Raw genomic sequence first — 288358 nt, forward strand, 5'->3', positions numbered from 1 at the left:
TTAAAAAAAAAAAATAGATGGCTGAACAAATTGTGTGGTATATGTTGGTGATGGAATACTATTGTGCTAAAAGGAATAATAAAGGAGGAATTCCATGGAGACTGGAACAGCCTTCAGGAAGTGAAGCAGAGTGAAAGGAGCAGAACCAGGAAAACATTGTACACAGAGACTGATACACTGTGGTACAATCGAATGTAATGGACTTCTCCATTAGTGGCAGTGCAATGTCCCTGAACAATCTGCAGGGATCTAAAAAACACTATCCATAAGCAGAGGACAAACTGTGGAAGTAAAAACACCGAAGAAAAGCAACTGCTTGACTACAGGGGTGGAGGGGATATGACTGAGGAGAGACTCTAAATGAACACTCTAATGCAAATACCAACAACATGGAAATGGGTTTGAATCAAGAACACATGTGATACCCAGTGGAATTGTGTGTGGGCTATGGGAGAGGTGGTGGGAGCGGGGGGGGGGGGGGGGGGAGGGAAGAAAAGAAAATGATCTTTGTTTCCAATGAATAATGTTTGGAAATGACCAAATATAAATAAAAAAAAAGTCCTTACCTTTCATCTTAAAATCAATATTGGGCATTGTTCCAAGGCAGAAGAGTGGTAAGAGCTAGGCAATGGGGATTAATATGTGCCCAGGGTTACACAGCTATTTTCAAAAGCCGGTCAGCAATCTCTCAAAGCCAAGGGCTGTTTTCTGACTAGGTGGGGCGACTCAGGCGAATAATGAGGACCGCTGAGTGCTCAGAACCTGATGCCTAGGCATCAGAAAGCTGTTCCACCAGGCAGAGGGTTCATGTTTATTATATAGCGCAGTGGTTACATGCTTTTCTGGCACATAGTCATTTTTCAATATACATGATTTCTTGCAGGTAATTGGATGTATCACACATTAACTTCTAGTAGAATTTTAATTAACATTCTATGATCATCTTGCATACCATGTTGCTATAATAAAGGAAAAATGATAGAGATGAATGACACAGGCAGGGTAACCAGGAGTTGGTTCCCCCTGACCTGTGGGATGACCAGCTAAGAGAATCGGCTTTCATAATCAATCAGAATTACTTAGAAGATAGGTAACAAAAAACATTTGTTGCTGGGAGCAGGGTTAAAGGAAAAATTCAATACAACCCAGAATCAGATATTTTTCTAATTTCGAAGTTTCATTTTTCTTTATGTTTTACTTAGGCACTTAGAGATGTTACTCTGGCTAACATAACAAACTAGTGAAGTGTGTCCTGTTGGCCTGGGCTTGAGAGATGATTGATGTTCTTGGCATGCCTGGCTTGTGATGGGTGTGGAGAATCTAAGTGTGATTTTGTTAAGGGAGCGAAAAGCGGGGGGTAGTGGGTGCATGGAATTCTTTAGGTTTTAATTCTGTGAATATAATCTTTGGGGTAATAATCTGGGGGATTAAAGTGGGACTGTATTTGTTCTCATATTACTTTTCCTGAAACTGGGGAGAGAACAAGACTCATAGCCAATATAGTAAGGGAAGTTAGTGGGAGAAGTAACATAGAGGGGGTTCAGTGAGTGTCTCATCTTTCCTGGGGACTGCCTTGCAGTCCTCAGTTTCCAACTATGACCATGTCAGACAACTTGGGCTTGATGGCTCCCAGCAAGCTGGGAAGTGCCTTATTCTAGATTTGAACTCAGGACCTCACTCCCATCTCTAGGCCTGGCTCTGAATCCCTTGAACCACTTAGCTGCCTCCTCAAAACCCTTTAAAAAATATGCATAGTCAAACAAAACAAATTCCATTATTGGTTTGTAAAAAGAAAAAGTTTCATTTGCTCCTTGAGTTCATCATCTTATCAGTCTTCTGGAATTACAGTTGGTTCCTGTATTAATCACCATTCTTAAGTCTTTCAAGTCTTTGTTACCCTACAAGTTTTTTTCTGGTTTTGTTCACTTTACCCTGTGTCAGTACATACAATTCTTCTCAGATTTTTCTAAAACTCTTGTTTTCATAATTCCTTAGGGCACAATAGGATTCAATTATACTCATACACAAAAATTTGTTCAGCCATTCCCCATTTGATATTTGTTTTCCTGTTTTTTAAAATACTATTAAAAGAGCTGCTATAAATATTTTTGTACATAAAAGTCCGTTTCCTCTTTCTTTGATCTCTTCTGGGTATACACAGTTTCGAAATGCTTTTTAGAATAGTAAGACCAATTCGCAGTTCCACTAATATTGAATTAATGTGTCTGCCTTCTCACAATCCTTCCAATATGTATTATTTTCCTTTTATGTTAACTTGGCTAATCTGATGGGTATGAGGTAGTAGGACTTCAGAGTTGCTTTAGTTTGCCAATACAACATTTAAGATTGAAAAAATACATTTGAAAACAATACATTTGGGATTCCCTACAAAATCTCTTTGGACATCAGTTTTCCTCATCTGTAAAATTAGGGGTATCAGATACCTACCAACTTTGTGAGTCTGGGAAAGTCACTTAACCCTGTTTGCCTCAGTTTCCTCATTTGTAAAATGAGCTGGAGAAGGCATGTTGAACCATTCTAGGATCTTTGCCAAGAAAACCCCAAATGGGATCATGAAGAGTCAGACATGACTAAAAAAACAATTGAACCGCAACAGGTGACCTCTAAGATCCCTTTCAGGACTAACTTCATTATTCTGATGGAGGTAGGCAGTGGGCAGCAATGGGGCAGTAATAGAAGCTGGACCCTCATGCTCTGAAATCTTGTATTTTCTACTAGTTAGCACTAATTAAGCATAAAGTGCAAAATCTGTAGTTTCAGCATTAATCAAGCAGAAATTTTCAGACTCTCTATCCTTAATCAATGGACCATCTGGTATTGTTAACCACCTGCATGTTCTGTACTAGGCATCAGCTTTGTGCCACTCTGCATTATTAGTTGCTCATGTTGTTCTACATCTACTTTAGTTCTGAACTGTTAGGCATCAGTAATTATCTATAGTGGTTGTCCACTGTACTGTATCCCTCCCCATCCACAGTTCCCATTTGAGAAGGGTAGATCTCTCCCACACTGACAAATGATGATAGATGGAGCAATGGGGGAAACGTGGGACATGTACACTAAGAGCCCTGGCAGTCCAGGAGTAGCCTTAAAATCTGCACCTGCTCCTTATTTCCTCTCTGGTGTCCCCAAGTTCATCTATGACATGCCAGACCCCAAACCATACCAATAATGCCTTCTAACGCCCTGGGGTGGGCTATTCTGAGACAAGGTGGAGATTTCCCTAGAATGAGAGGCAACAAGCTCCCAGACCCTCAATAGATATACAAACCCCGATCCACACAGGTGGGATTGCTCTACCAGCTCTACCAGATGGGGCTACTCCATCAGCTCAGGGCTGGGGGGCTGCTAATGCACCACTGGGGGCTACTACTTCACACCTGGAGAGCTACTATTCCATCAGCTCCAGAGTTGCTACTTCACCAGCTCAGGGGCTATTCCATCAGCCCAGAGCTATGGGGCCACTCCTGTTTCAAGGCTATTGGGCTACTCTACCCCAGGATAACCACCAGCCCTAATACTATCCGATTAGCCTTTAGGCCAGTGTTGGCAAAGAGGTGGCATGCAAGCAGAGCCAGCACTTTGAGAGCTGCTTCCTTCTCCCTCTTCCCATCACCTGAAGACATTTTTTTTTGGCATGCCCTGCCCCTCTGTCCAGACTCCCAAAGCAAGCATTTCCTTCCTCTGCTCTCTCCGGTAGTACTGGGGCTCACAGACAGCTTGAATTTGCTCTCCAGGCCCTCGAACTCAGAAAAGGATCGCCAATGCTGCTAGGCTATTCCATCAGCTATTAGGCTATTATACTATCTTTTTTTTTTCTTTTTAACCCTTACCTTCCGTCTTGGAGTCAATACTGTGTATTGGCTCCAAGGCAGAAGAGTGGTAAGGGCTAGGCAATGGGGGTCAAGTGACTTGCCCAGGGTCACACAGCTAGGAAGTGGCTGAGGCCGGATTTGAAGCTAGGACTTCCCATCTCTAGGCCTGGTTCTCAATCCACTGAGCTACCCAGCTGCCCCCATCTATTATACTATCTTAAGAATCTTTTCTTCAAATGTCTTTTTTACATCTGAATTGAATGGAGTCTGAGCTTCCCATTCTTGGAGTGAGAGCCTGCTACAAACTTGGGTATGTTTCTCCCACAACAATTCTATGATATTTAGGATAATTCAAATCAGTCTAGGAATATGAGCTATTTATAGATGAAAATCATTCAAGAGGTATGATATCTCCGGAGGTAGTAAGATGTTGGAATTGGATTTAGGGGCAAATTCTGCCTCAGACATTTATTAGCAGTGGGATATGGGCAACAACTGAATTGCCCAGAGCCTCAGTTTCATCATCCGTAAAATGGGGATCATAATTCTTGCTCTGCCTTAGGTGATTATTGGGGGTGTGTGTCATTTAACTTGTTACCTAACACTTGCTCTTTTGTCTTGGAGTTGATATCTCTATCGACTTGATCAACTCCAAGACAGAAGTTAAGGGTTAAAAAAAATAGAAGATTTAAAGTAGATTTGATGCTTATCTTAAAATATGTGACAGGTAGATCCTGGGAACAGAGATTAACATGGGTCTATTTGGCCCCAGAAGGCAAAACCAAAGCCTTTGAGCTAAAGTGACTGGGGCAGATTCTGGCTGGAGGTATGTATGATGAAAGGGAGGAAAATCTAATGAATAGGGCTGAGGCCTCAGGCAGTATCAGGTTTCTCCTGACCCAAGATTTTTAATCAGAAGGTGGATCATTATTTGTATGGAATATAGTACAGGCAGTAATTGGATCAGATGGCTCTGAACCTCTTCAAATTCTGTCATCATAATTAATATCATTTTGTGTTCCAAAATGACAAAATATGAGAAGCACTCAGCTGGGCTTGGAAAATTCAAACTCCTAGGTACTTTCTAGCTCTTAATTCTATGATTACCTATTAATTTCCTTTGTCATTGAGATTCTTACCTAGCTGGGATCCAATGAGATTTTTTTTTTTTAATATTAGAAGGGAGCAAACTGGACTTGTGATTTTATGTATGGACCATTGACAAATTAATTTATATGTTATTTTTCTCTCCAACAGAATGCCAACTCAGTGAAGACAGGGACTACTTGGGGGAGTTTATCTTCAGGGAAGTAGCTGGTAAAGGGCCCTTAATAAATGCCAGTTGAATCAGAATAGTTTTATGAGAAGCCCTAGGAACTGGGAGGTTATGATTCACCTGGGATCATGTGGACACACCATGCCAGAAGTAAGATTTTAAATCAGATTTTTCTGATTTTGATGCTAAATCTTTAGAGTAATAACTGTGAGGCTCCCATTCAATCCAAGGAGATATTTATAAGGTGTTTTTCAATTTTATTTTAGCCTCCCCCCCGAAATAAATGAATGAATGAAAAAAGCATTTTATGCAAGCACTCTGGATACAAATATAAAGTTCAGAAAGTCCCTGACTTTAAAGAGCTTACATTCTACTACTACTTCTACTGCTACTAGTATTAACACATAACTAAACTTATATAATAAAATAATACTAAAAACAGAATAATAATCATCAAGTCAAGTTGATAAGAATTTATTCAGCAATTGTGTGACAGTTAGCAGAGAGTATTCAGAGAAAGGCAAAAGACAGTCCCTGCTCTCAAGGAGCTCACAGTCTAATAGAAAGAGACAACATGCAAACAACCACGTGCAAACAATTTAGAAGTATGATAAATCTGAGATAATTAACAGAGGGGAAAGCTTTAGAATTAAAGGGAGTCAGGAAAGGCTTTTTAATGGATTTTAGCAGGGACTCTAAGGAAGTCAGGATGGAGAGATGAGGAGGGAAGGAATTGTAGGCATGATATATTGAAGCATTATATAAAAGCCACTCATACAACACACACATACATGTATAGATGTATTATGTGATATATGCAAGACACTGAAATATATATGCATCTATAAATTTAATAAACTAGTTGACATAATATATGATATATGCAATGCAATGCAAACATATACATATAATGCACATATGTGTTAAATTAGTTAATATATACATATATTCAAGGCACTGAAACACATACATATATAATACATATTAAATTCTTTAACCCACATATATACATGATATATACAAGGCACTGCAGAGATAAACATGTAATGCACATATACACATATACCAATTTAGTTCACACAAATATATATACACACATTATATAATAGATGCAAGGCACCGAAAATATATACATACATAATGCACATATATATATATATATACATTAAATTAATACAATGTTCATGAAAAACACTAACCAGTTAACATTCTAAATAATAGGTGTATATTTATTTCATCATTCAGTCATTTTTCAATCATGTCTGACTTTTTTTACTTTGAGATTTTTTTGGTAGAGATACTAGTATGGTTTGCCATGTCCTTCTCCAGCTCATTTTACAGATGATGAAACTGAAGCAAATGGGGGCACATGACTTCCCCAGGGTCACACAGCTAGCACAAGTCTGCAGCCAGATTTGAATTTGGAAAGAGGTGTCTTTCTGATTCCAGGCCCAATTGCTCTACCTACTTTCTCATGTTGCTGCCCCATATATACTATATGATAAATGTAAGGCACAGCAAATATTTACAAATAATGGATATATCCATATATATTAAATAAGTTACCATAGTGTATATATATATACACATATATGTATATACTATATGATGTAAAGCATTGGAAATATATAACACATACAATGCATATAACCACAGTTAGTTAACAGAACAGATATATGATATATACAAGTCAATGCAAAATATATAATGCAAAATAGATATTAAATGAATTAAGAATATTTACTTTATGATAAATGCAAGGCCCAACAAATATAAACACATAATGGATAGGTCCATATAGTATATTAACTTAATTATCATAGTACACATATACCATATGATATATGTAAAGCAATGGAAATATAAACACATATAATGCAAATAACCACTTGGGGCTAGCCAACACAACACATATATACCATATATGCTTATCACTGCGAGGTTATATATATATATATATATATATATATATATAATGCAAACATTCATATAGCAAATAAATATGCAGTCAAATCTATTATATGATATATACAAGGCAGTATGTTAGTTAACAACATACCTTATTAGTTAATCTCTGTAAAGCATTTTGCTGGTGCTCATTATCTTTACACATAACACGTGTATCATTGCTGTGTTTTGCAAACAGTAAGCGCTGAGTTAGTGGGTGAGCTGACGCTCTCCAGCATTACCTCTGGGGGTCCTTCCAACAAGGAAATAGTCACGATAGTGACGATTCATGTTCGATCCTGATATCAAGTGGGAAATGTAAAAAGATCATCCCATGGAGACTTAGTGCTGTCATCCCCTTCTTCGTCATCTTCATCACTGGCCTTACTTCGAGGTCCTCAACTAAAACACACTTGGGTGCCCCGAGGGTAGTTACTCACTCAGTCTGTGCCTCAGTTTCCTCGTTAGTAAAATGAGGGGGGAATGGGCGCAACTTTGTGATTCTACGATTGGCACTACTCGACCAAGTATCGCGATACCCGCCGGATTCACAGGACTCGAAGCTCTACGAAGGGGGCGGTCTCGGGGAGGGGAAGGAACCCATTAGATCGGGGACCCTGCAACTGTACTGACAGTCACAAATCCTGTCCGGAAAGCCGAGGTAGGGTTGGGCTTACTTACGCACCGCCCGCTGAGGCGGGACCGAAAGCGGCCGCGGAGACGGGGCCTCACTCGAGGACTCGGTTTCCCGGCGAACCTCGGGGCCAGGGGCAGAGTGAGCCTGTGTGTCCCCGCTCTGGAGTCTAATGGGGCGGGACAGGAAGTCACGTGAACGCCCTCCTGTCCGTCAGTCACGGGGGCGAGGCCGCTCTGGTTGCAGCTGGGGCTATGGCGGTGGAGACTCTGTCGCCCGACTGGGAGTTTGACCGCCTGGACGACGGCTCGCAGAGTAAGGTGGAGGAGGGAGCGGGGAGGGGTGGGTAGTGGGCTCTCGGGGGATGGAAACTCTGGAGCTCTGGTTGAGAAACTCCTAATCTTCGTGCTGGAACCGGCGCTGGCCCGGACCCCACCTTGTCCTGCTCCCTGACCCCCACCACCCCAACCTCTCCTCAAACCGACCCCCCCCAGTACCCCCTCAGCTGTGCCCACTCCCTCAGCCCCACTCAGATGGGATTTTCCCCATCCTCTGCCTCCTAGAAGATTACCCACTGCTGTCCCCCCTAGACTGTCCTCTTATATTGCCCCCCAAGGTAGCCATCTCAGATTGTTCTCCCTAGATTGATACCCCTTCTACACTGTCACGCCTAGCCTTCCCCTTCCCCCCAAGATCATTTCCAAGGTTGTCTTCTTCAGACTGTCCCTCCTAGACTAACCCCCTAGACTACTCCCCCAAGTTAGTCTCCCTAGGTTGTTCCCTTTAGACTGACCCCCCTTTCCATCCTCCCAAGACTGTTCTCCTTAGACTGATCTCCACTAGGCATTTCCCCTTAGACTGATCCCTCCAAATTGATCTCTCCCTCCTATTTTCCCCTCCCTTCTTGCCCCCCCCCCACCCCTTTTTCCCATCTGTTCTCCCTTCCCTATGTCTTCCTCTCTCAAGTTGCCCTCCCACCTCTGGCTGCCCTTCTCTCCTCGCTCAGACTGTTCTTTTCACTTAAGTTCTACTTTTTTTAAGTTAAGAGCGCTCCCGACTCTCTCCCCACTCACATTGGTCCCTCTCAGACTGTCAGTTCCTTCTCCCTCACTGTCTATTCTTTCCCTCCCCACTTCTCTCCCAGCTTAGACTGTTTTCCTCACACTTCTCTTTTCCTCAGATTGTCCTCAGAGCCCCACAGTTTATGCTGCTTCTTTTCTCTCAAGTCCCATGATCCCCCACTCCAATGATTCCCTTCATTTTAATTCCCATTAAGTGCCTACTGTGTGCCAGGCACTATAAAGTGCTGGGGATAAAAAAAAAAAAGAGGCCAAAGACAGTTTCTGCCCTCTCGGAACTCACAATCTTATGAGGGAAATAAGCCTACATACACACGTACTTATGTAATAAAGCAAGCTATCTACAGGACAAATAGGAAGAAATAGAGAAAAGGCCCCAGAATTAAAGAGGAATTTGGGAAGGCTTTCTGTAGGAAGTGGGATTTTAGTTGAGATTTAAATGAAGTTTCACTCTGAAATTAGTCTTAGTGATGGCATGTTTAGTATCTGCATAAGGCCTGACTCTTGCCTGGTATCCCTTGGGGAGTTCATCTGTCTCTAGCCTCTAGGGCTAGTTTCTTAGGGCAAGGAGTTCTTTAAATAAACTGATGTCTGGGTTTCTGTTTCCTGTTTTTCTCTTTCAAACCAAGTTATTGGGATTTGGGTTTATTGTTTTGTTTTCTTCATTCTCTTACTATCAACCTTGTTGGAAGAAAAAATCTTTGCTTAGAGCATTTAAAAAACAAATTGTGTATTTTAGGGCTTTTGTAATTTTGGAGTTTGGGCTTGTTTTGCATCAAGCAGCATTCAAAGATGCATTCTTTAGTGCAGCTGCTTCTTTGGGCTAGGAAAATTTCTATTCATTAAAGTAATTTTTTGTGTGCTTGCCAAAATTGAGCTATGATAGGATTTGGAGTCTGGGGACCTGGGTTCAAATTCTAGCTCTGCTAATTATTTTCTAGCTATTTAATTTTGAGTAAGTCAACCCCGTGGGCCTTTTTTTTTTTAATTTGTTAGATGAGAGTATTGAACTAAATGATTTGAAGCCCTTTCCAGCTCTAAATTCTTTGATCCTAATTTTAATGGACAGCTTATACTTAGTAGAATTTGACATTTGGAAATCTATCCCTTATTATTGTTTAATGATGATTTAGTAATTGGCAGGGTTTGTATATGTACAGACATAAGATGTATTTCAAAATAAGCCTTTTGTAAAATTACATAGTTGAAGATTGTAGGCCTCTTGTTAGTGTTTTTCAAGCACAGATTTTCTTATGTTATAGCTGTCATTAAAGTTTTATTTGCTTCTTGAATTCTAACCGAATTTTTGGACACTTAAAAAAAAACTAACTACAGCATAGTTAAATTTCATTAGGTTTTATATGAAGAGTGGGCAACATTTAGTACTGACCTTGATGTGAATTTCCATTGTTTACAATTTTTCACAAACACCTTTGAAAGAGCCTGGTGCTCAGTACTTAAGGTATGTATTGGATGATATGTTTCTTTTCTCCATTTCAGGAGATTTATGTATTATTGTGAGCAGTATATTATTGACCAAACTTGTCAAGTTTTCAGATACTTGGTTATTCATGATTTTCCCTTATTCTTATTCTATGAAAAAATTTAAAATGTAAGCCACATTAATAGCATCTTAACTACATTTTAGTAGATTTTTCCAACAATTTTACCCAGATTGGTCTGATGAGGAAGGCAACTTTAAAATGTATTAACAGGTTTCCTTTCTCCTCACCAATGTGTGACTGAGCCAGCAATGAACAGTTTGTTCAGCTATGAACAAATTTTTCCACAGACTTAAGTCTTGGTTGAAATGAGTAACCAACAACTTTCTACTTTATTTCTATACTTTAACCTAATTTGACTGTTCTTATGTAGACCATTTATATTTAAGTGACAATGAGATGTCTTGCTGGGTGGTCTTAGAGAAAATATAAGTAACTAGAGGTAGGGGAAAGGTACATTTTTCTATTCTGGGTCATGTTGCCATTAATTGGAGATTATCACTATTCTTAAATGTCCCACAACCCTGAAATAGCTTTACCATGATTAAGAATTGGGTAATTGTGAAATGTGAGAATGGAACACTGATTAGCTAAAGGATCTGATAGCTCAGATAAGTCATTGGGGAAATGAGAAAGTAAATCCAGGTCTTCTAACTTATTCTTTATAATAATTCAGGCCTATAGCACAATAGTCAAGATGCTTTCTGGTCTGAGTTTTTTGATGCACCTGTCATTAGGGGATTGGTGCATTAGCTCTTTGGTTTTATAGAACACAAAAATATAGAATTACATATTAAAGCAAAGATAAAAGGGATAGAATTTTTATTGTTATTAAATCATATTTGTAGACAAAACGGATTCATCTTGATGGTTAAGGTCAGATGATTAATTGTATTATTTTTATAGTTCTTTCTACAGTCATATATTTGAGAGTCAGCCAGTCAATTATTAAATACAACAGTTTGCCAGGCTCTGAGCTAAATGCTGAAAAAAAAATTGAGGAGATTGAGGCAAACATAGTTCAAATGAGTTGCCCAGGGTCACACAACTGGTATCTGAGACTGGATGAGAACTGGATTTCCTGACTCCAGGTCCACTTCTTTAATCCCCTCTGGACCTTAAAAGTCATGCTTTCAAAGAACCTTTAAGATTTTCTTTCTGCTGTATCAATAATGGATATATAGCAAATGTCTTAAGTATAGTGGATTGCTTTACATATAGTATCTCATTTGAATCTCACAACAATTCTGTGAAGAGAGAGGTACTATAAGTAAATGAAGTTTCCTAGAAATTATGTTTGAAGAAAATTGGCTTTTATGAAACTTGATGAATTATTCTTTGGATTATAGTTCTTAAAATTTGAGTCATGTACTTTTACAATAGCAAAAGTAGACTTTTTTTTTTTTGTAAAATCTTGGTATATCATAGTTGCCTTGGACTCTTTAAGAGATTAAGTGACTTGTTCTAAATCCCATAGCAATTGTATGTCAGAGATGGGCCTGGAATCCAGATCTTCATGGTTTTCCAACTTCTCCATTATTCTCATTGGCTCCACTAGAATTGTAAGTTGCAGGAGCCGATGTTGATTTCTACTGGTACAGATGGTTTTCTCATGAGAAATTCCTTATGCCAATGCAGACACGGGCCCAATCTAAAAATTTCATCCATATGGGTGCGAAGCATATTGTGGGGAAAAATGATTTTTAGAATTAGGCTGGGTTAAATTTTACATTTTGAAGAGAGACTATGTGAGCAAATATTTTTAAAAAAGAAGTTCAGGGCTTATCAGATATAGAAAATAAAATCTTAAGTGTGACACCATGCATTAAGAAATATTTTGTCTTCCTTAAAGCAGTAATCCAGATAGACTGTAAAAATACTTATATGCAGATATCAATTGAACCTTCAACTGCCTTTGTTTTTTCCTAGGTACTTGGGCTTCCTAGAAACCTAGGTTAAATGGGCAAAGTCTTTATTCTTAAGAGTTGTAGGATAATTGTTGAGTTAGCCAGAACTTTTAAATGATTCATCACAAAGGTTCTTCATGTGGCATCCCAAATGCCAGAAAAATCACTTGCAAAGGAAAAATCCCTTTACATTTTAAACCTATACTTTCAGGAAGATCCAATATCCTACCTGGCATTTAAGTGTAGACAATTAATATCACCTTGAAATCAGAAGAAAGGCTTTTTTTTTTGTCTTGAATATATTACTGTATGTCATATCAGCTTCTGTCTTTAAATTTATTTTTAGAAATTCATGCTGAAGTACAGCTGAAGAATTATGGGAAATTTCTTGAGGAGTACACATCCCAGCTAAGAAGAATAGAAGATGCACTGGATAGCTCTGTTGGTGATGTCTGGGACTTCAGGCTTGACCCTATAGCCCTAAAGGTTGGATTTGTTTTATTTCATGATGAATTTCCATTATTTTTTTTTTAGACCCTTACTTTCTGCCTTAGAACCAATACTAGGTATTGGTTCTAAGGCAGAAGAGTGGTAAGGGGTAGGCAATGGGGGTCAAGTGACTTATTCAGGGTCCCACAGCTAGGAAGTGTCTGCGGCTAGTTTTGAACCCAGGATCTCCCATCTCTAGGCCTGGTTCTCAATCCATTGGGCCACCCAGCTGCCCCCATGAATATTCAGAAAGATTTATTTGTAGAATTTAAAAACTCATGGGCTGGAAGGCCTCCTAAGAGGATGAGTCATGTGTCTTTCACCCTAACAATTAGTCATGTTTCCATAATGCTCAGGTGTATAATAACTTTCTCCTTTGTTGTCCCAAAAACTAGTAGTGAAAGGATGATTGTGCCCACCATGATTTGGTCAGGCCTGTCAGCCTTGGATAGGTGGTTTGATTCCTGCCCTCACTCATTTTGTAGGTTCAGAGCAAGAAGATGAGCCCTGCGTCCCTAGCTTCAGTTCCAGCACTGTTATTCATACTATCTCTTTCTGAGGTAGAATTATACTAAAACAGTTTATTTTTCCTTCAGTAAGTGATAAATTGCACACCTTTCTTTGGGGACCTCCCAACCTCTTCAGTTCAGCTGTTCTAATATTTAATTAAGAATTCCTGCTCTTCCATAAGGCAGTACCTTCTTGTTCTTTAAGTGGAAAGAGCAATTCATTATTCCATTAAGTTCTCATTTAGTTAAAGGCCAAGATTAAGTCCACTATCATTTGCCCCTTTTAGAAAAAATAACCAAGCATTAAAATGCTTATCATTATCTTTGCATCCAAGATTATAATATTTAAATTATAATTCTAAAACTGGAAAATTCTCAAGTTCTTTTTAGCTTCTTCTCTATTTTTTACTTTCTTTTGCCCTTCCTCCCCATCTTTGTCTCCTTTGGAAGTTTTTTACCTTACTTATAGTAATCTTTCATTAATACACTTTTTCTTTTTCTTGTTTTTTTTTAAACCTTATCTTCTGTTTTGGGATTGATGTAAGTATCACTTCCAAGACAAAAGAGCAGTAAGGGTTAGGCAATTTAGGTTAAGTGACTTGCTCAGGGTCACACAGCTAGGAAATGTTTGAGGCCAGAATTGAATTCAGGTTCTCCCAATTTTAGGTCCAACATTATCCACTGAACCACCTTGCTGCCTCCTTCTAAATAAACTTCTTTCAAAACCCTTCTTAATATATATTTCTTTCCTTAAGAATTTATCTATTCTAATAGTATAAGAATTGATGTTGGCTAATATTTATAATTCATGCTCCCCAGTAATCTTATGGGTTTTAGAGGCAGAAGGGATCATATAAACATTGTTTAGATAGACAAATTCCCTCGCTGAGGTCATGTAGCTACCAAATCTGAGATTTGAACTCAATCTAATGCTTTTCACACTACCTCATTCTTTTTATCATTGTTGTTGAGAGGGCATAGTTCTTTACCCTACAGAGTTTTAGTGGCATATCTTCCAAACATTCTTTTTGGGCCTCAGTTTTCCTGATCTATAAAATTAGGGGCAACCAGATGATTTCTGTGGCAGCTATGAAGTTCAATGTATAGAAAGTCAGGCTTGGATTCAATGTGGCCTCAGAAGGTAATAGTTTTAAGGGGAAAAAAAGCTTAAGGAAAAAAAACCCAACATTTTGTGAGGCACTTTGGATATAGCAGGCTTGTAGCTTCAGCTGCTTTCCCTGTAGAATAACTGATAATTCAGAGCACATCATTTTATAAGCATGTTTCCAATCATTTTTCCCTAATGCATTAGTTTGCACTATGCCCCATTTTAATTTATAAGAATGCTATCTAAGGACCCAGGGGATAACCAAAATTGGCCTGATAGGATTATATCTTAAATGATAACTGTATCCTATCAAAACCTGTTTTCCTATGTTTTATTCTTTTCCTTCTTAATAAGTTGTCTTAATTAGTTGTATAGAACTGGGAATGTTTGATCTGGAAAAGAGAAGACATGGCATGGGAGTATGGATGGAGGGGACATATCATACCTGTGTAATCAAAGATGGGAAAGATTGTCATGTGAATGAGGGACAGCACTCATTCTTTTTGGCTTCAGGGACAGAACTAAGGGATGGGCTGAAGTTGCAACAAGAGCCCTTCTCAGAACTCTTAAGATTCTCTGAATTTGGGCCTAGACAACAGGAGAACAGTCCTTGTAATAGTACTGAGTACTTTGTAGCTACTTGGGTAAATGTTTAACACAGGTCTAAAAATGCTTTCAGTTTTCAAACTAAAAGGTGTTTTTTCTCTTGTTCTTAAATAGTTGTTGCCTTATGAACAGTCTTCCCTTTTGGAGCTCATAAAGACGGAAAACAAGGTAAAGAACCTTAATACCTAAATATTTACCTAAAAATGGCTGTGTACATTATTGGCTAAATTTTTTTTCTCCACTTTGCCTATTTAAACCAGGTCTTAAACAAAGTCATCACTGTATATGCTGCTCTTTGTTGTGAAATCAAGAAATTAAAATATGAGGTAATTATTAAAAGTATATTATAAATGTTTCCTAAATTTAATAGTTTTCAAACCAATAATCTATCAACTATGGCCTGATTTTTAAAAAATGTTTGAATTAAACATGTTGAATCCACAGTCCTCTAAACTGTAGTTGAAGGATCATTAAATGACTGGCAGAAGCTTTGGTGGCTCCTGTTCCTTTCTAACATTGCCCTGAATTCTGCTACTACTTTCTGTCTCTTAGGCACTTGTATTCTTATAGGAGATGTGGGTCACTTATAATGGATATTCAGGAAGAAATATTGATAAGAAGAATCAAGAAATGATCACTGAAGGTTAAAAATTTCTCAATTTATGAGAGAGACAGAGACAAAGATAGAGACAGGGAGAGAAAGAGGGGTAAAGAGAGGGTGTAGAAATCCTGAAGAATAGCCTGAGTGCTCTAAGGAGGACCAAGGAAGGCCAGCCTCACAGTGGATAAAATGGCACCTGGACTGAACCAAAGGAGAGAAAAGGATTTCTGAGAGTCGAGAAATGGAGAGCAAGGAGTCTGCTTTAGCCATGAAAGACAGTGCAAAGATGTGCCCAGAGGGAGACCAGGGAAGGAGGAGCATGGGACACAGCTTTGGAGATTGGCAGGAACTCAGTGTGTGAAATAAGTGAGTGGAATGAAATAAGTGAAATGAGAAAGTTAGGATTGGGGAGGACTGGGCATCATGTACATTGCAGAGTGTGTTGTGGAGCAGGAGCTCAGACATGTCTGTTCTGTGGATAACTTAGGTTTCTGTAGTATTTTTAGGTTTACAAGGCAGTTTTCTCTCAGCTGCCTCATTTTGCAGAAGAGAGAACTGCAGTTTAGAAAGTGACATGACTTGTTGAGTCTACCATAGCTAATGAATTGGTCATTGACCATGAGAGCTATAAAGGACTTTGGTGGTCTTCTTGCCCAGAGCCCTCATTCTACCCAAGGATATGAGACCTGGAGAAGTGAAAAAACTTGCCTGTGACCTCTTAATGGCAGAGGAGGCATCCTTGAGCCTTCTGATAGCAAGATGAGCACTTCCTTTTCTTCTTAGCCTCATGCAGAGTAGCCATAAGATCAGAAGGCAGGAGGCCAACACTGGGAGTGCCTGCTGGTGGTGCTGGCATTGAGTGTGGGCAAAGGCTGCATAAAAGGGTGCCATGTTGTCCCAAAATCAGGAGGACTGAGTACATAAAGGACCCACAAAGCCTTAAAAGTGGCCCTGAGCTTTGAAGTCTGGGTGACTGGGGTGGTTGACAGGCCTTCGACCAAGATCCAGGGCTTCCCCTAAATCATATACCAACTTGTACTTTATGGTGTTGGGAGAGACCCCTCTGGAGGAGATTCCAGAACCACCCAAGGATGTCTCAGGTACCTCTGTGGCCTTAGACTTCATATGCTCAGCTACAGATGGACAAAGCCCACATGACAGCTAAAAACACTTTTTTTCCCCTTTGAAACAGGCTGAAACAAAATTTTACAATGGACTTTTGTTTTATGGAGAAGGAGGTAAGTCTTTTAGTTCTAAAAATTGGTGTGATAATGATTGTTTGCTTTTCCTATGATTGATGGATACAAAGACAAAAGACTGAAGAGTCTTTTTGCAAAGAGGTTACAATTATAAAGGGAGAGACAAGAAGTAAATATGTAAATTTAAACAGATTGCATATAGGTCAATACAGAGTCAAATACTATGGACTTTGAGAGGCAGGGCCCTCTAGGGTGGGCACATTGGGATCTGGTGTTGCTTGAGGAGAGTTTTGAGGATATCAGTTTGACTATGTTAGGTTATTTTTTTGGTTGATTAAGTCTGACTGAAATTCTTCACTGAGATCTGATTGCCTTTGTTACCTTTTAAAGCCACAGATTCCAGCATGGCGGAAGGTGATTGCCAAATTCAGATGGGAAGATTCATTTCATTCTTACAGGTACTTGATTTGCTGTTTTCCTAGAATTTTTTCTAGCTTCCTATATGGTATAGATACCAAACAATCACCTTGTCTTTATTAAAGGCCTATTCAGAGTGAGGTATCAAGGACACAAAGACATAGTATCCTTAGGGAGCTGATGTTTTCTTGGGCAAATGGGGAGGCAGCAGCCCTTAGATGATCAGGAAAAGTTTTTTGGGGGAAGGTTCTGCTTCAGCAGGGTTTTGCTGGAAATGAGATTTTAAAGAGCTGGGACTGTATTCTGGATGGTGGGCACAACTAGTGCAAAGGTGTGGAGGTAAGAGGCCATGTGTGAAGACCAGTAAGAAGGTCAATCGGGTTTAACCACAAAGGGCAGGAGGGGTACTATATAAAGAGAAAGTTGCCATTGATTCACAGAGACTTGCTGTCATGGCACTTTCGTGAGCCAGATAGACATGACTGAGGATATGGCACATTTAAATGGACTGGGAAATTCTTGGCTAGTCAGACCAGTCAATGGTTCAGTGTCAGCTTGGACAAGATCTCTAATGGAGGGCTTTGGGGATCCATCCGTGGCTTCTTGCTATTTAATATTTCTATTAATGCCTGAAATAAAGGCATACCTGGTGTACTTATTCGATCTGTGGAAGACACAAAGCTCAGAACAGAGCTCTCACACTGGGTTACGGTATCCCAAAAACACTTGACAGGCTAGAATGTTGGGCTAGGATGTTATTATTTATTAAAATGAAATTTAATAGGGATAAATGTAAAGGAATCAATCAAACTTCAGAAGCATTAAGAGAATTTTGCTGAAAATGATTTGGGAGATATTAGTGGACCACAAACTCAATTGTGTATCTACAGTGGGATGCAGCAGCCCCAAAAGATAGTGCCTCAGGAGGATGGTTCCTTTGAACTCTTGCCAGAGTCTTCAGGTCCCAGCAGGAGGATTAATTCAGTGCAAGGTTACACTTGAGGAATTTTTTGGATTTCAGATGTTGTATTTACTTTTGAAATTCCCTCTATTTGGATTTGACCTGTTGTGGTAGCCTGTTTGAGATCTTTTTTGAGATTAAGATTTTGTTGTGACCACAAAGAGCTTTATCCAAATAATTGATAAAGACCTTGGACAAACTGGACCAGGGACAAAGCTTCAGGGCCTAGTTGACTTGAGTAACCACAAATCTTAAGTTCCCTGATCATAATTGAGATAATTTCATAAGGCTTTATAGAATATAAAGTTAAAATGAAATTATTTTAAAGTTAAAATAATTTGAGTGAAGGTGAACAAACATCAAAGAAGAAATAAGAAATCTCCTAATTACTTCCTACCTAAACAAAAAACTTCTTATATCTTCAAAAATGTTGTAACTTCTCAAGTAAAACCTGATTAGAGCTGCAAGAAACCTAAAGATAATTCTACTAGACATTGGGATGATGAAGATACACTTCTCAATCTAGTAAGTGTAAATCTCACCTGTCTTTTGAGTAGAAAATAAATTTATTAAGTTAGGGTTATCCAAATGATACTTCCTAAAGATGATGAACTCAGAGGTAGAAAACAGAAGTCTTTGTAAATTTTGGTGAAATAACAAGGACATGTGTTAAAAACTTTTAGTTAATTCATTCTTTGTGTTCTGCAAATAGAAATGATTGTGCTGTGCTTGCTGTATGACTACCCTCAGTGGTATAATGGACTTAAAGTCTTTTAAAGTGTCTTCCGAAGCTTTTTTCCTTTTGGATTAAAGTTTTGGACAGCTTGGCCCCTTGTGAGTGTCCCTATGTTGGTTCCAAGGTGTGTCTGGTTGCTTGAGGGACTTCATTGCTTGGGTATGCTGGCTTTTGATGAACATTGTACATTTTAGTTTTAAACTACTTTGAAAAAAACAATAAGTCTCCCATTTGTCATTTCAGGAACTGTCTTGTTTTGTGACAAGGTGCTATGAAGTAGTCATGAACGTGGTCCATCAATTGGCTGCACTTTATATCAGTAACAAGTAAGGAGTTCCAGAAACATTCCTCCCTCCTTCCTTCCCTCTTCCCAACCACTCTCCCTCCCTCTCTTGGGTTTCTTAAATTTTCATGTAGATATAGACCTAGTTTTTGATAATAGCTCAGAGTTGTACTTTATATTTTCCAAAGTAATTTCCACATATATTATCACATTTTACCTTTATAGTAGCTTTGTGAGAGAAGTAGAACAGAAGTCTCTACTTTTTAAGATTAGAAAACTAACTCTTAGGCTGTGGGCTTTGCCTAATTTCACTTAGTAAATTGGTGGCAATTTCAGCATGAGAGCCTAGCCTAGCCTCCTAGCTCCTGGTCCATTGTGTTTTTCACCTTATCATAGTACCGCTTAAGTTTTCCCTCTTTATGACCAGAAGGCACTAGTGATGTTTGTTTCTATTTTTTAGCCTGCAGTGAGAATTATTTTCATGTTTTTCATGAATGTTTTGCTACTGACCCATTGTAATCAGGATTTAGCTTCTTAGAATGTTAGAGCCTAAATGATACCTACCTGAAAAGATCTAGTGTAATGATCTTCATTTTACAGATGAAGAAACTGAGGCCCCAAGCAGCTCAGGGAGGCCCCAGATTCTCACAGGTAGTTTTCTTGTCTGTTGTTATTGGGTTGTTTAGTTGTGTCCAACTCTTTGTGACCCCATGGATCACAGTACCCCAGATCCTTTACTTTTGTCCTTTACTATTTCCTAAAGTCCAGGCTCATATTTCTTCCTTCCGTGTCTGTCCATGTCATTCTCAGCTGTCCTCTCTTTTTTTTGCCTTCAATCTTCCCCCACATCAGGATCTTTTCTAACGAGTCCTGTCTTCTCATTAGCTGGCCAAAGTATTTAAGCTTCAGTTTCAATATTGACCTTCCAGTGAGTAGTTTGAATTAATTTCTTTAAGTATTAGGTAATTTGATCTCTTTGCAGTCCAAGCAAACTTTCAAAAGCCTTCTTCAGCACTCCAATTAGAAGGCATCAATTTGGCAGTACTTAGTTTTCTTTATAGTCCAACCCTTACAACCATACACTGCTACTGGAAAAAATTATAGCTTTGATTGTATGTGCCTTTGTCAGCAAGATGATGTCTCTGTTTTTTAGTATATTGCCATAGCTTTCCTTCCAAAGAGCAAGTGTCTTAAAATTTCATGGCTGCAATCATCATCTGCATTGATCTTTGAGCTAAAGAAGATAAAGTCTGACATTGCTTCCATTTCTTCTCTATTTGCCAGGAAGTGATGGAACTACCACAATCTTACTTTTTTGTTTTTTAACTTTTAAGTTAAGCTTCAAGCCAGATTTTGTTTTATTTTTTATTTTTAATATTTTAAATAATATTTATTTTTAAATTTAATTTTTATTATCATGCAAAACACACTTCCATATTGGTCATTGTTGTAAAGGCACACTCACATAAAACCAAATCCCCCAAATAAAACTAAATACACTGATGTGAAAGTATGCTTTGATCTGTATCTATCCGACTCCAACAATTCTTTCTCTGGAGATGCATAGCATTCCCCATCATAAGTCTTTCAGGATTTTCCCAGATCATTGCATTGCTGAGAGTAGCCAAGTTTTCATAGTTGATCATCTTACAGTATTGTTACTGTGAACAATGTTCTCTCCATTCTGCTTATTTTGTGTTGCATCAGTTCATTCAGGTCTTCCTAGCTTTTCTGAAACCATTTTACTTATCATTTTTTTTAAACCCTTACCTTCTGTCTTAGAATCAATACACTGTGTTGGTTCTAAGGCAAAAGAGTAGTAAGGGCTAGGCAATGGGGGTTAAGTGACTTGCCCAGGGTCACACAGTGACTAGAAGTGTCTGAGGCTAGATTTGAACCCATGACCTCCTGTATCTGGGCCTGACTCTCAATCCACTGAGCTACCTAACTGTCTCCTTACTTATCATTTCTTATAGCATGCCAGATTTTACACACTCATCAAGAGGCTTTTTAATTCTTCCTCATTTTCTGCCATCAGAGAGCTATCATTTGCATACTTGATATTATTGATATTTCTCCCAGAAGTTTTAATTCTGACTTTTGATTGTCTAGGCTCTCGTTTTGCATGTTGTACTCTGCAATAAATTAAAGACAGCCTTGTCATACTCCTTTTCCAGTACTAAGCCAATCAGTTGTTTCATATTCAGTTTCTAACTGTTGCTTCTTTGACCTTCCAGATTCCTCAGGAGACAAGTAAGATGATCTCTTTCTCCATCTCTTTGAGATCTTGGCACATTTAGTTGTTATTCACACAGTCAGAGGTTTTAGTGTAGTCAGTGAAGCAGAAGTAGGTATTTTTCTAGAACTCTTCTTGGATTCTCCATAATCCAGGGAATGTTGGCAATTTGGTCTCAGTTTCTCTGCCTCTGAAAACTATTCTGCTCTTTTGGCACTTCTCAGTTCACATATTGCTGAAGCTTTGCTTGCAGAATCTTAAGTATAACCTTGCTGGTGTGTGAAGCGAGCACAGTTGTTTGATAATTTGAACATTCTTTGGCATTACCCTTCTTCAGGATTAGGACATAAACTGATCTTTTCAGATCCAGTGGCCACGTTGAGTTTTTCAAATTTGCTAGCATATTGAGGGTAGCACTTCAACAATATCATCTTTTAGGAGTTTAAATAACTCAGCTGGGATTCCCTTACCTCCATTATCCTTATAATTAGCAATGCTTCCTAAGACCCACTCAACTTTATTCTCTAGGCTGGCTGGCTTTAGATCAGTAACATGCCATTGTGGTTTCAGTGATGCTAAGATCTTTCTTTATAGTTCTCCTGTATATTCTTGTCACTTTTTCTTAATCTCTTCTGCTTCTGTCAAGTCCCTGCCATTTTTGTCTTTTATAATGCCCTTTTTTGTATGAAATATTCCCTTGATATCTCTTAATTTTCTTGAAGAGACATCTTTGGTTCCTATTTAATTTTTTCTATTTCTTTGCATTGCTTATTTTAAAAAACCTCATTATTTCTTTTCTGTTCTCTGGAATTCTGCATTCAGTTGAGTATGTCTTTCTATTTTCCCTTTTGCTTTCCTTTTTTCATTAGCTTTATAAAGGCTTGTGAGATAGTCATTTTGCTTTCTTGCTCTTTTTCTTTGGGATTTTTTTGTTGCAGTATTGCAAACTTCTATCCATACTTCTTCAGGTACTCTTGTCTGCTAGATCTAATCCTTTAAATGATTTAAATCTATTCATCACTTCCTCTTCATATTCCTAGAGCTATTTTTTAAATCATAGCTATATAGTCTGGTGGCTTCCCTACTCTCTTCAATTTAAGTCTAAATTTTGCAATAAGAAACTCATGATATGAGCCATAGTCAGCTCCTAATCTTGTTTTAACTAACTGTATAGAACTTCTCCACTTCTGGTTGTGAAGTATTTAATAAATCTGATTTTTTATTGACTATCTGGTGATATCCATGTATCCAACCTTTTTGGTTGTTGAAAATGTATGACTGACAAATGAGTTATTTTGAGCAAATTATTCATCTCTGCCCTTTTGTACTCAAAGGCCAAACTTGCCTGTTATTCCAGTTATCTTTTGATTTCCTCCTTTAGCATTCTAGTACCCTATGATGCATGTGACATTGTTTTTTAGTTATTTCTAGAAGATGTTGTAGGTGTGAGCAACTTTGGTCTCTCTGGCATCAGTGTAGTGCTTAGAGAATAGACTTGTATTACTGTGATGTCAAACAGTTTGCCTTGGATTCGAATAGCTTTTCTGGCATTTTTGAGGTTGTATCCAAACCCACGCTACTTTTCTCACCCTTTTATTGATAGGCAGCTACTCTTTTCTTGTAAGGGATTTCTTCCCAGAGTTGTTTGTGTAATGATCACCTGAATTAAAATTCAACCATTCCTGTTGATTTAAGTTTATTGGCATTCCAGATGTCAGTGTTTAGTCTTTCCATCATCTCTTGTTTGACCTCATCCAGTTTACCTTGGTTCATAGCTCTTACATCCCTGGCTCCTACGCAATATTGATCTTTATGGCACTGGACTTTTCTTTCCTTACCACTCATGCCTGCAATTGAGCTTCCTTTCAGCTTTGACCCAATTACTTCATTCTTTCTGGAGCTGCTTGTAGTTGTCCTCTGTTCTTCCCCAATAATGTGTTGGATACCTTCTAACCTATGCTTTCTCATGGATCATTTGAATCCTCCCCATGGGGTTTTCTTAGCAAAGATATTGAAGTAGTTGCCATTTTCTTCTCCAATGGATTGATTACCTTTTGTCCAAACTCCACCATGACTGGTCTCTGTTGGGTAACTCTGCTCATAATCTCATTGGGCTACTCAAGCCCCTTTGCCACAACAAGGCCGTGGTCCAGGAAGATTTTCATGTCTAATGTGAAGTTCTTGTAATAAGTCTAACCAAATGGGAGATAGTGATCAGTTGATAGCAGACAAATTTGCTTTACCTTAGGTAAAATGGAGTCTTCTTCATGAAGTCTTAACAATTGAGGTAGGAGCATTTCCATGGTTATTTTGTATTTCTTTGTTTCTACCTTGGATCTCCTCATGTTTGTATTCTGTGTTTGTGGAGTTGCCTGGGAGGAGAATATGGGTGAGGACAACAGTTCTGTGACAAGACCCTCACAGACTCATTGATTTAGAGATAGAAGGAACCTTAGAGACCATTTATTCCAACCCTCTCGTTTTACAGATGAGGTAGCTGAGGCTTATAGAGTTGAAGTGCCTTGCCTACATCCCGTACTAAATGTCAGAGGTGGGACTTGAATTCTACCCTTCCTGAGTCCAGGACTCTGTCACATACTAAAACACGCGGAGCCTCTTAGGGGGTGCAGGGCATTGTGCCAGGTCCTAGGGGTCTGGCAAAGGGGAATACCACATTTAGGTTGGATAAGGCTTTCTCCTTCAAGTTTACAAAAGCCAACAAAACTTGTATTTACATAGAATTTTAAGGTTTACAAAATACTTCTTTCCCAGTAAACTTATAAGGTGGGTAATACTGATAGCATGGTTCCCATTTTATAGATGTAGATGCTGCAGCAACCAGAGATTAAATGATTTGCTCAGGATGACACTGCTAGTATAGATTGGGACTGGGATTTGAACTCAGGCCCTGTGTTTGCCAACAGTAGTCTTCTTTTCTCTGAGTGGCACACCTTCTAAGCAGTTTTCATTACTAGGCTGAATATCCATGAACCAACTTCTCACATAGACAGAACTGAATAGTGATAATGATGGCTGCTTTGATTGTATTAACTCTTAGATATTATTGTAAAGGTTTTTAAAAAAACCCTTACCTTTGGTCTTAGTATCAGTCTTAAGACAGAAGAGTGGCATCTGCTAGGCATTTGGGGTTCAGTGACTTGCCCAGGGGTACATAGCTAGGAAATATCTGAGGCCAGATTTGGACCTAGGTCTTCCTGACTCCAGGCCTGGCACTCTATCCACTGTGCTACCTTGCTGTCCCACTATTGAGGCTTAATGGAGAGAAATACATATTAAACTTATTAAAAGCCATCTACTGCTACACCATTTTGAAATAGGAATGAGTTATAAAAAGCCAACTAGTGTTTGACAAGGTTCTGTTCTGTTTCTTGTAGGATTGCACCCAAAATCATAGAAACAACTGGAGTTCATTTTCAGGTAAGAGTACATGAACTTGAGCAAAACCTACCTCACATTTGCATTATTTCTGAATTTTATTTTTTGTTTATATGTTTAACTTTTGCTATTAAAAGAAAGGGAAAAAAATTCTATAAAATGAACTAAACATAAGACAAGTCTAAATATATAGAGTGTATTCCATATCCCTTGAACCAAGTCTGCAGAAGCTAAATTGACTATTTATTAAAATGCCACTGTAGAGTTTATTAGGATGATTTTTATCTATGAACTGAAATAGTAATATACCCATTAAGTGTCATATGGATTCTGAACCAATTGCCCTTTAGTGGAAAGGCGGTCCATGACTTATTTCAGATCTCAGTTGTGACCAGCAAAACATATTTGCAAGCCAGATAGCCAAGCCTAGTTTGGTAGAATTTTTTCCTACCACTTACCCCATACTTCCAGCAACCGAACCATTATTTTTAAATTCTAAAATCTTATGGCTACTGTTATAAGGGAATTATTTGAATGGTAAATGATAACTAAAGATCAGGGCTGTTTATCTTCTTCTTTCCTCCCTTCTCTCCCTTCCTCCCTTCAGCCTCCCTTCTTCCCTCCCCCTTCCTGTTGATCTTCTGTTAGTCTCTTAAATCAATTCAGGGTGAGTTTATGATGTCTCAAATAAAATACTTTCTCTTCTCTAAATTAAGTAAAGGGTTTATTGGGAAAGAAGGAAATATAAGAAATGGAGGGAAAGAGGTTTTGGGGTTTCCCTAATACTAGAATGAGTCTTAGGTTGAAGGATGGTAGGATATAGTTCACTTTGGGAAAATGGGCAGATAGGTCTGGAAGTTCAGTCACTATATCACAACAGAGCAAATCAGAGAGAGCTGGACTTTGTTCTTTTTTCTTCTGACTTCAAAGCCAAAGACAGCAGACTTCTTTCTGTCTTCCAAGCCAAAGATATAACAGACTTCAATTGGTCTCCTCCCCTTCCTACAACTGCTTCTCCCGGCCACATTCCAAACAGAATGTTCTCGTTTGAATGACAGGTCATCAGTCCCAGCTATTCCTGCCTTGTTGCAAGCTTTTCCAATTTCTCTCTTCCACACTACCGAAAGTGATAATCACCTAAGATTTTTTTTTTTTTTAACAGACTATGTATGAGCACCTGGGAGAGCTGCTGACAGTTTTACTCACCCTGGATGAAATTATTGAGAATCATTCCACCTTGAAAGACCATTGGACAATGTATAAAAGGTGAGTTCATGTTTTTATTAATGCTTTTCGGTGCTAGTAGGTCATTTAATTGACATGCGAGCAAAAAAACTCATAGTACCAGCTTTAAAAATCATGTAATTATAAATATACTTGTTTTTATTTTTTTTTTGAAAAACCCTTTTCTTCTGTTTTGGAATTGATACTAAATATTGGTTCCAAGTTAGAAGAGCAGTAAGGGCTAGGCAATTGGGGTTAAGGGACCTGCCCAGGGTCACCTAGCTATAAAGTGTCTAAGGCCAGAATGAACCCAGGAGCTCCTGTCTCTAGGCACTCTAGCCACTGAATCACCTAGCTGCCTCTAGAATATACTTGTGAAGATCCTGATAAAAGTCATGTTCAGCTACTTTGAATTTATCCTCTTCATATTTATTCTGGATATGCATGTTTATGTTCTTCTGGTCTCCCATTAGGATATGTCTCCTTGAGAGCAGAGATTGTTTCATTCTTTGTATTTGGTATTCCTAGTGCCTAGCAAAGGGAAGAGAAAGGAAAGGAATAAGTATATAGGGTCTCCTATGTGTGAGGCACTGTGGTAAGTGCTTCTACAAATATTACCTCAGATCTCAATTGTGACCACAATTACCTGCCACAGTACCTGGTACATAATGGGTAGTTAATGCTTGTTGATTGATCACTTAGAGATATCTGTAAAGAATCCTATGGTGAATCCATTTGTTCAAAAGAATAATCACCTCTATTTCATCCATTTTTGGCCCTTTATATTATCTTGTAATAGGTTTTATTTTGAAACAAAGCATACCTTTATACATTTAGGTAATTTCCAGTACAATATAATTTTAATAAGAGCTAATTTAGTTGAATTGAATTTTTGACTTAGATGATATGGTTACAAGTCTTTTTATTGGGTTCTATCAGAGTGGTAGTTTACTGTTAGCTTGGTTTCAGTTTATTGCTTGACTGTCAGCTATTTGGGTGTTGTTTTTTTTAATAACTCTTACTTTCTGTCTTTGTAACAAGTCTAATACAGAAGGGCAAGGGCTAGGTAAATGAAGTTAAGTGACTTGCCGAGAGTCACACAGCTAGGAAGTATCTAAGGCTAGACTTGAACCCAAGGTCCTCCTGACTCAAAGTCTGTTGCTTTATCCATTGTGCCACCTAGCTGCCCCTTATTTGGGTATTTTTTTTTTTATGAACTTCAGGTGATGGAGGAAAAAAACCTGAGAGAAGTGGATTAATCTCATGCTGCCACAAATATATAGCACCGAATAAAGATTTGACTTTTAAAGTTTTGTTTTTTGTCTTTTGGGGGGGTTTCATTTTACATATAAATAAATTTATTAAATTTAAGATGTAATAATAATAACCAAGATTCTTTTAATAAAGGTTACTAAAATCTGTCCACCACAATCCTTCCAAGTTTGGGATCCAGGAAGAAAAACTGAAGCCATTTGAAAAGTTTCTGCAAAAGCTAGAAGGGCAATTACTTGATGGCATGATATTCCAGGTAAATTAAATAATGCTCTTGGGTTACTATAGAATACATATTCCTTAATAAGGGAAATTTGTATTTGAGGACAATTCATCAAGAATCATCTTATATTCCAACACTTTGTCTTACACAGACCTCTCATTTGACATATAAGGGAATTGAGGCTCACATGACTTGTCTCAGGTCTCTGCAAAGCTGAGATGGAGGTTTAGGCCTTTTGACTCTTGAGTGTCCAATGCCTATTGCATCACACTATGCTGTTTCTGGAGTGTTGCTTATTGTAAATCACCCATCCCCAAACGGAAAGGGGATAATTGCATAGAATTGTCTTAATATAGTTATTTTGTAAATGCTTTGACTTTTTGTTAAATGGTGGTCACACTCCAGTTTCATTAATTCAGAACTATTAATACATAATTTACAGGAAATCAAATGGGGACTTGACAACATTCATGAATCAAAAGTATTTATTGATTCCCTTTTCTATCCCTTATGATATTTGTCTTATTGAATGAATTTTCTTTTAAAAAAAAATTTCATTGATGGATTTTGTTTTTGATCATGTACATTCATCATTATTTTCCTTCTCCCTAGGCCAGAGACCCATTCTTTTTAACAGGAGTAGGAAATACTCCTACTCTTTGGCGAGACCAACCAACACATTGACTGAGTCTGCCATTGCATTTAGTGCACACTACCCACTGGACCTCTTGTGTCTTTTCTTTAGGGCCACATTTGTTCATCATAAGTGAACACTGTTTGACTTTGATTGTTTTGTTTTTCCTGTTTACATGGTTGTGGTCACATAGGGTCTTTACTTGGATCCTCACTTTGCATCATCTCATGTTTTCCCATGCATTTTTATAGTTATCACAGTCTTTGTTTCTTTGAGCACAGGAATATCCTTGTGCTATATATTTGTAAAAGGACTTACTAAATAAAGAACCTTTATGATGTCAAATATTTTGGGGAGGAGCTGATATTGGAAGTTAGTTGAAAGAATATGCTCTTTTTAAGTGCTTTCAGGGACTTCATTTCATGGTAAGTTGAACATTATGGGGCAGCTAGGTATCCCAGTATTTAGAGCACTGGGCTTAGGATCAGGAAGGCTCAAGTTCAAATCTGGTCTTAGAAGCTGGCTTTGTGACCCTGGTTAAGTTACTTAACCTTGTTTGCCTCAGTTTCCTCATCTATAAAATGAGCTGGAGAAGGAAATGGAAACCAGTCTAGTATCTCTGTCAAGAAAACCCCAGATGGGATCACAAAGAATCAGACATAACTGAGATGATTAAACCTGAATCTGAAGGACAGAAAGATTGTCTTTTAGTGAGAGAAGTAGGATGTCCAATAGTAAAGTATGCCATATTTTATTTTTTTTAAGAATAAAATGTTTAGTTTAATTTTTCCATAAGGAACATGTAGTATTCTTATAATAATACATTTAATAAATTATTCTGAACTTATGCATCAGATATCACATGAGGCAATAATTTGTAAAAATTATAAAAATTAGCACAGTACTTGGCATATAATAGATGCCATGGAAATACTTATTATCTTCCTTTTCTTTTTGGAAGTAAAATGAATCTCTGCATACATGTAAAGCAGAAAAAAAGAGGATTGTACATGAAACTGCAGATCTCACAGTGAACTTACCATTTAGGTATCTTATAAGTCAGTCTGTAGCTTTCAGAGCTCCTTTGTTTGGCCTTTGTTCTGGTCTGTCTTCTGTTCTTTTTCCTTTGGGTGCCTCAGTGACAACCTTTGTATTTCACTAGTCTGTCCTTATTCCCTTTTTTTTTCTTACCCACATGCTGCGGAAAAGAAAAAGAAAAACAAGGCCTTTGTAACACCCATGCAGAGTTTGTATGCTTATACCTTGTAACAGTTTTGTCATAGTTTTTCATGTAACACATATTGCTAAATTCAAGATACTTAGAAAGTTTATGAGCATTAATTAATCATTAATAATTTGACATGATTACTCAGTTTGTTGGACATTCTTAATCTCTGTAACTGATCTGGGAAAACAATTTAAAGAAAATAAAAATTTACTTTTTATAAGTCTAGAATAATATGGAAAATATTTTCCATTGCAATTGTCATTATGGCCAAAAAAAAAAACAACCAAAAACTCATAATCCAGTGGTCAGCTTTCTGGTGCTTATCCTCTAAGAGCTCAGCTAGGCTGATCCTCAGCTAGTTCATCCTTGAAGCCTTTCCCACAGATCAGAATCTGCCTGAACTGGTGCTGTGCTGGCACTGATCTTAAAATCTGTTATATTGCATTTAAATTTGTGATACCCTGAAATGATGAGTTTAGAATTTGATTATTTACTAAATTCTGTTGACTTTGTAATGGGATCTCATAATCAATAGGTCTTACTTTGTTGTACATGTTTCCTTTCTAGGCCTGTATAGAGCAGCAGTTTGATTCCCTTAATGGAGGAGTATCTGTGTCAAAGAATAGCACTTTTGCTGAAGAATTTGCACATAGTATACGCACAATTTTTGCAAACGTTGAAGCCAAACTTGGTAATGCAAAATACCCATTGAGTTTATTATCAGATTGGCCTTTTCTACAAAGGCAGAATAGAGGGCTGGGCTTGATGGCAAGAAGCTTGGAGTTCAAATATTGCTTCTAACACTTCCTAGTCATATGACCCTTGGCAAATCATTTTAGTTCTACTCAATTCTCTCTGTTTCAAGCAACTCCTTAGAGCTTCTTTAGTGGCTGGTAGTGGTGTGGCATCCCTGTAGTCTCTGTGACTGGAGAAGCTCAGGAGTTCTGAGCTGTGGGAGAATGAAAGCTTACTAAATGCACCAAAACCTGCACCAGTATGGTGAACCCTGGGAGCAAGAGTGGGGTGGGGAGGTCCAGTCAAGGTCGAAAATGGAGCAGATCAGGGTTTCTGTACCAATTAGCAGTGGTGTCAGTCTGCTACACTTCCAGCTTGGTTGAGATTGGGAGACTAAGTCTGGAAAAAAAAGGCAGAACTATACTATGTCTTAAGTCAGGTTGAGATCTGCATTGGTGGAAGGAGTTTCCACACTCAGAGTTACCTTTCCTGATGAAATCAGATCTTTTGTGTGCTACCTGGAGAGTTGATTTAAAGATGACTTTCCATTAGGACCACTAGGGGACTCAGTGGATAGAGAGCCAGGCCTGGAGATGGGAGGTCCTGGGTTCAAATCTAATTTCAGACCTGGGCAAGTCACTTACTCTTCATTGCTTAGCCCTTAACACTCTTCTGCTGTGGAACTGATACACAGTATTAATTCTAAACATGGAAGGTAAGGGTTAAAAAAAATAAATAAAAATAAAGATGACTTCCCTTCCCTCCTTGCCCTTATGTTGGTCACTGTTTTTTTCAAGGTGAACCATCAGAAATTGACCAGAGAGACAAATATGTGGGAGTTTGTGGACTTTCTGTGCTGCACTTCCAGATTTTTCGGACTGTAGATAAAAAATTTTATAAATCTCTACTAGACATTTGTAAGAAGGTAAGAATTTTGTGCTTTTTATTATTTCCAGGTGAAATGGACACAAATAGGTCAGAAAACATCTGCTTCCCTTTCTTCTCTGAGATTTGGTGCATAAGATTCTGGAGCTTACTTCAGACTGCAGGATCAGGATTTCTCTGGCCTTGAGAACTTACATCTCTCACTAGTTCTTTCTTATAGTAGTGCAAAAGGGAATTCAAGCGGGTTGGTACCCAGGAAACTGCTTCTAGTTTGTGTGTTTTATAGAGCCAGGACTTTATCATCTTTCTTGGTATTTAGATGGGAATTATTTGCCAGAGAGTATTCTTACTTGGATGACAGTTATGATACTTGACCCCTGGAATGTAGCTGCCAGGGATGTGGTTTGGAGAAATATTCATTTTAACTAATGTCATGGTTCTTGCTTGGGGGTGGATTTTTATGGGAAACAACCTCATTGCCCCTTGTGCTGGTTTTGATCCCATGTGCTTTCCTGCCTACTATGCTTATTGATTGTCCCTCTCACTTTCAACATTTCAGGTTCCAGCCATCACTTTAACTGCTAATATAATTTGGTTTGCTGATAACTTTTTGATCCAGAAAATGCCAGCTGCTGCCAAACTCTTGGACAAAAAAAGCCTTCATGCTATTAAGACACACAGGGACACTTTTCTACAACAAAAGGCCCAGTCACTCACCAAGTAGGTGCCTCAAGCTGTCTAAAGAGCTGGGCTTCAATAGGGAAGATGTTGTCTATTTCTAGATGTAATATTGACTTTCTCAATAATGTGGAAAAAGGAAGAAGGCATCAGATTTTAATTTACTCATCATCAGAAAGAGGTATTAACAGTAGAATCTTTCAGGAAAAAGAGGAGAATTTTATTTTTTTCTCTTGCATAAGCATATTGTATTATATAACATACATATTAACAAATCATGTGTATTATTATTAGCTACATATTATGTTGTTATACATTAAAAAATAAAAATATATGGTTAACTCCAAAATAAAACCCAATAAAACTTTATGATGCATGATCATATGTTTAAATTAGATTATAAAGATCAGTAAATTATGTGGATGTTTTGATGTGGAATTAAATAGTATTTTATTTTTTTATTTTTATAAACCCCTTACCTTCCATCTTGGAATCAATACTATGTATTGGTTCCAAGGCAGAAGAGTGGTAAGGGTTAGGCAATGAGGCTTAAGTGACTTGCCCAGGGTCACACAGCTGGGAAGCATCTGAGGCCAGATTTTAACTTAAGACCTCCTGTCTCTAGGCCTGTCTCTCAATCTACTGAGCTATCCAGCTGCCCCCTAAAGAGTATTTTGACTGAGAAATTTGTTTTAATAAAAATAATAGCATTTACAAAGTGCCTACTATGTGCCAGGCACTGTACTGAGCACTTTACAGATATTATCTCCTTTGATCTTCACAGTAACTCTGGAAGGTAGGTGCTGTTGTTATTATTTTATTTTATTATATTTTTAAACCCTTACCTTCCATCTTGGAATCAATACTGTGTATTGGTTCCAAGACAGAGGAGTGGTAAGGGCTAGGCACTGGGGGTTCAGTGATTTGCTCAGGGTCACACAGCTGGGAAGTGTCTGAGGTCAGATTGAACCCAGGACCTCCCATCTCCAGGCCTGGCTCTCAATCCACTGAGCTACCCAGATGCCCCTGGTTGTTGTTTTTAGAGAAAAACAGGTTAAGTAACTTTCCCAGGATCATATAGCTAGTAAGTGTTTGAAGCTAGATTTTTTTTAGCTTGATCTTCCTGACTATAGGCCTCATGCTATCTACTATGCCACCTAGTGATCTCTCCTCTTCCTCTTTTTAATTGGACTAATTGGCCTTTTAGATCTATTGGTTTATTTTTTGATAGGTTTAATGTTGGCTCCTTTGATTTAATACCCTATAAAAATGGAACTATTTCAGGTAGGCTTCCTTTTATCCATTTTATCCTTCCTTAAAAAGCAGACAAAGTTTATTGCTAACTTCATATAGGATAACTAATTATGTTATGCTTGTTCTTTTACTACTGAGTTATCCTTTGTTATTAGAAAATCTTAATATCAGAATACTAATGCTTAATCTATAAAGTTAATTGTCTCCTGTAAAAGTTTGAGGGAAGATCACATCTAAACACACAATGTTTTTCTTTGTTAGAGATGTACAGTCTTACTACGTCTTTGTTAGCTCGTGGATGATGAAAATGGAAGCCATTTCATCTAAAGAACAACGAATGGATAAGTTTGCTGAGGACCTCACCAACAGATGCAGTGTTTTTATACAGGTAGCATATATTTTGTCCTCTATGAAGTACTTTGTGTTATTTGTCTAAAACTTTTGAAAATTGGATGTATATGAGCTTAGATAGTCTTTGGAAAAGAATAGTAACATTTTATTTGATAAAACTGGCCAAACAATGTAATCTGGTTATCAATGGAACCTGGCAGAAGAAAGGAAAGAATTATAAATAGGTGTGGAATCTCCTTTCTCTCCCCTTAGCTCTTGCCTTGTCAGCAGCATCTTCAGGCTCATGGCTCTCTCTCTTACTGGCATTCTCTCCCAGAGTCTCTGTTTCTTATCCCAGAATTGTTCCCTTCCTTCTGGCACCCTTAACAAAATGACCAGTTTTCCCTTGAGATCTACATACATCCTATTTCAGGGCTTTGTGTACCCAGAACCTACCATGATCTTGATGTGAGGACTTTTTTTCTCCACAGTTGTCTAAGTGACAACAAAACAAAACAAAACATCTGGAAGCATATTCAGCTCAGCAAATACATATTAAACATGGCCTGTCTGCATCTTACTCTGCTAACTTTATTTCTTTGAGTTACTAACTATAAAGATATTTGGCCAATTTCAAGCATCTTGGGTATTTGCTTCAGAGAGAGGTAGTCTGGAAAGATGGGAGCTGTGACATACCTTCTGTACCTCAGTGGGCCAGGAAAGGGAAAAACCAAACCAAACCTGGAAGTATTAATATTGGTGAACAAGCAGATCGGTACTTGAGGACCCTAGAAGGAAAGAGACAGAACCATCTCCTTGGAGTCATGCCTTTGAGAGTTTATGCTGGTAGGAGACCTCATTGGGCCTTCTGAAAACATATAACAGTGCTTTACTTCCATCCCCTTGGCCCACATTAATTTTCTAGTCTTCTCTTCCACTCTCATCCTTAGGAGTCACTGACACCAGGAAGGAACTCTGGAGGTCCCTGCTCCTGCTGTCTGGTGTCTGAGGAGAGGAGAGGGTGGAAGACCAGGCCCTGGTAGTGCTGAGTGTGGGACTTTGAGGATCTGTTTAGGTTTTGTTTCTATGGGAAATGCTTTCTGAGTAGGTAGGCTCAAAGTATCATAGATTGAGAGCTGGAAAGAACCTTGGAAGACAGATTAGGGGAAGAGATAAGGTAACTTTGCCTGAGGTTACATAGGTCATAACTAGAGAAGCCAGTATTTGAACTCAAGTTCTCCGGTCCCAATTAATGCTTCCCACCATCCCACAATGTTTGAAACAACCTACTTAGAATTAAACTTTTGGAAAACAGCTCGTGTGTGAGTAAAGCTAAACCATTCTCCATGTTGTTGGTTTTCAAATAGCCTTCTCTTGGTTGCAGGGTTTCTTATATGCATACAGCATTAGCACCATTATTAAGACTACAATGAATCTGTACATGTCAATGCAGAAGCCTATGACCAAAACTTCAGTCAAAGCATTATGCAGACTTATTGAACTGCTCAAGGTAAGTTTCAGGATGACATAACTGCATTCTGTCAGAAGTGACAGATAGCTAGGGGGAATCTCCAAAGGTTTTAATGCCTCCTTGAGCTTCTTTGTTGCTTGTTGGAAAAAGGCCTGGACACAAATACTCCTTGGCAAGATGATGTGGGAGCCACGGTATAAACCAACCCCAAGCCTTCATGTTGATACTAATGACCTGAAACTTGATTTTAAATGATTGCTCATGTATGTATGTAATGTGCCTCCTTAAAGTACTTGTAGTAGGAGGAGAAATTCAGAGAAGGAAAACTGTGAACTGGTTTGAGTCACCTTTTTGTTTAGGAACGTTTGTTTATTCTTGGAAATTTAAGATATTTTTGTTTTTTTAAAAATCCTTTTGCTATCATTAAAAAAAAACAAACAACCCGCACCTTCTGCCTTAGACTTAATATTGTGTATTGGTTCCAAGGCAGAAGAGTGGTAAGAACTGGGCAATAGAGGCTAAGTGACTTTCCCAGGGTGTCTGGGCTAGGAAGTGTCTGAGACCAGATTTGAACTCATGATCTCCTGTCTCTAGGCCTGGCTTTCTATCCACTGACCCACTTAGCTGCCCCCTTGTGCCATCATGTTTTTGAGTTTGCCTTTGCAAGGTAATCATGGGTATTGGTTTGATTTGCTTTAATTCAGGCCTACCACCATGATATAGTGATGCCATGGTCATGATTGTGGGTCTGAGCAAGAGGCCTCAGGGTAGTTGTTATGTCATTGGAAGAGAATCTCCTTCATCTTTTTCTAGCAGGTATATATGGAAAGGCAACTGGGATGTCAGGCCTCCTTTGCCTGTGGTGTTTGGAGCTTTGCTTCAGCAAACAGGAAGAACATGTGGTTTGAAGATGTATCTTGAATAATTCTTGCATTTTGTCTTCCTTTGAGGCCTTTCTCATTGAGCTTTAGTCACAGTAGACTGGTTTCTAAGGAGAGAAAATGAAAAGATTCTCACATGCGTTTCTCACGTTATGTCATTACAGTTTTGGAAACACCTTTTTTTAAAAATAGAAGTTGCCCTTTCTTAATGTTGCTTGGCCTTCTGAAAACATATAACAAGCCAATTCTTCTTTAATAATTTACAAATAAAAGCAGAATTATGTTGGTTCTTTTTCAGATGTTTCCTTTAGAGGAAATGCAAGTATCACTTAGGAAAATGAATTTATGTTCACAATATTATATATCTTGTGAAATTTTTTATTAAACCACATAATTATTCCTTTTTTTTTCTAGACCTTGAGTGTGGGTGAATTAGTCCCCTTCCTTTAAACTTACTCAGAAATGGATTTCGTATAAACATTTGCTGGCAAAGCAATACTAAATGGCAATACTGTATGCATATGACTAAATAGGAAACCAAAAAAGAGATTTATTTCAGTATATAAGCATTTCAAAATAAATATCGTTTGATGTATCAATGTTGAAAATATTGAAATAATTCAGTGAGCCAGTGGAGAAAAATTACTGTTTAAAAAAAATTCAAAGATATTTTATTTTCTCAATTACATATAATGATAATTTTCAGTATACATTTTCCAAAATTATACGATCCAAACTATCTCCTTTCCTCCCTTGCCTCTCCCTTCCTGGAGATGGTAAGCAATTTTATCTGGGCATACATGTATTATCATGCAAAACATGCTTCCATATTGGTCATTGTTGTAAGAGCATAATCATACAAAATAAAAACTCCAAAATAAAACTCTAAATACACTGATGTGAAAGTGCTTTGATCTGCATCCATCCTATTCCAACCGTCTCTGGAAGTGGATAAAATTCCTTATCATAAATCTTTCAGAATTGTCTCCATTGTTGAGAGTAGCCACATTTTCACAGTTGATTATCATATAATATTGCAATTATTGTGCATGATGTTCTCTCAGTTATGCTTATTTTGCTCTGCCTCAATTCATGCAGATCTTTCTATCTTTTTCTGAGATCATCCTGCTTATCGCTTCTTATATTAACAATAGTATTCCATCACTAACATATACCACAGTTTGTTCAACCATTCTTCAGTTGATGGATATGCCCTCAATTTCTAGTTCTTTGCCACTGCAAAAATTGTTGCTATAAATATTTTTGTACAAGTAGGTCCTTTCCTCTTTCTTGTTGAAAAAGTACTTTTAAAGTCTAACAGTGCAATCATTAGAGAAGCATTTTAATCAAAAGCAGGCACACAGAATAAATAAATAAATAAATATATGAATTTTTTTTTCTATTTCTTAAAAGGCAATAGAACATACCTTTTACAGGAGAAGTATGGTGGTGGCTGATTCTGTTTCACATATAACCCAGCACCTTCAGCATCAAGCTCTTAATTCTATTTCTGTGGCCAAGGTATGTTTATATGTCATATTCATCAAATCATGTTGGCTTAATAATTGACCTTCCCAACACAAACTTAAAGGTAATACTACTTTAATTTAGTGCTAATTCACAATTTTAGGCTCAACTGTTTTCTGAAAGTGATGTATGATATAATGATATAATAGTGCGTTTATAGATAATTAGTAGATAATAGTAATATATGAATATATAATATATTACTTTATATAAGTACATTATAAATATATGATTAGTATATAATATTTATACTAAAATCATATAATTATTTCTATTAACAATTAATCATGCATTAATAGTTTAAAGTATGATTGCATTAAAAGACAATTTTGACTTTTGGAGGAATGTTTGGGTAGAAGCATGTTTGATGGGTTGTCTGTTCCTGGCAGAGCCTGGCTGAAGTATTGTGCCCAGCACCACCCAACAATGCTGAAGGAATGTCAGGCTATCCTTGTTTTGCTTTGTTACAAGGGAGGGCTTAGGCTGGTGGAAGACTTGAAACAAGGAAAGAGCACAAGACAACAGTGGGATGAAATGGAAGAGCATTTATTGAGAACCTACCGTGTGTCTAGCATCATGCTGAGCCTGAGGGATTCAGAGAGAGAGAGAGCAAGATCATTCTGTTTTTACAATGCTTATGTTCTCATGTAGGGAAACCACATGCAAAGGAGAGTTCAGTTGTGAGATGGCATGATGATGAGACTGGGGGGTATTTGGTGAGCTTTGTGAGGAGGAGGAGGAGGTTCAGGGTGAGTCGCTGGGGGATTAAGGGGCACTTTTCCAGTCCAGTATACCCATTAGTAAATGTAATTTTCAAATCAGTAAATTATTTTTCAAGTCAGGGAATATTTGTTAGAAAGAAGAAGGAAAAGTCAAACTCAATAGACTGATTCGGAACCTTACTTGCTTTGGTATTTGAAAATGGTCATGTAGCATGTGATCTTTTGTCCTTTGGTTGTTGCATCAAAAGTCAAACTTCTCTTTCCCATTTTTCCATTTTCCCTCATCAAGAAAAGAGTCATTTCAGACAAGAAGTATAGTGAGCAGCGCCTTGATGTCCTCTCTGCCCTTGTGTTGGCTGAAAACACTCTCAATGGGCCGAGCACCCGTCAGAGGCGCCTCATCCTTTCCTTGGCCCTGAGTGTGGGCACCCAGATGGTAGGTTCTCTCCTCAGCCTGTTTTCTGATGACAGTCTAGCTCTGTATTCAGAACCAATCTGGAAGGCGATGGTGATGATGACAGTGAGCCATTGTTTGGCTCCTTCTTTCTCTTTTCCCCAATAGAAAACATTTAAGGATGAAGAACTTCTCCCTCTCCAAGTAGTGATGAAAAAACTGGATCTAATTAGTGAACTTAGAGAAAGGTGAGCAGCAGATATACTGGGAGTGGAAAATGAATCAGATGTATCTAGTGAATAAAAGAAGTCCTTTTCCTAACCTTCCTAGCTCAGAACTTGGCAGAAGTTGAGAACTTGTGCCTTGTTAACACTTCTCTCTTTCCTTGTGGCAGTGTGTGAGGACCGTGGATTTTTTAATCTTTTCCCCTATATTTAAAGATGAGACTTTATGCAACTCATAAAAAAAAATATTACCTTGGATGTGGCTAGCAGAGTGAATCCAAGTGTTCTTGGAAATGTTTCCATATAAATTGCCTTATTCTATGGGCTTTATGTGTGTGTGTGTGTGTGTTTTTTAAGAACTTACCTGATCCCTGATGAATTAGGTTCATGACAGATTTACATTTGGTATTCATCTCCTCTCTGGGTTCAGGTAACAATCATGAATACTTTGTGTTTGTAACTGAGGGAGCTGAAGTTGGGAAGTAGCTCATTCCTTTGGTAATTGATGCCCTTTAACTCCCATCATAAGAGGCAACTAACCTTTGTGTTCTTTTATTGAAGGAGGCTTAGTCGTTTGTTGCTGTATTAGATGAAAAAAGCATTTTGACAGGTGTTAGAAATAGGTGATAGTGATCTCTTGACCCATTTTTCAAAAGGTTTAGCATTCTAACTTGAGAGTGAGCAACACAGCTAAGTAAAGCATCCTTAACAAGTTATTAGTGAGAGGTTTAACTAAATCTTAAAAAGACATTTCTTGTTAGTCTCTGTCTTTTGAAAGGCACTTGAGCCCATTGCCAAATATCTCATAAAACTAAAGCTTATTTGCTAAAGAGCTTTTCATAAGGTGTTTCAGGAATGTGGTATTGAGTTTTTTCCTGGCCCAATGATCTGGTATCTTAGAACCTCATTCCTTTCATTGTTGTCTTGAATAATTTCAATTTCTTTGACCACTCATTATTGCTTTGCCTTATAGAGTTCGAACACAGTGTGATTGCTGTTTCCTATACTGGCATCGAGCTGTCTTTCCAATTTATTTAGATGATGTGTATGAAAATGCTGTTGATGCAGCTAGATTACATGTAAGTAAAGAACCAACGAAATGGTCAAGAGAATAGTGACTGATTTAGGGTAACATGCCACTCACTAAAAAAGTAACAAATTATTACTATTACTGAGCCATCTTAAAAGTAGATTCCTAATTAGTGTTTTGTACTATGAAGTAATGAAGCAATCATGGACTAAGTCTTAATAGTTTTACTAATTAAAATAGTTTGAATAATTCCCTCATTCCTTTTCGTTTACCCTTATTTGTTCTCATTTCAGTTAATTTAATTTCACTATTGTATTGGGAACAATAGTCATTTAGAAATCATTTACGCATGAAAACAGTTTTTAGACCTACTCTATTTCATTTTGGAAGTCAACTCGTTTAAAATTAAAATAGGGAAAAAGAATCTATGGTAAGTTTTCTCAATATAGAAAATAGTTGTGTAGCTGAAGGAATCTTTAGGAAGGAAAATTGGGAGAATAGGCCATCCTTTGAATTGAGTCTACATATTTTCTTTCCTGTGATGTGAGAGACTTATGACATTTCATTTTTTCTTTATATAGTAACTCCTCTTTCTTCTTAGTATATGTTCAGTGCTTTACGGGACTGTGTGCCTGCCATGGTATGTGCAAGACATTTGGAGTCTTATGAAATCCTTCTGAATTGCTATGACAAGGAGATTATGGACATTTTAAATGAGGTAATTGCATATCGTCCGAAAGACAGAAAATATCTATGTGGAATTCAATGTTTGTATACATTTTTGGGTCAAAGCAAGCTTTCAATAGGATAAAATCACCAAATTGCAGTTTTAAAGAGAAGTGAAAATGGTTTCATTAGTCTTTTTGTAGCTCTGCAATTCTCTGTTAGCCTGGAAATCTCTTGGAAAATTTCATCAAGCGAACATTTCTTTAGTGATTGTGAATCTATTTGGATTTTAAGTTTTGGTCTGAAATTTTTGGGGCAAAATAGGTTGAGGAATAAAATCCCTCATTATACCAATATATTTTGAAGGTAGTTTATTTAATACCTTATTAGACTAATTACCATTCTGACTGGGGAAAGTTGATTTGTGCAGCTGCAAGAATTTGGTTATTAGCAATGTTTCTATATTAAGACTCAAATTTATAAGATTAAACTTCTTTCCTTGTAGATTTTTAACAGTTTATAGGGACTAATGGCAAAGGGAGTCGAGGTTCTCTGCTTAAGTATACTTAGAAAGCATTTAATGTTGTGTATGCATCTTTTTTATTATGTACATTTAAGTTAACTTGTAAGGACAGTAATACAAATAGTAACAGTAAAAAACAGTGCTTACTTTGGCATTTTCTGTGTAAAAACCTTAGTTAAGGGATCCAAACAAAGTAATTCTCTTTTTCCCAGTAAAATATGAGGCTTTGTCTCATGGCATTCTGACTTATTCTCTCTGTTCACCTGTACATATTTATTATCTCCACTTCTGAGCAAAGTGGAGCCCTTGGGGGCACCTTTTTGTTAATGTCACTGTGTGATGAAAGGCATTTATCTGAGCAGCACCTGCTGGAGAAGTTATGCCGAGAGATAGAGAAGGACCTGCGTCTGTCTGTGCATACCCACCTCAAGTTGGATGACCGGAATCCATTCAGAGTCGGCATGAAAGATCTGGCCCTTTTCTTCTCTCTGAACCCCATTCGTTTCTTCAATCGCTTTATCGACATCAGAGGTGTGTTCTCAGATCCCCTCCATGGGTTACTCAGGCCACTCGGGGGCTTTTTTGGGCTTAGCTGTAAAGAACCGGATGCAGAACCTTGTTTCCACATTAGTTCTTTCTTGGGGTCTACTCTCTAACTCTTAGTATCTTATTGGAAAGGACCAGAGCTCACTTTCAGAGGCATGATGGGATTTTCCCTTCTTCCTGGCTTTCCCCCTCCTTAGAGCATTCAGGATTCTTTAAATACCAAATGGGCTCTGGCTTTGTTTTGTTTTTGATCTAGCTTTTGTAACACATTATTTGGACAAGACTTTCTACAACCTGACGACGGTCGCTCTTCATGACTGGGCCACTTATAGCGAAATGAGAAATTTAGCAACTCAGCGTTATGGCTTGGTTATGACAGAGGCCCATCTTCCCAGCCAGACTTTGGAGCAGGTAGAGTCTGTGTGTAGCACATGACAAATGCTACTTCTTGTGTATGTGAATTTGCTTAGTAAATTCAGGCGTGCCTCACTCTAAACACTCTAAGAAAATAATGAGTTAGAGGGTAATGATCAGCTTTAGAAGATTCACCAGAAAGTTCCTTCATGTCAGCCTCCCCCACAAAATTTTAAAAATTATTTGAATATGCATACTTTTGAGGAATACTTTTGTTGCCTAAAGGAAGGAACATTTAGAGCCTGGTGAATATGGCACCATTTCCCAGGGTCAGAATTTTGGAGCTTTGGTCTTCTTGTTCTCTTGTATGAATGGTTCTATTTTTTCAGATACATTAAATTGATAATTTGTGTAAGCAAGTAGTGCCTGGTTCTGCCTGGATTTACAAAAAAGCCAGGCCAATCTACAAAGGAAACCTCCTTCAGAGGTACATTTTAGTTCTTGCAAAGGTGAGGTGATCCAGGACTGTCCTTCCAGAGAGCTTTCTACTCAACTTTTACTGACTCAGAGAAAACTATTTTTGTATCTTTTGCCCTGTTATCTTTTGGCATTGTCAGGAGGGGTAGGCTTTTTGCTAAGGAGAGAAGTACTATTGTGAGCACTTATCAGGAAATCTACTCTTACAGAGAAAGCCTCTGGGACAGAAGGGGTAGATGGATCAATTGCTAATGAATGAGGGGTTCTTACACCCAATCAACACTTGTACCTCTTGAGGAATCTTTGGTGATCTGACCAGTTGTCTGTTGTGTTTGAAGGTGCAGAAAAACCTTTTAATAGTAGTAGGGGCACCTCTTCTTCTGTTCATTTCTTAAATCTCCTTAAGGCTGAGAGAAGGATGTGGAGAGGGATTCATGAATCAGCTTCTTTGAGGAACTCAGATGTTTTTCCCTCAGTTGACATAACTACCCAGAGGTTAAGTCATAGTCCTTAAGTCCCAATAAGAAGATGATTGCTTGTTGTCTTCATCTAAAGGACATTTTGTAATCTTTGGGCATGTCTTGCAGAGAGATTAAATTGCTGTTCTTTAAGATTTTAAATAGTTGATTAAAGCCATATAACCAGAAAATCATCTTAGCTAGATTTCTTTTTTAAAAAACCATTACCTTTTGTCTTGAAATCAATACTGTGTACTGGTTCCAAGGCAGAAGAGTGGTAAGGGCTAGGCAATGGGGGTCAAGTGACTTGCCCAGGGTCACACAACTGGGAAGTGTCTGAGGTCAGATTTGAACCCAGGACCTCCATCTCTAGGCCTGACTCTCAATCCACTGAGCTACCCAGCTGCCCCCTGTAGATTTTTTTAAAAAAGCCCTTACCTTCTATCTTAGAACTGATACTAAGTGATGTTCCAGAGTAGAAAATCAGTAAGGGTTAGGCAACTGAGATTAAGTGACTTCCTCAGGGTTGTACAGCTAGGAAGTGTATGAGTTCACATTTGAACCCAAGACCTCCCATCTCCAAGCCTGACTATCCATTCTGCCACTTAGCTGCCCTGTAGCTGGCTTTTGATAGAGGCAGTGGTTCACTGTCTAGTCAAGATTGTGTGATAGATTAACTTGTGAATAATATTTTTTGTCTCAAGTCACTGATAATATAGTTTCTAAATGAATTGAATTTCAGGGTCTGGATGTTTTGGAAATCATGAGAAACATTCATGTATTTGTGTCCCGATATCTTTACAACCTCAATAATCAGGTGAGTTGGGGCAGGGATTAGAAAATAGTGATGTTTCCTAGAGAGGGGAGAATTGTTATGATGTAAATTCTTCTTTCTTGTTGGGAAAGGCTGCTTTATGCCAGGGTGCCCTTTACACAGTACCAGGCATTTAATGGTTGCTTAATAAAGAAATTCTCGTTGATTCCTAAGTTCTCCTTTGAAGCCTTTTCAATGAAAAACCTTAAGTTGTCCAGACCTTTCTGCTTACCTTGTGTGTGGTAACTGTTTGATGCAGTGTGGTATTGTGTAAAGGGAACCCTTTCCTCCCAGTGTCATGAACTTTCTGCTCATCCGAGCCACCAATGCCAAATCGCAGAAAGACCCCAGACAAAGACCTCTGGAGAAGAGCCTGATCTCCTCTACGGTCTCATTTTTATAGTCCTCTTTCTCCATGTTACTCCTTTCCCTGTGTGTTGGTCTGTCACATCTCAGAAGCCAATCAAATCTCTGTTTGGAGCATTCCAGCTCATGCTAATGGATGAACAGAAAGTTCACAACCCTGGGAAGAAGGGGTTCCCTTTACACAGTTTGATTTGTTGATTAAGTATAAATCTCTCTCTATTTTCAGATATTCATTGAACGGACTAGCAACAACAAGCATTTGAATACTATTAATATCCGACACATTGCAAATTCAATCCGTACCCATGGCACAGGAATCATGAACACAACAGTAAGCACCTTTACTTTTTCCCCTCTGGATTTATAATTTTATTGGTGTAACGAATTCCTCATTTGCATTGAAAATATTTTCATTATTGTACAATGTAATGAGATACTTGGGAGATGGTATGGTATCTAAGGAAACTAATGATTTTCAAGCATCCTCAAGCACTTTATATTTAAACCATTACATTCTGTCTTAGTATGAATTTTAAGACAGATGACAGCAAGAGCTCGTCAATCAGGGTTAAATGACTTGCTCAGGGTCAGACAGCTAGGAAGTGTCTAAGGTCAGATTTGAACTCAGGTCCTCCTAACTCCATGCCTGGTGCTCTTATCAGTCTGCTATCTAGTGGCCTCTCTCAAGTCCTTAAATGCATAGATTTTTAGCATATACAAATAGTAAACTTATTGAAACTTATCTTTACAAAGTCATTAAAATAAACTTTTTGTAATTTTATTGGCAATTTATCAGTTTGGGTGCTCATAAAAATTAGTATGATTGCAAAACATTCTTTAATTCACACCTTTCACAGATTTAATTCCTGCATTTAATTTGACATTTTTACTAGCTATGAAGAATAGTTAATGTGGTTATTGGTAGTTAATTAGCTATTATGTAATTTAGATGTTTGAGTTTTCCATTTGCCCTTATTAAAATTTTCAGGTAAGTATACATAATATAACGAAAAGTCTTAGAGCAAAGACTCTTTGTTAGATGTGACTAAAGGAGAGGGAAGAGTTTCAACAACTGAAATCTCCAAACTTTGTGCTAGCCATAACCTACAAGAGTTAAAATAAGTCAGTAAATATTGATAGGTTACTTACTACCTAGTACTATTTGATAATATTAAATAGAATGGTTCTTGACCTCAGCTTTTAGTACCTTTTTCTTCCTTAGAGATACCATTGACTATCTTATCTTCAAAAAAGTATGTATTTCTCCACAATAAATTTTTGATATCTTTTGTTTTAACATCATCTGTAATTTCCAGCGCATTTTTCTTCCTCTCTACTTCCAGAGAGCCAGCCTCAGAGAATAAAAGAAAGGGAAGAAAATCTCAGAAAAGTAACTAATATGTTGAAAATGTCTAATGTTAATTTTTGTGTGCTATACCTATAGTCTCTCATTTCTGCCAAGAAAATGTGGGAAAATGTCTTTACATCCTCTTCTTTGAGGCCAAGCTTTTTTTTTATTATAATTAAAAAAAATTAAATTAACAGGCATTTTTTTTTCTTCTTCCTACCTCCCTAATTCTTAATGGAAAAAAACCAAACCAAAACAGAACCATAATATGTTAATTAAAATTTCACAGAATTCAAGGTTAGGGTTTTGTTTATTTGTTTGTTTGGTCTTTTGACTACAATTTGTTCATTCCCCAATCAATGAGCATCAATTTCCATTTCTTTACTGTTATAAAAAGGATTGCTATAACTATTTTGGTGTGGTGGGGCCTTTATTTTTTACCTACAGATTTTATTTGAGTTGGTTTTTAGCCTTGATTTTTTCTCTTGTGACCTCAATTGCTTCAAACTCAGCGTATCTAAAAACAATTGAATCATCTTTTATTTGTTTGTTTTTTTTATGGTATTTGGTATTCTAAATAAACTTCACTGACATCAGCATACTTGAGAATTTTCATATACGGAAAGGAACAGAAATAGAAGATTGTACATGAAGCCAGTCTATTACAGTTTTAAAAAGAATTATGAGTTCAGTACTCTTTTCAAAGCTCTTCTGCATATTTGTCTACTTCTGAACCTCCTGTTCTGTGCATTTAAAAAATGCTCATTGGGGGCAGCTGCGTAGCTCAGTGGATTGAGAGACAGGCCTAGAGATGGGAGGTCCTAGGTTCAAATCTGACCTCAGACACTTCCCAGCTGTGTGACCCTGGGAAAGTCACTTGACCCCCATTGCCTAGCCCTTACCACTCTTCTGCCTTGGAGCCAATACACAGTGTTGATTCCAAGAAGAAAGGTAAGGGTTTAAAAAATAATGCTCATGATCTTCTTTTCTTAAGCATCATTATCATTAGCTTCTCTCCCCCCAACCCCCCACTCCATGACCTTTTTATAATTATGACTATTGGCACTTGTACTCGAGGTACTTTTATATTACATCTTGTTTTCTAATTTTGAATTTTAATTTTTTAACAGGTTAATTTCACCTATCAATTTTTGAGAAAAAAGTTCTATATATTTAGCCAGTTTATGTATGATGAACACATCAAATCCAGATTGATCAAAGATATCCGATTTTTCAGGGAAGTTAAGGACCAAAATGACCACAAGGTAGGTTATACATATGTGTTATTTTTAAGATCATTTGATTGGGTTTCAGAGGCAACCTGGAAGCACAATGGATAGAAAGCCTGGCCTTGTACTTGGAAGAGATGTGGGTACATGGCCTTGCTTCTGTCACATCTTGGCTTTGTGACATTAAACAAGTCATGAAACTACTCAGGATGACTCTCTGAGAATCAGTTAACAGATGAGGTGCTGATCGATCTGCATTGGCTGAGGGAGTTTCCATACTTATCATGACATCACAGGCTTGGACCAAACATAGATTTCCTTTAAAGTACAGGTACAGTAGGCAGTTTATAAAGATCTGTTGGAAATGTAATATCCTAATGATGCTCTTCATTGTATTGGGTGATTATTGTGACTATCAGAGCAATAAACCAAAATAGAATGGTGAAATATGCACTTAAAAGATGGCATTAAATTAAATAAAAAGTTTTGGCGGAGGCTACTTTAAAGAGAATGCCATCCCTAAATGAAGGTCAGTGAAGTTTGTGGGATCATGTTCTTTCATTCATGGAAAATGAAGTCTTAATTGGTATTCCAAAATGAATTTATCACCTTTAACCTTTAGAAAAAACCCATTGCCTACTTGGTGACAATATATAATCCAGTGGATGCCTGTGACTTGGGAATGAATGCTTTTGGTGAGGCCCTGCCCTCCAAGACTATTCTGCCTGCCATTTTAGGATTAGGAAGCCAGCATGCCCCCAGAAGAGGGCTTGGTTCTGTTTCTTAACCATTAGGCAGGCTTTTCAGCTATTTGGACATAGTCATGGTGATGAGGAACATACAATTAAGGAGAGTACTACTACTATTATAGTAGGGCCCCTTTATTCATGGCTTTGCTTTCCATGGTCATCTAGAAGCTCTGGAGGTCTTCCTTGAATACTATGGAAGTCCACTTGTGGCAGTGGTCTACCTCCAGTGAAAGTCTTTCCTGCCTCTACTTTCATTTTTTAGGGTGTTTGTGTTAATGTGCACATGTGTGTGTGTGTGTTGTGTGTATTGGTGGTGGTGGGGTGGTTGAGGAGCCCCAAGCCAAGGGGTGGGAGCAGGGAGAGATAGCACATTTATATGGGATCAGCAAGTGTTCATTTATATCCACAGTTCTAGCCATCTGGGCTAGAGCCTTGGAATGTGTCCCCTGTGGACACGAGACCCTTCTGTACTCTTACCAGAGGAAAGAAAGATAGTTGTTAATATCAGACTCCTTCATTTCCCCCTTTAAAAAAAGTCTTCTTTTGATTATAAAAGTACAGTGAAATGAAGCATTTAGGGGCCCTCTGTGGCTTCAGCTTGTCTTTCCAGGCCATTGGTACATGGCTCACCATTATACATTGTAGTCCTCTAACCAAATTGGCCTCCTTCTTCTCCTGTACTGTAGTGTTCTATTTCCTGCCTCTGTGGTTTTTATACTCTGTCCTGCACACCTGGAATACCCTCATCTCAGACTTGTGGAGCCACTGTCTCAAGTACCATCTTCAAACAAGACATTTTTGAGCTCTTATTTGTTGGTCCCCTCATTGTTGTACAGTACAGGCTTGTACAATGCCTGGAATATAGATATTTAGTAAATTAGACTGTAAGCTTCTTGAGGGCTGGGACTATCTTTTGTCTCTTTTTGTATCCCCAGCACTTAGTCCATTGCCTGACAAGTAGTAGCGACTTAATAAATGTTTATTGATTGATTGCTGGATTGGATAAAACCTATAAACAAATTGGAATGCAGACTGGAATTTATGTGAAAAATCTGTAGGTATTTGCAATAAGGATAAATACTTTTATGTTATTATGAAGGTGCTCCTAAAACACACACACTCTCTCTCTCTCTGTCTCTCTAGTATCCTTTTGAAAGAGCAGAAAAATTCAATAGAGGAATCAGAAAACTTGGAATAACACCAGATGGACAGAGTTACCTGGATCAATTTCGACAGCTGATCAGCCAAATAGGTAAGTAGAATTATTGTGAAATCAGAATCAATCATTCTTGCAAGATTTGCGCTTTATTTCTGCCAATTTTATCTAAAGGAACCTATCTTAATATAGGATATCTTATAGTGATCATACTAGAACTCCACTTCATTTTTTTTTGAGATCCTCTGAACATATTAGAAAATGGGGTTGAACAGTCACTTGATAGACTTATATGAAGTTTAAATGGAATATTTTGTGTGTGTGTTTATGTGTGTACACGCTCTAAATGATAGGCTTATATGTATTATGTTGTTCAGTCATGTCTTACTCAGTGATCCCATTTGGGGTTTTCTGGGCAAAGATACTAGAATGATTTGCCATTTCCTTCTCCAACTCAATTTATAGATGAGAAAATTGAGGCCAAGAGGACCCAGGGTCACATAGCTAGGAGGTGCCTGAGGCCAGATTTGAACTCAGGTAAATGAGTCTTCCTGACTCCAGGCCCAGCACTCTACAGACTATGGTGTCACCTAGCCGCCCATGCATATGTAATATATATTTATATGTAATGTATTTCTTTAAATACACATGTATGCATACAACTGCACATTTGAGAGAGCTCTTTAGTGCATCTCTTCTCAGTGTGTGGTCTAGAGGCTCTAGAGGCATCCTTTACCTTTTCAGGGGGTCCCTAAGGTCACAATTGTTTTCATAGTAAAACTTAAGACATGATGTGCCTATTCCTTTTCCAGCCATATATTTGTGTGAGGCTGGATTTTCTTCATTTGTCCTTAGTCCAAAACAACATATGGCAGTAGATTGAATGTATGTACAAGCAGAAATAAGAATCCTACTGTCTTATTATATATAGAAGAGAGTTAAACAATATGTAAAACTGCACTACTCTCCTAACAAAATTTTTTTTTGTTGTGGAAGATGTACTTATTTTTCTTGAAAAATTTTATGTTAACTTGTAATAGATTATCATTTTAAATAATTAAATATTTAGAAAATTACCCATTTTCATTTCTAATGCAGTAAATTGACATTTGATTTTTGACATATAATTAATATTTTCTAATGTAGTTTCAGTAGATAAAACCCATATCTTTGGAGTCATCAGTAATTTTGGGGTGTGTAAAGGGGTTTTGAGACCAATAATTTGAAAACTACCAGTCTAGTGGCTGGTAGGCCAATGGAGTCAGGACAGCCTGGGCTCAGGTTTCACCTCATGACATGAGGCGACTGGGTACATGACTGGGCAAGGCAATTGGCCTCTCAGTGCCTCAGGCAACTCTTAGAGACTATATGTTGTAAAGGAGTTACTGGGCTGCTGTCTTAGAAGGAAATGCTGCACTGGGAGCTTATCTAGACTAGTGAAATCGTAGGTACTGACCAGAAATAGATGGGTGGTCCAAAAGTCTTAGTGCAAAGACTTTGGGGACACCTTGTTTAAGCATACATAAATACATGTATACATATATCTGTATAAAATGTTAAGAAATTAAAAGGAGTCAGTCAATGCCATAAGAAATTTAGAATTGTCATTAACTTTCTTGTATCACATCTCTCACTCTTGCTTATATGGTGTCATATGCTGTTCTAGGGTGGATTTTTTGTATGCTGGGGTCTTGAGTGTTAATGCCTTCTCCCATCCTCCCCTTGCTGGGCTTAGAGCAGATGTCCCCACATCTTTGTTGAACTGAGTTTTGCAAAGTTATGTGTGCTTTGGAGATTGTGTATCCTGGAACATAGTCACTATAGGCCAGCTTCACTTCTGTAATTAAACTAATGGATCTGAGTAGCCAGCTTTTAAGGTACCTTTGTGAACCTTTCGTTTGTAATACCATTTCAACAAAATGAGATGTTGTTACAGAGTAACAGTTGTGTTTGGAGGAGACCTTTTTGTATGACAGGAGGCTGTAGTCTTGACATTTTATCCTTTCTATGGATGACATCTCAACATCTGTGATTGTGAATTTAAGAGGTGATAAAGCTCTGGAACAGACTTTAAAAGACAGCTGCTGAACGTTGGCTCATGATAGTTTGAGTTTGAGAAGGGATGTTAGAGGGCTTCCTTTCCTTCCTCCCTGAGAGACTGAGAGAACCACAGAGGCCACACATCTCAGGACCCAGCCTTTTGACTCCCATGTTCTTTCTGCTATGTCCCATAGGCGCTGTGTAAGCTTGTGATCTCTTTTGGCTCCAGGGGAGGGAATAGTCATGAGACTAAAGATCTTGGATGTACCCCCTACCCTCATTCATCCCCACACACTAGCTTCCGCCCTCATCCACAGGCATTCAGACATGTACATGTATGATTTCTGGAGTTCCTGCATTTCTGTCCTTTGGTTGCTTAAATGGAAGCCTGGCACATTTGACTTAATTGGAAATCTTGGAAGGTGGAAGTATTTATGTTTTATATTGAATGGAAACTGAATGACTGTAGGCCTTGTCCGGGAGCATTGTGAAGTTCCGCTCACATCTTTATCTTTAGATTTGGTGACATCCTTATGTCACTGCATATGATTGGTTTTCTCTGTCATTTTATTCTATCTTTAAAATTTTATTTAATTAATTATTTTTCTCTGTCATTTTAAAGGTAATGCCATGGGCTATGTGCGAATGATCAGGTCGGGTGGTCTCCATTGTAGCAGCAATGCCATCAGGTATGGGATAGACCTCTTCGGTCTTTTCTCTTGATGCACACATGTATATTTACCCTTTTTTTATTTGCACCATTTGAATTTTGCTTTCCTGGAACTGTACTACAGGAGAGAAGCTGCTGCTTCTTATACATTCTTTGCTTTTTCTGTTACCCTTAGGGTCATCATCTCTGAAAAATTTTTCTTTTTCCTTTTGGTTGTTTTTAATTTAATTTTATAAGGTAGTATAGAACACAGGCTGCTCCTGATAGACTGTTTGGGGGTCAGGATTACAGTTTGTTTATCAAGCTCCCAGATCCAATTTTACACTTGATATAGCTGTGCCTGCATCTTTAGGTCAAGTGCCTAGTTACTTTACAATGTAAAGGAATCACTTGTACTTTTATATAGTTTTTATTTGAACCACATTGTATATATATTGAATGTTATCAATTTTAGTGACAGTCCTACATGATTTACTATAGGTTTGTTCCTGATCTCGAAGATATTGTAAATTTTGAAGAGCTGGTTAAAGAAGAAGGGCTTTCAGAAGAAACACTCAAAGCAGCAAGGTAATGGGGCTTGGGGGTTACAAAAGGTACTTAGGGTAAAAACTGCTCAAACAGCAAAAAGGGAACTGGAAAGTTTGCTCTGAAGATGAAATTTAAGACAGTTTTCTGAAACAAATCATACTTGTTTCAAAAAATGTTGATTTTGAGCTAGTAATCACTTACAACAAAAAAACATAATTAAATTACAGGCCACTTTTCTTAGTACTAGCCATAAGATGGACTAGGAAAATTATACTCTTTAATACTTGTTTAAGAAGGAACTCTCTCATGAGATTATTACTTTATTTCTTTCTGCTTCCTGCTAGAACTTTGGGCTAGAATTGATTTTTCTGATAACGACTAAGATTAAAGAGAAGAAAATGGGATTGCTAAATATTTAACTGAGGAAAATTGATCTTTTTACTGTTCCAGTTTTTGGAGTCAAATAATTTTGTCACAGCAGAGATCTCTAAATTGGATATGTTTTGGGCAGAAATTTTGGCTATGGGAATGAGTGCCCTTCTTATATCTAGTGGTAGTTGACATCATCTTATATAACACATCATACAGTATGTCCAAAATGTATATATTGTCTATATGGTATTTTATCTGGGGAAAAGGGAGTGGTCCTTGGCTGGTCTAAGTCAAAGTCACTGACATAATGGCTCTCTCTTTACTTGGCTTCTTCAGCAGTAACTTGAAATAGCTGCCCCTTCCCATAAAACCACGTCAGGGTACAAGGATAATCAACATGCCCTGTAAATAGTCTTTGTTTAGGGGAGAGTGATGTGAGTTTGACTCATGGTATACCTGAATTCTGTATCATCTCAGTCTGCTCTGTGCCCAGCTTGTACTAAGCTCGTCTGCTGATTTACAGAGAGTACAGCTTTTTCAAGGCCACTGTCATACCTTAGTAAGAGAAGTCATGGGAAAGAAGGAGGGTGAAACAACCTAGTTGGTATCATTAGGTAAAGACATAAAGTGGAAGAAGGAACTCGCTTCCCACTTCTCTGCCAGCTCAGAGTGGAAAAGAAGCCTGGGCACTATAGCATGGGCCTCTGCTCTTTGCAGGGTGAGCCTTTGACCTCATTGAGGAAGAAAGGAAGGAGATTGTCTTGGGATTTGGTAGATAACAGCTATCTGAATCTTGAGGGTAATGAATGAACCTCACAGGAGAAGAGGTCATGAGTGGTAATGGAAATGTCTGTGGAGAATAAGACTTCTCCACCAGGCCCAGGGAGTTGAGGAAATGAGTAAAAGTGCTGCCAGTGCTGGAGGAGCAGCCAGAGAATCTGAGGGGGTCACCAGGAGGGAGCCAGGGCTCAGGGAGAAGATACATGAAAGTCTTCCCCAGGTGTTGGTTGGTAGCTTGACAGTCTCTGGAGCTGCTTTCCCTCTTGCCACTTATACTGGAGAGCCTGACCTGAGAACAGAATGGGGCTCAGATTTTCTCTATGAGACTGACAGGATCCCGTGTGCCCTTCTCAGATTTAAAGCCCGTGAGCAGTGATGATGGCAGAAGTTCATTAATATCTCTGGCTCCTTAGGGGCAGGAGCCAGTTACATGTTTCCCTTTCAGCCTTACCCCACCGTCCTCTTTCTTTAGGCAGCTGGACTCAGTCCTCAGTGATCACACACGGAATTCTGCAGAAGGCACAGAGTATTTCAAAATGCTTGTGGATGTTTTTGCTCCTGAATTTCGGAGTCCCAAGAATATGCACCTCCGAAATTTCCACATCATCGTCCCTCCCTTGGTCAGTAATTTGAGCCTGTGAATCCTGATCTATTTGATTCTTGATGTGCTGGAAGGTTCTTTGCAACCTGAAGGGGAGGGGAAGGGAACAGGAATGAAATAAGCATTCGAGACCTACTGTGTGCCAGATACTGTACAGCTAAGCACTTTATAAATAGTATCTCATTTCATGATGAGGTAATATTATATGAGTATGTTACATATAATATTGATGATTTTGAACAATTCCTGGCTCAGTAAAACTGAGCCTGCTCTCAATGAATTGGCTCTGCAATGTTTCTAGTTAGTTGATGGCAAATCAATACATCCGTAGAGAAGAGAGTGCCTCTCAGCATTGCTTCTGAATTAAACCTAGTGAGTTCATCATATTCTTTCCAATTATTTTCTTATTTGTAGAATTGTTGCCTTAAATATTTTAATCTTTAGTTAATGTTGACAGATTATGTTAATAACTACTTAGTAATGTCATAACATGAGAAGGTTTCCACCACATCTAGGAAAGGTATTGGTTTGGTAGGATTTCTTGACATGAAATTTCCTAACTAAATGTTTAATGCTTGATCCTGTTATAATGTGTACCCTACAGATATTCTGTTTTAACCTGAGACCATTGCCAGGGACAAAATGGAAGCAAATCAGATGTATTTCAATACCAGTACAACTGCTTCTAGATTTGGGATTTGTTTTCCCTAAGATCGGGACTGTGTAAAAGTTTGCAATTATGTACCTACTTAGTATTGTCTTAAGATGAAAAAGAGGACATCTTAGTTTTTAAAGTACAACAATTAGGAGGATTCAGACAATGAAGGGAATATAGTGTGTGATCAGTCCAGTCAACCCACATTATGCAGCACCACTTAAGTGTCTTAAGGCATAGACCTTTCCTTCAAAGAGATTTTAGTTGGGCTGTGTGATTTAGATGCTTGAAAAATTAAATAACTGGTTTGAATTAACTCTTCAAAAGAATAAAAGGAAATGATTCATTAGCAGATAGATTCTATAGGTAGTAATTACCCTGAGTGTTCAAGTGAGGAAGATCTAGCTTCAGGGGAAAGTCTGTCAGTAGATGAGATGGACATCTGGAGGAGGGAGGTGCGAAAAGAAGGGTGAGGCCAAAGGAAGGAATGAACCTTTTTGGTTAAATCTTGGTCTTGTTACAGATTGAGGAGTCTCATTGCAACCCCTCTAGGTAGTGGGGGAATGTTTTTGAAACAGAAGTGTGACTTGGTGGAAGCGCTGTCTTAGATCATTCATAAAATGCATAGAGACCATCTCCACCCTCAGGAGGTACGAGGGACTATTGAAGATGATGGTCATAAACCAGGCATACAGTCATATACAAACTAGTGTGACAGTTGTGGGAAGGAAGAGGAAGAGATTCACTGGACAAAGATTCTGAAGGAGAAAAGGATATTATAGAGATGATGGAGAAACAAGAGATAAGGTTTTGAATCTCAATGACTTGATCCATTTGTTAACTGAAATAGTGAAGATGAAGCAGGAGGAGCAGTTTTGTGGGGAAGCCGTGGCATTTTAGATATGTTGAATTTGAATTGAGAACAGGCTATCCAAATGAGAACAATACTAGGCTTTTAAAAACAGGGAGCTTAGAAGAAGGGTCTGGACTGACAGGAAAGATGTGAGTCATCCAGAGAAGGCTGATGTTTGAGGGAAGCTATGAGAGTAGAATGAGTGATGTTATCATTGAGAAGAGGCCCAAGGCTTATGATGGAGATACCAGGGTCCAGATAAGCATCTCCCACAGGGAACCACTGGATGTATTTATATGAAGAGAACCCTTCAAAGCAAAGGAAGCCAATTATGTCTGGACCTGCGGTTTGTCTGGGCAGGACCTGCTCTTCCCAATCACGAACCTTTTTCCATTTCAGACTCTCAATTTTGTAGAACATTCAATTAGCTGCAAGGAGAAATTGAATAAAAAGAATAAAATGGGAGCAGCTTTTACTGATGATGGCTTTGCCATGGGTAAGTTTGACTAGATTGCATTTTCCATTAGCTTTTTGTGCACAGTATCACAGATTCTTGGAAAAGTTTTCTAGAAAATGGAGCTTTTGGCTTTTTTTGGCTTTTTTTGGCTTTGCTGTTGGTATTGACTGCACATTTCCTTCTTTACTATATTATCTTCTTGGCAGGACTTGTGTGGGCATAATTCGCCCTTCTTGTTAATGTGCTCATGGTATTTCTGATGCCCTGTGCCCATTTATTCTGCATTTGCAAGGTCGTTTTTTCGGTGCTATCGTGTGATTGGCTGTCATGATGGCCTTGCCCCTGAGGAGGCAGATGGCCTGACCTCTCACTCCTGCCACTATCATAATGGCAACTGCCTGCTTGGCATTTTTGTGTTTCACCTCTGTGGGGAATTCATAGTTATTTTTTGGTTCCAGCATGACCTATTTTTTAGCTCTTGAAATCTAGTTTATAGCATTTTTCCTCTTTAGGAGAAATGAAGATAGAATAGTAGTGTGTCCTTCCACTAAGCAGTAAAATGGAATTGAAAGGAGATTCATTCTAGGTGACTTAGAGTAAAGGAGGAGCATGCATACCTGGTTTACTGTTGTCTCACTTTTTTGTGGCTGTAGGTGTGGCATATATTCTCAAGCTTCTGGATCAGTATCAGGAGTTTGATTCACTTCACTGGTTCCAGTCTGCCCGAGAGAAGTACCTCAAGGAGATGAGGGCTGTGGCCAAGCAGCAGACTGTGCAGTCAGCCAGTCAGGATGAGAAGCTGCTGCAGACAATGAATCTGACCCAGAAGCGCCTCGATGTCTATTTACAGGTAAGGTCTTTGCCAGCCTTGCTCTGGTGTCCCAGGCTCATGAGACAGAGGCATAGAATCTCACCAAAGGGAATGTATTTCTTAATTGGGTTTCTGTATCTGTTCGTTCAATAGACTCTTAAAAATAAACTAGAGAAAATTAAAAGTTGTTTTAAATATTCTTCATTATTTTTATTTAGGAATTTGAATTACTCTATTTCTCACTGAGTAGTGCAAGAATTTTCTTTAGAGCAGACAAGACTGCAGCTGAAGAAAACCAAGAAAAGAAAGAGAAAGAAGGTTAGTCAATTAGCTTTGGAAAGTTTGACAAATATTTCTTTAAGATTGTACAATGTTTCACTTAATTGTGGGGTAGATTCCTGACAACACCAGCCCTCGAAGACACAGCCTTGATTCCAGAAGTAAATAAATAAAAAGTTTCTTCGTCAGTTCAAGGTGCTGCTTTGCATTTTCCTCTGAGAACTTTAGGCTTCCTTCAGAACCTTGCTGACTTATGCACAATTGCAACCTGCTTATGCATCAGCCTTCCCAACACCCAGCTAGTTAGTTATTGGCAACTCAATCCAAGAGGGGCAAGGAGGATACCTAAAGAGGCAGACTCACTGACAGTGTTGAGATGCAGCTGAAACCTACTATTTAGAGAGGGGAAAGAATTCTAAGAAGCAGGCACCAGACTAGGGAAGCATAGCCTTTGGGGGCCACTTCTCTGAGACTCCATGTCCTCATCTATAAAGTGAGGTCATATTTAAATGACCTGCCTCAATTTGGAATTATTCCCAAAGAGTTTTAAAAGAATGTGTGTCCTTTGATCCAATAATACTACTACTAGCTTTGTATCCCAGAGAAATTTTAACTCCAGGAATGGGGGAGGGAAGAGGCAAGGGAGACAACATGAATCATGTAACCATGGAAAAAATTTTTAAATAAAATTTAAAATTAAAAAAAAAGAAAAAAATGACCAGCCTCACAAGCTTGTGAGGAAATTGTTTGGAAATCTGAAAGTGCCATGTAAATATGAATTTTTATTCTTACCATATTGTAAGGTAGCACAATAAATGATAATGAGACATCAAGAAAATCATATGTGATAATACACTGTATAGGAAGTCAAGGAAGTATTAACATTTCATTTTAATATTTTTATTCCTTTTCAATGAACAAAACATTTATATTCTCTTCATTTTCTCCCAGTTTATTTTTTAAAAAGCACTCATATTACCTATGCAGTATAGCATAGCTTTGATTAATTTTTTTTAAAACTGCCTGTTCATTTTCTTAAACCTTTTTTATCAACTTGGGAATGACTCTTATTCTTATAAATTTGACTGATTTCCTAATATCTCTTGGAAATGAGACCTATATCTGAGAAATTTGTTAAGCAGTATTAATAATAGAAAGCTCTCTACCAAATGTGGCTAAGAGAAACTTTTGCCACTTAATGAAGAAGCTCTAGTTACGTGGAAAATGTATATGGAATGCCTCATCCCTTACTATTGCCAGTTAAATGTTATTGTTCTTCCTAGTTCAGAACATCATTTTGAAGATATTTTGAATAACTGAGTAATCAGTAAGTGTGCATTTGAGGGATGTTTTCAAGATGCTTTTTTTGAGGAGAGAAAAGATATGTTTTATATCTAGTAAGTTAGTAGTAAGAATAATTGATCCCAGTTAGCTACAATCCAGAGAGTGAATTAGCAATGTAGACAGATTTGGGATAAGGATCCCAGTATGATTGCAGGAAATTCAGTCCTGTTTTATCAAGCTCTGATTGAAATAGAAGAGCCCTACTTCAGCCCTTGCCCTCTTTGACTTGAAAGGTGGAGCCAGGCTTGGCCTCATTTCCTGGACCCTTCTCCTCCTTGGTTTTTGGACATCCTTCTTTGAGTCCCACCCTTTCTGTGGTGCTAACTGGGGTCCTGCATTGGTGTGTGGATTGTGCTGCACCTTTGGGTCTCTTCTTTTTGGAAGTCTTACACCAAGTAGAGGTTGCTCAAGAGTGCAGCCATGTTGGCCATCATAAGTCAGTAAATAAAATCTTTGCCTGCCTGTTCACATATCATTTGTGCTGCCTTTGCTTGGGAATGTAGGATGTTTGCTTAGTGGTGCATTTCAGATTCAATAGAATCACAGAATTTCAAAGCCCATAAAGGTCTTGGAGATCATTTGTCCAGCTCTTTTGGTTTTTAGATGAGGAAACTGAGGCATAGAGAGGGTCATACAGGGAGCTAATTGGTAGTGAAGTCAAGCTTAGAACTTATTTCTTCAAAGTTTAGTCCAGTGTTTGTGCACGATACTATACTAAGAAGCTGCTCATTTATGGAAATCACTTGTGTCAGTGGAAAGCTAGAGTCTTCCTATTGGTTCATGTTGCATCTTGACATAGCCCTGTGGAGCTCATTATTCCAGAAAGCAGGAGCACCATGGATATGACCATAGAGCATATCTAATTGACTTTTTTCCCCCTCAGGCTAATGTGGTATTTGAGGGAGCTATTCAAATGTAGTCAAATGCTTATTTAATAGAAATGAAAACTAGCAAGAACTGATTTCTCCAGAATTTTTGTCTTATTTTGAATTCATTTTGCAAATGAACTTGATGCATATTTTTGTTCTTTATGTTTCTAGAAGAAAATAAAACAAGCAATGGAGACCATGTGACCAGCAGTGGCTCTGCCCTCACTGATCCTGTTGTGAAGTGATTCTGAGGGTGGGCTTGGGGAGTGTGAGGTGACCAGCATTGTTTACCTGAGGGTGTAGCTTGGACCTTGGAAACCTCGAGATGAATGGATTGTTGATTGGGCCGGCTCATCTCCAGACATGTATGTTGCAGACCTTCTTTGGGGGACAGGTTTTAAAGCTATGCCCATTTTAAAGACTTTCCTTTTAGAAGGTGTTGAAAGAATTTTCAAAAATTGGTTCTGGCCTTCAAAAGTCTACAAAATAATCTGCTTCTTTTTTGGATGGTTCTCACTTAAAGTTAATAGGAATGCAAACTCGCATTCCTGTCCTGCCATCTGCAGATCTCCTGGGGCCCACGTGTTTGTTGGGAGTTTGCATTTTTATTGGCTGTTGATTTATGATTTGTATTAGATCAGTTAAAGTTTCAACTATTATGACAACACATTTAAAATAGATACTGTGCATATCTAGGAAATAGTGCTTAAATATAGAAATTAATGGTCATCCTAAAGGCATATATGACACTCTAAAGTGATTTAGAACAAAGCCGTTATTATGGCCTGGACTGTTTGAGAAGCTTGAGGCCTTGGGTTCCCATTGAACGTAGTTTGAGATTGTCCATTATTAACACGTATGTGGACCTACCAGAGCTCTGGAAGTCGGCTGTGAGTTTTTTTACCCTCCGTTTACGTACTCTGAAAACACTTAAACCACAATTACATTAAACGATAACCTTGCAAGTTTGTTTCTTGGTATGCTCATAATTAAGGAAAATTAAAGTTAGGGCCAATTTTTTTCTTCAGAAACAGGTTGAAGTTATGTAGGCCAGCTATCAGAATATTAGATGAAGGCTTATTCCAACATTCACACTCAGGTTTCTTTTTTAGATCAAGCCTGAATTCAAGGGGGATTGGACACACTTTTTGTTTTATACAGGTTATAATTGAGGTGGATTCTTATGAAATAATATTTGCACTGTGCAGGCATAAAAAAATAACCACTGTGAGAATAAGATAATGGAATAACTGAAATCCCTTACTGCGAGAGGGTTTCAGTATCATTTGCTGTTGGCTAGCTACTAGTTTTATTTTTGTCAGGTTGTGCCAACTAACAACTAAAAGGCCAATCTTAACACATTAAAATGCTACTCTTAGAGTAAAAAGGGAATTAACGTTATTAATATAGTTCAGATTTAAAGCTGGGAATGACTGGTTTTCTTTTGCATTTGCCTGTCAATGACTCCAAGGTTGGTCTTTGACTTCCACCCCTTGGAGGCCATGCATGGTGTCCTTCCATCCTCCGTGTACTGCTCATTGATGAGAGTCAGTTTTACCTCTTCTAAAATAAACATGTTTCATGTCAAAGTCAAAGGAAACATAATATGTGGAATTGTTTTTGCTTATTCTGTAAACATGACCTGTGACATCAAGGATTGGTAATGTGCTAAAAGTGTTCAGTCCTTGACTTACGCTTCACCCTACCTGCAGAAATGGCCCTAAAGCATGCTGCGCAATTCACCATTTTAATTTTGGAATGTTCTTAAATGATCTTGCATTTCATTGTACCAAATGAGTCACTGCCTCTCAATAATCGCCTCACTATTGCTGTTCTTCCTAACTTAGACCCATAATGATGTCTGATATCAGCTAGTTATCATTAGAGGGAGAATTGGCTCTTGCCTTTCAGAGGAGGCTTCATGACATTGTCAGTCAGAGGCTTTCCCAATTCTAGATCAAGCTTGTGCTTTTACCTCGATTTCTACTTGGACAACTCCCATTGGGAAGAGTTTGTTTTGACTGTTTAGAGTGCTGTGTCCACCAGTACAGGGCTAGCAAATCCATGTGTGAAGGTGACAGAGCACCTGGCAATGCTCTTTGTTTAGCTGCAGAGATGTAGGGAAGTTTGGTCTTTGGGACAGTAATAGCTTTCCTTATTAATGTGCATAGCTTTGTATTTTTCTAATATATTATAATGTAGGAATGAATGTGAGCACTTATTGTAAGCTCTTTAATAACAAAGATAATCAAATTCTCAGGAATTAAGGACCAACCATAACATTGTCTCTTCTGTTTGTTTTTTTTTTAAAAAGTGAGGATTTTGTTAACCTCATTTCTGTTGTCAGCCTCCCTCCCCTCAACCCTCTTATTCATGGAGTAGTATACACTTTGTACATTAAATTAAACCATGTCAGTAAATTTAATTTAATTATTTTTATTCCCATGAATTTTTATGTTCAAGATTAAATGTTCTATAAGAAAGTTTCTGATTTTTTTTTAAACCCATACCTCCCTTCTTAGAATCAATATTGTGGATTGGTTTGAAGGCAGAAGAGCAGTAAGGGTTGGGCAATGGGGGTTAAGTGACTTACCCAGGGTCACACCAGTCTGATTTATTTTTTACAAAGTTCTGATAACTTCCTTGTTACCATTTTTAAAGTCCATCTTTTCCACTACTTGCTATCTTCAAGTGAAGAAGAACCATTGGAGTTTTGGATTGCTTAGCTCTGGGAGGGGATAATGAGTGATTTGACAGTGTTTGAGGTATTGATGGGGATTGTGATGCTACCTAATAGCAGGAGCTGAATCTAAGTAGCATTTGGTACAACTCGGAGACTATTCAGCATGATGGAGAAATTGTTGCCTCATAAGAGGCCAGTATAGAGAGCAACGTGATAAAGGAGCTTAGTTACCTTTTCCTTTTTCCAAAGTAGTACATCAGTAAAACTGGTGGAAGGACAATGTGATAAAAGCTTTGGCTCATGGGCTTACATACTGACCACGTTACTTTATCATCAGTATTTCCTCTCTTCTGATAGCTCTCGCTGCATTTGTAGATGGTGGAAAGGTTGGACATGCCTACTTCTGTCAATTTCATATTGCTCCCCACCTTCCCCCATCTGCTCACCCTGAAAAGCCCCCCAAAAGTTTTCTCCAGTGGAAATAGAGCTATGAAAACGAATTTCAAGACAAGATTCCTTGTCATGTGGGAGATTCAGTTCTACAATTTTATACAAAGAAATTATGACTCTGGGGAATGTGCCATTAGAAAGCTGGATGTCTCCAGAGATCTCAGGTAGAGGGTACGGACTCCAGGAAGATGACTGGAAAAGTCAGCAGAGGTTAAGAGGGACAACAACCATGTCCAGTTAGGATTCAGATTATATAAAACAAATCCTTGTTTTACAGACTATAAAAATAAAATCACATTGAGCCAACAATTGGTGATTTGGTGTTTTTTTTCTCTTCCTTTTTTTCCTCTCCCATTTTATACATTCAGCTGTTGACCATGCAGTAGGAGCTTTGCTCAGAAATCTAATAGTCAATATATACTTGTTAAATGGAATTTAATGACCGCGAATCAATGACTTGAAGAGCAGATTAACTTTAAAAAATGCTTTGGGATTTTTCACTGTTTGGGACTATTTTTTGTGATCACTTCCTTTGATTTGTGCAGCTTGATGTAATGGGCTTTGTACTCACTGGGGAGGTGCTTCCTTCAGAAAAACCCTTTCCAAGAGACTACATTCTGAGTCCATTTAGATGTAGCTACAAAACTGCTTATTGCTAAACTAATAGTAAATATAAAGTTAAAAAAAATGTAACCCTTACCTTCTGTCTTAGAATCCTTACTGAGTATCGGTTCCAAGGCAAAAGAGCTATAAGGGCTGGGCAGTGGGCGCTAAGTGACTTGCCCAGGGCCACACAGCCAGGAAGTGTCTGAGGACCTTCCGTTTCCAGGCCTGCTGCCAGCACTATTAATTTCACTATCAATAACACTCGGAGTCAGAACCTTGAACATCCCTTTCATGTTGGCTCCAGGAGAGATGGTCCACCCCACTTAACATTGTGTCTCTCCTGCACAGGAGGAGCTGTACGCAGCGGATTAGTAAGACTCTAGCCCCTTCTGACTTTTCCAGTCTATTAGCACTTTCCACATATTTCAAGATCCATCCGACCCTGGCCTCCCTCCTCTTCCTTGCATGGGACACTCATTGCTCCCAGGATTTTCACTGGCTGGCCCCCATGCCGGGATTGGCCTCCCCTCCACCCTAGCTTTCAAGTCTCAGCCAAAGTCCCACCTGCAGAAAGCCTTTGCGGAACCTTCCCTCTGAGACTACCACCAATCTCTCTTGTACATAATGTTTACACAGTGCTTTGTAAGTGTTATTTGATCTTCATCCTTGGTGGTAAGTGCTCTTCCTGTCCTCATCTTACAGATGACCAAACTGAAGCAAGCAGCTGAAATGACTGACTTGCCCAGGCTCCACCAGCTCCTCCCTATGTGAGGCCAGATTTGGATTCAAGTGTGACAGGCTCTGGGCCCAGCGCTCTATACACTGGGCCACCTGGTCTAGCTATATGGATTTATTGACATGTTTACTTCCCCATTAGACTGAGCTCCTTGAGGGTAGGCCAAGTCTAACAGGAACACAAGACCTTCACTTTTTTTTAAAGGAAATGAGCAATAGAATCCATCTCACTGATTTGTTGCCTTGCTGAAGACAATCTTTTAGAAAATGACAAGAAGGGGGCAGCTGGGTGGCTCAATGGACTGAGTCAGGCCCAGAGATGGGAGGTCCTGGGTTCAAATTCGACCTCAGACACTTCCTAGCATTGTGACACTGGACAAGTCGCTTCACCCCCATTGCCTAGCCCTTACCGTTCTGCCTTAGGACCAATGCACAGTCCTGATTCTAAGATGGAAGAGAAGGGTTTTTAAATAAAAACAAGAAGAAGTTGAATGATACAGATTTTTTATTTTCTAGCATTTATTGCTAGACTAATTTAATAACAAAGACAGCTGTGAATTGTCAGACTCTGTCACTGTAAACCACACCAATTTGAGATCATTCCTGGCCGCTTCTTTCATGGAAGAGGGAGGATTACAGGGCCCAGAGGCAGACTGGAAATCCAGCTGGGGAAGACACTTGACTCCATCATCAGATCTGGTCAGGGTATCAGTAGGAAGAATATTAAGTTGGTGGGCTTAGGGAGGATGGATGATGAGGCTTTGAATTCCAGCCTTTCCTGGCTGTGGCTCAATCCGCTTTAGAAACATTTGGTCCCTTCCCTGGGACGGGTCTGGCTCAGCAGAGCTGCATGGGAATTTCCCAGTTTCCACCACAGAAGGTCTGCTGCTTGTCCCCAGGGCTTCTGGATGCTGGTTGTATTACGTTTCAGTACAAAATCACACGCCTTATTGGGCTGAAGTTTTTATTGCATGGCCAATGTGTGGGACGGCTGTCCAAAGCCGGACTTGAACCTACATCTGGGACGACCAAAGTGTGTTCTGCCCACCTGCAGGAGAGAACTCTCAAGTCCAGATGCCTGAGAACAGCGGCCCTGTTAAATGTGTTTCTTTACAGCATGGTCACATAAGAATGAGAGGCACTTAAATCTCATTAGATGAAATACAAAAATAGATCATATTAATAGGAAATATTTAGTGTTTATCAAATTGTAAATCTAGGCTACTGCCACACTTCAAAAGGACACGAGGAACGGAGGAGGGTTGACTTCATTGAAAAATAAAGCGAACAGTGCATTTTCCCCCCTCAACCTTCATTCAGAACTACATGATGCAAAGAGGGAAAAGGACTTTGCTATGAAGTACCTAAAATATTTAAACTCAGCAGAAACGAGCCATCATCAACCATTTCTTACTGCCTTCACAGCACCAAAGCTTGGATGAAACATTCTGCTAACGATTGTCAGAATTCAGAAACTGCCCCGCAGTGAGAAACATGAGAGAACCCGGGGTGGGCTGGGGGCTCCCCAGTATTTTCTCCATCACCAGCAAAAGTGGGCTTTATGCTTCGGATTCAGCTCCTTTATTTTCATTTGGGTTTCCATCTTCACCGTCGGGCTGATCGTTCAACAACACGAACTTTCCGTCATTGGTGAGTGGCATGGAGAGCATCAGCTGAGCCAGGGCTTCTGGGTCCTGCAATGAGAACGCATAACACGGCAGGATGCAGAGGCGCATGGAGGATGTCTGCATTACCACCTCTCTAGGCCTCAGCAGAATGAGCAGACTGGACCAGGTGACCCCCATCTTGAGGTTCATTCTAGAGTTTCTACCTAACTAGGGGCTTCTCCTGGGCTCTCTCCTGGGTCCACTTCTCTAAGCCCTCTCAATGATTTCATTCAATTCCCATAAATCAACTATAAATCTATGCAGACAACTCCCAAGCCCATAGCCATCCTTACTCTTTCGCACACCCAAGGCAGAAGAGAGGTAAGGGCTAGGCCATGGGGTTAAGTGACTTGCCCAGGGTCACACAACTGGAAAGTGTCCGAGGCTCTCTTTTCCCTGAGCCACCTGGCTGCCCCCCTCCTCATATTTCATATAGAACTTCTCTGGATACCAGTTATCTCTGCCTTTACCCCATGTGTCCTTCCCCCCAAGATGTTGAGGAATTTGTTTCCATAGCCTCTCCCAGTGCTCTCACACACAGTAGGCACCTCTTATTGAACAACAGGTCCATAAATGAATGATTTAGCCGCTGAGGGGGCTTAGAGATCAGAGGCAATCCATCCACTGCAGCCCTAACCAAGCACAGAGATGGCATCTCATTAAGTGATACACGGCCAACGCAGTGGTATTCTGCAGTCTGTGCTGATGCCGGGGACTATGGGAAAATCCCTTTTGTCCCTGAGTTGCTCCCCCACCGAAATCCCCGCTCTGTTCACTTTGTTCACCGGAGCGCATTTGGATTTTGTTGCAAGAATACTTTGGAGGAATGCCGGTTTGGTTTTTCCCCCTTTCAGAGAATGATTAACTAGAACACAGAGGCCTCTTACCTTCTGAGCCTCAATAATGTCTTTCCCCAAGCTAATGGCATAACAAATCTGTAGAAACAAGAACATGAGAGGTTTGGAAAAGTCGAACGGAAAGCACACAAAGCAGCACTTTTCTCTTTTACAGGGTCGGGGACGGGAGGGGGAGCAGGAGCCGGGCTTGTGGTCATGGGGGCAACCCATGGCTTCCTGCCTCGAGCCCGAGAAGACAATTCATCCCCTGCCAGGATAAATCATTGTTTTCCGGTATGGTATAGGGCAGCCCCTTCTCTAGCCTTGAGTACTGAAAACTTCGGTGACACTCGGGCAGAATCTAGAACCTGGGTCTTCTTTATTCTGACCCAGCTTTTCCTCCATTGTCACCACACTCATAAATTTCATGCTTGTGCAGTCCTTTAAATATAATATTAGATATATATAATCTACAAAATAAATATATAATATAATAATAATACATACATTAAATATGATATATAAAAACATATAATATATAAAATAATATAAATATATTTATAATATGTTATATTTAAATATATATATGTATTTTTTTCTCATTTAATTCTCATTTCCTGTCTCAGAATTCATAGTAGGCATCAGTTCTAAGACAGAAGAGCAGTAAGGGCTAGATAATGGGGGTTAAGTGACCTGCCCACAGGTCACCCAGCTAGGAAGCGTCTGAGGCAGATTTGAACCCAGGACCTCCCATCTCCAGGCCTGGCTTTCAATCCACTGATCTTCTACCTGCTCCCTGTTAACTTTTTGTGAAAGAAGTGGAGGGGCAGATAGTGGATACAGGGCCAGGCCTGGAGTCAAGAGGACCTGGGTTCAAATGTAGCCTCAGACACTTCCTCGCTATGTCATCCTGGGCAAATCACTTAACCCTATTTGCCTAGTCCTTACCTTTATTTCTTTAGTTATCAAGAAGAGAGGCCACAAGAGTTAAAAGAAAAAAGTCATCGTTCCAGATGAGAAAGAAGGAGTGGAGCTAGGGGTTCTCTCTAAGCCAGTCTAGGAGAGCCCCTCAAGAAAGTAACGGGTCTTTTCCTCCCGGGGCAGAGGGTATAGAAGTTAGTGTATAACCCATAACACTCCACGTGCCTTCTCAAGAGAGGGGCAAAGCATTTGGAACTCAAAGCTTTAAAAAATGAATGTTAAAAAGTGTTTTTACACGTAATTGGGAAAATAAAATGTGCACATTTTAAAAATGATCCCAGGAAGAACGGAAGTTAGGACAGAATCCAAACGGAAAGCTATCAAGACCTTCTCTCCCTCTGTGTTGCTCTCAAAAACATAGGCGCTCAGGGATTCTTCTCCGGCCGACTCGGGGACTCGAACGACGAAGCCCACCAACCTCTTGTTTTCTTGATGGGCCGCAAACTGCGTGACGCTGGTGAGCTCAAACTGGAAACCCAGAGAAGAGACGAGATTCAGATGGAAGCCCACCATCTTTGCCATTTGTCTATTTATGGAATTTGGGGGGGAGCTTCGGTTTTATCTGAGTGTTTTCTTACAAGGATGATCAATATGGAAATACGTTTTGCACAATAATATATAATTCAGATCTGAGAGGTGGGAGGGAAGGGAGGAAGGGACACAGACAATACGGATATTATAATTTCAGAAAATATGTGTGGAAAAGTGTTATTGTATATAATTGGGGGGAAATGTCCTTTAATAAAGGGGGGAAAAGGAGAGATTGGATTTATGGACGTTCATAAGTTGGTCAAAAATGCTGAAGCCATGAGAAGGACGGACAGGTTGACCAGAAAGACTGAACGCAGAAATGGACACGGAATACTTACGCTGGCCCTTGTTACTTGTGTTTGAGGGTCGATCAGCCTGGAATTGGAAAAAGGACATGGCGAAAATGGAAATGAGGAAATTATGTTCTCAGAAAAGCTTCCTGCTCTAGCACAGAGGGCGCATAACCCTTTTTCTCCCCAACCCTCACCTTCCATTTTAGAATCAATACTGTGTATTGGTTCCAAGACAAAAGAGTGGGAAGGGCTAGGCCATGGGGGTTAAGTGACTTGCCCAGGGTCACCCAGCTAGGAAGTGTCTGAGGCCAGATTTGAACCCAGGACCTCCCAACTCTGGGCCTGGCTTTCCATCCACTGAGCCACCCAGCTGCCCCCCTTTAACCTTTTTATGTGTCATGGAGCCTTTTGGCAGGCTGGATACATTCTTAGAACTATATGCTTAAATGCATAAAATAGAATAAGTAATATAACAAAGCAAATCAATGATAATGAAACTCGATTATCGAGACACTTCTAAGAAGCCCTGTTAGCAACTGGAAGTGGTAACCACAGGGGCTGCCCAACACCTGGGGAATAGGATGCACAAATGGTGGCATGTGAATGGAATGGAATTCTCTTGTGCTGGGAAAAATGATAAAAAAAAAGGACAGTTTCAGTAAAATTTGGGAGAATTCATGGAAAGTGAGGGGAACCAGGAGAAGAAGTGACATCATAAGCAACACTGCAAAAACAACCAACCTTGAAAGACGTGAGAAGGGGCAGCTGGATGGCTCAATAGGGAGCACCAGGTATAAAGACGGGAGGTCCTGGGTTCAAATCTGGCCTCACACACTCTAGCCCCCATTGGCTAACCCTCACTACTCTTCTGCCTTGGAACCATCATGCAGTATTGATTCCAAGATGGAAGGTTATGGGTTTATTATAAAAATTAAATTAAATTAAAACAAAAAAAGACTTAAGAACTCTGATCATTGTCATGACTGATTATGACTCAAGCAAACCGATGATCAGAAAGGCCGCCCGCCTCTGACCGAGGTGATGGGAGCAGGATGAAGAAGGGAGCTAGCTTGGGGGCACTTTGTTCTGCTTGACTATTTGTTACAAAGATTTTGTTTTTCTTTTTATCAATGGGGGAGGAGAAAAAGTGAGGGGATTTTTTTAAAAAAATAGATTTTTATTCATTAAAAAAATCAGATTTCTAGAAGACCACGCTTAAGCCTGTGACCCGTCACCCATTTCCCGAGCAGCTCATGTGTCCAGCAGCAGCGTGTTAAAGCCTGGAAACGTCCCTTCTTCTACGTGATTGTGACCCGCTATCACCCCACATCTCCCAAGCGTCACCCCTCCGCCCTTCTGGACCTTCTCAATCCATCACTCCCACCCCATGATTGCTTCCATGCTTAACCACTTCAGAGCACTCTCTCCCCCTTCTCGAATCCTTTCCTTCCTCAGGAGCTTCCCCATCCCTCGCCTCATCAGAGGAGATGGAGAGGGAGGAAGCCGGGTTAGCGTGTTGATTACATGTGTTATTGACGCACACTGTCCAGCTTCCGTGCAGCAAGGTGGTGCCGGCATTCTTGCCCCACTAGTTCCTGCCCTGCCCAAAGAAGCCTCTAAAGCTCTTCCCTCTTTTCCATTCCGCCCACAGTTAAGGCCAGCCTCACCCATTACTGGGCCAACTGGAGTCCCCTGTCGCAAGTGCCTTCTTCTTGCCTTCTCTTCACTGAGAAACCCTCCACCTCTCCATCTCCTCTGATGAGGAAGTGACCCATCCTCACACCCCCTTCCATCTTCCGCAGCAGATCCCACTCCCTCTGGATCTTCCATCTCCATTTTTCCTCTATTGCCTTCCCACACACCCAAATCTCTGCCATCCTCCAACAATCTTTTTTTTAATTGAAAAATTTTGATTTAATGAATTAATTTAGAATATTTTCACCTGGTTACAAGATTCATGTTCTTCCTGCCGTAGCCGATGCGCAGTTCCACTGGGTTTTACGTGTGTCATTGATCCATTTTTGGATCATTTTGGATAGGATGACCTATTTCCCTCTTATTGATATTAATACCAGGGTGATCACTCAAACAATCTGGACTAGATTCTAACATTCCCTCAAAGTGTCATCCTATCTCTCTCCTCCCCTTTTCAGCAGAATTCCTTGAAAAAACTATCGGGGGGGGGGGGAAGCATCTAGGTGGTTCAGGGAGTTGAGAGTCAGTCCTGGGTTCAAATCAGACTTCAGAAACTTCCTAGTTGTGTGACTCTCAACAAGTCACTTAACCCCAATTGCCTAACCCTTTCCGCGTGTCTCCTTGGAACCAATGCATAGCATTGATTCTAAGATGGAAGGTAAGGGATAAAAAAAGAGGGGGGCTATCAATTTATTCCTTTTTTTTAAACCCTCACCTTCCATCTTGGAATCAGTACTGTGTACTGGTTCCAAGGCAGAAGAGTGATAAAGGCTAAGCAATGGGGGTAAGTGACTTGCCCAGGGTCACACAGCTGGGAAGTGTCTGAGGTCCGATTTGAACCCAGGACCTCCCGTCTCTGAGCCTGGCTCTCCATCCACTGAGCTACCCAGCTGCCCCCTCTATCCACTGTTGCACCTATCTCTGTGTCCTCATTAAATAGCTGAGGAAAATGAGGCTCAGAGAAAGGACTGGCCCAACATCCCTTATTTGGGATGGTCCCTTGGGCTCTGCTTGCCTTAGGCCGGTCCATTCATGAGAGTCCGGCTCCCTCTGTCAGCCTTATTATAAAGCTCACAGATCCCAACTCACATAAGCCAATCCGCCTGGGCTGGAGTGACAAGGGTGGCTTCCTTTTACCAGAGCCATTCTGAGGTAACTGAAGGTGACTGTACAATGGGGGGGTGTCGTGCTATTAATGAACCCCACGGCTAGATGAGAAGGGGGCCAGACCCCGGCTCTGTCCCTGGACATCTGGACCTAGAGCAATGGTATACTCTACCTCAGAGTTTTGCTGGTGACCATCAGATGGGATTCTGTGGTGCGGAAGATGTTGTGGATGGCACGGGCGGCCAACACTTGCCTCATGGCTTCATAAATCACCTCACTGGTGCCGTCCATTCTGACAGCCATGGAGCCTAAGAACCGTACTACAAACATCTGCTGGAGCAGGGAATCTGCAAGAAGAAAGCGTTTTCTGCTCAGGGCCACGTGAGCTCTGGGCCTGTGGCCCAAGCTGCCTTTCCAATATGGCGCCCACTTGGGTTTTCCTGTTAGAGGAAGCAAACATGCTCTGAGGGGCTCACAGTTCCTGCCTCCTTCCCTTCTCTCCTATAGGCCTTTGCTATCCTCTCTCTCCCACCTCTTATTCTCGGTCCCAAACTGTCTACAGCTTACGGTTCTCCCGAGGCACACAAGCGTCTCCTGCTGGCTGGACACAATTACAAGTTTACTTATGAACCTAATACAAAATTCATTCGTTAAATAGCAAAACCAGAAAATAAGGCCGTTGGACCAGACGATTTTTTCCTCTTAAACCCTTACTTTCTGTCTTGGTAACAACTCTAAGACAGAAGGGCAAGAGTTAGGCAAATGGAGTTAAGTGACTTGCCCAAGGTCACACAGCTAGGAAGGGTCTGCGGCCCAATTTGAACCCAAGTTTTCTCAAATCCAGGCCTGGAGCACTATCCACTGTGCTCCTTCGCCTCTCTGTCCTTCCCAGCTCTGACATTGTGTTCTAAGATCCCTTCCAGATCTGACATGCCACATTTCCAGGCCCCTTCCTGTTCCAAACATTTCTAAGGGTAGTTATTTAATTTTTAAAATATTTGTTGACCCGGCCTTTAGCACAGGGCCTGGGATTTAGTAGAGCTAAAACATGCTTGTTGATTGACCACATTAGCGTAGTGCCTGGTTTTTAGTAGGCTTTTAATAAATGACTAAATGAAGGGAGCAGCTGAGTGGCTCAGTGGATTGAGAGCCAGGCCTAGAAATGGAAGGTCCTGGGTTCAAATCTAGATTCGGACACTTCCCAGCTGTGTGACCCTGGACAAGTCTCTTAACCCCCATTGCCTAGCCCTTAACACTCTTCTGCCTTGGAACCAATACACAGGATTGATTCTAAGATGGAAGGTGAGGGTTGAAAAAAAAAGAAAAAAGAAAAAAATGACAAAATTAAGGAATCTTAATTTATAAATCTAAATAAATTTATCTAAATAAATAAATCTAAACTAATAATAACAATAATGGTGATGATGACAGTTACTAGTTAACATTTATATGGCACTCTATAATTATGATCTCAATCAATACTCATGATTACAGTGAGGTAAGTGCTTTTATTATTCCCATTTTGCTGGTGAGGAAACTGAGGTTAAGAGACTTGTTAGGAGTCACATGTGTAGGATATAAGGCCAGATTTGAATTCATGTCTTCAGGAGTCTAGTCCTGTGCCCTGTCCAAGGTACCACCCAAAGGAGAACTATCCTCTATGCTCTATGACTTACAGACTTGTTCCTCTGAAAGGCACCATGGTGTATAAGAAAGGGTGCCAAGCTTGGAATCAGGAGACCTGGGTTCGAGTCCTACATCTGACACAAGATGGTGACTTTAACTAAAGACACAGATTTTCCCTGAGCCTCAATTTCCATATCCATAAACTGGGTATTTCTTTTTGTATTTCTTTTGTTTTTCTATTATTGGGTGATTAGGAAGAAAGTGCTCGATAAGTGCCCTAGAAATGTGAATTACTCTTTTTTTAAATTATTCATGTTTGTAGGGATTTTATTTTTTTTTTTTTTTTTTTTTTCCCTTAAGAAACTCGGTGGGGGTCTCAAAGGTCTCAAGACCTTTAATGTCAAGACCCATCTTTTTATTTTTTTATTTTTTTTTTTTTAAATATATTTTATTTGGTCATTTCCAAGCATTATTCGTTAAAGACATAGATCATTTTCTTTTCCTCCCCCCCCCAACCCCCCATAGCCGACGCGTAAGTCCACTGGGCATTAGATGTTTTCTTGATTTGAACCCATTGCTTTGTTGATAGTATTTGCATTAGAGTGTTCATTTAGAGTCTATCCTCTGTCATGTCCCCTCAATCTTTGTATTCAGGCAGTTGCTTTTTCTCGGTGTTTCCACTCCCATAGTTTATCCTTTGCTTATGAATGGTGTTTTTTTCTCCTGGATCCCTGCAAGTTGTTCAGGGACATTACACCGCCATTAATGGAGACGTCCATTACGTTCGATGATACCACAGTGTGTTTGTCTCTGTGTACAATGTTCTCCTGGTTCTGCTCCTCTCGCTCTGCATCACTTCCTGGAGGTTGTTCCAGTCTCCATGGAACTTCTCCACTTTATTATTCCTTTTAGCGCAATAGTACTCCATCACCAACATATACCACAGTTTGTTCAGCCATTCCCCAATTGATGGGCATCCCCTCATTTTCCAGTTTTGGGCCACCACAAAGAGCGCAGCTATGAATATTTTTGTACAAGTCTTTGTGTCCATTATCTCTTTGGGGTACAGACCCAGCAGTGCTATGGCTGGGTCAAAGGGTAGATATTCTTTTGTCGCCCTTTGGGCATAGTTCCAAATTGCCCTCCAGAATGGTTGGATCAGTTCACAGCTCCACCAGCAATGAATTAATGTCCCTACTTTGCCACATCCCCTCCAGCATTCATTACTTTCCTTTGCTGTTATGTTAGCCAATCTGCTAGGTGTGAGGTGATACCTCAGAGTTGTTTTGATTTGCATCTCTCTGATTATAAGAGATGTAGAACACTTCTTCATGTGCTTGTTAATAGTTTTGATTTCTTTATCTGAGAACTGCCTATCCATTTCCCTTGCCCATTTATCAATTGGAGAATGGCTTGATTTTGTGTACAATTGATTTAGCTCTTTATAAATATGAGTAATTAAACCTTTGTCAGAGGTTTCTATGAAGATTTTTTCCCAATTTGTTGTTTCCCTTCTGATTTTAGTTATATTGGTTTTGTTTGTACAAAAGCTTTTTAGTTTGATGTAGTCAAAATTATTTATTTTACATTTTGTGATTCTTTCTATATCTTGCTTGGTTTTAAAGCCTTTCCCCTCCCAAAGGTCTGACATGTATACTATTCTGTGTTTACCCAATTTACTTATGGTTTCCTTCTTTATGTTTAAGTCACTCACCCATTTTGAATTTATCTTGGTGTAGGGTGTGAGGTGTTGATCTATTCCTAGTCTCTCCCACACTGTCTTCCAATTTTCCCAGCAGTTTTTATGAAATAGTGGATTTTTGTCCCAAAAGCTGGGATCTTTGGGTTTATCGTATACTGTCTTGCTGAGGTCGCTTTCCCCCAGTCTATTCCACTGATCTTCCTTTCTATTTCTTAGCCAGTACCAAATTGTTTTGATGACTGCTGCTTTGTAATATAGTTTTAGGTCAGGGACTGCAAGGCCCCCATCATATGTGTTTTTTTTCATTATTTCCCTGGATATCCTTGATCTTTTGTTCTTCCAAATGAACTTTGTTATGGTTTTTTCTAAATCAGTGAAGAAGTATTTTGGTAGTTCAATGGGTATGGCACTAAATAGATAAATAAGTTTGGGTAGGATGGTCATTTTTATTATATTGGCTCGTCCTATCCATGAGCAGTTAATGTTTTTCCATTTGTTCAAGTCTAGTTTTAGTTGTGTGGCGAGTGTTTTGTAGTTGTGTTCATATAGTTCCTGTGTTTGTCTTGGGAGGTAGATTCCTAGGTATTTTATTTTGTCTAAGGTGATTTTGAATGGGATTTCTCTTTCTAGTTCTTGCTGCTGAGCTGTGTTGGAGATATATAGAAAAGCTGATGATTTATGTGGGTTTATTTTGTATCCTGCAACTTTGCTAAAGTTGTTGATTATTTCAATTAGCTTTTTGGTTGAATCTCTAGGATTCTTTAAGTAGACCATCATGTCATCCGCAAAGAGTGATAACTTGGTCTCCTCCTTGCCTATTTTGATGCCTTCAATTCCTTTATCTTCTCTAATTGCTACTGCTAGTGTTTCTAGTACAATGTCAAATAGTAGAGGTGATAATGGGCATCCTTGTTTCACTCCTGATCTTATTGGGAATGCATCTAGTTTATCCCCATTGCAGATGATATTAGCTGTTGGTTTTAGATATATACTGTTTATTATTTTTAGGAATGACCCTTCTATTCCTATGCTTTCTAGTGTTTTTAATAGGAATGGGTGTTGTATTTTATCAAAGGCTTTTTCTGCATCTATTGAAATAATCATGTGATTCTTGCTAGTTTGCTTGTTGATGTGGTCAATTATGTGGATGGTTTTCCTAATGTTGAACCAGCCCTGCATCCCTGGTATGAATCCTACTTGATCATGGTGAATGATCCTTCTGATCACTTGCTGGAGTCTTTTTGCTAGTATCCTATTTAAGATTTTTGCATCTATATTCATTAGGGAGATTGGCCTATAGTTTTCTTTCTCTGTTTTTGACCTGCCTGGTTTTGGAATCAGTACCATGTTTGTGTCGTAAAAGGAGTTTGGTAGAACTCCCTCTTTGCTTATTATGTCAAATAGTTTGTATAGTATTGGGATTAACTGTTCTCTGAATGTTTGATAGAATTCACAGGTGAATCCATCAGGCCCTGGGGACTTTTTCTTAGGAAGTTCTTTGATGGCTTGTTGGATTTCAATTTCTGATATGGGATTATTTAGGAATTCTATTTCCTCTTCTGTTAGTCTAGGCAGTTTGTATTTTTGTATATATTCATCCATTTCTCCTAAATTGGTGTATTTATTGCCATATAATTGGGCAAAGTAATTTCTAATGATTGCCTTAATTTCCTCCTCATTGGAGGTGCTGTCCCCCTTTTCATCTTTAATGCTGTGAATTTGCTTTTCTTCCTTCCTTTTTTTAACTAGATTGACCAGTACCTTGTCTATTTTGTTTGTTTTTTCAAAGTACCAGCTTCTTGTCTCATTTATTAAATCAATAGTTCTATCACTTTCGATTTTATTAATTTCTCCCTTAATTTTTAGGATTTCTAATTTGGTTTTCTGCTGGGGGTTTTTAATTTGATCGCTTTCCAGTTTTTTCATTTGCATTTCCAATTGATTGATCTCTGCTCTCCCTTGTTTGTTAATATAAGCATTCAGGGATATGAATTTACCTCTGATTACCGCTTTGGCTGCATCCCAAAAGGTTTGGAAGGATGTTTCGCCATTGTCATTTTCCTCGATGAAATTATTAATTGTTTCTATGATTTCTTCTTTAACTAAACGGTTTTGGAGTATCATATTGTTTAATTTCCAATTGGTTTTAGATTTGGTTTTCCATGTACCATTACTAATCATTATTTTTATTGCCTTGTGATCTGAGAAGGCTGCATTCATTATTTCTGCTTTTCTGCATTTGTGTGCTATGTTTCTGTGACCTAATGTATGGTCAATTTTTGTGAATGTGCCATGTGGTGCTGAGAAGAAGGTGTATTCCTTTTTATCCCTATTTATTTTTCTCCATATGTCTATTAATTCTAATTTTTCTAAGATTTCATTCACTTCTTTTACCTCTTTCTTATTTATTTTTTGATTTGATTTATCTAAATTTGATAATGGTTGGTTTAAGTCTCCCACTAGTATGGTTTTATTGTCTATTTCTTCCTTCAATTCTCCTAGTTTCTCCATTAGAAATTTGGGTGCTATATTGTTTGGTGCATACATATTGATTAATGATATTTCCTCATTGTCTATAGTCCCTTTTAACAAAATATAATTACCTTCCCTATCCCTTTTGATCAGGTCTATTTTTGCATTGGCTTTATCAGATATCATGATTACCACTCCTGCCTTCTTTCTATCAGTTGAAGCCCAGAAGGTCTTACTCCATCCTTTAATTCTGACCTTGTGGGTGTCAACCCGCCTCATGTGTGTTTCTTGAAGACAACATATGGTAGGGTTTTGGATTCTAATCCATTCTGCTATTCGTCTACGTTTTATGGGTGAGTTCATCCCATTCACGTTCAAAGTTATGATTGTCATTTGTGGACTCCCTGGCATTTTGATTGCCTTCCCTAATTCTAACCTTTTCTTCTTCGGCTCTACCTTTTAGTCCAGTGATTTACTTTGAAACAGTCCCCCTTGTCCCCTCCCTTGATGTTTCCCTTTTTAGTCCCTCCCTTTTTGTTCCCTCCCCCTCCCCCCTCTCTTACCCTCCCTTTTTGTTCTCCCTCTCCCCCTCCCCCCCTTGGTTTTCCCTTCTCCTTACCCTTGTTGGGTAAGATAGAATTCAAGATCCCAATGGATCTGGAGGTTTTTCCCTCTCAGAGCTGCTTTCCCTGAGATTGAGGTTTAAGTAACCCCCCCCCCCCTCTCTTCCTCTCCTTCTTATAGGAGTTTTCTTCCCCTCCCCTTCCCATGTGAATCTTTGTGTGAGAATGATTATTCTATTTGGTCTTTCTTTACCCCCTATTTATACATTACATTTTCCCCACATGTTAGTATACATAGGTTGATATAAATGTAGTCCTTATAGAAGAGAGTTTGAGTAAAAGAAGAAGATAACATTTTCCCCTTTCCTTAATATTTACCTTTTCAGGTATTCCTTGCTCTTTGATTTTCGGTATCAAACTTTCCACAGAGCTCTGGTCTTTTCTTTGCAAAAAGTTGGAAGTCTTCTATTTTGTTGAATGCCCATACTTTCCCTTGGAAGTATATAGTCAGTTTTGCTGGGTAGCTGATTCTTGGTTGGAGACCCAGCTCTCTTGCCTTTCTGAAGATCATGTTCCATGCCTTACGATCATTCAGAGTAGAACTTGCAAGGTCTTGGGTGACCCTGATTGGCATTCCTTTATATCTAAATTGTCTTTTTCTGGCTTCCTGTAGGATTTTTTCTTTTGTTTGATAGCTTTGGAATTTGGCAATTACATTCCTGGGAGTTGTCTTTTGGGGGTTTAGTGTAGAAGGTGTTCTGTGAGCTCTGTCAGTGGCTGTATTGCCCCCTTGTTCTAGAATCTCTGGGCAATTTTCTTTGATTATATCTTGTATCACCATGTCCAGTTTGGTGTTTATTTCTGGCTTATCTGGGAGTCCAATTATTCTTAAATTATCCCTTCTCCCCCTATTTTCCAGATCTATCACCTTGTCGGTGAGATATTTTATGTTCTCTTCTAATTTCTTGGTATTTTGGCTTTGCTTTATTGATTCTTGCTCTTTTACACGATCGTTGTCTTCCAGCTGCCTGATTCTGGCCTTTAAAGCCTGGTTTTCTTTTACAGTTTGGTCAAACTGGTTTTGTAGATGCGTGAATTTCTTTTGCATTATTTCCAACTTTTCCTCCCAGAAGGCTTCCATCTTTTTGGTCATTTCTGATTCAAATTCTTCATAGGTTTGTGGAGAGTTTCCATTTCCTTTGGAAGGTTTTGGAGCATTTTCTTTTATATTATCTTCTGTCTGCTCTGTATTTTGTATTTTGGCTCCATAGAATGTGTCCAAAGTCGCCCCTTTCTTCTTATTTTTCTTGGTATTTTGGGGCTTCTGTGGTTCTGTGGAGTTTGTCATCTCTGAATGTGGAGGATTAGTTTTTCTTGTCTCTTTCTGGTGTTCAGAGGCAGTCCTGGGCAGATAGTTCTATGGGCTTTCCCTGGGTTAAACTGAATATGCCTCACTGGAACTGGAATGGAAGGGTCGGACCACAAGGCCACACTCTCCCCCCGGCTCGCTTTCCGGAAGTTGCCTTCAGAATCGCTGGCCTTGAGGCTGTTTCGTCGGCCTGCGGGGGGGATGGGCTGCCGCTTCCCCAAGCTCCGAGAGCACAGACTTTCACTGAGACTTGGATAGCAGGATCCAGCCCGTGAGGCTGTCTTGCCCGCCCTGAGGGTTGCTGTTGTTTTGACCAGCTCTCTGCAGCGGAAGCCCCAGGCAGTAACTTTCACCGGGACTGTAGAAGGCCCTGAGGGTTGTTGTTTCCGAGGACCCTGCTCTCTGAGCCGGCCGGGCTGCGGCTTCCGGGAGCCTTGGACTCTGCGCTCCTACCCCTGAGGTCCGAGTGATCTCGGGTTCTGGCTTTTAAGGGGAGCCGTACCTTTTGAACCGGGTCCAGGTCCAGGAGGAGGGTTCCCAGGGTCTGTGCTGTTGATCGTTTTGAATTTCGGTGCCTTAGGAGCTTATCGTTTGAGATTGGTCGGGAAGGGTTTTCCGGAGATCTGAGCTTTAGCTTTCTCTAAGCCGCCATCTTAACCGGAAGTCGTTTGTAGGGATTTTAAACAGAGCATTTGTGACTAAATTAAGGGCCAAAACAAATAGTTTTAGTGGTCAACTAAAGACCCAACCAGGCTCCTAATGAACATGTCTGCTGATAAGGGGATCCAGTTTATAGGTGCTAGCCCAGCCTAGCGTGCTAAGGGTTCTGTTTTCAATGTAAACAAGCACAAATCTATTTAATCAACTTTTGAGGACAGGGTTCAAACCCCTGTACAAACCCACCAAAACGTGTATTTAGAAAAATGATGCAACGTAAATAAAAACTGCCGTAGTAGGGGGAGGGGAAGCTTTTGGACTGCTTGGCATAAATAAAGCTTTCCCTCTCTACAACAAGTTAACAGCCTCACCAGAACCCCAAACTGCCAGTAGTTTTCACTTCTGAATCGCCTCCCCCAAAGCGTCCCAGATTCATGGGATCTTCACATGAGCAGGGACCTCAGAGGCCATTTAGCATGATTTTGGTCTCTTTTGACAGAGAAGGAAATTAAGGCTCAGACTTGCTTGAGGTCATCCAGGTAAATGGTAGCAGAAATGAGGTTAGACCGTCCCACCTTTCTAGCCTCATCAGATATCACAAGATTCACAGACAGGAGCAACCATTTCCAGTTACCCAATAATTTTAAATAGTTCCCACTCACTCCCCGTGTAATCATTCAAGATGAACACTTGATGTGTTCAAGTTCTTCAAAATAAAACCCAGTCAGGATTTGAACCCATGTCTTCAAGCTCCCCAAACTTGACTCTTTTTGTGAAGCCACACTGTCTCTCAGAGACATCTGGGAATCACCTTTCCCTGATTAAAAAACAAACAAAACTGAGGATTTGGGAGCTTCAGTCAACACATTTAAGACATGGTTGGATCCCCTTTAAACAACATCTTCCCAATGAATGGGGGACAGATTAGAAGTTCTGAGAAGGGGAGACCACGTATTCTTTTCCTGAGGTCACTGATCCTCTCCCAAGTGGCTCAGCATGATGCCACATACACAGCTGGCCCCTTGGCTGTCTGCGAGAGAAGCTTTAAGGTCCTGTCTGATTTCCAACATCCAGGATTGATACACCAACTCCTGGAGGGGCTATGAGGACACAGAGGAGCAACCAAAGGCCAGTTAATTTGCACTGGATGAAAAAGAGACATGGAAGTGGATACTGACCTGAGTCCTCATTGGGTTGCTTTTCATCTGCAGATTCACCAAATGGGTTTGTACGCCTGGGCAGGGAAGAAAAAAGGGAGAAATGAAAAAGCAGAGTTTACAATTAGTACAAGTAATGACTAGCATTTATTTCACCCTTAGAGTCCCAAAGCACTTTACAAATGCCTAAGAAGTAACAACCGTTATTATCCTCATTTTAGAGATGAGGGAGACAGAGGTTAAGTGACTTGTCCAGGGTTATATAGCTAGTAAGTGTTTAAGGCTGGTTTGATTTCTCAACCTTCCTTCCTTCCTTCCTTCCTTCCTTCCTTCCTTCCTTCCTTCCTTCCTTCCTTCCTTCCTTCCTTCCTTCCTTCCTTCCTTCCTTCCTTCCTTCCTTCCTTCCTTCCTTCCTTCCTTCCTTCCTTCCTTCCTTCCTTCCTTCCTTCCTTCCTTCCTTCCTTCCTTCCTTCCTTCCTTCCTTCCTCCCTTCCTTCTTTCCTTCCTTCCTTCCTTCCTTCCTTCCTTCCTTCCTTCCTTCCTTCCTTCCTTCCTTCCTTCCTTCCTTCCTTCCTTCCTTCCTTCCTTCCTTCCTTCCTTCCTTCCTTCCTTCCTTCCTTCCTTCCTTCCTTCCTTCCTTTCTTCCTTCCTTCCTTCCTTCCTTCCTTCCTTCCTTCCTTCCTTCCTTCCTTCCTTCCTTCCTTCCTTCCTTCCTTCCTTCCTTCCTTCCTTCCCTTCCTCTTGTCCCTCCTTCCTTCCCTCTTTCCCTTCCTCCCTCCTTCCTCTCTTCTTTCCTTCCTTTTCTACCTCCTTTCCTCCTTCCTTCCCTCCTCTCTCCCTTCCTTCCCTCCCCTCCTTCTTTCCTTCCTTCATCCCTTCCTTCCTTCTTTCCTTCTGTCCCTCCTTCCTTCCTTCCTCCCTTCCTTCCCTCCCTCCCTCCTTTCTTCCCTCTTTCCTTCCTTCTGTCCCTCCTTCCTTCCCTCTTTCCCTTCCTCCCTCCTTCCTTCCTTCTTTCCTTCCCTCCTGCCCCTCCCTCCCTCCTTCCCTCCTTCTTTCCTTCCTTCCCTTCCCTTTCCTCTCCCTTCCCTCCTTCCTTCCTTCCTTCCTTCCTTCCTTCCTTCCTTCCTTCCTTCCTTCCTTCCTTCCTTCCTTCCTTCCTTCCTTCCTTCCTTCCTTCCTTCCTTCCTTCCTTCCTTCCTTCCTTCCTTCCTTCCTTCCTTCCTTTTCTACCTCCTTTTATCCTTCCTTCCCTCCTCTCTCCCTTCCTTCCCTCCCCTCCTCCCTTCCTCCCTTCCTTCCTCCCTTCCTTCCTTCCTTCCTTCCTTCCTTCCTTCCTTCCTTCCTTCCTTCCTTCCTTCCTTCCTTCCCTCCTTCCTTAGTTATTAAGCACTACTGTACATTGTGCTAAATGCTTTATGAATTTCTTATTTTAGTCTCACAACATCCCTGGGAGGTGGTACTATTCTATCTATCTCCTTAGTGCCTACTGAGAATTAAAATCAAATTTTGCAGATGGGGAAATTGAGGTGAGAAATTGAGGGAGATTATGTGACTTTCTTCATATCACACAATTAGTAAGTATTTAAGGCTAAATTGGAACTCAAGCCTTCCTGACTTTAAGTCTAGGGCTCTTTCTACTGCATCACCTAGTTGCCTTAGTTGCTAGCTGGAAAGATGTTTGAAATGTATATTATCTTGACATCACCCTCCAGATTCCCTACTCCACTCTCCTCTCCCTACTCTTTCCATCTGTCACCATTTTCACAAAGCCAGAATATCTCACTCCATACCTGCCACCTCGATTCTGATCCAAGAATTCAGTAGCAGGAAGGACAATATCAAACTGAATGGGTGTTCCAGGTACAATTAACTGGTCGGCATCAGGAGCTTTAGCTGGAGTGTTGGGGACCATCTTGTCATTTTCTAAAACTGAATGCTTCCGGTTCTGGCTGGAGTAAAAACAAAACAAAACAAAACAAAGATCAAATCAAACTTACATTCAATTGAGGAACTTGTGTTTTACTATATGGGTAAAATGGGTAAAAATGCATTTTGTTCATAATATGAAATAGAGAACATCTGAATAACATGATTGTACAATGACCAGATCAAGTTTCCTAAAATACCACTTTTGTTAATATTATTTCTGTGCTCAATAATTTTCTTTTTTGTATTTTAAATTTAATTAAAATTTTTTTCAAGGTTCCATGATTCATGTTCTTTCCCTCCCCTCTTCTCCCTATCCCCCAGAGCTGACAAGTAGTTCCACTGGGTTTTACATGTGTTATCACTCAAATCCTGTTTCCATATTATTCATTTTTATAATAATCTTTTAAAATCAAAGCTCCAAATCATACTCCCATATAAACAAGTGATAAATCATATGTTTTTCTTCTGCATTTCTACTCCCACAGTTCTTTTTCTGGATGTGCATAGTGTTCTTTCTCATAAATCCCTCGGGATTGTCCTGGATCATTACACATGCTCAATAATATTCGATAGCTCCCTAGTTCCTACTGAGAATTCCAGTACTGCCTCTGTAGTCATCATTCAAACCTGCATAAATAGGTACAAAGTCTCGGGTAGATTGAAAGCCAGACCTAGAGATGGGAGAACCTGGGTTCAAATCTGGCCTCCGACACTTCCCAGGTGTGTGACACTGGGCAAGTAACTTAATCCCAATTGCCCAACCCTTACCACTCTTCTGCCTTGTGTAAGGTAGAATGAGAGACAATCCAATCTGAACAGAGAGCAGTCTCTGACAGAGATCATCTGCAGGGAGAGCAAGGGAGGTGCAAGAAGAAAAAACTGAAAGTTCCAGGAGAGAATCAGAAGCTGAGAAGTGCAACTGACCACTTCACTTCACACTTCTTCCAGCTGGAAGCCAGTGGGAAGAAGCAGATCTCCCAGGCTAGGAGAAAGCTGTCTCTTTGGAGATCAACTATTTGTTCCTGAACCCCTGGATACCTCTCACTCAACTCCAGCTAACTATAATCAAAAGCCATCAGTGGATATTGTGGACTGGGACTTCGAAGAAAACTGTTCCTTTTTCAAGGATCTCCCTCTCTCCCCCTCTCTCCCTTTTTGTTCCTGGACTCCTGTATTCAAAGCTAGTTAGCTTAGGAGTAGAGATCAACTGGCAGTGGACAAGAAGAGGGACCAAGGCTGAGAAAGCCTTGAACCCCTAAACTTTTGAGGGCCAATTTTCCAGAAGGGACAAGTATAGGGCCTCCTGTACCCCCATTTCCCCTACTTGACACCTCTTACCACTCCTTCCCTGTTGGAACCCAATAAATTTATCTGTTACTCTAGAATTATCTGGGCCAGTTCCTAGCAATAACAAAGGGGACTGAAGATTTGGGGGGGTCATACCTCTCCCCAGAAGGGAGGTTAAATTCTGGATCCCAGTGATCCAAACTGCCAAACCCAAGGAATAAACATCTCTCCTTGGTAGTGGTGTAGCCCCAGGATCCTGAAGGGAACTGGCAGTTGGTGTCCCTGAGGAACCCAGAGGCAGACTTCATCTTGGCTCTCAAGCAGAGATTGGACCTTAAGGGGGCAGTGTGTCATCTCACTAGGGCTTCCTCCTCTAGTTCTTGTCCTCCATCTCCCAGAACCGTTCTCTGAGGAGACATACTCCCTGTCAAGGAGACAGACTTGGCTACCTTCTCCCAAAAAGGAAGAGAGGGGAAGAACCCTCTGTTCACCCTCTCAACCCTCTCTCCCCATTTCCCTCTCTCCCTCTCTCCTTCCTGTTCCCTTTTAGATCCTACATTACACTTGGAACCAATGTACTGTACTGATTCTAAGATGAAAGGGAAGGGTTTATAAAAACAGGACAAGGTGCCCCTTTCCCATGCTGGCAGAGGGTGGGAGGAGGAGTTTAAATCAACTAGTCTCCAACTTCCCATTGTATTTACTGGCATGAATCAACCCCAGTCCCCAGGGTTCCATTCCTTGCTCCCTTTCCCCAAGGCCTGGTGCTGCTAGACCCAGAAAAACTCTTACAGAACCCACCAGACTTTACTGGCTCAGTTGCCCCATTCCCTGTGGGGTCCCAGGATGCCTCTGTGGACCCAAGTTTCTGCCACCCTTCCTGACTGCCTTGTCTCCCCTCAATGAAGCTGGCTTGTATGCCTCTGTGTGAGCTCCAGGTGCCCTTGCCTGAGACTTTGGTATCCTGGATCTTCCTGAGTCTGTAGGAAGCCAGTATTGTGAGCCCTAATGACCAAACGTTGCCCTTTAAGCCAAAGGATGGCTCCCCCTGGGAGAGGAGGTGTGGGGAGATCCCTGCCTGACCCAGGGCAGTCATGGTTCCTTGGATACCAAATTACCTTGAGCGTGCGGTGTCCGGTTTTTTCCCAAAGCTTGTGATTGGCGTCACTGCCTGGAGTGCTGTCTGATTCAGCTTGATGGCCACAGCCTGGAAGGGATCAATCAATCAATCTATTGACCAATCAAAAAGCACATATTAAATGCCTATGTGCCAGGCCCTAGGAGAAACAAAGAAACAAAGCAAAACAGAACCAAAAAAGTCCTGGCCCTTGAGGAACTTACAGTCTAGCTGAGGAAAAGAACACGATAGCTGGGTGGCATAGGAGATAGAATGCTGGGCTTGGAGTCAGGAAGATCTGAGTTCAAATCCTGACTTAGATGCTTCCTAGTTGTGTGACCCTAGGCAAGGTCTCTGAGCCTCAGTTTCCTCATCTGTAAAATGAGGTTGATAATAACGTCCACCTCAGAGGGCTGCTGTGCGAATGAGGTGGGATCAAATATGGAAAGTGCTCTGTGAATCTTAGAGGGCTCCCTGGGTGAGGGATAGACCAGCTCTAGCTGGGACCATCTAGCAGGTTCTTACATATACACTTGCTTGTCTGGGGGGAGAAGTCACTAGAAGCTGAGCAGATCAGGACAGGGACAAGCTTCATAGAGAAGATGGTCCTGGAGATGAGACAGGATGAAAACAGGGGATTCTGGCAGATGGAGGTGAGGAGGGACTATATTCCTGGCATGGGAGACAAGCAGAAGGGCAAATACATGGAGCCCAGAAGCACAGTGTCATGAATGAGGACCAATAAAAAGGCCGACTTTGATAGGCTGAAGTGTGAATGAAGGAGAATGATGTGTAATAAGGCTGTCGAAGTAGGTTGGCCAGGCTGAGAAGGGTTTTATTGATTTAAACTCTTGTCTTCCATCTTAGAATCAACACTGTATAGAGAGGTTCGGGCTAGGCAATGGGGGGTTAAGTGACTTGCCCAGGGTCACCAAGCTAGGAAGTGTTTGAGGCCAGATTTGAACCCAGGACCTCCTAGCCCTAGGCATAGCTCTTTATCCATTGAGCTATCCAGCTTCTTCCTTATGAGGAGCTTTAAATTTCCAAGAGAGGAATTTATATTTGCTCTGAGAGGTAACATGAGCCAGTGGGGTTTATTGATCATGGTCAGGCTTGGGTTTCAGAAAAAGTGTTTTGCTCTGTGGAAGATGAGAGTTGAGGCAGGGAGGCTGCTGCAATATTCCAAGAGGTAAAACAGAACCAAAGGGGGCCACAAACTCAGCCCTGGGGGGACCTGGGCTCTGACCCTTCACTGACTCAGAAAATGGACCAACAATCCGTCAACCAGTGAAATTTCTTAAGCAGCGGCTCTGTGCTTGGCACTTTGCTAAGCTAACACAGCAGCTGGGCTTACCTCCGGGTTGTCAGTCAGATAGATCTGCCTGGAGATGTTGTTGATGGCACAGATCCACTGCAAAAGCACAAGGACACCCAGTGAGTTTCTAACTCCACCCTCCCACAAGCGACTCAAAGAAGCAAAAATCCTTACCTCCTCATTCTCCTTTTTGCTTTCAGCTTGAAGGGTGATCCCCCTGAAATAAAACACATTCAAAGGAGCACTGCTCTAGATGGCTTTAACTCAGGGGGAGCCCTGGGGCTCCGGCTCCTTTTCTGTCTGCCCCCAGTTTCTTTAGCTATATTTTCTTTGTTAGTCTAAAGAAGTTAAACCACAATGTTAAAAAGCAGGATTTCCCCAAGCTAACGAATATGTCACAAGTTCAGATATTCTCCTTCAGAAGCATTTGTCCCTGAGATTTCAATAAAATCTAAATTTTCTCTCACAAAAAAAACAAACAAACATGTAGTAGGTATGAGAGATATTATGGGATGGCAGGAAGATCATTGTATTTAAAGACAAGAGACCTGGGTTCATATCCTACTTCATTTGTTCATACATCTGACAAATGCTTACTGAGCATCCCTTACCACTAGGGAATTTAAACACAGAAAATAATTCCTGTTCTCAGAAAGTTTCTGGTGCTTACTAGCCATAGTCACATGAAGAAGGAAACATCAGAGGCAGGATTTGAACCCCAGTCCTCTGACTCTTTCCACTTTACCCCCCACCTCTGATTTTATAGATGAGAAATATAGAGACACTGCCTCATGGGTAATAAGTGTCTCAGATGGGCCCTCTGAGTTCCAACCTGGTGCTTTCCCCACAATGGCACATGCTTGGGCCACATTGAAGTATTATAATTGAGGATCATAGCTTTAGAACTTTGAGACCTTAGAGCCATGTTTATGAACCCATGGCACACGTGCCAGAGCATGCCAGAGCTCCTCCCGCTCTCCACACATATCTGAGGACATTTCTCCCATCACCCACCCCTCTGCCCAGCAGCCCATGGGAGTGCTTCCTCCCTCCCCTGTCTGGGGTAAGGCTGGGAGCTCACATGTGGCATGAGGGTTGTAGTTCAGTCACTTGGTCTCTAAAAGGTTCACCATCACTGACTTAGAGGTAATCTAGCTCAATCTCCCAGTCATCCAAATTAGGAACTGAGGTCCAGAGAGGTTGTGCCTTGTCCAGGGTGACCCAACTAGTATGGGAATGGGGGATCTTGTCTCAGGTTTTCCTACCTCTCTATACTATCCCTTGCTGTTTCTCTCATCTATAATGTACAATGTTGAAAGTCCTCTCACCCCCAGTATTTAACTGGACTGTCATAATGTCTGTGTGAAGTAGGTAGAAAGGTATTATTTCCTCTATTTCCTCAATTTGCCCATATATCCCCCCATTACTCATTTTGTTGAGTTATTTTTCAGTTGTGTCTGACTCTTTGTGCTTCCCATTTGAGGTTCTCCTGACATAAATACTGGAGTAGTTCGTCATTTCTTCCTCAAGTCCATTTTAAAGATGAGGAAACTGAGACCAACAGGGTAAAGTGACTTTCCTAGGGTCACACAGCTACTGAGTGTCTGAAGCCGGATTTGAACTTAGAAAGATGAGTCTATCCGTTGCCCACCTAGCTGCCCATTACTCATCTGACAAATGAGGAAAACGATGAGTTTTCATTTTCTGCTAAGAGGCTGGGTGACTTTGGGCAAGTCAAAGGATCAGTCAGGCAATTGATAAGCTATTTTGAAATAGGCACTGGGTGCTAAAGACACAAAAAGCAAATCACAACCTGTTCTCTAGAAGCTTAACATTTATCTGGAGGATGGGAGAATGGAATAAGGCACCTCCCAAGATAACAAGACTTGGACCCTGGGACTAGAGCTTGTCCAGTACAACTTGCTCATTGGCTAGGAAACCACTAGGGAGCGCCAAAGTGCACAAAGAGCTGGACCTGGACTCAAGCCCATCTGAGCTCAAATCTTGCCTTGTTGGGGCAGCTAGGTGGTCCAGTGGATAAAATGCCAGAAGTTGAGAGGTCCTGGGTTCAAATGTAACCTTGGGCAAGTCACTTAACCCTAGTCACCCAGCCCTGTCTTAGAATTGACACTAGAATAGAGGGTAAGGATTAAAAAAAAAACAAAAACAAAAAAACAACAACTTGCCTTACACTGGTCAAGTCACTTTGCCTGCCTGTTTCCTCATCTGAAAAATGGGGATAATAATGACACCTACCACCTTGCCCCCAGTTGTGAAGATCAAATGAGATATTTGTAAAGTGGTTTGCAAACCTTAAAGTATAATGTAAATGCTAGCTACTATTATTATTATTATGCAAAGTGGGAAACTGAGGCTCAAAAACAGGCAGTGACTGGTCTAAGGTCTCGCAAGGACCCCAGGTCCTCGTGCCCCAAATCCAGAGCTCTTTCTGCTATCCCTGGTGGGACTTCCTCAGACTCTTGGCTCCCATTTTTTGCCATTTGCCAACAATCTCAGGTGAGACAAACGCTGAGTAAATGACGGGTTTGAGGGCTGAAGGGAGTGAAAAATCATTGTTTATTCTCTGAAGTGTCCCTTGCTCAAGCAGATTCCTACACAAGCGGTCACCATTCACTCCCCTTTGCCTCTCGCTCCTTAAAGGAAGCACCTGCCGCCTCTCTCTCCTTCCCTGAGAGCCCATTTGTCAGCTCGAGCTGCTGTGCTATGGCAGGAGTAAGGCCAAACTTTGGCTCACTTTCTCGCCCCAAGATGAGGCACTGAAGGCTCAGAACCTCCCCAGAGGCCATTGAGTCTGAGCCTCTCATTTTACAGATGAGGAAACTGAGGTCCAGGGAGCGGAAGGGGGTTGGCCAAGGTTACACAGGTGGGAAGGATCAGAGATGGAAATGCTGACTCTTTCCATCCATCAATGATACCTTCTCCTGAGCCACACTGTTTCAACTCTGCCTGATACAGTGACAAGATCCCTGGCTCTGGAGAAAGAGGATTTAGGTTCAATTTTTGCCTCTGATCCTTGCTACCTCAGTGACCTTGGGCAAGTCATTTAACCTCTATGTGCCTCAGTTTCCTTACCTGTAAGAGGAGGATCCAATGAGATAATATTTATAGAGCACTTGGCATTGTGTCCGGCAGAGTAGACATTATAGAAATGTCAGCCATTATTATTATTGTGAGAACCGAATGCACCGACAATTAGAAAGTGCTTAGCATAGGGGGGCTGACACCTGGTAAGTGCTAGCTATATAAATGCTGTTTTTTTTTCAATTTAAAAAATCTATTCCAAGGAAGTAAGAACTAGGCAATAGGCGTTAAGTGACTTGCCCAGGGTCACTCATGTGGAAGTGAGACTGAGGTTAGATCTGAACCCAGGATCTTCCATCTCTAAGCCTAGACAAATCGTTCTTATTGTTGTTCAGTTATGCTAGTTGTTTCTGACTCTGTGAGCCCATTTGGGGTTTTCTTGGCAAAGATATTGGAGTGGTCTGCCATTTCCTTCTCCGGCTCATCTGACTGATGAGAAAATCACAGCTTGCTCAGCCGGTCACTGCGAGGCAGGCTTCCTTTCAGGTGGAGTTTAGTGACAATAAAAATGAAATGATTTCCCATTCCAATTCAGGGACCCCTGGAAGTCGATCCATTGGCCCAGGGTAAAGAACCCCCAATCTAATTAGGAGGTGAGCACAGAGAACTGAGGAGGGAGCGCAACGAGGGAATACGGTTTACGATTGTGAAACCGAAGGGAAACGACCAGGGAATAAGTTATCGCTCCATTGGCAAAGCATTCTAATTAAAATGTATTCCCTCTTCTGGGCTCTGGAGACAATAAGGGAATAATGAGGCCCCCCCCCCCCAGAGGAGCCCTGGAAAGAGGTGAGGAAGCTTCAGAAACCAGATGATAATGGCAGGGACGCATGAGGTTTCTAAAAGGCTTCACCCAACCGCTTGATCGGAGCGGTCCTACAGAAGGTATAATCACCTCTTCAAAGATGAGGATGCTAAGAGGAGAATCGAAGGTGATAATGCTAAAGAAGAAAAAAGTGGGGGAGGAGGGAAAGAGCTAGATGGCTCAGTGGATAGAGAGCCAGGCCAGAGACAGGTTTCTGGGTTCAGATCTGGCCTCAGACACTTCCTAGCTGGGTGACCCTGGGCCAGTCACTTAACTCCGGTTGCCCAGCTTTTACCACTCTTCTGACTTGGAACCAATACTTAATATCAATTCTAAGATAGGAAGTAAGGTTTAAAAAATACAAAAGAAGAAAGAGTTCACATTCATATGAGCTTTTCAATCTGCTCGGTGCTTTACGTAGATCATCTCCAAGGAGCCTCACAACAAGCCTTATCCTATCCATTTTACAGATGAGGAGACTGAGGTTAAATGATTCTTAACCATAATCAAATTCATAAATAGCTCAAGTTTCTTTACTGCTTTAAGGTCTCCAAAGCACTTTACCTCCACTAACTCATTTGAGACTCATGACAGCCCTGGGAGGAAGAAGCTACACATATTATTGTTTCCATTTGCTGTTATTCAGATGTTGTCAGTCATGTCCAATTCTTTGTGACCCCTTTTGGGGGGTTTGCTTGGCAGAGATCCTGGAGTGGTTGGCCATTTCCTTCTCCAGCTCATTTGACAGATGAGGAAACTGAGGCAAGCAGGGTAAAGTGATTGAGCTATGGGTCCACAGCTAGTAAATGATTGAGGCAGGGTTTGAACTCAGGTCCTCCTGATTCCAGGCCTAGCTCTATCTCCCATATTGAATTAGAAAGTGACAAATTAACTTTATCTATGTCACACTATAGTTTTAATTTAAATATATCCCAATTACATTTTTATCTGGTTCAGGCCTTGAGCTTTTAATGAGCTCGACACTTCTAGTGTCAATGATAAGAAAAAATGTAAACTCATGGCTGACAGAACAGTTTTTTTCACCTAATAAAGTCACCTTTGCTACCTTGTACATGCAAGCACAGGAGGCAGCCTGATAGGAAGAGGAAATAGCTGGTTTTAGAATCAGGAAGACCTGAGTTCAAGTCTTACCTTTGACATGTCCTAGCTGTGGGACTCTGGGTAAGTCACTTTCTACCTTAATGATCTAGGCAGCCCTCTAAGAATATAATTTGCAGAGAGGGGGATGATCTGTATTGGTGAAGAACATTTTTCTCCCTGCTTAATTACATCCCCGTCTACTTTAAATCTCTCTATCTAATAGAAATATATATATGTATACAAACCTGTATATATATATAAACATCCATAGATAGATATGTGTGCACTGAATATATAGAGGATAGACATGTAGTACAGAGTGTAGAAAGATATAAATATCTGTACATTTATAGAGAAAACATTTCCTTTGTAGTCAGGAGCAAAGTCTTCCTAAAATAGCTTCTCTAAGGGATGTCCCCATCTGGGACATCTTTGTTTGCTTCAAGCAAATCTAAAAAGGATTCTCCCAAAGGTCAACAATCCCCAGTGGGGTCAAGGATCCCGGAACGAGCCCCTACCCATGGAAGGGCATGGACAGAAGCCTTGTATATGGTCAACAATTTACCAGCCCCCAAGGAAGCCAGCAAGGATGGACCGACTCCCCACCCTGCCCTCCCTGGGGAAACCCAGGAGCCATACGATTTTCCTGTCGGGGTTGTAATCTGGAAACAGTAGCGCCGGTCCTCACAGTCCACCGCCATCACGGAGCAGTTGTCCAGGTCTTGGATCAAACCCCCAGCAACGGCACCCCGAGGCTGACACATGAGGTTCCCACCTTGGGTGAAGAAGTACAGTCTCTCCCACGTGGTGGTCACCAGCCCTGTTTTGCTGCAGAAAATACCGGGTTGAAAGGACCCTTTAGGAACAGAAATGTAGACACTGACAACCACAGACATTCAGACAACAGTTCAGAACTGGTAAAATGCTTTAGCCCAAGTTTCCTCACTTGAAGCTCCTCACAGCTCTGTGAGAGAAGAACTACAAATATTATTAACCCCATTTGAGAGATTTATCAACTGAGGCTCAAATGTAAGTGACTTACCCAGGGTCACATAGATAACACATATCCGAGGTTGGATTTGAACTCAGGCATCTCCTGATTCTAAATACCAATCAATTATTAAAAAGCAATCCACAAGGGACAGTTAAGTAGCACAGTGGATGGAGTGCTGAGCTTCGAATTGGGAGGACTTGGGTTCAAATCTAGCCTCAGACACTTACTAGCTATATGACCCTGAGAAAGAACTGAACCCCAATTGCCTAGCTGTTACCCTTTTGTCTTAGAATTATTACTGAGGCAGAAAGTAAAGGTTTTAAAAAAGAAGGGGGTAGCTAAGTGGCTCAGTGGATAGAATACCAGGCTTCGAGTTGGGAGGACCTGGGATCAAATCTGACCTGAGACACATCCTAGCTGAGAAAGTCACTTGACCCCAAATGCCCACCCCTTGCCTTTCTGTCTTAGACTTATTACCAGAACAGAAAGTAAGGGTTTAAGAAAAATAATAGCAGCCAACACATTTTTATTTAGACGTACATGTGCCAGGCAGTGTGCTGGTTGCTGAGGACCCAAAGAGAGCCAAAGGGTTCTTTGCCCCAAAGAACTTTCAGTCTTTAATTGACAGTGTCGACACCAATAAAACCCCACGTTTGGTCCAGAAAAATTCAGGTTGTATTTATTATCAAGTCTCCAGTGAACAGTGGCCCAAGTAAGGCTCTTTGGAGACAAAGTGTCGAGGGGGACACGCTCAGCCAGGGCTCTTAGTCGGGGCCCACGGGATCCCCAAGAGGGTCATACTCAGATCTGGGGGGGTCAATGAATTGGGATGGAGGAAAGTCCATCTTCATTTGATCAGAATTGACGTCCTTTGTCATTCCTTGCATTTTATTTCATACATTTCAAAAGCATGAGTCCGAGGGCACAGGAAACATTCAAAAGCCCTGATCTAGAGAAGTTTCACAGCAAATGGTTGGGGGGCACTAAGAAATAGGCACCCTCCCTGTCCCTCACATCTATTAGCAAGCACTGCGGGGACGATGGCCACGCAGGAACCAGGGAAAACCACCCCAGGCTCCTGGATCTGAGACCAGAAGGGACACGAGGGGTTGGAGGGCAACCCTTCTGTTTACAGATGAGAAAATGGAAGACCCCAGAGGAGAAGCGATGATGTTCTTAAGGTCACATCAGCAGGGGCTGACTGAGGCAGAATTTGAATCCAGGTCATCTGACTGCCCCATTTCATACTGCTTTCCCATTCTGATCTCTCAATATTCCTTTAATAATCAATCTGCTGCTACCCCTGCCTTGCTCTAAAATGTAGCACCTTCCCTCCTCACCTAGGAGCTGGAGATATTGGGCAAGGGCTGAAAACTCACCTCTGGCCCAGTCCATTAGCCTCTCTGGGCTTCAGTTTCCCTTTCTGTAAAATCAAGGAACTGACTAGATGACCTCTCAGATCCCTTCCAGCTCCAGGTCTGTGATCCTTAAGTCATTTAATTACTTTATGCCTCAGTTTCCCCCTCTGTAAAATCAAGGGATTGACTAGAGGACCTTTTAGGTCCCTTCTAACTCTATTCCTGTGATCCTACCAATGTGACATTGGCTAAATCTCTTCTCTCTGAGCCTCAGTTTCCTCCACTGTAAAAACAGGAGATTGGGCTGATTCTTGCTTACTATTGCTTAAAGGGAGTATAAAAAGGACTCTTTTCAAAGGTGACTGAGATCTCTTCTATGAGGCTATGAGACAGACTCACTGAAGTGAGTGGAGTCAAACTCTTGTGGATGGATGGAGGCAGTGGTTATGGCACAGGGGAGATCAAGCCCCACCACGTACACAGGGAAGCCTCCCCATAGTGCACCAGTGGGTTAGGAGGCATGTGGGAAAGCTGGCTTTCTTAAAAAGATAAGGAGGAGTGGGATGGGGTATAGCTAGATGATTCAGTAGATAGAAAGCCAGGTCTGGGTTCAAATTTGGCCTCAGACTTTAGCTGTGTGATCTTGGACAAGTTAGCTCTTACCACTCTATTGTTTTATAACCAATATTTAGTATTTTTTTAAAAAAAATCTTATCTTCTCTAGAGGCAGGAGGTCCTGGGTTCAAATTTGACCTCAGATACTTCCTAGCTGGATGACCTTGAGCGAGTCACTTAACCCCCATGGCCTGGCCCTTACCACTTCTCTGCTTTGGAACCAATATCCAGTATTGACTCCAAGATGGAAGGTAAGGTCCTCCCAACTCAAAGCCTGGCATTCTAGCCACTTAGCTACCCCCTTCTTTTTTTTTAAAACCTTTACTTTCTGCCTCAGTAATAATTCTAAGACAGAAGGGTAACGGCTAGGCAATTAGGGTTCAGTTCTCCCTCAGGGTCACCTAGCTAGGAAGTGTCTGAGGTCAGATTTGAACCCAGGACCTCCATCCCCAGGCCACTGAGTCACCTAGCTGTTCCCACCCTGACTCCTGCCCCATACTTAGTATTGGTTCTGAGACGGAAGGTAAGGGTGTCAAAATAGTGGTGAGGGGAGAAAGCCATGCCATCTCCTTACTTTCTGAGGTTGAGGTAACCGGCCTTCTGGATGAGGTTCCTGTTGATGGTGGGTGCAGCAACGTCAAAATCTGGGGTGTAAACGGATTCGTCAACAGAGAGGAGCTCCTGCTGGGCCAGCCGCATCTTTTCTACCTCGGCTTCTGATTCCTCCTGGATGCTTAAGACAGAAGGTTGGAATGTCACTGTCGGAACATGAGCTTTGGAAGGGAAGGGCCTCCCCACCTTCTACTTTGATCTCCAGCATCCTGGGCAATCAATCAACAGACATTTTTAAAAATTAAATTCTGGCTATTGATATTCTCTGCCCTTCCTGTCCCTGTCCTCGCCCAGTCAAGAAGGAAAAGAAAAAATGTGCTTCGTCAAATCCCCACGCTGGGACACGGCCATGTCCCAGAATGCACATCTCAGTTTGCAGTCTGAGCCTACCAGGGGATGCCCAGCATGCATCACTAGTGCCCTTCTGAAGGTGGATTAATGAGCATTTATTCATTCATTCATTCATTCATTCATTCATTCATTCATTCATTCATTTGTTTGTTTGTTTAATATTTTTATTTTAGTCTAATAACACATTTCCATATAAGTTTTTCCAAGGTTTCATGATCCATATTGTCTCCTTTCCTCTTCCAGAGCTGGGAAATAATTCTATCTGTCTTATATATGTTAATACATGTATTATATCAGGAAAATATCAGGGAAAACCCAGCTCCATATTATTCATTTTTGTAAGAGTAATCTTATAAAACCCAAACTCCAAATCCTACCCAGATAAACAGGTGATCAATCGTATGTTTCCTTCTGCTTTTCTACTCCCACGGTTCTTTCTCTGGGTGTGGAGAGCATTCTTTCTCCTAAGTCTCTCAGAATTGGCCTGGCTCATTGCTGTTAAAAGCAAAGTCTATCTCATTTGATCATTTCTACAATATTGCAGTTACTGTGTATGATGTTTTCCTGTTTCTGCTTTTAAGGAACTTTTGTCAAGCACCTACTGTGTGCTGGGCACAAGGGATACAAAGATAGAAATCAAATTCTTGGATTTGTGGTCAGTCTCTGGGTTAGAATCCTGGGACCTCAGACAAGTTATTTTACTTTTCTTGGCCTCAGTTCCCTCATCTGTAAAATATAGGTGCCCTGAATAGAAGACTAGGGAACCTCCAATGTCCCTTCCAGCTCTGAATTGATGATCCTAGGTCTTTATTATAGAGGAAGGGTTAAAATTAAAATTAGAATTAAAAAATCAAAATAACAGGAATATAAGGCAACTGGAATGAAGAGAGATGGGGAGATGGATCCCAAGTGGGGAAGGAAGTGACTTTCTTTTATCTTTCTCTCAAATTCCCAGGGGCCAAGTAATGAGATTTAAAAGCAGGAGATGTGAATCAGGTTATAGGAACAGCTCTCTGAGGTACCACATAGCTGGGTCTGCTTCGTGAGGTGGTGCTGGCCCCTGGGAAAACCAGTGTAGGGCATTTCAGAAAGGATCCAAAGCTTTCACAAACCCCAAGCGGTTTGTGCTTTCACTTTTTACAATCATGCCCTCACCCACAGTGTCTGTGCTAAAAGTTTGGCACTTGTTTTCTTAGGATTTATTCCTTACTTTTCAGCCTCATCCACTCAACACACTTAAATGATGATAGGATGATTGACAAAGTTGGAAGGATGACATATTTAGAGCCAGAAGGGCCCTTAGAGGCCAAGTCTAATCCTTTTGTTTTACAGATGAGGAAACTGAGGCCCAGAAAGAAATGACTTGTCTAAGGTCACACAGGTAAGTGTTGGAGGCAGAACTGAACCCCGGTCTTCCAAGACTGGCTCTGTCCATCAGTCTAATGCCACCTTGAATGTTACTCTAAAGAGATCACTGCTCTTCCATGGTGCCAGAGTCTGAGCAAGGCCTGGGGGGTATAAACATAAAAACGAGACTGCCCCTCCCTTCAGAAAGCATCCATCCTCCAAGGACCCAAGCTGCAACCTTTCTGTGACTTGGTGGAGAGTCTTGGACAGTTGCTGCAGCCAAAAATTCCATTCTCCTGAAGCTAGGGCAATGAGAATGATAATACGGAGGCAGGGCTTCTCTAGAGCTGTAAGGGGAGCATTAACATAAAGCTTCTGAAGAGACATGGAGTGAATAGTTAGAGCCAGGAAGTCGTGGGTTCAAGTCCAACCTCTGATTTATACTGGCTAATTCCAGGCAAGTCACTCAGCCTCTCACTGATCTAGGCAAATCTGTAAGACTCAAAATGGCAGAGGAGGTGCTGATCTGCCCTGGAAGAGGGAGTTGCCGATACCATGGAAATAACAGGCTTGATCCCTATCTCTCCAAGGCTGGGGCTCTTTACTTCTTTGTGTCATGGGTCCCCTTGCCACAGAATCATGTATTTAAATATTTAACATAACAAAACATTTAGGATTGCCAAGGAAACTGATGAACTGAAATACAATTGTTCAACTGTAAAAAACAGCCAAGTTCACAGACACCAGTTGGCCCTTTACATCTTATTTGAACTACCTGGGTTCAAATTTGACCTCAGACATACCATAGATGTACGATACTGGCCAAGTTAACCCCAACTGCCTTCTGTCATAGACTTGTTACTAGAACAGAAAGTAAGGGGTTTAAAAAACAAACAAATGGGGATCAGCTGGGTGACTCAGCAAGCCAGGTCTAGAGACTGGAAGTCCTGGGTTCAAATCTGGCTTCAGACACTTCCCAGCTGTGTGACCCTGGACAAGTCACTTGACATCCATTACCTAGCCCTTACCACTCTTCTGCCTTGGAGCCAATGCACAGAATTGATTCTAAGATGGAAGGGAAGGGTTTAAGAATAAACAATCAAACAAAACCACCTTGTTTGAACTTCAAAACAACCTTGTTTTTACCACTTCTGAATCTATCCCCCATCCAGGATTCCCCCTAGCTGCCCCAAGACCTCACTCCTGGAACCTGGCCACAGGGCTAAGATGCGGACACGACGCATTCCACTGGGCAATTCTTGGACCCTTTCCAATCAGGGTCACCATTGCCGGGACCCGAGTCCCGATGGCTCTACCCTCTACCAAGGAAAAGCAAATGGCAGGCCTCCTGCTAATAATATTCTCCCAGCTCATTGACATGAGGAAGATAAGAGGAGGTGGGAGGAGGAGGCAGAGGAGAGACAAACACGCTTCCTTCGGTGTAGATGGCATCAAAGCAGAGTTTGCAGTGGGAAAATAATCTGAGTGGCCATGTAAGAGCCATCTGCGCGGCTGGGCCAAAGGCTGTTAAATAAAGGAGCTGGCTGCTTAAAGCCTCTTTTATCTGCTGGAGGCAGTCTGAGAGGGTCAGCCTCCGATGGGCGCTGGGAGCAGCCTCCTCGCTGGCAGCTGCCTTCACACTGGCATCCATCAAAGGGACGCACCAAGAGCGAAGCTCTTTCATGCCCGTCTATGTCTATTTCAAACCCCTTCTAGACTCCAAGCAGGCTCTTAGTACATCTGAAAGACGGAAAACTGCCCAAAGGCTAGTTCAACATCTGTGGGAAAGAACCTGTGGGCAGGGAGGGAGATGCCTGGGAATTCTGATGCAAGGAACAGCAAATAACAGTTCAAAAATGAAGAGAAGGGAAAAAGGAAAGAAAAAGGGGTTTTTAAAAAAGAAATCTTTTAACCCTTTAAAATAGTAATAACGTGCAGAGACAATACATGAAAGCTCAAAGATTCTGCCAAGGGCTCATTTCTCTCTGGATCAGAAGAAATACGTTAAAATGTTCAGATCTTTGTAAGGTCATGGGTTAAGTAGGGATGACTTTGCTTCTCTTGATAGGACAGAGCAATGAGTGAACCTGTGATCTCATTGGGTGAAGAAATTCTTTACCAGTGCAGACTGGTACCTTCTCTACAACATATATATATATATATTTTTAAACTCTTGTCTTAGTATCTATTCTTTTTTAAAATTTAAAATTTAAATTTAAATTATTTTAAATTTAAATTTTTAAAAATTAAAAATTTAAAGTTAACCTTTAACTTTTCATCTTAGAATCAATTCTGTGTATTGGTTCCAAGGCAGAAGAGCAGTCAGGGCTAGGCAATGGGGGTTAAATGACTTATCCACACAGCTAGGAAGCGTCTGAAGCCACATTTGAACCCAGGACCTCAGGTCTCCAGGTCTGGAGCTCCATCCACTGTGCTACCTAGTTGCCCCTAATAACACATAGTCTTAGAGGCTGCCTAGAGCAGTCATATGTGAAATGACTTTCCCAGGATCACCTAGTGGTATGTGTCAATGCTCTGGCTCTGAAACCAGCTCTCCATCTTGATTAGGAGATAGGGCGGCAAAATCCAAAATGTTCATCTTTCCTGTGTGTAGTTAATATCATCACTTTGTTCTCTCGTCTGCTACCCAGGAGCCCATTCCAGGGCAGAGGCAACCCCCCCCCCCTTCCCACAACCACCTACCAAACAAGAGAACTCGAATAAAAGGGTTGTTACCTTTGAACCATGGTTCTGGTGGTGGATAAAAAGCTGTCCATCCGTTTTGAGAACATCTCTGCTCCTTTCTTGAAAAAGTTGATCTGGAAAGCATAATAAAGCGAGTGTGATAGTGATCTAGGAAGCTGTGCTCCTTGGCGTCCCATGGTGAGCAAGCCTGGGATGGAGCTCCTCTGATCATCCCCATGTGACTAAAGGACTGCATTATTCTCATCACCTACTACCTTGGATCACAATCCTTCACAAGCAGAGCGGGTCTCCTCTCCTAGATTAAACATCTCCTTAAGGACAGGGAAAGGAGGGGGACCATGACTCATTTGGGGCATTCAGTCTATCAGTGTTGGTAAAAGTTTTCAAGTCTGGGTGCCTAAACTGCAACTTCAAGTTGCCTGTGACCCCCCCTCCCCCACATTACCCCAGAGAGCAGAGGGAGGAAGCTCACTTTGGGGTGCTGGACAGAGCATTTTAGCATGCAAAAATGTCCTCAAGCGCTGGGAAGAGGGGGAATGGAGCAGCTTTCCCCCCACCCATGCCAGCTGGGCATGTGTGCCAATATTTTGCCAGCACTGCACTAAATGGTGGAGGAAAACAGGAAGGAATTTTTAGGGCCATCTCCTAGTTCAGAATAATGGAGGCCTTTTCTTGCTCTTTTATAAGACCAGGCAAATTATATGTATATAAGAGATTGTGAACTAGGACTTATTCAGAGGACAGCAACAATATGGTGAAAGGGCTTTGGGTCTTTGCTATGTGAAGACTAGTAGGAGGAGTTGAAGATGTTTAGCTTAGAGAAGGGAAAGGCCATAGGATCACAGATTCAGGGATGGAAAGATCTTGGCGACCATTGAGTCCTCATTTTCTACAGTTGAGGAAACTGAGTCTAAAAGATTCAATGATTTGTCTAGCTAGAAAGTACCCGAGGAAGGAAAGGAACTTGGATCTCTCTAACATCAAGTTGTTGTTGTCTTAACTGTTTTTCAGTCGGTCTGATTTTTCATGACCCCATTTGGGTTTTTCTTGGCAGAGATAATGGAGTGGTTTGCCAGTTCCTCCTCTAGCTCATTTTATAGAGGAGAAAACTGAAGCAAACAGGGTAAAATGAAACTAGAAAGCACCTTGGGCAGGAATGGAACTCAAGTCTCCCTGACTCCAAGTTGTTGTCGTTAACTGTTTTTCAGTCTTTCTGACTCTTTGTGACCCCATTTGGGGTTTTTGTGGCAGAGATACTGGTGATCTGGCATTTCCATCTCAAGGTCTTTTTACAAATGAGGAGACTGAGGTAAACAGGGTTAAATGGCTTGCCCAGGATCATAAAGCTAATAAGTGTCTGAAGATGGATTTAACTCTAGGAGGATGGGTCTTCCTGATTCCAAGCCTGATGCTCTATTCACATCATTGCCTATCTGCCTTTCCTGACTCCAAGGCCAGAAGTCAATTCACTATAGTAAATGCCTTATGGGGTACAAGTGGAAAGGATAATAACTGTCCTTTAAGCACGTGAAGGGTTGTTATGTAGAAAACATATTTTTATTTAGTTATTTATAAAACTCTTATTTCTGTCTTAGAATCAATATTGTGTTCCAAGGCAGAAGAGTGGTAAGGGCTAGTCCATGGGACTTCAGTGACTTGCCCAGGGTCACACAGCTGGGAAGTGTCTGAGGCCAGATTTGAACTTAGGATCTCCTGTCCCTGGGTCTGGCTCTCTGTCCACTGAGCCACCAGCTGCCCCATTGAAAAAAGTGTTATACTTGATCTGCTAGACCTCAGGGGGCAAAATGAGCAATGAATGGAATTTTGAGGGAGACAGATTTGGGCCAGAGCATAGAAGAAATTTCCTAAGCATCAGAGCTATCCAAAAATAGAGTGGGTCACCTGACTAGGCAGTGTTCCCCTTCACTGAGGGTCTACAGACAGAAGTGGGATGACCATTCATTGGGCTAATGCAGCAGGGACTTTGGTTAGTTGTTGACTTGGGGGCCCTCTCAACTCTGGGATGCCAAGATGCCTTCTTCATTCCCAGATGGCCATTTGGTAATGCATTCATTGGGCAACAAAGTCAAGGCAGAAGGTCCATCATTAGAGGGACTCAATAGGGAAATCCAGTTTGGTTAGAGCAGGAAAAGACAGGAAGAGAGCCAATGCATCTCTTCTCATGCCGGGCAGATGCTTGAGAGAGACCTGAGTCAATGGCACCCCATTCAGATCTAAAAGGGCCAATCCAAGACAGTCTGGGTCAGTGAAAAAAATGGAGGTCCTGGGTTTGGATCTCCCCACCCTGTTGCTTACTGCTGGTGAGACCTTGGACGAATCACTTCATTTGGCTCCCCACTTATAAAATGAATGGATTGCCCTCTACGGTCCCTCTAGCCCTAAATCTAAGCTCCTCTATGTCCAGACAGGGCCAATCGTGCCAGCAGCTTAGAGAGTGGTCCCATTCCCATCGGCCGATGATGCAGTCAGGGAAATGCCTTCCAAATGCCTGGCACTGTCAGTCCTGGAAAGCATTAATTACAAGAGGTTGACGGGATGAACAAAGAGGGGATTCTTTCCAAGAGGACAGCCCTAGAATGGAACAGTCACGTTATCACAAGGCTTTCTGCTTTCTATCATGCTAGAACTTAAGGGTGCTTACTCATATTATGAACACTGTTAGGTTATAGTGTGAATGTTGTGTTCTAGCAATAGTATATCCATGTGCTACTTCTATTATCCTTATCTTTGAAAAGGCTTAGATGATTAAAGTGTTCCTATTATTTAATTATAAAATGGGCTTTCCTGGTCTCTACAGAAGGTACTATTGGCTCACCATTAAAATGGAGCATGTGGCTTACTGGGACGAAAGGTTACTGGACCCTCTTTGGAGATCCTGCCAGGATCTCTGCGGAAGGGCTCTGTTGGAACCATGAAGGTTCTAATCCCCCGTCTTCATCAGCATCTGTCTATTGATAGATGGGGAGCTAGGCATTTCAGTTGGGTCTGGAGTCAGAAAAACCCGAATTCATATCTGGCCTCAGACACTTACAAGCTGTATGACAAGTTGTTTCATCTCTGTTTGCCTCAGTTTCCTCATCTGTAAAATGAGGTTAATAATACTATTTTGATTAGTAGTAGTATTAATAAAACTTCTTTCCAGGATTGTTATGAGGACCCAATATGATAATAACTGTAAAGCACTTAGTCCAGTAAGTGCTATGTAAATGTTATCTATGTTGATTATTTTAATTAAATATGAATAACTGTAAATCTCATTTAATTCATTTATTAAATATTCATATGAACTATTAATAAATTTTTTTAAATGATCCCCAGTGGTTAGCCAGTTCTTATATCCTCTGACTCACCAATAACCCTGTTATCTCTAAGTACTGAAAAATGAACCACTCTTCGGTCCCTTTCCCAGGGCCCTCTGGAATTCCAGTTCTATACTAAACAAATTTCTTTTCACTTCAGACCCTTTTCTTTTCTGGCACTCACAAGACCAGACGATGCTGCAGCTCAAACCATCCTTTCCCAGACTGGTTGAAGCTTGTTTCATTCCATCCCTCTCCCCCAACATCCCCCAATCCTGCTCCCTGGGTCCAGAGTTCAAGCTGGAATGTTCCTGGCTCTCCATCCCTGAGCTGATCCTTCCAGCAATCTCTCCTCCTCGGAGGTTCCCTCTATCCAAATTTAGGACCAGGTAGCTGTTATCTACCCTCCTCCAGGGGATTTTCCTTCCTTTCCCAAGAAGTTCTCTTGCTCTCTCTCCAGCCCAGTCCCTACTCCCATACCAGGGGACTCGGTCATCCATGTTAATGTTCCCTCAAACAGTCTGCTCAACTGGGGTGACCTGCTCCTTTGGCTGTTCTACACTGGACTGTTATTACTGGCACAGGAGTCAGAGCTGGAAAGGGACCACAGAGGCCGTATAATGCCATCTCTCATTCTACAGATGACAATGACTTCTCCAAAGTCATTCAGCTCATGTGTCAGAGTCAAGAGTCCAAGCCAAGGCCAGTGACTCCAAGTCTTGGTCTCTTTACAATGCACCATGCTGCCTTTGAACAAGCCACTTCCCCTGGGTCTCAGTTTCATTGTCTGCACAGAGGAGGCTGGACCAGATGATATTCTAAGGCTCTAATATCTTTTCCTATGGCATGATATTCCTGAGGTTTGGCTAGTTCAGGCAGACTTGAAAGAAGTGGAGTCCAACCTTTTTCTTTTTTTTTTTTAAACCTTTGCCTTCCATCTTAGAATCAATGCCATATATAAGTTCCAAGACAGAAGAGTGGGAAGGCCTAGGCAAAGCGGCTAAGTGACTTGCCCAGGGTCACACCGCTAGGAAGGGTCTGAAGCTGGATCTGAACCCAGGACCTCCCATCTTTGGGCCTGGTACTCTGCCCACTGAAGCATCTAGCTACTCCCCTTCAATCGTCCTCTGACCGTGAGAAACACTATTCTTCCATCTGCCAAGTAGTAATCAAATACCATCTGGCCTAGACTGATCCCCCTTGGCCAGCATTTCCATTTCTCCATCCTCTACCCTATGAGGATGTCATGCTCCAAATGGGCTTTTGTCTTTGCACAAAATCTGGGGGCACTGGCAGACCTGGCCTTGGGCATATCCCAACATGGGCTCCATCATTGCAATCCTCTTCCTGTACTGAAGAGCATTCAGGGCACAATAGTACTGGAGGGATGAGAGATGCTGCTTCCTTCGGGCTTCGGCCACCTCTTTTGCCACCTCGGACTTCACCTAATGGAAGGGATCAGGAAAAGCTGAGAGAGTCACGTTCAAAACAGGAATATTGACTCAAAATGGACTTATTCATTAAAAGAGCTTTCAAAAGATTTATTAACTAAAAAATTACCAATTAAACTGATTTGCCTTACCCATGGGATACCTCTATTTTCTCTCTGTAAAATGGGATCAAGGGGCAGCTAGGTGACTCAGTGGATAGAGAGCCAAGCCTAGAGAGGGGAGGTCTTAAATTCAAGACACTTCCTAGCTGTGTGGCCCATGACAAGTCATGTAATCCCAGGGCTCTTCTGCCTTGGAGCATAATATTGATTTGAAGACAGAAGGTAAGGATTTAAAAAAATGAGATCCACAACAGTGATAGTAGCATTATAAAAAATAAAATCATGTATCAGGAGCAATAAAAACTCAGGAGTGTTAACATTTGGGGCTCTTGGATTTCCAAGATGGAGAAGAAGGCCAATGGAGGGAGAACAACTAACTGGTACTATGAGAAAAGCTTAGGTATTGGCTGGATTTCACCCAGAGGAACGAAGGAAGCAGAGGAAGTGGAAATATTTTTAAAGCACAGGAAGGGTCCAATGTGAGTAATAGAAGCGGTTTTCTTTTTCTTTCTTTTTTTTTAACCCTTCCGATCCATCTTATAATCAATCCTGTGTATTGGTTCTAAGGCAGACAAGAGGTAAGGGCTAGGCAATGGGGGTTAAGTGACTTGCCCAGGGTCACACAGATGGGAAGTGTCTGAGGCCACATTTGAACCCAGGACTTCCTGTCTCTAGGCCTGGCTCTCAATCCACTGAGCCACCCAGCTGCCCCCAATAGAAGTTATTTTCTAACTCTAGCAGGAGTTTCCAATTTCTAGCAGGATCTAAAAGGACTGGGGCTTTAGCTTTGGGAATTTCAGTCTGATATTGGCCAACTTCTCTGGCTCTCATGGTCCTGGGGCTCTGGAATACATTCATAAGGAAGGTTGAAGAGTTGCTTTAAAGATTAAAAAAAGAAAAGATCTCTCTGAGATAAGCTGAACACAGTCCCTTCTGGAAGCAGAGGGCTAGACTGGATAGCCTAAGGCTCTTCTTGCTCTATTTTCTCTGGTTTCAAATATGAGGGCAGCCCTGCTTGGTGGCTTTATTTTGGTCAAAAAGTTGGCAAGAGTCAAAGGACATGAACAGGTCATTCTGAAGGGAAGAAATCTAAACTATCTATAGCCAGATGGGGAAAAAAGCTCCAAATCACTATTTAAAACAAAACAACACAAACAAAACAAAACACCAAATCTTCCCTTTCATCTTAGAATCAATACTGTGTATTGGTTCCAATGAAGAAGAGCAGTAAAGGTTAGGCAGTGGGGGTTAAATGACTTGCCCAGGGTCATCCAGCTAGGAAGTGTTGGAATTTTAAAAATGTTAATGTCAATTAGCACTGGGGATAATGCCAACTCAATTAAGGTGAAAATTTGGAATTCAAAGTGCATGTGGCCAGCCTTCTCTCACACCTTTTTAATAAGCCAAATCTTGGGCTTGAAATTTGCAAGCCTCAATGAAAGTGTCAGATGCATCAGAGAGAAATATGGGTAAAAGTGATAAAGTCCCTGTAGAGGAAGGAATGGAACAGATTGATACCCCCCCTCCCCTTCCCTGCCCCATTTCCTCTCTCCCTGCACTCCTCTCCACAGCCATAAAGAGACAGAGGTAACAGAAAATGAAGCCTCAGAATCAGCAGATTCAGAAGTTGTTATATAAAACATTTAAAAAACAAAACAAAGCGAAGGGTTTACCTTTTCATTCTCTTTTTTCTTCGGTAGCCGGCTGTACTTTGCCATGGACAAGTCATGTTCTAGAAATAAGAGGGGATTGACCATCAGGCCAGTTTGTGAATCAAAAACAAGTCTAAAGCTGCTCCCTGACACTGCCAGAGACTTCCCTTTCTAGACCTGCACACTCCACCCCCTTATGTATTTCATTAAGACAAAAAAGGAAGAGACTTACCATTGCTAGCGAGGCCAAAGAGATCTTTTAAGGTGCTGACTTCTGAAAAGAGACACAGGAAATTTCAGAGCCAAGGAAAAAGTCCATTGGGAGGAAAAATAGTCTGACTCTAGAGGCAGAGGATCTGGGTTCTAATTCCACCTCTGATATTTATTTATATGACCATGGACAGGTTACTTAATCTCTCTGGCACTCTGTTTAACTCATCTGAAAAATGAAGGGTTTGGTTTAATAGATTCTTAGATTCTTTCTAACTTTAGATTGACAATTCTATAGCTTTTTTGGCCGTGTTACCTTGAACAAATCCTAAACCTCCCACCCTCTCTCTCCTTGTCTTTATTTATTTATTTTTGAACATTATTTTATTTGGTCATTTCCAAACATTATTCATTGGAAACAAAGATCATTTTCTTTTCCTCCCCCCTCCCCCCTCCCACCTTTCCCATAGCCGATGCAGGATTCCACTGGGTATCACATATGTTCTTGATTTGAACCCATTTCCATGTTGTTGGTATCTGCATTAGAGTGTTCATTTAGAGTCTCTCCTCAGTCATATCCCCTCAACCCCTGTAGTCAAGCATTTGCCTTTCCTCAGTGTTTTTACTACCACAGTGTGTCCTCTGCTTGTGGATAGTGTTCTTTTCTCCTAGATCCCTGCGGATTGTTCAGGGACATTACACCGCCACTAATGGAGAAGTCCATCACCTTCGATTGTACCACAGTGTATCAGTCTCTGTGTACAATGTTTTCCTGGTTCTTCTCCTTTCGCTCTGCATCACTTCCTGGAGGTTGTTCCAGTCTCCATGGAATTCCTCCACTTTATTATTCCTTTTAGCACAATAGTATTCCATCACCAACATATGCCACAATTTGTTCAGCCATTCCCCAATTGAAGGGCATCCCCTCATTTTCCAATTTTTTGCCACCACAAAGAGCGCAGCTATGAATATTCTTGTACAAGTCTTTTTTCTTATCTCTTTGGGGTACAAACCCAGCAGTGATATGGCTGGATCAAAGGGCAGACAGTCTTTTATTGCCCTTTGGGCATAGTTCCAAATTACCCTCCAGAATGGTTGGATCAGTTCACAATTCCACCAGCAATGAATTAGTGTTCCTACTTCCTACTTTGCCACATCCCCTCCAGCATTCATTACTTTCCATAGCTATCATGTTAGCCAATCTGCTAGGTGTGAGGTGATACCTCAGAGTTGTTTTGATTTGCATCTCTCTGATTATAAGAGATGTAGAGCACTTTTTCATGTGCTTATTAATAGTTTTGATTTCTTTGGCTGAAAACTGCCTGTTCATGTCCTTTGCCCATTTATCAATTGGAGAATGGCTGAATTTTTGTACAATTGCTTTAGCTCTTTATAAATTTGAGTAATTAGACCTTTGTCAGAGGTTTTGGTTATGAAGATTATTTCCCAATTTGTTGCTTCCCTTCTAATTTTGGTTACATTGGTTTTGTTTGTACAAAAACTTTTTAATTTGATGTAATCAAAATTGTTTATTTTACATTTTGTGACTCTTTCTAAGTCTTGCTTGGTTTTAAAATCTTTCCCTTCCCAAAGGTCTGACATGTATACTATTCTGTGTTCACCTAATTTACTTATAGTTTCCTTCTTTATATTCAAGTCATTCACCCATTCTGAATTTATCTTGGTGTAGGGTGTGAGGTGTTGATCCAAACCTAATCTCTCCCACACTGTTTTCCAATTTTCCCAGCAGTTTTTATCAAATAGTGGATTTTTGTCCCAAAAGCTGGGGTCTTTGGGTTTGTCATATACTGTCTTACTGAGGTCACTTACCCCAAGTCTATTCCACTAATCTTCCTTTCTGTCTCTTAGCCAGTACCACATTGCTTTGATGACCACTGCTTTATAGTATAGTTTGAGATCTGGGACTGCAAGTCCTCCTTCCTTTGCATTTTTTTCCCATTATTTCCCTGGATATCCTTGATCTTTTGTTCTTCCAAATGAACTTAGTTATGATTTTTTCTAATTCAGTAAAGAAGTTTTTTGGTAGTTCAATGGGTATGGCACTAAATAAGTAAATTAATTTGGGTAGGATGGTCATTTTTATTATGTTAGCTCATCCCACCCATGAGCAATCAATGTTTTTCCAATTGTTTAGATCTAGTTTTAACTGTGTGGAGAGTGTTTTGTGGTTGTGTTCATATAGGTCCTGTGTTTATCTTGGCAGAGAGATTCCTAAGTATTTTATATTGTCTAGGGTGATTTTGAATGGAATTTCTCTAATTCTTGCTGCTGAGATGGATTGGAGGTATATAGAAATGCTGATGACTTGTGTGGGTTTATTTTGTATCCTGCAACTTTGCTGAAGTTGTTGATTATTTCGATTAGCTTTTTGGTTGAATCTCTAGGATTCTTTAAGTAGACCATCATGTCATCCGCAAAGAATGATAACTTGGTCTCCTCGTTGCCAATTTTAATACCTTCAATTTCTTTTTCTTCTCTAATTACTACTGCTAGTGTTTCTAGTACAATGTTAAATGATAAAGGTGATAATGGGCATCCTTGTTTCACTCCTGATCTTATTGGGAAGGCTTTGAGTTTATTCTCCTTGTGTTTAAGTGAAGGTGTTTGTGTTCGATAAACCCTGTGGTTCCTTTTAGCTCTATGATCCCATGTCAGATATAAACCCAGAGTTCTGGTTCCCCTCGGGCCAAACCCAAATGGCATCCAAAAGAGAGTGGTATGAATCCTCTCTCGGATATACCTCTTTCTTAGATTCTCTGCTCTACCTGGGATTTTGTCTGACCCCTGGAAACACTTGCCTTAGCTAGAGTGTCTGGACTCAGCTTCCATAACCCTGTCCAGTCCACAGGCAGCATTTTCAATCCTCTGGCCATGCTGCCCATCTGGCGTTCCTGAGGGCTTGGGGACCGGGGAAAGAAGGGACCTCCCTCCCTCCCTCCAGGTGCATAGGCTAGAGTTCATAGCTACTAATTCCTTTGAAAATAGCTGACATCCTCCTTTCTCTGCAGAGGTAGGGAGGGGGAGTCTAGGGCTACGGAAGGCACCATAGAATGTTGGGCTTAGTTGATATATTGGTTGACTTGATTGACTTTTCCAAAACAATTCTTTATAATAAGGGATGGCTCACTGGTTGGGGGAGACACGAATGTATTCTGAGAAATAAAGTTCATGTAAAGACAAAAGACAACATACATTTTTTTAAAAACCTGACTTATTCAATTAAAGCACTGGTTTTGCTGAGCCACTTTCTTTCCTTTTCATTCTTCATTACAAAGCCCAGTGCCTTGTGGGAGGGAGGGGGAAGGAGAGATTTTCAAAAGGAATCTATGCAAAAGCAAAAGATAGAAATAAAAACTGTTGGGGGCAGCCAGGTGGCTCAGTGGATTGAGAGCCAGACCTAGAGATGGGAGGTCCTGGGTTCAAATGTGAACTCAGATACTTCACAGCTGTGTGACCCTGGGCAAGTCACTTGACCCCCATTGCCTAGCCCTGACTGCTCTTCTGTCTTTCCAATACCCAGTATTGATTCCAAGATGGAAGGTAAGGGTTTAAAAAAATAATGATAATAAAAAATTAAAAAAAACTAAAAAGTCTTGAGAAGCCCAGAAACTAAGTTTATAGCATAAACTTAGTTATAGACTATTTAGCATAATCATTAAGACTGCTATAGAAATGCTGATGACTTATGCGGGTTTATTTTGTATCTTGCAACTTTGCTAAAGTTGTTGATTATTTCAATTAGCTTTTTGGTTGAATCTCTAGGATTCTTTAAGTAAACAACCATGTTATCCGCAAAGAGTGATAACTTTCTGAAGGCCTTGGCCTTCAGGCCATTGGGGGGGGCATACAGTTGGACTCTTGCTGCTCTCTCTCCTTACCTCCGCCTATCTCTGATCTACCCTAACTCCTGTCTCTCTGTCTCTGTCTGTCTGTCTGTCTCCCTCTTTCCCTCTCACCTCCTCCGTCTCCCCTCTGCCCTCCATCTCTCTTTCCCCATTTTCTTCTCTCCCTTTTCTCTCATCCTCCTTTCCCTTTCTCCTCACTCTTCTTCTTCCACTCTACCTACTCACCTCCCTATTTCTCTCTTTAGGTCTCTATTGTCTGAGGACCAGCTCAGTTCAAACCAGCCTCCTTACCATGTTGACTATTTGGCAATGAATTGTTTTTTGTCTGTGAGCAACTGTCCATGACTGACCAGCTCTCTGGGTTAATGCAGGGCCTCCTCCAAATGACCAAATGCCAGAATCCCGAATCCCTGAAGTATGAAGCCTTTGAATAGATATTTGTGAATGTATCTGCAAGGGGCGCCCACCCACAGCACCGCTCGCACCCACACCGCCTACTTCTCCTCTGCTCTGACTTGCTCATTCCAGCCTGCCCTCCCATGGGCAGGTCTAGGTTCTTACAGAAGGGCCAATTCCGTGTAATGACCCTCCAACTCTCTTCCATGCCTCGGGGGAATCTTTTTGAGAAGGAAAAGCCCCTACCCATGTGCTTCCATTTGTATAAAACCAGGCACTTGCCCTGAGGAAGCACTGAGATCCTAAACATAAGCATTTACTTAGCAACAAGGCAAAAGAAACATTCAATACATGAATAATAAGCCTGGGTCACATCCTCCTGCCAATGGCGGAGAGTAGCCATGCACATCTAAAAACCTGGCCAGCAAAAATCACGTGCTGAGGGTGACACATCACTTTGAAACTGTAAACCGCCCATAAAAAGTCCTCATTGTTGAACAGATGCTTCTGTTGTTAAGCTGACCTTCCTGTTGCCTCTACGATGAAATAAATAGAAGCTCTTCCGTTTAGCTTGGAAAGTTCTACCTGACCGTTCACTTTCCTTTCCAGCCTCACTGTAGGCTATTTCCCCTCTTGTACTCCAGCCAAATTGGTCTGGTCTGCAGAGATGGCCCTTCTTCCATCTTGGTTCCCTTGCATGGGCCATTCCTTCTGGCAGGCATGTTCCCCTCCCTCACCTGTGCCTCCTTTTTTCCTTGAAGATTCTGCCCAAACAGCACCTTTTACATGAAGAAATTTCTACTCCCCATAACAGCTGGGTGACCTTCCCTCCCATTCGCCTCTATTTAATGACTACTTCCATTCTCTTCTTAATAGTTCTTTTCCAACTATTCAGATATATTACACAGATCATTGTTATCTCCTCATTAGAATGGAAGTTTCCTGTGAGTGGAGATTGTTTAATCCATTCTATTCATAACTTCAATACCTGGCACAGTGCTGGGCACATGGTTGGTTCTTATTTAGGCAGGGATTTCTACTTTGATTTATTTTCTTGGCCTGGACTTGTCTTTTTTGCATAGAAACACCCTCGCCCAGTGCAGATAGTCAATCTGTCTGTATGTTAAAGTCTCAGAGAGTTGCCCACAGCACTGAGTGCTCATGAAGACTTGTGGATGGATAGCCAAGCCTGGTGTTGGGAGGTCCTGAGTTCAAATTTGACCTCAGACACTTCCTAGCTGTGTGACCCTGGACAAGTCACTTAACCCTCATTGCCTAGCTCTTAATACTCTTCTGCCTTGAACAGTATTGATTCCAAGACAAAAGGTAAGGGTTTTTTAAAAAAAGCATGAGAGTCTTTGAGGGTGAAAGAAATTTGACTTGAACCTCGGGCTTCTTGAGTCTAACACTACGTTTTTGGTCAGTCATGTCCAAGTCTTTATGACTCCATGAACCATACTGTCTTGGAGTCAGTTTGTCATTTCCTCCTCCAGCAGATTAAGGCAGGTAAACAGAGGTCAAGTGACTTACTCTGCTAGTAGGTACCTGAGGCTGGATTTGAACTCAGGTCTTTCTGACCCCAGATCCAGTATTCCATCCACCGAGTCACTAGTTACCTCTTTTTAATTGCTATACTGTAGCACCTATTAAAGTCAACCATCAGTTCAATTCCCTGACGGGGAGAGTCAAAGGTATTTTGGGGGCAGCTGGGTGGCTCAGTGGATTGAGAATCAGGTCTAGAGACGGGAGGTCCTAGGTTCAAATCTGGCCTCAGACACTTCCCAGCTGTGTGACCCTGGGCAAGTCACTTGACCCCCATTGCCTAGCCCTTACCACTCTTCTGCCTTGGAGCCAATACACAGTATTGACTCCAAGACAGAAGGTAAAGGTTTTTATTTAAAAAAAAAGTCAACCATCATTTAAACTGAAGTGCTTATTCTTTGTTGGTTTTCAAGGGCATTTCTTTTAATCTCTAAGGAATAATAATAAAGAATAAATTGTCTAAAGAATGACAGATCTGCTGGGTCCATACAGATCAGAAGACTCTTTTAAAGCAGAGAGGAAGCCTAAAAGTCAATGAATTTAGCCCCCTTATTTTATAGAAAGGTAACTGAGGCTTAGGGAGGGGAGATGACTGGTTCAGTCTCATAGCTAGTAAGGGTGCAAGATGAGTTTCTAACCTGGCTCTAAGCCCAGCTCTCTACACTAAGTCTACCCACTACACTGGGATAGGGGGAGGTTTGTTTTTTAAATACACGGTTATAATACCCAAACTTGCCAGCGAAGCTGAGATCTGAGAATACGTTGCCTTTCCTTCTTGGCAGAAGTGGGGAGTTACTGGCATAGAACCCAGCCTACATCACTGAATGGTGTAGAATCTAGCATATGTGGCCAGCCTTGGTTGATGTGCTGTTTTCCTGAATTACCTCCCCGTACCCTCATCCCACCTTTCATTTTTATCTTGTGCTAGATGTCTCTCTAGGGACAGGGAAACAGGGAGGGATATATTGGGAGATGAAGGCAACATATAACTAAAAGATACCAACAAGTATAATAAAAAAATAAAGAAACTATCTCATATTAAAAATGACCCAATGGCAAAAAATTGGGAAATGGGGGAGGGTGTCCTTTGATTGGGGAATGACTGAACAAGTTGTGGTCTATGATGGTGATGGAATATTACTGTGCTGTAAGGAGGGATGAACTGCTTGATTTCTATAAGAACTGGGAAGACCTGCATGAACTGATACAGAGTAAAATGAGCAGAACCAAGAAAACATGGTACACAGAAAGTGAAACATTGTGGGAAGGTCAAATGTAACTGACTTTGCTACTAATAGCAATGCAATGATTCAGGACAACCCCATGGAACTTATTAATTTTTTTTTTTAAAGAATGTGGAATTGTGAGTCGGTTACAGGAGGGGGCAGGGGGAGGGGAGGGAAAGAATATGATTCTTGTAACCAAGGAATAATGTTCTAAATTGACCCATTAAATAAAACTAAAACAAAAATAAAGAAAAAAATGGAAAAAAAGAATGCTATCCACAGCTAGAGAAAGAACTGTGGGAGTAGAAATGCAGAAGAAAAATATATCACTTGTTTATATAGGAGTATGGTTTGGAGTTCTGGTTTTAAAAGATGACTATTACAAAAATGAATACTATGGAAATAAAATTTGAGTGATAATATATGTATAACCCAGTGGAATTGCTTGTTAGCTCCAGGAGGGGGAGAGAAGAGAGGGAGAGAACAAGAATCATGTAACCATGGGAAAATACTTTTAAAAATGACTCAAGTAAGCAGTAGAAGATAGCCTAAAATGAATGAGCCCATAATGCAAAGGGGACTATAATAGGTTCCAGGACTTTACCTGTGAGATCTTTCTCTCGAAACTGTATGATGGGTAGCACCATAGTGTCCGCCAGTTGCTTTGTCAGCTCTGTATGGAGAAGGTTAAGCTGAAAGAAAGATACACTTACTGAGACCCAACCCCAAAGGAGAATTATAGCCCCTGCCTTTAGTGACCCTTTAAAAAAAACCCTCACCTTCCATCTTGGAATCAATATGGTGTACTGTGTATTGGTTCCAAGGCAGAAGAATGGCCATGCCTAGGCAACTGGGGTGAAATGACTTGCCCAGGGTCACACAGCCAGGAAGTATCTGAGACCAGAATTGAACTTAAGACCTCCTGTCTCCAGGTTTGGTTCTCCATCCACTGAGCCACCTAGCCACTCCAGTGACCTCCCCTTTTTAGATGAGGAACCAGGACACAACTTGGCTGAGGTCACCCAGGTAGACACTGGCAGAAGCTGAATTTGAACCCAGAAGCAGAATGGTATTCTGGGAAGGGGATTGGATTTGCAGAAAGAGGAACTAGGCTCAGATCTCAGCTCTGCCTTTTATTTCCTGTGAGACCTTGGATAAGAAACTTATGATATCTTTGGGTCTTAGTTCCCTTCCTTATGGAATGAGAAAGTTGTACTAGATGACATCCAAGGCTTCTCCTTTCTCTAAATCTTGGATCTTATACTTCTGTGATAAAACAATGACTCTCCACAGGCCTCAGTTTCCTCATCTGTAAAATGAAAAGCTTGGACTAGATGGCCTCTGAGGGTTCTCTGAGTTGAACATCCTCTGATCCTAATGATCTTGAGAGCTTGGGTTCTCATCACTGTCCTCGTGGGACTCCAAGGATTCTCAAGTTCCCTCCCCATCTAGATCCATGATCCCAGGTTTTCCCTGAGCTGGTCTGTGTGGAAGGGTGCTGTGTTCAGAAAGGTGGTCCAGGGGAGGGCAGCGGGGCATCATTAACCGCCCCCTGGACAGGCCCTCGGACAGTAAATGATTATACTGCTGGACACTAAAAGAAAACAGAATCTGGCTCCTTCAGGCTGGGTGTGAGTCCCTCTGGCTAGGCTGTCCAAGGGAGTTTCGGGTGGGAGAATGAGAGCTATCTCATCTTTGTTTACTGACTGGATTTCTCAACAGCTTGGGATCCCAGCTACCCCTCCCACAGCCTGGGAATGCTTTTTACCACCCGACAATGAACAGTGCCTTAGCACGAGGGCATTAGGGGACCTTTGGCCCTCCAGAGAGCAGGGGAGCAGGCTCCGGTTTGAAGCTGCACTTCAAAGACAACCTCACTGGAGAACCTGCTCACACCAAAGCCACAGCCAGGATGTGGCTCTGGGAAAGCTGCAAAGGAAGGAAGGATGCTGCTTGCTGGAGCCACTCTGGGAGGTTTCTGCCCTGCCTATTGCCTGAGAAAGGAGGTTCCCGAGAACAAGAAGGTTATTGTGTTCCAGCCGGTTTGGGGATGCTACAATGGCCCAGGATTTTCCTCCCTCCCTCCCACCTTCCAACTTGATTGAAAAGGACACTGGTAAATCCTCTCCTTAGGAGAGGGAACAGAGAGCTGTCACTATGGGTTTTCCTTTAATGCTGACAGAGCTAGAGATGCATTCAAATCCTGGCCACTCCAGGCACCCACCAAAACCAAAGCAAAAGAGGCAAGAGATTCTGCAGGCTGGCGATGCCAGGCTAACTTTCCACAAGGCAGCTCATGCCCAGTTTAGTACCATTCAACATGCATTTCTTGAGGGCTCCTATGGACTAGGTGCTGTGTGTGCTAAAAATGAAACTGCCCTCAGGGGGCTTACCCTCTTACCTTGGAGATAACTGCATGAATCAATTAATCAACCAGCATTTATTAAGCACCTTCTATATGTCTGGGGACCTAAATGAGATAGCCTCTGCCCTAAGGAGACTTACATTTTATTGGAGATTACCACATGTATACAGCAATCAAGAAATTAATCAACATGCATTTATTAAGTAGCTCCTTTGTGCCAGGCACTGTGCTGGGTATGAAACAAAAATGGAAATGAGACTCTGCCCTCAGGGAGCTTATATTCTTTTAGAGATAACCACCTGTATTAATCTTTAAATTAGCCAACCAACATTTATTAAGCACCTTCTATATGCCTGGCACTGTGCTAGGTGCTGAGCATCCAAATGAGATAGCCTCTGCCCTCAGGGGACCTACATTCTTCTTCTTTTTTAAAAATTTAAACATTATTTTATTTGGTCAGTTTCAAACATTATTCATTGAATACAAAAATAATTTTCTTTTCCTCCCTTCCCTCCCGCCACCCCTCCCATAGCCGACGCAGGATTCCACTGGGTATCACATGTGTCCTTGATTCGAACCCATTTCCATGTTGTTGCTGTTTGTATTAGGGTGTTCATTTAGAGTCTCCATCCCCAATCATATCCCCTCGACCCCTGTATTCAAGCAGTTGCCTTTCCGCGGTGTTTTTGTTCCCACAGTTTGTCCTCTGCTTGTGGATAGTGTTTTTTCTCGTAGATCCCTGCAGGTTGTTCAGGGGCATTGCATTGGCACTAATGGAGAAGGGACCTACATTCTTTTGGAGATGACCATATGTAAATAGCAATCAAGAAATTAATCAACATGCATTTATTAAGAACCGCCTGTGTGCCAGGCACTGTGCTGGGTATGAAACAAAAATCAAAGTGAGATTCTGACTTTAGGGAGTTCACATTCTATTAGAGATGACCACCTGTATAAACCAATCCCTAAATTAACCAACCAGCATTTATTAAGCACCTTCTATGTACCAGGTTCTGAGGATACAAAGATAAAAATGAAATCATCCCTGACCTCAGTGAGCTCACATTCTATTGGGGGGCAAAACAACATCTCCATAAATTAGTATAGACAAAGAACTGTCCCTGGAAAAAAGAATTGTGGGAGTAGAAACACAGAAGAAAAGCATTTGCTTGATTACATGGTTCAATAGGAATATGATTGGGGATATAGACTCTGAATGCAAATATTAAAAATATGGAAATAGGTTTTGAACAACAATACATATAAAACCGAGTGAAATTGCTCATTGACTACGGGAAGGGGAGGGAAGAAGAGAGAGAAAGAACATGAATCATGTAACTATAGAAAAATCTTCTAAATTAATTAAATAAATAAATTAAAAATAAAAAAAAATAACTGACTCTGGAGTTGGGGGAGGTAGATTCAAATTCTGACCCCCCTAACACCAGCTATGTAAAGTAACCTTGGACAAATCACATAAAACTCCTGGGCCTCAGTTTTCTCATCTGCAAAAGCAAAGAATTGGGCTCAATGGCTATGATCTTATGAAACTCTCTTCACTAGGGCAAATCTACAACTGTGATGGAGCTTATAGTCCTAGGGTCTTCTGGAAGGTTAAAAGTTAAGAAACTTAATCAGGGTCACACAGTCACTATGTGTGAGAAGTGGAATCTGATGGAAAGATTTCCCAGTTGCTATGTCAGTTCTCTATTCCCCAGTCCATGCTCACACATAAATAAATAATAAAGTAATTTATTGTTGGGGAAAAATAATGATGATAATAATGATAACAGGCAGCTAGCATTTATGGAGGGCTTTGAGGTTAGTAAAGCACCTTATATCTGTTATCTCATTTGATCTAATAACAAAAGATTGAGAGAGAGAGCTCCTAAGTGGGGGGATGAAGGAAGACAGGGTTTCTGTGTGGCAGAGGTGAGGAAAGACTGTGTTATAGACATTGGGTCAGTCTGTGCCAAGGAACAGAGACAGGAGACAATAGAAGACTTGCGACTTGTATAATCTCGGAATATTTCAAAGTCCTTTTTGGTTTATGAGGTCTTAGAGTCACCTATCAGTGTGATTTTGAGTAAGTCATTAACCTCTCTGGGGCTCAGATTCCTTTGTAAAGTGGTCAAGGTTGGATTAGTTGGTCTTGAAGTCCCTTCTAGCTCTACCTTGGGTAAACACTGCACCATCTTGTGCCTCAGTTTCCTCATATGTAAAGTGACAGTTGGTCTATAAGGACTCTAAGGTCCCTCCTAGCTCTCTGTATATAAGTAATACCTTATTAGGAGCAGAAGCAGAGTGGTTTTTTTTTAACCCTTACCTTCCATCTTTGTGGGGAGCTAACAGATCCCCACTGGTTGACACAGTCACAGTGGGAAGTCAGAAGCTGCAAAGCAGCCCTCCCAAGAATAAAAAGCCCCCAGCTAACCCCCTTCTGTGACTTCTCTCTCTCCAACTTTCCCTACTAATAGACTTGTTATGATTATTATTCTCTCCCCAATACAGGAGAAATAATATGACAGCAAATACTTATAGGATCAATACATATATACTCCACTTTAATCCCCCTAGATTATTACCCCCAAAAGGTTGCAATTACAGAATTAAAGCCCAAAGATCATTGCCCATAACCCCTCCTTTCTTAAGCACAGATATACTCCAAGGCACTACAATAAACCCTGGCCAAATGCTTGGGCACCATAATGAATCTTTCCTTACATTATCACACTCCAATGAATTTGTTGATGAACAGAAGCCAAGCAGCATTGCTAGGCACTTCAAAGTAACACAAGAAAAACAGAACTTGTAAACTGAGGAAAACCCCAAATCTGGTCTGCTTTAAGTCACCTTTTAATTTTGCACCTAGAAAGAAAATGTTTTGTTGTTCATCTCCTAAGCAATTGTGATTGATAGTGAAAGCTGATCAAAGGCACAATGATCCTCTCAGCAGGTCATGGGGCGCTAACCTACAAAGGACTTTATTCATGCTATTCACATACATCACAGAGTGTTGTAGAAACCTAGTAAATGATCACAGAGTTCTTTGTTGTAGTAACACCACAAGAGTGTTGTTGAAGTGATTTGATAATATCCAATCAGAATGTAGAATGTCACATACGTAGAAGATTAATTGTGTGTCAAAGAAGTCTGTACCTGAAAACCTAAATAATGAACGAACCACAGTATTATGGCAGAGCATTGTGTGTGATCCCTGCATAGGTGGATCTGAACACATAGTGTTTCTCATCTCCATTATTCGACCGATTGCCACACCTAGACGGAGATAACCTCAGACCCTCAGAGAGACCGCTGGACAGATCTCAATGCATCTTGGAATCAGTACTGTGTATTGGTTCCAAGGCAGAAGAGTGGTAAGGGCTAGGCGATGGGGGTTAAGTGACTTGCCCAGGGTCACACAGCTGGGAAGAGTCTGAGGTCAGATTTGAACCCAGAACCTCCTGTCTCTAGGTCTGGTTTTCACCACTGAGCCCCCCAACTGCCCCCCAGAGTGATTTCTATTAGCAGCCGCACCAGTGGCTTGAAAGCTCCTCGTGATCTGCTTCCTAAGGATGCTCAAGGTTGGGACTCACATCATCTGTAGGCATAGGGTAAAGGAGGTTGGAATACTAGGATCTGCCTTTACTCCTTTTCAGGTCAGATGAACTTTTATGTGCTCCACAAGTTAAACTGGTTTGCTCGATGCTCCTGAACACGCCCCGACCTCCACCACTGCCTCTGCGCTTGGCCATGAAAAACACTCCCACACGTGGCTGCCGTTCTCCAGACTCTCTCTAGCTTTCAGGGAAGACCCAGCCCCAACGCCGCGTCCTGCCTGAAACCTTTCCTGGCTCTCTGGGTGCCCCCCGCCCTTGTTCTGCTTCCCCCCAGCCTTCTGTCAGAACCTCTAGTGAATGCCGATGGCAGGGGCACCTGGCTCAGGCGGCGAGGGAGGCGGGCATTTCTAGGCACGGCGGATTCTCCCTGCGACACCAGATGCTGCTTGATGGGGAATCATTCTGTGATGCTCGGGGATGGCGGTGGCGGCTCGTTTATCTCTGTGTTCATCCTTCACAGAGTTGCTCACAAACCATGCTGACATGCAGGGTTGTAAGTTTAAAAGTCAGAAGAGCAAAGGAAGACAAGTTCCCAGATCCAAAGCTGGAAGGGGGCTCCAAAGCCAGCCAGGGCAATGCTCGCAGTTTGTAGAGGAGGAAACCGAGGCCCACAGAGATCATGTGCCGGGGACAGCCTGGTGGTTCAGTGGATGGAAAGCCAAGCCCAGAGCGGGAGGCCCTGGGTCGGCCTCAGACACTTCCCAGCTGTGTGACCCTGGGCAAGTCACTTAACCCCCGTTGCCCAGCTCTTATCACTCTCTTGCCTTAGAACCAATACACAGTATTGATTCTAAGATGGAAGGGTTTAAAAAAGAACAACACAAAGGTGACATGCCTTGCCCCAGCTCACAAAAGTAGCAATGTGTTAGATTTAACCTTATGCTCCCAAAATCTTTTTTTTTTTAAAAACCCTTAGCTTCCATCTTAGAATCAATACAGTGTACTGATCACCACATAGAAGAGTGGTAAGGGCTAGGCCATGGGGGTTAAGTGACTTGCCTAGGGTCACACAGCTAGGAATTATCCAAAGCTATATTTGAACCCTGGACCTCTTGTCTCCAAGTCTGGTTCTCTCTCCACTGTGTTACCCAGCTTCCCCTAAACTATCTATCAATTCTTATAAAATAAGGGTAGGTTTATTTTTTAACCCCTTATTATCTTAGAATTGATGCTAAGTATCAGTTCCAAGAGGAAAGAGTGGTAGGGGCTGGGCAACTGATCCTAAATGACTTTCCCATGTTCACATAGCTAGGAAGTATCTGAGGGCAGATTTGAACCCAAGCCCTCCCAACTTGGGGCTTGGCACTCTACCCCTGTGCTACCTAACTGCCTCTGAACATATGAAGATCTTGTAATTAATAAAATAAATAATATATAATACAATAGGTATATTATATTATCACATAATATAATAAAATATAGAAAATAAAAAAAATAAAAATTCATTTAAAAGCGTTCCTAAGTCATAGGAGTGCTTCATCATTGTGAACATTCTCAAGCTGGTATAGGTACTCATTGCCAATTACTCTCACTTTTGTATGTTAATCAACCAATTCACAAGTATTTTTTAAACACCGAAAACTTTGAGCCAGGCACTGTGCTAGGTGCTGGGAACATTGGAAAGAGCTGAGTTATATTATTTCTGCTACGATATCTTCAATGAGTGAGGCACCATGTGTGGATGAAGAGCTACCTTTGAAGTCAGGAAGGCTTTCCTAGCTGTGTGTCCCTGGGCAAGTCACTCAACTTTCCTGAGTTTCAGTTTCCTCATCTGTGAAATGGGGATAATAACCCTTTCCTGACCAGCATCTGGGATATGTAAGTATTTGATTAGATCAAGTAGGTTAAGCATTTCACAAGTTGGAAAGTGCTAGATAAATGGAAGCTGGTTTTCTGATTGTTATAGTATATAAGACACCCAAAAAAGGCATACGGGGCTGATCTGTTTCAATGGCAAGAGTATCCACCCTATGGAGTCAAAGTGGTTATTTTCTTTTTTGTGTGGGATATATAATTTCATCTATTTGTAGAAAGTGGAAATTCCCTCCATAGATACATATTATATAGTTGAATAAGGGGTGTGTGTGTGTGTGTGTGTGTGTGTGTGTGTGTGTGTGTGTAGTTGTATAAGGTTGCTCTCTAAGGTGATATAGATTGTAGATCACTCACAATATGTATTAGGGGGTACAGTTCCTCCACAGACCCATGAAGTACTGATATAAATATTATATCTATATATCACTACATAAACATTTATATAGCACTTTAAGGTTTCTAAAATGCTTGACACAGATCTCTTTTGATCATCAAATCCACCCTGGGAGGTCAGCATTAATATTATTTCCATTTTATTAAATTATTATAGACCATTATTTTCATTTACAGATGGAAAAAATGAGGCATAGAAGGGTTCTGTGACTGATCTGGAGCCACAAAATTAATAAGTGCCTAAGGAAAGATTTGAATTTAGGTCTTCTTGATTTCAAGTCCAATTCTATATGAACTAGGTCACCTAATTCTCCTGAAAACATTTTTTAATATCTAAAATGTTTATTTAAACATATCTAAAATACAGAATAAGTCCCCAGAAAAAAAATCATATGATAATTTCTCAAGAACCTTACCTCATCCACCACCTTGGAAAAATAATGGAGGGTAGATATGACTTCTTCATCTCCTTTGCCAAGAGCAAAATTCTAAAAACAAAATAATAAAAGAACTGAGTGTTATCACAGTGCCCTGGTTATCAGCAAGAGAGTAAACATGACACGTCCACAGGGCTACCTCCTGTCTTTATTTCTGGTTCCTTCTTTCTCAAACAAGGAAAGCCATGATGAATAGGATAAGTGGAAAGATTCCTTCAAAAAGAACTTTGTTTTAGAACTGGGGAAGCCTTCCTTGGCTAATGAGAAGAGATGGTGTATCTGTAGCCTACCCCAATAATACATGCATTTCCCCCACACTGGCTACCCCATTATGGATACTCATCCTTTTTTTTTTGTAAATGAACCCTAAAGAAATTCATTTACTCACTTATTTCATCAGCTCTCCAGTGTTGGGTCAGTTGTTCATAGTCTTTTTTTCTTTGGACTGAACCTGTAGTTTCACTGGCATAGGGAACTTCCATTGAGTAAGACACTCTCTCTACCAATGTATGTCAGCACCTTCTCGGTGACTTATACTATTAGAGAGTTGCCTATGGGCCAGGGAGTAAAATGACCTGGCCAGGGTCACATAGCCAGTATGTCAGAAGTGGGGCTTGAACCCAGGTCTCCTTGACTCTGAGACCAGCTTTAACCGCTGTGACACACTGTCTTTTATTCACCGTCCTTTTCATCTATTCTAGTCAGGGCTGTCTCTCTGAAATAGCAAATTATTCAAAGAAAGGACCATATCTCTTAAATTATTTGGTATGCATTTCAACCGGGACCCTTTGCGAACTCTTTCCTTCTTTTGTGGAACTGATATTTATGCACTGATAGAACACATGGTGTGTGCTTAACAGGGACAACTTTTGGAGACCTCAATCTTCTAATAATGTTGGCTCTACACTTCCTAGCTGTGTGACCCTGGGAAAGTCATTGAACCCCATTTGCTGAACCCATGTCTGTCTCTCTTAGATTGCTACTAAGAAAGTAAGAATTTGTTTTCTTAGAAAAGAACACTAATTTGGAGAATTCCTTCTGATTACTCCCCTTATCAACCCCTATCAAGTCAGTAGAATGGAAGGATATGGAAGGCAAGGACAGTTCTTTTTCTTTGTATTCTTTGCACCCAAGCCACTGCCTGGACTACAGCAGGTGATTAATAAGTACTTGTAAGATTGAGTTGAACTGAATCAAATTACCTGTTTCTCATATGCCAGTAGCTGCTTGGAAAGTTGTTGGGTGGCTAAGCACATCTCATTCTGCAAGAAAAAAAAGAGATACTGACATTAATAGGGGTTGTCCAAAGCATATAAGAAGATTTGCAAGAACCAGCTCAGTTTTTTTCTTAACTTTTTTTAATCCTTACTTTTGCCCTGCTATTAGTTCTAAGAGAGAAGAAAGGAAAGGACTAGGCATATGGGGGTTAAGTAACTTGGCCATGGTCACACAGCTAGGAAGCATCTGAGGATAGATCTGAACCCAGGTCCATCTGACTCCAGGCCTGGGGCTCTATCTGCTGTGCTACCCATCTGCCCCTAGAACTTTCCTTATTGTGTTGTGTCAGATTCAAGGCATATTTTTCAATTCTCTATTTCATTCTTCCTTTGATTGTGTTCAGTTATGGAAGCCATTGTGGTGTAGTGGAGTAAAGGATTGTTCTGGAGCCAGACCTGGGTTCAAATCTTCCTCTGACAAATACTGACTGTGACAAATACTGAAGTGAACAAGTCACTTCATTCCTTGGAACATAAGCTACAGACAAGCTCTGCCCACCTGTGCTGTTGAGCGGAGTTTCAACATGGGAAGTAACACTTATAGATGCCAAAGAAATTGATGATCTGGTTTAAAAAAATCTAATCAATTATTGGCTTTGTCTTCCCACTACCACGGCCGATTCTTATTCCTTGGTTTCTTTGGTGTTTGTACCCTTTACATTGAGCTGTCAACCATGGTAGTCTCACGGCTCTGCTTGGTAATGATCAACCAACCAGGTGAATTTGATTCTTCCTTGCCTTTGGAACTTGGCTGGCAAGAGCTCCGAAAAGCAATGGAAAAACCTGTCACAGATCTCCTGGCATCAGATTGCACCACCAGGCGAAAGGAGAAAACAATAATTTGCTATTCAATTCTCCCTCCCTCGGACAGAAGCAAAGAAGGGGTCAGGACAGAACATGCCAGTTTCTCAGAAAGCTTTAACAAAGCATCTGTCCCTTTGCCAGAGGTCATTGCCAAATGCCCCAGGCTATATTTCCGGTGGCTAATAACACGAACCACAATAATATCTAGCATGCATATAGCATTTTTAGTTGTGAAAGACTGCAAACAGATTTCCTTCCAGGCTTATAACAACCTTGGAAATGAGGTTCTATTATTATTCCCATCTTACTGATGAGGAAATACAAGATATGTCCCGAGTCACACTTAGAGTAAATTCATTGGCCCATAGATTTAAGGTTAGAAGGGGTTTTGGAGCTTATCTTGAGAAGCAGTGTTGTACAGAGAATGCTGAATTTGGAATCAAATCTAAATTTGGGAGTTCAATTCCTACCTCAGATACTGCCTAGCTATAGGATCCTGGGTGACTTACTTAAATCTTTCTGGGCCTCAGTTTCCTCAGCTGTCAAGTGAGGGACTCTGATTCATTGATCTCCATGGCCCTAGCCAACCTTAGATGCATGGTCCTCTGATAAGAGTCCCACCCTCTAATTTTATGGAGGCCCAGAGAGTTTAAGTGATGTTCAAGGCCATACAAGTAGTAAGGTACATAGGTTCATGGATTCATAGGCTCAGCTGGAAGGAAGTTTAGAGTTCTTCTAATCCAAATTGCCTGCCTTTCTTTCTCTCACTCTTCCTTCTCTTTCTCTTTCTCTTCCTCCTTCCCTCCCTCCTTTCCTTCCCAACTCTTTTTCTTCCCATCCTTCCCTCTCTTCCTTTTTGTCCTCCCTTTCTCTCTCCTTTCCTTCCTTGCTTCTTCCCTTCCTTCCTCTCTAAGTCTATGTATTACCCAATATTCTTTGTGACAGCATGATGACTCATTTTTGCCTCAAGTTTGGCAATACTCCTTCTGAAATGTGAACATTTTTTAGTGACAAGAGGACATTATTCATTCTGACACATACGTGCTATGTAACCATCAGCAAGTTACTTAAACTCTTAGCTCAAGGGAACTGTCTAACACAGGCCAGTACTTAGCATAGTGCCTGGCACATAGTAGATGCTTACTAAATATTTATTGATTGATTACAAAGGACCTGCTTACTTGTATTAAGAGAGGAAGTTTGTTCAGGACAATGAAATCACAGATCTGAAGGAAGGAAGGAAGGAAGGAGGGAGGGAGGGAGGGAAGAATAGAGGGAGGAAGGGAGGGAAGGAGAAAGGAAGGAAGGAAGGGAGGGAAGGAGGGAGAGAGGGAGGGAAGAAGAAAGGAAGGAAGGAAGGAGGGAGGAGGGAAGGAAGGAAGAAAGGGAGGGAGGGAGGAAGGAAAGAAGGAAGAATAAAGGAGAAAAATGAAAAAAGGAAGAAAGACCATTCTTGCTCATATTTAGCACAAGTGCCACTATCTATACTAAGCCCCTCAGCTGCTGCTGTCTTTCCAATCCCATGGTATTTTGAATCAATTTATATCAAAATAATAATTACTAGCATTCATACAGAGCCTTAAGACTTGCACAAAAACACTTTACTTATTAGTCAGTCTGGTCAACTAAAATTTATTAAGTACCTACTATGTGCCAGCATACAATGCTTATAAGTGCTTGAGACACAAATACAGGCAAATAACAGTTCTCTGCCTTCAAGAAGTACATAGTCTAATGTAATATTTCCTTTCATTTTCACAACTATGTGAGATAACTTGCTGCTGTTATCTCCATTTTCCTCATGAGAAAACAGGGCTCAGAGAGGTTACCTGAATCACTTAGTCACACAGCCAGTATCTAAGGCAGAATTCCCACTCAGGTCTTCTTAACTCTAAGTCCTGCACTCTAGCTACCTATTTATACATCCCCACTCCCATGTGATAAGATCTTGTAGCCCCAGTGAGAGTTATGATCGGTTGATCATGTATCTAGAAGTCAGGAAATAATCAGTAGCCGCTCTCTGCTCGTCTATCTATTATAAACTCTTATTATGGTGGATAATATAAGAAAAGGTACAGTCATGGGTTAGAAGCCCATGTCAAACCCCAGCCTCCCTGGTTGGTTGCTGGCAAAGGAGGAAATATAAGCTTTTAGCAAACCTAAAAGAAAAACAGCTCCTGGCAAAGAGGCTACTTATCTTGCTGCATTCTAGAGGGCCAGCCGTGGCTGTGATCCAAAGCTACCCCAACACTGTTGAGTTGAACTGACTCCCAATTATTTCCACGCTTCTGGGACATGCGATTTCAGTTCTGTGGACCCTTCTAGTCACCATCCTTACATGTATACCTTAGAAGAGTTTTTGGAGGTTGCTGTGGCCTCCTCTGGTTGTCGGCCTCTCGTCAGTCAATAAGCCCCTCGGACCTTAGCTGGGCTGGTACACCAAGCCTTTCCAGCTTGGTGGGATGTGAGCTTCTTGAGGGTGGGGACTATTTCATTCTTTGGATCCCCAGCACCTAGCTCAGTGCCTGGCACACAACTGGTGCTTCATAAATACAGGCTGACTTATGGATTGATTAGCAGGCTCCAGGAGAGTTTAGATCTCACTGACATGACCCACTTGACCCCAGGGTTACCTTCATGCCATGCTGAAGCCTTTGGGTAGAGAATTACTAGAGGACCATGACAGGATCAGAGGTTTGCAGTAGGAAGGGATCATAGAGGCTACTGAGTTGAATCTCCTCATTTTACAGATGAGAAATTAAGACTCATGGTGGTTAAATGACTTACCCAACATCACACTGCTGGTCTGAGCAGGTAGGATGAATGCAGACTCAGCTTGGACTCATGTTCAGCACTCTACCCACTTGTGCTACCTAGCAGAGGGTCTGACACATTGTAAGAGCTCAATAAAGACTTATTCCCTTTGCTGCCTCTTCATTGAAGTGATTGGATCTATGGCTTTCCTGGTTCTGCTCACTTCCCTCTGAATCACTTCATACAAGTCTTCTCTTACTTCTCGGTATTCATCACAATCATCATTCCTTACTGGCACAGTAGCCTTCTCTTCCATTCAAGAACCATACCTCGTCTCGCCATTCTTCAGTCAATGACTCTGTTTTATTTCCAGTTCTCTGCTAGCTACCACAGAAAACACTGTTTTAATATTTCGGTGGATGTGGGGACTTTGTTTTGGTTCTTAACTTCCTTGGGCCATATGCATAGCATTGGGATTTGTGGGTCAAAATTCCCTGGATTCAAACCCGTGCTTCCCATCTTATTAACAACTCTAAGAAAGAAGAGTAAGGGCTAGGCAAATGGAGTTTAATGACTTGCCTAGGGTCACACAACTAGGAAACATCTGAAGCCGTATCTGAACCCAGGTCCTCCCAACTGTAAGCCTGGCACTCCTCTATCCACCGGATCTCCTCACTGCCCCTGCCTGGATTATCCTCATATAGAGGGTAGAGATAAATGAATAAATGAAGTATAGAGAATCCAACACTGCCTTTGTTTCCATTTCCACCAAACTGTATGTTCCTTTCACTACTAAGTTCTTTGGTCACGAGTGGTTGGCCAAAAGTATGGCGATAGGATATTGAGATTTCCAGAGTGGATAGAAATGGTTCTAAAGAAGGTCGAAATAGAAAGGAGATGGAGAAATAAGAATCCTGGCTACCAAATAAATGGTGCTACATGAATATCATGGAATGTTATTGCTCCATAAGAAACAATGAACAGGAAGAAGTTTGAGAAATGTGGGAAGATAATAACTCAATACAAGCTAAATCAGGAGAACAAGTAGGATAATTTTCATAATGAGCACTATGCTGGTAAGGAAAGCAACACTTAAAAAACAAAAGCAGGGAGCAGCTGAGTAGCTCAGTGGACTGAGAGCCAGGCCTAGAGATGGAAGGTCCTGGGTTCCAATTTGACCTCAGACACTTCCCAGCTGTGTGATCCTGGGCAAGTCACTTAACCTCCATTGTCTAGCTTTACTGCTCTTCTGCCTTGGAACCAATACACAGTATTCTAAGATAGAATGTAAAGGTTTAAAAAAAAAAGAGCAAACTTCAGATAGATACAATCTGGATAGGCAGCATGGGTCAGCGGAAAAAGCCCTGACTTGAGAGTTAGACGCCGTGAATTCAAATGCTGTCTCTGATACTTCTCACTTATGTGATATTTAAACCTCTCTGGGCCTTATTTTCTTCATCTGGAAAATGAATTGGATTGTCATGTGGCCTCCCAAGTTCCTTCTACGGTCAGTGATCTGAGTCCACAGGCATGGCAGAGAAAACACCTTCTAGGGTAGAGATGGGGGACTATAGGTGCAGAATAAGGCATACACTCTTAGACCTGGCCAATATGGTCCTCATTTCTCTTATCTGAACTTCTTTTCTTAAAAGTATGGGTTCTCATCCATTCGGGAGTGGCCGAATAAGTGACAGTATATAATTCGAATGGCATACTGCTGTGCTGCCAGAAATGATGAACAGGATGATTTCAGAAAAACCTAATAAGGAAACATGTTTTATATGACCGCACATATAGAATCTCTATCCGATTGCTCACCATCTTGGGGTGGGGGGAAGAGAATTGGAGACTTAAAATTCTTTTTAAAAATGTTGGAAACTTTTATATGTAATTGAGGAAAAGGTGAATGAAATTAAATTTTAAAATGTTAAATGCATGGGTTGTTTGGGGGGAGAAAGATTACTGGGAAACACAAAGAATTTAAAAGTAAAATAATAATCATAATCATAATCATAATCATAATAATAGATTGATAATCCACTCTTAGGTGACTCAAATTACCTAGTATCCTTCCTTTGACCGATAATGAAAATGTGACCATGTAACTTATTCACAAGGCAGTTCATTGTGGCTTAAATATCTTTATGAGTCAATGAAACGATTGGAGGATCACATTTCGACTTAATTAAACTAAGTAACAGTACAAACCAAAGTGAGCTACCGTACCATGGTAGCTCTGAAGCCTCAGTAACCTGTTCTGCGTAAGGCTGCTGGAACAAATCTCACAACAGAACCATCTCTCCTGCTAGTCTCGAAGACTGTCTCCAGCCTCTATTCTTTGGAGCAGAAAAGGCAAAGCCGAACGAAAGTTTAGGGTGGTCTGCTCATGAGCCTGCAGAAAATTCAGGGGATTGAGGAGGAGGAACAGTCTAATGTGCAGAGAATAGGTCTAAGAGGTTGTTTCAGGTAATGATTGGGGCCTCTCGACAGTGGTGCCTTATAAAAGAGCCTAGAAGGCTCAAAGCTTTCCTCCAGCTCCCCAGGGACCAAAAGAAACCACAGGAGAGACCTCTCTTCCACATGTCTGCTTGGCTTTTGCAGGAGCTAAAAACACAAAGAGAGGCATTCTGGTGCAGTAGAGAGAGTCAGTCTCAGAACTGGGTTCCAGTTCTGCTTACTATATATACTGCCTACATAAACTGGCCAAGTCACTTATCCCTATAACATCCCCCAGCAACAGTGGATAGATTAATGTCTTCAAGTCAGGAAGACCTGAGTTCAAATCTAGCCTCAGACACTTACCAGCAAGTCATTTAACTCTATTTGCCTCAATTTTCTCATATGTAAAATAAATTGGAGAAGGAAAGGGCAAATCCCTCTAAAATCTCTACCAAAAAAACTCCAAATGGGATAATGAAGAGTCAGATCTACTCAGACAAGCAAATATCAACCTTTTAAAAAATTTCAATTTAATTTTATTTTCCCAATTACATGTAATAACAATTTTCATCATATGTTTCCCAAAATTATGAGACAAATTATCTCCCGTCTTCATCTCCCTCCTCTCTCTGAGAAGGTAAGTAATCTGATCTCAGTTATATATGTATTATCATGCAGAACATATTTCCATACTGGTCATTGCAACAGCAACCTTCAAAGACGGTAAGTTGCAGACCAGGTATTGGTTTACACTGGTAGATGGCGACTTCTTAAAGGAGCACAGCAATGAAATCACAGGGTGTCCGAAGTTTAGAGGTTCTCTTAATTCCAAATATAATAATAATTGATAAGAAGGAATGAATATGAGAAATTCAGGGAAATATAGGAAGAAATCCGAACCACGAGAATAATAGACACAACCACAACAATGTGATGCAATGCAAAATGTCAATGAAAACTACACTAAACAGCTCAATAATACATCTTTCGCAGAGCTGTCAGTAACTTTCCAAAAGCATCTGAAGTCTGATCATATCACTTGTCACTCTCTCACCCCTTCAACAACCTTTTGTGGCTCCCTACTACCTCTAGGATCAAATATAAACAAAGCTGACATTTATAGCCCTTCACAGTTTGGCTCCAGACCTCTGCAATCTTTGGTTTAGGATAGAGATTTCATCAGAATTGGGCAGTGGTTCCCATGTAGTGATTTGAGAGACTGATGATGATCCAAGGGGTTTGTGTAGAAAAATTCTTTAATGATGCCTAAAGCAGTAAATCATTGAAGAACATTATTAGTAGTTTATTAAAATTTCTTCAAGCACCCACAACACGTTGTTGTTGTTGTTGAAAGGGGATTGTAAACAACAACAAAAATCCAACTAGGAACCTCTGGATTCTCAGAGAAGCCCCACTGATAGAAGCAAATGAGCAACTCTATTCCTTCTAGTCTTAGAGGGCTGCCAGGGGCCCTATGAGATTAGTGACTTGTCCAGGATTATGCAGTCCATATATCTCAGGAGGAGGATTTGAACCCAGGTTTTGGGATCTAAAAGCCTGATTCTTCAGATATTATCTCACCCTGTTTTTCCTCTAGGACAAGAAGTCAAAACAAAAATACAGTGACACAAACAGATTAGACTTGATTTTTGGTTGTCTGAATGGTTTGAGATTTTTTTTTTTGGTCTAGAACTCTGATTTCAATGGATTGGTCATTTTTTCAGTTGTGTCCAACTCCTCATGACCCCATTTGGAGTTTTCTTGGCAGAGATACTGGAGAGGTTTGTCATTTTCTTCTCCTGTTCATTTAACAGATGAGGAAAATGAGGCAAAGAGAAACCTGCAGAATGTTTTACAGCTAGCAAATGTCTTAAGGCCAAATTTGAACTCAGATCTTCCTGACTCCAGGCATGGAGCTCTATCTAATTGTGCCATCTTGCTACTCCTTCAATGGCATATGAAACTGTTGGTGAAGAAGCTTTTACTAATCAATCAACAAAACCAATAAAGCACCTGTTAAATGCCAGGCACTGAGAATGCAAAACTAATAAAGCTCAACTGTTCTTCAGTTGATTGAGAGTTGCCTAGGGTATTGTGAGGTAAAGAAAATGACTTGCCTAGGGTTTCACTGCCAACACACATTGTGAAAGGCAGGATCTAAACCCAAGTCAGCCTGACTTTGGTTATCTGTCCACTGTGCCAGGCTGCTTCTCCAGCACAAAAATGATCATAAAGATCATAAACTTAGAGATAGAAGAGAGCTCAGAGGCCATTTAGTCCAACCCTTTAAAATGGCAGAAGATGAAACTGAGGCCCAAACTATTTAAATGACTTGTCTGACATCACAGAGGTAGGATTTGAATCCAGTTCCTTTGACCCAAAGTCAGTGGCCTTTCTTTTGATTGTACCAAACTTCCTCTCAAAGCATGCCCTCATAAATGCCTGCTTAAACTTTTTAAAAATTAATTTATATATATATATATATGTCCATTACTGACATTTTCCAGTATATCCATCCTTCTTAGCCTGCCCAGAGAGCAATTCCTTATAGCAAATAAGAAAAAGAAGAAAATAAAAATTTAGCAAAACTAAAGAATACATTGGAAAAAAATCTGATGGTATCTATTTGGCCTTCAATCCATTGACCTTCTTCCATTCCTGCAAAGGACAATCCTTTCTCACACCTCTCCTCTCTGGGAGCCAATCCTGCTCATTTTTGACTCTTTTGTTGTATTTCTCTCCATTTTCATTGTAATCAGTATGGCTATTATTTTTCTGGTTCTGCTCACTTCATTTTGCATCTGTTCATGAAAGTCTTCCCCAAATGCCCAATTAAAAAAAAAAGTCCCCAAAGACTAGGAATGCAAATCTTGTTTATTTTTTTGTGGGGGGTGGGGGGGAACTCGAGTTTTTGTTCCAAGGGGAAGATGCTGAAACGGGTCCCTGGATATAACTGGGTAAAGGCTGAAGGCAGTGATGAGAATGGAGAGTGGAGGCTTTTGGGAAGGGGCCGAAGCCTGGTGGACAGTGTTTGGAGATTCTTAGGTCTCAAGCCAATTAGAAATCATTAGATTTTAGCAACAAAGTCACCAGATTCAGCTAATTTATGAAGCAGTAGTTACTATGTACCAGGCACTGCGGAAACAATAGTAATACATTGTATATATACACTGGGAATAGGGGGAAGATAGGGGTGGGAACCGAAGCTGATTCAGAGTACATTTCAGTGAAATCAGTCAAATTAGGCAACAACTGTCCAAGAAAAACCTAACTGGGGTGGGATGGGGCACCAAAGGGAACTGAATAAAATTCAGGGGATCTGCCTGGATCAAAGGAATCCATTCTCCAACAAAGAGTAAAGAAGAGACCCTGCGCTATTTGTAAATCCCCAGCAGAAAAGAAAAGCCTGGGCAAAGCAGACCCAAAGGCAGCCTGATCCTAATGCCTCTCGCCTCTTTCCCATGCCTGTTCAGGGCTCTTCATGGGGTTTGGCAGCTGGGATTAGACAGTCTCCCTCACATCCTCTGCATGAAAATTAGAGATGGGAGGGAGGGAGGTCTTTGGCCAAAGAGAAAGCCCGCGTGAAAGTCATGTGCTCTATGTTCAAGGCTGAGCTCCAGCCTCTTGGAATGCAAGTCCTGCTCATTTTTGGCAAAACTCAAGTTTCAGGCCCAAATGGGGAAAATGCTGAAGAGCGTTCTTGGATCTAGCCAGGAAAAGGATGAAGGCAGTGGGAGAAATGGGGACTGGAGCCTCTTGGGAAGAGGTCAGACAAAGCCTGCAGATTTCTGAGCCTCCAAGTTGATTTAAAATCATTAGATTTCAGGTCCAAAGTCACTGAATTAAATTAGATTTAAAATGTTTACAGTGTAGTATTTACTTTGTGTCAGGCACTGGAGCTACCATGACAGAAAAACAAAGGAGCTCCTGCCCAATGCAAATGGCCTGAATTATTCACAGAAAGGTGACTCAGCATACTTGGTGAAAACAATCAGTTTTAGATACCAGAATGACAATAATAGTTGTTTCTGCTGCCAAGGCTGGAAAGCTGAACACTTTATAGACACTCACTCCTTGGAGCTTTACAGTCGTTTGGTGACAATTATTATTATCTCCACTTTACAGAGTAGAAAACTGAGACTCAGAAAGATTAAGTGAGCTGTCCAGGGCCTCTTTTCTGCAAAGCCTTCCCTAAACTGTTAGGAGGATCACCATTCTCCCAGTCACCCAGGCTCACAACCTAGGGGCCATCTTTGGACTGCTCTCTTGAACTCTCCCTATCTGTCTAATCAAAGGCATAAATAAATCCTATCACACCTCTCCTATCCATTCCTTGTTCTCTGTTCACACAGACAATGCTAGTACGGGTCCTTATCACCTGTCTGCAAAGCAAAGGCTTTCCAGTTAGACCATCTGCAGGAGGACATCCCAGGACCTCCTCAGCTGCGAATACCTTCCCCTTTGAGATTACCTTCCATCCCCTCTGGATATTTCTTCTATACCTATTAATTTCCATGCGATCACCCCACTTAGACAATCCTTAAGAGCAGGGACTTTCTTTGCATTCTCAGGGCTTAATAAAATGCCTGGTGTGTCATATGATCTTCTTGATAGACTAGGAAATATGAGAGACAAGATTTGAACCTGGATCTTTCTGATGTCAGGTCCCATGTTCTCTCCTGGGTACCATCCAGCCTCCTAATGACAGTTCTATCTTTATGTGGCAAGATCTTGACTTCTCCCTTCCTCCTCTTTCAAGAGATCATGTGTCACTTTCTTACAAAGTCACTCATTACCTGTGTGTAGCCCTTTGGCACTTTTCATTGTTTTCTTACACACATGATCCCATTTGAGCCTCACCCTAACCCAGAAAAGGAGTCAGGGAAGGAGACTTCTTATGGGACTGTGAACTGGAAGGGCCCTTGAAGGAAATCTAGTCTAATCCCTGCATTTTACAGATGAGGAAACCAAGGCCAAGAGAGCAGGGAACTGATCTAGGATCATAGGATCAGAGATCTTGGGCTGGAAGGAGCTTTGGAGGCCATTTACTTCAAATCTCATTCTATAGAGAGAGGTCCAGAGGCTGTATAGCTACTTATAGGCAGTATACAGTGTGTCTTCTGCTACTGAGTCTGCTAACTATCTTGTTTTTACATGGCAATTTCAGTCTTAAAATATAATATCTGAGCTCCCATGACTATTCTCTTTTGAGCTCAACATCTTGGTATTACATGCTTTATATTATAAACATAATATTATAACATAATCAGTATCTTTCAAATATCATTAATGATGGGGGGCAGCTAGATAGCTCAAAGGAATGACCCAGGACTAGAGATGAGAAGTCCTGGGTTCAAATCTAGCCTCAGATACTTAGCAATGTGACCCTGGGCAAGTCACTTAACCTCCATTGCCTAGCCCTTATTGCTTCTTTGCTCTGGAACTAAAACATAGCATTGATTCTAAGATGGATGGTTAAGAGTTTTTTCAAAAATATATCACTAATGGAAATTATTGGTAATAATAGGTTTGTGATGTTTAAAAGCTACCTAAGTCAGTAGCTGCCCCTAAGCTTCCCATTTTAACTAATGATCCTCCCCAAAGGGTGCTAAGTTCACTTTTTTCTTACTGAGCTGGCAAATCCCTGTGTTGGAAGGGTTGCTGAATTAGCAAATCCCTCCAAATTTTGGTGCTCTAGAAAAAATCCCTAATCACTCTGGCCTACTTATGATTTTGTGTCTTTTAAAACAATGTTTTTTAAATTTGATATCTTTTTTTATAACACCTACTAAGTTTTCTTTTCTTTATTTTTTTCTTAAACCCTTGTCTTCCATTTTAGAATTGATACTAAATATTAGTTCCAGAACAGAAGAATGGTAAAGGTTAGGCAATTAGGGTCAAGTGACTTGCCCAGAGTCACATAGCTAGGAAGTGTCTCAGGCCAGATTTGAACCCAGGACTTCCTGTCTCCAGGTCTGATGCTTTATCCACCAAGCCATCTAGCTGCACCTATCACCTACATTTTTAGTATATTCCTATCTCTCCTCCCCACACAGAGGCCCCTCTCTTATAGTAAAGAATAATAAAAAGGGTAAAAAGCCAAGTTCAGTCAAACCACCACATTGGCCAAATCTGAAATTTGATGTAGTGATTCATGCACACTCAATCTTCCATATCTACAAATGGAGGAAGGAGCACACCTTCTCATATCTCTTCTTTGAGATCAAACTCATGTGCTGGCCTTGAGTTGTATTTGTTTTGGGTCTTCAGAACTCTTCATTGACATTATTGTTGTCATTATATATATATATATATATATATATATATATATATATATAGTTTTCCTGGTTCTTCTCAATTTGCTTTGCATCAGTTCATGTAAATCCTCTCACTATTCTCTGCATTCATCACAATCATCATTTCTTACAATGCAGTAATTTATCACCACTTGTTAAGCCATCAATCAATGGGCATCAATTTGGTTTTCAGCCTGTCTTAAATCCAGTTCCCACAAAAGTCAAGATATCACCCCAAGATGTCATCGACTTCTTCAAAAAAAAAGGAACAATGATGACAGATTTTTGGTCCCTCAAAAAGTACTTATAAATAGTTTGGTCACATAAGTGCTTCTTACTCTTAAAAATACTTGCATTCACCATTTAGCATCCTTTTTTCTTGGGAAGCATTTTGTATGCAAGTCACAAGTGTATCTCAGCTCCTCAGCAGAAAGGGGAAGTGGCAGCAGTTCCCCAATAACCTTAAACTCTTCAGAATAAATGTTTAAAGAAGCCTGATCTTTATCCTTCCTCACTGACAAGTTCGAAATTTATTAGACAAGACAAAAGGCATAGATCCTGGCAATGAATACCAACACATCACCAGCAAGAAGATGCTCTAAAGTTATCTGCCTGGAGTGAATTCAAGAAACAAAAAGTCAGCTCTGGATTCTTTCTCCAAGAAGCCAAACCAGTTTCTGATTGTGGGAGAAATGACCTGCCTTGTCTTCAGAGGGAAAGAAAGGGGCAGAGGAAAGAAAGCTGAATTTGGAGTCAAGCATCTGGGTTCAGAATCATTGAATTTCAGAGGTGTGAGGGACTGCAGTAGCCATATAGCTGATTCTTATCAGTAAGGTTCAATTCTGGCCCTGCTAATAGGGGAGATAGATAGAGCACCAGGAAGACTCATTTTCCTGAGTTCAAATCCGGCTCCAGACACTTACTAGCTATGTGATTCTAGACAAGTATCCCTGTTTGCCTCAGTTTTCTTATCTGTAAAATGAGTGGGAGAAGGGAATTGTAAATGAGTCTAGAGATATACTTTGCTAAGAAAAGCCCAAATAGGGTCATAACAAAATTACTGTCTTTGTGACTTTGGGCAAGTCACTTAAACTTTCAACCTCAGTTTCCTCATCTGTAAAATGATGGGGTTGGACTAGATGGCATGGCCTTGGCAAATGCCTTTTGGTCTTAAGATCTTTGGTCTAGGATACAGAATGGAAAAGAATCTTGGAAATCAATTGCCTGGACTTCCTTCTCCTCCTCCATTTTACAGAAGAGGAATAGTCAGGTCTGAATTCAGGGAGATCTGCCTTCAAATCCTGCCTCAGATACTTAGTAGCAGCAAGATCCTGGACAAGTCATTCATATATAACCTGAATCTCAGTTTCTTGATCTGTAGAATGACAAAGCTGGACTCCATGGTTCCTGAGGTCCCTTCCATATCTAAATCTAGGATTCTATGACATCAATTAAGTCAAAGCATCCTCAAAGTCCTTTCTGGGAAAGGGAAAGATGATGCAAAGGCAAATTTGATTCCTTTTTCTTTACAATGATCAACTGTGAATGACTTGGCTATTGTCAACAATACAATGATCCATGGGAACAGCTAGGATAAAGGTCCAGGTCTAGAAATGGGAGGTCCCAGGTTCAAATCTGTCTTCAGACACTTTCTAGCTGTGTTACCTTGGGCAAGTCACTTAACCACAATTGCCTAGCCCTTACCACTCTTCTGCCTTGCAATAGATACTTAGGATCCATTCTAAGACAGAATAATGATTTTAAGGAGAAAAATACAACGATCCAAGGCAGTTTCAAAGGACTCATGATGAAAACTGCTGTCTACCACTAGAGAAAAAAACCAATGGAGTTTGAATACAGACCAAATAATACTAGTTTTTACTTTATTTTTCTGAGTTTTTTGGTCTGTTTTTTTTGTTTGTTTTTTTGTTTTGATCTGTTTTCTTCTGCAATGTGGCTAATGTGGAACTAGGTTTTATATGATGGCACATGGATAATCTATATTAAATTGTTTGCCTGCTTAAGGAGGTGGGGAGGGCAGGGAAGGAGAAAGAGAATTTAGAACTTAAAGATTCTTAAATGAATTTTCAAAATTTTTATATGCAATTGAGAAAAAATAAAATGAGAGAAACAAATTGGATTCCTTTTTCTAAAATGTTGATTTTAAGTCCCCCAAGGATGGATAGGAAGGAGGACCCAAGAACGCATTGGCTCAGACCCAGAAAATGTGTGACCATCCTACCTGGGCTCCATAAACACGCTGCATGGCCTGAAGTAACTGGTTTGTGTAGTCCGTGAGGGTACCTGCATCTTCTTCAAAGACACTCAGTAAGGAACGAGTCTGGAAGAACAGAGAAAAAAGGGATGGTTTTAGTCCTAGGCTCATAGAATCACAGTTTGAAATCTAGGAGAATCCCAAGGGGCTACTGAGTCTAACCCCATCATTTTACAGAGAAGGAAACTGAGGTTCAGAGTGGGGGAAGGCCCCAAAGACAAGTAGAAAAGCTGGAATTAGAACCCAGGTTCTTTGAACAGAAACCCTTTGTATGGTATCATGCTGCCCAGAAAAGTTACTAGGTTTTGGAGTAGATGGCCTTCTAGCATCACTTTGGAAAAACATGGGGGCATCATAAGCAGACGTGGGGCCAGGAGGGGATTTCTGTCAAGTCTTGGCTATTTCCTTGATGCTTTTGTTTCTGACATGAATGGGAATAAAACCCATGGACCCTTAATTTAGAGTTCCCTGTCAAATCTCCAGGATATGAAGCATAGGAAGAGGGAATGAGAAATGAGCATCAGCTGTCAGGACTAGAGAAGGGAAGAAAATCACATTTTCAGGGGATTAAAACCAGGAGAGGCTTGCTGGCCAACCTAATGTGATCCCATATCTAAGCCCTAGGTTGGTCCATGTAATCAACCTAGTACGGCAAGGAGAGTCCCACCTGTCATCCCAAATAAAGAACTCATTGGTTCTATCTGGGTACCAGGGGCATAATCAGGGCCTCAGTACCTGCCGTGAGTAATCATCATATAAGTCAGCCATATGGCTGGGGCTCTGCCATGTCAGGTCTCTTCCAAGATTCACCAGACCTCAGAAATGGGCAGAGCCTCTGAAGCCATCCTGTCCAGCCTGGACTTGCCCAAGTCCAAATCACCCCTCTGTGGGGTCACCCAGCCTTGGTCAGGACACCTCTGGAGAGGGGGAACTTGCTCTCTCGCAGTAAGTCCACTCTATTGTCTAAATGCTAGTTTTTCCAAACATCGAGCCTGAATCTGCCTGTCACCCTTTCCACCAATTTTATTACCTACATTTAATGGGCTTAATTTTCTTTTCTTTTTTTTTTTAAACCCTTACCTTCCGTCTTGGAATAAATACTATGTATTGGCTCTGAGGCAGAAGAACTGTAAGGGCTAGGAAATGGGGGTCAAGTGACGTGCACAGGTTCACACAGCTAGGAAGTGTCTGAGATCAGATTTGAGCCCAGGACCTCCTATCTCTGAGCCTGCCTCTCAATTCACTGAGCCACCCACTTATTCCCCATGGGCTTAATTTTCAAACATGACCAAAATAAATCAAACCCAAACTCTGAACAAATGAAAGGGAATGTTGCATAATGGTAAAGAACAATTATGATCCTGAAGAAGAAAGATATAGAATACCCTCACTCTACTCCTTTGCAGAGGTGGGAATTCCATGGTTTTAGCAGATTTTTTAAAAATGGGGATGTGGTCAAAATTGGGACACATACACTGTGGTGGAGTTGTGAATTGGTCTAACCATTCTGGAGGGCTATTTGGAACTGTGCAAAAATGGGCACTAAATGTCTGCCCTTTGATCCAGCCAATAGACCCTCAATGGCTGACAATGTCACATTTTCGGAGATGGGAACTGCAAGGCAGTTCCCTGAGAATAAAGCACTCCTCCCCATTGACCCCCTTCTGTGACTCCTCTCTCTCCAAATTTCCTAACTAATGGACTTGTTATGATTATTATTCTCTTCCCAACACAGGAGAAATAATATGACAGCAAATACTTATAGGATACACACACACACACACACACACACACACACACACACACACACACACACACACACACACCACTCTAATCCCTCTAGGTTATTACCCCAAAAGATTGCATTTATGGAATTAAAGCCCAAAGATTATTGCCCATTACCCCTCCTTTCATTCAAGCATAGATACGCGTCAAGGCCCCACAATAAACACTGGCCAAATGCTTGAGCACTATAATAAATCTTTCCTTACAGTTATCACACTCCAGTGAATTTGTTGATGGACAGAAACAAAGAAACATTGCCAGGTGCTTTAAAGTAACACAAGAAAAACAGAACTTGTAAATTGAGGAAAACCCCAAATCTGGTCTGTCTCAAATTACCTTCTAACCTTGTACCTAGCTACAAAATGTTTTGTCACCCATCTCCTAAGTAATCGTGATTGATTGTGAAAACTAACCAAAAGTAACAATGATTTCCTAGGTCAGGGAGAACTAATTTCTAGATCTCCCTGTTTATGTCATTCATCTATAGCAACAATGTTTCATTGACTATCTCCTTAGGCTACGTGTCTTGTTGTTAAGTTCCATGGAAACATATGTGTAGAAAATTGATTGTGTGCCAAAGAAGTATGTAATCACTAGCCTATATAATAAATATCCTCTGTGCTATGGCAGAACATTGTGTTATGCCTAAGCATGTGGGCCTGAGCACACAGTGTCTCTCATCTCCATAAGTCGACCAGATCCTCACATCTAGATGGAGCAAACCCTCACCCTTAGGGAGACCGCTGGATGGCTCCCAAAGAATTCAGTTTAAAAATTTTCTAGGCGATATAGCCTGCTATATCTAACTGACCCCAGGCCATGATTTGGTTTGTGCACAATGGATATTTTTCCATCAATCCTATCCCTGATCCCTAATTCTTGCTCTGGGAATAATAATCAAATCAATATTAGAGGCCCTATGACTTAACTCACCATCCTTATGACTTCCCAGACCCAAACTCCTTTCCCTGGCCACCACTTTATCTATCTATCTATCTATCTATCTATCTATCTATCTATCTATCTATCTATCTATCTATCTATCTATCTATCTATCTACTGTCTAATACATCCATCATGTTTCCCTTTCTTTCTATCCATCCATCTACCCATTCTTTTGTTTGTCTTTCTGTCTATCTCTCCCTCAAGATTAGAATGTAAACTAGAAGGTAGAAACTTTCACTCTATCTCATTTCTGTTTCTCCAGTGCCTACCCTATTGCCTGGCACACAAATGCTTTATCATTCATTCATGTATAGTATGTGATACTACATGGAAATATTAAAGGGATACTGGAAAAAGTTCAACATGTGTGCTGAGAGGGACTAAGTATTACCAACCTAGGAGATGAGGTAAAATTTCATGGAGGAGGTAGAATTTAGGATAAAGTAAAGGAAAAAAGGCAGTGTTCCATAGTGTATAGGGAGCTAGCCCTGGAGTTGGGAAGACCTGAATTCAAATCCTTTCCCTGATAGGACTTGTATGACCTTAATCAAGTCATCTCTCTGGATCTCAGGCACCACTGTTACGACTACTGTTGCCAAGAAGGCCCAGACCTGCATCAGCAGAAGGTATTTTCTCAATAGAGCCCTCTATCCCAGTGAAAGCATAGGGTCAGTGTCTATTTCAATCTAAAATATGAGGAAGAATACAAAAGAAGAGAGGAAGAAAATGCATTCCAAGTGGGGTGAAGAGTGAAACCAAAGGATATTGGAGGCTGAAGAGCAGAAGGCACATTTGGACATTTGAGAACTGTTGCATTTTTGTGATGAAGAGCCCCCAAGAGAAAATAATATTAGAGGAGGTTGGAATGGTATAAAAGTGAAGAAAGCCTTTAATGTCGGGCAGATCTTCACTCAGGAAGTGAGAGACCTACTGAAGATGATGGCGCAACTCTTACTATTAGCAAGTTGATTTAGAGACTCATTTTCTTCTGTGGTCTCCTTTTGCCTGGTAAACTGGTTGTGTCAAGAGTAGGGCAGAGGGGGAGCTAGGTAGCAGGGTGTAGAACAGTGTCTGTAATCAGGAGGACCTGGATTCAAACCTGGCTTCAGAGGCCTACCTGTACGACTCTGGGCAAGTCACTTAATCCCCATTGCTTAGTCCTTACCGCTCTGTTGCCTTGGAACTAATTCTTAGTATTAGTTCTAAGACAGAAGGTAAGGGTTAAGAAAAAAAGAGTTGGGCAGAAGGACTGTGAGATAAAGCACCAGGTCTGGAGTCAGGAGGTTCTGGGTTCAAATCTGGCCTCAGACACTTCCTAGCTGTATGATCCTGGACAAGCCACTTAACCCCATTTGCCTAGTCCTTGCTGCTCTTCTATCTTAGAACTAATACTAAGACAGAAAGTAAGGATTTAAAGAAGAAAAAAGAGTAGGGGAAGTGGCGGTCGGCTAACCATGATTCTAGTGATGACCCCAGGGTCATGCCAGGACATGGCAAAGATGACACAGAGAATATGTAGTAACACTTTTATTAGGAAGACCTAAAAAATGGATTGCTCAAGTTTTCCTGCATACCTGTGACCTATGAAGTCTCTCCTTCACCTGATATCAGTCAAGATATGGACATGAACTGACCAGCCTGTGATCACCCCTCCCCAAGAAATCAGAAAAACACTGATGAGTTTGACTCATTCCCCATCCCTCTGGATTGAGATGGACGCTATATCAGTGCATTCTGATCCTGGATTTCAACTCAACAATTCGAAACAGTAATGAACCATGAACCAAGAACTATGCAAGACTAGTGACAAAAAAGACAAAAACAGACAACTGAGGGCATTTGCTTTCTGATGGAGGAGACAAAAATGTGTATGGGCACGTGTGTATAGTATATAACATATTTAATAAACAATACCATATATTATAATAATACGTGATATACATCTATATATTAACAAACATTTATTAATCTTCTACTATGTACCAGGTACTGTGCAAGCCATTGGTGACATAAAGACCAAAATGAATTGGGTCCTGTCCTCAGGGAGATTACACACTATTAGTAGAGAATATGTCTGGATCACTCCCAATTTATGAAGCATCTACTGTACACCAGGCATGTTTCAGTGCCCGGGTGATCCAAGACACCCCAGCCCTTGGGGAGCCAACATTCTACTGGTAGGACACAACAAGTACTCTGAGAAGTCGATACAGAGCAATATCAAAAGGGAGGGAACACTAAGAAGGGACAGAGATCAGGAATTTGAGATAGAAGATGGCAGCATTACCAATAAGTGTTTATTAAGGACCTACTATGTGCAACTAGGTGACACAATGGAAAGAGTGCCAGGCCTGGAATTGGAAAAAAAAATTTTTTAACCTTTATCTTTGGTCCTAGAATCAATACTGTGTATTGGTTCCAAGGCAGAAGAGTGGTAAGGGCTAGTCAATGGGAATAAAGTAACTTGTCCAAGGTCACACAGCTAGGAAGTGTCTGAAACTAGATTTGAACCCAGAACCTCCTGTCTCTAGGCCTGGCTCTCAATCTACTTAGCCACTCAGCTGCTCCCTTAAGAAGATTATTCTTCCTGAGTTCAAATCTAGCCTCAGACACTTATTAACTATGTGGACCTGTGTGAATCACTTAACTTTGTCTCAGTTTCCTCATCTGTAAAATGAACTGAAGAAGGAAATGGCAAACCTCTACAGTAACTTTGCCAAGAAAACCTCAAATGGGGTCACTAAGAGTTGGATATTACTCTTGTATGTACCAGACACTGTTCCAGATACTAGGAGGACAAAGAAAAAGTGAAACTGACTTGCCTTCAAGGAGCTTACGTTCTTTGGAAGGAGACAAGTTGTACAAATGTAAACACATATTAAAAAAATAAACACAGTCACGTGGGTGGAGGCAGGAAGGCAATAGTTACTACAAGATTTCTGGGAAAGTCTTCTGAGTCAGCACACAGCTAGGTCCTCTGTGACTCTTTGGGGGGTATTTTCCCCATCTGAAACAGTATTGGTGTTGTCATAACCCTCTGGAGTCAGAATGGAAGTCTGACTTTACTCTTTCTACACTGACAGGAGCAGTGCCTTATTTTCAGGATTCTTCACCCTGATTCCAGCTTCCATCCTTACATGAACTGAATTCTGATGGATCTCCTGTCCAGAGGAATAAGAAGGAGAGTGTGTTCAGGAAGACAGAAAGATGGGGAGTAGGGGTGAGATTGAGCACCTAACTATGGGATACAGGTCAGTCCAGACATCACAAAAATGCAGAAACCTACTACTGCAAGGGGCAGTTCTTTGGGGAGGAGAGAGTGGGGACCTATATAGCAGGAAATAAAAATGACATAAAGACAAACCATATACAGGGAGGAACTGGACCTGTAATTACATAAAAATAGTCAAAAATATTTTTAAATAAATAATAAAATATTTAGATAAATAATTTTTTAAAAACCCTACCACGATATCCTTTAAATGCAGTACTCTTGGGGAAGCATAGGAAGACTTCTGTGAACTGATACAAAGTGAAATAAGCAGTAAACAGTACACATAATGATAGCAGCAACATGAAAACAACAATAGAAACAGAACCTGGACTTGGACCTGCAGAAGAGATATGACAATGTATTTTCTTCCCTTCTTTGAAAAGGTAAAGGACTGGAAAGCTAGGTAGCCTAGTGGATAGAGCATCAAGCCTGGAGTCAGGAGGATCTGGGTTCAAATATGGTCTCAGACCCTTCCAGCTGGGTGATCCTGGGTGAGTCACTTAACCCTGATTGCCTTGCTCTAACACTCTTTTGTCGTAGAACTAATACTAAGATAGAGAGTAAGCATTTAAAAAAAGAAAGAAAGAAAAGCTAGGGGACTATAGATTCAGAATACTGCAAACATTACTGGACTTATTTGGTATATTGGTTAGTTTTCTAAAATGCTTTTCTTCCCCTTGTTTCTTTATTACTCTTTGTTATAAAAAAGGACTCCTTGGGTAGGAGAATGAATCTATTAAGAAGGAAGGTGATGTGAAATCAAAATAATATAGTATAATAATAGTATTAAAATGAATATACATTATTTCAGTGGAAGAAAAGGAGCAACCACCTTGGAATCCAGACATAGCTCACTATTATCCTCTCTAACTTTGCTAGGAAACGCCTGGGTGTTACCTCATGAATCAGCCTCTGACCTCTTTCATCATTATATCAGGCAGGGCACCCAATTGTATAGTTGTACAATCTTAATAGCTCTGATTCATTAAGGAAAAAGGAAAATGATTGTAGTAACAGCTGGCATTTAGATAGCAAGTTCAGGTTTGCAAATGCTTATTGCATACTAATACTCAATGTGGTATAATAGAGATTGTGATGGATTTGGTGTCAAAAAGTCTTGGGTTTGAATCCTGCCTCTGCCATTTAACCATCCTGTGATACTACCTGCTAAGTCATCTGCCTTGGTGGCAGCTAAGGTGGTGAAATGGATAGAATGCCAGGCCTGGAGTCAGGAAGACCCAAGTTCAAATCTGGACTCAGATACTTACTAGCAGTGTGACTCTTGGCAAGTCACTTAACCTCTGTTTGCCTTAATTTCCTAGAGAAGGAATCAGCAAAGTACTCTGGTATCTTTGCTAAGAAAACTTCATGGAGAGCACTGGTGCGCTATGGCTCTCGGAGTCATGAAACATCAGCCATGACTGAGCACACACAATGGGACAGATACTGGGGATGCAAAGACAAAAGTGAAACCACAATTCCTGCCCTGGAGAAGCTTATCATTCCAGGGGTTCAAGGAAGATAATAACCAAGTGGGGAATTGCAAACTTTAAAGCATGATGTGGCTGTCTGGTATTATGATCATTTGATTTGATTTGATTTTTAATTTATTTATTTCTAACTATTTTTCCATGGTTCCATGATTCATGTTCTCTCCCTCCTCGCTCCCAGAGATGACAAGCATTTCCACTGGATTCTATAAGTGTTATCATTCATCATGATCATTTTATTAATGGTTCAAAGAGAAGTTTGGACACGGGGAGGCAAATATATCCAGTGAACTGACTGATTTTAGGGGAAAACATTAGGAACACAGAACGAACAAACAAAAACCCCTCTGGAAAGAAAATGGTGCTAATTATGAAAATGATGTTAATCATGTGGTTTTTCTCTTGGGGTCAGAGACCCAGATGGAGCATTGGGACAGAGTGGTGCCATTCCTGGCTGGGCTCTGGACTCCATGCCCCAATTACAGCAGTTGTTCCCTGGAGAAAACATGCCTGATGAGGCCAGCACACTCCTACCTCGGAGGCGTGGAGATGGCCTGGGTGCAGTTAATGACACGTTAGGCAAAACACTCAGAGATGCTGCTGAATGAAGCTGTGATCTTTTTAAGAAGAAGTAGGAGGGCCAGTTAGGTGACCCAGTGGATTGAGAATCAGACCTAGAGACAAAAGATCTTGGGTTCAAGTCTGGCCTCAGCTGTGTGATCTTGGCCAAGTCACCTAACCCCCATTGCCTAGTCCTTAGTGCTCTTCTGCCTTGGAACCAATACACAGTATTGATTCTAAGATGGAAGGTGAGGGTTTATTAAAAAAAAAAATAAATCCCTGAACCAATCTCAAAGAGTCCTTAGACTGAAACATTCATTCTCAAATCAAATGTAAAAGTGCTGTTATTCAGCTATTTTAATTTGAAGAGGCCTTACTTGACAATGAGAGACTGACTGCAAGAGTTGGACAACACCAAGATCCCAGAACGCGCTCAGTGAGTACCTCGGTTTCACGCTGCAAGAGACGACAGCTGTCAAAGACCAGAAGTTTCAGAAGAGGTGCTGAGCTCAATTCGTACAAGGAATTTTCTCATTTGGAGTCCCCAAGACCAATGAAGTCACAGGTCTCCCCCTACCCCACTTTATTCTCCACCCCAAACCCAAACTCCCCCTTCGCCCACCCCCCATGGGTCTAAGGTTTACAAAGCACTATCTTCACAATGAGCTATTGAAATAAGCAAGCAAAGCGTGATCATACCCGCTTTAAAAATTTTATTTATTTGTATAACCCCTTATCTTCTGTCTTAGCATTCATGCTCCGGTGAAAGGAAATTCTTGGTTCTCTTTGCTTTGCACTTGTGCAAACTCAGAATAGACAAAGAGAACCAAGAATTTCCTTTCACACTACATATCGGTTCCAAGACAGAAGAGTGGTATGGGCTAGGCAATGGAGATTAAGTGACTTGCCCAGGGACACAAAGCTAGGAAATGTCTGAGGCCAGATTTGAACCCAGATCCTCTTGTCATCAAGCCTAGCTCTCTATCCACTGAGCCATCTAGCTTCCCCCAATGTACCCATTTTAAAAATATGAAAATCCTGAGCCTCCTTTTTCAGAGTACCACAGCTAGGAAGTGTCAAGAGGCACAATTCAAATATCTCTTGACTTGAGGTAAGAAGCCAGGCACATTTTTCACTCTCTTATAGGATCAAAAGATTTAGAGCTGGAAGGAGGCTCAGGGATCTTTTCCAATCTCTTCAATTTCAAGAAAATGAAATGTGTGCAAGGAGGTGGAGTGGTCAAGCTCAACTTGCTCAAGGTCATAATTTGTAAGCACCAGAGAAAGAATTTGAACCCAAGACCTCTTACAACAAATGAAGGACTCCTTCCACTACATTATGCCAACTATCATTGTGTGCTGAAATAAAGAAAAGGGGGCAGCTAGGTGAAAGTCAGGCCCAGAAATGAGAGGTCCTGGGTTAAAAATCTGGACTCAGACATTTCCTAGCTGTGTGACTGTGGGCAAGTCACTTAACCCCCATTGCCTACAATACAAAGTATTGATTCCAAGATGGAAGGTAAGAGTTTTTAAAAAAAGAAATAAAGAAAATATGTGTATTTTATATTTAGGTTTATAGAAAGTGAGGAATTTAACAATTCCAATGCCTTTGTCCTTTTTTATTTTCCAAAGTAATTTTAAATAATAATAATTTCAAATTTATATGGCGCCTTAATGTTTTTCTATACATTGTTTCATTAGATACTTATAATAGCCTTTGAAGTAGAAACTATTTTCATACCTGTTTTACAGATAGTGAAACTGAGGCTCAGAAGTTAAAATTACTTGCCTAAGGTTATATAGATAATACATTTCTGTGTCAAGTTTCAGAAATGCATCTTCCTGGTTCCAAGATCAACAACTCTACATACTGGACAATAATACTTAACTTTTATCTGTATTGAATTAAATCTCCTCTGATTATGGAATGTTTTTAAAAATATAATTTTAATTGTTATCTAATATGTATATCTCTCTCTTTCTGCCCCACTTCCCAGAGTATCATCATTTATAATAAAAAATAAATAATGAAAAAAAGAAAAGATAAGAAGGGGGGAAAAAGGTCAACAAAATTAGTGGATATATGATGCTAGATATAGTGCTTCATGTTTATAGTCCCCTATCATCATAAAGTGAGGGGTTAGTGTTAAAAGTTAATTTTATATAAAGATTGATATTCCCGTAGGACTATTTTAAACCCCTTTCCTTCAAAGCAATTTTCTTAGAGTCAATGGGGAAATGGGCAAATGGCTACTGTTGAATCAATCCTATGGACAGGACTTTTGTATCCTTTAGACACAGAGATGTGGTGGGAGGCAACTCCTACTTGAAGTTTTCTTGTTTTCCCCAGCTCTTAGTTTTGGCTCTCTCAACCGTTTTTTGTTTTGTTTTTTGCTTTGTCTGAAAGCATGATTTGCAATTTCTGATATTTTTGGTTCATTTTGTTCCAGCCCCTCATTTTACTGTGTGTGTCTTTGCTTTTTAGGTGTTTCTAATGGGCAGCTGTGAGTTTTTTTTCTTGAGAATCTGTCATTTTTTTTTCATTTTATAGGCTTATTTAATCTATTCACACTTAAAGTACTTAGGTTTAGATTTATATTTTCCTCCATTTGCCTTTAATATATTTTTCGAAATTAGCGATATTGTTTATTTTTCATCTTCCTCTGAAAAGACATTATTTATATATCTGTGTATATGATGTTTCCTTCAAGAAGGATATAAACTCCTTGAGAAAAACAACTATACTATCTCTTTTATATCTCCACTACCTGGCACATGGGAGGTGTTTGACAAATATCTGAATTGAAATGAATGAAAGAGGGTAGCAAAGAGCACTAGAGGAGCTGCTAAGTGGCTCAGTACTTAAGAGTGCCACTTAAGACTGGAGTCAGGAGATCATTTAACCCTCATTGTCCAGCCCTTACCATTCTTCCACCTTGGAACCAATACATAGTATGGATTATAAGATATTGGGTAAGATTTTTTTTAAAGGAAAGAAAAGAAAAAGAAAGAGCACTAGGGTTAGTTTCAAAGGGCCCTCATTCACATCCTGTTTTTGATGTTTGCTACCTATATGACCCTGGACAAGTCACTGAGTCTTAGTTTCCTCTTCTGTAAAAGAAGAAGGTTGTAGTAGATGGCTCCCGAGGTGGTTTTCAGCTCTCAGTTGATGATCCTATGACTTGGCACTTCCTGGCTCTGTGACTGACCATGTCACCTTCCATCTCCACTTCTTAGTTTCTTCATCTGCAAAATGAGGGCATTGTTCTAAATGATGTGCCAGAGGTCCCTTCTAATTCTAACTCTATGATCCTATGAATGTGATGGTGAGAAGCAGAAATAAGGCACTACTTTAGTTCTCTCCTCACTTCAAGGATTCAGGATTTCACTGGGGTAGGCAGTCCTTCCACCAATGCAGCTCTCAAAACATCTCACACCTGAGTGTGGACAGGCAGCCCACCTCTCCATAAGTTGCTATAGCTGAAAAAAAATTTACTACCTGAGAGTCAACCTTCTTTGTTGACATAAATTTCAGTTTATAACATTCAGTAGTGAGTGCTGCCAAGCAGGAAGAATCAATAGGACATGTGTTCATTCAGGCTGTCCCTGGCTTCATTGCTCAAAAGATTTTAAGTTCCTAGAGTTAGTTAGTCATCTGCAGCCTGGTTACTGATTGTGTAAACCTAACAATGTATGAAAAGAATAAAAAGGAGTCAGATAATGGCATAAAAGGTTTTTCTAGGACCTTTTTATTTAGCATAAGAGCAAATATATCACAGATATAGCTGTACTGGAGCACAAAAAATAAATCACCTTTCTAGAAGGTTTTAGAATCCCAAGTCCATAAAAACCCTGTGTGGTTGATACGAGTTTGATTAGGCCTATTTTATAGAGGAGGAAATTGAGCGGTGACTATGGTGCCCAAGATCATAGAGCTAACAAGGTTGGGAATTGAATGGTATCTAAACCCAGCAATCTGGACTTTAAGATACTATCTACTATACCATGCTCTTTCTGCAAGGATAGTGATCACACACAAAGTATTTATGAAGTGGATACTACATACCAAATACTGGGTTAGTAACTGTTGTGGCAAAAAAAACCCTAAACAAAACAAAATAGTCTCTGCCCTAAGGGAGCTTATATACTTATGGGGGAAACATCCATCCACTCTTCCATTCATTTATCTATCCATCCATCCATCCATCCATCCATCCATCCATCTATATATCCATTATTCTATTCACTAATACTTTTTATCCACCTATCAGGCAGTATGATGAAGATTGGGAACACAAAGAAAAAGATGGACTTCCAGACTAAAATGGCTGCAGAGTAGAAGAATCTTCACAACCCTCCCTACTACTGATCACAACTAAGTGTCTCAAAAGAACAAAAATCAAAATTGGATGAGTGAAGGGGCTCTGCCACAGAGTGCAGCCTTAAAGGTAGGCAGGGTTTGGGCATTTCCACACTATAAGGGGATAAAATTATCTCTACCAAAGTGGGAGCTGATCATCCCTCCCTCATACCACCTACTGCATCAGAGTAAGAGCGAAGACCAAGAGCTGGAGCGATCTCTAAATTCTCTGGCACTGGCTGAGGGCATCATAGTCTTACCCCTGAGAACAGTGCAAAGCTTTGACAGTAGGACTTAGGACCAGAGGTTGAGGAGCACAGAGTACAGGAGCAGAGATAGCACAGAGAGGGGCTACCTGCAGCAGATGTTATGGAGACTGGAAAAATAGCCTCTGGGAAAAAACCACTCTGTAGCTAGCTACATCAAGAACTGCCTGCCCTCCTCACTCAGACTTCTGTCTGAGAAGGGAAGACAAAACTAACACAGCAATGGCCATCAACACCTAATAACTACAATCCACAAGTACAAAAAAAAAAGACACAACAGAGGAAGCCTCTGACATTGGATAACTTCTATGGTGAAAAGGAGCAGAGTACAGAGATGACAGCAAAATGTGAAAAGCAAACACATCCACACTTTCAAAAAAAAAAAGGAAATTGGTCACAAGCTCTAGAGGAACTCAAAATGGAGTTCAAGAACCAAGTAAGAAAGATAAAATAAAACTGGGAAGAAAGGTGGGAAATGCAAAAAATTAAAAAAGAAATAACAGTTTAAAAGATAGAATCTCCCACTTGGGAAAAACACACACACAGAAATCACATGAAGTAATAAGCAAATTGAGGATCAGAATTGACTTTCTGGAAGCCATGAAAAACAGGTTAGACCAATCTGAAAAGGAAAATCAAAAGATCATAGCTGAAAACCAGTCTTTAAAGACTAGAATTGGGCAAATAGAAGCTAATGATCTCACAAGACAGCAAGAATTAATAAAGCAAAATCAAAAGAATGAAAAAATAGAATGAAACATGAAGTATCTCATTGAAAAAACAACTGACATGGAAAACAAGTCCAGGAGAGACAAATTGAGAATCATAGGTCTACCTGAAAACCTAGAAGAAAAAAAACCCAGAAGCTTTGATATCATATTACAAGAAATTATCCAAGAAAACTGCCCTGATATTCTTGAACAAGAGGGTAAAATAGACATTGAAAGAGTCCATAGATCACTCTCTACATTAAATCCTCAAAAGACAACCCCCAGCAATGTAATTGCCAAATTCAAGAGCTTCCAAGCTAAGGAGGAAATATCGCAAGAAGCCAGAGACAATTCAGATATCAAGGAGCTCCAGTCAGGATTACACAGGATCTGACCACTTCCACATTAAAGGACTGCAAGGATTGGAATATGATATTCAGAAAGGCAAGAGAATTGGGTCTACAACCAAGAATCACCTATCCATCAAAACTGACTATATGCTTCCAGGGGAAAGTATGGGCATTCAACAAAATAGAAGATTCCCAAGTCTTTGTAAAGAAATGATCAGAATTAAATGGAAAATGTGATGTCCAAATATAAAATTCAAGAGAAACATGAAAAGGTAAATAAGAAAGTGGGAAAAAATTTTAAGGGCTTCAATATGGTCAAATTGTTTACATTTCTATGTGGAAAAATTTTATTTGTAACTCCCAAAAATTGTTTTCACTATCATAGTAGAAATAAGAATTATTCATTGGTAGAGATTGGGGTACTAAGTGGTTTAAGATGATATGTAAAAAAAGCGAGGGGAATAGAAGACAGCACCAAGAGAAACTTGAAGAAAGAAGAAAAATAGGATAAATTATACTACACAAAGAGGTACATGGGAGGGGGAGGGGAAAATACTATTATAAAAAGGAGAAGAGCATGCTAATACTTAAACCTTACTCTCGGTGGAATCAGTTCTGAGAGGGAAGAACAGCTAGATTCGTTAGAGCAAAGAATTCTATCTTACCCTACAAGGAAGTTGAGAGGGAAAAACCAAGGGGGGTTGTGGCATAGGGTGTACCAAAAGGGAGAGAAAGAGAAGGGGGAGAGAATTTAATAGACCCTAAAGAAAAATAAGAGGGGAATAAGAAGGGAAGGGGTGGGAAGGGAAGTAAAATAAGAGTGGGGTTTAAGGGGACTAATTAAAAACAAAGACAAAGATAAAAGGCCTCATCCTCAGGGAGTTTACATTCTAAAAGGTGGGGAACATGATCTATCCATCAATCCACAAACATTAATTAAACATCTACTATGCACTAGGCCCTGTGTCTTCCTGAGTGAGGGCCAGTGTTCTATGTAGCTGCATCCCCTAGTTGTCTGGGAAGACTAGAGCCTCTAGCTGAATTGGACCCACAGGAAGGGCTTTAAATGCCAAATAGAGAAGTCTACGTTAGACCTGAGAGGCAGGAGGGAACCAGTGAGACTTTGAGTGGAGGAATGACACAGTGATCCTATCCCTTAGAAATATAAATTCAGCAGCTGTTCGGAGAATGATGGATTAGGGTAAAGGCGGAGGAGAGCAGAGGTCAGCAAGACCATTTAAGAGACTATTGCAGTAACCCAGGTGAGAAGTAATGGGGCCAGCAGGTGGTGGCCATAAAAGGACAGAATGGAAAGGATATGAGAAAGGCCATAAAACACATAGGGAGTGCCAGACGGAGGATTACAACTCAATCTAGGGATTTTGTCCATTCTATAGCAGGGATCCTCACACCCATTATAAAATATCCCTAAGTCCTGCCTTTGTGAAAACAAAACCAAGACTCAAAACAACTACAAGTATGATGATGATGACGATGATAATGACTACAAGGACCAAGAACAATGATCAAAGGGTGTAATTATGTAATTTATAGTCACAAGACACTCCCCCAATTGCCTGCTGTCAAGTCCTGAGTTTTTGAGTTAGAGGAAGGTTTTAATGTTGGCTTTGTCCTTAACTAGCTCTGTAACCCTACATTAATTGCTTTCCACTGTGGGCCTCAGTTTCCTCATCTGTAAGTTAGGGGGTTTGGAAATGAATCAGGGATTCTAAAGCTTTTTTGCCTTAGACCCCTCTGGCAATCTGGGGAAATTTATGGACTTCCTCTTGGAATCACATTTTTAAATAGCTAAAGAAAATGCTAAATTTCACTTAGAGGTTAGTGGAAATAAATATAATTTCCCATCCAAGTTCATGGACCCAGGAAACTGATCCATGGGCCTTGAGAATGTCCATGTAACTTAGGTTAAGTAAGAACCCCTGCTCTAGAAGAACTTAAGGGTCCTCCCAGCTCTGACATTCACTATTCTAAGGTTCCTCTGAGCCATGACATTCCTTGTTCTAATTTTCCTCTCGGTTCTGATATTCCTGTTCTAAGGCCCCTCCCAGCTCTGACATTCCCTGTTCTAAGGCCCATCCCAGCTCTGACATTCCCTGTTCTAAGGACCCTTTCAGCTCTAAATCCCAGAAGCTTATGATCTCTTTCACATGATTTCACATGATTATTGCCACTAACCCTGGAGGTAGATAGTGTAAGTATCAATCATTCCCATTTTTCAGAGGAGAAAAATGATCTCTAGGTCACATAAGTGGCAGAACCAACAGGAAAGCTCAGGGCTCCTGACTCCCAACCCAGTGTGAAAACTCATGGTGATTACTAGAAGACGGCAGGACCACTGATGGGTAGAGCTAGAAAGGTCCCCTTAGGGCCCTCACTTGACCCAAGTTCCTCATTTTACTGAGGATGATACTGAGATTGGGGGAAGTTGTGCCTGAACCAAGGTCACCATGGAACTAACCCCACGTCTCCTAACAACAAATCCAGGACTCCTTACTCCATACCATGAACATCCAATCCTTTAAATCCTATTGAACCACTACTCAACAGTCACACAACTGAAAGTTAAAAACAAACAAACCCAAAACTTTATTATCTTTGGGCATTTTTCTGGCTTATGCTGAGGCTCTGTGGAGAATCTCTGATTCCCAGCTGCCAACTCAACTAGGAAATCATAAATGCTACAGACCTCAGTCTCCTTACCTATACAATGGGCATAATACACAATAATTATTCCTGGCCCAGATTTGTCCCCTATACCTATTATATACTTTAAGTCAAGTTGATAAGCATTTATTAAGTACTATATTCTAGGCACTGTGCTAAGTGCTGGGAATACTGTTCAGTCATTTCAGTTGCCTCTGACTTCTCATGATCCCATTTGGGGTTTTCTTGGCAAAAATATTAGAGTGATTTGCCATTTTCTTCTCCACCTCATTTTACAGATGAGGAAACTGAGGCAAATAAGGTGACATAACTTGACTAGAGTCACACAGCAAGTAAGTGTCTGAGACCAGATTTGAATTCAGGAAAATTAATCTTCCTGACTTCAGGCCCAGCGCTCTCATCCACTGTACCATGTAGCTGCCCTGACTATAAGGTTTTTGAGGGCAGGGACTATTTTCTTGCCTTTCTTTCAAAGAAAGAGTATCTGAGGTCAAATTTGAATTCAGGTCTCCCTGACTCCAAGCCTGAAGCTCTATCTACTCTACCACCTACTTGCCCATACATAATAAATTAAAGATAATCAATAGAGGGAGGGTACCAGCATTAAGAGGGAGTGGAAAAGGAAGCATTTCCTTTTTGTTAAATCCCTCTTTTGTTTTTCCAGTGCACAGCTTATTTCTCACCTCCTATATAGGAATTGTCTTGATTCCCTTATGAATGTTTTATTGAAATTCTTTTGGATTACTTAGTATATATGTGTATACATATATATTTATACAAAGTATATATATATATGTAAACACATCATGTATCTTCCCAGTGGAATATAAGATCCTTGAGGGCTGGGATGGTTTTGTTTTGTCATTGTAATCTTAGTACTTTGCACAGAGCATGCAATTAATTTTCATTGTTCTCATGTTAAGTTGATCATAGGAAATCCAGCAAAAAGGTTTTTTCAAACTGTATGTATTGTGTAGGTATAAAAGGTAGTCATTAACTTATGTCCATTCCACAGATAAGTTATAAAGATGAATAAACAAGTGCTTTGAGCTCCTGGCCTATAAACATAGAGCCTATAAAAATACTAGCTGACATTCACATAACTATTAAAGGTTCATAAAGCACTTTACATGCATTCAGTCATTTGATCTATACTACAATTCTGTGAGTTGGCACTCCATGGATTTCTATTTCCATTTTATAGATCAGGAAACAGAGGTTGAACAACTCACCCCACAGCAAAGGTAGAGATTTGAAGTGAGGAATCTCTTGACTCTAGGTCAAGCATGCCTTTCCCTGAAGACTTCTGGGTAGACACAAAGCCCATGGAGGTGAAGTTCAGTCATGAAAAGAACAACTCGGTGCTAAATTAATCAAAGACATTTGGGTGTCTCATGGGGGGTAAACTGATTCTTCCTAGAAAATTATATCAACATCTATGCACTGTGATCCATTCAAAAGGACATTATGGAGTACAAGCCATTTTGGATACAGTACAACGTTTCTGGACGGCACCAGGGATAACAATGAATGCCATTAGAACTTGTCAGGCATGTGATATATGTAGAAAAGACAATCAAGGACATTTCAAGAACATAGCATTGGGAGGCAGACCTCTAAGTTATATGCCTTGCCAATGTCTACAAATAGACTACATTAACATCCCCAAAGACAAGGGATACAGGTATGCATTGGTTATTGTGGATAGGCTAATGAGATGTGTTGAAGCATATCCAGCTAAGAAAAATGATACAGTCATAGTAGTGAGATCTCTACTGAAAGAAATTATTCCTAGGTATGGCTTTCCTGATACCGTAGACTCGGATAGGAGATCACATTTTACAAGAAATATACAAGAACCTGGGTATCAAATGCAGTTTCCATAATATTTATAGGCCTCAAAGTTCAGGCCAAGTGGAAAGAATGAACAAAGAGTTAAAAACACTAATAGGAAAACTTTGTTCAGAAACACACTTGAAATGGACAGATGTTATTCCTCTTTCATTGTTTCAAATACGAACAAGATCCAGAGGTGACTTGCATGTATCTCCATTCGAGATGCTATATGGTCAACCACTATGGCATGGTAGAACTGCAAAACCACCATATCTATCAATGTTAAAAGGGGAATGTATACTTCATGAATATTTAATGGAAATACAAAACAAGCTGGAAAAATTAAGAAAGCTAGGATTACTAGTACAAAGAATACCACTGGATTTTTCATTGCATAAGATAAAACCAGGAGACAAAGTATATGTCAAGAATTTTAATAAAGAATCTCCTACAGAACCAAGATGGATAGGTCCCTTGAATGTTGTCATGGTAACCCCTACATCTATAAAGGTAGAGGGCAAAGATCCATGGTTTCATGATTCACATATAAAACTACATTATACCCATGACATGACCAGCAATGAAGAAGAATAAAATAGCAACAACAGTAGCCCTAGCAATATTTAACAACAGTCCCTAAGAAATGGAAAGCTATAAATGAAAATACTAGAAAAACAAATATGAAAGCATTGCATATAATAACCTAAAGAAAAGACACAAGAGTACAAATTACAACATTAATACGCACTGCAAAAGCAATGATGAAATAGCCTCATACATACACATTAAGATTATAGCTCCGATGAAAAATGATCTCTGCTTGCAACAACAACGAAAAATGAAACAAAGTTACTTGACTAAGAAGACACATTTCTACACAACATATTATATCATGTATCATTCTATCTATATCAACAAGAACACAGAAACCCATAGGCTAAAAGAAAATTCTATCTTCAAGAAAATTTCAAGTCAAGAGAATCTCTTAATATGAACATCTTAAAGAAGCAATCTACCCAAAACGAAACCCCCTTGTGATATCAAACATCAAATAATATAAAACAATATCATATTTCAGTCATAACGTAAATTCTGAAAAAATTTTATACAGTACAATACATACACCCACACAAGAAGATTATCATATAGAAAACCATACTTTAATGTGTGAAGAATCAACTCATGAACACTGACAGGCATGCATGAAGAATTCAAACTTACTTCCATGCACAAGCAAAGAAAAAAATCAATCTTGCATACTCGCATTTGAAAAGCTTACACACATACATGTTCCTGTACATTAAAGAACACGGGACTTCAATAAAGGTGAGACGACAGACAACATGTATATGCTGCACAGAGGAAAACCCAAGACTTGTATGATCCTACAATCAACACCGAAGACATGGAAAGACATTGAAATCTTGAACTGATGGTGATAAGGTCATGTAAGAATGTGTCATACATGTTAACTTCACATATAGGTACGTACACATATATACAACTACACAAAAACACAACGTGGAAAGGAGTCTCATGGACTGGGTAAGTATACAAAACATTGCATAATTCACATACACAAAATTCATACTGATATACTTGTGAGTTTCTGTGGAAAATTCAAAGAGAATTTTCTTATCTGCATGATTTTGCACAGAAATCACATACAAAATTGTATTATAACTGTACATATGTAAAATCTGTATAGACAAAAACTATGTACATTTGTGAATACTAATGAACTAACAGGCTAACAATATTGGGGTAATTTACTGACATTCTAATTATTAATACATAAGGCAAGATTTAGAAAAGTTCAGATTTTTAGATGACTTAGAGACAGATGTATGGCATAAATAATATAAGTTCAGTTTCATAATAATATTAGTAACAATTGTTGTTTTTTTACTTAGAACGAATTATAGTCATTAGGATATAAGAAAGTTACATTGCCAAAAATATTGTTTGAATTTTTTCATTGTTTACTATTATGTTCAAAACCATATCTTGGTATTGCATGTCTCTGACCCACACCTCTTTCCTTTATCCCAAACATTAGAATAGATATAGATAGTCAAAATAGTTAAGAAATGTTAGGATTATTTTTAGTTTGGGGGTAGTGGAATACGTTAAAATAGAGTAAGAGTTTAGATAGTTAGGAAGTCTTCATGATACAATTAAGAGGTAAGTACTGTTGATACAGAACACTGGTTGTATTCTGTGTAAAAGTAAAAGGGGGATTTTGTGAAGAAATGTATTACTACTACAGAAAGACTTGCAAGCAGATACAGGGAATGGAAGCTTGAAGATCTGTTCATCAAGAAGATCCCAAAATTGGGGGCAGCTGGGTAGCTCAGTGGATTAAGAGCCAGGTCTAGAGATGGGAGGCCCTAGGTTCAAATCTGGCCTCAGACACTTCCCAGCTGTGTGACCCTGGGCAAGTCACTTGACCCCCATTGCCTAGCCCTTACCACTCTTCTGCCTTGGAGCCAATTCACAGTTTTGACTCCAAGATGGAAGGTAAGGGTTTAAAAAAAGAAGAAGAAGATTCCAAAGAAGAATGTGGCCAGGAAGTAGGCAGTTTGAATAGTAGCAGTGGGAAACTGATTTCTCACTTCTTCCTTGGTGAACTCTGAGGAGGAAGCTGGCAGAGAGACTTACTCAGAATTTCTGGTTATTGGCTTCACCTTGAAAACGTGGGCATAGTTTTGAAGATCTTTTCAAGCTATTAACAATATCCCCTTAAAGACAATTCAACCTTACTTCTTTATATTGAACTTTATAGTAGATTAGGGAAAACCTCAATTCCCTCTACCCTATCCCAACTCTACCTTTCTTTCTTAAAATAAATCCCTTTTTACAGTATTATAGAGGGAAATTTATCTTTTGAAAGTTGCTGTCAACTTACCAACTCTGAATAGCTGTTGAAATCAACAGAAGAAAGCAGGAAATGGGTGGGAGGAGGAGGAGTGAGAATCTCAATCTCTCCTATAACCTTATTTTCCAGTGTGACTGTTCCAGCCTTTCTCTTTACCTTAAATGTACTAGTAAAGGAGCCTCTAATACAATGGTCAGTAAGACTACTGGGAGTGAATGTACCAAAATAAGTGGCATGAAACAGGCTAAAAATGTGTGAACTAGTAGGAAAAACACTGAACCTTGAGTCAGAAAACTTCAACCTTTCCCTTTAAACACATAGCAGGCCCTTAATAAATATTTTTGAATTATTTTTGAATCACTCACTAGCTGAGACAAATCATTTCACCTACTGTGAATCTCAGTTATCTCATTCATTAAATGGGACCAAAACTTAACTTATCCACTTCCCAGAATATTGCGGGGAGAACATTTTATAAACTGGGAAGGCTTCTGAACTATCTGTTTCTATTTAATTAATTAATTGATATTTATTTTACAATCTTATTCTTATCATCTTGTTCAATGGAATTCAGATAGAAAGGGTCTGAGGTCAAGTCGCTTTACTATTCTTGGTCTTTATGTCTAATGTTTCTCTGGATTATTGCACAGATGGATAAAAGAACAGCTTCTGGTTGTTGAATAAATATTATCGCAGTAGTGCCTTTTCTATAGGCTCACTACAAGTCTTAGTTAATGAGTAGAGGATGATGGGAGGGATCAGATTCACCTCCTGCTCCTACATGATTGGCTGTTGTTATACTGATTAAACATTATACCAATCTGTGTACTCTACAGTCCAGGCAAACAAACCTTCTTTTAGTTTCTTGAATGCAGTATTCCACCTCCCATCCACTTTGGGTTCTTTGGGCTCAATGCCTGTAATCCATAGTTGGAATGTGCTTCTTCCTCATCTTTACCTCTTGAAATTCTTCACTTCCTTCAAAATTCAGCTCAAGTATTCTCTCTTAGAGGATGTCTTTCTAATAGGATCCACTGCTAATACCTCTTCTCTCAAATTATCTTGTATTTTAATTTTCATTTAATTTAATTTTTAAAACCCTTACCTTCCATCTTAGAATCAATACTGTGTATTGGTTCTAAAGCAGAAGAGTGGTAAGGGCTAGGCAATGGGGTTTAAGTGACTTGTCCAGGGTCACACAGCTAGGAAGTGTCTGAAGTCACATTTGAACCCAGGACCTCCCATATCTGGGTCTGACTTTCAATCCACTGGGTCACCCAGTTGCCCCCTTCATGTCTGCATGTTGCTTCCTTCTATAAAGAGTGAGATTCCAGTATGCAAGCAACACAACTTTTTTAGAGTTAGAACAGTGAATGAAGGAAAAAATGAGGGAATGAAGAAACAAAGCACTTATTACATGCTTGCTATGTGCCAAATGCTGGAGATACAAATAGAAAATATAGCCTTAGCTTAGTGTGGGCATGTGGTAGGCTCTCGAACACACAGTAGGCATTTAATAAGTGTTTACTGATATATATGTAATATATAATATGTATGTAATACATAATTATTTATATAGTATATAATTTTATTTATACACACATATAGTAAACCCTTACCTTCTGTCTTGGAATCAACACTGAGTATTGGTTCCAAGACAGAAGAGAGGTAAAGACTGGGTCCATGTTGACAAAGGTGAGGTATGCATGCCCCATGTGCATGAGAGTGCTGCTCCCTTCCCCCTCTCCACCATGCCAGAGAACATTTTTCACATGTCCCACCTCTCTGCCCAGTCGCCCAATGTGAGCACTTCCTCCCTCTGCTCTCTGCAGTAATGCGAGGCGCTCACAGGTAGCTTGAAGGGGCAGTTTGGGCATTTGATCTCTAAAAGGTTTGCCAACATTGGGCTATGCAATTGGGGTTAAGTGACTTGCCTAGGGTCAAGCAACTAGGAAGTATCTGAGGTTTGAATCCAGGACCTCCTGCCTCCAGGTATGGCTCTCTATCCACGAGCATCACTGATTTTACTAAAGGAGTGTAGTTAGGTCATTGAGTGTGAATTTGCTAAAAGCAGTCTATGGCCAATAAAAAACACAGAAATCCTGAGATCTTTTGAAAGCTAACACACCAGTATAACAAAGAATAAGGACAGCAACCAATATTTACATGATGCTTTAAAGTTTACAAAACGCTCACCATAGCAAGCTACACAATGGGTATTACTAGTTCCATTTTGCAGATGAGGAAATCAATCAGCCATCCAACAAACATGTTGGTCCAACAATAGTCTAAGCATTGCACTAATCACTGGAGGTCCAAAAAAAGCAAAAATAGCCCGTGCTCTCCAGGAGCTTAAAGTCAAATGAAAAAGACGGCAAGTAAAACAATTAGATACAAGCTATGGGAGAAGAGATGAAAGTAAGCAAAATCAGAGAGGCAAAGTAACTTGTGTAAGGTCATTCAGCTAGTGAGTGTCGGAGGGACTCACCCGTGCCTGGGACATAAGAGATGCTTAATAAATGCTGACTGATTAAGAGGCATTAATTCATAACAATTGATCAAGAAGTATTTATTCATATATTAGGCAATGAACTAGATACTAGCAATACAAATATGGAGAATGGAACCATCCCTACTGGTGAGGAGTTTACAGTCTACTGGGGGGAGACAATAGGTGCTCACATGAGTACCTATGGAAATGATACAACATAAATACAAGCCAGTGGGCAGGGGGAGAGAGAAAAACCAGGTTGGGAGGGGAATCAGAAAAGGCTTCAAGTGAGTCCTGAAATGAATCTGGACACAAAGCAGTGTAGCTTGTGCACTGGGCTGTAGGCATAGAGGCAGGTGAGGGTGACCAAGGTGATCTTGGGAGGCAGAATATAGCCTGGAGCTATAAGGGGGGGGACCAGGCCAATCTTGTACCAGTGTTTAAAGAGTTAATGACATTCTGAAGTCCTGAGCACAAGGGAGGACCATCAGGACTAAAGGGATGGTGCTGGGAAACTTTCAGATGGACTAGAAGTAAAAATGACCCTGGGGAGAGATCTGTTCAATTATGAACCACTATTACCCTGCTGCTAATTTATTGCTTCCACAAAGCATCTCCAATCTGGAGAGCCCAGAGATTTTTACACATGTCTCATTCATGCTGATAAAATCCCACTGTGTGAGGTAGAGGGCAGGTATTACAGATGGGGAGACTGTGGGATAGAGGGCCTAGCTGTCACATTAGGAGGAAGGCTGGAAAAAAAATCCAAGTTCTACCTCACTCCCATGTGGAAGGTTCTCTCCACCAGCCCAGGCTGCATTCGTTTGGGATGGGAAAAGGCATCGGAGCCCAGATCTAGAGGGAGATGGAACATCAGAGGCTTTCTAGATCAAACCTCTCTTTTTACAAATGGGGAAACTGAGGCCCATGAGGGAACTGAGCCCCAGGGAGAAGTGACTTAGGCTCAAAGATCTAGGGCTGAGGAGGATCTTAAAGACCATTGAATCCAATTCTCTTATTTTTGAGATGAGCAGAAAAAGAGGCACAGGAAAATTAATCAACCAGTCTGAAGTCACACATATTGTAAATCTTGGAGATAGGGTTTGAATTCAGATCTTTGGACTTCAAATCTAGGGGTGCTTTGACTGCACCATAGGAGTCCAGTTTCATTACCCAGAACAAACAGGTTATTTATTTGGAGGAAACACCCAGAAACTGATGGGACACATTATGGGACCTAGTAAGGCAGTACAGAGAGAGAACTGAAATTGGAGTATGACAACCTGAGTTCAAGTTCTCTCTTGGTTACCTTTGAGACTCTAAACAATTCAATTCCCTACTCTCTGGGCTCCATTTTCTTCTAAAAACTGAGGATGCTGGAGTAGATGAACTCTAGTCCCATCCAGCTTTGAATCTCCAATCCTGATCCTGCCCACCCTCTCTAAGATTTGCTTTGGCAAAAAATTTCTTCCTGTCATTAGAATGCAAGGGCTGTCCTCTGTCAGTACCAGGACCATTCACCCCAAGGCAAGGTCAAGGCTGATACCTATTATTGCTCCCTCCTCAGCTCAAAGTAAACCACCCCACAGTTTCTGTTGGGTAGAGAAAACAAACTCTGAGAAAGGCCACACTATTGGGGACTGGACGAGTGGGGTGTAGTGGTGGGGGCAAAGAGAATTTGGAATTAGAGGTCCTGAGTTTGAATTCTCACCTTACTACCTACACAAGTCACTTTACCTAGAGGGGCCTCATTTTTTCCCATCTGTAAAATAAATGGGTTGGACTAGATCTCCAAAGTTCCTTTTCAGCTTAAGAACACATAAATCTTGGAGCCTATTTTGTCTGCCCAGCCCCCCAAAGAAAGATGAAAGAAGTGAGAGAGGAAGAGAGTAATAAAAAGGAGGGAAAGAGCAGCAAGGAGGAGAGAGGGGGCAATGAGAGAGATGAAGAGGAGTAGTAAGAGAGGTAGGGGATAACAAGCAAGGCAGGGATGGGCAGTAAGAAGGATGCAGGGGGCAAAGAGGAGGACTGGGGGCAGTGAAAAAGAGGGAGGGGCAGTGAAAAGGGGGAAAGGAGAGGCAGTGAGTGAGAGGGAGGGATGGGCAGTAGGAAGAGAGGGGGCCAATGAGGAGGGAGGGGGCAATGACAAGGAGGGAGTGGGAGAAAGGAGAGAGAGGCTGTAAAAAGAAAGGAGGAGGGAAGGAGGGAGGGAAGGAGCAGTGAAGAGGGAGGAAGGGGACAATAAGGAGGAGGGAGGAGGGCAGTAAGGCCGAAGAGGCCAATGAGAAAGAGGGAGGGGGCAGTGGGAAAAGAGGGAGGGGGACAGTGAGAAAGGGAGGGGGGGGAGGAGGGAAGGGCGTTAAGGAGGAGGGAAGGATGGGCCCTAAGAACAGAGTGGGCAATGGGAGGGATAGAAGGGGTCACTGAAGAGAGAGAGGAACGGGGCAATAAGGAGTGGGGAGGGGGCAGCGAGGCGAGAGGAAGGGGGTAATAGGAGGGAGAGAAGGTTGGGCAATAAGTAGGCTAGAGGAGAGAGGAAGAGGGAGTAAGCAGGACCGAAGGGGCAGTGGGAAGAAAGGAGGGAGGAAAGGGAGCAGGACGTCCCTCAATCCTCCCTCACCCCTACCCCAACTTGGTACCTGGGGGCTGTCCTGCAATGCCTCCTCCAGCAACAGCTTGTCCACGGCGGGCATGGTGCTTGCTCGCTAGCTTGCTCCCGGCTGCTGTCCGTCTCCCGGGGGGCCGCGGCAGCCGCTGCAGCTGCTCAGAGCAGTGACACGTAGGGCTCCCAGCTGTGGCTCGGGTGTCCGGCGGGGGCCAGGAGCTAGGATGCTCTCCCCAGCACAGCAGCAGCGGGGGCTGTCTTGGAGCCGGCCCTGGGCTCAGACGCTCAGTGCCCACGGCTGGCCCTCGGAGCCCACCCCTCGGTGCCCCAACCTGCCAGCCTGCTCCCTCCCTCCTCCCCAAGCTCCTCCTTCGCAGCCCCGGCTCCTGCCAGGACAAGAATCAACAGGAAGTGTGGCGTCCTCGGGTCCTGATGGGAAGTGTGGCCACTCAGGCTTCCTCCTGGTGCGGGGAGCCCTGCCTGCTTCTCCCCTCCCAGGGAGTCTGTAGGAGAGGAGTCAGAGGGGAGGAGGGCTTGCTGTGAAATCGCCTCCTGTGGCCTCCTAAGATGGCAGGACTGGGAAAGACTTGGAAATATTGTATACACTCTGTAACAACTTAGAGAAAATAGAATGGTGAAAGCGGGAGAACCTTGGAGCCCGGAATATTCATGTAGCAACCTAGAAAATGGGATGTTAATAGTGGGAGGGACCTTGGAGCCCGGAATGTTCATGTAGCAACCTAGAAAATAGAATGTCAACAGTGGGAGGGAACTCGGAACCCAGATAGCTATGTAACAGCCAATAAATAGAATGTAATTGCTGGAGAGGTCTTCAGAGTGGAGTTTGGAAACCTGTTTGTATCCTGGACCCCTTGGGCCGTGTAGCAAAACTTATGGTTTTAAAATGCATAAAAATAAAATACATAGGATTCCAAAGGAAACCAATCCTATTGAATTACAGTTATCAATTTTAAAATGTCCAGGGACCCCAGCCTAACAATTCCTGTTTTGGAGCATTAGAATGCTATTTAGAAGACTACCATGTCCAGGTCTTTTGATCTAGAGATTCCGTTACTAGGCATATACCCCAAGAAGGTCATTGATTTATTAAAAAGGAAAAAAAAGAAGCAGCAGCTCCACAATATACTACATATTTATAGCAGCAGTTTTTGTGGTGGCAGAGAGCTAGAAACAAGTCAATGTCTTCCAATTGGGGGATGGCTAAACAAGTTGTGGTCCATGATTTGAATATCACTTCTTTTAGAAATGTTGATTGTACTGGCCATAGAGAAACATTGGAAGATTTATTTCAACCACTGCAGAGTGAAGCAAGAAGAACCAAGAAAATAAGATACACAGTGACAATTATAATGGCAAGCCAACGATATAAATGAAAAGAACAATTGTAAATCACTATTGAAAAATCGAAAAGAACAAACTTGGCTCCCCCCCCACCCCCAATATGAGAAGATACTTCCCTCTACTTCTTGGCACAGGTATGGAACACTGCACATATTCTAAGGTTTTAAGAATATTTTGATTAGGTTTGATCATTTTTCTCTTTTTTAAATTAAGAAATTATTAGTTGTAAAAGATGTCTCTCTCTGAGACAAAAGAGGCCGGAGAAGAGGAAATTTTATGATATAAAAACAAAAGATATCAATACAATTAATTTTAAAAATACCTCATAGCATCTTAGAAAATAAGTAACATGATGTTAAAATGGACTTTAGAACATAGAATATTAGAAAATAGAATATTTAACCTCAGCATGCAGAACAAGAAATATTGCAAGTCAGAGGAATCTTAGAACAAAACATTAGTTAACAGTGTGTGGAGAGAAAAGAATTAATTTGTTCTTCTCAGGGCAGAATTCCTTTAGAGAAAGAAAACCCGTTTAGGAGTTCAGAATAACATCTCAAAGACATTTTGTTATTGCCACTGGCCCAGTAGGTCGAGAGGTCTCTTAGCTCAAAGAAAGCAAACTACTACCTTCTTATCTCCTCTGACCTTTAGAAGTCCAAAGAGGCCTTCCCAAAGACATAATTACCTTTTCATAACCTCCCCTGCCCCCATGGAACTTGTGGGGTGTGGGAGGGTGCTCATGCTATGTAACTTTTTGCTTTCTGATTGGGCAGTCTTTCATGTCTAGATTGTAAGTTTGGCCCCAGAAGCTAACCCACCGGTATGGAACAGAGTGAGTGGGGGCTTGTGTCAGGAATCTATAAAATGCTTCTATCTGTGCCCATGTGTTGGGCATTGCCATTAGGGCATGATCCCTTCTCATGGAAGATTAAACCTTGCTTCTGTTCACTTAAACAGTCTCTATTTCTTTAAGCCATATCATCTCATACAAAAGGATGTTTGAAGTGGAAAGTTCCGGAGAACATAGAATGTTAGCATATACAAGAACAGACATTTACATAGTGTTTTATATATTTCTCTCACTTGATTTTTGCAACGACTCTGGGAAATAGAGGCACTGCCATCTTCATTTTGTATATGAGGAGATGGAGGCAGAGAGCATAAGTATAAATATAAGTATCTGAAGTAGGATTCAAACTCAGTTCTCCCTGTGTCTAAGAACAATCCATAACACTACCTAGATTGCATAGAATGTCCAGCTGGAAAGAAGCTATGGGCATGCACCAAAGAACGTGGTTACTAGAAGGAACATTAGAACATGTTAGAACTGAAAGAAAAATGAAATCATAGAATGTTACAGTATATATTTTTAAATTAGAAGCTAGGTGGCTCAGTGGATAGAGAGTCAGGCATGGAGACAGGAGGAACTAGGTTCAAATTTGACTTCAGCTACTTCCTAGCTGTGTAACCCTGAGGAAAGCCACTTTGCCCCTGTTTGCCTGTCCCTTGCCCTTCTGTCTTAGCATTGTTATTAAGCCAGAAAGTAAGGGTTTAAAAAAAAATTGGGAGAGATCTTTGAGATTATCTAAGATTCATAGTAAGTTAGAACTGAACAAGTCATTTAATTTTGCTAGACCTCAGTTTCCTTATTTATAAAATGTGTGATTTGGACTCAGTGATCATTAAGGCCCCTCCCAGCTCTAAATCTATGATTCCAAGATTCTATGGGCTTACCTGGGAAAGCAGAAAGGGGGAGAGTGACTAGAAGTTGTGGTAAGGACAGAGAACAGAGTTAGGAGGAGTGAGACCCAGAGGGAGCTGTAGTAGGATGGGAGGTTAAGGCCAGATGGAAGTATGCCTGAGTTATGGATTAGGGAGGTGGGACACTTGTAACAGGCAGAATGGGTCATGGACTATGATGACTCTATAACTAGGATAGTAGACAGTCATACCCCTCCCCATAACTGTAGCAATGCTGATGGGATTATTTTCAGAGATCAAGAATAACATATTAGAGGGAGGCTGCTGCCTTGATTATTATTCCTTAAAGAGTATACACATGCTTAGAATCCCAAGTTTCCTTCAGACCCAACTCAGATCCCACTTTCTTCCCAGGCTGCTAGTCCCTCACCCTCTAAGGAAGGTTCTCTTCCTTCTCCACCATATATATTTTTGTATAGATCTATGTATGTAAAGGTTGTCTTCCTCCTGATGATTTAATCCCTTGGAGACCAGGTACTGGTTATGCTTTCGTCTCTATCTCTGACATTTACATTGCTACCTACAGTGCCTTATACATAGTAATGACTTCACAAATTCTTTTTGATTTATTGTTTGAAAGCCCGGGTTGTTGATTGAGCAGGCATGTGACCTGGGAAGCCAAATTACTGAAGGGATACCATCAACATGTAGGTTGAAATTCTCAGGTCCCAAGGCAGTTGGCTAAGGGGTAAGGAGATTCTGGAGGAAGGAGAGAGTATGACCAGGACGCCAGCAGAGGGCAGTTGCCTGGATCTGGCTAGAAGTATGTTTCTGGATGGAGCAAACAGCAGAGGAGAGGTGACTGAGTGCCAGTGTGTATGTGTAAGAATTTAAGTTCATCTAGTTAATTAATTAATTTAAACTATTTTTTTCATGGTTCCATGAACCATGTCCTTTCCCTCCCCTCCTCCTATCCCCCCCCCCCCCTGGAACCAATGAGCAATTCCACTGGGTTTTACATGTGTCCTTGATCAAAACCTATTTCCCTATTATTGATATTTGTACCAGGGTGATCATTTAGAGTCTACATCTCCAATCATATCCCCCTTGACCCATGTTATCAGGCAGTTGTTTTTCTTTGGTGTTTCTGCTCCCACAGTTCTTCCTCTGGATGTGGATAGTGTTCTTTCTCATAGATCCCTCAGAATTGTCCTGGGTCATTGCATTGCTGCTAGTAGAGAAGTCCATTAACTTCGATTGTTCCACAGTGTATTAGTCTCTGTGTACAATGTTCTCCTGGTTCTGCTCCTCTCGCTCTGCATCACTTCCTGGAGGTCATTCCAGTTCACATGGAATTCCTCCACTTTATTATTCCTTTGAGCACAATAGTATTCCATCACCAACATATACCACAATTTGTTCAGCCATTCCCCAATTGAAGGGCATCCCCTCATTTTCCAATTTTTTGCCACCACAAAGAGCACAGCTATGAATGTTCTTGTACAAGTCTTTTTTCCTTATTATCTCTTTGGGGTACAAACCCAGCAATGCTATGGCTGGATCAAAGGGCAGAAAGTCTTTTGTCGCCCTTTGGGCATAGTTCCAAATTGCCCTCCAGAATGGTTGGATCAATTCACAAATCCACCAGCAATGAATTAATGTTCTGACTTTGCCACATCCCCTCCAGCATTCATTACTTTCCATTGCTGTCATGTTAGTCAATCTGCTAGGTGTCTGTGTGTGTTTTTGAAGAGTAAAGGAATGGCACATAGGAGAACGTAGAGTCAATATCAGAGAGGCTGGTCAGGGAAGTAATGTCTTCTGGGATTGAAAGGAAATGTAAAGAATATGAGGTTTCAAGCATAAAGGGCTGTTTGTTAGCAATAGAATGAGGTGCCAGAGGGCACAAAAGAAGGCTAGAATATAGTTAATGGTAGATGGGGCAGCTAGATGGTGCAATGGCTAGAATGCTGGGCCTAGAGTCAGGAAGACTCATCTTTCTGAGTTCAAGTATGGCCTCAGATGTGTCCTAGCTGTGTGACCCTGGGCAAGTCACTTCACCCTGTTTGTCTCAGTTTTCTCATCTGTTAAAGGAGCTGGAGAAGGATCTTTGCCTAGAAAACCCCAAATGGGGTTGCAAAGAGTCAGGCACAACAGTTTTCAGTTGAAAACAACTGAACATCAAAAAGAATCCCAGAATGAAGTGAGGGGACTGGTGGTTTAGGGAAGGTAGCTTCTGCCCCGGCAGCCTAGGCTCAAAGTGAGTTGAATAACATTATCAAAAACAAATAACTAATATTCATAGAGCTCTTTAAGATTTGCAAAGCACTTAAAATATCTTTTTTTTTAATCCTTACCTTCCATTTTGGAATCAATATTGTAAAAGAGTGGTAAGGGCTAGGCAATGGGAGTTTAGTGACTTGCCCAGAGTCACATAGCTAGGATGTGTCTGAGGTCAAATTTGAACTTAGGACCTCCTGTCTCTAGGCCTGGCTCTGAATTTGCGGAGCCATCCTACTGCCTCCTACAAATATCTCATTTGGTCTCCATAACAAGCCTGTGAAGTAGATGCTATTATTATCCCCAATTTATAGCTGAGAAAACAGAGGCAGAGATGGCTAGGTGGCCACCCACCCAGAGTGCGGGGCCTGGAGTCAAAAAGACTCATCTTCATGAGTTCAAATCTGGCACACTAAAATGAATGAACAACAACAGAGACTGACAGAATTTAAATGGCTTGCCCAGAACCAGAGAGCTGGTGCCTAAGGTTGGATTTGAACTCATGTTCCTGACTCCAGGACCAGTGGACTAACTGCCTCTATGTGGGTGTGGTTGATTTGCTCTCTACTCAACAGACTAAGCAATTCTGCTCAAGGGTTACCTCCAGAGCTGAGTGGACAGACTTCTGGGGTGGAGTTAGCGGAAGGAGGAGGAGGGTGCTTTATGTAAGCACTTACTGGATGCAAATCATTATGTTAGGCACTAGGGATAGGTCTAGAGAGGAAATGGCTTGCCTAGAGTCTCAGAGCTAAGAAGAGGCAGACCTTGTTTCTGGGCTCTATCTCCTGTTCCTCTGACTGAAATCTCCTCAGTCCAATGTATCCTTCATGAAATGCTCCAGTGTGGTAGCAGAGAAAGAGCATTGGTTCTCAGGGCAGCTAGGTGGCTCAGTAGATAAAGAGTTAGGCATGAAGATAGGAGGTCCTGGGTTCAAATTTGACCTCATACACTTCCTAGCTATGTGGGCAAGTCACTTAACCCCATTGCCTAGTCCTTACTGCTCTTCTGCCTTGGAACTAACATACAGTATTCTAAGACAGAAGAGACTTTTAAAAAAGAGCATAGGTTCTAGAACAAGAAGACCTTGGTTCAAATGCACTTCAGACATTTATTGCATTAGTTATTTTAGGTAAATCATGTTATCACCATATGCCTCAGTTTCCTCCTATGTAAAACAAGAGCATTGGACTAGGTGATCTATATGGCATTCTTTCTAACTCTACATCTATGACCTCTGAACTGAGATAGTAGAGAGGTGACCTTTAGCTCAATGTAAGGAAAACCTTCCTAACACTAGACCTATTCCAAAGTGGATTTGGCTGCATGAAGAGGTAGTGAGTTCCCCCTCACTGGAGGTCTCCAGGCAAAGGATAGATGACCACTTGTCAGGGAATCCAGAGAGAGGATTCCTGTACAGCTATGATATAGAGCAGATTGTCTTTGAGGTCTCTTGAAAAGCTAAGATTTTATGACATTGGCTCTCCCTCAAATAGCTTATGGCCCAGTAGTAGGTACCAGACAAATTAATCCAGGTTATAATATAGGAAAGGTCCAAATGGTGACTAGTCAGTGAGTGAACATTTATTAACTCCTACTATGTGCTAGGTACAGTGCTAAGTTAAATAGTGATATGGAAAAAAATAAAGAATCATTTAAAGATCAAAGGAATAATTAGAGGTCAAGGAAAGTGAGGTCGAGTGGGACTAACTGACATCCCATTCATTAAGTGACATAGTAAATGGCAGTTAGAATTTGAACCCAGGTCCTTAGACTCAAAATCTAGTATATGTTCTCCTGCATCTGGGCACTATGGCCCTATATGATGGTATTAAATCTGTGGGACCAAGGTAAGCTTCACGATTCTTGGAATGAACATGGGAGGTGCTGAATCTCAAGTTACAGGACATGAAAATGGGTGGGGTTGGTCTACTGCATGACTATGGGCAGGCCATGATTTCTGTGAGTCAGTTTCCTCAAAATGTAAAATGATGAGATTGGACTATGTAACCTCTAAGAACCTTTCCAGATTTAAATCTGTGATCCCATGGTGAAGGTGGTTTGGGATTTGTTGAATTTGAAGAAGTGAAAGTCCATTCTGATGAATTATCTGAGCTTTTCAGAAGCTTCTCATTATGAACCTTTTGAATAGAAGCAATATGTATACTCCAGTCCTTGTGAAATGGATAAAAGAGTGCCCTCAGACCTTAAAAAATCTGGATTCAAATCTAACCTTTGAGACATTCTGGCTGTATGACTTTGGGCAAATCCCTTCACTCTCTATGCTCCAGGAAACCATCTAACACCAGTAGCTAGAAAGAGAGTTCTGACCCTCATTGGTACAGAGTATTTCCTCAGCTAGGAGTTCCCATATTAGTGAAATTACAGATCTAAGTCTTGTCCTTATTTTAAAGCCACCATTTTGATAACCAATGCCATCTGGATACCTTTAGCTGCACTAAAGAAAATCTTCCTTTTTTCTATCTCGCTGTTCTAGATTGTCTGTTAATTTTCAGGGGAGGAAGATTTCTGCAATCTAAAGAACTTCCTTTAGTGTTTATTGGCTAAGCAAAATCTATCTGTCCAGCCCTGGAGGAATCTTTCCATTTGGCATTGGAGAAAGGCTTCTGCTGCATTGTTTATCATGATTCTCTGGAACATCAGGCCCACACTAAAAAGGGAAGAATGAGGACTAACTGTTCTTAGATCAAAACAGTTGTTTCATCATTTCCTTCCTTTGTGGTTGGTGAGGTCTTTCCACCAAAGGCAAAGGGCCACACTGTCACACTGATTTATCTATAGTAACACCCAGGCGCAGGAAGGCAACCTATAAATGATAAACTCCTAATAAACTGTGCCTGAATGGTTTGTTTCACACTACCTTTAGCAGGATTTCTCTGGACAGCAGCCAAGCTGCCCCAGACCAATGATGCCACCTAGTGTCCAGCACCAAGAACTGGCTAGTGCTGAATAGTAGAAAGAGAATTGGACTGAATGTCAATAAACCTAGATTTCAGTGCTGGTTCTGCCTCTAGATGGATATATGGTCCTATAAAACTTCCTTTACTTTTCTGGACCCCAATTTTTTCACTGGTAAAGTATAGAGAATAAAATAGACAATCAGTAAAGTCACTTCTAGTTCTAAAATTCTATGAGTCTATGAACATTTCTTCCTTTCTACTTTCTAGATTCCAGGTAATAGGATTTAGAACTGGAAGGAGTCTTATCTCCTCTTGAATAAAAATTCTTCATTTTACAGATGAGGAGGCTGAGGGTCAGAGAGAAAAAGTAATACTAAACAGAGTGGCAGAAAAAGGATTTGAACTCAGATCCTTTGACTCTAAATCTTATGCTTATCCTTGTATACTATGGCAGATCCTTTCGCCCTTCAGGGATTGCCCTTGGCAGAACTGTAAGTAGGAATTATTGCATCTTAGACCAGTTGATCTATTTGGAGAGAGGGGTACCATATCACAGAAGACTGTGGGTGAGCTAGAAACACTAGCAGTAGCAATTAGAGAAGATAAAGGAATTGAAGGCATCAAAATAGGCAAGGAGGAGACCAAGTTATCACTCTTTGCGGATGACATGATGGTCTACTTAAAGAATCCTAGAGATTCAACCAAAAAGCTAATTGAAATAATCAACAACTTTAGCAAAGTTGCAGGATACAAAATAAACCCACATAAATCATCAGCTTTTCTATATATCTCCAACACAGCTCAGCAGCAAGAACTAGAAAGAGAAATCCCATTCAAAATCACCTTAGACAAAATAAAATACCTAGGAATCTACCTCCCAAGACAAACACAGGAACTATATGAACACAACTACAAAACACTCGCCACACAACTAAAACTAGACTTGAACAAATGGAAAAACATTAACTGTTCATGGATAGGACGAGCCAATATAATAAAAATGACCATCCTACCCAAACTTATTTATCTATTTAGTGCCATACCCATTGAACTACCAAAATACTTCTTCACTGATTTAGAAAAAACCATAACAAAGTTCATTTGGAAGAACAAAAGATCAAGGATATCCAGGGAAATAATGAAAAAAAACACATATGATGGGGGCCTTGCAGTCCCTGACCTAAAACTATATTACAAAGCAGCAGTCATCAAAACAATTTGGTACTGGCTAAGAAATAGAAAGGAAGATCAGTGGAATAGACTGGGGGAAAGCGACCTCAGCAAGACAGTATACGATAAACCCAAAGATCCCAGCTTTTGGGACAAAAATCCACTATTTCATAAAAACTGCTGGGAAAATTGGAAGACAGTGTGGGAGAGACTAGGAATAGATCAACACCTCACACCCTACACCAAGATAAATTCAAAATGGGTGAGTGACTTAAACATAAAGAAGGAAACCATAAGTAAATTGGGTAAACACAGAATAGTATACATGTCAGACCTTTGGGAGGGGAAAGGCTTTAAAACCAAGCAAGATATAGAAAGAATCACAAAATGTAAAATAAATAATTTTGACTACATCAAACTAAAAAGCTTTTGTACAAACAAAACCAATATAACTAAAATCAGAAGGGAAACAACAAATTGGGAAAAAATCTTCATAGAAACCTCTGACAAAGGTTTAATTACTCATATTTATAAAGAGCTAAATCAATTGTACACAAAATCAAGCCATTCTCCAATTGATAAATGGGCAAGGGAAATGGATAGGCAGTTCTCAGATAAAGAAATCAAAACTATTAACAAGCACATGAAGAAGTGCTCTACATCTCTTATAATCAGAGAGATGCAAATCAAAACAACTCTGAGGTATCACCTCACACCTAGCAGATTGGCTAACATAACAGCAAAGGAAAGTAATGAATGCTGGAGGGGATGTGGCAAAGTAGGGACATTAATTCATTGCTGGTGGAGCTGTGAACTGATCCAACCATTCTGGAGGGCAATTTGGAACTATGCCCAAAGGGCGACAAAAGAATATCTACCCTTTGACCCAGCCATAGCACTGCTGGGTCTGTACCCCAAAGAGATAATGGACACAAAGACTTGTACAAAAATATTCATAGCTGCGCTCTTTGTGGTGGCCCAAAACTGGAAAATGAGGGGATGCCCATCAATTGGGGAATGGCTGAACAAACTGTGGTATATGTTGGTGATGGAGTACTATTGCGCTAAAAGGAATAATAAAGTGGAGAAGTTCCATGGAGACTGGAACAACCTCCAGGAAGTGATGCAGAGCGAGAGGAGCAGAACCAGGAGAACATTGTACACAGAGACAAACACACTGTGGTATCATCGAACGTAATGGACTTCTCCATTAGTGGTGGTGTAATGTCCCTGAACAACTTGCAGGGACCCAGGAGAAAAAAACACCATTCATAAGCAAAGGATAAACTATGGGAGTGGAAACACCGAGAAAAAGCAACTGCCTGAATACAAAGATTGAGGGGACATGACAGAGGATAGACTCTAAATGAACACTCTAATGCAAATACTATCAACAAAGCAATGGGTTCAAATCAAGAAAACATCTAATGCCCAGTGGACTTACGCGTCGGCTATGGGGGGTTGGGGGGGGGAGGAAAAGAAAATGATCTATGTCTTTAACGAATAATGCTTGGAAATGACCAAATAAAATATATTTAAAAAAAAAAAAAAAAAGAAGAAGACTGTGGGTGAGGTATCACTGAGAGATAGGGTGTTCTAGGGGGTCTGGACTAATGCTTTATGGAGGTCAGGGAGAATTGCTGTAAGAAACAAGGTGATATGATTAATTGATTTCTTCCCACTCCATCCCTCCTCCATTCAGCTGTCAAGGTGATTTTTCTAAAGCATTGTATAGATCATGCCACTTCCTACTTCCCTAATGAGTTACAGTGGCTTCCTATTACCTCCAGTGGCTCCCCATGACCACCACAACCAAATATAAAACATTCTTTTTGATATTGAATGTACTTCTTAACAAGTTAACAATTTAGAAGTGGAAGGGAAAGGAACCTGTCCTCTTAACTATTTCATCTTCTTTAAAGTTTCCTATCCTCTATATTCTTGATCATCTGGCTACCCTGACCTTTTTTGTAGTTTCTTGAATATGACATTGCATCTCTAGCATGCTGCATTGAAGATCTCCATACCCTGAAATGCTCTTTATTTTCTTCCCCATCTCCTCTTGGTCTCCTTCCAGACTCATCTTGAACCTCACCTTTGGCAGGAAGCCTTCCCTATTCCCTTACTCTCCTTAGTATCTTCTGCTTTCTTAGAAGGAGCTGCTGGACAGTCAAGAAGACCTGAGTTCAAGTCCCATTTCAGGCACTTATTGATTATGTGTTCTATGGCAAGTCACTTGACCTAAATTTGCCTCAGTTTCCTCATCTGCAAAATGGAGATAATAATAGCACTTGCCTTATAGTACTTGTAACTTCTTCCTTCCTTCCTTCCTTCCTTCCTTCCTTCCTTCCTTCCTTCCTTCCTTCCTTCCTTCCTTCCTTCCTTCCTTCCTTCCTTCCTTCCTTCCTTCCTTCCTTCCTTCCTTCCTTCCTTCCTTCCTTCCTTCCTTCTTTCTTTCTTTCTTTCTTTCTTTCTTTCTTTCTTTCTTTCTTTCTTTCTTTCTTTCTTTCTTTCTTTCTTTCTTTCTTTCTTTCTTTCTTTCTTTCTTTCTTTCTTTCTTTCTTCCTTTCTTTCTTTCTTCCTTTCTTCCTTTCTTCCTTCCTTCCTTCCTTCCTTCCTTCCTTCCTTCCTTCCTTCCTTCCTTCCTTCCTTCCTTCCTTCCTTCCTTCCTTCCTTCCTTCCTTCCTTCCTTCCTTCCTTTCTTCTTCTTTCTTTCTTTCTTTCTTTCTTTCTTTCTTTCTTTCTTTCTTTCTTTCTTTCTTTCTTTCTTTCTTTCTTTCTTTCTTTCTTTCTTTCTTTCTTTCTTTCTTTCTTTCTTTCTTTCTTTCTTTCTTTCTTTCTTTCTTTCTTTCTTCTTTCTTCCTTCCTTCCTTCCTTCCTTCCTTCCTTCCTTCCTTCCTTCCTTCCTTCCTTCCTTCCTTCCTTCCTTCCTTCCTTCCTTCTTCCTTCCTTTCTTCTTTCTTTCTTTCTTTCTTTCTTTCTTTCTTTCTTCTTTCTTTCTTTTCTTTCTTTCTTTCTTTCTTTCTTTCTTTCTTTCTTTCTTTCTTTCTTTCTTCTTTCTTTTCTTTCTTTCTTTCTTTCTTTCTTTCTTTCTTTCTTTCTTCTCTTCTTTCTTTCTTTCTTTCTTTCTTTCTTCTTTCTCTCTTTCTCTCTTTCTTTCTTTCTCTTTCTCTCTTTCTTTCTTTCTCTCTTTCTTTCTTTCTCTCTTTCTTTCTTTCTTTCTTTCTTTCTCTCTCTCTTTCTTTCTTTCTCTCTCTTTTTCTTTCTTTCTTTCTTTCTTTCTTTCTTTCTTTCTTTCTTTCTTTCTTTCTTTCTTTCTTTCTTTCTTTCTTTCTTTCTTTCTTTCTTTCTATCTCTCTCTTTCTCTCTCTCTCTTTCTCTCTTTCTCTTTCTCTCTCTCTCTCTTTCTCTCTCTCTTTCTCTCTTTCTCTCTCTCTCTCTCTCTTTCTCTCTCTCTCTCTCTCTCTCTCTCTCTCTCTCTCTCTCTCTCTCTCTCTCTCTCTCTCTTCCTTCCTTCCTTCCTTTTTCTTAAACCCTTACCTTCCATTTTACGATTAATACGGTGTATTGGTTCCAAGACAGAAGAGCAGTAAGGGCTAGGCAATGGGGGTTGTGACTTGCTCAGCATCACCCAGATGAGACCAGATTTGAACCTAGGCTGGAAGACCTGACTCTCTATCCACTGAATCACTTACTGCCTCTAATCACATTTGGAAGGGGCCTCAGCGGCTATTTATTCTAACCTGGTTCTAGCCATGAATCTGTTCAACCACACCCCTGAAAAGTGGTCATTCTTCTGCCTGAAGATGTTCAGAGAGGAAGAAACCTATACCACATCCTGCAGGAGCCCAGTACACTAATTGTTAGATTAGATTATTGGATTGGCATGTTAGATTGGATTAGTTCCCATGTTATTTCAAGATGAAATTTGCTTCTTGGAAACTTCCCTTCATGGCTCCCAGTTCTACCCTCTGGGACAAAACAGAACAAGTCTGATATTTCTTCCACAAGATGGTCCTTCAAATATGAGAATGCAATTGTTGTGTCCCCACTAAAGACTTTTCTTCTCAAGGCTGAACATTCTCAGAAGTTTTTCTGGCTCCTTGTCTGGCCTGGCCTTTAGTTGTTTCACCATCTTGACTTTCCTCTTGTGGACACCTGCCATTTTGACAATGTCTTGCACCTAGATCTAAAGCTAATATTCCAACTATGGTAAAACCAGTGCAGAGGACAGTGGAGCTAATGCTCTTCTCCATTTTGACTACTCTTCTCTGTCTGTTGAAATTATTATTTATAGTATAAAGGAAGGAAATGAGCATTTATTAAGCACCTGCTATATACTAGGTACTGTGCTGAGCACTTTATGAATATTATCTTATTTGATCCTCCTGATAATCCTGAGAAGTAAGTGCTACTTTTAGTTCTCTTTCACAGGTGGGGAAACTGAGGCTGATAAACAATGACTTGCCCAGAGTCATATATCTAGTAAGTTTCTGAGGTTGGACTTGAACTCAGGTATTCGTAACTGCAGGCATACTTCTTTATCTACTGTATGTCACCCTGGCTGCCTTAGGTACTTCTATGGTGCCTGATTCATAGCAAACAGTTAATAAATGTTTATAGAGTCAACTTGAATCCATAGGATTATTGATCTAGAGCTTGGATCTGGCCTTAGAGGCCATTGGGTCCAATGCATTTATTTTATAGATGAGGAAACTGAGGCATATAAAAGTCAAATGACTTGGACTAGATTTTGAAGGCGGTAAGAAGATCCAGGATTCAGATCCAAGACCTCTGACAGTAAATTCATCACTCTTTCTACAGCACCAATTGAATTTTCTTTCTGCAGAAGCCAGCTCTGCCAGAAAACCTCTCCTGATGTTCCAGGGGAGGTATGCCTATCACCAAGAGCAACAGACTATTTTAGAGGGAGTAGCTAGTGTAAGAGGAAAAGGATGAACTTGGAATGCCAGTACCTGAGTTCAAATCATGCCCTCTGCTATTGTGTGTGTGTGTGTGTGTGTGTGTGTGTGTGTGTGTTTGTGTGTGAAAGAGAGAAACAGAGACAGAGATATAGAGAGCAGAGAGAGAGAGAGAGAATCCTTGGGCAAGTCCCTTACAAGTCACTGGGCCTCATTTAACTTCTCTGTCAAATGAGGGAATTGGAGCAAATGACTTCTAAGGTCTCTGTTCTTCATTGTGGTTCAATTCTGGGATTTTCATGAAACCTGGGAAACCATTTTATAAGCAATTGGAAAATAGGGAGAGAAACTTCTCAGAGTTACTGACTTTTGGCCCATTGACCCAAAGTATGATTCCCAGTAGTTATCATCATGAGTCAGGGATGGACCACAGGCACCCATGGTGGAACAGAGGATGCTATTCCCTCCAGAGAAGGCCACAGCTATGAATGAAGACTTTAAGTGGGGGAGAATATCCCAGGAATCAGAGGTTTGTGATCTGGTCCAGTTTATTATAAGCCACTGGAGACTCTTAAAGGGAATTAAGGCTGGGCTTTTTTCAGACTGCAGGAAGAGAGGTTCAGGAAGTCATGTGCTAGCCATAGGTCAGTCACTTGGAACCCCTGCAGAAGCTACAAGAGAGGAGGCATCATGGAGAGTGCGAATATTCAGAGCATGGGAAACGCTCTCAAGAAAGAAAGGGAGATCCTCAGCTTAGCCCTTCATCTTGTGACAAGAGCCTTGGATAATTATCTGCCTCCTCATTCCTAAACTCTAAAATCTGAATTTATCAGATAGAATGATAATGAGAATAATGATAATGATAATGATAACAACTAACATGTAAGATTTGCAAAGCACTGTACAAATATCTTATTTGATCCTTACAACAACCAGTAGTTTCTATTATTATCCTCATTTCATAGATGAGAAGACTGAGTCAGACAGAAAGTAGATGATTTGCCCAGGGTCACACAGTGAACAAGACAGATTTCAAACTCGTTTTCCCAACTGAATCTGACATTCTGTTATTTATTGTGTCACATAGCTGACTAGGTGAATGAAATTCAACTTTCTCTGGTGAGCTCCTGAGCCCACTACGGTCTGGTTCCAAACCACCCTTCTACTTGTACTATGCATAATTGGTCCTGAAGTGTTCAACCTTCCAGACAAATAATTATATTCTTATTTCACTACAAAAAGCATTAGAGAATGGTGCAGTGAATACACTGTTGGACTTGGGGTAAAAAAAAAAAAGAACTGAGTTTAGATCTGGCCTCACATGCTTCCAGCTGTGTGACCCTGTACAAGTCACTTAACTTCAGTCTGAATCAGTTTCTCAACTGTAAAATGGGGATAATAATAGCTCTTACTTCTAAGGTTGTTTTGAGGATCAAACAAGACCATATTTGTAAAGGGCTTAGCACAGTGCATAGCATATTTAATAAATCCATATCCCTTCCCCTCCCTCCCTCCCTCCCTCCCTCCCTTCTTCCTTTCCTCCCTCCCTCCCTCCTTCCCTTCCTTCCTTCCTTCCTTCCTTCCTTCCTTCCTTCCTTCCTTCCTTCCTTCCTTCCTTCCTTCCTTCCTTCCTTCCTTCCTTCCTTCCTTCCTTCCTTCCTTCCCTTCCTTCCTTCCTTCCTTCCTTCCCTTCCTTCCTTCCTTCCTTCCTTCCTTCCTTCCTTCCTTCCTTCCTTCCTTCCTTCCTTCCTTCCTTCCTTCCTTCCTTCCTTCCTTCCTTCCTTCCTTCCTTCCTTCCTTCCTTCCTTCCTTCCTTCCTTCCCTATCTGCTCCTCTTCATCTCTATCTGCTATCATCCCTAGCTTCCTTCAAAGTACAGCCTAGATGCCACCTCCTTTAGCAAACCTATCCTGATGCTGTCTTATTGATGGTGTTGTCTGTGCATGGAAATTGTCTTATATTCTGTGTGTGTGTGTGTGTGTGTGTGTGTGTGTGTGTGTGTGTGTGTGTGTGTGTGTTGTGTTCATATGCATACTCTTCTCTTCAGTAGATTATAAACGGTGGCCTCTCCTGGTTTTCTCTTTATATCTTCAGTGCTTGGAACATGGCAGATGCTTAATAAGTGCTTGTTGTATTGAGATATTAGGGGGAAAACCCACAGAATTTTCATGGTCTCTCCCAGTAAGTAACAGGATCAACTCATCAATGTTTCAGGCCTTTCTCTGTCTCTGCTTCCACTGCCTAGTTGGTGTTCTCTTTCTCTGCTCAGTTCTCAGGTGGCTTCTAGAGGCAGTCACTTCTGCCAGGATTATTATTTTTTTTTACATTTCCCAAATATTTATGAAACTCTGTGGAAAGTGGTCAGGCAGGCATTGCCCTAAGATTCTGTCCAGTGGCTCTCTTTCAAAAACTGAATCAAACTGATTTTCTTTAGCCTCAGAGAAGATATTTGGGTCCACATTGCTTCTTTAAATCTCTTCCAATCGCTTAATCTCTCTCTTCCCAATTAGAGCTCTGTTTCCTTGTGAGAAACATCAGATCAGGTAATCAAAACTGCTTGTACCTAACTTGGCTTCCAGTCAGTGGCAGCCATCAAACAAGGAAGAGACCAAAAGATTTCTGCATTAGTTTGTACTCTACCGTTCAGCAGATCTGTTTCTCAGTCTCATTCCTCTTCTTCATTCTCCATTCTTTTCTTCTATATGCCACTCTACTCCTGCCCTATTGGAATATTCCAGGGTAGCTTTGAGTTAGGGAAGGATATGTGTAGCCAGGGATTCCAGTTTCAATGATCAGCCCCTCACTCATCATTTCTCCCCTTAACCCACCCAATAGTTTTCCATATTTAATCTTGGTCATTAAAAGAAAGAATGTCCAAGGTCTGAGCAAAGTCATTTCAAGTACTATTGATTTTAGGAGAAGATTTAGGGAGTCAGGAAGACCCGAGTTCAGATCTGGCCTCAGACTCTTCCCAGTTGTACAATCCTGGGCTTAACCCCCATTGCCTACCCCTTAACCACACAGTATTAAGCCCAAGGAGGAAGGTAGGAGTTTAAGAAAATATCTATATGTCTGTCTGTCTATCTATCTATCTATCTATCTATCTATCTATCTATCTATCTATCTGTCTGTCTATCTTATTTTTTCCCAATTACACATAAAAGCAATTATTAACATTTGTTCCTTTAAAAAAATTTGAGTACTGAATTCCTTTCACTCCCTCTCCCCCACCCCCACTGCATTTAATCTGATATAGATTTTACATGTGCAATCAGCTCACACAGTATCTTGCACATAATTAGTGGGTACTTATTCAAATAATCAGTAATCATAGGATCACAGATTTAAAGCTGGAAGGAACCTCTGGAACAGCCAGAAAGTCAGCTTAACTGGAACATAGAGTTCTTTGAGAAATTGGATTGAGTTTATTTGTTGTTGGTGGTAATGGTGGTGGTGGTTTACTTTTTCAATGAGCAGCAGAGGTAGGATAAGGCATTGGTATACCATAGATGTAGTTTGAAAATTGAGCTCTGAGCCCCCACTCTTCTAGGTAAAATCTATGTTTTCTGTAGTTTATCTGTCCAGAAGATTAATAAGTAGGTTCCATGGAGAATGGGATCTAGAGCTACTAAAATCATGTGCATTTCATAAAAAGTTACACTGACAGTCAAAGCCATGAGAATAGAAGACTCAAAACTTCAAGAGACCTAATGATGAATGGAGAAAAATGTGATGGGTCTAAGTGGGCTACAACTATTCCAAACAGGGTCCTAACCCTGGTACCCAGACATGAGGATATTGGCAGAAGGTCCTGGTATGCAGATGACCAGGATGACAGTGGACAAGCCATAAGCCTGGTACTTTTTGAAATGCTTTCACTAAATAATAATCAAGGTCATGCAATAACATTTCAGAGTACATGAAGCATTGATTGATAATCATTGAATTAAATTCATTTCAGTTCAATTCAATTCAATGGCCACCAGTATTTATTAAGAGCTTTCTATGGTGCTGCTAGGTAGCACAGAGATAGAGCGCCAGGTCTGGAATTGGTAGGATCTGGGTTCATGTTTGACCTTAGCTGTGTGACCCTGGGCTTAACTCAGCCCCAACTGCCTAGCCTTTGCTGCTCTTTTGTCTTAGAACTGATACTCAGATAGAAGGAAAGGGTTTAAAAAAATAGAGATCCTTCTATGTGCCAGAAATCACAAAGGGAAAGGGGAGGGGGACAGAGAATTTACAAAGATAAAAATGAAAAATAACCCCTGATCACAGGAACCTTCCATTCCTCAAGAGAGTGGGGCACAGCACGTACATAGGGAAATGCACTGAAAATGTACAAAGTCAATATAAAATAATTGGAGTAAAGGTGGGGAAGCACTCACACATGGGGAGAAACTTCTTGCTTTTAGGATTTTCCTCCCAGTCAGCATTGTTTTTATTTCCTCTTTCTTGTCTTCCTGCCTTTAGCTTTTTCTCCTCTACTGGGTGGGGGGGGGGGGGCAGATTTGTCATTTTTTCAGTATAGGGAAATCTCCTTCAGCAGATGCAATTTAGTCATAGAAAGTATGAGAGAGGGTGATTTACCCAGGATCAGGTGACCAGTATGTTTCAAAGGTAGGTTTTGAACTCAGGTCTTCTGACTTTGACTCTAACTACTAACAACACTGCCTCACATTTTCCTTTTATTTAAAAAAATACATAATTTTATTGATATCTTTTGTTTTAATATGATTGACACTCCTGCATCCATTTCTCTTCAGATACTCCCCTTCTGAAGGAAGATTGTGTTAAGGAGGAAATTTTCTCCTTCACTTTCCCATGTCCCTCCTCTTCACTGGCAGGCTGATTGTATTGTTTTCACAGGTTCCCACTTCCATCCCTTTGGCCTCATTGCCACTAGACTTCAAGTCTCTGCTTATATGAGACCTTTAGGACCCTTTCATTGTATTCCTGAAAGGTTTTCATAGTCTCAAGATTTAGTTCTGGAAAGAGTCTTAGGGGTCATCTAGTCCAACATCCACTGTAGAGATGAGGAAATAGACATTTCAACAGCTGGGATAGTAGCTGGGTGAAGGTCAGCAAGTTGTCATCCCACTAACTCTCAGTTTATTTCTCTGGAAAATGGGGATCAAGCTGCACCAGCTGCTTATCTCCCAAGGTCTCAAGGAAGAAAACATTTTCAGCAATGTGTAAGCATTAGAGAAATGAAGAGTTAGTGGCTTCAGGATCAAAACCTCAGTTTAAAGCCAGCTCCCAACCCAGTGCTCTTTCTACCACATCAAACTGACTCCTATGACCTACTGTCCAATTTTTCAACTTCCTGGTCAATTTTTTCTTTATAACATCATTTAGGAGGTCTTGTGACTCAACCCTTTTTATAGATTTTAGCACTGCAAATAAAGTTTGCTTCCAGATGCTTCTCCAGCCACCCAATTCAAATCGATTTAAATTAATCAATAGTTATTACACACCTGAGAAACAGTTTGATTGGGGGTGGGGGTAGGAAACCATTCAGAAATCTGGAAGATGTGAGCTCCAGTCCCACCTCTGACATATCCTGCCTGTGTGATCCTGAACAAGACCTTTAAGCTTTCAGGGTCCCAGACAGCTCTAAAGCTACATACTGACACTAATTAGCATGGGTGGAGTAGATTTCTTTGCTGAGAATTCTCTTTGGGATTTGAGTAAGTCCACAAGAGCTGGGATTTGAAACCAGGCCCTCTGCCTCCAAATTTACTATCCAATTAGAAGAAACATTTGTTTGATTAATGTTTATACCAGGGTTGCCCCAGGGTTATGACTCCTCATGAACCATGTTAGAGTCTTTCAGGAACCTTCTAAGACCTCCAGGGGACAGATTTGTTTCATGGGGATACAGCTCTGCTGCATTTACAATAGCCTTCTTTCTTCATATCACCACCCCAGTGTCTGTTCAGTTCAATAACAAACATTTATCAAGTCTACTCTGTCTCTCTCTGTATTCCTCTCCCTCCCTCCCTCCCTCTCCCTCCCCCATCTCTCTCTCTGTGTCTCTGTGTCTCTCTCTCTCTCTTTGTCTCCCTCTCCCTCCCTCTCTCCCCCCATCTCTCTCTCTGTGTCTCTCTTTATCTCTTTTTCTCTCCCTCCCTCTCTCTCTCTCTTTCTGTGTCTATGTAATATATATATATATATATATATATAAGTATACTACTATATGCAAGATATTTTCTTACATGCTGAGAATACAATGATAAAATATTTCAGTCTTTGCCCTCACGGAGCCATAATTTACTGAAGAGGACAATCAATCAGTCAATAAACCCTTGTTTAGATTCTGCTTTGTCCCAGGCATTGAGCCAAGTGCTACATTCTATTAGGAGAGACAACACAGATGCTATATAGACAGACACAAAGAGTATATACCGAGGAGAATAAGGTACTAGAACCTGGAGGGAAAGAAGGGTGGGGATTGGAAAATGCTTCATATAGAAGGTGGTGCCCAAGTTATGTTCATGACATGGATATGATACCACCGCCCTCAGTTTCCCCAGATGTAAAGTGATGGGGCTTGAGGAGATGACCTCTGAGGTCCCTTTCCACTTTAAGCTTGTGATTTTGATGCTGCTTCCCTTAACAACCAAAGATTAGAACTCAAGTTTTTAATCCTTACAGACAGTGCCATAAAGTGTCTTATAGCCCATTTAGTGCAGTGCCCTCATTTTATAGATGTGGCCGAGGAAGGTAAAGAGACTTTCCGGGGACCAGAGGATAAGGATAAGAACAGTATTTGACCTCTGGTCTTCTGACTTCAGAACTAGTTCCTTCACCACAGCATAGAGTACATTCCAGGCTACATTATAGCTTATGAAACTATATGGAGGCAGGCTATGAAAGGCTGAGTTTGGGGAATGGCTAGTAGTCCATTGTGCTTGGGATGCAGGGAATGTGATGGGAAGTCTTTCAGGTGAAATGAAGCAGGAAAGTTCTCTTGGAACCAGATTTACAGAAGACACCTAGTATATAAACTGGCTTACATACTCAAGAGTCTTGCAACAAAATAAAAAGAAAATGGATGAGCACTAGAATAGAGCTTGAAATACTGTCCATGATTCTAGGGAGTGTGCTATGGTGGTGTTATCATTGTTGTTGTTACTATTATTATTATTTTGGCATCATGGTGAGGGATTATATGATGGAAAGAGAAAGTGGAATGCTTACATGGCCAAGTCACGAGATGACAGATGAACAACTAGAGTCAGTAATTCAACAACCACTTATTAAGCACCTACTATGTTCCAGGTACTATAGTAAGCACTGGGGATGCAAATACAAGAAAAAAGAAAGCAGAGTCCTCTACTAGATGACTGATGCTGGATTCAGGAAGGTATTAGTTCAAATCCTATTTCAGACACTTCTTAGCTATATGATTCTGGACAAGTCACTTAACCTCTGCCAGCCTCAATTTCCTTTTCTCTAAAATGGGTATAATAATAGAACGTACTTCCCTGGGTTGCTGTGAAGATCAAATGAGATCATATTTGTCTAGCACTTTGTAAGTCTTAAAGTACTATATACATGCTATTTGTATTTCTGCTATTATTATTAATATTGGTGTTGGTAGTAGTAGTAGTAGTAGTAGTAATAGCTGTAGCTGTTGTGGAGTTGTTTTCAAGTGGTATCTGACTCTGTGACGTCATTTGGGGTCTTCTTGGCAGAAATACTGGATTATTTTTCCATTTCATTCTCCAGATCATTTTACAGATGAGGAAACTGAGGCAAAGGGGGTAAAGTGATTTGTTTGAATCGTTGTTACCCTATTTGGGGGTTTCTTAGCAGAGATCCTGGACCAGTTTGCCATTTCCTTCTCTAGCTCATTTTGCACATGGGGAAACTGAAGCTAACATGGCGAAATGACTTGTCCGGGGTTATACAGCTAGGAGGTAGATCCAGCTTTAATGCTGGATCTGAACTTGGGATTTTCCTGACTCTAAGTGGAGCACTATTCATTATGCTAATTAGCTGCCCAGGGTAGTATAGTAATACCCTCTCAATGTCAAGAGAAAACAAGAAAGTCTTCCAACACATTGGATGGCCAACACATGGTCAGCTTTTAGGAGAATATGAACAGATTAGGTAAAAATGGATGCTTGTGATCTGCATCCTCTGGAAGGAATCCCCGACCATGAGAACACAGATCTGTTACTTGAGAAGATGAGGGACAGCTTGGCCCTATCTCATTCAGATCCCCTTGACTTTCAGAGCCTAAGCCCATGAGCAAAGCCAGGGTTAACAGACACCTAGAGCAAGAGCAGATGTCCAGTGCCTTAACAGTCAGCAGTGAGTCAGGAGGAGACAACAGAGATTCTGCCCAACTCCATGGGGCCATTTATCTCCAGAAGCCTGAAAGACCTCACTTTGTTTTTTGTTCCTTTTTTTGTTTGTTTCTTAGTGGTGACAAGCATTGATGGCAACAAGTTCTATTGGGACAATGGAGCTTTCATTGAAAAATGGTGTCAAGAATGTAAGAAACTGTCTGCATTGTTCCCAACCCCCCTTAGGATCTGAACATAAATTGTTGTTCTATGCTTGGATTGTTTTCAGACTACAAAATGGACACATCCTTTCTTTCCCCTTCCTGTTACATCCAATCCCTACATTGTGAATGGATTTTGAGTTTTTTTAAAATAAGCTTTTCTTCATTTCCTCCCATGTGGTTTTATTACCATGGTAGGAGAATCCTTAGTGAATTTCTATAACAGACAAATTTAAAGGATTCATAGGAAAGAAAAGGGATAAATAACCGTCAATATGGATGTTGATAGGAACATAACTTTAGAGTTGAGCAGGACCTCATCTTTTTGGTGTTTAAACCATGTTTAAATTTGTTTTTTTTAGGGTTTATAGTCACTTTTTTTGTGTAACTTTTTTTTTATCAGTTTGTGAGACATTACCTAAAATCTTCCTTCATTTGCTTCTTGTATTATATTGCAAATGAGCTTTTATTTTAGGATTTAGACCTGGAAGGGACCTTACTAGGCACTATCTAGTTGAACTTTCATTTCACGGATAATTGGGACCCACTAAAGATGTTGTGACTTGCTTAGGATCACTCAGGTCCTTCTGATCACAAATTCAGTGCTCTTCCCAACCATCCCTCTACAAGTCAATATGACTTGGTAGCACTTCTCAATATCTGTAATTATATATAACATTTTATTGTGTTCAGTTGTTTCATTTGTGTCTGACTCTTCATGACCCCTTTTGGGGTTTTCATGACAAAGATACTGTAGTGGTTTGCCATTTTCTTCTCTGGCTCATTTTGCAAATGAGGAAACTGAGACAGACAGGGTTAAGTGATTTATCCAAGGTCATATAGCTTGAAAGTGTCTGGGGCTTGATTCAAACTCAGGAAGATGTCTTCCTGATTCCAGGTCTGATGCTCTATCCAGTGGGCCACCTAACTGCCCCATTATTTTGCTACCTTCTTGCTAATACAGAACAGGATAAGGAGGAGCAGATGGTAACATTTTGCTTCCTTCCTTGTATCTTCTTCTAGAAAGATGTAGCTTAGTACTTCCATCCGCTCCATTGTAGAGATCAGGGTTCATGGCTGTGGCTTCTTGCATTGCACACTTATCCTTGCATGTTTGCTATACCCTCCATCAGACTGTAAAGACCTTGAGGGTAGGGCTGTTGTTGGTTTAAGTTCAGAACCCTCGACCTTAGTTGGTGCTTCATCAGATCTTTCCAAAAGAATTGAGATTTCAACTCCTGAGTTCAAGTCTTGCCTCAGAATTCACTACCTGTGCAATCCTGGGCAAGTCATTTGACCTTCTGTTTACCTCAGTTCCTCAACTATAAAATGAGGATAATAACAACACCTACGGGCAAGGGATGGTGTGAGGATCAAATGAGATAATATTTATAAAATATTAGCACAGTATCTGGCACATTGTAGATATTATATATGGTAAATGCTTATTCCTTTTTCCTTTCTTTCTTCCCATCCCTTCTCCTACCCAAGTACTTAAGTAAATAGCAAAGAACCAATATTTATCTAGCACCCACCTTGTGTAAATCATGGGGATGTTTAAAAAGGACACACTAAGAAAAGTAAATGTATTCCTTCAGAATTCAGGGGAAGGAGGGCCACAGTTTCACTTTTTGCCTTTTTATTTCCAACAGTGCAATTCCTGGCATTTGGGGGGCGCTTAGTGCGTCTTATTGAATTGAATGGAAGGGTTAATGCTATATTTTCCAAAAAAAATCCTTACTTTCTAGGACTAGTTTCCTGGGAGAGATTTTGAAATCTCCTCTGAGTGTATATAATGTGAGTGCCTTGAGAGGAGGGATTTTTCCTTCTTCCAGCATGGTGCCTAATCCATATATGAACAGAGCTTACTAAATATTTGTTGATTCCCTGAATTATTGATTAGGAAAAGGGTGGACAAGAATTTTAAAAAGCAGAGGGTTCACTGAGATAACTTTGGGTTCTTTCCTTGTCCTGTGATGACCCAATTTAATAGCAATAGATCCTGAAAAACAAAACCCCAAACCCAGATGCTGGGAGCTGTTCTGAATGAAACAATGGAGAGAGGAATGCATTCAGAATCCAGAGGGTCTGGGACTGAATCTTGGCTATATGTGTGATTTTGGACAAGTTGCTGGATCTCTTTGGGTCTGTAGGGAGGAAATTAGGATACTGATTAAAAGAAGATACTTGATAAAGAGATCTCTGAGGGTACAAGCAAGGTAGAGAGCGGTATGTGAGGCAAGATTGTGGAAGGAAGAATAAAGAAAAGGTTCTGTCCGTTGGTGAGTTTCTTTCATTGGGCCACTCACTCACTGGCTTTTGGTTAGTGAGCTTGCTCTCTCTGGCTGCTGTTGGAGACAGACATCTGAGACTTTACTCTTGGCTGGTGAAAGGGAAGAGAGACCTCTGAATCCCATCTGAAGAGTGATCGAGTGAAGTCATCTCCAAGAAGAAGCTGGTAGATCTGCTTTCTTGGATAACAGTTTTGGAGAAGGAGAAAGATTGCAGCTGTTTGTCTGGGCTCTGGGTCATACCAGGGCCACCAGATTGTCAATTAGCAGCGCCATCTTGGCTGACTGACTTTATATGTGCTTGGAGAATCTCTTTATCAAATTAAGTTAATTAAATAAGGATTTTATTTGATTTAAAGTCAGATAGCATTTGGGGTTTTAGTAAGTGTCAGTGTAGTTTCAGTGTAGCCCAAAGATCCCAAGACTCTGCCATGAGGGGGACTTAGGTGGGTGGAGACAGTTCCCCAGTTAGTGTTAAGGTTTGCTTATTATTGATCCTTATTTTCATCTTATTAAACATAAATAGTTATATATGTCTATGTCTATGTTTATGTCTATGTCTATGTCTATATCTATATCTTTATCTTTATCTATATCTATATCTATATCTGTATCTGTATCTACATCTATATCTATATCTGTATCTATATATCTAGAGTGAGTCTCTAAGAACCTTCCATATTGACCCAAGGAAGGGAAGCCATTCCTGGCTTTCCTTCAGAGAGGAGAGTTAAAAGATACTCTCTGGACACCAAACAAAGTATCTTATCACATCCTCTTCCTCACAACTCCAATTTATCAACATTATTTCTTCAGGCCTCATCTGTAAAATGAGAAAGTTGGATCACAAGGAAAGTTCTTCATCTTTTTCCTGGGTCATGGACATCTTTGGCAGTCTGTGAACACCTTCTCTGAATACAAGTTGTCGCCCACGTTTGTAATCTAAAGGAATGCTGAATTTCAGTTAGAGTTCTACCCTCTTGAAATGGACTTTTCTCTATTTTTTGTCATGCTTTCCCCTGTCCCCCCCCCATCCCTCCTATGGAAACTCCTTGAGATCAAGGACTCTTTTCTTTGTACCTTTAGTACCTAGCGCAGTGCCTGGCATGTAATACGCACCCTGCAAATGTTTGAAGGATATATGAATGAATAAATGAATGAACCACAGTTCTTAGACCTCTCTCAGGCTTTACAGCAGCTGCTGTGACTCACTCCTTTGGCTCTGTCCCCAGGGGTGGTGACCCAGATTCTTTGTTCCCATTGCCCCCACATAAAAAACTCAGGAAAAACTCTGATGACATTATCATTTTATTCCTGTTATGTGTCAGTTGAGGTCATTTAGAAAATCAGACTTGTATGCAGTTCCTTAATTATGATTTTAGAAATAAAGAAAACACCCAAGAAATACCCACAGTGGGCATCTGCTTCCAGCTTGTGACCCTCCCCCAGGCCAGGCCGACCATGATGCTCTTTTAGTAGAGAAGACAGAACCATAAGCATTTAGCACATTGTGGTGGAGTGGAAAGTACACGACACTAGAACATAAGAAGACCTGCTTTCAAAACCTGCCCCTGACTCATACCACCTCTGGGGTATTTGTCCAGGCACTTAAACCTGTCTCGGACTGAGTTCCCTCATCTGTGAAATAGTGAGGCTGGACTCAATGACTGCTCTTCCTTCCAGCTGTAAATCTATGATTCTCTTCTTAGCTGGGTGACCTTAGGCAAGTTACTTCACCTCTGTTGGTCTCAGTTAACTTAATCAGTAAAAGAGAGAGTTAGATCAGATCAGAGTTTCTAAACCTGGTGTTCCCTGCTCTCAAGGAAGGTCAGTATCTAATAAGTTGGGAGGAACTTTAAACTCCGGGCGCCATATTTCTCTCCTTGAACATACAGGGTAGCACTGGAGAGATTGGGGCAGGTACTGAATCCCTCATTTTGGACAGCTGGCTCCCCTCCCCGAGTATAACGGCTAAGGGCAAGAAAAAGGATTTCTGTCCACCTCCTCTTGAACTATGGTTCTGGCTAAGCTTTCTGTTTTATCCACATGACAAGAGGGCAAGGACCCCCAAGCCTCTTCTGGGAACACCACTTCCCTAAATCCTGAATTCAAATTCAGTCCATTTGAAAACAAATTAACAAAATAATCTCTGACTGTTACTGTCAATCTAGGTTCTGAAGGTTTTGTTGGAAGGGGTAGTGGTTGCTAGGTGGTTTAAAATTGTTAGTTATAGAAAATTTTACTTAGTTGAATTATAGACATTAGGAGATAAGACAGTTACATATTTAAAACACTGTTGAAATTGTTTAAAATTGTTCCATGATTTGTTATGTCAAAACCATGTTCATGTAAATCTCTATTACCTAAACCATTTTTCCTATACCCAAACTTAGAACTAGGATAGCTAAGATAAGATGAGGATTTATTATTTTGGGAGAGTAAAGGAATATTTAATATAATACAGGGTTAAGAATTAGATAGTTAGAAATATAAAACAAAATATGTCATTCCTTTGAATCTGATGCCAGGATATCATTATAGTGTTGGTTTAATCAATAAAAAAAAGATATTTTTTTCACACAAGTTGCACCTCTCTGTCTCTGTCTCTCTTTGTGTCTCTCTCTCTGCCTCTCTGTCCCTGTCTGTCTCTTTGTCCCTCTCCATCTCTCTGTGTGTCTCTGTCTCTCTCTGTCTCTCTTTGTACCTCTCCATTTCTCTGTCTGTCTCTTTGTCCTTCTCCATCTATCTCTGTCTCTCTCTACCTCTCTGTCCCTGTCTGTCTTTTTGTCTCTCTCCATCTCCGTCTGTCTGTCTCTGTCTCTCTCTCTTTGTCCCTCTCCATCTTTCTATTTCTCTATCTCTGTCTCTGTCTCTCACATACAAACACACACACAAAATTTCTCCGAAATCTCCAAACTAGTTCTTCTCTCCCTTCCTGTGACCTCTGGTCAGAGAGAAAATCATGGCAAATGTCATCCCGATTTCCTTTTTTGACTTCTTGCTTTTTAATAAGCCATTTGGGAAAGTTGCTCAATGGCGTTCTATTCACCATACGTGAACTGAGTTGGCTCAGTTCCTTTGTGGAATGATTGGTTGTGTGAATAATGCTCTGGGACTTAGCATACTAGGAGACTTCATCCATGTAGGAAAGCCCTACCTAAATTTGACTGTCCCTTGGTAGGTAAGTCTCAAGGGCCACTGAGGGTCGGAGGCAGGATGTAGACTGGTGTGGAATGCTCTCCTCTCTCTATCCACCACACTTTCTCTCCTAGGCCATAACAAATCAGATGTCAGGCTTGTCAATAGCTTTCTCTGACTTTTCCAGTCTTATGCCTTATGCCTCTGTGTGTTCTCTATGGTCTAGCCTTTTGTTGTTTCAGGTTTCATTTTTCATATTTTTGGGAGGAGGAAGAGTTAGAGTTAGTGGGGAATTAGATAAGAAGTGAAAATGAAGCGTTTAAAAATGCACAGAAGAGGGGCAGCTGGGTGGCTCAGTGGATAGAGTGTCAGGACAGGAGATGGAAGGACTGGGTTCAAAGTTGGCTTCAGATACTGCCCAGCTGTGTGACCCTGAGCAAGTCACTTAACTCCCATTATCTAGCCCTTATCACTCTTCTGCCTTGGAACCAATATTTAGTATCAATTCTAAGATGGAAGGGAAAGATTTAAAAAACCCTTTAAAAAATGCACAGAAGACTACAGAAAGAAGTTCAGAAGGAAACATATACAAGTGGGATAACTTTGGAACTAAGAATCATTTGTCATTGTTGCTCTTCAGTTGTTTAGTCATGCCTGACTGTACCTCACAGACAATTGCTATCAATGGCGTTTTCTTGGTAAGGATACTGGAGCAGTTTGCCATTTCCTTCTCCAGTGGGTTCTTTTTTTTTTAAAAAAAAAATCCTTAGCTTTTGTTTTAGAATCAATACTGAGTATTGAGTATATCCAAGGCAGAAGAGTGCTAAGGGCTAGGCAGTGGGCGCTAAGTGACTTTCCTAGGGACACACAGCTAGGAAGTGTCTGAGGCCAGATTTGAACCTAGGACCTCCCATCTCTAGGCCTGGCTCTCAATCCACTGAACCACCCAGCTACCCCCCTCCAGTGAATCTTTTTGAAGAATTGTTACATATCTAAAAATTATTGAATTAAAGAATTATTAGAAGAATTGTTGAAGAATTATTATATACTCAAAAAACCCTAACTGATATAACAGATATCTGCAGTTTCATATAAAATCACTATAACCTATTTCTCTTTGTATTAGAAAATGTTCCCCTTTGGTTGGTATTTGTCAAGTTCAGAATAAGAGCAAAGAATTACTGAGGTGTGTTTAGAGATGTAAATACTCCTAGTATTTATTTAAGAGAGCAAGTCCCCTGGGAAAGGGAATTACTGCCATCTATTGGAGACACAGGTGAATGACAGACCATTAAGGTGATGAACAGGGCTGCTGATGAAATTACCACTTAATGGGAGATGATGAGATCTTCAGGAGAAAAGACCTTGTAGGACACTGAATGTGTCAGAGACTGGAGTTGCCTTCAATACAGCCTCTTAAAGGGGAACACTAGAAGATTCTACCTGATCACTGTTGAAGCCCTACTACGGAAGAACTACCAGTTATTGAGAATGCTGTATCTCTGGAAGGGTGATTGCTCAATAGTGGATAGCACTGCAGAATACCAGAGATAGCTCATACCATTTGGGAGAGAGAATTGTTAAATTTTCAGTGTGAATGTTTGCACCTTGAAAATCAGCTTGATTTATTGTTGTTTTTATTGTCTAGATCAGGGGTCCCCAAGCTTTTTACACAGGGGGCCAGTTCACTGTCTCTCATACTGTTGGAGGGCCGGACTATAAAAAAAAAAAAAACTATGAACAAATCTGTATACCTCTCTGGGATAGCGGAGGCTGCAGCGCTGGTTGTGATTGGCCTGTCACACCTTGCACAGGCCCATCACCACCACCACTATATAGGACAGCAGTATACACAGTGTGGAATCCCCTCCCCCAGATCGCCTCTCACCATGCTGATGTCTTCCATTGTGCAGCCACATAATCCTTTGTGCAGCACCTCGTTCTTGTTCAGGTACTCTCAGAACAAGCTGCCACGCAAAGGATTATGTCTCTGGAAGTAGTACTGTATTTGAGTGATGCCATGCTTTGCAGTACAGCCACATACAGTACTCCAGGAGCATGTGCATCCTGTGCTACTTTCACTGACCACCAATGAAAGAGGTGCCCCTTCTGGAAGTGTGGTGGGGGCCAGATAAATGGCCTCAGGGGGCCACATGTGGCCTGTGGGCTGTAGTTTGGGGACCCCTGATAAAGAAAATGTTCATAATGAAGATTAAACTTAAAAAGTGTGCTATGGGCACTTCCCCCTCCCTCCAATTTTGGATAGCTGATTGTTAAATATTTACTAGCACATTACAACCATCATTTCCTATAAGCTTAGAAAAAAGTCTGGTATGTTTCCATTGCAATCATAAAAAGACCTAAAAATTTATCTTAGTTCAACGTTCTTACTTAACACATGAAAAAACCTGCCCAGACAAGGGAAATATCTTATCAAAAGTCATACAGTAAAAGGGATGGTCTTGTATTTTGAACCTATTCTTTTGGGGTTTTTTGTTTGTTTTTAATTTTTAATTTTAAAATATTTTTCCATGTTTCCATGATTCATTTTCTCTCTCCCCTCTCAGAGCCAACAAGCAATTCCATTGAGTTCAACAAGTATTATCACTGGATACCTATTTCCATATTATTCATTTTTGTTATAGAGCAATCTTTTAAAGCCGAAACCCCAAATCTCATCCCCATATATACATATAAGTGATAAGCGATATGTTTTGCTTTTGTTTCTACTCCCATAGTTCTTTCTCTCAATGTGTATTCTTTCCCATAAGTCCTTCAGGCATGTCCTGCCTTGTTGCATTGCTATTAGTAGCAAAGTCCATTACATTGGATTTGAACCTATTTCCTTTGATTCTATATCCAATGGTCGTTCTACTCTATTACAACACCTTCTATAACTTGTAAATTATTTATATTTGGAGCTTGTTGAACCTGTGTATCTGTGAGAAGAGCTGGTCACTCCAGATATCAGATATTGAAATTCCCAGATCACCTGGGGCTAGACAGCATACCAGAAAAATGAAAAGTTGACAAAGTGTAGCTGGGTCTTTCCTGTCCAGAAACAAGGCTTCTAGACTTTTGCAAAGGGAGTTATGCTAGTCAAATAGTGAGAATGAGAGAGAGCCAATGGATATTCCAAATGCTTCACTGGGAGGGAAGGAGAAAAGAAGGGAGAAGTAAAAGAGAGGGAAGGGAGGAAAGGGAGAAAAAGAAAGGAAAGAAGGGAAAAGGGGAGAATGCAAGTGAGAGCAATTGCATTTCTCATAATGCACCTGGGCAATGCAAGCATTATTATACTCATTTTATAGATGAAGAAGCAAAGGCTCAGAGAAATAAAGAGACCTGCCTGTGGCCATAGCTAGTAAGTGTGAGACTAACAGTGGAGAAGTGAAAAAGAAAGTCAGGGAGGGAGGAAGAAAAAAAAGGAGAAAGGGAGGGACTGAAGAAAGAAGGAAGATAGAAGAGAATAAAAGGAATAAAGAAGAAAGAAAAAAGGAGGGCAAGGAGAAAAAGTGGAAAGAAGAAAATAGGATGAATATAGGAAGGAAAGAAGGAAGAAAGAAAAGAAGAAATATAGAAATGAAGGAAGGCAGGGAGGAAGAGAGAAAAGAAGGAAGTGAGGAAGAAATAAAGGCAGGAAAGAGGAAAGAAGGAAGGAATGAATGAAGGAAGGAAGGAAGGAGGGAAGGAAGATAGAAAAGATGGAAGTAATGAATGGAGAAAGGAAAAGAGGACAATTGGAAGGAAGGTAGGGAGGGGAAGAAAAGAAAGGAGAAAGTCAGGAAAAGAGGAAAGAAGGAAGATAGGGAAGAATAAAGGGGAGAAGGAAAGAAGGGGGAAAGAAGAAGGGAGGGGGAGAAAGAAGAAACGGAGAGGAGGCTGCCTATATGGGGGAGGGGCTTTTACCAATAATTATCTTAACTGGCAAAGTCCTATCCTGGACTTCCTAGTCTAGTTATAGACACAGGCTTTGATTTTCATTGGGTTTGGATATGGAATTTGCTATCACTAAGACCAAGATAAAACTTTGTATCTTGCCAGATCTGGAACATGCTGAAATAACAAATATTGCATGGTTCTGAAGCAATTAAGTAGTTGAACATTTGTTATCTAGGGCCTCTGAGATTAAAAAGTATATTGTAATACTTGAGATGTCTTTTAGCTGGGACAGAGTGATCTCAGGAGAGATTAAAAATACCACTTTTTAAAAACGATGAACCCAGGGCATAGATTCTCAGGTTTAATGTAGAATATGGGTTTGGTTCTTTCCTTGAAACTTATTTTTATGCCAACAATATCTAAGAATAGATATGTATAGATAAACAACAAAAAGTAAATATATATGTGTGTGTGTATATATATATATGTATATATATATATATATATATATATATATACACACACACATATATATGTAGATAGATGGTGCAATGAATAGAGCACTGGGCCTGGGCTCAGGAAGACATCTTATTAGGTTCAAATCTGACCTCAGGCACTTACTGTGTGACCCTAGGCAAGTCACTTCACCCTCTTTGCCTCAGTTTCCTCATCTGAGCTGAAGAAGGAAATGGTAAATCACTGATTCTTTGCCAAGAAAACTCCAAATGGGGTTCTGAAAGATCAATATTGACTGAATTATTATTGTAGTCTCTTGGTAACTGAGGATGATGATTGTTTTTGTGCATTTTTGTGCACAAAGACACTTGTGCATGAAGATTTAAGTGGAAAAGTCGATGCACAGAGACAGTCCCACTCTCTCGGCATTGGAAGCCTGGGTCCAGTGGCACGAAAAGTCGTTACACCTGGAGACTTCCTCAGCTGCATTGGATGGCCATGTTGTCTTTTGTGCTCCAACACGCCTAAGCACTCCACAGTGCCTTGCTGCATCGCCATCTCAGCCGTTGAACCTTCTTGTTGGTTTCTTCTGCCTGTTCCGCCGAAACAGTCTTCACATGCTGGGTGAGCAAAGCCCTAGTTCACGAGGGGTCGACGATGACCCGATGGCTACCCTCACAAGGTTTAGCCGGCCTGTCGAAGCCGTTGCCCGGGGTGTGGCCGCTGCCGCATGCTAGCAGCTACTGGGAGCCACAAGTGAGAGCTGGGTGTCAGTTGAGGGTCAGAGGCTGGAGAGCTGCCCTAGGAGGGCACGAGAAGCCCTCCATACCAGAGATACTACCCCTCCCCGAACACCCCATACACCCCATTTTGACTGAATACATACATATATACATATGTATATATGTGTGTGTGTATGTACATATATATAATTTATCTGAATCTTATAGGATAAATTCAATTTAAAAATAGTCCGAAATAGTCCTTTTCAAGAAATATTTTCTAAGTACTTCCTCTTTACAAAGCAAATAAACAATGTCTTTGAATTTTTTTTTTTTACTTATTCAGCTAGCTTCCCCCTTCCCTCCTCATACCATAGAAGGCATCATCTGGCAAAATAAATAACATGTCTTTCATGTTTCTATTTTTCATTTCATTCTCTGGAGGTGAACATTTAGAAATTATTCTTCAAATATTAACTCTGTAACTGTATATAGTATTCTCTTGGTTCTACTCATTTCAGTCTTCATTATCCCATGAAGTTCTGTTCAAGTTGTAAAAAAAATTGATGTGCTCATCATTTCTTATGGTGCATCACAATCATATACCACAGTTTGTTCAGCCATTCTGTAACTGATGGACATCCCCTCATTTTCTAGCTCTTTGCCACCACAAAGAGAGCTGCTACAAACATTTTGGGACATGTAAGTTCTTTTCCTTTTTTCCCTGATGTCCTTGGGAAATAGATGCAGCAATGATGTTGCTGGGCCCAAGGCTATATATGGTTTTATAGCTCGCTTGGCATTCCACATTGTTCTCCATAGTGGTTGGACCAGTTCACACTTCCACGAACAGTATATTAGTATCCCCACTTTTCCACATCCCTTCCAACATATATCATTTTGTCCTTTTGTCCTTTTAGCCAATCTGCTGTGTGTGAGATATCTCAGAATTGTTTTGGTTTGCATTTTCCTAACCATAAATGACCTATATATGGCTTTGATTCCTTTATCTGAAAACTGTTTCATTTATCCGTTGGAGGATGGCTAACAAAGTTCTTCATTTTAGAGATGACACATCGATCTAAGAGACTATGAAAACATTTCCTCAATTTTCTGCTTTCCTTCTAATCTTGGCAATATTTGTTTTACTTATTTCAATTTAACATACTCAAAATCATCCCTCTAAAATTTACATTTACATTACAAGAATTCTCCATTTTTGTTTACTCATAAATTCTTCTCCTATCTATAAATCTAATAGGCAATATGTTCCCTATTTTAATTTGTTTATGATATCTCTATATCTAGATCACATACCCATTTTGATCCTATCATAGGTGGAATGATGTAAGATATTGTTCTCTGCCTGGTTTCTGTCCTTTCCAGTTGTCCCAGCAATTTCTTGCCAAATAATGATTTCTTATCCCAATAGCCTGGATCTATATTTTTTATTAAATACTATCTTAGTATAATATTTTGCTACCTTTGGCTATATGTCTATTCTGTTCCATTGATCTGTTTTTCTGTTTCTTAGCTGGTACCAGATAGTTTTTTAGAGTAAAACAAATTTATTAACTATCTTTCTATCTGCAAAGATTTATTAATCTACTATAAATTATTATTTCTAATTCCATTCTAATTTTTTCTTTTTTTAGTCTTAAAAATGAATTTAATTAATCGATTTAGAATATTTTTCCATGGTTACATGATTCATGTTCTTTCCCTCCCTTTGCCCCTCCCCCCCAAAACCAACAAGTAATTCCACTGGGTTTTACATCAAGACCTATTTCCATATTATTGATATTTGCACTAGGGTGATCATTTACAGTCTACATCTCAAGCAGTTGTTTTTCTTCTGTGTTTCTACTTCCAGAGTTCTTTCTCATAAGTCCCTCAGAATTGTCCTGTATCATTCATTGCATTGTTGATAGTAGATAAGTCCATTACATTCGATTGTGCCACAGTGTATCAGTCTCTGTGTACAATGTTCTCCAGGTTCTGCTCCTTTCACTCTGTATCAGTTCCTGGAGATCTTTCCAGTTCACATGGAATTCCTCCAATTCATTATTCCTTTGGGCACAATAGTATTTCATCACCAACATATACCACAATTTGTACAGCCATTCCCCAATCAATGGATACTCCCTCATTTCCCAATTTTTTGCCACCACAAAGAGCGCAGCTATGAATATTTGTACATGTCTTTTTTCTTATGATATCTTTGGGGCACAAACCCAGCAGTGCTATGGCTGTATCAAAGGGCAGACAGTTCTTTAGTGCCCTTTGGGCATAGTTCCAAATTGCCCTCCAGAATGGTTGGATCATTTCATAACTCCACCAGCAATGCATTAATGTCCCAACTTTGCCACATCCCCTCCAGCATTCATTACTTTCCTTTGCTGTCATGTTAGCCAATCTGCTAGGTGTGAGGTGATACCTCAGAGTTGTTTTGATTTGCATCTCTCTGATTATCAGAGATTTAGAACACTTTTTCATGGGCTTATTGATAGTTTTGATTTCTTTATTTGAAAACTGCCTATTCATGTCCCTTACCCATTTATCAATTGGGGAATGGCTTGCTTTTTTGTACAATTGATTTAGCTCCTTACAAGTTGGTACCAGATAGTTTTGATAATTACTACTTTATAATACAGTTTAAAATCTGATACTGCCACACCTCCTTCCTTTATACTGTTTTCACTGATTCTTTTGCTATTCTTGATCTTTTGTTCTTCCAAATTTCCAAATGAATTTTGTTTTTATTTTTTCTAGCTTCAGGAAGATATTTTTTTGGTAATTTGATTGGGATGGCATAGAATAAGTTGATTAGTTTAGGTAGGATTGTCACTTTAATTATATTAGCTCTGCCCATCCACAAGCCATTAATAATTCTCCAATTATTTAGATATGACTTTATTTGTGCAAAAAACATTTAACTTATATTCGTGTGATTCTTGGATTTGTTTCAGCAAGTATACTCCCAAGTATTTTATTCTATCTGTGGTCATTTTAAATGGAGTATTGTTTTTATCTTGTCTTGCAGGACTTTGTTATAAAAATGCTGATGATTTATGTGGGTTTATTTTATAGCCTGCTACTTAACGAAAATTATTAATAATTTCAACTAACTTTTAAGTTGATCCTCCAGGATTTTACACATATATTGTGCTATCATCTTCAAAAAGAGATGGTTTTATTATTTTTCGGATTCCTTCAATATCTTTTTTCTTATTGCTAGCATTTCTAACACTAAGTTAAATAATATTGATGATAATGGGCATCCTTGTTTCAAACAGCGTGTTTTAAAGGGATAGTTCACTATTTTTTTTTCCAGCTCCAAAGATTTTATTTTGATAGTTCACTATTAATGAAGCAGAAGGTCCTGGACTAAAAGCAGGGAGGACCAGCATTCAAATCCTGCCTGTGACTTTTACAAGCTGTGTGACCCTGGACATTTAACCTCTCCATGTCTCAGTTTTATCATCTGTAAAATGGAGATTGTAATACATGTAGTACTTTCCTTACAGGGTTGCTGTAAGGCACATATAATGCAGAGTCCTTTGTAACTTTTAATGCTGTAGGTAAATATTGGCTATTATAAATACTTTTAGAGCAATGGTATGGCATGGTAGAAATAAAATTAGATTTGGAGTCAAGAGTCCTGAGCTCAAATTGCAATTCTAACAACTATGAGATATAGAATTTATGGTAAGTCACTTAAACTGTCCCATCCTCAGTTGCCTCATCTATGAAATGGGGAATAATGATGTTTGTAGCACCTACTTGAAAGCATTGTTGAGCAGCTCAAATGAAATAATGTATCTGAAGTGTCATAGGCAGGCCAGTCATTCCAGCATTCATCTTGGGGCTTTAAATGTATTTATCCCATTTAACTTCTATAGAAATGCAATGATGGAATTAAGGATATTGAACTAGGAAGTACCATTTAGTTCAACCTCTTGATTTTACTGATGAGGAAACTGAGGCCTTAAGAAGTTGAGTGACTTGCCCTAGATTATATAAGTAAGTATTTGACAAAGCCAGGATTCAGGATCTAGTGCTCTGATTCCCAATCCCAAGGAGCCTTTTCTATTGTATCTCAGAAGATTAGAATTTCAGAGTTGGAAGGGATCTCAAGGTAATCAAATGCAAACTACCTGATCCATAGTGACCTCATTGCAGCCAAGAAGTCACTCAGGGTCCCTGAAGATCGTACCTATGGAGTCTAAGCTCTGCCATTTCCCAATGAGCTGGAAGTCAAAAAGCCAGACTAGTCAACTCATCTACAAAGCAGCCTAGCTAAGTTTAGTAAAGGTCATCACCAAAATGGCCTTTAGGGCAATGACAGTTTTGATCACAGGAATTGGAGAAGATTGTTTTCTAAGTCAAGTACGGCTCCTAATTTGTATCATTGGGGAGACGTTGGCATAGTTCTTGGGCAGTTAGTTGGCAGTTAGTTGGAGACAAGAAGACTCTTCCTGAGTTCAAATCTGACTTCAGATACTCACCAGCTGTCATTTAACCCTATTGGCCTCAGTTTCCTCATCTGTAAAATGAGCTGGAGAAGGAAATGGCCAACCACTCCAATATCTCTGCCAATAAAACTCCCCAATGGGGCCATGAAGGGTCAGAGATGACTGGAAAATGAATGAACAAAATGGACATCCAGAGAAAAATTCTTGAGGTCTTTGGAGTCCTGGAGAAGAACATTCTGGATAAAGTTTATGCCTGTGTTATCTTATCCTCATGCAGGGAAAGGATAAGCTGCTATACGGGCTGGCTCTTTTGGTCCCCAAAAAGGGAAATGGCAACAAATCATTCAGATAGCTAGGGAGCTTGAGGCCAAAGCAGTCTGGTGAGTTCGTATCATTCTGACAATCTTCCCATTAAATACAATGTGGAGGCAATTAGATATAAAAAAAAAAAGTGTTCATATAAAGTTAGACTTTCCAGCTAGAAGGCTGTTTTAGGATGTGTTGACTTGAGTGAACAAAGGACATTCTATTTCTAAATATAGTGATTTACCCAGTTAGCATTTACACGCCTCTTTTCTTTTTTTAAAGCAAAGTGTTGGTTTCACAACTACCAACATTTATCTAAATGTGGTCAGGTTTCTCTATTGGAGCAGCATAAAGAAAATGGGGCAAATGAGCCAGCGGATGTTCCACATTCCATGGTTTGTAGCATCAAAAGTCCCTGGGCCTTTGACTGAATACAGAGGCTTTCTCTAGGTAACTGTGCTCAGGGGCAGCATGGGGCATCTGAAAGAATGGCTTCTTGTTGGTGAATCCTGCCTTTTCCCCCAGCCACACAGTCCCTAGAGGTGAATAGACTGAAAAAACTGAGTGTTAAATATGAGCACTTCAGAAAAGGTGGAGAAGACTTATATAAACTGATATTGGGTAAAGCAAACAGAACCAGAAGAATATTACATATACTTACTACAAGAATTTAAATGAAGAATGCACTGAAAGGAAGCTGTTATTGCTGTTGGTTCCTCATTATTCAGTTGTGTCTGACTCTTTGTGACCCCATTTGGGGATCTTTGGCCAAGATACTGGAATGATTGGCCATTTCCTTCTCTGGCTCATTTTATAAATGAGGAAATTGAAGCCAAAAGGGTTAAATGACTTGCCCAAAGACACACAGCTAGTAAATGTCTGAGGCCAGATTCAAACTCAGGAAGATGAGTCTCCCAGGCTCTAAGCCCAGAAATCTATTCACCATGCCACTTAGTTTCCAGAAAGGACGTTGAATTCTGAAAAATTGTCATGAACAAGCTTGGTCCTGGGAAACTGATCATGAAAGTGCCTCCCTCGTCTCAGCAGAAAGGTGGATGAGAATGTAGGAAGCATGTCGAATATGCTGTCAGATGCAATCATTATCAATTGTTTTGGCTTAACTGTTTTTCTTTGTTACAAGGAAAGGCGTCCTACTGAACAGGAATGTCACAGGCCATAGGCATGAAACAAAAGGCACCAATAAAACTCTTTTTTAGCCTTCCCCACTAGACTCTCTATTTCTCTAGATTACTCTGGATTTGGACTAAAACATAATCATTCAGTCCCCTAGAATATCACACATCCACATATATACACTCCCCCCTCCCCATTATACCACATGTGGTTGACATGTTTGGCTGATCGTAGAATATCTAAAAGAGAATGGTATGAAATGGGTTGGAAAAAGGCAGAAGCCAGGCTGGGGAGGGGAGTTTGTAGTATAGTCTAGAGTCAATAGGGAGACAATGGACATTTTGAACAGGGAAGTGAAAGGGTCAAAGCTGGGTCCTTAGAATATTAGGATGCCACAAAAATCAAGAGAGACTTTTAGGGGAAAGGCAGTGCCTTGCATGTAATAGATGAACAAGAAGTGCTCTTAGGGTTACCTTAGAGCTCAGAGTAGAGATTCTTTTTGTATATGGATTGGACTAGAGGAACATTGAGGAGGTCCTTCCAGCTTTCAAATTCAATTATTCTGAATCAAGTGCTTCCCAGATTGGGAACTGGAGTGGTCAAATGACTTATTCAAAGTCAGCTAGCTAGTAAGTGGCAGTGTCAAGATTGGAACTCAGGTCTTTTGATACTAGTTCCAATGCTCTTTCCATGATTACATTGGACTTAACTTCCTCTCTATTCTTTATTTGTCTTGCTCTTATGAATTTATTTGTTGCCTCTGCTCTTAGAAGGTAAGCTCCTTGAGGGCAGGGACTGTTTCTGCTTTTTCTTTGAATCTTCAGCATTTTGAATAGTACCTGGTACATAATAAACATTTGATGAATGCTTTTTGACTATTTATTAAACTATTAAAAAGTATAGGGGCAGCTAGGTGGGTCAGTGGTTAGAGAGCCAGATCTGAAGTTGGGAGGACCTAGGATTGAATCCAGCCTCTGACACTTTTTAGCTCTGTGACCCTGGGAAAGTCATTTAACTCCAATTGTCCAGCCCTTATCACTCTTCCATCTTGGAACCAATACACAGTATTGATTCTGAGATATGAGGTAAGGGTTCAAAAAAAGAAAAGAAATGTATCATATTCAACCTCAGAGTTTTGTGGAAGTAGGATAACTGTACTCCCTTCCCTTCCCCAAGGTCATATGCCATCCATATTGACAGCATGTCAATATAGTTCCCCTCTCAGGTCTTTCAGGCCTTTTTCCCCACCTTCCTCAACCTGTTGATCAGCTCAGGCCATCTGGTCCCACTCCCTTCCTCCAGCCAAAAGCAGTTGCCCCCTTATGCTGTACTCTAGCAATGACTCTGAATTCTGGCTGAAATCTTCTCCGTAACATTCTGAATCACAAAGGAATTTGTCACAAACTGTTCTCAAAAGAAATCTATAGCAGATTTCCAAAAGATGAAATGATCATTGCAGCATTTAGAAACCTCTCAAAAAGCCACAGGAGGGAATTCACTCGTTTGTCTTCCTATGGAATGCTTACATTTCTTTTAAAGTATCACTCTGGGAGAGAAAAGGGTCTTTAACGAGAAATGGAGCTTTGGAAAGCCAGGATTTGGAGGAGGCAGAATTCAGCTGCCCATTAGAATGCAGATCTAGAGAAATGGCCTTGCAAATATTTTATGACTCATGTTGGACAGAGCGTCAGCTTTCTCTGCCATCTGAATATTGTTAAATTATAGACTTCCTGGGTCTAATAAAAATGAAGGCAAGTGAAAATAGGAATAATCCCTGTTTATTAAAAATGTTCTATTATTACATTGGTTTCAGTTAAGAAATGGAAGGAAAAAAAGAAGAAAAACTTAAACTCATATACCTTAAAATAATTCCCTTAAAATGTCCCTTAATAGATAAGTGATATTAATCATGTGTAGACAACGGATATCTACCTGTGTGCCCTTGGACAAATTACTTGACCTCTTTGGTCCTTCATTTCCTTATAAGTAAAATGGAAACAAAAGGAGAGGGAAGGTAGCTTAGCTAACTTCTGAGGTCTTTTCCAGCCCTAGATCTATGATCCTATACCAAACTGTCAAGGACTTGTGATTTTGTCAGGAACCAGCTCCACCACAGGGTTATTATCAGAAAAGTCTTTCATAAAGTTCTTTGCAAATGCTAGCTCTTATTATACCCGTCTGGTACCTTGGCCAAGGGTGACAGGTAGGCTGTGAACTGTGGGCTGAATCAGCACTGGTATAATAGACGATGACAAGCCACTGATGCCAGAGATATGCCATATTGCCTTTAGGGAGATATGAGAATATGGAGGGTACTTAAGGGTATGGTAGTTTATTTAAGGAGAAGGAAGACAGGACCTCTTTGCCAAGAGTTCTAGTTATAGATTTGACATGATTGTGGAGTTTTTAGTAATTTCATTACCTTCAGAATCAGATTCAGAAAGAGGAGAGCTTCTAAGGTTCAGTGTGGTGTGTGAGAGATGAAATGATGGAGAAAACAAAGGTTTGAGCTTCTGAGTACATCAAGTTTTTAAGCAATGCATGCCAACTGCCTAATAATTTGGGACCAGTCACCTTCCTCAGTTTTGGCACTGGAACTTGAATATAGAGGGAGATGGACTTCTATCCATCAAAAATAATCAGATGAGACCAATTCATTAAAAGATTATAATTAATCAGCATATAAAATGAAGTAATCTGATTCCTAATTGGAGGAATGATTAAGGACTTTCTAAATTGGGAGGGAGAGCAAATAGGTAGAATTTTCTACAATCAGAAAAAGGTGTCCCACTCCCCCCAAGTGTCTATAAATCATTGAAACAACATGAAACAATAACAAACTAATTGGTATGGGGCCAGTTTTCAGATAAGACATATGGGTTGCTGGAGATGTACAATTGGGAAAAAAACTCCTTACAGAGACCTTTGCATTTGACTAGATTTCTGGTCAGCATAACCTGGGTCCTTAGTTAAGGGTCTCCAAACAGCAGGTACAGGTGGTCCAGCTTCCCAGCTATACAGGCCCAGCTTCAAACAATTCAATAAGGTTTTCTCCCAGTTCCCACAATTGAATAAAGTTTTCTCACAAGACAAAAATTGAACTAAGTCCATAATTGAATAGAATGGGAACTGAGCTGGCTCCGGAATTGAGTCATAAGATGGAGTCAGTGTGGTTCCCTCAGTTCCACCAATTTTCTAATCAAGAAAGTTGTGGCTGCACTTTGGCATATCTGGAAGACTTCTTTGATGAAGACATATTACCCTGTGTCCCTTTTGGGAACCATGACCCCTGGATAAAACCTCCAGGGGAACCAGTTATACTTCCATATTTCTCCTTCTTCAGGCATCTTTTACTTTGTGACAATGCTTATAGTACCTTTCCTTTGACTAGGACATCAGTCCTCTGTATCAGATGAGAGAGCCTAGCTTTGCATCTTTGATATGCAACCTATACAAAACTTTCCCATCAATCTTAGGAGTAACTTGAGAACTGTGGACATAGTGAATGGAGGAAAACGATCTGAAATTAGGCTAGAAAAGCAGGCAGTGCCAGGTTGAGGAGACCAGTGTGGGATTGCCATCATGCATAAAGTGAAACATTACTGTCTATTGAATATTTTATTTACTTATTTGGTCATCTCCCTATCCTTTGTTTTATCTTTAAAAAAATCCTTATCTTCTGTTTTAGAACAAATACTATATATTGGTTCCAAGGGAAAAGAGTGGTAAGGGCTAGACAATTGGGGTTAAGTGACTTGCCCAGGGTCACACAGCTAGGAAGTATCTGAGGTCAGATTTGAACCCAGGACCTTTCCTCTCCAGGGCTCTCTCTCTTCTGCTAAGCCCCATCCTTTAGTTTTAAAATAAATGATTTGCAATCTTTTTTTTTTTAAACATTCAGATCACCTTGGACTCAAAGTGCCTTGCTTCAAATCATACTCTTGATACATAAAAGTAGTATCAAGAGTTTTCTTATCTATAACCTTCCTAAGCATCTTGGGCTAACCTGGGTTTGAACTGCTTTATGAAATCAACTGAAACTACTTCAAAATGCTATTCAGCCTATCACTATTGACCAGGAGATTGCCTCTTCTTTCTTCTTAAGTCCTGTGATGGTGGAACAATACTGTTTACCTTGGTGCTGTCCCATGCTGTAGTGCTGTCTCAGCCCATGATTGTCAGTTGACTATCCCCCATAGCCAGTGCACTGCCAGTAATAATAACAGGTGATGTTTTCCAAAGTGATCCCTCATGGACACCCTATGAGGTAGGTAATGCAGCTATTGTCATCCCATTCTCCAGATGAGGAAATCAGCAAGGCTTGAACTTTGCTCTTCCAACTTCTGAATGAAGATCCTTTCCATTCAACTGGACCTCTGATAAGCAGATGCCATCTCTTACACTTTTTTTAAACCCCCACCTTCCATCTTAGAATCAATACTGTGTTTTGTTTCGAAGGCAGAAGAGCAGTAAGGCTAGGCAATGGGGGGGGGGAGAGTAAGGGACTTGCCCAGGGTCACCCAGCTGGGAAGTGTCTGAGGCCAGATTTCTCGCATTTCTAGGTCTGCCTTTCAATCCACTGAGCCACCCAGCTGCCTCCTATTTCTTATACTTTTGAAGAAAAATGCATAGTAAGAAGTTCTCCCCCCCCCCATTTTGCTTTTAAGGCTCATCAGGTATACCAATTTCTTAGAACCAGAAATGGTAGGTCCTATAGTTCTTTTGGTGTCTCTAAAAGGTTTTCTGAAATGTTTTCCTGGTACTTGCTAGGCTTTAGAGCTATTCTAGCCTTTAATTGGATCATACTTTACTTACTCCAAATAGAAAGGGTCTACATATGATTGCGTGAGTTATTTAATGGGACAAAAACATGTATAGATGGAAGGAGAAGAGCAAAACTAACCATTTCAGTTAGTTCCATTTTCATTGAAATATGGACTTCCTTGGGCTAAAATGATACCACACATATTATGGAGTGCTATCCAGTTTCCAGAGTGCTTTTATAGCCATTATTGCCTTTGAATCTCCCAGGCACCCTGAAAGATAGGTAGGCTTATTCCATTTGACTTCTTAAGATAAGCTGGCGTATCTGTTTGGGGGAAACTGCCTTTGTCTGGATGCTGGTTTAGGGTCCAGGATCCCTGACAACTACCGGACTTGGAAATAGAAAATTTCTTCTAATGCCAGTTAAATCCTCAAAAATGAGCCTGTGTTCCCAAAACTTATTTCTGGTACTCTGCCCTCCAATTACTGGAACAGCAGCAGCAGCAGCAATGATAACAATGATAACAACAATAGCAACACAGCCACAGGAGCTGTGTGGGAAGCCAGAGAGGAGGGGCATCCCTTCCTCCCAAGATGCTGCTGTATTGCCTGCCATGCAGATGAAAGCAAGGGCAAGAACAAAGCAGGGTGGGGTTTTGTCATACTCATTATGCCTTTCCTATACTTCTTCATGGTCAGTAAGAGGACAGATTCTTTTGGTGCTGTTCTGACTCACCCCCAAGTTCTCCTTCCATATGTATAAAAGTAAAAATTCAATGAAGGAAAAAGTTGGGGTGATAAGATAAGGGCACAAAAGCAGCACTTTCTTCTAAAAGCAAGACTTTTTCTTAAATGTTTGAAAGATCATCAATTTAGGGCTGAAAGGGGCCTTAGCATTTAGTGAACCCATCTTCTTCATCTTGTATATGGGGGAACTGAGACCCAGGGAGTTTCAGTGACTTGCCCAATATCATATAGGTAATAAGCAGCAGAGTCAAGGTCTTCTGGCTCCAAAGTCAATGAATGATCTTTTTTCCTGGATCATGTGACAGAGACAAACCAAGTTTGGGGCCTAAGAAATTAAGCAAAGGTCCAACCTTTGGAAGTAATATTCTAGGTCTAAGGACAAAGGTTGGAATGAAAACATCTCTCCTATAGATTAACTATCTTAGGAATTGGCACAGATGGTCGGAAAAACAAGCTTGAGAAAGAATATATTTTGGTACCCATTTAACCATGAACTTGCTGAAGCCCACATGTACTCACGCTCCCCCCGCTCCCTCATTCCTGTGGTTTTTTCCTTTATATACCCTATCCATATCCAATAAACTTTGCTCACATTAGTTATCAGCTATGCAGCCCTTCTGACCTCAAAAGTTTGCATCTCTTTGGCCTTTTTTCTCGCTCCTACCTAAGGAACCCTTGGTCCCTGTCCTGAGCCTTTGGGGCTCTTCTCCCCCTTTTAGGCTCTAACAATGTTGAAGTCTTATTTAGGCAGATTTTCATAATGTTTCCTAGAAGTCCAGGTTAAAAATGGAAAGAATTATGGGATCATCTCAGTGAACCCCCTGATTTTGCAGATAAGAAAACTGAAACCCACAGAGCTGTAAGTAGGATAGGGTAACCAAGGTTTTGCCCCATGACACACAATTTAGTAGAGTAGAATCACCAAAACTTAGCATCCAGTTGGCCAGAATAATTAGTTAAAAAAGGAAGCTGTCCCATGGTGGGCTGGAGTGAGAACTCCTTTCTCTTCTTCCTCTTCCCTCTCACTCCCCTGCAGAATGGCAGCCTCTCACTATCATACTGATGTCTTGGGGTCTTTGTCCCTCTACCATGGGATGTCTCCCTACCCCTAAATAGGGTTGTCTTTAGTAGCGTTTGTTTTATGGACACCAATTCCTAGTGATAGCTTTGGTTATTCAGTGGCAAACTCAATCCAATCCAATATTACTTCTCCAGTATGTATTACTGTTACCATTATTATTGCCACGTATCTGTTTAAGTAGAAAAGCAACATGGTATGATGGAGGATGATTGACCCCGCAGTCAAAGGACCTGCTTTCAAATCCTCCTTCTGAGCCTCATTACTTGTCCAATCTGGTGTAAATGGTATAACCTGCCTAGGACTTAATCCCTCCACGCGTAAAATGAAAGGATAGATCTCAGTTCAGAACGCTAAGACCCTGTCCAGCTCTGGATCTCAGATCCCATGAACTTTTGTATTTTCTCTTGATTTTGTAATTGCAAATAGTTCATCCACATGATATCCCTGAGAGGTAGTTAACTATTTTTATCCGTCTTTCATAAGGAAATGGTCACAGAGGGTAAAAACAATGTTCTCAGGAAGTTAAGGGACAGAGTTTAGAATGGATGCTGTGGTTCCAAATGACCAGCTTGAGTCCACAGGGTCTCTCTTTTCTCCATTGCCAGGGTCTGTGGCTCAGACTCAAAAACCTTCCTAGAAAGATTAGATGAGTCAGTCAATGATTCAAGCCATAATCAAGCCTTTAATTGGTATATTTTTAGGAAGCCCCACCCCCCAGGTCACATTGCTTAACATTAGATGCCCAAGGGAGCATGGGATGCAGGGGCCACATAGAAAAGAATACTTGACTTTTAAAATCTTTGTCAGAAAGCTGAAAATTATTTTGATAGGCATTTCTCTTATTAGTGATTTGGAACATTCTTGCATATGGTTAGTGATACTTGGCAATTTGTTTGAGAACCCTTTTTTCAAATAATTTGATCACTCCTCTTTTGAGATCATCTATGCAGGTATCTCTTCTACATCGTAGGGATCAGGGGCTCAACTTTCCCACAATCTGGAAAAGCCATGTAAAATGTTTTGGCCATTCTTTTGTTCCATAGAAGAAGTAGTAAAATTTGGACTCAACATTTGGTCATAGGCTATGCGCAGGTCAATGTTTTTGTAAACTTTCACCTTTTTACTTATTTTACCAGTAAAGAGAAATTGTATACATTCATGGGATTAAAAAATGAAACAGATTGATATTATACAACACTCTACTTATATTATAAGCCCTTCTGAGTTTCTAAACTTTTTCTGTGCCACCTTCTGATTTGCACAACTCCCCCCAAGTTCCCCTTTAATTTCTTATGCTGACCTGTGATATATCAAAACTGTGATGAGGGAAGTTGCAATATGGAAGGAATCCCTGTATTTGTATTTGTTCTTAAATATCTTAGATATATCTTAGTTCCTTATCAGAGAAATTAGATGCCAGGATTTCCCTCCACTTGCTCACTTCCATCTTTATCCCAATTGTGTTAATTTTGTATATGTAAAAGTTTTAAAATTTCTTGTATTTTTTGTCATTCCCTTTATTACTTATTTAGTTAAGAACTCCCCCAGCCTTAGCCATGGGACTTGGCTTTCCCATCTGAAGGATGAGAGAGTTGGACTCAGTGGCATCTGAGGTCCCTTGCTACAATGAGCCATGATCCTATGATTGCATGAATCCCTTCAACTGCGCCCCTGGCTGACCCTTCATCCAAGGAAACTGCTCTCCCTCTTCACAGTGAGATAGAGAATATCACTTTCAAAGGAGATGGAGAGGGACAGGGAAGGGATTCAATTAGGGAAATCTGGAAGTTGCTACAACCACTGTTTTCAGGTCCCAGCATACAAGTAGGATCCACAATGTTTCAAGACTCCTGGATCTGAGCATCAGGGCAATTTGCTCCCCTGTGGGGAGCAGGGGGAAGGTCAGAGCAACTCCAGGCTCAGAGCAGTGCAGGAAGTTCACAAGAAAAGGAAAAGGGCTTGCCAGGTTTTATATCCCTGAAGTTATGGTTAGGAGGTACCACAATCCTTGAGGAAGCTAGAAATTTCCTCTCTAAGGTTACTTCCCTTTACTCTGTTTTTATTTTGAATGTTCTGATTTATATCACAGGATCATAGCATTAGAGATAATCAAAAGGGACCTCCAAGGCCCCTGAGTACAAATCCCCCTCATTTTACAGATGAGGAGACTGTCCCAAACAGGTGAAGGGACTCCCCCAAGGTCACATAGTTAGTATCTGAGATAGGATTTTAATCCAGGTGTTCTAACTCCAGAAGCAGCTTATTTTTCACAGTACCAAATTCTACAATGCTCTCTCTCTCTCTCTCTCTCTCTCTCTCTGTCAATCTGCCTCTCTGTCTCTCTTTGTCTCTCTGCCTCTCTGTCTCTGTCTGTCTGTCTCTCCTATTAGAGTATGAGCTCCTTGGGACACCTAAGTGGCTCAGTAGATAGAGAGCCAGGGCTAGAGATAGGAGTTCCTGAGTTCAAATGTGGCCCTAGACACTTCCTAGCTATGTGACCCTGGGCAAGTCACTAATTCCAATTACCTAACCCTTACCACTCATCTGCTTAGGAATAGATACTTAAGCTTTGTTTCTAAGATAGAAGGGAAGGGTTTAATGGGGAAAAAGAATATAAGATCCTTGAGGACAGGGACTATTTAAATTTTTTTTGGATGGTCAGAGCCTAATAGAATGCCTGACATAGTAAATGGCTTAGAAAATGCTTGGTCATTGATTTTAGACTTGAAATTTTCTGATATAGAAGATTCAAGTATGGGGAGATTTCCAAAAAGGCTCAGGGCAGGAGGAAAGGAAGGACTACCAATCAGGAACAGGAAACCTGTTGGACAGAAAAAGACTAGGAGAGAAAGAAAAACAGATTTCTTTCTTTTTTTTTTCTTCCGGATTATAGCCACCACCTTCCTTTATTGATCTTTCTACTGACCTACAAAGCCCAGGGAACCTAAAATTTCTTCAAAAATCTACTTTAGTTGTTAAGAAGGAAGAAAACAGCCCTCTTTCAAGGAGATACAATTGAACTAGTCCTCAACTAATATAAACAAATGTAGGAACAAATACTTTCCATCTAAGAAGATTTCTTCAAAACGTTTGTAGTGATTTGACAGATAAAGCATTTGGGAAACATTTGCAGAATGTTTTGAAATAATTTGTCTGCCTTAATGTCTTAAAAGGAAACTCATTTTATTCTCTGTAATTGAAATGTTTGCTTTGCTTTGCTTTGCTAGCATTGTTTTTTCTTAGGGAAACTCTGAGGTTTGGAAAATCCTCCAAGGTTGCCTAGTCCAACCTGAACCTGAAAGAATAAAAACCCAACAAGTGTTATTTAGCTTTTGCTTGAAGATCTTTGGGGAGGAGGAAAGAGGGACATGCCAGAACTGGCTCAAACTGGCCTGGGAGAACTGAGTGTTCAATTTTCAGTGTGATTATTTATACCACAGAAATCAACAAACTACAATCAGGGCTGAATTTATTGCTTGGTTAATTGTCTAGAATTTAAAAAATGAATCGTGCAGAAATGTAAAAGTAGGCCCATTTTTTTTCTCTCCAGAGACATGGTTGTTGTACATTTACCAGAACATTCCTGGGGCAACTCACACAGGTATAACTGTTCCATAGCTTTTCCCAAGTTAAGCTAAATTCTGCCTCTGACACGAATGAATAAAAATGCTTAATGACTTACAAGAATTTCTTTAGCCTGGGAAGAATTATTTTTAGTGCCTATATGGCCAGAGACAGGTCAATGAATAGTTCTGTACCTCAGTTTCCTTTTCTGTAAAATGAGGGTAATTGGACTAAATGATCTCCAAAGTACCTTTTAGTAACTGGTCTGTGCCTTCTCTCCTGTCCACATCTTGAGTTCTATGCAGAACTCTGAAGGTCTCCCTCTTGGCCTTTTGTTATTTTTTTGAGGACTCCATGGCTACCAGTAGACTTTTCAGGCTTCTTGTTTTTACCTCTTGCTTTTGTTAAATGTTGAGTCTTCCTCCTTTTACCTTTATACATTTTTTTAACTCTTACTTTCTGTCTTAGAATCAATGCTTAGTATTGGTTCCAAGGCAGAAGAGTAGTAAGGCTGGGCAACTGGGGTTAAGTGACTTGTCTAGGGTCACACAGCTAGGAAGAGAAACCACCTAGCTGCCTCTCCTCTCATGCATCTCTCTTGCTACTTCTTCCCTGCAAGTCTTCTTTCATGATATATCTTATAGTTTGTCTCTCTAATGCTCTAAGAATAACTTGAAATTTTGATTCTTGGAGTTTGCAATGATCAGTGGTTCACAGCCACATGGCATTCTCAGAAGAATATGGACTGGCATACCCCAAGTTCATCTTGTACTTGGCTTTTCAGGGGAAGGAAGTTAGATAGTGAAGTAAACTGAATATTAGATCTGAAGTTATGAAGTTGGAGCTGAGTCATAAAGATCTGAGTTTAGGTACTTCCTAGCTGCGTGTCAAGTTACTTATCCTCTGCCTGCCTCAGTTTTCTCAGCTATAAAATGGGGATAATATGGGCAGCTAGGTGGCTCAGTGGATGGAATGCCAAGACTAGAGACCAGAGGTCCTGGGTTCAAGTCTAATCTTAGAAACTTCCTAGCTATGTGACTTTGGGCTAGATATTTAACTCCAAATGCCTAGTCCTTACTACTGTTCTGCTTTGGAATTAATATTTAATGTCAATTCCAATAAAGAAGATAAGGATTTAAAAAATAAATTAATAAAATAGAAATAGCAATAGTCCCTCCTTCCAGGGTTGTTGTAAAGGTAAAATGGGATGTCATATGAACGTTAATTATTATTAAATAAGAGAGAAGGGCCAATGGTAACATGAACCGAAGGTGTACCAACTCCCTTGGTCCTCATCTATGAAGGTCTGTGGTATTACATCAGTGTGGGTGGGTACTTCCACCACACAGCCTCCTCACAAAGATGCATTTTGGGGTAAAAAGAACAGATTGGGATCATTGAGAGGGCTTTGTTGTTTCCTAGATGCCATCTGATCTGCTTCATGGAACTGCAAAGACTCAAAAGATTTGGGTTTGAATTTTAACTCTGTTATTTGCAACTTCTGTGAGTTTGGACAAGTCATTTAACTTGGGTAATTCTTTAATATAAACATTGACAAAGAAAGTTCTCATCCTGAGATTTCTTCCAGCTACAATCAAGTATATTTTTCTTCTATGTGACTGATGATGGATTCAGTAGATAGCTACTGTTCTACCAAAGCTTCTCTTAGTGGATATGACAGCTGAGTGACAGGGTATTGGATTTTGTGTTGGAGTACCTGGGTTCAAATCTAACCTATGTTTGAATGAACATCTCTGACATTTACTGCCTGTGTGGCTTTAGGTAAATCACTTCTTCTCTCTGCATCTTAGTTTCTTCATTTATAAAACCACAGGGTTGGACTATATGGCTTCTGAGGACCTGTCTGCTTCTAAACTTAAGGTCCTAGCTGTATGACTTTGGGAAAGTCACTTCCTAACTCTGGCCCTTGGTGTCCTAATTAATAAAATGAAGGGACGAGGAACCCTCTAAAGACACTTCTATCTCTAAATCCTACAAGGCAAGTATCAAACAGCCCAGGGAAAACAACAGGAATAATGCTGGTGAGTCAGATTTCTAGGGAATTAAATTGAGCTCAACTGGGGATATTGCTGGGCTGCTACTGGGGAGGCTATCATAAGCGAGGGAGAAGGTTAGGGCTAGGCCATCAAAGATTTCTCCAAGGTTGTGGTTATAATGGAGAGGGACTACATACATTGCCTGTCAATCTCCTAATGTTTTTTTCTTACTAGGTATTGAGTTTAATTGTTTCTACCTGCAGGAATCCAAGCACTCTCATCACCCTCTAAGCTTTGGTGCGAAGTCCTGTTAGCTCAGCCCTAGTTATGGCTCAGTTCTCTAGACCTGAGGGATGTGAGAGAAGGAAGGGGGAAAGGCTGGACTAATGTTGTCATGGATGGTGGCAATGGGAAGTTATCATTGATGAGTGCTGGGGAGCCAACTGAGTGTAGATTACCTAGTCTGTTTCAGTATAGGCTTTCAAACCGATTCCTCAAAAAGACTCTTAATTGAAAAAGTGCAGATAGTATTGAGAGTCTCAACTTGAATTTAGGTGAAAGGGAATGAGTTTTCACTAGTTGAAAGGGCAACATTGAAACTTCTTTGAGACTCAAAGAATCATGATATTGCACAGTTGGGGAAGGGGACTTTGAGACTAATCAATCCAATTACTTAATTTGAATAAGAATCCCCTGTATGAGGGACTTGAGAAGTAGGGATCTATGGAGGCAGCTAGGTGGCCCAGTGGGTATCATGTTGGCCTTAGAGTTGAGAAGACTTGAGTTCAAATTCTGCCTTTGACAAATACTAGTTGGGGGACCCTAGGTGAGTCACTTATTCTTTCTGAGTCCCAATTCCATTCTCTGTAAAATGATGTGATTGGAATCATAGCCACCAAGATCATCATGGGAGAATTCCTTGCCTTCTAAGGTAGGCCATTCCATTTGAACATAGCTTGAATTGTTGAGAAACTTTTTTTAATATCAAACCTAAAGTTTCCTCTTTCCAACCTCTATCTATTGTACCAAGTTTCTTTCCTCTGAGATCAAGTAGAACAAATCTAATCTGCATAATAGCCTTTCCCATGACAGCCTGTCAAATACCTGAAGACAACTATTGTGCCCCCCCCCCCCCAATTCTGTTTTGTACATTTTTTTACATTCGTAGTTTTATGACAGGCATAAGGTCCAAGATGGTTTTTGGAAGCACCACATTTCTTATTTGCAAAAAGTACTCTTATAATCCAGGTTAGGGAAAATTGGTTATCATTGAAGTGTCAGGTAGTATTTTTTAAAGCACAATGGAAATGATCATCAATAAAATGTAACTGCAAATTGGTATGAAAGCAGGTATCTTCTCCCCCCAATCTGATAAATAAGAGAAATGAAAAGGCAGCATTAGAACCTATCTAATTAGCCTAGAAGTGGCTCTTAGTTTTTCAGCGCTTGCCAAAATGACTGATGTCATAATATATAAAATAGTGTTTTGATCCAACTATGTTCTGCTCATTTGTCGATGCTTTTTCTTTATACACTCGACAAGAATCCCTTTTTTTCTGTATTTGTTCATTGGTTATGAAACTAAGGACTTAAGGATGGCATGGAAGGGAATCATTTACCCAGCTTTATGTGGTGTGTTTTTGTACTAACTTATGACTGGCAATCTATTACACTGACTGTGGGGGTAGTGCCTTGTATTTGTCTATTTATATCTTTATTTTTTCACACGTAGAGATGAAATTGGCAACTACTATGAGAATCTCTCATGTCCCCAAAAAGGACAAAGTTAAGCAAGATCTAAACTCATCTTGTATTGTAAACATTTTGCTTGAAGATAGTTCATAGGAAAAAAATACATACATACTGAAGTTAACTTAGAATGAAACTCCAGGGATAAAACATTGCTGTTTGGATGTTTGAGCAATAAAAACATTTAATGTCAAAACCCCCTCAACTAAACCCCTTAGTTTATTCATCTAATTATCATATGGCATGAAGTTGAGACCCTTCCTAACCATGATTGCCATCAGAAGAATGGTCTCCAGCTTATTCTTCTTCTTCCTAAAATCTGATATTCAGAAATGAATGCTTTATTTCAGATGTGATGGGAGCAGGACAGAATACATTAAGACTAGCAGCTCTCTAGCACTACATGCCTTTTCTGGGCTGCTCATCCATCTTTGGTCTCCAACGTGCCACCTAACTCTCACATGTGGCTTCAAGAAGCTGTGGCACGAGCAGTGGTTATACTCTGGTAAAAACTATCTCAGCAGATGGGCTAAGCCAGGTTGAGGGTAATGAATAAGCCTCAATCCATTGGTGAGTTGAGGGGAGGTGTTTACCCCAAGCATATGAAGACTCTCCCCAGGAGGAAAGGGTAGATGAGAACAATTTGTCCCAGTGGTCACAAAGGCAGCTAACGCAGGCACTGTGGAACACGTAGAGCTTGGTCCAACACTGAAGATGCCAAGGTCATCCACTGCATCTTGGGCCATTGCCAGTTGCTTGACTTTGGTCTTATCACTGGACTTCAGTAACTCTGGAAGAGAGAATGAAGCTGATGACTTTGTACAGCTCTGTCTTATTTAAATCTAATTCACATGCCAGTCAAGATATCCCCCCATGATGTTATGGTCCTCTGAAAATGAAAGATGAACAACAACTGAGCACCATATTGTTCCTAATATGCTTAGAAATTGCCTCAGATTTCTCAGGCTTTGTGTCACATCTTTGTCTCATGTGAGGCTTACAGATCACAAATATCCCTAGGGATTTTTTTCATTTTTCTACTGCCGGTCTAAAGAAAAACAAACATTTTCATGGGTGATGGCAGCAGAAAATGATTGGTGAATGATAGGAGGATTATAATGAGTGCTGGGGCCAGAATAATAGACTTGCTTCTGGATTTGAGGTTAAAGAACCTGGATTCAAATCTCAGCTCTTCTACACTAGCTTGTACAAATCATTTCTCTCTGGCCTCTAGTTACCTCATCTGTAAAAAGGAAAGCTAGGACTGGATGACTTCTGACATCCCTTCCAGTCCCAAGTCTATGATCTTATAGTCTCCATGTTCCTTCCAGTAGTAATAGTTTACAATTCTTTGAAAAATAGGAAATGTGTAGCAATTTGAGACAGGTTTGGTTAAGGGAGGCGATAAAGCCCCTCTGGGTTTTGATATAGAGAAATATGGAATTTCAATTCCAAGGACTGTGGGTTCTGCCAAAATGGCTCCCAGAGGGACTCAGAATAGGATCATTGGCCCAGAGGGATCATGTTTTAAGTCCTAGGCAGGTGTATCTTAATCTGCGGCTTTTCTGCTACTGGCACCAGTTGTCCCCGAGCATTTCTTGCTCCATTGGGTTGCAAGGGGTGTTAAAATGACTTGGACTCCCTAATACTGTTGAGTTGGAAGCTTGCCTAATGTGGATAAAACCGAACTACTTGTTTCCATTGCAAAAATCCACTCATTTAAATTCATCGAACATTTCTTAAGCATCTAAGAGGTGGAAGATGATGTTCCAGATACATGGTTCCCAAGGCATATCTTTAGCTTAAATTTTGGGATCAAAGACAGTGGTTTCCTTTATGTCCTTAATAAAAATAATCTAATATATGGCTGCCCCCAAAGAGATAAGAAAAGAAAGGGAAAAGGTTACAGTTTATAAGGAACAGAACAAAATGAAATTCTCTTATTTATACATAGAAAATTGTCCTTGGCAACTGGTGGCAAATACGGAAGCTCAGAGATTTAGCAGTAGAAGAGAACTTAAGAGTTCATTGAGGCAATCCTACTTGTTGTATAAAGGAGGAAACAGGCATGGAGAACAATGTGACTTTGATGAGGGCACATGGATAATAAATGGCAGAGCTGGGATTCAATTGGGTTCTTTGATTTCAAATTGACCATTTTTTTTCATGCTAAAGCAATGTCGCTTACATTGCTTCTTAAGAGCTACAAAATTTTATCTTGTGTATATATATATATGTGTATATATATATATATACATATATATATATATATTTACATATATACTGTATCAAAATTTCTACTTGCACATTAGTAAGTCACAGAGTCTCTGGGTGAGTCACTTGACCTCCACATGCCTCAGTTTATTTACCCATAAAATCAAAGACTTGATTTAAATGACCTCTAAGCTCTCTTCCATCTCTAGATCTGTGTTCCTGTAATCCTATGAGCAATCTCCATCCTGTTGTATGGGGGTAGCTCCTTTCAAAGTGCCAACAATGTAACAAGGCACATCTCAGTCTCTCTCCCCATTCCAATTCATCTTCCACTCAGCTGTCAAATTGACCTTCCTAAAGTGAAGGGCTGGCCATGACTTGTGGCATCACTGAAGTATATCTGACACCTAGCAGAATCATGCAGTAGGGAAAAACATACCAGTTTAGGAATGAAAAGACAGGTCCAAATCCCAGATTTGTCAATTACTGTGTGACCCTGGACAAGTCATTTTACCTCTGTGCCTCAGTGTTCCCTTTTTTAAAATGAGGAAGTTGGACTAGATGGTCTCTGAGGTTCCCGCCATCTCTAAATCTATAATTCTGTGAAAGAACCTTAGAGATCATCTACTCCCAATTCCTGATTTCTGCCATGATAAGAGAAAAGAGGACCAATGAGAAAGCAGCCTGTCAGGCACAGCATTGGCACTGGTAGGACCCACTGGTCAGGTGTCCCCCTGCATCTCTAATCTAAAGTAAGCAAACCTTCATAGGATTATTATTTAGAGCCAGAAGGGGCTGTAGAGTCCCTTAAACCAAATGTTCTCATATATAAGAGGAAATGAAGGACAGAGAAATCATGTATGACAAAGCTGGCCTTTGAACCAGGGTCAGTATAGCCATCATCCTTTCACCCTTTCCCTGCCTCCTCTTGGAAACATCTAGAAAACAGAGATTACATTTTAAAAGCACTTCCTGTTGAAGGTATAAAAAAATAGCCTAGCTTTAGAATCATTGTTCTACTGCTCACGGACCTTCCATGACTCTCCTTTTCCAAAAGAATCACTTTCAAACTCCTAGTTTCACTTCCAAGTCTTTCTGCTTCTGATCCTAAACTACTCTTCCTTCTTCCAGGGTTCAGTTCAAATCCTGTCACTTTCACAAAGCTTTTGATAACTATAGCATATCATGCTCTCTCTTTCTTCTGATCTTGTAGCAGGTATCATCTGAAAACTCTCCACCAATTTGGTATTTAATTGCATTTTAAGAAGATGGACAAAGTAAGGGGGAAGAATCAAGAGAGTATTGGGGTTCAATCTTGCCTTTGACACTTAACTAGCATTGGAACCCTCTGCAAGTCACACCACCCCCTCTAAGCCTCAGTTTTCTCATATGTAAAATAGACATAATCTCCTCAGTGTCTACCTATAAGTTATTTTGTGAGTTGTGCACGAGACAAGGAAAATGGAACATTTTGAGAACCCTGAAGTATTCTAAAATGACCAACTTTGAATTCATTTTTTCTTTTAAAATGTTTTTACTGATGCCTTTTCTTTTTTACATTGCATTCATTTTTAAGTATTTCCCTTTCCATTCCCAAAAAATAATTCTTTTCTTGTAGTGAAACCATTTGACCAATTGGCTGTGTCTAGCAACATGGGCAGTATTCCTCATCCAAAGTCCCACACCTCTGCAATGAAGGGAGGGAATTGTGTTTTCTCAGCTCTCCTCTAGGGCCAGCCTTTGGCACTCTAATCACACAGCTTTTACTTCTGTCTAATTGGTCTTTCTACTTGTATGACAGTTATTGTATACATGGTTTTCTTGTTTCTGATTACTTCTTTTTTCCTTCATTAAAAAAAAAAAACACCTCTGAATTCAACAAAAAGAAACCAAAATAAAATGCTTCCATATTTAGAGTAGATCTGAAAGAGCGGGTAATATAGGAAATTGTGAATCTCTGTTATATACAGCTTACTTAAAACACACACACACACATACACACAATGAATATTGTTTTGTTGTTCTAGTCATGTATGACTCTTCATGATCCCATTTGGGGTTTTCTTGGCAAAGATACTGAAATAGTTTCCCATTGCCTTTTCCAGCTCATTTTATAGGTGAGGTCTGAGGCAAACACTAGCACAAAGTCATACAGCTATTAAGTGTCTGAGGTCAAAATTAAAATCTTCCTGACTCTGGGCCCAGTATTCTATCCACTGTGCCACTCATCTGCCTGCAGCATAGTAGGCACTTAATAAATTATTCTTTTCTTCCTTTCTACTTTCCTCCCTTTCTCTTTTTTTTCCTTCCTTCTTTGGGTAATAAGAACACAATTTTACTAGACTCTTGATTGTCTTGCCTCATGGTGATAACAAAGACAGTGAGTAAACAGAATACTCTTTTTCCTCTGTTTCCAGAGAGGTTAGAGAAGGGAACTTTGAAATGACTATGATGTAGACAAAACTCATCAATTAAATGTTTTTTTAAAAGAAGGGCTAAATTTCAAAATTACACCCTTTAGAAATCTTCTCTGTCCATATTTCAAGCAAAGAAAGCCAAGTTTATTTTCTTTGGCTAATGATTAAACGCCCACTTCTTACCTTCCTTTTTTCTCTACTCATTTTTCAAGCAATTTAATCCTGACCCTTGATATGTAGTGCTTAGCTAGCCATGGCAACAGGGCCATTAGTTAGGTCAACAGCCACTGAAATTAGAGACATTGTTTGCCAACCTCAATGCTAGTTATGCTGGGGATGGCTGGCTGGCTGGCATGGGGTGGGGATGCTGATCACTAGCCCATCTAATATAGAGGACCAGCCTGGTGGCATGTACTGAAGAGTGGTGTCTATAAAAGTTTCCTGGAGGTGTTGTTAGAATAAAGGAATCTGTTTTTCTAATGTATTTGTAAAGAAGTCATGAAGGAATAAATAATAACCATTTGGGTTTATCTGAAATATTTTGCAGAAAAAAATTAATTTTGGGTGGCATAAAATTATACAGATAATGTGGTCTATTGGACAGTGTTGGGAATAGAATCAGGAACAGGGTTCAGTTCCTGATTGTTGACACATTATTGCCCAGTGACCCAGGATCAGTCACTTAATCAGCCAGTTCTGGGCAATTCCCTAGGTCTGATCTACTCAGTCATGAATGAGTCTTGAGTTGCACTGGAAGAGGGAGTTACCATCATAGGAATTTGGCAGGTTGAATACATTCCAGGTATTTGTCATATTTAATTCTAGAGGAAGGAAGACATTTTTCAAGACCATGGGCTTCAGAATGTGAATATCAAGTTGCAGATGACTTTAAGATGCTTTTCTACTTTAAAATTCTCTTAGTTGAAAGTGATGAATGTTGGAGGGGATGTGGCAAAATTGAGACATTCATGCATGTTGGTGCCCTCTAAGGTGATAAAATTGTGCATACCCTTTGATCTTGTAATACCACTACTGGGTCTATCTGCCAAAGAGATCATAAAAAGGGGGAAAGGACCGACTTGTGCAATATTTATAGCAGCTCTTTTTGTGGTGGCAAAGAATTGGAAATTGAGAGGATGTCCATCAATTGGGGAAAGGCTGAACTAGTTGTGGTATATATTGGTGATGGAATACCATTGTGGTGTAAGAAATGATGAGCAGGATGATTTCAGAAAAAGCTGGAAAGACCAATGTGAATAGATGCAGAGCAAAATAGTAGCACTGGGAGAACACTGTATTCAGTAACAGCAATACGTTTGGTGATCAAATGTGAAAGACATTCTCAGCAATGCAATGATCTGAGACAATTCTGAAGGACTTACGATGGAGAACGCTATCCACCTCCAGAGAAAGAACTGTGGGAGTTGGATGGATGCAGATCAAAGCATGGTCTTTCACATTGGTGTATTTATGGTTTTATTTGGGGGTCTGGGTTTCCTATGAGTGTGATCTTACAACAATGACCAATATGGAAGTAGGTTTTGCATGATAATACATATGTGGCCCAGATCAAATTCCTTAACATCTCTGAATAAGGGGAAAGTAGGGGAGGGAGGGAGGGAGATGGTTAGGATCTTATAATTTTGGAAAACATGTTGAAAATAACTATTACATGTAATTGGGAAAATAAAATATCTTTGAATAAAAAAAGAAAATTCTCTTAATTATACTAGGGTAAGGTTACTATTGTTTGTCCTTCATTTTGAAAGAGGACCCATGACATCATGGGTGATGTCTTGACTTGTGTATGAATCGTATTTAAGTGAGGCAGAGTCGCCTAAAGTCATCAGCCTCATTCCCTTTTCCAGGGTCATCAAGCCCAGGGACAAGACAAAAGTCAGGATGATTGGTGATGGCCTGGGATGCATTGGATCACCGTGGCATCTTCAATATCTGACCAAGCTCTAAGCACTCCATAGCACCTGCTTCAGCCACCTTCATGGCCATTGGAACAAATTGCTCTCATCCATCCATTCTTCTTGGGGGAAGTCTTCACAATCTTGTGGGTAGATACCCGCCTCCCCAGTTCACCAACAGATTTGAAGCTTGTCTCTTATCCTCAACCTGGTTTAGTCTATAGGATGAGACACTTCTAAGGATGTGGTCACTGTACATACTACAGCTTCTTGGAGCCACAGGTGAGAGTTGGGTGGAAAGGTAAACACCAAAGGTGGATGTGGCAGAGGCAGGGTCATAAAATGCATAGTATACAGTCCATGAAATCAGGACACCGGGATTCAAATCCAACCTCTGATGCTTATTACTTGGCTGGCCTCAGAGAATTCTCTAACCTCACTGGACCTCAGTTTCCTCATCTGTAAAATTAGGAGATTGGCCTGGATGACCTCTGAGGTCTCTTCTAGATCTATAATCCCTTGACTTTTTTTTAGAGTCCTGAATTTCCTTTCATTTTCTGGTACAGAGAACCAGCTTTATTGTTTTATCAAAAACTCTCCATTTACACTTGAATTTGCAGAATGACAGTCTGTTCAAACATTCATCAAAACCAAAGCCCAATCATGTTTTCCAAGATTGGAGAGTGTGCTAGACCTTTGTGTTATGCAGTTATAAAAAGTAATAACTAGGGAATGCTTAGAGAATGTATTACTGTGTAAGTTAGGCAACTGCATATTTTTACTTTGAAATTTATATAGGATATTTAAGATGTTTGTGAGCATGGATTTGGGTCTGCTGTATCAAGGAGGCTTCTGTTAAATAGCTCAGGACTCCAGTAATTACATTTAAAGTTAATAACTGCTCATTTTTCATCTGCAGTCTTGTGAAATGCAGAGCCAGAGGGAGACTTCAGCATCCAGAGATAGCTTCATAAAATTTGTCTGAGGGGCAAGGAGCATGTAATGTGCTCTCACATCAAAGTTTTATGGGAGATTCAGTTGGCGGTGGGGCAGTGAGGAAATCCTTGGATACTCCCTCACTGGGGAGAGTTGGAGACCTTGGGGTGATGGTCCTCATGGGCAGAGAGCGGATCTTAGTATACCATGATTTAGGATATTTACATTCATTTAGCATATTTAGCAATCATAGCAACTCAGCTCCAAGGCACAGAACTCCAAAGCTGCCCAGTATATCATTGAAAACTTTGGAACAAAAGTGTGCCATCCTGATCTGAGAAGGGTGGGAGGCAGACTGGTACCCCAAGAACCAGAGAACTAGGGTTCAAATTCTGGCTCTACCTCTTTATCGACTAGGGTGCTCTTGAGAAAACCACTTTCCTTCTGAACCTCAATTTCCTTATCTGTATAGTGGGAGTACTAATTTTCTATGAGACAGAGAAAGGATCAAGGAAGATAAAGTAGGTATCTAAATATTAGCTACACCTACCATAAAGGATTAGATTAAGGTCCGAGCAATCAGAACAGAACAGAACAGAAAGGACAAATATGAGTGAAATGAGAGCAGAAATCTTGTTAGATCTTAGAGTCTGTTTGTATAACACTGGCTACAACAACAGGGAAAATAAGTGGGTTCAAGTAGAAGAAATATTAAGCTTTAAGAAATTGAATGATAAGAATAAAAGTTTTATAAATTATAGGAATAGAAATTAACCTTCGTTCAAATTTTACGAGATTTAGTTACCTTCAACCAAACCATGAGGCCACAAATGCTACTACTGTCTTCCTTTCTATAGAAAGAGCCTTTAGTTAGGGCCAGGGAAACAGCTGAAGAATAAACAGGGAAATACTGAATGTAATTGTAATATTCACTCAATGCTACTTTCTCCTCTTACTAGCTTCCTTCTTTGTATTCCAACTTATTCTTGACCCATCTGCTTCACTCAGGAATTGAGCCTCATTTATTTTGAAAAGTCACATCAACTCTTATTTGAAGAAGAATAGCTAGGTTGGGGAGCATAATTCCAGCCTTCTTATACCCCCCCCCCCCGCAGTTAATCAACTTTGCCATAATTTCAATTCTTAGAGTGTTAGCTAAGGCACTAGCAATAATTACATGATGTCTCCATGGTCATTCATTATGTGCTAGAAGCAGGATTTGAAATCAGGTCTTTCTATTTTCATGGTCATCTCTCTAACCATTATATCATACTGCCTCTTAAAAAAACCCCTTACCTTCCATCTTAGAATCAATACTGCATATTGGTTCCAAGTCAGAAGAGTGGTAAGGGCTAGGCAATGGAGATTAAGTGACTTGCCCAGGGTCACACAGCTAGGAAGTGTCTGAGGTCAAATTTGAACCTAGGACCTCCCATCTTTAGACCTGGCTCTCAATCCACTGAGCCACCCAGCTGCCCACCATTTACAACACTATACAATGTCCAATAAAAGCAATTTTAAAAAATCTTCAAGTAAAATTTGGATGTGACAGGACTTCACATTCTGCATTTCTGTAATGGATTTATAAAGATTGTAAGCATCATGAGTTCACTTTTAAGTTTAGAACCCAGCACAATGTAAATGCTTCTTGATTCCTATCACATACAATAGCTCTCTGTCCTTGTGCTCTTTCTACCAGACTCTAAGCTCCATGAGGACAGGGGATCCCGCTTATCTACATTTGGAAGCTTCTTGGCGCTCTCTCCTCACAGTATAAAGCCTTAAGGATTTCTTGCTGAATCACAGAAGCAAAGAAAGCCGGCACCATGGAGAAGGAAAAAAAGGCACTCGTTTAGAGCAGTTCTCTTCTTTCTTTGGTCTGACACTATCTGGGGTTAGGGTGCACAGAAGAGAGTAAGCCATGTGGAAAAACAAAACAACAACATTCTTTCTGACTGGGGAGGATGTCAGGGAAAGAGTCATCTCTGTGTTGAATCCTGTATTTGGGTTCCGATTTGAGCCCATGGAATTGAAGGCGATCAGGAAGCAGTGGAGAACGTTGGGGCCATTTTCAGTGGCAGACCTACATTTGGAGAACAGGGAGTTTTCCTGGGGCTCTTGGCCTGTGGATGTTCTGATGTCATTTAACCAAGAGGCAGCTTGCTGTGTGCAGCTTCCATGAGGAGGCACCTACTGTGACCTGAGGAATTGGGCTTGGAAAAGGAATTGGCTAGTGAATTGGTTGGCTCAGAAGGTTAAGCCCTGGTTCACATCTGTTTGCCTCAGACAGCACACAGTGTCCAGATGCCAAGGATTCATGCCCCATACACATTCACCACACACCCACGATAAGCAGACACATGACAGATACCCCATATGCACATGCCACATACACCAGGACACAATTTCTACACACACAGATTATACATGCAGCACACACAGATTATTGACCTACCGTGACATCTTTCTAGTGAAGATACATCACCCACACATGGACACTATCCACAACACCCACATGACAGACACACAGAAATTATGTATGCACTGTGCAAACACATCAACCATGACTACTAGAGTCACAGTCAGAGAATTTGAATTCAAATAATAGTGTGCACTTGGGCGAGTCATTGACCTTTTCAATATCTTAAATGCTTCATATATAAAATGAATGAATGGGGGCGCACCTAGGTGGCCCAGTGGATAGAGAGTCAGGCCTGGGGTCTGAAGGAGCTGGGTTCGAATCTGCCCTCACATACTTTCTGGTTGTGTGACCCTATGCCAGTCAGTTAACCCTGTTTGCCTCATCCTTTCCACTCTTCTGTCTTAGAATTCATTCTTTATAAGGATTAATAAAAAAAAAAATCGAATGAATGGACTAGATGACGGCTCTCATCCGGCTCAACGTCTATGATCCTATGATCCCTCTACATGAATGCCACAAAGATACAAGATATTCACATTGTCTAGGCACAGAGACCAAGCATGTAAAATACGTATGCACAAAACACACACCCACAGACTACATGTGTGCACACATGTACATATATACTATCACGTATAGACACACCCGCAAACACAAACCACACTACTACTGCACACACATATGACCATGTACCACTCTATGATCTAACTATCCTATGATAATAATGGTCAGCTAACATTTATATAGAAATTTAAAATTTGCAAAGTGCTAAACAAATAATAGCTCATTTGATTCTCCCATCAACCCCAGGAGGTTGGTGCTATTATCAACCCCCCCCCCCAGTTTACAGTTGAGGGAACTGAGGCAGATAGAGGATAAGTGACTTGCCCAGGAGCACACTACCAGTAAGTGTCTGAGGCAGGATTTGAACTCCTGCTTCCAGGCTCTACCTAACACTGAAGCACCCCTACTAGCATATCTGTAGATTTGAACACACACCCACACAGACACAATGTGCATGCATTGTACACCAGGATCACACATGCTACCACTCCCAGTGCACCACACACTCTAGGCACCCGAACGTACACTCACCATCAGTTCTATAAACTTGCACACAATATATTCGGAGACACAACGCACATACCCTACACAGACTCTGCTCATACTTTCCTCATCTGTAAAAGGAGAGGATGGGTCTGGATGGCCTCTGAAGGTTTCCATCCAGGACCCTCTGATTTGCAGACTCAAAGTCCAAAGCTCTGTTCAACACATACTCTGCTTCTACACCCGCTCTAGACCCGTGCATGCCTTATACACGAGCGGAAACTGCTCCGACCCACGAGGCAGACTGTGATGCCCCCACAGATACGCCTCCTTCCCTCGCTCCATGTTCCCTGGGCGCCCTTGGGTCTCCATCCCCTCCTCCTTCAGCTCGGGCCGCCCCCTCCATCTTTAAACTCTTGTCCCTTCTCCGCAAGAACCAATCAGCAGCTCCGAGGTCTCGGATTGGCTGGCACCATTCCCTGGGCGACGGGGCGCGGTCGGGGCTTCCCTGCTTCCCTGCCCATCTGGGTGAGCTGAGCGGAGCCGAGCAGAGAGGAGCCGGAGCGGGAGGGGAGCCCTGAGTCCAGCGCGGGAGGCGGCTGCGGCAGCACGGCGTCCCCCTCCATCCTATCCCTCCTTTCAGCTCAGCCCGGCCCCTCCTCCCCTCCACCGTGGCCAGACGCCGCCCCGCCAACCGCGTCCTGGTCCTGGTCCTGGTCCTAGTCCCAGAGAAGCCGGAGCGGGAGCCCAAGCGGGAGCCATGGGCTGCGGGAACTCCACAGCCACCAGCGCCAACGCGGCCCGAGGTGAGGCAGAAGGAGGAATCCTCATCTCCATTCCCACCCCCCAACCCCATGCGACAAGCAGGGAAACTGAGGAACAGGAGAGTGGTACACCCAAGGTCATCCAGCCCTCTTCTCCCCCTCCCCTCCCCGCACCCCGGGCAGGACTGAAGGCAGAGTAATGAGGCGCTACCCTGTACTACCTATGTAACCTTGGGCAAGTCACTTCCTTGCACCTGGTCCTCAGTTTCCTCCTCTGTAAAATGATCCGATGAACAGTAGACGGACTTTGAAATCTTCTGGCGTTAGAGCAGTGATCTCTCCATGCCTCACTTTCCTCATCTGTAAAAGGAGAGGATGGGTCTGGATGGCCTCTGAGGGTTTCCATCCAGGACCCTCTGATTTGCCGACTCAAAGTCCAAAGCTCTGTTCAATGCACCATTTTATTTTTATTTTTTTCAGGGATGAAAAGAAAAATCTCGGGGAGGAGGATTATAGAGGTCCCCATCTCCTCTCCTTTAACTAAAAATTCCAGGGCCAGCATTGTTTCTGGAAGGACACAAAACTACCTTTCAGGGACACAGGGTTGCAATGAATTTATGGATAGGAAAGCAGAAGCACTGGGTTTGAATCTAAGCTCTGTGGTTTCTCTTTCTGCTTGGGTGATCTTGGAGAAATTATTTCCTCTGGTAAGGTAAGGTCCTTTGGTTTTAAGATTTTAGGGTGGAAAGGAAGCTTTAGAAAGCACAACATTTTACATATAGTAGATACATAATAAATATTTGTTTGAATTTGAGGCTCTCTCCTTAATCTCTCCCTCATTTTTCAGAGGGGTAAACGGGGTCTCAAAGAGAACAGATGATTTGTAAAAAATCATCCAGGTAGTAAAATGACTAGACTAGGATTTGAACCCAGGCAGCTGACTCCAAATTTCATTCTCTTTTACAATGCTCTGGGTCTCAAGTTTTCCTATCTGCAAAACAAAGGGGATAGAATCAAGCTTGCCTTCCAGCTGGAAATCTGTGGTATGTGACCATTCAGGGGCAGGAAGAAGAAAGGATGGCATCTGGGATTATAGCCTGGGAATTGCCATCAGGTACTCCAAAAATCCTACTGGGGAAAGCAGCCTCCTTTTCATCACCCTTATCACTCCTCCCCATTTCCCCCAAACACACAGACTCTTGGCCAGCCTTGTGTTCCTCACACCCAAGAGCAGAAAATTACCTGCTTTGATGCTGCCACTGGAAAAGTACAGCAGAGAAGCCCAGGAGGATTTTGGCAGGTGAAGGGTGGGTAGGATTAGGGGAACACAGAGGACCAAAAAAAATGACTTGTCAGCACTCCTGCTGCCTGTAAAGATTAGTCTTTTACAGGAAGGGGTGAGAAGTGTTGGTGGTTGGGAAATCAGACTTTACAGAAAAGGTAATTAACCAAGTAGAGAAAATGAGTGGAGTTCTAATTAAGAAAGAAGATTGCAAATATTAGGATGAGGTTGAGATAGAAACAGTGTGTGATCAAGCTTTAAAAAAATTAACACCGATTTGCTGTTAATATTTTTTATTTAAACATATCACTGACAATTCTCTTTTTAACACTTGTTCTGGTTGGCACAAGTCTCCCACAGTCCTGAGGGCAGGTCAGCTTATGTGTCAAGTGATCTATCCTTAGTTCCATCCCTCCTACTTCACCCAGCTAATGTCTTATGATTTCTGATAGGCAAGGACTGCTTTGGGTTGCATTTACCTATCTGACCTATTTCATTCTCCCTTTTGATAATTACTTTTATTTCATTTCATTCAGATGTGTCAAATATCATGCCACAACCCATTCAGTATGTGTAAATAATTGCCTGCCCCTGGAGTGTTCCACTGGTAGCCAGTAGAGAGGTCTGCCAATGATTTTTGTGACCTTGGGCCATTCCCTTATTTTAATGCACTCTTTTGTTCAGGATAAAACGAAAAACTCGGAGTCTTGTTTTTAAGGTCTTTAATAAAATGCACTCAGGCATTTGGCCAGTTAATTGAAAAACATTGCTTTTTATTGTTGTCAGCGATTACACATATTGGCTATAACCTGCTAAGGAAAAAGATTTTTGGTTCTTTTTGGTCCGGATCCAGAATCTGTAGAAAACTATAGTCTTAGAGAAGTAGTTGAACCTAGATTTTAATATGGATGAATTTTGATATGTTAGCATCTCCAGAATAACCTTTATCTACTCAATGATAATCTTAATTCCATCTCACTGCCTGTTAAATTTCCAGCCTTGTGGCTTTCAGGAAGCCATTGGGGAGTGGCTATCCTAGAGTTATATAACCATTAGATTGGTTAACTCAGGGCATGGTGTTAATGAAACCCCATTTGGTCTCTAAAGAGGTCTGTTAGCTATATGAAAAATATTCTGTTCCAAGGCTACAGACTGACTACACCCCTAATGTTGGCTAGCATTTTCACACTTGCATACCCTTGGCCACAAGGGGAATTGGATGGAAGAGTATGGATGACTCAGTGCAAACTCGTCTCATTCTTCTTCCCTTTAAGAAAACTGAAAATTTAAGAACATTAATTGAGGCGATTATTTGCATCATAAAAGATAAGTTACTAGTTTCCATTAAAAATGGATCTAAAGAATATACCTAAATGGTTGTTTTTGACCATTAACTACTAGTCTGGCTTAGAGAGGGGGAAAAAAGCCATCAATATGCTTTTATTAATGGAAATGCCATGAAAGATGATGTCTTTCAATCCACTTTGCTTTGACTTGCAGCTGAAACCACCTCTATGTTTCATTTCTCTCTATGAGCTCCTTGAGAACAGAGACTTTTCCCACTTTCTGCGTCTCCCCAGGGCTTAGCATAGTACTTCCCACATAGTAAGCCTGATATAATAAATGGTCATTCATTGCATTTGGGGGAAGAATACATTTCCAGTAGTGTTAGGAGTCACTTTGAACCTCAGTCCCAAAAGATGATGGTTTTTGTGAGTTTATAAGTGGGTGAGAAACTTTTCAAGTTGTACAATGGGGTTTGCAGAACTTTTCAAAAGCATCTTCTCGGATGTAAAGGGGAATTCGTTTTTATTAGGCTAAAATTCAGAGGGCCAATCTGGTGGACGACTGGGCATCCGCTTCTGTTATTGTTGATGAAGGACACCAGACCTAAAAGCACATTCTTTCCTACCATAGTTTTCAATTTGCCAGAAATGACTTTCTATTCAAAGAACGAGCCAGGGAGGCCATTCTGTGTAACGTTAAGGAAAAACACAGCGAACAGAGACTTATTGCATCACCTCTGATGAATCTGCCCTTGCATCTGAGAAGTCACTTCTCAAACATTTCCCTGCCTGAGAATCCAGCTGGCTGACTGGCTGCGGGGTTTGCTTATTGCTGCTTTGATGTAGTCTGTTAGCTGGTGGTAGAGAATTCATTTCCAGAAAGGAAATGGGCCCCAATGAGAAAAATAAGTTGGAAAAAAAGCACAATGCAGAAATATGGATGCTCTTCTCAATGGAAAGTTTTATCATAAATCCTAAGCAAAGTATTTGCTAAGTGTTTCGGTGGTGTTATTTTTAAGGCCTCAAAAGCACATGAAGCAAATTAAATAAGTCACCTCATTCAGGAGATGGAACACCTGGACTCAGAGTTAAGAAGACCTGAGTTCAAATGTCACCTCGGAGACTTACTAGCAAGATGATCCTGGGTATGTCACTTAACTATTGTCTGCCTCAATTTCTCTAACTTGAAAATGGAAATAATAATAGCACCTACTTCCCAGGCTGGTGTGAATACCAGATGAGATATTGTTTGTGTAGCTCTTCCCAAAGTGCCTGGCACATAGTTGGTGCTTAATAAATATCTTTTCTGGGGGCAGCCAGGTGGCTCAGTGGTTTGAAAGCTAGGCTCAAAAATGGGAGGTCCTGGGTTCAAATGTGACCTTCCTATGTGCATAACCCTGGGCAAGTCACTTAACCTCTGTGGCCTAGCCCTTAGTGCTCTTTTGCTTTGAAACCAATATACAGTATTGATCCTAATACAGAAGATAAGGGTTTAAGTTAAAAAAAAATCTTTAACTCTCTTTGAAAAAGAAATGTTTCTAAAAATAAAAAATTAACTTAAATTAACTTTTTATAAAAGAAAATAATTGCTTCTGAAATGAATGTAGAAAAATATTGATCAAAACCAGGTGGCACAGAGCATAAAGCACAAGACTTAGAGTCAAGAAGACACAAGTTCAGATTCAAACTCAAACACTAGTTGTAGTAAATCACTTAATCATTCCTGGCCTCAATTTTCTTCTCTGTAAAATGGGGATAATGGTAATATTTATCTCCAAAACTGTCATGAGGATTAAAAGATCCATATAAAGCACTTTGCAATCCATAAAGTGCTAACAAAACTGTGAAAATGATCATGGTGATGGGAGCTCCTGTACTTAGAGGTAGGTGAATATTCAGTGGAGCATCTTCTGGAATGCCTCAGAAATATATATTATATATATATACATATATATATATATATATATATATATATATATACTAAAAATATCAAACCATTTGATTCTCAGGGCAATTTAAGGCTTTTAAAAGTTCATTTTTAAATTCAGAGAGCAGAGGAGGGAAAGGAAGAGATGACTAAGTCAAATCACTGAGCCACCTAGCTGCCCCCTGCAAAAACATTTTGAAGACCCCCAAATGGAAGTGAACAGGAATCTTCATAATGAGATCTAGACATGACTTGACCTAAATCATCATGGGCAGCTTTCGATCTTCTTCTTCTTCTTCTCTCCATCCAGCCTGTGTTTTTTATTTTTTAGTTTATCAGAGCAGATTGGTCTTTATCTCATAGTTTTACTCCACTTTTGACATGAAGAAGGAATAAGATTTATGCTGTATTGATCATGGTTAAAATATACCCGAGAAAAATAATGTTACTAATACTGTATTCAGTAAAAGAGGAAACACTCACAAGGAAAATGCCCGGAGCAGGTCATGTACTGGATAGTCATTGCTTACTTAATGGTGAGCTCGCTATATGTATTTGCCATGGTTGGCCAAGATGAAGTTGTCCCCAAAGAGTGTTTTTGTGAGTTTATTACTTTACAAACATTTATTGAATATGCTTAAATGTGGGCACTACATTAGGAGGTATTTGGGGGAGGTGAGGGGGAGGGAAGAAAAATATTTCAAATCGGAACAGCAGTAGTTTGGGAATTAGAAAATCTGGCCATCTGGCTTACTTCAAATAAAGTTCTCTGGTCCTCAGCTTCCCTGCATTGGAAAATGAAGAGATTGGACTATAGAGAGATTTCCAAGGTCTTTCTCAGCTCCAGACCCCAAGATATAAGCCCCTGTCTAGAGGAATTGATCATTTAGTTAGAGAGACTAAAATGGAAGGGAGAAAGTAATATATTACCTGGTACAAAATAGCTTTGTGTAAACTGAGTGTGGAGGAAGGATGCAAGCATTTATTAAGCACTTGCTGTGTGCCAGGTATTATGCTAAATACTTTACAAATATTATCTCACTTGATCCCTCAGCAACCCAGAGAGATAGGTGCTATTATGATCTCCATTTTATGGCTGGGGAAACTGAGGCAAGGTGGACTGTTCATCTGTCTGTCTGTCTGTCTGTCTGTCTGGAAACCAGCTATTTAAAAAAGACAATATAGCTCCTTATTTTCTCTTTTTTTAATCCTTGACTGAGCATACAGACGAGCAACCCTGCATCTTGAGCTCATGCTGTCCTGGACATTTTTCATCCAGCCACACATTCCTTTAGGCTAAGGCTATTGGGATACCATGCAAGCATCTTTGTGAAAACACTGGAAAATGACATCCAAGGTCTTGATGTTCCCAAACATATGGATGGTTGGCTTGGTCCATGTTAACATGAAACTAAGATAATTTCTATGGGTGTCATAACAAAGCTGTCATAAAAGCATTTTGGCCTTGATTTTTAGATTGGTTGATTCATGGTGATAATTCATTTGGTGACTCTTCTTACCCTGTTTTTGTGAAGACTTGTGGTTGGAAAGTTCCCCTGATGGTTCTGCTCTTATCTGTGTAGAAATAGTTTAAAAGGAACTTTTGGCCATTAATCCTCCTTCTTGAATCATTTGAACCAACAATTCAGCCTTTGAAGTAATTGGGTTTGGTTTCAGACCTGAGGGATACAGTTTGACTATCTATATATAAACCTCAAGTAACTGCAAATTGGTTTCAAACTCTCTCCTTAACTCCAGGTCTAACCTAAGGTCACATCTAAAGCTCTTGGAATGTATAGCTCCATTTAAGCTCAGTTGGCTTTCTTGCCATCCTTTATACTAGGTCTGTCTAGAGATCTCCACTCAATTATTTTTGTCTTTTCCATCCCATATTGTTTGCTTTTACTTATTTGCACTTTGGTTGCCCTCTCTCTCCTCTTCCTTCTTGAGCACAGGGAGTGTTTTTGTTTTTTCCCATGTATTGCCTAGGTTTTTATTCATCCAATATTTATGAAGTGCCTACTATGTGTTAAGAACTCTTATTAGCCTTTGTGGAAGACAGACTCATTTTGGTCCTCTGTCCATAAAGGACTTATAATTGGGAAGATAAGATAAACACGCATGATGTAACAGTAAACCAAATAATCAAAGTTTAAATGAACTGATGCAAAACGAAGAGAGAAGAACCAGGAGATCTTCATGCACAGTAACTGCAATGATGTAATAGTGGTCAAATGCTAAGGACTTGGCTACTCTGATCAATATAATGATTTCAATTTCAACAATCCCAAGAGACTCATGAATAAGTGCTCCAGACAGAGAACTGATGAACTCTGAGTGCAAATTGAATATTCTCTCCTTCCCTCCCTCTCCCTCCTACTCTCTACCCCCTTTCCCTTTCCCTTTCCCTTTCTCTCTCTCTCTCTCTCTCTCTCTCTCTCTCTCTCTCTCTCTCTCTCTCTCTCTCTCTCTCTCTCAATATAGCTAAGATGCAAATACATTTTGCATTATTTCACATGGATAATTGGTATTGTATTGTTTGCCTTCTCAGTGGTTGGGATAAGATGGGAGGGAGGGAGATAAGTTGGAACTCAAAATTTAAAAAGAAAAAATATTAATAATAAATAAATGAGAGGGCAGTTAGGTGGCTCAGTGAGTTGAGAGCCAAGCCTAGAGATGGGAGGTCCTGAGTTCAAATTTGGACTCAGAAACTTCCTAGCTGAGTGATCCTGAACAAGTCACTTAACCCCATTGTCTAGCCTTATCACTCTTCTGCCTTGGAACTAATACATGTATTGATTCTAAGATGGAAAGTAAGAGTTGTAAAAAATAATATATTTTAAAAAGAGGAGAATTAAATGGTATGTTAAACAAGGTTCAGAGATGAAGGCTACATTAAAAGGAAGAGAATCAAGAAAGACCCCATCCCCTAAGGCCATGATGGCAAACCTATGAAACATGTTAGCACTGATACACGTAGCCATTTTTGATGATACATGGCCACATAAGGGCTCAGCGCATCTTGGGGCTATGGCTGTAGCCATGTGGCTGGGGCATGTAGGGCTCCTGCAGGGGCAGGGAGAAGGAGCCCTAGCATGAACTGGCAAGCAGCCATCTGGGGGGAGGGGCAGGGCCTGGTCTGTGGGAGACTGGGTGGAGCTCCAGCTCATGTGCAATGGAGGAGTACCTGGAACAGATTACTAGTCACCTTTAGCACCCTGAAAAATATAGCAATGGCTTTACTCACAATTTTTTCTCCTATGTACTTTTGTGAGACCTTATTCTCAGCATTAAATAATATCAAAACCAACAAAACAAACAGACTGACAGATGAAGTTAGTAGCACTTGCTTGGGCTTGAAGTGTACAAAATACCAACCTTCAATTGAAGATTTAGTTAATGAAATTCAGCAACAAAAAAGTCACTAATAGGCAGATAAGTTAAAGAATTCCCCCTCCTCCTCACTTATCTTAGTTCATGACACCTCATATAAGTTAAATAATATCAAGACCAACAAAAGAAACCAACTGACAGATGAACAAAGAAGTCACTAAGCAGGTAAATTAAATAATTAGTTTTTGGTTTATTAAATACAGTTATATATTATAATTATACATTTTTGTCATTTAAACTATAAATATAGCAAAAATATAGTTTTTTTCCTCAAAGTGACACACCACTCGAGTTATGCTTGGTTTTTTGGCAGATTTTGACATACTAAGCTCAAAAGGTTGCCCATCTCTGTCCTAAGGAGACTTTTGTAGAAATCTGGGTAAAGTAATAGAAGATATAGATTAAGGTGGCATCAGGAATTAAGATGAAAACAGAAGCTCAGGGCATTTTGTTTATTTATTTATTATTTAAAAAACCAAACATACTTACTTTACCTTAGAATCTTATACAAATTTTAAGTATTGGTTTTAAGGCAAAAGAGCATTAAGGGCTGGGCAGTTGAGGTTAAGTAACTTGCCCAGAGTCACATAGCTAGGAAGTATCTATCTAACACTAGATTTGAACCCAGGTCCTCTGGAATCCAGTTATGGAAATCTATCTATTAGCTGTCTTGGCACAGGGCATTTTTAGGAAGCCTCAGTTAATGACTGGATACTTAGGCTGAAAGGGAAGGAAGAGTAAGAAGTGATTCTAAGATTTTAGATCTAGGCAATTAGGTAAAAGATTGATGAAGACGGATGAGTTGGCATTTGGAGAATGATGATGAGTTTGGGTTTGAAGTGATTTCATGCAAGAAACATTTATGCCTACTGTGTGTAATGTCTCCCCTTTATGATGGTGAGGCATCCCACATGAAAGTAGTGTAAAAATGGAGATTTGAACCCCAGACTTCAATCCCCAGAAGTCCTTGCTCTAGTTCCCAAGATGCCCTCTAATCTCACTGAGATCCCTACCTGGGTGAGATCAAAATTTCTATTTAAACTGGCTGAAAAGCCTACTGGAGCTCTCTTCCTGCTTGCGCTTCCAGGGACACACATCTCTTATGATGTAGAGTAAGTGAATGTGCCACTCGGCCCTCCTAGGCATGTGCTTTCTTATTTTGTATTTTCTTTATATTTTTAATCTTAATAAACCTCATAAAAATATAATACTTCTAGAAGAGAAACTAAACTTTAACTGCTACAGTAGCCAACTACGTGTGGATGCTAACCTGGTGCTTTGGCAAAAACAATTGCCATCCATCTCTTTCATTCATCTCTTTTTGCCATATCTTCTCTTTCAGTAGAATTCACAGTGTAACTGTCATTATGGCTGAACAATTTTAATAGAATATGTTCCCAATTTGGGGCTTGACATCCCCATCTCTTTGTGGAGGGGTAATGTCTGCACAATTTGTCCATATGCAGGTGAAGCCAATGTTATCTCTGATTTGACTTTTATTTTAATTCTTCTTGCATCACTAAAATATAGCCTCTAAACAAGAACAACACTGAACAAAGGTATTCTCTGTAAGTCCATTATGTGGATATATCTTAAGTACAAAGGTCTTTTTTCCCTCTAAGGTAACTGAAGAAATTACTTGGAAATCTGTCTTTTAATGGTTTGTTGGAAAATAAACCTTGGTTGACTGAAGAGCCTGTCTCTTACTTGCCTATCTAAGACGTGCTAGCATAGTTGACTGAATACAGGGTTTCTAGTAGCAATAACAAAATGTTGAGGTGAAAAAGAATCTATTGGGGGCAACTCGGTGGCTCAGTGAATATGTTATAGATTGAGCTGTCCCAATTCGGGAGGATTTCCCACCTGACGAATTACAAAGTGCCCTGATCAAGTTAAAGATGTTTATTAATGAGATTGATGGCCAGGAGGCAGTTCCAGGTAGAAGTCGGCCTCCCTAAAGCAACAAAAGATGGAGTTTATATCGATTTCATGGGAGAGCTGGGTATGTACGTGACAGAAAACAATTCGAAGGATGTGACTTACAGAAGACTTTGGGGATGGCACATGTGACTTTGATGACATTGGGAATGAGCTTAGAGTTGACACTGTGATTGGCAAGGGCAGGTGACTGGAGGGAAGGGCCCCAAAGTGGACAAAGTTGTCTGTCAGTGATATCTTAATAAATAATAATAAAAATCAATGATATTTGCAGATTTGCAAAACTAAATTTGAAAGCCATCTTTATCGGTGGCTATCAGGAAAGGTCTTCTCTGGCCAGGCCACATTCCTGAGGTCTAAAGATCAGAGGAGTAATATGCTCTTTTTGGAATGGAACTGTTCTTTGGGACTTGGGGTCTCCAAGGGACTCTGCACCCCCATTTCATATAGAGAGACAGGTCTGGAGATGGGGAGGTCCTGGGTTCAAGTCAGAGTTCAAATCAGACACTTCCTAGCTGGGTGACACTAGACAACTCACTTAATCTCCTTTGCCTACCTCCTTAGTGCTCTTCTGCATTGGAACCAATATAGAGTATCAATTCTAAGACAGAAGATAAAGGTTTTTTTTAAAAAGGGTTCTTTCATTTTTTAAAAGTTATATTCATATATAGATCAGAGAAACACCTTTTCTTCTTGAATTTTATTAAACAAAGGGAAACAAGTTTCCCATCACTTTTTATTATTTCCCATAAAATACTGTTAACTATGGGCGTAATCATTTGTGCCAGAAGAAGGATGTTCTTGTATAGATCACAAGTATTTTTCAACCCAATTATTCAGTATTTACTTCCAGATAATTATTTTGTAGAAAAAATATAGCTATCACCTGCCAATTTTGGCAAAAGAAGTATGGTTTTTAAAAATCTGGTTTGGTAATTAAGTTTTCCCTGAATACTTTCAGTAAAATATGATTTAAGTTGGATATTCCTGACAAAGAGCAGTGATCAAAAGAAGTCTTTTATGGTCAGTCTTACTCAGAGTAAAAGTGTGACAACTTCATTCTTTTAAAGGAAAAGAAATGTTTCCTTAATATTATGATTTAGTGCTATTTGATCATTCATTTAGGAACAGATCACACATTGACAATTTTGTGAAAATGAAAAATATTTGAAAGAAAATTAGCCCCTATGATTCCCTTCCACTTGTAAAGTTATAATATAGACTGATTAGGTCACAAAGAAACATCTGCCCATAAGAAATAAGATGTAGCCTGCATCTATTATAATGTTTAAAATGCTGCAGTAACTAATTAAATGCTTTCCAGCTGGCATGTCTTAATGTTTCCCAAGAGATTTAGGTCTAGGTTCCTGAAATGTAGAATATATTCCATTAGGTTTGAATTTGAAAAATGCTAATTATGTCCTAAACTGCTTTTTAGAAGGGAACTTTTGGAGGGAGGAAAATTGCGTTGTCAAATGCCAGTTTTTCCAAGGTGGTTGGGGAATGGGGTTTTGGGGGTTAATTAGTATTCTCTCTAACTGATTATTATATAACTGTGGGTTTTAAAAGAATGTGAATATAATAAGATGCTCTTAACACTAAAATTGTGCGGTGCATAGTATAATGCTGGGAAGATTAGATGCTCAGTAAATATATGCTGAATTAAATGGAATGCAATTTAACTTTTGATCATTTAAGGAGCATTTTGTTACTTTTTTTTAAAAGGGATAAAGCATTTTAATTTGAATTTTGTGCATATGCATGAAATTTCACAGCTAAGTGTGTATGTGTGTGTAGATATAGATATATCTGCACTGATGGGTGATTGGTACAATCACTCTGTACCACATAGTCTATTGTTTTCCTTTCAAAAATGGCGCCTTTGAAGAGTGTGGTCTATAGTCCAACCAATATAACCACCTTGCTTCAGACTTGGCTGAAGAACTTCATACATGAAGCAAATTCAGATCAAACATCTCCAATGGTTAGAGAATGTCTTTATAAAAGTATGAAAAAAGTGGGTAAAATTATGGCCGCCATTGATCCTCACTTGGGACACAAATCCACCATGCCTTAAACTCTGGGTTGGAAGCAACCTTCCCTCTCGCCTACTTCAGCAAATCCATGCTTTAAGGAGTAGCTCCTTCTCCTTGATTCAAAGGGACGAACTTCATCACTATTTCTCCATGGTTGTTGGCTATACGTACAAGCATGTCCAAGTCCTTCTTTGAAAAAACAAAGCTTTTTGTTATTTTGAGATGCCTCTTGGTTAGAGATTCATCCATGGATAGATTTCAGTGGGTCCACATATCTTTATTTTCATTATCCTCTAATTGAAATTTAGTATTTACATCAATATTTAAACACATTCCTGTGAGAAGGGTTTCGTAGGTTTTACTAGACTGCTAATGGATTCTGTGGAACAAAAACAGTCAAGGACCTCTGAGCTGGGGTTGTTGTCTCAGACTATTTGGGACCCTATTTGGAGTTTTCTGAGATCCTGGAGTGGTTTGCCGATTTCTTTAATTAATTTAACAGATAAAGAAACTGAGGCAAATAGGGTTAAATGACTGGTACCCAGGATCATGCAGTTCTTGAGTGTCTGAGGTCAGATTTAAACTGAGGTCTTCATGACTTCAGGGCTGACACTCTATCCACTGTGCCACCTAGCTGTCCAGGTTATCATTAGGAATTTGAATTACTTGTATAACATTTGGAAAGTAATTTTGGTTATTTGAGCTTTCTCCTTTTTCAGGTTTTTTTGTAACTCATATTTACCGTATTTTTTTATGAAAGAAAAAGTGTTTAGCTTTGGGCTTCATGTGCTATGAACATTGTTCTAGGAAGAGATTCCTTTCTCAGCTCAGTCACAAATTCTTTAAATTTTGAGAAAGTGATCAAACATCATGGTGGGTTGAATTTCTTTCAGTGAAACAGATGCCTTTCTTGTACAGAGAGGACCTGGGCTTTAGGGAAACTTCTTGACTCAATAAACATGTAGCCCAATCAAAATGTCATATAAGGAGGCAGCTAGGTGGTTCAGTGGAATGAGAGCCACACCAAGAGATGGGAAGTCCTGGGTTCCAATGTGGTCTCAAACACCTCCTAGCTGGGTGACCCTGGACAGGTCACTTAACCCCCATGACCTAATTCTTACTGTACTTCTGCCTTGGAACCAATACACATTATTGAATCTAAACCAGAAGGTAAAGGTTTAAAAAATGTGAAAAGAAGACAGGGGAAGGAAAGAGATAAATAGAAAAGTGACTGAGCTACTGGCTTGGCAGAGAGGGAGATAGTAAGGTAAAGGTCTTGGCAGAAACAGAGTCGGACAGTAGGGAAGGCTCAGGATGCTATTGCGCCTACAAGAAAAGAGAAGGCCCCAAGGTGATATCATCAGAGAGATAGACACAAAGAGAGATAGACACAGAGACACATACACACACACACACACACACACACACACAGAAAAAGAGAGAGAGACAGGGGAGAGAGAGAGAGAGAGAGAGAGAGAGAGAGAGAGAGAGAGAGAGAGAGAGAGAGAGAGAGAGAGAGAGAGAGAGAGAGAGAGAGGACAGAGAGGGACAGAGAGGGACAGAGGGAGGGAAAGAGGGAGGGAAAGAGGGAGAGAGAGAGAGAAAGACAGACAGAGACAGAGAGACAGAGAGAGACAGAGACAGAGACAGACAGAGACAGAGAGACAGAGACAGAGAGAGAGAATGATTTGGCTTCTGATAATACAGCCACGTGAAAAGAGAGTGAAAGTCCTATGAAGTCCTATGATTATTTCCTATCCCTTTCCCTTGCTTTTGGTTTAATTGCTTACTTGGTTGTTTTCCTTTGTAGGGCATGTGTCAGAAAGCTTGACAAAATTATACCCCTTAGTTCCATTGGAGTCTTGGAGGACAATGTGTATCTTTTACAATATAAGTCCTGAGATGGACTTAATAGTTATTGTGGATTCTTCACTTTTTTAAGGAAAGGCTGTTTTGGAGTCAAGAATGTCCTTTCTGTTGATGAAAGTCCCATTGGACGATAACTTTGCCTTTTTCTAATAACTGTTATTCTGTCTGTCAGTGAGGACAGAAGGGGTATTCAATCTATTCTCCATGCCAGTGGCTAGAAGGTGCCAAATTATCAGTGGATGATTATGATGATATTGGACAATTCTTAACAGTGGGTAAAACATTTTTTGGAGATGTTCCATTAAGCCAAAGTTGTGTTAATATGAAACGACTGAAGAAATATGTTTCCATAAATCTCATTTCGTAATTTTTCGATGAAGACTTCCAGTAAAATATTGTATGAATTGGATATTCTTGACAAAGTACAAGAATAAAAGAAGTCTTTTGTAGTCAGCCTTACTCAGTATAAAAATATCTGACTACTTCATTCTTTTAAAGGAAAATAAATATTTCCTTAACGTTGATTGAGGTTCAGAACTATTTCTTCATTCATCTAGTAACAAACCACAAATTGGTTATTTTCTGAAAAAAGAGAAATATTTGAAAGAAAATTAGCCCCCACAATTCCCTTCCTCTTGTAAAATTACAATATAGACTGATTCAGTCACAGAGAAACATCTGTCTGTAAGAACATCTGCCCCAGTGATGCTGAATAATGTAATTGTCTGAAATCACTCACTTTCCGGTCAAAATGTACATTCTGTTACTATGATCTCTTACTGTAGCTCTATTTCTGTCATATATTACTGTTAATATAAGTAGAAAATATATACTATCTGGGTTTGAATATAGATGTTTTTAAAGGAAAAAGAAATAATCAGTATACATTAAAAACATGTGATTATAGACTGCAGCAAGATTTCTACTAGGCAAGTTTCATAAAAATATTTGTGTGTATGTGTATATGTGTATATACAAATGCACACATATGTATATGTACACATATATGCATAAATAATGTTACTTTTAATTGTTCATTATAACATTAAGCCATCCTATAGTACCTTATGCCTTATGACTTGAAACAAAAATTATTTCTGAAAATACACCAATTTCTTGATCTAGAGGAACTCCACTCTTAAGATTCACTGATTCTCAGGGGGTAATTAGGTTGCTCAACAGAAAGAGAACCATGCCCAGAGACAGGAGGTCCTAGGTTCAAATTTGGCCTCAGTCATTTCCTAACTGTGTGACCCTGTGCAAATCATTTAACCCCTATTGCCTAGCCTTTACTGCTCTTCTGCCTTGGAACTTTAAGGTTTAAATTAATATCCAATAACTCCAAGTATTATATTTTAGATCACTTGAAATAGAAAAAAAATACAAGAACAAAAGTAAAAACCTGAGTAAAGAGATGTGAGAGAAATTCTCCTGCCTGGGACTCACCCCACCTCCATAAACCACAATCAGGGAAAAAAAGAGAAGGGAAGGGTCATACACAAACTTTATCTCCAAAGCGTAAGGACATAATGTGAGAATGAAAGTGGGATGCTGGGAAAGAGAGTTTCTGGGGACCAAATTCTAATAATACAATTCCCCCTGTGATTCCATTGGGAAATAAGCATGTAGAAATCTCCCAGATTTCCATGTCTAGTTTCCCTAATGAATCAGTATAATAATCAACTTATATCTCTAAAGATCTTTAACTAGAGGTACATATAATATTGCAGTTTCTAAGAGGAACTTACAATAATTTGGGGATGACATAAATAGAAAGAGAACAAAACCAACGTTTGCTAGGCGCATTGACAAAAAGCCAATTAGGGGGCAATCTCCTTTGGCATAAGAGTTTACATTCAAAATAAATTCATTCAATCCCCTACAGTTCAATTTCACTATATCCCAAAGTTCATTTTGCATCTTTTGATGCAGTGTGTGGTTTCTGCAGGCTTCTTTATGGTGTCTTCCCCAAACAGTTCACTTTCTTGATTTGGGGAGGTAGCAAGTTTTGTATCCTAAAATTACTCTCAAACAAGAAAATATTTTATAAATCTAGAATTTTATGACAATAATGCAACCCCCTCTGAGGAGGATGTTGACCAACATGTAGATCACTTTGGGATACATGGTTGAGTTATGAGGTACATGAATGAATTTTCAAAAGAAAATAAAATCCAAAAAACCCCCAAATAAAATAGAAAAAATAACTTCTGGATGAAACATAAAATATCAAAGTCTCATGTGTAAAAATTCCAAGTAAGGAAAAATAAGGCTATAACAGGCCCTTGAATCATGACCCTATTAAAGTGATTTATATCCCATAAGCCTGTAGTAGGAATTATAACAAAGTAGCACTTACCCATTGGCAACCAAACGTACAGAAAATTGCCACACCATAAAAGACAGAAAAGGGACTAGATTTTGAAGGAGAAAGGGAAATATCATTCCATGGCCTGATTTTACCTTTGCTCTCAGGGATAGGGGAGCCAAAATGGAAGCCAAACTGAGGTACTTGGTAGAAGTCTAGATCTGGCATGAGGGAATCCTGTGTCTGACTTTGTAAACAGCTGCTCTCTCAAACCCCCAAATAAGTTCAAGTCCCATGTCTTGGCACAGAATCTCCTCAATCCTACTGGAATTGGTTGGTCTTCTTGACCTTGTGTTCCTTGGCACTGTGCAGGTTAACTTTGTGCTCCTTGGCCCTGTGTAGTGTCTCTTTTGTGTTCTCTTCTCCTGGAATCAGACATAATTATTCGTCAAAGTCCCATAATATTTAACAATCAATGGTAGGTTTCCATAGTCTAAAGCTTTTGGATATGCATTGACATTAGGGCTAATGTACATTTAAAAATTACCCTAGTGTAAAATAAAAAATCAATTAATACTAGTAACATGTGCTTTGAGTACAAAAAAGGAGAGAAAAAAGAAAACTCAATTACTCTATTGCACATACAAGGAAAAACAATAATAAAATTAAATAAAAAATATAGTTCACAATTAGTGACACACTGTGTTAGCCCAGGAGAGGCACAATACATAGGTTTCTCACTCAAAAATGAGATCAATTTCCCTTTTAACTTGGCCATGATCCAGCATGAGTACACACATTTTAACCAAGTAACAGCTTTATAAAAGCAGTAGTACAGCAGCTAATGCACATTCAAAGAAGTACCAAAATCCCCCAAATCATAATAGTCCATTTAATGACAATAGCAAACAAACCTGCTATCATTAGGATTCACATGAGTTACTGTGTGACATTTAAGAAACCTTTGAAGTTCATGATACTTGTCACAAGTTCTCCAACATCTAGCCAATCTTTCAACCTTGATGAAGATATTTATAACAAAGTCTATTATTGCCATCATTCCAAAATGTTGCAGGAGAAACCAGAAAAAAAACCCTCTATACTGCTGATGAAAACATTTTGTGTCTAAAATGTCACTCAGAATCTAGATCATGCTGGTGGAAGGGTAGAGTAAGCTGAAGAGTTATAAATATAAAAACCATCCAGGAATCACTAAGCTCCATGGGAAATGCTTCCTTTTGGGAGCTATCCAGGGGTTACCATAACCCCCAGGAAAATCTCCCCACCTCCCAGATAAGTTTATATCCCATCACGGGGTAACCAAGCCCCTTGGGAAATCTGCCTCCTCTGGTATGAGACTGTAACAGCCATCAAAGGTATGTATTTATATGTCCCATCCATTGCAATGTGGAGGCAAGGACTACAACAGTAAAAATCACTTCTGATGTCTCATCCACTACATTTTTATAAATGTGGAGGTGGAAAAAACAATAATGCTGTTACACTTCACTTCAACTACTAAATGGACCCTTACCTCTTACAAACAACTCAAAAGTAGGCAAGTGAATAGTCAGAGGTAGAGGTGCTACAAGATATCTGAAAATCATTTCTGTAGACCCCTTTAAAATCAGTTTAAAATTTTAAGTCATTAAATTCTCCAAAGGTTGTATACAAGTTATAACCAGTTCGACAGATTCCATCCATCATCATCTATGTAATAATTAACAAAGGCAAAAAGGAACAAACGGCAGTTTAGGCAACATGTGACCTCAATAGATCTGGTGACAAACCCAGCATCCATAAGGACCTATGGTTTTGCATGGAAAAGGGTTGTCCAAGTTGTTTATGGACTTTTATAATGGTATTTTCTCCAGTCCAGTCATAGTGGAAGGGTACAAATAAAGATAGTAGGATGGTACAAATGAAAAGAGTGTAACAGAAACAAAATTAAATTTTAAAGCAAGCAATCAGCAAATACAACATATGTGACAGGATGTGAACAATCAATCCAAGAGTCCAATTCTGTTAGCTGTATTACAGAGACTTCTTCACTATTTGGAGGGGAAAAACTAAAACAGTTAACATCAGTAAGGCAATGGAGTCTAAAATTCACCTCCAGATTCTTTAAGGTCCCTTCCCCTCTTCAATATCATCATTCATCTAGATTCCTTTGGTCACAGTTCTGGGGTTCCCCATACCTGCACTGGGCATAGTGTGGATGATCCCCATATTGTATGTGTTGCAGAGACTGGGCAGGCCAAAATGGCAAGGGAGTGTAGGGAGATGAATCTCCCCTCTGAATCTTGAGATTACTCAAGTGAACAGGAAGGACAAGTGCACCCAGGAATGGTAGGAAGAAAAGACATCCTAAAACTTTGGTAATGCACTGCTCTTTTCATAGAGTGGGCCATGCTTGCAATTCTACTTATTAAATTGGTTGTAAATTTACTGGATAGGAGTAAAATGAAGAGGTTTGGAAGAGTAACCTTCCTTCCCCTCCCCGCTAGGGGATTTATACTTTGCCAGCTGTGCAGAAAAGGGCTCACAAGGACCCTCAGCCAGTGTGCTCAAGAGAAGCAGTGGGCTGGTGGCAGACTCAGCAAGGACCACCAGGCAGTGTCTGGTCAAATATGGGAGGCAGCAGCAGCAGCAGCAATAGCAAAAGCAACAGCAGAGGTGGGAGGGAGAGGAGGAGCAGCGAGGGTAGCCCAGGCTTTTAAAACTAATCTGTCTTTTTGTTTATTAAAAAAATTGTTCTACCAACAGAGAGGAGCAAGGGCTCTAAACTCCAGACTTCTGGTTGTCACAATGTAAAATTTAAATTAATATCCGATAACTCCAAGTATTATATTTTATAAGATTTATTAATAATCACTTGAAGTAGGAAAAATACAAGAACAATAGTAAAAGCCTGACTAAAGACACATGAGAAAAATTCTCCTGCCTGGGACTCACCCCACCTCACAAACTGTGATTAGGGGAGGGGGGGGAGTTGGCACACATAAATTTTATCTCCAAAACATAAGGACTTAATGTGAGAACGAAAGTGGAATGCTGGGAAAGAGAGTTTCTGGGGAGCAAATTCTAATTATACAGAACCAATAATACATAGTCTTGATTCTAAAACAGAAAATAAGGGTTTTAAAAAAAGAGATTCTCTACCAGTCATTAGAAAACAGTCAAAACTTAATTGAGATTTGGATTTCATTTATCTTTTTTTGCTCTCCTTTTCTGAAAGGTTTAGATAAGTTTTAAAATTAATGACTAATTTAGGTTAAATTGTTGACTACTATAATGCAATTTTAGTACATGATTGGGACTTAATTTTTAAACTGAGCAAGATCATAACGCTAATACAATTGTCTTTTTTTTTCACATTTTAGGTCCTGCTGGAGCTGTAAAAGATGTGTGAGTACTTAAAATTTTATATTACTGCACTGTGTTTTTTGGAAATCACCCTGATTAGAGATTAAGTGTATGTCAGGATGAGAGGCAAGGCTAATATGGAGCCAACCTCCCTTTCTTTATTTTGCACTTGTGAAAATGACTTTTTTACTCTATGGCTATGGCTACTTACTCTTTGCAGAACAGGGTGTTATTGTTTGTGTCTCATGTTTTTAGGCTCGGACTTGACCCCAAATTAAATCAGAAAGGGCTCTCTCTCATGAAAGCAAAAATATGCAAAGCAGTTCTGTCCTAATTTGAGTAGAAATCCTGTATTAGTCAACATATATGACTGGTCATGGGATAATTGCTCATGCAACCCCATTATTTTTTAGGAAGTATAAAAGTCTAACCCAGTTGTCAACCAAAACAAAGAACTACTTGCCAAATGTGGTTTGAAATAATGATTTTTAGTTAGCAGATTTTTTTTTTCACAGAAGTTTAAAGTACAGCTGATGGGTCAAATCCTGAATAGTACATTTCCTACTTGTAGGGCAATAGAATCACAAAATTCTAGCATCCAAAGTACCTCAGACATATGATTGTTAAATCCACACATCAACAGAAATCCTTTGTTCCCAACAAGTTATAGATTAGAGCTGATGTTCTCTGAAGAGCCTTTATATGCTGAGTTTCTAATGCCAACTTAAGGGAACTAACTCCCTGCTTCCTGAGGCTTCCCATTGCCCTTTGGGAAAGCCCTCCATCATTTTTTAAAAACCCTTACCTTCTACCTTAGAATCAATTCTGTGTATTGGTTCCAAGGCAGAAGAGCAGTAAATGCTAGGCAGTGGGGGTTAAGTGACTTGCCCAGGGTCCCACAGCTAGGAAGTGTCTGAGGCCAGATTTGAACCCAGAACCTCCCATCTCTAGGCCTGGCTCTCAATCCACTGAATCACCTAGAAGCCTTCTTCCTTTTATTTTCGTGCTTCAAAACAAATTTTTATTTTTATTTTATTTTTTTAAATTATATTTTATTTGATCATTTCCAAGCATTATTCATTAAAGTCATAGATCATTTTCTTTTCCTCCCCCCCCAGCCCCCATAGCTGACGCGTAAATCCACTGGGCATTACATGTTTTCTTGATTTGAACCCATTGCTATGTTGATAATATTTGCATTAGAGTGTTCATTTAGAGTCTCTCCTCTGTCATGTCCCCTCAACCACTGTATTCAGGCAGTTGCTTTTCCTCGGTGTTTCCACTCCCACAGTTTATCCTCTGCTTATGAATGGTGTTTTTTTCTCCTAGATCCCTGCAAATTGTTCAGGGACATTACATCGCCACTAATGGAGAAGTCCATTATGTTCGATTATACCACAGTGTATTAGTCTCTGTGTACAATGTTCTCCTGGTTCTGCTCCTCTCGCTCTGCATCACTTTCTGGAGGTTGTTCCAGTCTCCATGGAACTCCTCCACTTTATTGTTCCTTTTAGCACAATAGTATTCCATCACCAACATATACCACAATTTGCTCAGCCATTCCCCAATTGATGGGCATCCCCTCGTTTTCCAGTTTTTGGCCACCACAAAGAGCGCAGCTATGAATATTTTTGTACAAGTCTTTTTGTCCATTATCTCTTTGGGGTACAGACTCAGCAGTGCTATGGCTGGATCAAAGGGTAGATATTCTTTTGTCGCCCTTTGGGCATAGTTCCAAATTTCCCTCCAGAATGGTTGGATCAGTTGACAACTCCACCAGCAATGAATTAATGTCCCTACTTCGCCACATCCCCTCCAGCATTCATTACTTTCCTTTGCTATCATGTTAGCCAATCTGCTTGGTGTGAGGTGATACCTCAGAGTTGTTTTGATTTGCATCTCTCTAATTATAAGAGATTTAGAACACTTCTTCATGTGCTTATTAATAGTTTTGATTTCTTTATCTGAAAACTGCCTATCCATGTCCCTTGCCCATTTATCAATTGGAGAATGGCTTGATTTTTTGTACAGTTGATTTAGCTCTTTATAAATATGAGTAATTAAACCTTTGTCAGAGGTTTCTATGAAGATTTTTTCCCAGTTTGTTGTTTCCCTTCTGATTTTAGTTACATTGGTTTTGCTTGTGCAAAAGCTTTTTAATTTGATATAGTCAAAATTATTTATTTTACATTTTGTGATTCTTTCTATGTCTTGCTTGGTTTTAGTCTTTCCCCTCCCAAAGGTCTGAAATGTATACTATTCTGTGTTTACCCAATTTACTTATGGTTTCCTTCTTTATGTTTAAGTCACATTTTGAATTTATCTTGGTGTAGGGTGTGAGGTGTTGATCTATTCCTAGTCTCTCCCACACTGTCTTCCAATTTTCCCAGCAGTTTTTATCGAATAGTTGATTTTTGTCCCAAAAGCTGGGATCTTTGGGTTTATCGTATACTGTCTTGCTGAGGTCGCTTTCCCCCAGTCTATTCCACTGATTCTCCTTTCTGTTTCTTAGCCAGTACCAAATTGTTTTGATGACTGCTGCTTTGTAATATAGTTTAAGGTCAGGGACTGCAAGGCCCCCATCATATGTGTTTTTTTCATTATTTCCCTGGATATCCTTGATCTTTTGTTGTTCCAAATGAATTTTGTTATGGTTTTTTCTAAATCAGTGAAGAAGTATTTTGGTAGTTCAATGGGTATGACACTAAATAGATAAATAAGTTTGGGTAGGATGGTCATTTTTATTATATTGGCTCGTCCTATCCATGAGCAGTTAATGTTTTTCCAATTGCTCAAGTCTAGTTTTAATTGTGTGGAGAGTGTTTTGTAGTTGTGTTCATATAGTTCCTGTGTTTGTCTCTGGAGGTAGATTCCTAGGTATTTTATTTTGTCTAAGGTGATTTTGAATGGGATTTCTCTTTCTAGTTCTTGCTGCTGAGCTGTGTTGGAGATATATAGAAAAGCTGATGATTTATGTGGGTTTATTTTGTATCCTGCAACTTTGCTAAAGTTGTTGATTATTTCAATTAGCTTTTTGGTTGAATCTCTAGGATTCTTTAAGTAGACCATCATATCATGTGCAAAGAGTGATAACTTGGTCTCCTCCTTGCCTATTTTGATGCCTTCAATTTCTTTTTCTTCTCTAATTGCTACTGCTAGTGTTTCTAGTACAATGTCAAATAGTAGAGGCATAATGAAATGATATGGGCATCCTTGTTTCACTCCTGATCTTATTGGGAATGCATCTAGTTTATCCCCATTGCAGATGATATTAGCTGATGGTTTTATATATATACTGTTTATTGTTTTTAGGAACGACCCTTCTATTCCTATGCTTTCTAGTGTTTTTAATAGGAATGGGTGTTGTATTTTATCAAATGCTTTTTCTGCGTCTATTGAGATAATCATATGGTTCTTGTTGGTTTGCTTGTTGATGTGGTCAATTATGTGGATGGTTTTCCTAATATTGAACCAGCCCTGCATGCCTGGTATAAATCCTACTTGATCATGGTGGATGATCCTTCTGATTACTTGCTGGAGTCTTTTTGCTAGTATCCTATTTAAGATTTTTGCATCTATATTCATTAGGGAGATTGGTCTATAGTTTTCTTTCTCTGTTTTTGACCTGCCTGGTTTTGGAATCAGTACCATGTTTGTGTCATAAAAAGAGTTTGGTAGAACTCCCTCTTTGCTTATTATGTCAAATAGTTTGTATAGTATTGGAATTAACTGTTCTCTGAATGTTTGATAGAATTCACTGGTGAATCCATCAGGCCCTGGGGATTTTTTCTTAGGAAGTTCTTTGATGGCTTGTTGGATTTCATTTTCTGATATGGGATTATTTAAGAATTCTATTTCTTCTTCTGTTAGTCTAGGCAGTTTGTAGTTTTGTATATATTTATCCATATCACCTAAATTGGTGTATTTATTGCCATATAATTGGGCAAAGTAATTTTTAATGATTGCCTTAATTTCCTCTTCATTGGAGGTGCTGTCCCCCTTTTCATCTTTGATGCTGTTAATTTGCTTTTCTTCCTTCCTTTTTTAAATTAGGTTGACCAGTACTTTGTCTATTTTGTTTGTTTTTTCAAAGTACCAGCTTCTTGTCTTATTTATTAAATCAATAGTTCTATCACTTTTGATTTTATTAATTTCTCCCTTAATTTTTAGGATTTCTAGTTTGGTTTTCTGCTGGAGGTTTTTAATTTGATCGCTTTCGAGTTTTTTCATTTGCATTTCCAATTGATTGATCTCTGCTCTCCCTAGTTTGTTAATATAAGCATTCAGGGATATGAATTTACCTCTGATTACCGCTTTGGCTGCATCCCAAAAGGTTTGAAAGGATGTCTTGCCATTGTCATTTTCCTCGATTGAAATTATTAATTGTTTCTATGATTTCTTCCTTAACTAAACGATTTTGGAGTATCATATTGTTTAAATTCCAATTAGTTTTTGATTTGGTTTTCCATGTACCATTGTTAATCATTATTTTTATTGCCTTGTGATCTGAGAAGGCTGCATTCATTATTTCTGCTTTTCTGCATTTGTGTGCTATGTTTCTGTTACCTAATGTATGGTCAATTTTTGTGAATGTGCCATGTGGTGCTGAGAAGAAGGTGTATTCCTTTTTATCCCTATTTATTTTTCTCCATATGTCTATTAATTCTATTTTTTCTAAGATTTCATTCACTTCTTTTACCTCTTTCTTATTTATTTTTTGATTTGATTTATCTAAATTTGATAATGGTTGGTTTAAGTCTCCCACTAATATGGTTTTACTGTCTTTTTCTTCCTTCAATTCTCCTAGTTTCTCCATTAGAAATTTGGGTGCTATATTATTTGGTGCATACATGTTGATTAATAATTTTTCCTCATTGTCTAAAGTCCCTTTTAACAAAATATAATTACCTTCCCTGTCCCTTTTGATCAGGTCTATTTTTGCTTTGGCTTTATCAGATATCATGATTACCACTCCTGCCTTCTTTCTGTCAGTTGAGGCCCAGAAAGTCTTACTCCATTCTTTAATTCTGACCTTGTGGGTGTCAACCCGCCTTATGTGTGTTTCTTGAAGACAACATATGGTAGGGTTTTGGATTCTAATCCATTCTGCTATTCGTCTACGTTTTATGGGTGAGTTCATCCCATTCACGTTCAAAGTTATGATTGTCATTTGTGGACTCCCTGGCATTTTGATAGCCTTCCCTAATTCTAACCTTTTCTTCTTCGGCTCTACCTTTTAGTCCAGTGATTTACTTTGAATCAGTCCCCCTTGTCCCCTCCCTTGATGTTTCCCTTTTTAGTCCCTCCCTTTTTGTTCCCTCCCTCTCCCCCCTCTCTTTCCCTCCCTTTTTGTTTTTCCTCTCCCCCTCCCCCCCTTGGTTTTCCCTTCTCCCTACCCTTGTTGGGTAAGATAGAATTCAAGATCCCAATGGATCTGGATGTTTTTCCCTCTCAGAGTTGATTTCCCTGAGATTAAGGTTTAAGTAAAAAACCCTCTCTTCCTCTCCTTCTTATAGGAGTTTTCTTCCCCTCCCCTTCCCATGTGAATCTTTGTGTGAGAAAGATTATTCTATTTGGTCTTTCTTTACCCCATATTTATACATTACATTTTCCCCACATGTTAGTATACATAGATTGATAGAAATGTAGTCCTTTAAGAAGAGAGTTTGAATAAAAGAAGAAGATAACATTTTTCTCCTTTTCCCTTTCCTTCATATTTACCTTTTCAGGTATTCCTTGCTCTTTGTTTTTTGGTATCAAACTTTCCACAGAGCTCTGGTCTTTTCTTTGCAAAAAGTTGGAAATCTTCTATTTTGTTGAATGCCCATACTTTCCCTTGGATGTATATAGTCAGTTTTGCTGGGTAGCTGATTCTTGGTTGAAGACCCAGCTCTCTTGCCTTTCTGAAGATCATGTTCCATGCCTTACGATCATTCAGAGTAGAACTTGCAAGGTCTTGTGTGACCCTGATTGGCATTCCTTTATATCTAAATTGTCTTTTTCTGGCTTCCTGTAGGATTTTTTCTTTTGTTTGAGAGCTTTGGAATTTGGCAATTACATTCCTGGGAGTTGTCTTTTGGGGGTTTAGTGTAGAAGGTGTTCTGTGAGCTCTGTCAGTGGCTGTATTACCCCTTTGTTCTAGAATCTCTGGGCAATTTTCTTTGATTATATCTTGTATCACGATGTCAACTTTGGTGTTTATTTCTGGCTTTTCTGGAAGTCCAATTATTCTTAAATTATCTCTTCTCCCTCTATTTTCCAGATCTGTCACCTTGTTGGTGAGATATTTTATGTTCTCTTCTAATTTCTTGGTATTTTGGCTTTGCTTTATTAATTTTTGCTCTTTTACACGATCGTTGTCTTCCAGTTGCCTGATTCTGGCCTTTAAAGCCTGGTTTTCCTTTTCAGTTTGGTCACACCGGTTTTGTAGATGCGTGAATTTCTTTTGCATTATTTCCCACTTTTCCTCCCAGAAGGCTTCCACCTTTTTGGTCATTTCTGATTCAAATTCTTCATGGGTTTGTGGAGAGTTTCCATTTCCTTTGGAAGGTTTTGGAGCATTTTCTTGTGTATCATCTTCTATCTCCTCTGTATTTTGTATTTTGGCTCCGTAGAATGTGTCCAAAGTCGCCCCTTTCTTCTTATTTTTCTTGGGATTTTGGGGCTTCTGTGCTTCTGTGGAGTTTGCCATCTCTGAATGGGGAGGATTAGCTTTTCTTATCTCTGTCTGGTGTTCAGAGGTTTTAGTCCTGGGCAGATTGTCCGTTCTATGAGCTTTCCCTGGGTTGAACTGAGTATGACTTAAGGCAGTGACTTTCACTGGAACTGGAATGGAAGGATCCGGTCAGGGGGTTACACTCTCCCCCGGCTCTCTCTCTTTCCCTGCTGTCTGGGTGCCCCCTTGACTGGGTCGGGTTGCTTTCTGGAAGTTGCCTTCAGAATAGCTGGCCGTGAGGCTGTCTTGCCGGCCCTGAGGGTTACTGTTGTTTCCGACGACCCTGTTCTCTGAGGGGGGAGGGGCCGCGGCTTCCCGGAGCTCCGAGGGCAGTGACTTTCACTGGAACTCGGATGGAAGGATCGGGCCAGGGGGTTTCAATCTCGGGTCTAAGTTTCCCTCTGTAGCCTTGGACTCGGTGCTCCTACCCCTTAGGTCCGAGTGATCTCGGGTTCTGGCTTTTGAGGGGGGCCATACCTTTTGATCCAGGTCCAGGTCCAGGAGGAGGATTCCCAGGGTCTATGCTGTTGATTGTTTTGAATTTTGGCGCTCTAGGAGCATATAGTTTGAGATCGGTAGGGAAGGGTTTCCGGAGATCTGAACTTTAGCTTTCTCTAAGCCGCCATCTTGACCGGAAGTCACAAATTTTTATTTTTACAAGTATAAGAAGGGAAGAGGAGACTAATAATTCAAAGGTAGAATAAAATACTTTTTTGTGATAATGCATTTAATTTACATAGATCTTTAACATTTTCCCAAATACTTTCTTACTTTTAACTTTCACATGAGGCAACTGAGGCATAGAGTTAGTCTCTCAAGGTCAAGGGCCACTATTCCTCCCCCATTTTGGGTCAAAAGATAGATGAGTCATTGTACATGAATAGATTTTTTTTTTAAAAAGACTTGTTGAATTGAATTTAAGCACAGCCAATGAGTTTCTAGGTTATGAATCAGAGGGATAATGAGGATCGTTATGTTCTGAGTTAAAGCTTCATTTCATTGGAACATGCTACATCCTTGTTTTCTTCTCTGTCTTAAGCCTATTCCTGTCCCTCCCCACACCAAACTATTTGATACTCTCAAGGCCATGGAAGCAGCACTGGGCTATATTCAAAAGGATCCTGATCCCCTCTCTTTCCATCTTTGAGGCCAGTCAGAATTTTTTTCTACCTATTTTATAGGCTCTTAAGATGAAGAGACAAAGTCAAAGAATTTTGTAATGAGTGAGGATGGACTCTGTTCTCTCTTCAGTTTCTGTTCTACAGTCTCTTCTAGTTTCAAAATCATAATCCTATAGTTTTTAGAATAAAATCTAGAATTTTGTCAGGAATGAAGTCAAGCTCAGATTGAAAATTTGGCTCTTGAATTTTTTTGAAGATTGAAACAGCATTTCCTCGTGCCCAGCCTTGTTGTGTCCCTTCTGTCCTCCATACTATCTTGAAGAGCATGAACAGTGGCTCAGTGATTGTCTATCTATTGCCTCCATACATTCGGGTATAGGTTATTTGGCTATGATGCTTTGATTGAGCTCATCATGGAGGTCATCTGCACGTGCACGGTAACTCGTGTGTACAGTACATTTCAAGAGGGCACCATTTAAAATGCTCCATCTCCTGCTGCAAAATTTCTGCTTATTGTCAATAAGACAAATTTTAAATAGAAAATTTTCTATGAAATAGGAAAACAGTGAGGTAAATGACAAAGAGGGAAATCTCTATCTTAACTCTACCCCAACATAAAGAGGAAGGTGATTTCCTAGTTTCTCTTTCTCTGGAGGAGAGTCCTGATCAAAAGGAGGAAGTTTTGTAAGCAGAGTCAGCTTTTCCCAGGACCTTTGACACCATTTATCTCAATCTCAATCCAACAGGTCTCCATATGTCCTTGGCCTTTCTCTACACACAGCAGAAGTAACCTATACATTTTAATTAATAAGTGGCATTTTCATAAGGAAAACAGAGTAAATTCAGTTAAGATCTTTCCAAGAACAATATGCCACATTTTTCCTACTCAGTACACACCAGAGGATTCTTCCTAAAGTACTTTTCTTGGTTTTATTTAAAATAAGACAGTAGATATGCGAAACTGCATTACAACTGAACAGATGCCATGAGGGGGAGTCAAGCCAGGGGAAGTGGGAATCTGAGAAGCTGAGAAGAGCTTTTAATGCTCATTTTAATAACTAAACAGACTGTAGCTGAATAGAAAAAAGTCCAAATCACTTATCGGTCATTAAATGTAAGGTGCTTCAAATGGAGCCATGACAGAATTGTGTAGACACCACGTAGCTTTCACTTCAGGCAACTCAGGTTCATAAGTACTTATATATTCTCCCTTCAATTAAAGAGATGTCAGCAGGAGAGTCCTCCAAGAGTTATCTGTCTTCAGGTCTTGGTTCTTCCATGGCAGGTGGCAAGTTCCCAAGTGCTGTTGCCAGGTGATAGTGGAGAGGGGCGCGCGTGTGTGTGTGTGTGTGTGTGTGTGTGTGTGTGTGTGTGTAAACTGGGTGATCCAGTGGATTGAGCACCAAGCCAGGAGTCAGGAGGATTTGGGTTCAAATCTAGTGTCAGATTCTTCCTACCTGTGTCACCCTGGGCAAGTCATTTACCTCCAGTGACCTAACCCTTACTGCTTTTCTGCCTTGGAGCCAAAAGTATTGATTCTAAGATGGAAGGTAAAGGTTTTTCTTTTTTAAAAAAGGAAGAGGATGGCTGAGATAGGCATGAGACGAATAGGGCTGAGATGGATGGAGGTATACAGAATAAAGATAGATTTGCAGAGCAAAGGAATAGGGGAAGGCAATCTGTACTTTGAATTACATTGAGAAAGAGAAGAGAGTTTGGTAGTTACTAGATTATAGTTTATCAATCTCTTCCCAATAACCAGGGCTGCTGTGCCCAGATTCCTGATTTTATTTTCTTGGGGATAGGGTTGGAAGAACAGAGCTGACTAGGACTAGAGACTCTGGACTTGGTCTCGTGGTCAGGAGCCCTGCTGGTGAGGGACTAGTCCTGGAGGCAGGATGGCTGGAAGCCTGGAGTCTGAGTAAGTGCAATTTTATGGTTAGGATCTCAGGGACTTTTAAAAATTAAATTCATTCTATTTCTATATCAAAAATAAGCTCATGTTCTTTGGCAGACCTGAAAACATGGAGATAATTCCAATATTGCAGCTTGCTCTTTCTGCCTCTTAGATCCTCATTAATGAGAATAGTTCTGCAATTATACCAACTTCCTTGATGCAAGGGTGAAAGGGCTGGAGATGGGGAACAAGCACTTTTTATGTACCTACTATGTGCCAGGTACTGTGTTAAGTGCTTTACAAATATCTCGTTTAATCCCCACATCAGTCTTGTAAAGGAAAGGACAGAAAACAAGTTATCCATTTGCTATAAAACAGTCTTGGAAAAAAGAAATATTTGGTTGATAATTTTAGACTAAGGAAGTTGGGCAGCTAGGTAGTACAGTGGATAGAGTTAGAGTCAGGAAGGCCTGAGTACAAAATTGGGTTCAGACGTGTAATAGCTGTGTGACCCTGGGCAAATCACTTAACTGTTTGCCTCAGTTTCCTCACTGGTAAAATGAGCTAGTGAAAGAAATGGTGAACCACTCTAGGATCTTTGCCAAGAATACCCCAAATGAGATCATAGTCAGTTTTGACTGAAATTCCTGAACAACAAAAGCAAATTGAATTAGAAGCCAGGAAAATCATTTTATACCAGAGTTGCAAGGGAGCTCAGAAGTCATTTAATCCAATGGGTCCCCAGAAAGTGGTCAAGAAACTTTTGCTGGAAGACCTTCATTGGTGGAGATTTCACTATAACCGGAAGCATCCTTTTCTAATTATGTATAACCATTATCTTTACTTAAAATGAGTCAATTATTCTTCCTGTAACTTCTAATTGGCCCTACTTCTCCATCCTCTGGGACTAACAAAAGCAAATCTGATCTCTGGAGTCAGTCCAGGGTAAACCTTTGCCTTGTGGTATTACTTTATATTTATTTCTACGAGTGTGGCGGACTTTTCCTATTAGAATGTAAGTTCCTTGAGGGCAGAGATGATACTGTTTTACCTTTGCGTGCCTAAAGCCTAGTACAATGTCTAGAGCACAATGAGTGCTTAATAAATGCTTATTAATTGATCAGTGCTATGTAGTGTGTGCATATGCATAAGGGCTATTTCCTTTTTTCCTTACTTCCTTGGCACAGTATCTGACACAAGTAGATAATAAATGTTTGTAGATTGTGTATCCATATACCTGTACATAAGACAACTCCTCTGGAAAACTAAAGCACATACTTAGAGCCTTAAAGAGCTTCCTGGAGTACTACTTTTAAGTTTTAAGTTTCAATGTCAGTGTGTATCAGATGCAAGACTAGAGTTCACATCTTCCTATCAACTCCAGAGATGTCAAGCATGTAGCCCCCATATGCCCATGCCCATTACCATAGAGATGTAGAGGGATTAACCAGCCCCACAAAACTCCTGAATAAAGCCTGATCTGAATTAAAATATAATTGGGGTTAGGGAAGCTAGGTGGCTAAATGGATAGAGAGCCAGGTCTGGAGATGGGAGGTCCTGGGTTCAAAGATGGCCCCAGACACTTCCCAGCTGTGTGACCCTGGGCAAGTCACTTAACCCCAATTGCCTGGCCCTTACCATTCTTCTGCCTTGGAAGTGATACTTGATATCAATATAAGACAATACAATGTAAGACATACACATCTGATACTTAGTATTGATATAAGACAAAAGGAATTTGGAAATATTTAAGCAAATAAGTTAAAATGCAATGAAAATAGGGAATGTTAATATTCAGTTTTCTAAGTCAATATGCACCCACAGGAATCTTAATTGATGGCTTAGTGCTCACCATTTCTATTTGAATTTGACATCACTGAATGTTGCCTTTCAAGATTTTATGAACATAGTTCATTGACCTACATGATTTTAGTAGCATGATTAGAAAACTAACATCATAGGAGATAATACTCATATTTCCACATGCCTTTATCCTTTCCCATAGTTCTTTGATCAGTTTTGCTTTTCCATCTTAAAAATGCCATGGGAAAATTCGAATTATATTGAGCTATTTGAAATGGCTTCTGATTGTCTGCTGATTAGGAAGATACCAGCTTTATCTACTCAGTAGAGTTGTGAGAAGTACACATTTTAAAAAATTGTTCAGTAGTTTCAGTCATGTCAAACTCTATAATTCCATTGAGGTTTTCCTAGTGGAAAAAGAAATTCTTTATTCCTTTTTTGATTTATTGGGGGACCTGGAGGTCCTCTTACCATAGAGATGTAGAGGGATTAACCAGCCCACAGTGACAGGAAGTAGAAACTATAGAGACAGGAAGTGAGATAGGAGAAGACTATAAAAAAGAGGGCCAGTGTCAGTTGGTCAGGTTGTCAGTTGCAAATAGTTAGGGCTGGCAGTTGTGGAGAAATTGGCTGCTGGGCATGAATTGGTTTTTGGGGGTTGGTTGCTGGTGGTGTGTTGGATTGGTAGTTGGGATTTATTTGCCGGAATATAAAGGTGAGCCTGAGCTTACTGAGAGGGTTTTTGGCTTTAGCCTTTAGAGCACTTTTTGGGTTGTTGGCTTTTGGTTTGGGCTGTTGCGTTTTTTCCTTTCTTGAACTTTTTGGAAGATGGCTGGTCTTCGTTGACAGACCTAATTGGGGTTGGATTAAACACTGATTGGGTTGGAACTTTGTGGGATAGGTGTTAGTTATAGGTAGAGATAAGCAGTTTTAGGTAGTAATTATAGGTAGTTATAGGATAACTAGAAGAGACATTAGGAAATTTCTTTCTCTACCTCTTTCCTGTATTTCTCTCCTTTCCTACATTCATTTTACTATATTCTTTTACTATCTCTATTTTAATTTAACTAAATTGTTAAATTATTAAAAGCTGCTCTCTTATTTTATCAAAACTCCCAATTTAACCCTTACACTGGTAAGGATACTGGAGTGGTTTTCTATTTTCTTCTCCAACTCATTTTACAAGAGAGGAAACTGAGGCAAACAGTGTTAAGTGACTTGTCCAGGATCACAGGAGTGGTTTGCCATTTCCTTCTCCAGATCATTTTACAGATGAGGAAATTGAGGCAAATGGGGTGAAGTGACTTGCCCAGGGACTTGCAGGTGTAAGGGAGATGTTGCAAAAGAAGAAAAAAAAAAAACAGATCCAGCAAAGGAACAGCTCAAGTGGGGGAAGGGCAAGGAAGACTCAAGATTCCAGGAAGGAACAGAGAAACTGAGAGGATTCAAAACTGTCACTTCATTTCTGATCATCTCTCTATTGGAGTAGAGGATCTGAGAGGAGGACCTCTGAGACAGAGGATCCTTCTGAACATTGACTACTTTCCAGTGAACCCCTAAAGCTGTCTACTGAGAAGATTTCTCTTTCCCCAAATTGTCATGAACTTCAACTCAGAGCCAGATTAGCTTAGGACGCAGGACAAACCCAATAACTGACCAAAGGAAGATCAGGTAGACAGCCTGCACCCCTTAGGATTTAGTGGGGAGGTCATTTACTAATCTATAGGGATTCCTATCTCTCACTTTCCTCAACCAAACACCCTCATCCTCCCTTCCCTGTGTATCCTCAAGTATAGTGTTACCCTTTAGATCAGGTCTGTTGCTTTCTGATATCAAAGGAGACTGAAGATTTTGGGGGAATCATGCCATTTCCCAAAAGGGAGAATAGTTCAAGACCAGGGCTAAGGAGTGAACTAGGTCTCAAAGGGAAAGGTGGCATTTGGGATATTGGGAGGATCCAGAGGCAGGAAATTTACCTGCCTCTCAGCAACAGCTTAAGATCAAGAAGGGAGGCAGTAGGTCATTTCTCTAAGACTTTCTCCTCTAGTCCTTAACCTCCACCTCCCAAACCCATCTCTGAGGAGACATATTCTGTTCCTTAGGAAGACAAATAATGCTATCTTCCCCAAGGGGAAGTGGGGGGGGATCAATCTCTTCCCTCTCTCCATTTCTTCAGTTCTCTCACCCTCTCTCTCCAGTTCCCCAGTGGGTGAGTGTGTGACCTCCTTCTTGTCATATATTACAGATTGGCATCCCAAATGGGACATATATTACACAGGTAATAAGTGTCTAAAGCTGGATTTGAATTCAGCTTTTCCTGATTGGTGTTCTACCCACTGTGCAACCTGGCTGTCCAAGAAATCCACATACATACATACATATATAGTATAGACATGTGAAGTATGTCTATCTTTTTATGCATACATCTATGAGTATACATGTATAGTAAATGTAATTAGACTAGGACTCCCCAAAAGCTCATATACCTGGGCAGATCACTCATAAAATGAGATAGGAGACTTTGTTTCATTCTTTGCAGTAGCAGGAATATTTACTGCTTCTGTCTAGCTAGCTGGCTTTTTATCTTTCATTTTTTACAGCTACTTCCATTTTTTCTCCTTTGCCCTTTGCTAATATCTTAAGTTGGATTAGTGTCAGAATTGTCCTAATGACCCTTGGGCTCTGGTGTCAAAGCCCAGGGAGCTGTTCTATCTCCTCTAGGTCCTGGTACTGGGGACCAGAGGCTTGATCCTGCATCTTGGGATGCTTATCTTGTAATCAGAGCTGCATTTTGGCCAGTCCCCCTCCCCATGTCAAAAATCACCTACACTGAGTTTAGTCTCCTGATTAAATTAGGTTTCTAGCTAGAGACTAACTCAGCAGAGGGGGCAGAGTCAGACTGCCTGGGAGAGAACATGTTTACAGGCTGGAATGTTTCCCAATGGTCTATGGGAGATTTGTTGAGGAGATGGTTTTCCTCGAGTGTTTTTTCTCTTTCAAATCATTCTTTGATTCTCTCTGGAGGTGCTGCAGTGGGTTGGGAAGGGACCAAACCCAAGCCCCCTTTCATCATGCAGTGAGGATGGCCAGAGCAGAGAAGAGGAAGCATATGCTTTGGGTGTGCCCCCAGAGGAAGCTGTGCTGGCTTCAGTTGGAGTTGATCACTCTGAGTGAGGTTTCCTCTCTCATGTAGCCTGTTAAAGATAAATGGAGTGTTTGGGAAGGTAAAAAATCAAGCCAGTGGAAATGAGTCAGAGTGAAGGTAAACTGATAAACTGAGGACAGAGGCAATTTAGGTCAGAGTGGCTGCTCTAGGGAGGGAAGATTGCAGGTGTTCAGAGTTCTGTTAGAGGATCAAAGTACTTTGTAGGGGACCAACCGAGAAACTGGATGGGTGAAAAACTGACTTTTAGCACAAAGTAGGTACTCATTAAAAACTGATTGAGGGGCAGCTAAGTGGCTTAGCAGGTAGAGAGCCAAATATGGAGTCTGGAGGATCTGGGTTCAAAGATGACCTCAGAATCTTTCTTTCTTCCTTTTTAAAAAAATCCTTCCCTTCCAACGTAGAATTGATATTGAATATTGGTTCAAGACAGAAAAGCAGTAAGAGCTAGACAATTGGGATTAAGTGACTTGCCCAGGATCACACAGCTAGGAAGGGTCTGAGGTCACATTTGAACTCAGGACCTCTCAACTCCAGACCCGGCTATATATCCATTGGGCTACCTCACTGCCCCTGCCTCAGACACTTTCTAGCTGTGTCACCCTGGGCAAGTCACTTAATCCAAATTGCCTAGCCCTAACCACTTTTCTTTCTTGGAACCTAATCCCTAGTATCAATTCTAAGACAGAAGGATTAAAAAAAGAAGACTGCTTGATAGGAAATGATATGGATAGAAGTGAGACCAACACAAATCAATATGTTTAGTACTCTAAATTCAGATTATGGGCATTTTCTTCCTTATTATAGCTAGATTTCATTATCTGTTAAGCTTAAATAATTAATCAATATGTCACTAGTTAATCTAGTAAGACTGACAGGGCTAGATGGGACTTGTTTTTTCCCCTTCTATTTCTTCAAACCAGAGTCAATTTGATATTATGTCACTTTACGCTTGAGGATCTTTGTGCTCTATTGTTCCTGGAGCCTAAAGGAATTCATTTTTTTATAACATTTTTCCGGTATCTACCATGCATAGGCTAGAATGCCTAGGCATTGTCAGGGTAACAAAGATAAGTAAGACATGACCCCTGATTTCAAGGTACTCATATTGTAGTAAGAGACTTAAGATAGAAGGCCAAATAATTATAATTTAATTATAAAGAATCACAGTGAAGGAGAGTTTTATATGAGAGAATAAACAAAAGTCCTCTGAAATTATAGAGGGGGAGGTTACTTTTGGCTGGAAAGAATGAAGGAAAGTTAAATCATGGAGAATATCACTTGGGATGAGGCTTTAAAGTATGAGTAGAATTTTGACAGGTGAAGATTATGAAGACTTTCTAGTTGGAGGAATGACCATAAGCCAAGACCTAAAGGCAGGAAAATGACTGATAAAAATCCACTTTGACTGTATTATAGGTGAATATATATGAGAGAGAACATTGGAAAGGGAGGTTTGGGCCAGAATGGGTGGTACTTATTTGTATGCTATACAGGGTTTGGACTTTATCCTGTAGGTATTTGGGAATCTTAGAAATATTTTGATTAGCACATTGAAGGGTTCTGGGTTGTGCCTTATATTCTTATTTGCGCTCCTATGAATATTTTAATTTTTATGTGTTTTCTTTGGGGTGAAGAAAAGGCTGTCCCATACTAGATATGTATTTGGTACACTGAATGCTTATAAAGGAGCTGGGCATTTTATTATCTGCAGTAGTGGAGCTCTAAGACATGAGCTGTGCCATTGGTATAGTAGGAGATTATCCTGGAACTCTGGGTGAAGGTAATAAACCAAAGAGAGAAATTGACCCTTTGAGATCAGAATCAAACCCAGTTGGGAACATAATCTCAGAAGTCCCTGGATTATAAATGTGAAGCATTTTGCAAATCTTCAAGCACTATGTAAATGTAAGTTATTATGATGGTGATAATGATGATGATGTTATTATGGTTATTTGAGCTATTATGTGAATTATTGGTGATCTCTAGGGTCTCTGAGATCATTGAGTCCAGTCTTCTCATTTTACAGATGAGAAGGCTGAATCTCAAGTGTTGAAGTAATTTGTCACATTGGTAGAAAAGGACAAGAGACCACTTCTGTGTGTATCTCACTGCTTTTATTCAGCATTCTTTTGTTCTTGAGTCATGTCAAGAAGCCATCAAGAAATTTGATGTTAAATACTCAGAACTTTATTTGGATTTTTATTCTAATCTATCAATTATAATAACTAACATTGATATAGCCCTTTAAGGTTTGCAAAGTGCTTTGAATGAATGTTAATTCATTAAAATTCAATTCATTAAATGAAATTTAAATGAATTTTTGCAAGGTGCTTTAAATGAATGATCTCATAACTCTGTGAAGCATAGATTGATGATTATTCTCCTCATTTTACAGATGAGGAAACTGAGGCTGAAAGGTGACTTGCCCAGTCTAAGGAAGGATTCAAACTCAAGTATTCTTGCTTTCAAATCTAGTGCTTTTTCTAAAAATATATATATATATATATATAGGTAACTGGTGATACAGTCTCCATAGACTCTAGACTTAGCTGGACTGGTTCAAGAGCAATAGACTGTTTACTCCCTCTTCTGTCCTTGAAGCCTTTCCAATCTGATAGAATCTACCAAAGCCTGTGTTCCATTGGCAATACATTAAGGAAGCCAGAGTCATCATTTTATTATGCTCAGGCTCAAGGGGTGAATTTTTTCCAGTGTTATATTGCTAGTGTCTAGTAGAAAGCAGCTGTCTAATAATTTTTTAAAAATCAAATACCTTTTGTAAGCTATTATTTTTTCAGTATATATTTAAGAATAAGAATATTTCTCCTGAATACCATGACATGCTTTTATTTCCTTCTCAAATGTGTGTTTGAATCATTTTAAGAAATGTTTACCTATACCACAATTCTGTTCTACTTTCCGATTTAACAAACTAAAACTCATAATTCAGTCAATAAAATAAAGTATAAAGATTATTTTAAAAATCAAGTGAAGTTCATGTCAAACTTGATTTATTTCTGACTTGTGAAACTGATCTGCAAAGAGCCTACTTTTGTCACTGAGCCTGAAGTCAGAAATGATGGAAATACCATATAAATATTGTCTCTACATTCTGGTGTAGGGGATCTCTCTATAGACTTTTCATTTCTTTTTTTTGCTCTAGGTTACATATCAAGTAACCCTTTCAAATAAAAGTATTTCAGTAAAAGAAATCAAACTTGTTATTGTATTTTTGTTTTTAAAAATCCTTTAGGTTTTATTAATTCTTTTTCTTTTTATATCATATTTATTCTTTCTCTTCCTCCTACCACATTGAATGTTTCCTTGTAACAGAGAAAGCCAGTTAAGCAAAACAAGCAACACTGTGACCAAATTTGAAAGGGTATGCAGTTTTCTACATCCCTTGCCCCCCCAGAAAACTGTGAGAAATCCATTATTATTCAGTAACTTATAATTAATGCATTTTTGCATGAATGACAGCTATTTTCACATTTTTAATTATATTAATGAGCATTTTATGTTGCTTACCATTCAAAAATATGAGTAAAATTTTACTAAGTCCAAAATCATTATTATTTTAAAAATATATGTGAATGACAAAGGCTCTAAGTAAAAAACAAACAAACAACAATTCATGTTTCAAGGAAATGGAATTGAATTTTATTTGGTTCTCTTTTTTTCCATCACTAAATCCTCTATCAGTGAATGGAAAATATGTAAGCAGCAGGTCACATCTTATGTTTCTGATCTTTCAGGACAGAAGAATCCATAGCAGATGATGACAAGAGAAGGTACGTTTGTGATTATGGCTGATTTTTCTTGGAATGCATTAACCTATTTGATACTGTAATGATATCCTGCCCCATATGAGTATGTTTGGGGGAAGCTTTCTGTGTAGAATCATAATTACCAGGATTATCATTTCCATCAGGAAAACTTTGGGCACGTCTTCCTTTGTGAGATTCCTGAAAATGGAGGAAGGAGTGTGTGGTTGGGAGAATAGCTAGATCTGGCAGCCCAGCCTCTTGACTAGTCAGACAAGAATCCCTTTCATCCTTTGCATATTTTTCACTCTTGTCTCTGAGCCTTTGTCCCTATCATTTTCTGACTCTGATTGAGTCCCTCGTCCCTTCTGCTTCTTCAAAAGCTGCCTTGAAACTCATTTCCTCCTGAAAGCCCTCCTTGATGAACTCCACCTTACCCTGATCATTCCTTTGCTCTGTGTCCTTATAGCAGTAATACTGTTTGTTCTAAATTTATTGGCACTTCCGTAGTCAACTAACATTTATTAAGTGCCTACTATGTGCCAGACACTGTGCCAAGCTCTGAGGATACAAAGAGAGGAAAAGGTAGTTCCTTCCCTTAAAGAACTCCCAATTTAATGAGTGAGACCATATGGAAATGGCTAAACAAGATTCTCTCTCTCTTTATATATATATATATGTATATGTATATATATGTGTCGATACACACATGTAAGTATTTATCTAATCTGTATCTAGATTGCCTATCTGTCTAGATCATCATGATAAATCAGGGGTAGCCTCAGAGGGAAGACACTAAAATTAAGGAGGATTGGGACAGGCTTCTTATAGATTGTAGTACTTTAACTGAGACTTGCAGGAGTCCAGGAAACCAGGAGGCAGAGATGAGGAGGGAGAGAGTTCCAGACATGGAAGGTATCTTTGTCAATACTTTTGAATTTTCTTTATATACTCATGCATATAATCTCAGATAAAGGTAGTGAACTCCTTGAGGAAAATCGTTACATATTAAAAATCTGTTTTCTCTCCTTAAAGCACCTAGTCCAAGGGACAGTTAGGTGGTATAGTGAAGAGAGTGCTGGGCCTGGAGTCAGTTCAAATCAGGTCTCAGATATTTTCTAGCTGTGCGACTCTGGGTAAGTCACTTAACCTCTGCCTGGCTTAGTTTCCTCAACTGTAAAATGTGGATAATAATGGCACCTACTTCATCCAGGGCTATTGTGAGACTCAAAATAAGATATTTGTAAAGTGCTTAGCACAGTGCCTGGCACACAGGAGATACTACATAAATGCTCCTTTCTGTTTCCATTTCCATTTCTCTTCTCCGTCCCCTTCCCCTTCCCCTTCTCTTTCCTTTCTAGTACAGCAAGTGCTTGATAAATGTCTATTAATTCAATTTTAATGTAGGACAGTATTCAGTTTTCCCAAAACAATAATAGCTAGAATCTCTGACTTTTGGAAAAGGAAAGATTTTATAAGCCCTCAGTTTGGTGATATCTAACACTGCTTCTGTAGAGATATGGAAACATTGCCATAGGCCTGATTTCTGTGGACCTGCTTCATTCCATTAAGGAACTACGGAGGGGTATATGTTGGCTTACCATCGGATGCTGCCACAATGGTTACCAGTCAAACAAAGAATGCACGAAAGGGTACGTTATTTTTATTTCTCTGCTTCTATTTGTTTTTCTCTCAAGAAACATATTTCAATTCAGTTGATTCAGACTACAGTTATTTAACTGAAAACAATTATTTATGACTATGCTTATTATACCCATTTGTTGAAATTGTCAATTGCCTAGAAACAAAATTATGAAATACAATTTAGCTTTCCCTGATGGTTATATCCTATGGCAGCACCTTGTACTTTCAGTACCATCATTTGGGGAGTAAAAAAAAAAAACCAGCATTAAGTATAATTATGTAAATTGGTAGAATTCTAGTTTCATTTAAAAATTGAATTTCTATGACATGGCACAAAGATGAAGGGTTTTGGTAAGTGAAATAATGTATTTTTATATTAATGAAAAGATTTCTTCTCTTTTTTTGAATTTTTAAATGTGCACATCAAAGAGGGATGTTGGTGCCAGTTGGAGACTATTAAAATATTTGAACATAGGTATGGTTAGAGTTTTATACTATGTGCAAATTGATCATTTGACCAAAGCCAATAATGTTTTAAGTGAGACCAGTAGTCAAGATGACTAATTCATTAATTTTTATAACCATTATTTTTAGAAGATAGAAGTAATTTTATATCAGCCTTCTCTATCTGGGCTTTGCCCGTTGTCAGATTGCCCACCATGGAGGCATATAAGGGTGCTTTATGTATACAAATTTAAGTCCTATTAACACTCCAAAGAATCAAAATTGCAAGTGAACCAAAAATCAAGGTAGAGGGATATGATGGCTTAGATTGGCTCTAGATATATCATTAGGGATAATTTGTAGGCAAGAAGTAGAGTCAAAAAACACCATTGATGACATGAATATTTGGAAGAGGAAGTGGGTCAGTAATGTAGTGAGAGCTAAGGATGACAACAGATAGCTCATATGCTGCATCATGGCCATTAATGATGAAAATATCTACAGTGTTACATAGATCCATAGAGGAGGCTTTATGGAAGGATATGAGTATGGAGAATTCCAGGATGCACTATGATCTGAAAAAGTGGAGAGATTTTTTCCACCAAAGAATATATGTAAAATTATGAGAATCAAAATACATATTGCTATAAGAAGTTTTCTTCATTTCACTCTCTCGTTAAGAGCAGTATTTCTGTGATAGAGGGAGTTACATAATCTCACTGTGTCTCTTTAAGAGGTAGTAACAGACAACTCTTGCCCTCTGTCTTTTTAAGAGACCAACTATAAAAAAAAAAAGAAAGAGTCAGTTAAGAGGGGACTCTATTTTTCTGGTTTCTGAGGTAGCAGGAATTCTTAGGTGTCTGTGTCACTATGAGAGGCAGTTTCACCATTTACAGTTTGGATCCAGATACTGGTCAAGGAGGTTGGAGGAGATAAAGACTTAGATTTAGATTAGGCAGATAGATAGAGAATTTAATCTTAGATAGTCAACGTAGGTTAGTTAGGCCTGCTTTGCCAGGCAAGAAGATCCTGCCCAAGAAGGCAGTTAGATTTAGGGTTTATAGAGATTTTTAGTATAGGGTTTAGACTTTTAGGTATAGTTATATGATATTAGAGCTCTAATCTCCTAGTTCCTAGTTCCTATTTCCTATCCCACCTCTCCTCTGAATAAATAAGTGTTGGTGATTTACCAAACTGATCTCTGGGCTTTTATCAAACTCCCACCAATATTTTTAATCCACAACAATATGAGACTCGACCATTCTCAATAGTGTTGGGTACACTCTTATACAAGCATTATCTGCACTGTACCCATTATGGTCCAAACAAAGAAGAAACCTCTATATAGTGATGGTTTTGTAAGTTAACACCCCAAGTAACCTGGAGGAACCATTTATAAAAATGATAACATTTAACTCTCTTCAATTTTTTTCTTTAAGATTAGAAGAAAATTATATCCTGCTGCAATAAAAAAGGTATGATATATTTGTGAAATAATTGTGCATGTCTCACATTTATGATAACCCAAGTTCTGAGATATTTGGACTTGATATGACTAGATGTTCACCACACAAGATTGAGTCTCATTGGAGATCAATTGTACCTTGAATAAAGTGTTAGACACAGAGCTAAGAATACCTATACCTAGATCTTGTGTTTCTGATTCTTACTTGATTAGTGACCCTGAGAATACCATATATAAACTCTTTGGGACTTGGGTTATTCATCTGTAAAATGGAGATAATGCACAGTCTTATGATACAGGCCCTCTGAACACATGAAAGTAGTTATTATGTATTTATAAAGTAACTTCTCAATGGGAGTTATTACCAAGGTAGAAAGAACTGAGGCAATTCAATGGAAGTAATCATTACCAAAGTAGAATGAAGGCTTATCAATGGGACGTAACATTACCAAGGTAGAATTGCAGCTTATCAAGGGAATTATCACCACTAATGTAGAATTGTGGCTTATTAATGAGAGTTGTCATTATCAGGGCAGAACTGTGGTTTACCAGTGGGAGTTATAATTACCAAGGTAGAATTCTTATCTGGGTTATCAATGAGAGTTATTACCAAGATAGAACTTGGTTAGAATAGCTTTAGGTTAGAAATTGAATCTCCACCTTAGGCCTTTCCCTATAGGTAACATGGTTCTGTTGAATCACCTAAGCACAGTTTAATTTAAGAAATAAAACTGGTGGTCATCTCTATCTTACTTCTATGTCTTTAACACTAGACGAAGGCCTTTCACTTTTCCGACTTCAGTGTCTGGTACTTCACTACACTTCCATCCTATTTTTTTGGCACTCCCCAACCAAAAAAAAAAAAAGAGAGAGAGAGAGACAAAAATAACTGGCATGAGACACAGTTATCTAACCCAAAGTTTCTCCTTGACAATTTTGGCTTCTTAGGAATATGGAATTTATTTTTAAAAAACCCTACTCTACATCTAAGTCACTCTTATGTGACAAGAAAAAAATTAGGCAAGAAAAGGACTGTTGAGATGAAAACTCTCTGGATGCTGTATATTAATTTATAATTATTTGCTAAATAATGAAAGTGGTTTGGAGAGAGAAAAGGCACATAATCCCAAGGCTGTTTGCCTAGCTAATCTGAGCTCCCCACTTAGCACATGTTTACTCCCTTTATTTCCTTAGAAAAGAGAACCCAGACTTCCTTGATACATAACTTATAACCCTGGTGACCTTGCCTCTTCTGAGTCTCCCTGCTTGGACAGACCTGACCCCCATCAGAGTCAGAGGCCAGTCTTCCAGATGCCAGGAGTCATGTGGGCCAAGAAGCAAGCAAGTATCTTCTGGGATGCCAGGGAGCCAGAGGTTTATCCTTACCCAAATCAGCCAATAAAAGGGCGGTGGTGAGGCAAAAATGGATTTTTAGAATTTTCCTTTTAGAAGAGAAAGAGGTGTACAGATTTATGTTAAATTCATGCATTACCAGGAATCGTCAATGGGAGTTATCATTACCAAGTTAGAAAGGACTGTGGCTTATTTGTGGGAGCAGAACTGTGGTTTTCAATGGAAGTTATTATTGCCAGGGTATAACTGTGACTTATCAATAGGAGTTATCATTACCAGGGTAGAAAGACCTGCAGCTTATCAATGGCAGTTATTACCAAAGCAGAAAGAGCTGTGACTTATCAAGGGTAGTTATGATTTCCAAGGCAAAACTGTGATTTACCAATGGAAGTTATCATTACTAAAGTAGAAAGAACTGTGGCTAATCTGTGGGAGTTGTCATTACTGAGGTCGAACTGCGGCTTATCATCAATGGGAGTTATGATTACCAAAGTAGAAAGAGCTATGGATTTTCTGTGGACTTTATCATTGCCATGGTAGAAAGAACTGTGCTTTATCAATGGGAGTTATTATTTTCAAGGTAGAACTGGAGCTTATCACTGTGAGTTACCATTATCCTGGTAGAAAGGACTGTGGCTTGTCAGTGGGAGTTTTCATTATTCAGATAGAATTGGCCCAATGAGGGCACTCATGTTTTAGATATGAATGTTATCATGGAGGACATATTAGGCTGAATCTCAGACAGTGATGGAGTGAGCCATAAAAGACCTTAAACCCGGGATTTAGACAGGGGAGTTCTATCTGGCAAATATTGGGGCTACACCTGAGGGAATCCGTGGGACAAAGCATTTTCATAGCCTCATAATATTTAGTCAAATGGAGAAAAGGGATGAGGGTCTGAGTCCAATGGAGGGGGGTAGATTTGGACTGAGACCCAACTAGGATGACAGAGACAGAATTAAAATTTGAGAATATGGGAAATGTGCTCTGGCTCTAAAAGAGGTGTTCTTAACCTTTTTGTGTATGCTGGATCCCTTCTTGGGAAGCCTAGAAACTTTCCCAGAATGATGTTCTTTAAAAATTTAAAATAAATGCCACATTTCCTTTAGAAGTTACTGAAAATAAAAATGTAATTTCCCCTTCCATTGAAGTTCAAAGACTTGTTGAAATCTTTCTATAGAGCCCCTCCTCCAATTTAAGAACGCCTAACCTAGAAGCTCAAGGATTGGGGCCAAAAACGGAGGAGAGAAGACTGGGTTCAGAGGGGTGGGAACTCAGACTCAGAGGGACTGAGCGAGGAAGCCAACAGCAACATTGACTTTGATGGTGAATCAGCATCTTCCAAAGCAGAGGCTTCTCATGTGTTCACTCCTCAGGAGATTTCTTAATGCATTCCATAAAGAAAAATGATAGACCGAGGTAAATAATTGAAATCACTGTCTGTATCATTAAAAGGAAGGTGGTACCCTTTTGTCCGCAGGCACAGAATCAAGTAAAGACAGGCTGAAGTTGAATGGCTGGGTAGGAATGAATGAGGATGCCTGATGGACTGAGACCCTGCATGAGTGGAGGTTTCTTACAAGGACCAGGAGAAACTCTTGGGAGTAGCAGCTTCCTGGGCAGTTGCAGGCCTTTCCATTGCCATTTGGATTTTGCCAAAGTAAAGAAGGAGATGGAAAACTCCTCCCAGATCTAGGCAAAGGTTTTTGTTTTTTTCCTATCCATGCCACGAGGGCTTAGATGAAGTCTCTAGGGACCTGTGCAAGCCAATGGTGCCCAAACTGCTCAGGAGATTTCATATTGTCCACCTCACAGGGATTTGAAATGTTAATATATTGGGCTTTAATAATGCTGTAATACCACATCAGACCAATGGACCCTAGAGCTGGAAGGGCTCATGGAGGTCATTTAGTCTAGCCCCCTCCTTTTAGAGATGACTGAATCTGCTGCCAAGTCCTCCAGGATAGAGCTGTTCTTATTTGTCCAATAATAAAGGTAATCTAGCTCAGAGGGAGAATAGCACCACTGATAACATCCTGTATCAACATGGTGTACTCCACATGACTACTGGCTTGAATCCTAGTCTGTGTAGTTGTTGGCAGCTGGAAGCAGTATGGCCTTGATGATTGTTATAATCATCATCATCATCATCATGGAGATGCTTCTTTTTAACCCCTTCTTGTTCAATTTCTCTCCCTATTCTTCCACTCCTTTTTACAGAACGATTTGATTTTTGTCTTTTTTTTTCCTGTTTCTATTTCCAATTTATCCCCAAAATATCTTAGTTTTCTAATTTACAAAATGAGGACAACCCATCATGTACTCACTGCATCTCCCCCCCCCCAACTGAAATGCCAAACCTTTGCATTGTGGTCCTCTGATTTAGAAGACCTTGACACATGGCTTATAAAGAGGGGTTAAATGATGGAAAGAGGGACTTTCCCAAATAATACAATGATCAGGTGCCAGAACTTAGTTTTGATCTCAATCTCCCTCTTTTTTTTAAGCCCTTACCTTCCATCTTGGAATCAATACTGTGTATTGGTTCCATGGCAGAAGACTGGTAAGGGTTAGGCAATGGAGGTTAAGTGACTTGACCAGGGTCACACAGCTGGGAAGTGTCTGAGGTCAGATTTGAACCTAGGATCTCCTGTCTCTAGGCATGGCTCTCAATCCAATGAGCCACCCAGCTTCCCCCTCAGTCTCTTGAATTGCTAGCCTAATCTTTGTTTTTTTCCCACTTTACTATTCTATTGCCCCAAACTCAGAAAAAGTTTCTGAGAAAACCATGGAGAAGAAAGACTGAAATCATTGTCACATAAACCCTAGTCAGGTCACTTTATCTCTGTTTGCTTCAGTTTCTTCATCTGTATAATGGGGATAATAATAACATGTACATCCCAGGGTTGTTGTGGAGATCAAATAAGAGAACTGTAAAGCACTTGGCCTGGTACATAGTTAGGTATCATACCAATGTTAGCTATTATTAATATTATGCTTAGCATAAAGCATGGTACATAGTAGACACTGTATAAGTATTAACTCTATTTTAATTAGTATTATTATAGTGCTTTAGCACAGTGTCTGACGCACAGAAGGCCCTATATAAATGTTAATTATTGTTAGTTTTTTTCCTATCATGATTGCACTTAGCACAATGCCTGACACATAGTAGGCACTGTATAAATGTTAGTTATTGGTAGTATTAGACTATTATTGTTACCATTAGTATAGTACCTAAAACATAGTAAGCACTTTAAAAAAGTTAGCTATTATTAATTATTACTATTATAGCATTTAGCACAATTCTTGATATATAGTTGGCACAGTATAAATGTTTAGCACAGTGCCTAGCACATAGTAGGCACTATAGAAATATTATTAATGCCCATCTCTTTTCAGGCCACATACAAAAGAAAGACTAGCTACCCTGAGTCTGTACTGTTATTTCTCCATTGAATTATGAAAAGACTTCAAATTGTGCTTAAGTGCCTTGACCTGACTTAAATAGTTTCTCAGAAGTGAGTCTGAATATCAATATTAAGCTCCTTTAGCTGGATAATATTTAACTGTTAATGAAGGTTCTTCATGCTAAAATTTTCAGTAATGGAACAGGATTGGAAAATGAAATGGGTGCTTCAAGGAGACAACCACTTTTTGCTTATTTGATTTGCATTTTAAAAGCTGTGGTTCATTTTGCCCTGAGAATATTAATGCCATTTTTTCCATGTTGCAATTGATTTCTTTCTAGCAGCAAAGCTTCATTTGTTTTATTTATGAGAGAACAGCCATCTCTTTTTTCACCCTTAAAAAATAAAAAGATCTTCATTTGTGTTGGGAGTTTTGGGGGAGGAACTTCCTCTGACAATGTGGCCTGGCATTTATTCTTCCTCTTAGAGTCTTGGACAGTTGCTTGAGGGCACTGAAAAGCTAAAATTTGCTCAGGGTCATACATCAGGTATGGTCAGAGATGGGACTTAAATTTTTTTATTTTTAATTTTGAATTGTTCAGTTTTCTTTTATTTCTTTTAATATACTTTTTCTTTTATTTCAAAAATATTTTTTCATGGTTACATGATTCTTGTTGTCTCCCTCCCCTCTTCCCTCTCCTCTCCTGGAGCTGACAAGCAATTCCACTGGGTTATACGTATATTGTCGCTCAGAACCTATTTCCATATTATTCATTTTTGTAAAAGAGTAATCCTTTAAAACTCAAACCCCAAATCACATGCCCATATAAATAGGTGATAAATCATATGTTTTTCTACTGTTTCTGTTCCCACAGTTCTTTCTTTGGATGTGGAGAGCATCTTTCTCATAAGTTCCTCTGATTTGTCCTGGATCATTGCATTGCTGCTAGTAGAGAAGTCTATTATAATAGATTGTACCTTAATGTTTCAATTTCTGTGTACAATGTTGCCCTGGTTCTGCTCATTTTATTTTGGATCAGTTCATGGAGGTCTTTCCAGCTCATATAGAAATCAAGCAGTTCATCATTCCTAATGGCACAATAGTATTCCATCACTGACATATACCACAATTTGTTCAGCCATTCCCCAATCGGAGAGCATCCCCTCATTTTCCAATTTTTTGCCACCACAAAAGTGCAGCTATGAATATTTTTGTACAAACAGATCCATCCCCATTTCAGAGGTGGGACGTTTAAACCTAGGCCTTTCTTACTCAGAGGCCAGCTCTCTGCCATTCTGCCTTTATTTATTTTTTAATATTTGTATTTATAAAACAAAGAACAATTATCAGGCTTAGGTTGATGCATCATGGTCTAAATAACCTCAGGTTCTACTCTGCTAACCTTTCCCATCTCTCTCTCCTTTTACCTTGGCCTTTTGTAGCTACTCATCAACATTTGGGAAGAAGTTAATTCTGCAGGAGATTTTCATGTGTTGCAGACATTTGGAGAAGGTTCTGGACACCCCAAATCCCAAGCATTGTCCCAAAACTTGAATGTTACTGAAGGAGAAGGAAATCACTTGGATACCATGCTCAGAGGATGGAACCACCCTGGGGTCATCTTGTGAAAATCAAGTTCATCAACTGTCCTGGGGCTGGCTACTTGATATAGAAATCTGCCCTGAGATTGATAGGCAGCAGGCTCCCCACTGGGGCCAGATGACAGATCTCATGAATTATAGTTCACCAATACATTTTTGGATGGCTTTTATATGATAAAAAAACCTCCATTCTATTTATAAAGTCTAAAAATGAAGCACTGTAAAGAAATTAATGAAAACCCATATATTTGACATCGGTAATCTTTTAGTGTTCTTGGAACAAATTGAATCCATTTTTTTGACTGTTAAAATCTTAAATTAACCAAATATACATAAAGGTGTGAAATTCTCATGGCTATTTCTTTCCCTTTTATGTGATGGGTTTTGAGCCTTATGAAAGCATTTAGCTATTCAAAAGAACTTTCTTTTTTAAGAAGGATGCATTTCCTTGCAACATTTTTTAAAAACAAAATATTGATTTTGCATGTCCTATAAAATTTTTGGTTAACCTCTTTTCTTTGTACAAAGGCTCATGGGCCCATTGCCATTTGAGTCTTCCATTCCATCTCATTTACAATATAACCTTCACAGACAAGATCATCACAATGTTATTTAATTATTCAAAGTTGATAAGAATTACTATGGTAAGTGTTTAATGGACTACTTGGAAAATAATTTGCTAACTGTAAGTTTCTCTTCTAAACACTATGCTATAATTTGCTATGCTATTTACCAATGTAATTAGACTATTAAAACATTTTTATTCCTCTTTTGCATGGATTCTTAATTCTCGTTTGCAATGGGACATAGCCAGAAATATTATATATAATAAATACTTCAGGGAAATTTGTTCATTTACTCACACAGCAAGCTTTTAAGTACCTTTAATTAATCAGTCAAAAAGCATTTATTTAATTATTTATTTGTTTAAATCCTTACCTTCTCTTTTGGAATCAATATTGATTCTCAGGCAGAATAGCACTAAGAGTGAGGCAAGTGGAGTTAAGTGACTTACTCAGGGTTGCATAGCTAGGAAGTGTCTGAGGCCAGATTTGAACCCTGGACCTCCCATCTCCTGGTGTGGGACTCTATCCACTAACATGCTTAGCTACCTCCACAAAGCATTTATTAAGGACTTACTATGTGCCAGTCACTGTGTAAGACATTGGAGATCCCTACTGTAAATCTTGAAATTTCTCAGACTTGTGAATGTTAAAAATTTCCACATTGAGGAATCCTCAATTGGAACAAATTCCCTACTAGAAACATTCCCCATTTTGATGTGAGAACTCGCCAGGATCAGAAATGGGAGGACCTCTACTCCACCCGTACTTAAGACTGCTTTAGGGGAGAAAACTCCTTGCTATGGGAGGACCTCTACTCCACCCGTACTTAAGACTGGTTTAGGGTAGAAAACTCCTTGCTAAACAATGAAAGTACTTGGACCCATGCTTATGATGAGGCAGGGAGTTCTTTGAGCCATGCCTGTTTTTAGAATTGATACAATGAGATGCTAGGTACCTAAAAGGGTCGGGAAAGTTTTCTCTTAATGAGATTAGTCGACTCAGCTGTGTTTCTCTGGTTCAGACTTACTGAGGGGATTAGTTGACTTAGCAGGAATTCAGATGGGCTGTCCTTTAGGAAACATCTACGGTGATTGGTAGATGGAAGAACTTAGGGGAGGTGACATAGGAAAAAAACCCCTATATAAGAAAAGGTATCTCTTGAGCAAAGGGAGGCTTGGAGATCCTTGGGTCCTTGGAGATAGGATCCTTGGAGATAGATCCTTTTGGAGGAGGCCCTTTGAAGATCTCTTGAGAAGAAGACCCTTGGGAGGCTGACTCTGGCTGGAACTCCCTCTGGGGAGACTCTGTTCCCCAGACATCCTTGCTTAAGACAAATCTTGTGGTGAGTAATAAAAGACTGACTGACTGATCTCTCTCTCTTAAGATTCAGGTCTAGGCCATGTTGGCTTAAGGCCCTTCATACTTATTTCCTTTTTCTATCTTTCTCTCTTTTCTTTAATTCCACATTTGTATTAATTAAAATCTCTATAAAACCCAGTTGACTTGGGTATTTGAATAATTGGGAATATATTCCCTGGCAACCACCTTATATTTGATTTAAAAACCAAGACACTGTAATGAAACATATTTTCTGCAGTCAAATTTACTCATCCTCTCTTATATCTATCACAATTTATAACCTCAACTATTTTAACTGTTACACTTTAAGTCTTTCACATTTTTAACTGTTACACTACTCAAAAAGAGTTTACATTATAATGAAGGAAAAAACAAGGATAACTAAAGAAATATAAATATACATACTGTAGGAAAGGATTTCTAGCAGGGCATAGCAAAGCAGGCTGACAGCCTGGGATGTTGCAAAACCAGAATTTTACAGAGCTGGCTGGGGCAGCATTCTAAGACAGTTTGGAAGCTCTCTCAAGCTGGGTGGCAGACTGAGAAGCTGTGTGCCAAAAGATCTCCCTAAAGAAACCAATTTAGGAGCTGCCAAGGACTTGGATTAAGGTTGAGTGAGTTTTCCCCTTCACTCCAGTGGACAGTTGTGAATGGGTGTGAACTTCCTCCCTTTCTGGACCTCGTGAGGACCCTACATCTTGATCCTGTGTTTTGACTCAACCAACGTCTCTGGAGTTTGTAAGAATCTGACCCTGTGGGCATTACTAACCCCTTGTATATTCTACTAGTTTAGTTAGTTAAGTTAAGGTTTATTTAGAAAATCTAAGAATTAATACCTGGGTGGGTTAGTAATAGTAAGTAATCTCCTAATCCCCTTCCAATTCCCTTATCCCTGTTGAGTTAAATAAAGCTCTAACCTTCCCAAAACCTTCCTTATTACATTTGGCTGAGCTGAGCCAGCTAGGTAAACCTGGGAAAATAATTGACTTTAGATAGGGAAAACCTGTTAGAGAGTAGATAGGCACTTAAGGGCTAACTAGAAGATTCCATTTTCATTCCCAGTACTTGGTAGCTTCCGGGGGGGGGGGTGGCCATTGGATCTCTGACTCTGACTAGCACATGTGCTGGGAAGCCATTAACTTTTTTTTAATTGAATTTTGTGTGTTGTTCTATTCTTGGGTGTTAAGTAATATAATCAAAGTGGATAATAATATAATATATTCTGTGTCATATAGTAACATCATATACACTATTAATATCATGTCAGGGGACATGGCCAATGTTGTATTGTTATTCCTATGGGAGTGTATACTATATATGCCTTATGTAATTTTCTCCCTGTTTCCACAATGGTGTAGGGTACTTCTTGGATATGAGTGAATGAAGTCAATTGATGGAAATAACTATAAGATCTATCTTAGCATATGTATCTTTGATTTGTTTATGTTATTTGTATTATATAAATGCAAATTTGTGTTTTTTGGTGTTGGCTATAGAGTGAAAGCTATTGTATTGTGGATTACTAAGGACTCTGAGATGAAGCAAATGATTATAATTATGAAGGAAAAGGTAGAGGCAATGGTGACATGCATGAAAGAAAGAATGATGGTGACAAATGATTTTGAAAGTGATTTAAAGGATACTGATGGGAAAATCAAGAATTTAACTAGATTACAAAGGGAAGAGGCTAAATTCAATAAAAATCAAGCCTCCTTGTTTCCATTAAGGGATATCCCTGTTGTAACCAATGATGAAATATACAAAGTAAAGACACACAAATTATTTATACCAGAGAATTTATAATCAATTAAATGTAGAACTCCACCCTTTGTCAAAGAACCAAACAGAGTTGTGAGGAAATTTCAAAGAGTATAGACATTTTTTAACCCAGATTATGGTGATTTTAATTTATAAATGAAAGAACTATTGACAAAAAGAGAAAGAAATATGTTCATTGATGAGACAAGAAATTATCTATTATTGACCCCATGGCCAGAAATTTTTCAAAATTTGGATATGAATAATAAAGATGATTATGAATTGATGAAAGAGGCCAGTAAGTCAATTAAGGATGTTATGGAGAGGCACACAAAAAAACCAAATGCCTGGTCTAAATTTGAAAATATCAAACAAAAAATCGATGAAACACTGATAAACTTTCTGGAAAGAATCACAGATGCAGCTGAAATCTTTTTAGACCTTGATGTTTTAGAGGAAGGAACAATTGATCATAATAAAAGATTTTTTTTTGTGAAAAATGCAATCCCTAAAATCAAATTGTTCTTTAGGAATAATTGCCCTGATTGGGAAGAAATGGAACTAGAGGAACTGAGAAGAAAAGCAATGTATTTGTGTATTGATAATGAGGATAAATATTATGAAAGAGATAATGTAATAGAGGATTTAAAAAAAGAAATTGAGGGATAAAGAAAATAAAGCTAGGGACAGTGAAATAAAGGAAGTGAAGGCTATGGCAGCTCTAAGATCTGTCCAACCTAGCAACCAATATAAGCCTAGGGAACGGAAATCTGGTCCCCAAAGATGTTTCTTGTGCAATCATGTTGGTAATTTTGTCAGGGACTGTAGATACAGAGGTCAATTTTCAAGGCAATTAAATAGAAATGGAGGGTACAATAGGCAGAATAATTGGAATGATAATAATAATACTAATGATTGGAACAATTATCAAAGTAGAAATAATGTCAATACATGCCAAAACGCTTGCTTTCCAGGGCTCAAGCACCAGATTTAAACACTATGGAAGAATGAGTTAAATATGGAGCAAGGCCCAAATACAGTCAAGTAGTTAAGGGTGATCAGAACAAAGGGGCATGTTCATTATGAAGGTGTTCCCAGAGTTCTTCTGTATTTGAACAATCAAGGGAAAATGATGATGATGATAAGGTTAATGAAGTTATAAATGATGTGATTGAAACAAAGGATAATGTAATTAGTATTAATAATTGTGAGGAAAAAGAAAATTATAATTTAAAATTAGTGGAAAATTCTGATGATTGTGAATTAATAGAAAATAGTGAAGAATGTAAATTGGATAAAGATAATGGGATTGTAAATGAGAGCAATGATACCAAGGTAGAGATTATAAGGACCAAGGAGAGTAGTGAAAAAGCTGGTGGTGGTGTTAAAGATGTTAAATCTTGGGAATACCTTGAAATTCAAGCAGATGTAAATTTGGATGGACAGGAAATGACTGAGCTTTGTACTGATGTTACTGTGCTTGCACCAGTGTTGGAAACATTCCAACCATATGTGTCTGTAACTATTGGAGGTCAGATTTTTGATCTTCTGGTTGATACTGGAGCCAGCAAAATCAGTTTTTCAAAGTTGTCCTAAGAATTATAGAGCTATTGGTACAATGGAAGTAATAGAAGCTACTGGTAAACCAGAGAGAATAACGGAATTACAACCCAAAGTGATTACTTTAGATCCATTATCTATGGAGCATGCATTTCTTTGTATGCCAAACTGTCCCATGAATCTTTTAGGTAGGGATTAATTATGCAAATTAAGAGCAACAATCCAATGTACTGATTATAGTGATATCTCATTACATCTACAAGAAGAATTTCTGACAGCTTTTCCATTGTTGTTCTTAGATTCAGTCAGTTCAGAGGGTGACTTAGATCCAATCTATCCTATACCTGAGGATATCCCTGAAGATCTTTAATCAAAGTCTTCCACAGATATAGGTCTATTGAAATCAGCTACTCCAGTAAGGATAAGGACTAAAGAAGCAATTGAGAGTATAAGACCAATCTTTGAATCCCTAATCCAATGAGGGATCATATACCTTGCTTCTCAGAATTTAATACTCCTATTCTTTCAATCAAAAAGCCAAAGTTAGATAAAAATGGCAAATTGGTATATCATTTTATACAGGATTTAAGAGCAGTCAATGATTATGTAATCAAAACTCATCCTGTTATACCAAGGCCAACTGCTATAATTTCTTCCATATCACGTCAGGCAAGATATTTCACCATGGTTGATTTATGCTGAGCTTTCCCCCCTCAATTTCAATTCATGAGGATTCTCAAAAGATCTTTGCTTTTACCTGGGAAAAACTAAGAGGACCTGGACTCATTTGCCACAGGGATTCACAAATTCACCACATCAATTTTCACAAATTCTAAATAGAGATCTAAAAACTATAACATTCAAAGAAAGTAAATTGGTGCATTTTGTGGGTGATATTCTCCTTGCATCCCCAAATGCTAAAGTGTGTCTGAGAGATAGCAAGATTCTTTTGTTAGAATTATATAAGCATGGGCATAAGATCCCCAAGGCAAAATTACAATGGGTTTTGCCTGGAATGTAATATCTTGGTTTTGTGTTATCAGAGGGTTCCAGAAGAATCACACAGAAAAGAATAGCAGATATCCAGAAACTTAGTGCTCCTAAGACCAAAAGGCAACTCAGAGCTCTTCTTGGAGCAACTGGTTTCTGTAGACAATGGATACCTGCATCTAGTGAATTAACAAAATGTCTAACAGATTTAACCAGGAATACAGAACCAGAATCTCTGAAACTAAAGCCTGAACATCTGCAAGCCTTAAGTAAAATTAAAGAAGCCATTTTATCTGTTCCAACTTTGGGTATTCCAGACTAAACAAAACCATTCCAACTGCTTGTTAATGAAACTAAAGGTATTGCCTCTGGGGTACTGACACAGACTTTGGGACAGAGTTATCATCCAATTGGATATTATAGTTGTCAACTTGATCCAATAGCTGCTGGTACAGTTCCTTGTCTAAGGGATGTAACAGCTCCTGCAGCATTAGTCCAGAAGTCAGCAGGCTTAGTTTTGGGATGTCCATTGACTGTGAATTGTTCACATCAGATAGAAGCACTAATGAGGAAATTTCGTACTCAAGCTTATTCAGGTCAAAGAATTTCTAAGTATGAAATTATTCTCATGGGTAGTGAGAACATCCAGTTGAGGAGGTGTAGTGTATTAAATCCAGCTATACTTCTTCCTGATTTGCCAAAGAATGGTGAACCATTACATGAGTGTGTAGAAGTAGTAGATCGAGTGGATATGCCTAGGATGGATTTGAAAGACATTCCTATTGAAAATCCAGACTTAGTGTTATTCACAGATGGTTCTTCATACTTGTGTGATGGAATTCAATGTACAGGTGCTGCATTGGTCACAGAATTTGAGACACTGTGGTATGGCTCATTACCTAGTAACCTTAGTGCTCAAGGGGAGGAATTGGTGGAATTGAAGCAAGCATGTCTTCTAGCTGATGGTAAAAGTGAAAATATTTTTACAGACTCTCGTTATGCATTTTCTTTATGTCATGCTTCAGGGAGGATCTGGAAACAATGAGGTTTTATTACTGGCATTGGGAAAACCAATTGCTCATGCAGAAATAATAACTGAGTTGTTGGATGCTATCCAAAATCCTAAACAGCTAGCGGTGATCCATTGTAGAAGACATACTTGTGGTAGAGATTCAGTCTCTAAAGGAAATCATAGAGCTGATATAACTGCAAAATTTGCTGCCAGAAATGCTCCAGTGTATGTAATGAATTTGTCAACTATTGAATCTGATGATTTAGAAAGAGCTTATGTAGACTCAGAAATTCAGAAGTGGAGGGAGAAATTTGGAGCAAGGAAAGAACATGGAATATTGGTTGCAGACACTGGAAAACTGCTGTTACCAAAAGATTTGTATACTTATTTGTGTCAAGCCATTCACACAAAACATCATTTTGGTACTCAAGCTGTAATAGACTCTGTAACAAGGAAATGGGTAGCACCAGGAATAAGTACTGTTGCAAATAAGATCTGTACAAGTTGCTCTGTTTGTCAAAAATTCAATCAAGGGGCATTGAGAAAGGTTTGGGTGGTAGACCTTTAGCATATTGTCCATTCAAGAGTTTGCAAATTGATTACAGCAGCATGCCAAAAGCTGGGAAATACAAGTTTTGTCTGGTAATTATGGACAAAATGTCCCGAAGCTTTTCTATCTAATACAAATTTAGCTAACTTTGTGGTGAACATGTTAATTAAGGAAATTATTACTAGGTTTGGTGTACCACTTACCATAGATTCTGATAAAGGATCTCATTTCACCCAAAATATCCTGAAAAGAGTCTATGAGAATCTAGGAATAACACCTAAATATCATACTCCTTATCACCCACAAAGTTCAAGTCAAGTGGACCATGTGAATAGGAAGCTCAAGACTATGGTGGGGAAAATTTGTGCTAACCTCATCTAAAATGGCCAGATATTTTCCCCATAGCTTTGTTTTATGTATGTACAAGATCAAGAGCAGATTTACATATATCATCCTATGAAATGTTCTTTGGGTATGCTCCACTACAGGCAAAGTCTTGTAAGACAGTGTATACATCTCTCCTAGGAGGAGATTGTCAACTTGCTTCATATTTACGTGCATTGCAACAATGGCTTAGAGAACTATGCAATATGGGAGTATTGATCCAATTTGGTCCATTGGATTATTCTTATTATAATTTTCAATCAGGTGATATGGTATATGTAAAAAATTTTGCAAAAACATCAGCAACATAAGAGAGTTGGGTAGGTCCTTATACAATTGTGTTAGTTTCTCCATCTTCAGTGAAAGTATTAGATATCATTGTTCACATATTAAATTAGCTCATGGAACTAATAATGAAAATGTACAAATCATTGGAGAAGAAAATGAAGAAGAAATCATGGAAAGCTAAGATTCATCAGTCAAATTGAGTCTATAATCAAAAAGATCAGAAAGGAGAGGACCATTCCAGTGGAAGAGGACATTCGGATGGAAGAGGACACTGCAGATTAAAAGGAGGATTCAAATAATTGATGGACATTGTTAAAATACTGAAAGACATAAATATTAAAAGGTAAAGACTTGGTAAGAAATTTTCATTGAAGAGGATCAAGTGATTAATGACTAATGGTTTTAGGGAATTTGGGTAATGTAATGTAATATAAACAACATAACATATATTCACACAAGCATTCATACATACATTTTATTACCATGAATTTTGGAGAGGAAGAATTCTTCCAACAAGTTGAGAAGAGAAGGAATAATCTGAAGTTGTGGTAAGTATATTGCATACAAAAGTAACACAACACTAACACAACAGTAGTACTGACATAGCAGTAACAAAACAATATAACCCAGCATACACACCAAACACATATACACAAAAACATAAACATGGTTAGGTTACATTGAATCACTAGTTGAATAAGCGAAACAATGTATAGTTAGATACTAACAATGATATAATTAGCTTTAAAGTAGTTAGTTACTACCAAAAATAGCTACTTAGTATAAGATTTCGTATAGGAATATAGGTAGGTGAGATCAGCTCTAGGAGATTTTATTAAAATAGGGCTTTAGATTAGAATTTAAGATTGATAAGAGATGGTAAGATACTGAACTATACTACAAAATACATCACAACATACATAACAACATACATTACATAGCACATATGACCTATAACATCACATATCACACAAAAATGTAAATATATGTAAATAGTGTATATAATAGGATTATATTTATTAAATGGTACCTCAAGGCAACATTTAGATTTTGAAGGGGGAGAAGTTTAGTCTTAAGAGGGAAGCTACAATGTTGCTAAAGAGGATAGTTTTTTGTTTATCTGTGAACAAGCATCTTCGATAATGAACCAATTAAATAAGCTAGTCAAAGTCAGGTGGAGAAAAGTGGACATGTACACTGTGGCCATTCCAAAAGACTGGCCTCTGGTTCTGAGGGAGGTCAGAGTCCTCCAGTCAGAGAGACTTTGGAAAGGGACTTCATGAAAAGCAGAAATTGGGGTGGAGAAAGGAAGTAGGATCTCTTTCCTTGAAATCCTGACCAGAGCTGGGCTACAGGCGAGGTCTGGCAGGAGGCAGGCAGGAAGGTGGCTAAGGGAGCTGCCAGCCACAAGTGATTGTTGCTTTTTTTGTTTTCTGGCTCACTTTTTATTAATTAATAAATAATTATATGGGGCAACTAGGTTGCTCAGTGGTTAGAGAGTCAGGCTTGGACATGGGAAAATCATGGTTCAAATTTGACCTCAGACACTTCCTAGATGAGTGACTCTGGGCAAGGCACTTAACTCCCATCATCTAGCCCTCAGCATTCTTTTGCTTTGGAACTGCTCTTTAGTATCAATTCTAAGACAGAAGGTAGAGGTTTGAAAAATATTTTTTAAATTATTATAAATTAAGACATGAACTCCAGAAAATTTATTCATGAGAGCTGGAAGGGCGGATTAGAATCTGATTTTGTAGGACTTTGAATCCCTGTGTAAGATGCTTGGATTTTGTTTTGTAAAACTGCTGAGGGGGTGGGAGTGGGGAGAGCCACTGAAGGGTTTGAGCAGTAGTGATGTCACCAGAATTATGCATCAGTTACCTTAATCTGAAAGTTTTATGTGGGTGGAGTAAATCTAATGCTTTCAAGGGTAAATTTAATACTTCTAAGAAGCAAAAACGCTCAGCATGAGAAAATCATTAAAGCACATTTTATATTCAGACCACCAATGGAATCCACAGGTCCATCAAAGTAAAAAAAAAAATCCAAGGAGGAAAAAAAACCATTGCAGAACGATCAGACATAACCTGGACCAAATGCAACCACAAGGGCAAAATCGTCCTTAAATGGAAGAACATTAGGAGCTTTTTACATTCAGGAGGAGAGACAACAGTTTTGACAATTTAGCAGCAAAGAAACTCATAAGACCCACAATTGAGTCTGAATTTGCACATTCCCAAGACTTCAGGGATTTTTCTTAAATGCAAAATGCTTTTTTCATATTTATTCATATTTATATAATTGTAAAGCACTTAGCACAGTGCCTGGCACATAGTAAGCACTGTATAAATGTTAGCTGTTACATTGTGCTAAATTTCAATATTTTCTTTCAGCTAGTCATCATTTTAATCAACTGCCGTGTGTTTCTTCTGAGTTAATAACACTTGCCACCCACTCACCTAACTTGGGTATCTTGAGGTTAATGTTTCTAATTCTTACAAGAATGTGCTTGTGATATGCTTAAAAAAATGAGTGAGAGCATAATTGACAAATTCACTATTAGGGTATTTCAAAAGAAAAATCAAAAGTTTGGCAATTGTCCTAAATCTTCCTAAGCCAGACAGACACTCCTCTTCTGGATTTATACATGAGAAAGATTGATTCTTCTGGCTACACCAGCGCTATCAATAGGAAAGATGATCTGGATAAGGGAAGAGAAGGGGCAGCTCATTGTAATGGGTTTGAGGACACAGGGAAGATGTCAGAAAGGGCTGCCTGTAAAGCATGATGAAAAAACCCCATTTCTCTGTATTTTTGTTCTCTTTTATTAAAGGAGGTTACAGAGAAAGAGCAAGCTAAATAATGTTTAAAGGTTAAGTCTTGCAAATGAAAAAAATGTGCATCGTTGTGTGCTCCCTGATGCTGCAGAGGACTGGGGGAGTAGGGAAGTTATGTAACATCCTCACTGTGGGGAAATGGATTGTCTTAGTCAGTTTGGGAGGGATTGACCCTCAATGATGATGGTGAAAGGTACTTATATAGGAAGAGTCAAATACACCATCTCTAAAATAGATGGTGGTTCGGTATGCACGGTTAGGGAAAAGATGTGATTTGGAGGGCACAGATGGCCTTATGTGGAAGGTGAGTTAGCCACATCAGCTTGACTGTTTGCAAAGCAAGAATCATGGTTGAATGAATGAATTTTTCTTTGTCCTTAGGAATCAAGGGGGCAATGCTTCATTATATGTGGTTCTCTACTGAGCACTCATCCTCAAGAATGGAACTTGCTTTAAGGTTGACAAGGCATCTATCTCACATTAACCCTAAAAGATAAGTTATGGTAAATTGGATCATACCCATTTTGCAGATAAAGACACTGAGACTGAGGTAAAGTGACTTTGGATTCTTTTTTTTTTTTAAATTATGCACCTCTTTGGCAGTGTGATGAAGGCTATGAACCCCTTTTGTCAGAATTAAATTTTTGAATGCTAAAAATACAAAGTATAGAATCATAAAAGAAATCAGTTACAGTATGTTAAAATAAATGTCCATTTCCCCTCATCCAATTTAATGGGCTCCTTGAAATCTCTCTGTTTACCAGATTAAGAACTCCTGATCTATATGAGAAAATGAAATGCAAATTGAAAATTGAAAAATCTGGACAGGTTAAAGAAAGAATTATGATTAGAATTAGCATAGAGGTGGGAACTTGGGTGGAAGAGATAGTGGCACCAGAAACAGAAGCGGAATTGTTCTCACTTGAACATTTGAAAGCTGGCTTATTAGCTGGCTTAGGCATGCCCCTAATTACTATTGTTTTTTTTTTGTTGTTGTTCTTTTGTTTCCATTGTGTCTGTCTCTTCATGACCCCATTTGGGGTTTGCTTGGTAAAGATCCTGGAGTAGTTTGCAATTTCCTTCTCCAGCTCCTTTTACAGATGAGGAAACTGAGGCAAACAGGCTTAAGTGACTTGCTCAGGGTCACACAGCTAGTAAATGTATGAGGCCACATTTGAACTCAGGAAGATGAGCCTTCCTGACTCCAAGGATGAGTGTTCTATCTGTGATGGCTCCACCTAGCTATTTCATTCCAGCTTACACCTTTATTATGTTTAGATTTGTCCTCTCCCATTAGATTGCATACAACTTAGAAGCAGGGCCGGTGCTGCCTGCTCTTCCTGTCCCTGGGCCTTTGTCAGTCACAGTTCCTTCCCAGGTGCTTCTCTAGACTTTTTTGAATTGAATCCAAATGCCCCTCTCGAAGTCCTCCGAGTTCACAGGATGTTTGCTTTCTTCTTAGCCCTCCTTGCTCTATTTTTGCAAGTAGCAAGAACGCTCTATTTTTTTTTTTTTTGCTTTATTTTGCTCACCCAAATAAAGATTTCTTTGAAAGGTGATTTCACGGCAGGATCCAAATTGATTTTTGTTAGCTCCAGCATTAGCAATAAGTTTAGGTGGGGAAGAACACAGTTGGGCCAAATCAGGAAATAGACGCCCAAACACCTGAGTCAGAGAAAAGAGAGAGCAGCAAAGCCATTTCATCTGCTTAAAAGCAAAGAGAGCATTTCCCCTTCAGTGAGGCCAGAAACCT

General features: G+C 40.0%; 2 protein-coding genes, 1 long non-coding RNA gene and 1 other non-coding gene across 4 annotated transcripts; 3 read left to right on the forward strand and 1 right to left on the reverse strand.

Moving 5' to 3' along the window:
• Positions 1-7631: 7631 nt before the first annotated feature.
• On the forward strand, positions 7632-61821 carry WASHC4 (WASH complex subunit 4). Its single transcript, XM_001365771.3, has 33 exons — positions 7632-8008; positions 12528-12667; positions 15008-15061; positions 15154-15219; positions 16687-16732; positions 17084-17151; positions 19051-19133; positions 24722-24764; positions 25885-25988; positions 27354-27474; positions 29871-29994; positions 30836-30963; positions 31483-31643; positions 33117-33243; positions 34570-34695; positions 36951-37058; positions 38076-38222; positions 38349-38428; positions 39378-39483; positions 40036-40152; positions 40986-41154; positions 41426-41580; positions 43201-43275; positions 43865-43969; positions 46117-46251; positions 48108-48216; positions 50783-50849; positions 51311-51397; positions 52983-53130; positions 55019-55115; positions 55730-55926; positions 56106-56205; positions 58551-61821. Exons 1-33 carry the CDS (start codon positions 7948-7950, stop codon positions 58622-58624), a joined length of 3528 nt encoding a protein of 1175 aa, XP_001365808.1. The 5' UTR covers positions 7632-7947; the 3' UTR covers positions 58625-61821.
• A 1519-nt stretch (positions 61822-63340) lies between these two features.
• On the reverse strand, positions 63341-163354 carry APPL2 (adaptor protein, phosphotyrosine interacting with PH domain and leucine zipper 2). The gene is made up of 21 exons (XM_007503360.3): positions 162657-163354; positions 136355-136453; positions 121745-121804; positions 120522-120593; positions 112517-112604; positions 104905-104946; positions 104694-104752; positions 102767-102913; positions 98179-98261; positions 93707-93865; positions 90805-90993; positions 85332-85374; positions 85197-85253; positions 83844-83932; positions 81300-81458; positions 79531-79586; positions 70136-70310; positions 67207-67243; positions 66665-66805; positions 65408-65455; positions 63341-64547 (listed from the first exon to the last, which is right to left on the reverse strand). Exons 1-21 carry the CDS (start codon positions 162708-162710, stop codon positions 64413-64415), a joined length of 1992 nt encoding a protein of 663 aa, XP_007503422.1. The 5' UTR covers positions 162711-163354; the 3' UTR covers positions 63341-64412.
• A 94785-nt stretch (positions 163355-258139) lies between these two features.
• Positions 258140-267021, forward strand: LOC103103676 (chromosome 8 C12orf75 homolog). Its single transcript, XR_008912142.1, has 3 exons — positions 258140-260124; positions 265375-265410; positions 266956-267021. It is a non-coding gene; the product is annotated as a chromosome 8 C12orf75 homolog (transcript).
• A 6673-nt stretch (positions 267022-273694) lies between these two features.
• Positions 273695-276073, forward strand: LOC130454533 (uncharacterized). The gene is made up of 2 exons (XR_008912143.1): positions 273695-273810; positions 275143-276073. It is a non-coding gene; the product is annotated as an uncharacterized LOC130454533 (long non-coding RNA).
• Positions 276074-288358: the final 12285 nt, after the last annotated feature.

This window comes from Monodelphis domestica, chromosome 5 (assembly GCF_027887165.1).
Source record: "Monodelphis domestica isolate mMonDom1 chromosome 5, mMonDom1.pri, whole genome shotgun sequence".
Lineage (NCBI taxonomy): Eukaryota > Metazoa > Chordata > Mammalia > Didelphimorphia > Didelphidae > Monodelphis > Monodelphis domestica.

Excerpts from the sequence above, each read along its gene's own strand:
- WASHC4 (XM_001365771.3), top strand. The coding sequence starts at position 7,948 with ATGGCGGTGGAGACTCTGTCGCCCGACTGGGAGTTTGACCGCCTGGAC. Across the intron at positions 29,995-30,835 it reads AAACGTTGAAGCCAAACTTG|GTGAACCATCAGAAATTGAC; the intron begins GTAATGCAAAAT and ends GTTTTTTTCAAG. Across the intron at positions 34,696-36,950 it reads GACTTATTGAACTGCTCAAG|GCAATAGAACATACCTTTTA; the intron begins GTAAGTTTCAGG and ends ATTTCTTAAAAG.
- APPL2 (XM_007503360.3), bottom strand. The coding sequence starts at position 162,710 with ATGCCCGCCGTGGACAAGCTGTTGCTGGAGGAGGCATTGCAGGACAGC. Across the intron at positions 104,947-112,516 it reads TCGAGAGAAAGATCTCACAG|AAGTCAGCACCTTAAAAGAT; the intron begins GTAAAGTCCTGG and ends GTCTCTTTTCAG. Across the intron at positions 79,587-81,299 it reads GATCAGAATCGAGGTGGCAG|GCGTACAAACCCATTTGGTG; the intron begins GTATGGAGTGAG and ends TTCCCTGCCCAG.